The sequence below is a fragment of the Ostrinia nubilalis genome, chromosome 16, assembly GCF_963855985.1.
Source record: "Ostrinia nubilalis chromosome 16, ilOstNubi1.1, whole genome shotgun sequence".
Lineage (NCBI taxonomy): Eukaryota > Metazoa > Arthropoda > Insecta > Lepidoptera > Crambidae > Ostrinia > Ostrinia nubilalis.
The window spans coordinates 12,908,503-13,155,718 of NC_087103.1; the positions used below are offsets into that span (position 1 = coordinate 12,908,503).

Below are 247,216 nucleotides of genomic sequence, written 5' to 3' on the forward strand. Positions count from 1 at the left end.
TGGTGCGAAGAATAAACGTTTATTGGGATAAATTGGAATTATTCAAATGTACGTATGTACAAGTTTGTGTAAAGTGACAATCGGTTAGAGTGGAATCATGTAAGAGATTAGCTTTTGGTTTAAGTTTAATGTATTAATAGTTTTAACGCACTTACAAATTTTAATCAGGTATGACATTTATGAAGAAGGTTGTTGAAATCGTTGGGAGGGCTTTTGTCCAGCAGTGGGCGTCTTTTGCTTAAAACAAACGAAGTAGTAGTTACAAGGTCTATCGCCAATTAACATTACTATTTGTTCATTTGTTCACATGGCTGTCTATGACTAAATATTACCGTATATCCACAAATACTTGATTTACTTATTTCACTTGCCGAACCTAAAGCTTTGAAACTAAATAAAGTTAACTTGAAAACCACTTAAACTATTACCTGTAAAATTGTTATAACCCGTTTTGCCGATACGTTCAAAACTGCTTTCCACACAATTTTATTACCCAGTCTTGGAGGTATGAAGAGGATGTTTACAACAACTAAATTATTTTGGATGACTTTTACTTTTGTTGGATAAAATTACTTGATACTGAAAAGATTAATTATGTTGTTGAGAGAAATGTTAGGTAAGTATTACAAAAGGGAACTACCTAGTTAAATGTTACACTGATGCCCGTTTTCACCATCATTCCCTAATTTTTAAGTTACCCCTATGGTAACACATACCTAACAGGAATTTTGTTTTCAAAGGGGTCACTTAAAAATTGGGGATCGATGGTGAAAACGCACATGACGCATCTTAAATGTTGGTGTTAGTGTGAAGTAGTTGATTATTTATTCCAAAGAAAACTAGCATTAAAAATATCTCAAGCTGTTCTAATTTTTTAAAACAATGCATAATATTATTTTGTGCATTAAAATACAGAACAGTGAGGGTAGGTACTTTTCATACGTCTAGAGTAAAAAAGTTGTCCTTAATCAATAAAACTCGGGAGCAAAGTTATTCGATCCATCATTGTCGATCATACGCGATTCGATTACCGAGTATCAACCTAATTATAGCGAAGAAGATTACAATCTTACTGGAGTGCTTTTAATTTTCTTTAAGATTTACTTTTTCGACGCTTTATGAGTATTTTTAACTTTTATTTTTAGGTTCTCATATTGTCAACATCTGTGCTTTCTTGCGTTCTCAACGCAACACTGAGCTATCTAGAACGTCTCTAGTAAAAATATAGCCTTTGTCATGAAATACATGGCAAGCTAAGCCAACTAATGCAATTCAATATTTATCAATTAAAAGTTACGTATGCTTGCAAGTCTTCACTTGTTTAGTTATCTGTGTATTGTAATATACGTAGTAACTTATATTTTAAATAAAACGAGTCAGAAGTCTATCAAATCCCATACAAAAAACACCGGTTATAGTTATAGTTACGGTTAAAGTAAGGTGGTGCAACTCAGCCTTATGCATCTACTGCTCAGAATTTTTTTTATTTAATACCACTTGCCTGTTTTTCTAACATCGAGTCACCTAGCATTTTTACACAGGAAAATCTATCATTTTTAGATTTGCACCTTTTTGACACACCGGTGGCAATATAAGCTAACTTAGCCTAGCTCACAGTGAGATTGCAGCCCAAAGACCTCGGAGATGGTGAGCTAACGCGATTTGTCGCGCCTTTGTGACGTTCGACAGTCTATCGGAGTCTCGAGTCGCGTCGTAAGTGCATCTTTTTAAAGTAATTTCCTCAATTTTAAGGATCAAAACACTTTGTTGGTGTTATTTTCTGAGAGCGATGCATACTATGCAATGTAATGAGACTAATTATAACGATCGATAACGTTACATTACATATATTAAGTACTAGCTGTGCCCGCGACTTCGTCCGCGTGGAATAATGACTTTGGGTAGGCACTTTTAATAATTTAGTCTAATTATTTTACAAAGGCCTATGTTCAGCAGTGGACGTCCTATGGCTGAAATGATGATGATGATGATGATGATTTTACAAATAGCTTTTGCCCGCGACTTCGTCCGTGTAGAAGTCGAAAAAGTTCTCATAGGATTTTTAAATGGTTTTTAACGTTATTATCTAAATGTTTGAATACTATTTGATCGTTTAAACACAGTGAATGATTCAATTACATAAATTTTTAAATATTATAAACAGTTCTGTAAATGTAATATTTAATTACTAAATTATGACTAATGATACGTTTCACCGCTTCGCTCTCATGAATGTTAACGACCGTCAAAAGCACGTCGATAGATGGCGGTCACTAATTTAGACTTTGATTTGCTCGTTTAAACACAGTGAATTATTCAATTACATAAAATATCTTTATTGATTAAATTTTAAATATTATGAACAGTTCTGTAAATGTAATATTTAGTTCCTAATTAGGACGAATGATACGTTTCACGGCTTCGCTCTCATGAATGTTTACGACCGTCAAAAGCACGTCGATAGATGGCGTTTTTAATGATATTTCTCACCTCTTCACTATTTATTGAAATTTAGTTTGTCACATATCGTCATAAATTGTAGCCTATATGTTAGCCTGGGTTATAAATAATAATACTGTAAAGTTTCAACAAAATCAGTTTATTAGTTTTTGCGTGAAAGAGGAACAAACATCCAGACATCCAGACAAAAAGGTTACAGTGAGCCAACCATAAAAGATAGACATATGCTGTTGCGGACTTTTTTGTAGAACTTTTAAAGGGGAAAATCCTATCATACATAATTTATGTGAAACTTTAACCGTTTACGCAGCGTCAGCTCTCAAACGGAAAAAAATCACTGATTTGAAACATTCTTCATTGGTGCTCCGCTCCTAGTGGTCTTAGCGTGATGATATACAGTGTGAGTCACGTTAAAGTGTACATATGAAAATAGATGAAACTAGACCTATTTTTGTCGACAAAAAAGAGGTCAAAAAATTTTTGCGATTTATTTTTATTTTTTTATAGAATTTTTTTTCTTCCAATTACTTATTGTAAAGAAAACGTAATAACTTTTAAACTAAGAGGTATATCCTGATAAAATAAAAACAGTAATAATGCTAAATAACAGGCGATACTAAAAAAACACATAAAATACTCAGAAAATGCCAACAAATAATAAAAAATTATACTTTTTGAAAAAAATCTGCTTTTAAATTCGTGCTTTTTTGGTTATTTGATAAATTTCTCCAAAAAATGCCCCTATAACAGGTAGTTTTTATTACTTTTTATTATTCTCTATCGTATTATCTTTGTAAAACCAAAAATCGCATGTCTCTATCCCTATCACAACATTTGCTATGATCGTTTGAACAAAGGCCTGCCACAACATTATTCTCCGCTACAGGTAGAGTCAATTTTAATTTTAACTAAAATGCTTATTTTACTTCGAAATCTTTTGTTTTTATTTGAAATCTAACTTGTCTTTATCAAAATTACAAATCTAGAGCCATTTTCAGTTTCGTTGTTAACGAAGCGTTGAATGGCGCGCCCGGAGAGGCTTAGTTCAAACGAACATTGCAAACGTTGTGATAGGGATAGAGACATGCGATTTTTGGTTTTACGAAGGTAATACGATAGAGAATAATACAAAGTAATAAAAACTCCCGGTTATAGGGGCATTTTTTGGAGAAATTTATCAAATAACCAAAAAAACACGAATTTTTAAGCAGATTTTTTTCAAAAAGTATAATTTTTTATTATTTGTTGGCTTTTTTTGTGTATTTTATGTATTTTTTTAGTATCGCCTGTTATTTAGCATTATTACTGTTTTTATTTTATCAGGATATACCGCTTAGTATAAAAGTTATTATGTTTTCTTTACAATAAGTAATTGGAAGAAAAAAAATTCTATAAAAAATTAAAAAAAAATCGCAAAAATTTTTTGACCTCTTTTTTGTCGATAAAAATAGGTCTTGTTTCACCTATTTTCATATGTACACTTTAACGTGACTCACACTGTATAGCCTAAAGCCTTCAGGGATTAACGGACTATCCAACACAAAAAGAATTTTTCAAATTGGTCCAGTAGTTCCTGAGATTAGCGCGTTCAACCAAATAAACAAACTGTGATTAATAAATTGCGCCAGTACAAACCGTACCAACAGATGGCGCTGTTACGATCTTACTATGGCAAACTCCACCGCGCATACAATCCTGCATCGCGGTGACGAAGTTTTTTACCCTGCCCAGTATATATAGACAAACCAAGATAGTGCAAATTAGATGCACTAACACCGTAGCTCTTTATGGTGGTTGAGCGTCTTATTCCACAACTTCAGCTTTATAATATTAGTATAGAAGTATAGATATGCATATTTTCCCTTCATATTGTGGGATTAGTGTCTTATGTCTACAACGTCAAAGTAAAAACTATTTTTAAAACAAATCTAAAGGTTGAGTTGCACCATCTTACTATAACTTTGACAAACGTCAAAAAATCTACCAAACTCCGTACAAAAAGCACCGCTTATTGTCATTGTTACGGTTAAAGTTAGGTGGTGCAACTCAGCCTAAAAGAGGCACTGTTAAAAAAGTAATGATGCCGTTATTCAAAGACATTTTTGCTCCCGAGAATATAGACAAAATCGCGTGCAAAGATGCTGTAAGCGGCTGGTTGTTTTTAAGTGTTTTTAAGACTCTCTAACTAATCTGGGGGCACGGCAGTGCCCCCACCAAGTCGAGCAAAAAAGCGGCACGGCCGTACCATCCTTTTCTCGAAGCAATTCAGGCCATTTTCGACTGCCTGTAACTTCGTTGTGGATAAAACTAGAAGGCTGAATTTTCTTTAGCTATGCAGGCATTGTAAAGACACGGTATATTTAAAATTTCATTCAATTTGAACCAGTAGTTTAAGAATTATAACGGGTCAAAGTTACTTAATTTTGTCACTCACTGACTCACCGATCATCAAAACTCTAAGGCACTTCTAGCAGACCTAGAAGCTTCAAATTTGGAATATAAGTAGTGTTTGGTGTATGAATCAAGGAAAAACTAAAATATTTGGGGGCACGGTAGTGCAACCGCCAAGTCGAGTAAAATTTTTCAATTTCGGTCCAGTTTTCTAGATACATAACTGCTGTCTACAAAATACAAAAAGAAATGAGATCCCATCAAAAACAATACTTGTCAAAAAAACCAAGTCTCGCAACTCAGTTTTTCTACGGTAAAAAGTTGTGAGATCCATGTAATACCAAGTCCAGGCCAGGAAATCTTTAACGTTTTACATAAATATATTGACTTGGCCATCGCGTGAAAACACGTGTAAATTAAATTATTTAGTGCGATGGCCAAGTCAATATATTTATGTAAAACGTTAAAGATTTCCTGGCCTGGACTTGGTATTACATGGATCTCACAACTTTTTACCGTAGAAAAACTGAGTTGCGAGACTTGGTTTTTTTGACAAGTATTGTTTTTGATGGGATAGCATAGTTAGGATACCATCTAAACCATACCCCAAAGTGTTACAATAAAAATCCACAAGATTTTTCCCAAATCAATAACAAACACAAATAAATTCTACGGCAGACGAAGTTTGAAATTTTAACGATGAACAGACACGGACCGTCGGCCATCGATACTGCTAATACATTATGCAGAACACACGTAGATTTCCGCTCTTAAGTCGAGAGATCGCAGTGGCTTAGCCAAAATCTACATATTTGAATCTTGAAATAGATTTCTGGGTTATTTGGTGATTGGAATAGTTTTAAGAACAGCACTAAACTAACTAGGTCCGCGTCCGCGGAAGACCAGCTTTGTTACTTGCCCTTTTGAGCATGTCACGATAAATGCTGAGCGGGTGGGTGCCTATTGGCGCAGTTTTTACATAAGTATATTTTATGTGTTTTTGTTGTTTTTTTTCTGTATTGTGTCTTTTATTGTGTCAATAAACCTATTCTATTTTATTCTATTCTATTCTAAAGGTGCCGGTTTACCGATTTGAAGACTGACTAGAGTTGGAATTACGCAATCGGTACTCGTCATCATTATTATCATTAGTCACCATCGCAAAAGCACTGCTCTTTCTAATTTCGTGCATTCATTTATTTCAGATGCAGGCCGCCACCAACCGTGCGATGTGGAAGTCATTGGGGGAGGCCTATGTTCAGCAGTCGGACGTCCTGTGGCTGAAAAGATGATGATGATGATGATTCATTTCAATAATGACGTTCACCGCTGAGGATTTCCACAACGACCGGTCCCACGCTGCCCACATCCAGGTGCTTTCCGCAACCTTTACCAGATCATCGGTCCACCTCCTACGTAGTGTGTCTCTAATTTTGTGTCTAAACCGGAGGAAAATGGAGGATTTGGTACTCCCCACGCTGGCCAGACGGGTTGGGGAGACCTTATTTCCGCATACTAGACCCTCAGACCCGGTTTCCACCAGCGAAAAGGATAAGAGAAGTTTAGTGTTTGAATAACCAATCATATTTTATTAATTCTATATCACCTTCTTCACCAGCTTCGAAAATCTGATTGGTTATTCGACTGGGCCTTAATCCTTTCATCGTGGTCCCTGACTTGTCATAAGCTTCTTTATTTGTCTTTTCAGATACTTAAAATAATAGAAGGTGCAAGTATTATGTTCCTCACTTATGCAACAACGAACCAAGCAAACTGCTCTGCGTAAGCTCACACTTACAAACGTTGTTGTATCGGAATTTGTAGTGATGTGCTGGCGATAAGCCAGACTGACCCGCTTGCCAGCTAAAGGGTTAAATCCAACACAAAATAAAACTCAACTCTATGGCTGTAAATATAGAGTTCAAAAGAGAAAAACAAACTGAACGTGCTTCCATCAAAGAAAGGGGAATTAATACTTACACAAAGTTGAAATATTTTAAAATACCTATCCATGGATTTTGCTTGCTGTAGTTTTATTTTTGGTGGATGTGGTGGGTGTTTTAAAATTGATTCAACGCTTTTTGAAATATTTAACCTTTACCATTTTATTATCATTTGCATCAAACACCTGTGTCTTTTTAATATAAAAGTGGATAATGTGCAGACACGGGTAAAAGCTGTCAAAACATAATCTAAGAGTCTAAGAACTATACCTTTTCTGGTAAACCTGTGGACCTGAAAACTACAGAGCATTTTTGTTATTTCACATTCTCCGTATAGATATTTTGTAATCAGTAATGTAGTTCTAATACTAGATAGAGTCCCAAATGTATGTCAGGGTTCGGTTTACTGGATCGGAATAAGTTGCCAACTCGACTAGTCAGTAAAAACATACTCTAAAAAGGTTTAGAAAGCAAAACAAACTGTCCAGTGTGTGACAAATAAAAAGTAAACCCCGACCTTTCACCGGAACACAGTCGTTGATATTTATCGCGAGCCCCGGTCACGGCGCAACTAAGATTTCTTAATTTCTCGCCCAATACCGGGGGCCACTTTCTGAAGCAATAAGTATAATAGCATTTGATATCCGATGAAATGAAAGCCGATCGGCGAGCGCTATTCCATCCAATATTTCGTATTGAACACGATTAGTGATGCGTTGGTGTCGAGGTGCGCTATCGATACTTTATGACTTCCGACATCATCTTCTTTGGATATATTTTTACCAATAACAACCTCCAAGGGAAAATAAGCTAATGAAGCTCAAGAATGTAGCTGAATTTTTATTTACTTTCTTTCATAAAAGTTGCTTTAATAATGAATCTTTTTTGACGGCATGACGAAATAATGTTGAAGATACGTGACAGTCAAACGCAACGAGTGGATTATTTCCTTGTTATATTATAAACTTTCCGAGGCCTATATTGGCACAAAAATACCTACTGATACTAATATGTAGTTTTACTACAGAAATGGTAAGAATTCGCACTTAAAAAACCTGACATTTGTGTCAGGCTACCGCCAAAATTTTTGTCATCCACACGAAAGATGGAAAAAGAAATGCTTAGGTATTGCTTAACTTATCAACAGCTCAGTAATCACTAAGCACTGGTACAAAATACGGCAAACTATCGATAATTCCGTTGACAAACTATCCGTTTATTCGCATCCCTAGTCCACCGTTTGGGGCGACGAGTTCATCCTATACAAAATATTAAATTTCGGCCGTATATTAATGTTGTGTTATAGCGAGCACTTTTGTTGTTCAACCGACTTCAAGATCTATATTTAGAACTCAACAATAACAGAATGCTTCAGAGATAAATTGTTTTTGTTTGTGTTCTAAAAATAACGTAAACATACGGAAAATTTTTGGGCTTATTATTTCATCTTTTAGGTTAATTTAGGTAAGGTGAAATAATTAAATAAGTACTGAGCCCACTTTAATAAATAGTTCGGCTATTTTTACCTGACTGCGTGCTTTTTATATGAGTATTTATAAATATGTATTTAAATGGAATTGGATTAATTTTTCATCATTAAAAAATTTACGGATTCCAAATTATAATTTAGAGTAACTATAAAATAAAATCTTGTCGTAAATATTATAATACGACATGATTTTCGTAAACGCACGTTAGAGTTCCAGCGACAGGGCAAAAATGCTTTGTACCAAGCTCCAAGTCCTCAGGTAAAATTTTATCAACTATTACCCAGAACATTCCAAACGGGACTTCCCATCTGGTGCATTGTAAAACTATGTAACCTTAAAACGTGCATTTTCAGTGCACTTAAATAAATAAAATAGACACTACAGCTCCGTTAGCTGAAGAACTAACGCCTTTATATGCTGCATTATTTTATACGAGGCGACGACAGTTTTAAACGGAGTTATGGAACGTAATAACTTGTTGAAGTACTCGCTCAGTTAAGTTTAAGTTGCATATTTTTAACGCGCAGGACTCTTGCATTGGAAGTTTTGGAGTAGAATTTAGAGGAACCATAAAATAGGTTGTCGCTTACAATTTAAAAAGAATCCCTATTACTGTATCATTTTAGTACAATTTCACTCTAGATAAAAAAATAAAAATGAAAAGACTTATAAGTCAACCTCACTATGTTATTAACATTATTTTTATTTAACACCAGTCATTAAAAACTGATATTTTTTTAATCTAATAATCATTATTCATCGTATAGGCACTACGCCGCGGCCATTACGTATGCTTTGTAGTCGTAGACGATTATGTGACTACGAGACTACGACTTGATGCCCGTATGCTACGGCGTAGCATATTGTGATGACTTGCAAGTCGCTACGAACGTTGAACGTAGCTGCTACGAAAACTCGTAACGACTTTTTTCTACGTACGCACGTCAATATCGTTAATATCGTGTAACCTAAAAAAAATCCCAACACTTATGTTAAAACAATAGAGAATAGGAAATTATGTTTATTTTATGCAAGAACCTGGGCATCAAAATATCTCGCTGAACAAATTAATAGTTTTGTTTTCTCTTGTTCACCGTTCCTGATACACAAACTTTAATAACTCGGTCATTTGCACTATCCCGCCGCCATCTTAGAACTACAATACCAAAGCTTCGCGTACACTTCGGGCCAATACAAATGCGATTCGAACTTTTTCACCCACATCATCGGCAGGCTTAAACTTCTCACTCACTCCGCTTATATATTCGTAATAACAACCTTTGTCTGAGATCATTTCAATAATACCCCAAGTTTAATAGCTCCGCTCCGCAGGCCCGCAGGCAGTAATAAAATTTAACGTGTCATTGCAGAGTTTTGTGACTTTACCCAAATTTATCGCTGGAACTTTTTCGCGCGATCCATTTGTTAATCTTGGGCGTATTCGTCTTCGGAAAATACGGAGGGCGATATGTCTCGTCTCGTAGGTAGGTACTTTTCTGCCAAAGTTGTTGCCACTTTCCGTGGCTCCCACTGTATTGGCTTGTTAGGTAATGTGTTGTGCTTGTGACAGTTCTGATAACGAATTTCAAAGCGTTGATTGTGCTAAGTAATTATTGAAGTATTTAAATTAGTTTTCTTGACGTTTATGTTAAGGTGTTACGATCGTGAAGATCAAAGGCAATAAATTATCAAAATAGTAGAAGAAAAGTAGCAAGACATTTTTTTACTTCGATAGTTTTTAAAATATAGGTATGTACTAAGAGACGTTGGCTTTCCGAGATAAAGAAAAGTATGGATTTTACCAATAAATATCAGTAATCATTTAAAATGTCTTTGGAAGCCTAAACTGACTTTTTGAGAGACTTTTTTCATAGACAAGATTGAGAGAAACACTGTGGTACTTCATGTGATTGTGTTAAGAGCTATTCTGCATCAATTGGTCGAGGGAAGCGCTGGGTGCGGGGAATTTGATCCAAGCAATCCGAGCGTCATTATTGCAGTGTGCGTGTGCACTCATGGATAATTTAGCGTGTACAGATAACCCTCAAACATTAGCGGAAGAATGGTGGGGCGCGTCTTCGTGGATGAAACGATCTATAGTCTAATATTCTATCGACAGTTACAACTACTATTATTCAAAATTTACATTAAATAATAGCCGCGGCGTAACAAAAACAGATGTCTTAACTTACAAACAAATCAAATTAATTACCAACTTATATTGACTTAGCCGGAACTTGGGAATACCCTGAATCCGTACCAACCACGTACCAACAGTTACACCGGAACGCATGAATCTCATTACGTGTATGTACTTAGGCCTATTTACCTGTTTTGCATAAAATTTAAATGTTTCGCTACCTCCGCATTGAGTGCTTAAGGAACTTTGATGAGTTCTCAAGTTGTGGAGACTTTGCGTAGAAGTATTATACGTATAATCATGTGTATGTGAAACTTTGTGTATCGTGCGTCAGGTAATTTGAATTTTAAAATATTCGGTATACCAGGAATAACTAAGCATAAATATAATTCGTTTACTGACATCTTTTTTGTAATACGACAAAACCATTCAAATTCAAATAGTTTATTCAGTACATAGGCCCTTTCCAGGGCACTTATACACGTCCCAAATATAGCTTGCCCTACCACCACTTCGCGACAACATATGGGCTGGTGCTGAGAAGAAGTGGCGGAAGAAACTCAGTCGCCTTTGTCAGCCTCTTTTTCAATCCAATACAATATTTTACAGTTTTCATACATCAAAGGTTAATTAAGAGAATTAAACATTCTTTACTTCTATCATATGGGTTGTTATGGTAGGCTTTCTACGCTTTGCATAATATGTCGTAACAGTGGAAACGTTTATAAGTGATATTTTAATGTTTGTCATCTTGGGATCGAACCTAGGACTTTTGAATCGAGCAAGCTACACTATGCCATGGAAGCGTGCTTTTAGATTAGTCGATAAAGTGCCGTTTGTCAACCTAATCATTTAAATACTTGTATGAATAACATTAAAGCTCTTAGCATCGTCATTATATTAAAATTATATTTCCACGATTATTTCGAACATAATAAACCAAGTTTATGTGTTTAATTTGTTAAATTCATCAGATTTATAGGATAATTATTCATCGGTCGCCGCCAATTTGTGATGAAGCTCCGGACGTGATATTACTAATAGTTTTAATTAATTGCACACACAATATTTGTAAAGTCGTAAATTATTTTGCATTTCTATAGGCGGATTTAAATTTCAGTAATTTATAATTTTAATATTATTATAAACTAGCGGCCGCCCGCGACTTCATACGCGTGAATCCCGTTTTACCCCCTTAGGGGTAGAGTTTCGTAAAATCTTTTCTTAGCGGATGCCTACGTCAAAACATCTACCTGCATGCCAAATTTCAGCCCGATCCGTCCAGTGGTTTGGGCTGTGCGTTGATAGATCACTATGTCAGTCAGTCAGTCAGTCACCTTTGAGTTATTACAATTTAGATTAATGATATTTCTACGTATTGGACTACACTTGCGGATTCGAATATTATCACTAGGGCTATAGGGGCGAGTTTAAATGCATTTACACAAGCATTTTATAAAGAATTAGCGGCCGTCCGCGACTTTGTACGCGTAGATCCCGTTTTACCCCCTTAGGAGGTGAATTTTGCAAAACCCCGTCATAGTGAGCACCTAAGTTCTAAAAGGAACTCCCATGCAAAATTTGAGACTCCTAGCACTTGTAGTTTCTGAGATTTCGTGATGACTGAGTGAGTCAGTCAATCAGTCAGTGACCTTTCGCTTTTATAAATATAATATAATTTAAGAATTTTACATAAAAAATGACATCAATTAACACTCTGCCGATTCCATAAAAGCTAGCGCCCAAGCAACACAATTTTACTCTAAAACTACCAAAAACATTCATTTTCCGTTGTCTAAAATGAATTTATTTAAGCTCACTGAACCGCAAATTGGAGTATGGCAGTCCATCAACAATATTTTAAGCTTGAGCCAAACTGTGCTAAGTTTTAACATGATATTTTCATATTTCCCGCACTAACAACATGAAATGATGCCGCGGTACAAAGTATAAAGTCTGTGAGCTTGGATACTTTCGGCACTTGGGGCAATGGATAAGATTTGAGCGTAGAATAATAGTTTCAAATTAAATTATTTAGTTCATCGTTTAGATAGGTACATAGTACTGACATTCACGTAACAGAAGGTTCATCATCATCATCATCTCAGCCATAGGACGCCCACTGCTGAACATAGGCATCCCCCAATGCTTTCCATGTTGCCCGGTTGCTAGCCGCCTGCGTCCAGCGCCTTCCTGCTACCTTTACGATGTCGTCGGTCCACATTGTGGGTGGACGTCACACGCTGCGTTTTCCGGTACGCGGCCTCATAGAAAGTTACATACAACAATTATAAGAAAGTAAATTCCCACAGAGTTCCAATTGGTACATTACAAATAGATGTCCTATCACAGTTTTTCAGTACCCTCCATTTTTTCAGCCTATATTAGTCAGAAGACAGCGTCTAAACCTAGTTGAACGTGATCGCAAGAAGCACCAAATATCATAGTAGGTATCTCGCGTTTATGCAGAAACTGCTAGGTAACTTTTTGAGATTATCACCACCGACTTTTAGTTGGCCGAAAGTTTAGTTGCACAGTTAATCAGTATGGACATGTATGAAAGTACACACATTACACCGATTTCGATTTTTTCATACAAATTAGAATCGGGCCCAACTATCGGCCAACTAAAAATCGATGGTTTGTGCTTAGGCTTATAGCAATGGCTTTAAAACTAGAAATAGAAATAATCTCTCCGCTGAAGCCACTGACTTCAGATCATATTTTCGCTCCAAAACGGCCGAACACTAACTTTTTAGAACACTTTTTGGCTTATTTCTAGGATTACGGTATTTTTATCCATATGTTTATGACTTACGGCCATTGTAAACAAAGTTATGCGGTGTATTCATACCGGTTTACTCCAACTTTTAACTGGCCAGATGCGACTCAGCCTCTTGGGTATGAATCTGATTTGCTTTTAGATTAATACAGGGTGAAAACTTTTTATGGTCCTCCTGATGGAGGTAGAAACCTTCGAGTTTGGAACACTTGTGTGTATTTGTTAAGTTACTTTAATGGTGACGTTTCATAGTTTGTTTGGAAAGATTTGACGTATCATTAAGCTGCATGTTCATAACTACAATAATGATTTAGTTCTATTTAAAAGCCATGCGGCTTCCCTTTTGCCTAACTACGTCAGTGTCCAAGATCAACTACCTAACCTAAACGAAAATAAATAAGCAGTTGATGAACTTTCAAACGAGTTAAAAAAAATTCAACACTCGAACTTGATAATAATATGTACTTAACCCGCAATGATAATAACTGTTCCATAAGTGGCCGTAAAGTACTCCAATAACGCCAATAATACCCAAGCCCATTCATAATGAGCCCAAAAAAAGGTTTTTAAGTTTGATATCCTCGTAAATTATAAGTGGTCGACTCGAGAGCGAGCGAGTGCTCGAAACTTTCCGGGATTTTCATACCGAGTGATAAGTTCAGAGAGCCGGGACATGTAGGCCCTTGGAGGACGGATAAGACTTGTGTTTGACAGAATAGGACTGGAGAAAAATATGGAACATTATTTTCAGTTAGTTTTTCAAACTTTGCCTACCTTGATATCTGTCGTCTGTTTAACGTTAACGTACCTAATAATAATGTGTTGTAGTGCCTACTTCTATTCTAATTACGTTTATGAACACTCTGTATAAAAATATATATTTTTTTATTTCATTTAGGGCTGATTTTTCAATCGTCAGATAACTTTTAACCGAAGAATAAGTTTGACACATTGATAGTTTCAGTATGGGAAATATGTCAAAATGACAAGTTTATTCTTCAGTTAAAAGTTATCTGACGATTGAAAAATCAGCCCTTAGAGTTCAGAGATTATTTAAGTACAATTTTATCCTAAAAAGAGTATTTTGATAAAATAATGGTTTGGAACTTAGTTATTGGCCATTGAACTTAAGCATCGGAACTCCATTTGATTGACGCCCAGATTTTTCAGCTAATTCAATTATCTTCACTAACAATGTAGGTATTAAGTTTCAAATTGAATGTCGAATAATACAAAATACAGGGTGAATAGTTTATCCATTAAATAAAAGTTCTTAACGATAAAACCGTTGAAGCCAGTCGTTAAACTTCACCAAACCCATTCCAAGCCAGCAAAGGACGCGTGACTTTATACAGGCCCATCGATTGCCCAAAGATACAAGTCGGGAACCGTGATTACGGTGACCAAAATTAAGGATTTAGGCAGGGCACATCACTTAAAGTGATTTATCAACTAAAAAAATTCAGGGTTACTCTAGTGATTTTTCACCCAAAATGTCGTACAGTGTCGCAAAATTGCATCAATTGTACGAGATTAATATTCCAGAGTTCAATTCCCAGATGTAGGAGTCACAAAAAAGTATTCAATTTGGTATGCATACAAAAAAATAAGTTATTTTTATAAGAACCTTTATTGGTACCTACATAACAAGTTGCGCTTATTTTGGGGCTAAATGGCGTCGTGTTACACCAAGGATATGTTTAAGATTCAGATTTATAAAAGTAAAAGACGGATAGTATATTTGAAAGGTTATTGTTATGATTACCTAGAGCTGTTTGATAAAAAAAATGTTCTAGCAACAACAAAACACAAAAAAGAAAATATTTATATTTCTAATAGGAACCAAACAAACGGTCTCGAACGGCAAATTCAAGGAATGACGAAGCAAACAATTAATGGTACAGGCGATGAGTGACTAGACAGGTTCTTGACAGACCAACCCCGCGGTTAAAGTTACGCTACGAAAGATTACTTGCCGGAAATTCAAGGAGAAACTGTAAATTTAGTTATTTATTTATTAATATAAAATAAAGGTTTTTATCTACACCAGTGGCTACTCATCAAGGTATATCTACTTAGGAGAATAGATACTCAAAAAAAGAACACGGTCATTGTCCTAACAAAGAAAAATTTTCCAAGAATGTGTTATTGGCGACAATCGTGCTCTAACAAGAATCTGACGATGATGATTGTGATAATGATAGAAGAACGCAAGTGAAATCTAAATAAAAAGGTGTGTTGGGCTTGGGCTCGTATGTTTACGCAGTTATGTATGTTTTTCAGTAGGACATACATCTGGACTTGTTACATAACAGAACTCTTTCAAAAAGCATTTTTACTAAAAATAACACACGGAATAATTATTTCACAGTTACAGGTTTAAGTCTGGTAAAACCAAGGCTCATTGAAACGTATTTTTATTTCATGTTGCAGTAAGTAACTACTTTTATTTGGAATGCTGCCAAAGCTAGGTATTACTGGGAGTGTTATCTTTAACATAAAAGTTTTTTATTGGGATATAAAAATTAAGTATAAAGCGGATTAGTAAACTAATCAGGGATTAATCTTTTATGTACTTATACTGAATAGAACGTTAGAACCATTTTATTGAAACTTTATTGAGTCAAAGTTCAAAACAAATATTGAAATATTTTGAGATTCTATTACCAACATAAAGGCTGACAGATTATTATGATCATAATAATAATATGAACAGGGTGACTTTGTAATTCAGTGTTTTTTTTTAATAAGCTCTTTAGAACAATAATTTAACAACCCTGTATTTATACAGAAATTATATGACTACGATAAAGTCTCCGATAACCCCCAAAAGTGTGGTCACACCAAAAATATTGCTTCGAAAATGCGTTCCAATACTTCATACATAAAACATGGGGGGACCGTGAGCCAATAATATAGTATTGTTTGACAGAGGCAGCAGCCTGCAATATTATGATAAGTAAGAAGCGTGTGGTAGTCGATGGATGTCGTAAAAATTAAATTGACTTACAATCATTATGACAATCTATTATGAATGTGGCATTAAGGTATTCTGGTATACATACACACAGCTCATCATAAAGTTTCTACTATAATTTCTCTGTATACAGTATTTCCCAGAGTGGTACCTACAAATTATGTTAAACACTGTGTTGTCATTACCTGTTAATTGTTTTTACTTATTTTTCATTAGCTTCTGAGAACACAAGTAGATACCTATAGATTTTATATTGCTTAGGAAACTATGGCATCACTTATATTCAAAGAAAATAATTAAATATTTTTAGTTCACTTTTCTATCGTCTAGTCTTTCGTTGCGTAACTTTGTTCATTCACGAAATGTTTCAACCAAACTAATCTGTTGTCTAGAATAGATTTAATCACATACAAGCTACATATCACCGACCTTTAAGACTCATGATAATACAGTAAAACCTATAGAATATAACTATGCCTTTTTCAGATTGAAGTCGTTTATCTTCAGCTCTACGCGCCGACATAATCTAGGATCTTGAAAAGTGCCCTCTCTCGTTTACGTCTCACTGACGTATGCTAATGGAAGGCAATTGTTTGAGACTACAGGGTGATGATTCGAGCCTATTTCTTTTGGGAGAAAAGTTCTTAGAATACAAATTCATTGTGGAAATCGTTTTTCAAGGCCAGTTGACTATAATACATCTAGGATCTTGAGAAGTGCCCTCTCTCTCTCGTTTACCTCTCACTGACGTATGTTAATGGTCTACAGTGTGATGATTTGGGCATTTTTTTGAATAAAAATTCCTAGAAATCAAAGTCCTGAAGAAAATCCTTAGTCAAAAGCCAGTTTGTAGCGTAAAAATGACTAGATATATAGTTTTATTATTATAGGTTAATTCGACACATCTAGGATCCTATGAAGAGCCTTCTCTCTTACGTCTCACTGACGTATGCTAATGGAGGGCAATTGTTTGAGACTACATGATGATGATTTGGGCGTAACATTTCTTTTGAGAGAAAAAGCCTAGAAATCCAATTACTGATGGGGATCCTTGTTCAAGGTCAGTTTGTTGTAGCACAAGTGCTCTTCAAATCAGATGTTTTGAGCCAGACGTTTGCATGCACATGGACAATTTTATGACATCTGCGTTGGAACAAAAATAACAATTACCAACATAAGTGTGCACTGTGCAGTCTTCGCACGACTGCGGACTGCAAAACACCTAATTTGAAAGAGCACTTAGTGATTATAATGTTAATATTACAAGAGGTAAGCATCTTATAGACAGTTAATTATCCCATCAAAAACAATACTTGTCAAAAAAACCAAGTCTCGCAACTCAGTTGTTCTACGGTAAAAAGTTGTGAGATCCATGTAATACCAAGTCCAGGCCAGGAAATCTTTAACGTTTTACATAAATTATTGACTTGGCCATCGCACTAAATAATTTAATTTACACGTGTTTTCATGCGATGACCAAGTCAATATATTTATGTAAAACGTTAAAGATTTCCTGGCCTGGACTTGGTATTACATGGATCTCACAACTTTTTACCGTAGAACAACTGAGTTGCGAGACTTGGTTTTTTTGACAAGTATTGTTTTTGATGGGATCTCATTTCTTTTTGTATTTTGTAGACAGCAGTTATGTATCTAGAAAACTGGACCGAAATTGAAAAATTTTACTCGACTTGGCGGTTGCACTACCGTGCCCCCAAATCTCATTTCTTTTTGTATTTTGTAGACAGCAGTTATGTATCTAGAAAACTGGACTGAAATTGAAAATTTTTTCTCGACTTGGCGGTTGCACTACCGTGCCCCCAAATATTTTAGTTTTTCCTTGATTCATACACCAAACACTACTTATATTCCAAATTTGAAGCTTCTAGGTCGGCTAGAAGTGCCTTAGAATTTTGATGATCGGTGAGTCAGTCAGTGAGTCAGTCAGTGAGTGACAAAATTAAGTAACTTTGACCCGTTATAATTCTTAAACTACTGGTTCAAATTGAATGAAATTTTAAATATACCGTGTCTTTACAATGCCTGCATAGCTAATAAAAATTCAGCCTTCTAGTTTTATCCACAACGAAGTTACAGGCGGTCGAAAATGGCCTGAATTGCTTCGAGAAAAGGATGGTACGGCCGTGCCGCTTTTTTGCTCGACTTGGTGGGGGCACTGCCGTGCCCCCAGATAACGGGGACTCTTGTGACCATATTCAATGATACGAGTATTTGTTTCAAGAAAGCCTTAATACAAAAATAAAAAGCTAGGTTTCCTCCATTCCTCCATTTTCCTCCCAAATAAGACTTGCGTAAAAATAACAACCAATTTAAATTTAAATTACAACCAACCCTCGCATAACCGAATGCTGCATAAGGTACGGCAAATAAACGATCAAAATATGTCTGCTTCTTACCCCCGCATATAAATCCAGTCCAGGGACCAACAGCGAGTTTTAAGTACCAACGTATTCCGCATTGCGGCTTGGGTTAAATGCATACACAACATGTCACTGGTACTGTATATATTATCATCAAGAGAATGCAACAAACTTTTGAGACACACGGCAAGTTGGGTCGGACAACGTGGAGTAAAAATAGGTTGGAATAGCTTATTACGAATTAGTGCTCAAAGGATGTGGATGAGGTTTTGCGAGGTTTTCATTTGACTTTAAAATTGTAATCTTTTGCTTCGTACTTAAATCAAAAATCCAACTAAATTACCTATCCTGCCTGCCTGCTACTACGGTATAAAAACTTTGGCTATGTTTTACCACCTAGCTTTAACGGTAACTATAACGAAAACCGGTGATTTTTGTATAGAGTTTGACAGATCTTTGACGTTTGTCAATGTTAAAGTAAGATGGCCCAACCCAGCCTTAGTACTTGTAAGAGTAGGCGCACACCGTTGATTTTTAGTTGGCCGATAGTTGTGCCCGATTTTAATTTGTATGAAGAATCGGCCAAATCACATCGGCGTACGCACTCCCATACATGCCCATACTGATCAACTGCCCGACTAAACTATCGGCCGACGAAAAATCAACGGTGTGCGCCTACTCTAACAGTGACATATTTTGTTGTTAAGGGTGATATCACATCATGGCTCAATTAAATGTTAATGTGAAGCTTTATGTTTGTGCGTTTAAAACTTAATGAAGTAGGTAGGTACATTTTAGATTTATAGATTTTACTGCTCAAGGTTTCCCGTGACAGACCAAAATACATACGGCAGGCAAAGTAAGTAGGTAAATGACATAAACATTATCAATACGTAGGTATTTAACTATTGTAACTGTTAATTAATAGGTTTATAATCGCATTACATACTCGTAGAATCATTAACTAAAAACATTGTTAATTTAATACCTCACTTTTAGTAATACACTATACAAGCTGTACGTCACTCTTCATTACATCTCTTTATGAGCTCAAAAGAGTGATTAAATTAAACATAACCGGATTGAGAGCTTGATTATAATGACACGTGAATTATTAACAATCAAGATAATGCAACGTATGGTGACACACGGACAGGTAGACAATGAAACAATATTATTATGATATCAGTGTCAGAAGCTTCTATTTGATTCATATCATTTAAACCAGAATCCTTAAAATGTATACAGAGTGACTTGCAATCGTGGATGTAGCAGGAAGGCGCTGGGTGCAGGCCGCTACCAACCGGGTGGCGTGGAAATCATTGGGAAAGCCTATGTTCAGCAATAAACGTCCTGTGGCTGAAATGATGATGATGATGAAGTGTAATGTAGTGAATATCCTTATAAGTAAGGGATTATAGTGCAGATCATTTGAAACCAATTTATGTATATGCCTAAGAAGAAGTCAATCATTTATGAGACATTTTAACTTTGCATCGAAAAATTATAAGGAACACTCGTCTATAAACTAAGTTGTCGTGGACTGCTCTTTCCTCAGAATTCAAATAAACATTTTAAAGTCTGAAAAATTTGTACCAAACGACACAATACTTTAAATACCCATGTCAATTTTGTCCTTCATCGAATTCAACCTCACTCTCTACCTTACTAGTCCTAAAATATGCCACCCGAATTGGGAACCTCATCTGTTGAAGTCGGTTAAAAACAGGCCAGGAACTTAGCAGACTTTTCCTTGAAAGAAAATTTACGCTGCTCTATTATAATAAAGCTACACTAGTAATTACTTCAACGGCTAATTAAGGCGCTGGCAAATGAAGATGGCGCTGCTATCGTCCGTCCATCTGCCAAATCTCTGTGTTGGTTGGGCGCCTGCCAATATCTACAGGTTATGGAAGGGCGAATTAATATAATAATCCCAATCAAGATTACAGGCATAAACGCTTAATATTTATGTAGCTAGTAACACATTCGATGATTTAACATAAAAACAAATGACTGTCAGAATAGGTATTCATGGAGTATCGCTAATTTTATATGTACCTTTAAGTACAGGGTAATTTTTTAAATCAGGTATTTGGGTAAGTCAGGTATTTAGTACTGCGAGGTTATTGGTGCTTTTCAAATAACCCTGTATATACCACAGGAAAATATGATGTACTAATTACAAATGATTATAAAGACGTATTAGGGACTTTGTATCTAAAGAGGGCTCTCTGATACGATGGCTTGTGCTCATATAATAAAGACTAACATTTGACCCTACTGGGATCTACCACCTGCCCCCGTAGCCCACTCACTTCAACTACATCTCTTTATTTTATTCGAATCATCGCTCGCCAACATTTACATCCTAAATAACTATTTTATTCGATGACATCACAACAGTGTGTCACAGTTGGTTTAAACGGCATTTGTAAGTTATTCACCACGGCCCTCAACTTTTTAATTCCATTTACCTGGGAAAATTCAACCTCAAATGAAATTACCGACACATTCGCCGGCACGTTAACGAAAATGCAACATGGGGTCTACTCTGTACACCAAATTCGACGTATCCCTCTCTTTCGCTCACCTTGTGATTGAGTCAATGGGTGAGAGATATGGAGGAAGAAGTTATATCGATACTGTTTTGCAGGATTGCACCTCCTTGATACCGGGAAGGTTTACGTGCAATGAATATGATAATATTTGATTGACTTATTTACGAAAAATTGGAAGCTGTATTAAATTAAATCACAGTTCAGTAAAGGCTAAATAAAAGCGCTGAGAGTTTCAGTACATAGGGAGGAAATGAACAATGTGCTTATATTTATTTAAGAACTAGCGGCCGCCCGCGACTTCGTACGCGTGGATCTCGTTTTACCCGCCCTTCATCTATCTTACGCGGTTTAGATTTTTTCATACATTTTTTTCCCGCTAACTCCCGTTCCCGTGGGAATTTTGCAATATCCTGTTGTAACTAAGCTTTAAGTTTACTAAGGTACCTGCATGCCAAATTTCAAGCGTCTATCTTACGCGGTTTAGATTTTTTCATACAAATGTTTTTTCCCGATAACTCCCGTTCCCGTAGAAATTTTGCAATATCCTGTTGTAACTAAGCTTTAAGTTTACTAAGGTACCTGCATGCCAAATTTCAAGAGTCTATCTTACGCGGTTTAGATTTTTACATACAAATGTTTTTTCCCGCTAACTCCCGTTCCCGTGGGAATTTTACAATATCCTGTTGTAACTAAGCTTTAAGTTTACTAAGGTACCTGCATGCCAAATTTCAAGGGTGTATCTTACGCGGTTTAGATTTTTTCATACAAATGTTTTTTCCCACTAACTCCCGTTCCCGTAGGAATTTTGCAATATCCTGTTGTAACTAAGCTTTAAGTTTACTAAGGTACCTGCATGCCAAATTTCAAGAGTCTAACTTAAGCGGTTTAGATTTTTCATACAAATGTTTTTTCCCGCTAACTCCCGTTCCCGTGGGAATTTTGCAATATCCTGTTGTAACTAAGCTTTAAGTTTACTAAGGTACCTGCATGCCAAATTTCAAGCGTCTAACTTAAGCGGTTTAGATTTTTCATACAAAAGGTTTTTCCCGCTAATTCCCGTTCCCGTGGGAATTCCTAAGTATCCTATAACCTGCCCAGGAGTATGAAGAATAATTGTACCAAGTTTCGTCAAAATCCGTCGAGTAGTTTTTGTTTCTATAAGGAACATACAGACAGACAGACAGACAGACAGACAGACAGACAGACAGACAGACAGACAGACAAAAATTTTACTGATTGCATTTTTGGCATCAGTATCGATCACTAATCACCCCCTGATAGTTATTTTGAAAATATATTTCATGTACAGAATTGACCTCTCTACAGATTTATTATAAGTATAGATGAAAACAAATATTACAAGACAAATACCACCTTCGGCCTGATCGTCACTTACCATCAGGTGAGATACAGGCCAAGAGCTTCCTCGTTGTGAATTAAAAAAAAAACATTAATCTACTTTTGTGTATTTGAATTAAGTTAAAAAATACCTATGTGGTATTTTTAAAAAAACTTAATCAGACGTTAAACACGTGTTCAACACCCGTTTAACTTTTGTAATAAGCCCCAGCATTGGGGATCATGATTCTGTCTATAACTCTGATTTCAATTATAAGATTTCACTTGAATTAATCCTCAAGAAATCGAATTATTCTTGTAACAAAAAACTTTGCGTACTTAATTCGGTATTTGGATTAACCGAAATACGCAGTTTTTTTTATTTATTGCACACCAAATTAATTGATTGTACAAAAGGCGGACTTTCTATGTGGCAATTAAAACACTCGCCCTTTTTAGTTCCATGTAATATTCTACTCTAACGCTTGTATTCACAAACATTACTATGAGGTCTCACAGTGCGCGTGGACGCACAGGGTGACACACGAACCAATCACAGAGCTCTATTAAACGCTGTGCGTTCCATTTGCTGGCAAGCATCATTTGTGAATACGGGCGTAAAAAAGTAGCAATTAAAAAACTGTTTACTTATTTCCATTCCACTGATTTGCAGAATGTAAAGCCAACTCCTAGAGCCAAGAAAAAGCCAAGTCGAAACAGTAATAACACAAACTCGGAAAGTGAGCTCCCAAGACGGTAGCTGTGCGTCGGTCGCCCATATTTCTGAATTATACAAATTATCTTTGTCTACACTAAAGCCGTTTCAACCAACTGAGAATGCGATTCGTTAAATTTTCATACGCTACATTCAAGTCAAGTGCATTTCTCTGTGAGTTTTTGAATTTTCTTTGTGCAAGATTGATATGGTGTGGAATGCGTTAATATGCATGTAAGTGGGTGAGAATTGAATTGAAGTACAGGGAAGAGCTACTTTTATGTCATAATGTTATGTTCTGGAAATTCCAGTTACTTGTGTGTAAGGAGCAGTCTTAGGCTGGGTTGCACCATCTTACTTTAACTTTGACAAACGTCAAAAATATGTCAAACTCCATACAAAAAACACCGGTTATCGTTAAAGTTACGGTCAAAATTAGGTGGTGCAACTCAGCCTTAGTAAGTTACCTACTGGGAAAAGTATCCAGGCTTTTAGGAGATGAGCCGGAACAGACAGACAGTATTTTTTTATGTTAAAGATTCAGTTTTGTTGTCATATCATTTATAAGACATGATTTTATTTATTTATCTTTAGCGTTTGGTTTTTTTTTATTGCCAAATAGTTACATTAGCTTTCACTATCACATAAAACTTTGTAAATTAATGTGTTGTTTTTAGAATTAATTTCATAGAAAGTTTCTTTCTTCTTACTAATTAATCACAACTAAGATAGGGTTTAATACTGTTTCCCTAGGTATTATTTTAATCAATTTGTACTTGAAATACCTAGTTATTAAAAAAACAAGGTAAAATGACTGATCAATCTCCGCTTCCTTTTGACTTGCAAATACTATCAAAGTTGTTTGCCATCAGATAAGGATTCTAAGCTGTTCGAGACTACAACTTGCTTTAAAATAAAGCCGCTTTTCTCTAGACAAAGAATGTAGTTCGTTAAACAGTTCATTACAGAAACAAAACGTAGGACGACTGCGACAGGCGTCTTGAACTTATTAGTTTAAATAGTCCAAAAAGTAATGCGGGATTTTAGACCTTATTACCGTTACTTACTTACCACAATTCAATTTGCTCAGCTCTGGATCTGGAGTACTAAGTTGCGACTTTTGTGTAAAAGTTACTATTCTCATCTCATAGAGGGGCTATTAAAAGTTCGGTAACCAGAAAATTTAGGTACCTAAAACTTGATTACTGAAACTGATAAAGGTAGCAAGAAGGCGCTGGATGCAGGCCGCTACCAACTGTGCGATGTGGAAGTCATTGGGGGAGGCCTATGTTCAGCAGTGGACGTCCTATGGCTGAAATGATGATGATGAAAACTTGATTGCCAATAAAACATGTTTAGCTATTATTGGACCCGCAAGAAAATAATCAGTAGGAAATAGGTTTGAGACTAGGTAAGAATTGACTTCCAAGTCCTAAGAGAAGCGAATAATGGGATGACAATCAAATTTTTAATTATAGCGAAAATTTTCCGGAAAATATACCTAGGGCTGAAAATCCTGTGTTTGAATTGAATTTTCACTTTGTAACACGAGTCTAATGCCCGTTTTCACCATCAATCCCTAATTTTTAAGTGACCCCTATGTAAACAAAATTCCTGTTATTTGTTACCATAGGGGTCAAAATTAGGGATTAATGGTGAAAACGGGCATAAGTATCTTTACTGCAGACTCAATATTGCTTGATGTTATCGAGTAACTTTAGGATCTGTTGATGGATCGTAATATTCTAAAAAGGCTTTGACAATCTAATCATAAATTGTATGACTGCCGTTACACTGGAATAATTTCCGTACCTACCTAACACACTGACCTTTCTTGGTCGGCAACAAGGCACCGTATCTGTTTTTCAGTGCCTAACCTACCCGAATTCCAATTCTTTAGCCCCAAACGTATTCTTGTCGTGTACAGTACAGTCACCAATACTTTTGTTGAAAAATGGCATTTATCACAACCGCTTAAAGCTCCGTGTGAAGCTTGACGTGCCGTTCCTACATAATTCAAGCGGAGAGGCATGCTCTCCGCAATGCAGTCGTTGGCAGTACCTTTGAGGCGGGCTTGCCAAATGTGTGGGGCGATCGCGCCCTAACAAGGTAAACAAACTATTAGGACATACAGCCTTCAGCGTAGTTACCTCGTTTTTGAAGCTGGAGTAGGTATAGGTCTGGGTATTCAATTTGCAATGCCAGCAACGCTTTTAGAATGAAATAGCTACGATTTTTAACGAGTAACAAGGATAATTTCCTCAATACATTAGTTTCTTTCTTTTATTACTAAAAGATACACAATTATTAGAATGGGTTTATTAATATAGTTGAAGTCAACCAATGAATTTTGGAAGTTTATGAAAAAAATGTTTTAAAACATGAGTAGCTTCTGTTAAACCTCATAATATACAGAATTACAAAGAAAAATAAATTTTGATAGTTACTTTCCTACCTTTGTTTGTTAGTTTCGTTATTGCTTCTAGAATATGCAGTAGATTTTGATTTACTTTGGTTTAAATTGAGAGTTAATATCAATGAAAAGTGTATAACTTTTTGCCGCAAAATAATCTAAAGGAAGGATTCATAGGGGAAATGGCAATCTTATCATTTCTCAGTTGATATAAAAAATTATGAAAAAAAAGAAATTTTCTTTCAAATTACCTAATTACGAAAGGCTTTCTTCGACACGAAACGGCAAATCTAATCTATACTAATTTATCCGAATGAAAACTGACAGCATCGATCTCAATTTCACAAAAGTTCGAATATCTGGAGCCAGTGAGCCACGTCTCAATCTTTAATGCGATGTATTAACAGACTTCACAACAGACTACGAATGCATTCACACGGGATCCGTCAAAAAAGACGATACGTCATGACGGAACGTTAACATTGTATGTACAGAATCGTGTTTATTCACGATTCGTCAAAATATTTTATATCTAAAAAAACATTTCATTCGTGTTTTTATAATTCAACGATTCTGAAACGTCAAGTTGCAAAAATCAGAACTAATAACCCAGTCGTCATCATCATCATCATCATCATCTCAGCCATAGGACGTCCACTGCTGAACATAGCCCTCCCCCAATGCTTTCCATGCTGCCCGGTTGGTAGAGGCCTGCGTCCAGCGCCTTCCTGCTACCTTTATGATGTCGTCGGTCCACCTTGTGCCCACCAGTAACCCAGTATTGATAGTATAGTCCAACGATTCTAAAACGTCAAGTGGCAAAAATCAGTTGAGTATTGATAATATCTCCTTCCTGTCAATGTCATATTTGGGATACCTACTTCATATCCAACTTTATCGAACGTGATTTTTAAAATACAATACTTGATTTAAGACTTTATCCGTCATATTTCACAATTCGTGATGCGTGTGAACGCGGACATAAAAAACGCATTGTCGCTGTAAAAAAACGGTTGATACAGACAGTTCCTCAAAAAACACGAAGCGTCCTCGTGTGAACGCGCTCTCCCAGTGACATGGGGAAAATGAAACGGCTCTGACGCCTCTGACGGCTCTGACGGCTCTGACGCGCGTCATGCGTGTCATCAATCATTCAGAGTTCGACGCGCGCAACACGTTTAAGATTTTAGAATTACCCGCGGTATTTATTATGATGGCGTATCAGTGTTTTATGTGGTCCTTCGTGTATAAGGCCATTGCATGCTGACACAGTTTGTAGAGAGAGAGAAAAAAAAATGTTCTGAAATTCTACACTCGTTAATCACCTAACACACTTATGAATTGTCAGTAAACTAAACTATCAATGTATAAAGGTAAACAAAGTCTAACGCCCGTATTTACAAACGATGCTTGCTTAGGTGAAGCAGCAAATCGAACGCACAGCGTTGAATAGAGCTCTGTGATTGGTTCGTGTATCACCCTGTGCGTCCACGCGCACTGTGAGACCTCATAGTAATGTTTGTGAATACGAATGTGAGTCCATTAGAGAATCAGATGGAAAGCTGTATTGTGACACGTCACAAAGTGCTCTGAAAAGTACTAATTAGGAATTTTAATTGGATATTTGACCCATCCACATTTTATAATATTTATAAATACTCTAAAAGGCCTTGGAACTAAAGCAACAGCTTTCAACCGGCAAATTTCGGGCTTACCAGTACAATACGTGTTCTCTAATGAAAATGTAAATACATTAGCCACAACATATCGTCACATTTCCAGGGAACTGTTTTTCCTTGTGGGCGGGACCGGATTAGAAATATGGGCTACAGGTGTCCACGTCACGGCTCTGTGTAAATGGGCCATTACTTGAAACGGTGACTGCGAGCATTCTTGGTGGAATTACGCTATTTTCTTATAAGATAACTGCCGTTACCGAGGTCATCAGAAGTTACCTAGGTTATCAGAAGTCGTTTGATGACAAAGAGGATTATACTTTGGTCGAAATAGAGTTTAAGTTTGCCATTAAAATTAACCTCGGTAGTACAGACGGTACGTATCAAGTCAAGGTGAACTGAAGAATTGTAGGTGTGTAAAAATTTATTGTGTCTATTGCGTGTTGTGATAATTACAGAAAATCATTTAGAGTCAAGGATTTTAAAGGTATAGAGAGTTCTGTAAAGTTCTGTTTCTCTTTAACATTTTTCAGGAAAAAAAGCTGCTGCCTAAGCAAACTAGAAATCAATTCAATTGGATGTACACTTTTACCTAAGCAAAATGAATTTAAATTGCAACCCAAAAACTAACTTGACTCAGCAAAAAACTTATAAAAGCTGCAAGCAATCACAGATCACTAAATGCTACAAAAACGACAAGTCGAGCCCTCTCGCCTCTCCATTTAACCGTGAAGCGATATTAATTGGCGTACACCTAACGCCATCTGTTGGCGTTCGGTGCGAACTAAACACGCGCTAAAGCCATGAATGGGCCAGCGCGCGTGCGCTCTAAGCATCGATCCAACACATTGGCACGTAAATAATGTAGTCCACGACAAAAAATTCGTTGCCTAATATTTTAAGGCATGATACTTCGATGCCTTTGCGTCAAATAAAAAATAGAGAGATTTGTTTTCATGTAATACATTGAGTCTTATGGAAGTACGTATTTTGTACTCCATTAGAATTAGACACATAGAAAATTCATGGATTACGAGTACCTAATATCCAAATAAAAAAAATATGTTCGAAAGTTACAATATTACAAATAAATAAGTTATTTTCTGGGTACCGTAATAAAATATTCATAGCATAAACATAAAAACGTCATAAATTGTACACTGCTTTCCGAAACAACACAGTAAAACATGGCGTCACGTGCGCAGGCATGCAAAGATTATGAAATGAGAAACGGTTGCAATTATATACTGAAATCACAGCGGAATTTACGATTACCATGATTGTAAATATCAATGAAGCTCGTTATCCGTAACAGCGCATACATCGGGAAATATTTCATTGGTGCCACCAATAATAATTCCTTCTGAGTCGGCGCACTGGGCTTGGATTTGCTGCGTTTTCCCGCTAGTATCGGTAGAGGCGCCACCATCGCTGCAGTCTCTCGGGCGTAGCTGTCAAAATTGCGATCGAAAAACCTCTTTTGTTTACGTTTAATGCTGGCACATAATAAAAAAAGTACGATGACGTTTTATTGACTAAAAAACAAAACTTTCGCGCGGTAAATCGCTGAAAGAAAACCTAACCTCATTTCGCAACGAAACTGTAGTGCTTTCCAGCGATGTTGCGGATTTTCGTAGTGTTTTTGTTTATTTTTTCCGTGTGTTACGCGAATCCTGATGCCAAAAGGCTGTACGACGATTTATTGAGCAACTACAATAGACTGATCCGGCCGGTTGATAAAAACAATAACACTGTGCTCGTCAAACTGGGTCTGAGGCTCTCCCAACTGATTGATTTGGTAAGTACCTTCGCAGATTTACTACCTGTTTCTTTTAGACGATGACTGTGAATATTGTCCATAAAAATAATATTTAAAAAAAAATTTGAATATTTACTTGAAAAACATAGCACAGAGCATAAAGTGGTACCAAGCAAAATAACACTACCTGCTGTTACTCCTTGAGTGAATTAATTTAATGGTGTGTATAAAAATAATAGAAAAAAAAAGCATAGCTAGAAAACTACTTATTGGTTCAGGAATTGCTCTTTAACCAAATCCATCGATGGCTAGATATAAATTATATTTTATTTATTGAGCTGGTTAATTGTAACCCTTGAGCCTTGCTGAAAAAGTTTTGAAATAATTTGACTCCATTTATAGAGCTTTTCTTTTACTTAATATAAAGGAATACGTGTTACAAGATGAACGTAAAATTGATTATGCATGCATTTTCATATGTATTTGACTTGCAAATTAATATTTACACTTGGAAGGGTATCAAGTAACTAAATTACAAGTCATTTCTTAATAAAATTTTAACATTTCCGACATTTATGTTAATAACATTATTTTAAAAAAATTGTGGAATTTTTTTACGGTACTTTCTTAAATTTCAGTTGGAAAACTGTTTTCCTTATAGCAGCTGAACCGTTGTCTCTATCACTCTACGACGGTCTAAGTAATGGTGGTAAGAAGGCGTCTCTAGTGAGTGAGACAGACAATTAGACCCGATCATGATCGGCTTTATTCGTTTCACGAAGTAGCGCTACTCTATATTTTATGTTACATGAATCACACTTTTTCTTTTATTGTAGGTAAACCAATAAAGGTGATTATATGAGAACAATAAAAATTACGATGATGACTTGTAATTACAGCAGGATGAGGGTGATATCATCAGTACAGCTGCACTTTATTACCATAGAGTATAAGTTACGTTAAAAAGACAATAGGTTATGCAAATGATAATTTAAAAACATATTATTATTTCCGTACCTATGTTATATTATTTATACAATTCAAAAGTTATCCTATGTGTTGTTGGCCAATAATTGGGCCCAATTCTAATTTGTATGAGGAATCGCCCGATACCAAATCGGTGTAGTGTGCGCACTTTCATACATTAATTTGTCCATATTGATTAACAGCCCGGCCAAACTATAGGCCAATTACTAAAAGTCGGTGGTTTGCGCCTAGGCTAAGAGAGACTTAGAGTTAACAGCTAAGGTAGATCAGTGTGCCTACCATGAGTTTACGTTAGGTGTGCTCGCTAGCGACTGCGTAAAAAAATGACATTTAAATGTATGACATATTGTGCAGCGCCTCTAGAGTAGAATTTTTTGACGTATTCGCTAGCGAGCTCACGTAACGTAAACTCATGGTAGGCACACTGGTATTTCTTACACCGGTACTTACATTATGCAATGAAAATCTACTGAGAATGTACGTACACAACTATCAGCTGCTCTACTACTTCAAAATCACATATTTTTCCCACAAAATAGTGCTAATAGTTTTTCCATTTAGATTCAAAATCACAAGCCAACTGCCATCCACACTTATCAATAAGACTTTCTATCATGTAAGGTAAAACATCGAAAAACAACATCACTCCTTAGATTCGAACTAATCGAACTAAAAGTCTAGTACTCATACATCACATAGACCTCGTAAAGCACTGTCAAACTCATTCTGCCAAAACAATACATAAGGATGTTTTGTCCTTCCCAAATCCAAGATAAATAGGTATCTTAAACACCCGCCGACTTATCCCTCCTCAGAGAATAAGGAGTCCTTACTAAAGAGGCACTCTTGGGTTCTTGTGAAGAATGAGTACTGGAGTTTTTGTAAAGTCGCTAATTTTGTTACAAGTATACTGGTTTAGGAGAAATAGAGTGGCGATATTTTAGGCAAGTGACAAATAAGCAGCTTTACCAGGTTTTTATTTAGCTTTTTCTGCACGTATCTTTCTGTGAGACAAAATAGTAAAAAATAGGGTACAATTTATTGTCATGTACAATTTTAGTGTACTATCAAACAATTGCCCTAATTTTTAATAAACTGCAACTGATAAATCTTTTTTTTTTTATCCACAACGAGAAAGCTCTTGGCCTGTATCTCACCTGATGGTAAGTGACGATCAGGCCGAAGGTGGAAGCGAGCTTCACCCGGAATCCTTTTAACCACGGAGGAACTGGCTATCTTACCTCTAACTGCCGGAACACAACAATGGTGTTAACATTGTTGTTATGGTAATAACTTGTAGTCGATAACGTGACTATTTTGTTACCTAATTGACTTTTTATCAATTTTATGCATCTTAAAATCATTTAAAACTGATTAAAAACAAATTACAAGTTAGTTTTAAAGATCTGAATGATACGAGTAGGTACATAAAATATTAAATCAGCATCTTTTAGAAAAGTTATCTTTTTATTTATTAATTTTTTTGGTAAATAGTGTCAAATAATAATCAACTGCCATACTGTTTACACTAAATTAATCCCATCTAAAAGATAATTGTGTCGAAATGCTTATTTAACTTCGTATCTCATATTCCAAATTCGCCACAAAACTACCAGAGTGTGCATTATCACAAAATGGAATAACTTCTAATGGGTCAGCGAAAATTAAATCGGGGAATGTTAATTAAAATTGGTAATTAGTTTCGTGATTGCACGGTAGCGACTATGGACTAGTCAGGGGTTCCCAATCTTTTTCATCCCGCGGTGCAGTTACCAATTTTGTATTTTGTTACGACGCGACGCCCTCATCATCATCATCATCATATTAGCTGCTCCATCTGACCACTGCTGAACATAGGCCTCCCCCAATAATTTTCACAATGTCCGGTTGGTAGCGGCCTACATCCAGAGCCTTCCTGCTACATTTATGAGGTCGTCAGTCGTCGGTCCTTGTGGATGGGCGTCCTACGCTGCGCTTTCCAGTACGTGGCCTTCACTCCAGAACCTTGCTGCCCCATCGGCCGTCAGTTCTGCGTACTACGACACACCTACGATGCCCTACCCTTTGAAAAAGATACTGTAGAAAGAAATAGGCACCTATAATGATAGTTGATAATAGTATCAGTAGTATGGTTAGTTAAATAGGAATAAAAATTGAAACATCTGTATGAAACAGTAAACTACAGTATGAAATGTCTACGGAGCGCCAGGGCGCCGCGGTGCACACTTTGGAAACCCATGGACTAGTAGCTAGCTGGCACTAGAAGCTCGTGCTATGTCTTTGGCACAATGAAAATTATCTTTGTGGACGCCTTTGTGATGAGATAACACAAATACACTTTGAATAAGATTATTATGAATGCCATTAGCTAAAAATAAAGATGATGGTGATCACAGAATAATATTGATTATGTGTACAGTTTGTGGCGGCCTGCATCCAGCGCTTTCCTGCTACCTTTATGAGGTCGTCGGTCCACCTTGAACGTCCTACGATAATGATGATGATGGTGATGACAACGTACAGAAAGAAAGGAAGGTCTTAAAAATGCCGTCATAGATACCTACAAAAATATGGTGTAATTCTGCTGCTGGACTCCGAGTCGGGCACCGTTTCGTTTGACTTTATGTCAGTGATCGGTACTGTGCCGATGCGATAGGGCTGACTGTTACAACCAACTGCTATTGGAACTGTTATAACTTATAACTGTAACTGGCGTTGCAGTCCGATACCCGACCATACGGCAGGATAAAAATTTACGTTATTACACATCCTCTATGATGACACATACTCATTATAATATAGAATATTTTGAATAATTTCGCATTCAGTAACTTATATTGTTTAAACTGCTCAATAATAGAGGATTATCTTATTTCATAGAAAATAACACCTAGATAACTCGCAGGTGCACCAAAAAAATTTGCCGCTGTTTACAGACCTCTCTAATTAGATGACAATTCTCATCACAGTCCGAACAAACTGTTAGCTCATCAAAAATTAAAACAAAGACTAACAAGACAGAGGGTTGTATTAGCATTCAAATTGCGTTAAAACTTACGCAGCGAATTCCGCGGCTGTGTCGCCGTCGCGCGAGGAATGTCAACTATGGGATACAAAGCTGGTGTGCTCAAAGCGACGAATTTTTAGTGCTACAGCTATGTACGGTCGTTGCTTAGCGACTATAGTCTCAAGACGTGTAGGCACAAAACTTTGGGTTTTGGAGATTTAATTGTTTCATCTTAGGCTGAGTTGCACCACCTAACTTTAACGGTAACTATGACGATAACCGGTGCTTTTTGTATGGAGTTTGTCAGAGTTAAAGTAAGATGGTGCAATCTAGCCTTAGTGTTTTTAAAATTATGGGATAACAAACTGGTGAAAGCGAAGAATTTTTATTGCTGAAGCTATCTACGGCCGTATGCAAAGTAAAGCTACGTTGCTTAGAATTAGTCTCAAGACGCGTAGGTACAAAACTTGCGAGTTCAAAATTAACTGGAAATGTTTATCGCTTCATCTTAGCGTTTTTAAAGCTAGAATCTACATAATAAAAGCGAAATATCACCCACTGATTAATCACGAAATCTCAGAAACTATAACACTCACAAAATTGGGCATGTAGGTTCCTTATATGGTGTAGGAATCCGCTAAGAACGGATTTTAGGAAACTCCACCACTAAGGGGGTAAAACGGGGTTCACGCGTACGAAGTCGCGGGCGACCGCTAGTATTAACTATGGGATACAAAGATAGTGTGTTCAAAGCGACATCACTCCCAGATTTTACTAAAGAATAATCTTATTCCTGAACAAAATGTTAGATATCACTGAGACCTAATATACCAAAATAAAAAATCCAGTTTTACCGCAACGCCGCATTCAAAGTTCGGCGACCCCACGCAATACCACTCCTTTACAGCATTCTTCAAGTGCTCTTCAAAAATTTAAAGCAAGTAAGCCTGCGTCATACTAAATTTTATTTGCGCATAACCTACTCGCTAACGACTTAGCTGTAAAGGGTGCTTAATTGAAACGAAATTGACGTTTACAATCCGCCCTGGGTCCTTAATTGCTATGCATTTTGCCACGTTAGCTGTTTCGGGGTTCGTGGAGACTGTTCCACTAAGTTTTATATCGCTTTTAGTACAGTCCTTTTTGGGACGAGGATATTTCTTTATATTGTGCCTGGTTTCGGTGGAATGAGTGCCATTAATTGTTATGGTGGTTTATTTTTAGGGGACCCCGTGCGTTGTGTAAAGCATTGTTGAATTTTATTGGCGATGTTACTTCTGTATTGTTTGATTTGAATACAAAGAGGAAATATTTGATTGCTTGTTTGTGTTGAGTGGGCTTAGGAACTACAGCATCGATTTAAAAAAATCTTTCACCATTAGAATCCTACTCTATTTCTGATGATCATACGGTATGAAGGTTGTCGGGTAAGCAAGTCACAGCTAGAGTATTATAGATATTTAATTTTTAATTAGTTTGTGAGAACAAGATAACTTTTTTATGGCCATGTTTGTACGACTGCAAACAATGTCATTAAATAGTTATCTTACTCTTGAGTTAAAATTTGTCAATTTAATTGTCAATAATTGCTATAATGTAATAAATATATAATTGATTTAATGTCAAGGAGATAGCTAATTTTAAGAGATACAGAGTTCAATCAAGAAAAGTCCACATATCACGTTGTATTGTTATCACACCCTATCAGCCATCACTACGAACACAAGTCCAAATAAAGCAAGCACAAGTACAGTCGACAGATAGCACCTAATGCCACTACACAAGAGCCTTTAGTGTTAAACTTGATATGCAGCCTGTACCAGCCCAATTCCTCCAGTAAACAGGACACGTCTTGTCGAAACGTCACCAATAAAATGTTAACCACTGTCGTGGGCTTCTCATAAAATACCTAGTTACAGACGGATCACTTGAGACTGGATTGCTACAAAATTTTAGACTTAGTGCCCATAGACAGTAAAGCTTTGAAAACTTTCGTTAAACTGTTCGATTAAGTAGTGCAAATTATGCAGTTTAAGACAGCGAAACAATCTTGATATTGAAAGAAAATCAAATTATTTATCGCCTTACTAACGGGTCATGGACGCCTACGTAATCTAATGGTTGGAGAATTGAACTCTCTTGACTCTAAAAATATATTGGGTTTGATTCCCAGTAGGGTCATAATATTCTAATAATTTTACAAAATAAGCCAAGTTCATAATAATATCCAAATTATAAGAAAATAGAAAAGACTAACCAAAGTCCACACGAGTGGATCAGAGGTGGAATTGTGTAAAGCAATCGTTATCATTTGCCAGTTCATAACGTACGATTATTCTTTCAAACGCTTTGTTTAACGGATTTTATCATACGTTATTTATTGTCAAATGATTACGATTGTTTTACACAATTCCACCTCTGAGCTACTTTTTAACCTCTGACGAAAGTAAAAAATTAAATATCTAAATTAAAATTAAAAATCACTAATGTCGTAATTTTCGCTTGGATATCGTAGATTCAAATCAATACCTATAAAGTATACCTATTAAGTAAGTCATATAAAAACCGTGAGCTTATCCCATAATAATAAACCTACACTTGTTGCTTTATTACAATGATTAATAGAACCCAATAAAATACCATAGCTAACGGGACTATTCCCACCTCTCGTTCCCACCACTGCAACTCCTGTGTAGCCAGGATCTACAGCTTGACCGCCACAAATACCCAACCAATGAAGGTCAAGTTTGTCCCGGGGGAAAGTTAAACTGTCATTGGACCCGCAATAAAAATACCATAGCTATCAAAAAGAGTTTAATCATGGCGTCATGGTGTGAACTACAACTCTACTAACAACACAATTCCTCAACACAACTACCCGTCAGTCCCAGGCATGCCTCGCTTCAAAACTTATCTAATATGCGGCTTAATATTGAAATTTCTAATTAACAATGTTAAAACGCGTGTCAATTATGTGGTGGTAGACGAATTGCTTATGTGGAAGTTGGTAGCTCGTACAAGTTTGATAGTCTTTCAAACCTGATGTAAGGTGGGAAAGTTTGGTAAGTTGTTACTTTGAGACAGATGGTAATCGTAAGTTATTTGATAGGTAAGAAAGTGTGTTTTAGTTTAGTGTTTTAGTATCTAGAATTTACAAGTACTTCGACACAATCGTTATGCTATAAACTTAGAATTGTAATCTTAAATAGTCATTATTAAAATTGGCTTAATTTTGACGAATATCATTTATAGTCAATCCCACTTGACTGAAGCGATTACGGACTGCCACACAAGTTTATTTAAAATTAGCGGAACGCTTCGTGAGTGAGAAATTATTGATCAATTCCTAAAGAAGTATATATCCAGAGAACTGTCTCTATAAAATATGTCCATAAAACTTATGGTAATCACTACGAGTACTTACTAATTTTTTTATACAACTTAGTATATTACACAAGTCATACCCTAATGATCTAAAACTACTGTTAAGGCAAGAAGTAGGAAACCACAATAAAATTCTAATAAGCTTTACAAGATTTTTAACAAAGCTGCAATTTTTTGTCTCTAATAGACACTGTCTAAAACTAAAATAGTTATAAAAGCTGCAATATTTTTGCCTCTACGACTCTGTCTTAAATTAAAATGTCGTCGAGGTAGAAACCCTATCTGGTACACAAAATAATAATAAACATTGTAACCAAAACTAAGAGCATGTACCTAATATATGCAGTATGCAATTATTCTCTTCAGTCCTTCTATTCCAACGCAGCTCACGCCGCGTATGACGCACTACGATTATTCGTAGCACGACGGACTACGAATATTCGTAGCAATTCACGCTACGAATACGCGTAGCATTTCGTAGCGGATATGCGCTGGCGAGAGCAACAATGTGAAACGCATTTGGCTACATTCAAACGAATGTACGTAATCATGTAACGCAATTGTATTCTATGTGAGGTCTATGTGAGATGCAATAGTGAGCTCTGACAAATAGAAGGTAATGATAATGAATCTAAAAAAATATCTATAAAAGCAAAAGGTCACTGGTTAACTCACTCATCACGAAATCTCAGAAACTACAAGTGTTATGAGTTTCAAATTATGCCTGGGAGTTCCTTTTAGAATGTAGGTGCTGTCTAAGATGGGATTTTGCAAAATTCAACCCCTAACGAGGTAAAACGGGATCCACGCGTATGAAGTCACGGGCGGACGCTAGTATAGTATAAATATTTCGCAAATAAGAGACAGTAGACTGGCCATATATGTCATCAGAATCGAATAATCAACGAATCAATGTAGATCCAATTAATATAGCCGTTTGAAAAAAGCAGGAAATCTAAAGGGGTTTTTTTGTACAGGAACGAATTTGCGCTCATTAATTGGTACCACTGCCAATACCACTAGCGAGGGACAGGATCTTGGCAACCAAGCTAACTGGGAAGCGGAAACACGGTAGCATTATATCATAACTCGAATAAAATGCTTTACACCACGATACTTTACACTCGAACAAAACCCATCTCAAAATAAATAATGATAATAAATATCCTTGGACATTTTACAATACGCTTCTTAGTCCCAAACTAAGCAAAGCTTGTACTGCTGCTGTCTTTCCCGAAAACTATAATCCGGGCCTCTTCAAGGCGAGAGTGAATAAACACTTACAGGGCAGATATGTATTATCCTAGACTGCATCCCACTTAACATCAGGTGCGATTGTGGTCAAATACCTGCCTTGTTATGCATAAAAGAAAACTATGTGTACTACACTACGGAAATAAACATACTTAAATTATTTTTGTTTTTTTTGTAAATACATAGATATTATACATAGTAACACCCAGACCCGTCACAGTAATTAAAATTCATCATTTCAATTTCTGCCCGGCCGGGAATCGAACCCGGAACCCCTTGGCATAGTAGTCCGTTCCGAACCACTACACCAAACGGCCGACTAATGCCCGTTTTCCATCAATCCCTAATTCTTAAGTGACCCCTATGAAAACAAAATTCCTGTTATGTGTTACCATAGGGGTCACTTAAAAATTAGGGATTTATGGTGAAAACGGGCATAAGTCGACTAAAATCTAAGGTACAAGACTTGATATTCCTTCGAGCTTCCGCCATAGATACTAATACAGTCAACAGATCAGCAGTTTCGTTTTAAAATCGCTCTTATCACGACTGCATAGACGCCACAATGTTTAGCTTGCTGTCCGTACATCCGTTTTGATGGGCCATCTCTGGAGCGGTGCCAAGACCGAATCGATTGTTCGGCTATAAAGCGGTGTTCACACCGTTGCTCTTCCCGGTTGGATGAAGGGACCAATTGCCAGTTGACGGTTACGCCATGAACGTGGCCTGTTAAGGCCATGCTTCACAAGGTGTGCAAACATAGGACGGATCAAACGCCCGTATACATTACTTTGAGGTCTCATAGTGCGCGTGGTCCCACAGAATCCCCAAAACCTATTCATAGACAATTAGTTGAGTGGCAGACTGTCACAAACGAACCAATTACAGTGCCGTTGTGCGTTCGACTTTGCATAGCGTTGCTGCTTCATTCAAGCAAGCATCGTTTGTGAAAACAGGCGTCAGTCTTATCTACTACTACATAGTGGGCCGACGACCTCACAAAGGTAGCAGGAAGGCGCTGGATACAGGCCGCTACCAACCGGTCATTATGGAAATCATTGGGGGAGGCCTATTATGTTTAGCAGTGGATGTCCTATGGCTGAAATAATGAAGTTTTATCTGGCTAACTTTGACTGGTAGGGAATGGAAGCAACGGTCATCTGACTAAACAATAGCCTTTGTTTTTTTTTAACCAACTTCAAAAGAGGAGGAGGTTTTATGTCCCTTCTGTAATTTGTTCCTCTGTGTGTAGATATTTCAAAATATCTTGTGCTCATACAGCCAAAGAAAGATATTCATAAGATTGATGAACAGAAAGAGAAGGGAAATATTAAAAATCCTGCAACCCTTTCAAGCCTTGACGTTACCTTGATATATCTTCTTCATGTCCACTGTCCAAACTTTGCGAAACTAACAGCGTAATTTCAAAGTAGACCAATTTTAAACCACTTTAAATGTTTGTCAATAAAATAATTTGAAAAAATGTTGATTTAGTACCAAGCAATTACTAATTACCCCACCCTACGCTCCTAGATCGGACACATAACACTTTCAGAATTTCTATAGCTTCTTTATTTCTTTATCAAACATAAAAGGTGTAAATAGGTCTTAAACTATAAGGAAAAAGGGGATTCCGATGAAGTGGGGCAAGTTTAGCGAGGGAGAAGTGCGTGATTAAACTTTATCTCTCGCGAAAATCATCGTGCCCCTTTTAGTGTTCGGGTCATGCCAGCAATAACAACGAGCTCCGAACACTGTTGAAATATAGTGTGTTAATCCTTATAAGTTTTGTGTCAAGGTCTGAAGATACGAAACAAGTTTGATAAACGTAATTTATCACTAAGGAGGATTTATCACTAAGCTGAGTTGCACCACCCAACTTTAACGGTAATTATGACGATAACCGGTGCTTTTTGTATGGAGTTTGACAGATTTTTGACATTTGTCAAAGTTAAAGTAAGATGGTGTAATTCAGCCTAAGATTGGATATTTTCTGAAATGAAATTAGATCATCATTTCAGCCATAGGACGTCCACTGCTGAACATAGGCCTCCCCCAAAGCTTTCCACGTTGATCGATTGGTAGCGGCCTGCGTCCAGCGCTTCCCTGCTACCTTTACGATGTCGTCGGTCCACCTTGTAGGTGGACGTCCCACGCTGCGTTTTCCGGCGGCCTCCATTCCAGAACCTTGCTGCCCCATCGGCCGTCAGTTCTGCGTACTATGTGCCCTGCCCATTGCCACTTCAGCTTGCTAATCCGTCGGGCTATGTCAACGAAATTAGATAACTACTCGTATACTATACACTGAACGAATTAAACAATAGTAGGTACAAGTATTTGAATAATAAATTGGTTTATTTGAACGTCGACAAAACTAAAAGTAAATAAAATTAAAGAAAATAGTAGGGCACAGATAAATAGATGTACAGTAAGTTTCCTGACTTTTGGTTTTATCTTGTTACAGAATCTAAAGGACCAGATTTTGACCACGAACGTATGGCTTGAGCATGTAAGTACAAATCATTCAGTCATCAACACACTAAACTGTACATTTATTGCAAAATAACACTTATTACAACCGCATAGGAAACTCTATGCACCTTGAACACCTAAAGTGTTTTTATCGATTAATTAATGTCGTTTTCAAATTATTTTCGGAGATCAATCATTATTTTTAACATTAACATACATTTTCCAATCGGCAATCAGTCATCAAAGCTTCTATTTATAAAACATGCCTTTATTAAAACCACTTTTATTGGAAACAAAATTGAATATTTGTTAACAGGAATGGGAGGACCACAAGTTCAAATGGGACCCGTTGGAGTATGGAGGGGTCAAGGAGTTGTATGTGCCATCTGAACACATCTGGCTACCTGATATAGTGCTGTACAACAAGTAAGTTACCTTTAGTCCTACTTTAATATTATACAGGGTGTGAATAGCCTTGGCATTTCAAGGAATGTTGAAAAGAAACTCCTTGGTTTTTAAAATTGATGTGTTCATCCAGTTGAGAGAATTGGGAATGCAACAGATTTTCAATAAAATTCCCATCTCATGTCCCAAAACTTTTTATTAAAAATGTTATACAGATTGTCCTACAATTAGTAGGTAGGTAGGTACGTCACACTGACACCGGAGGTAGATCTGCCCAAGACGCATCGTAAGGCCATCGTAAGGTCGATGGGTATCGTGTCGTACAAGATTTGAAGTAAGTACTTTCTTAGACAAACACACGAGTGATCGGTATTGCTAAGTGCCTTCATTAACCTTTAAATAACTACCTGTTGAAGACCGGCCGACTATTTTTTACCTACCCTGAAACTTGTCACAAAACCAAACTTAACCCAAGACGTTGGTGTCAAATTTGAAACACCCAGTAACACTCAAGTTATATTGAGCACAGCATCAGTAGTTAGAACAATTAATTCGTACATACTCCGGCGAAGTTCGGACATTCGCTGCAAATTGCATCGGCTATGAGCGGTTAATTAACAAGTTGCTGGAATACCACTGATGGGCAAGGCGTGGAGTTAGTTGTTATTATGGACAAAATGACCAAGGCATATCTTGAAGGGTACTTTCTATTTTTGGAAGTTAGAAAGCTTGAAAAGACGATTGTTATTGATTTGGTTCCTTCAGCTATTCTAAATAACAAAGAATTTAAATATTATTAATCAAACGGTAAAATGAGAGCGATGGGCAAAGATTCATGGATTTGATAAGCACACACTGTTGACAATTTGATTTGATTTGACAAAATGACTAATGGAAGTTATCAAGGTACCTACGAGCATAGTTGTATCACTTTTTTTGTTTGGAACTTTTAAAGCTCTAAACCTTTTTTACTTGTAAAATCGGAAGTTTTTCAATCCTTAAATATTTTGACTAGGTAGTACCAGGCCTGTTCATCTCCGCGAGTTTACATCGAAAACAAAACACGCACGATGGCCCCCTACAGGATTACTATTCGACAAGGCCTCACATACGAGCGAGCATTGACTCACGCACGCGTATTCTTGTGTATGATGGAAAAAAATAAAGAAAATGGTGTATCTACTAAATACTGTGCAGTATTTAACTGCCTAAATAATAATAAAAACACAGAATGTACTTTTTCAAGTTGCCTGAAGACACTGAGAGGCAAATAAGTAGTTAATATTATTCATGATAATTCATGCTGAATCATGTATTTTCTCCGCCATTTTCTGCAGTTTGGCACCCCACGTCACGTCATTTTACCGAAGTCAGCCCTATAGCTTTTGCGCAGTGCCGATCACTGACGTTTGTCAACAAAATGGTGCTTGACTCTTGAGACAAGCTAAATTACACCATAATATTGTTAATGACATTGAGCATACATTTTTTTAAATACCTTCGCGAAGTAAAACTTCTGTACGTAGTACTTATTATTATTCTGTGGTAGTACCACATAGTTTCAGGATAAGCAATTGATATCATTATAGTGAACTAAAATTTGACAATGTAACTCGTATTACTCGTTGCATAGAACACTAATTTGAATATTCTAAATCATAAGCGGTGCAAGCGGCGCAACAATGCAATTTGCGGGGCGACGTCCGACAACTCCGGCTGCGAACTAATTGCACTAACTACATATATCCTACGCTCCTTTATTCTGTCCTAGAGGTTAGAGAGCTATCAGGAGAGTTTCTGGGTTCGATTCCTAATAATAATATGCATAAGGGGAAAAGTATTTGCCTTTTGTTTCCAAGTTTAATTATGACATTTTTGGGTATCAAGGCGACTTCATTTTATAGTTCTGCTCTTTGGTCACTTATTGTTCCTTCATCATATTTAGGTCATTTTAGTCTCCTATGCAGGAGGACAATTATTAATTTACCAGACGTAAGAAAAGGACATAATGTAGGTACCATTAAAAAAATATAATTTTAAAACAGTAAAGTTTCCAAGAAAGTTTACTAAAGCTGAAGTAGATACAATAGGTAATTACACTATGCCGACCTGTCCATCGGTGTTCTAATGAAAATCAGCAGTCGTATATAAGTTCCTCTGACCAATACCATTCGAAGAACGGTTCCCAATGGCCACATCAAAAGGAATTTCCAGTCATTGGACCAAAACAGCGGTGACAAACGGACAGATTTCACGAGTCAAGCGTTTATTGCACGAACGTCCGTCCCGAACCGTCATGGCTGCTACAAACCATAAATCATGGTGTGGGGTGAGAAAACTGAGGTATTCCGCAAAATGATCCATTTTCAAGCGCACCTAAACTATTCGTCGAAGCTCACGTTAGATGCGCTTGAATATAACAAGAATTATAGTCGAATGATTCGACTTTCATCTAAGTTTGTAAATAAAACTGAGATTCAATACCTTACTTTATGTATCTAATAAAAATTATACAGGTCCTGCCTATAACTACATGTATAAAATTGTTGTTTTGATTAGAAAATTTAAACCAAAATCACTTCTCAGTTACAAACATTTTTGCGTCTTTTTAAGATAATTAATTTAATGTTGTCATGTTAACATTCCGAGCTAGATTCAACTTTGACAATATTTGTTAATAATCGAGCTAAACACAGATTCAACTGCTTCAGTCATCCACAAAAGTTTGCAAAAAAATAGATTACATTCATTTAAACAGGTTTTAACGCAACTTTGAAATAGGTATTACCTGTATTTGCCTGACGTTTCGACCGAGTTGCACCGGCCGTGGTCACAGGCTGACTGGAGCATCGAGTGCGCGATCCGTATTAATTGAATTATTTAATATTTATCTAATATTTTATTATTAATTAAATATTAGATTGAAATCAAAGATTTTTACTCGATCATGAAATAAAAATAGACACAGTCAGCACATCAGACTTTACATTTTTGTTGCAATATAACACCTATTACAACTATATGTATAAGATACAGCGTAACTTGATTTGCCTTTGGCACATAACAGTGTTACAATAACAGTGATAAATGGACAGTCTATATTGCATAGTGTCGGTGCAAAAGCATGCTGCGGTCATGGCTACAAACAGTTATAAATCAACTGGACTGGATGTAGTGGTTTAATATTCCTGTCAGGGATCGATTTAGTAAGGATTTTTTGTTTCCTTTTATACATTGAATGCAGGAAACTTTTGTCAATTAAAGCTCTAAATCGTAACTGATTGACTGACTGACATAGTGATCTATCAACGCACAACCCAAACCACTGGACGGATCGGGCTAAAATTTGGCATGTAGGTAGATGTTATGATGTAGGAACCCGCTAAGAAAGGATGTTACGAAACTCCACCCCTAAGGGAGTAAAACGGGATCCAATAAAAAGTAGGCCAATAAAAATACTGAGTTATAGGAAATGAATAAACTCGAATTTCAGTTGTATCTGATTCATCAAGATCATGTGCTAACCAAGCATTTCAACAGCAAATCAAATTAAAGATTATGTACGTGTACTTCCGACTGCATAGGCTAGATCTTAGCCCAACTGTGGGATAGATTGGCTCAATTTTATCAATCACTTACACACTCACTAGGCAGAGCGGTGGGTTTTGAGTGTCTACATTTACTAATAAGTTACAATTTCAAAAGCTATGGCCAATATCTTTAAACCTGTATACTATTGCTTATTATAAATCATCCATAGAATGTTATTTAAAGTACCAGGAAAGCTCTTATTCCTCTCATTATCAAAGCCCTATTGCGTATTTATAAATTTTTTATTCAGATATAATACTGAAACTTTTTATTCCTCGCTTTCATCATTGACCATGACCATTAATAGTTCTATCCCAAAGTTAAATCCTGAACACGACACCTGACTACATCAAGCTTACACACTTGTCGTACACCTAATTGATTGCGTATCGGCAAGAAACCATTCGCGAATGATACATCATGTTGCGTCACAACAGCCTGGCTCCGATAAATCATGGCTGCGTGAATGAGAGCGACGCACGTGCTTCTAATCTTACGCTGTGCGATCGTGGGTTGGTGGATTAAGTTAGGAGAGAGAGCAGGAGAGAGAGAGAGGGGAAATATTTCTTTAGAAAAGCTACCTAGTTGCTACTTTCCACGGCGCTACACAGAACTATCCCATCCGTGACATTGACAGGGGGGCGCCATCGTCTAAACCGGATCGCTGGTTCCGATTTTTGCCATGTTGGAAACTTCATAGTTGAACGCTGGTGGTGCCCCTCTGTCAATGAGTTTGGTGGGACAGTTCAGTGTAGGTCATCTACGAGTATAACAAAATTTTGTTTGTACGTAGAAATGATGGTGATTTCGCAAAGATGGTTCACCCTAATGTAAAATTTGGAAACCAAAGAGCGCTAATACAAACTATAGTCGGGTGCAACAGCAGGGAAACGAAAGGAAAGACTGCGTTTAATGGCAAAGAAATCCCGCATGAATGATACCTAAAGTGAAGTTAGCCCTAAGAATATGAAATAAAGAATCAAAACGACGCAAACACTTGATCGACTCTGATCAAGAACTGGAGCTGGACAGATACAGAAAAAAACAATTGAAGGCTAATAAATAAAATAAAATGTAAATGTAATCTAATTGCCGTTAGTAAGAAATAAAACAAATAAAATATTAAGGAACGTATACAGTAAAAGAATAGCCACATTTAGTTCTAACAAAGCCTGCAAGACTGAACGGAACACGTGCGACTAATCTTACGCTGTGTTGGCTCTGTAGACGACCCAAGTGACAGGACATCAGTCCAGTTTCAAAACACTTCAACTCAGAGGCAAAATATGCAAGTTACTCTCGATGGTAAAACCACCTATGGAATAACAACCTAAGAAGATAGAGATTTAGTTCTACGGCAACCCAAAGGCAATCAAAGTGCGACTTTGACTTTGTCTAAAGGTTTACTCATCGTTTTTGTGTTTATGTTTTAAGATTTAGGGACGCTACTTAAATTGCTATATTACACTCAACAACGCTCTTGAACGTCTTGATCGCTCGTGGATTTTTCGAGTGCAAAATTTTATGCTTAAAAACATATTTTAAAGTAATAGAAAATATAAACATCTTAAAAACCTTAATGTTACGAGTATAAAGACAATGAGAGATATGATCTAAAAATAAAAATAGATTGACAAAGTGAATTTTTAAACTTAGATTTTTAGCTAAGATTATTGTTGCTGTCATATCTAGAGCAATAACTTGAGAACAAGCCTATATTCTCAAGTCAGACGCCTATAGCTTAGAACCGATCTGCAGAGCGTATATCCGTCCGTTTCCATATGACTTGCCTTTTGATAGGTTTATGGTACTGTCAGCCCGGACACAGCATGGTCGGGAGTGCAGTCATAAGTCCAATTGAGTTCTATTGTTTGGGCAGCACGATGCAATTTAGAATAGACGTGAGTTTTTTTATTGCATGAGAAAAGAGAGAATTTTATGGTAATAAAACTCAACTGTCAAGCATTCGGAATATTGGTCTATGCCTGAGTTGAAAGAGACGCAAAAAAGAGAGAGAGATTAGCAGTGTTCGGACAAAACTTAGTTAAAAGTGACTGGTTACTTAGGTAAGAGCTGCTGTTGTATTACATCTAAGCACAATCATACTATAATTAAGACTTTATCAAGGCCGTATTCTAGATATATCGTAGATTTCGGATGAATAATGCCCACCTAATGTAGAACCCTCTTACCTGCCCCATTCAATGTTACTTTAGTGTTTTAATTTATTTTATTTTTGTTTATTAAGGAAACAAATAACAGTTTTGTTCTTATTTTCTTATCGCACAACATCATAAAATACTCTTAAAAATTTCCTCAGGTTTATTAATGTATCTGTAGCTCAATAATGAAGCAAAAGGTCGCGGGTTTAAGCACCACCCAAGTACCTAAGCAAGTTGATTTTTATTTAAAAAACCAAGTCTAATTAACTAATTTCCCCGCCAGTGCCGACGGAGAGTACGTGGTGACGACCATGACGAAAGCGGTGCTCCACCACACAGGAAAAGTTCTGTGGACCCCGCCAGCCATCTTCAAGTCCTCGTGTGAGATCGACGTCAGATACTTTCCGTTTGACCAACAGACCTGCTTCTTGAAGTTCGGCTCGTGGAGCTACGACGGTGATCAGGTAAGCGAGAGACATTAAACTCTAGGGATATCGCCATCATCATCATTTCAAAATTATAAATAACTTGAAAAAAATCGAACTGCCTAAGGCGGGAATTGAACCCACGATTCACGATTTCAGCCCATGTAATGACAGAACTACCCTAAAGACAAAGCATGATTTCCAGCAGGGCTAAGATGCGCGCCGTGATAAACTGCTATCGCGGCGTTATATCGATTTTGACGTCACTATATCGTTTTATCTACCGGCGCTAACATGGCACCCCGAAAATTATCATGTCATCTGTCAAAATGTGATAGTGATAGATTTGTTTTTTTTTTTTTGTGATAAACCTGGCAAGCCCTAACATGAAGCGCTAACTATATCATATTTTGACATCACGATAGGATAGGATGTGGTGTTTTTATCGTCCTCGATCCTTGCCCACGATAGCAAGACGATAGGAGATTAACTTTTTTGCAAGCTACTTTAACTCTATTTATTTATCATTTATAATGGTAAATGACATTTTACGACTAATTTGAGGCTAGTAAAATTCAAAGAAAGGAATCTAGCACCTTTGTGATACTTTTACTTCTAGGTGGAGATTGAGTTCTAGTTCAAGAGTTTATCAGTGTGAGGCGAATCTTGCGACAGTTTATAATCGCTAGCTGCAAAATCTTAGTGCTCCCACAGTCCCACCCACATATTAATTATTATTACCTACCTTGTAAAATAACCATTACTTACCTACTTAGGTAGGCAGTCAACAGTACATCAGACAATACATATTAAGTTGCAAATGTCGTGAGATACCCCACAGTGTTTAGCTTGATTTAAGTACCTACTGTCATCTGTACATAATCTTGTAAAATTATTGAAAATGGGGCGGAATGTGGTGACCGAGCTTCTTGTGTCTACATCAAACAGTGGCAAGGTCATTGTCAGAAATTAGCATTGGGTGGGATGTGTAATCAAACTTGCTATAATAACAATGAGAATAAATGAATTTTACTAATTTTATAACTTGATGGTGATACCATACATACATTCCACATTACTATCAATCTAATTCCTCCATGTGGTCTTTTTTAAGGGCTTTAATGTGACAGGATGATAATCTTGTACAATTTATTCCATTTTAGTGAAATCGCTGGAATCTGAAATTGAGTAATTGGAACATATTTTTGGTAGTTTAAATAATAAATTCTTCATCATCTCAGCCTTAGGACGTCCACTGCTGAACTTAGGCCTCCCCCAATGCTTTCCATGTTGCCCGATGGGGCAGCAAGGTTCTGGGGTGGAGGCCGGGTACCGGAATACGCAGCGTGGGACGTCCACCCACAAGGTGGACCGACGACATCATAATGGTAGCAGAAAGGCGCTGGACGCAGGCAATAAATTCATTATTGCAGTGTAATTTCAAAATTCAACCATTATTTACAAAATCTTTATTTGGAAAACTTTTGTTTTACAATAGCTATTTATAATTTCAAATACAAACAGAATTCCATGAATTGGTTAGCCTAGCCCTTGAAGTTTTTCTTGCTGATGGTTATTGTAAATTTTCATGATAGTGAGCAAGACTTGATTATGTCTGCTTTAGAATGAAATAATCACTCATAATCCCACACTTCTTCATCCACTGTCTGAAAAAAGAAAGAATATTATTTAAACACAATTATAAATATTACAATTACATAAACAGTTCATAAATAGAAACATTTACTTAATCCTATTTGAATTTTAAGTTTACATACAAAATATTGGTCACAGTATTATTACACGGTGAAAGAACTATGTGAAATAAATATAGGAAAGAAGGTGAAAGCTTATTTGTAGGAATAAAGATATTTTTCCTTTTCTCCGGTGCTGTTACTTATGAAACTCAAGATCTGCGGAGTATAGCTAATATTTTAGACTTTAGGTACTTACTTTGCTACTTATGAGTGTAACTTTATTTCTCAAATCTCAATAAACTTTCTGACTGCTTCATGTAAGTTGAATAATTACTGTAAACCTCGCATTATGGGGTAGGTAGTGGAGTTCGGTTATTCTGTTAATTTTGAAGACTTCATTCTTTAATACTATCGGTATGATTAGGAATTCTTCATTGTTTTTCTTTAACTTGGTTATCTCTTCGTTTGATATTTTCCGTACTTTAGAAATATTAAAAATAAGACTGGAAACATAAAAATACAATTTTAAAAACACAAACAAATACAATCAAGCAGTCATGTAATGTCAACAAAATTGACATAACTTTTTTTTAATGACGTTCTCACTGCTTTAAGATATGTGTTTTTAGCCGAATTAGTAGCAGAAATGAACGAGATTGAACGAATGAGCTAAAATATTTCAAGGTTGGCCAACATAATAACGCAATTTTTTCTTAATATGGCAACAATTCGGTTATCACGCGATAGCGGTCGATAGACTTTTCTATCGATGGTCCCATGTTAGGGAAAATGATAAAATTATCTACGTGATCGAAAATTGTCTTATCATATCATGTCATTGTCGATGCGCGCATCTTAGGCCTACAGCTTTGTAATCCAGCCACTACGTCATTATTGTTCTGTCACGAGGTGCCTTTTGACACGTCTGAAATTTTTAGTCTCAATAATTTCATAATATAAAAATGAATTGCTGTTCGTTAGTCTGATTAAAACTCGAGAATGGCTGGGCCGATTGAGCTGATTTTGGTTTTAAAATGTTTGTCGTAGTCCAGGGTAGGTCTAAACGGTGAGCAAATAAGGAAAAATTGCGATGGCGTATTTATTGCCTTTAAGGCGGAACAGAGTTCGCGGGGTCAGCTAGTATGAAATAAAGATGGCCGAACCGCATAACTTTTTTAGGTACAATTATTATTATTGTCTAGCTTAACTGTCACTATTACTATTGTTATGGCACTATTACAGATTCGTCTAAAATATAAACTTTCTTTCGGCACCATGAAAATTGGCTTTAAGTTTTAGCACTCCTGTGGCTGGTTAACAGTCTCGGTTAGGTTAGGTTAAACTGGTGGCCTAATACAACTATACTGTAGATTACTCTAGAACACTTAAATTAGTGGCGCCCAAAAAACCTTCCAAAAAATTTCATTTGTCACATACGTCCCCAAAAAGTAGGAACAAGTCTTTCAGAGAATAGGATCAATTAATCTTTCAATTGTTCCTTGGTAAGAATAGATAATTTATTAGGATCTGCTGAACTCGACAAAAAATTACTGCTCACAATTAAAACCTATAGTAATATAGACATGATCTATTCTACAAGGACGTAGGGTCGAAGAACAAGTAGTGTTTATTGTAAAATACTTTTTTACCGAATCTATTTTAGACTTATTTATGACTGTCATTCATAATAATAATATTTTAAGATTTTCATTCAATATTTAAGGACGTATTATTATTACTTATTGTTATTGTGAAAGCATAGCAAATGAGTCTGAATTTTGAATTTATGATAATAATTGTTTATGCTAATGAGACACTTACTTATGTGTGTACAGTCGCGGAATGAAAAGGTTCGTCACCTTAGTGTCGGTTTTCGCTTGCACTAGGTACTGTAAGAATCGCAAACCTGCCAACATAACCGTGCAAGAAACATTGCTGCTAACATTTAAATAAATATGACGTTTGCTAACGAATAAGGTTTTGCTTGTTTATTTTTCTATCCCATCAGTGCAATGTTACAAAATGTAGTTTTTTATTTATTTAATAGATAATGGCAGGTTGAACCAACAAGAAGGTTTTAGTTTATCAATCACAATAATCTTCTTGACAAGTTAAATCGTCAAACAACTTTGATCTGAATAATTTTGAACTTTACTGACGAACAGTTAAAGATTATTTTCTCTAACTCGAGATTATTCTGTAACATAGTTTCAAAAGGTAATATGTGATCGCGATTCGTTGAAGGAATCAATTTGAAAACTGACGAACCTTTTCATTCCATGACTGTACATTATTTTATCAAAAATAAAAAAAATGTCTTAAGTTTTATTTTTACTCACACTGTAATTATTTTGTTTGTGTATCACATGTCATTCACCTCAAACACAAAATAGCGAATGCTCAGTATAAAACAGTTATTAGGTTTAGGTTTCTCATAAAGGCAATAATGGCAATTAACACATCATTCAAAAAAGTTATTAACGTGTCAAACGGGAAAGACACCGGTAGTCTTCAAAATTACCTTCGCCATAAACATAACATAAAAATTCTATAACGCAGAGATTGGCTACATAAAATAGTCTTTAATACTCGTTTACTACTTGTGTAATGTATTGGTTCCATCTACGTTTAATTTGGCAAGTAGCTCATTTTTAATCAAGGAACAGTCCTCTATTTTGACCTAGACTTAAAAGCTCTTTTTAAAGCCTTAACATTTATAGTTGTGACCCTGGCTTACTGCAGACTATCTGACTACTTCTTTTTCTTGTCGTGTCGACAACAAACCTACACAGCGTCGGCCCAAAACTCCGCCACAAGAATGAATCTGACTACTAATTATTATTATCCTTATTTTCGACTATTCCACTATTTTATTTCTAAAACCACCACTTTTTTCCTTCTTCAATAATTTTATCACCGATACTTCTAAAATTTTCCACTCGTCACAGATCGACTTGAAGCACATCAACCAGAAGAAAGGTGACATGGTGGACGTGGGCATAGACCTCCGAGAGTACTATCCCTCCGTGGAGTGGGACATCCTCGGGGTACCAGCTGAAAGGCACGAGAGGTACTACCCCTGCTGCCAGGAGCCTTATCCAGGTATGTTGTGAATATTCTAAGGCCTCAGCCTCGAGTTTAGCGGGCAGCGGGGCGGGAGCGGCGGCGGCGCGGGAGCGGCAGGATCTTATGCGTAAAATCAAATAGACCGGTTCTCGAAAACAGCGGCGCGGGAGCGGGCAATGAGCGGGCAGCGGCGCGGGAGCGGGCAGCGCACTCCTTCTTTTGCCCACAATAAATCGAGCGTTAGGAATAAATTTGAATCGAAATAAAATTGTCGCCGTTGTTCAGACATTTCGTTTGCGAATAAAAACAAATATATCGACAACACAACCCCGAACACAACACTTCGCCGCTAAAGCGCCGCGCGAGCTGCCCGCTTGTTTCGAGAACGGGTCTGCGTTGCCCGCCCCGCTCCCGCGCCGCCGCCGCTCCCGCCCCGCTGCCCGCTAAACTCGAGGCTGAGGCCTAAAGCGTGGAAATAACCCTATGGTGAAGGTATTGGACTTGCCGACTCGAGATCCGAGCAACGCAGCTCCGAAGCTCATTGCTGCTGCACTATTGTTATGCACACTGGTAACACAGCATCTTTAGCTTATCACGAGGGTTTGACAGGACTTTTCTTCTTGTACAAATCATAATCTAGTTATAGTACCCAAGTAGTTTTATAATACGGAGAAAATCGAATGAATGATCATGCAGTGCACTTACCAGTTCTGCAGTCCAGCAGCATCAATAGTTCCACGTCGTGATCCATAGTTCTCCATCCTCTCTGCTCTCGAAGATAAAAGAAATTAACACCAGCACTTCACAAAATACACTTAACAACACTCGCTTCTTCAAAGTACAAGTTATTCCACTTTGATCGATCAGATTCGGTCAAGATACAGCGGTGTACCTTCTAGCATATTCGAGAAAAAGCTCGGTAACTCCGGTGACGCGACGACGTCCGGACTGAGCGACGTCAACTCGTAAACTATTGTAAAACCAGCGAATGACAGCTAGAGTAATGTTAGAAAATAGGTGGGTAGTTAAAAAAATCGATAAAAAATTAAATTGGCATAATCATTTAGATGTTATTAAGGCGCGCGCACACGGTATTCGCAACTTATTACTTATTTTGTGGTATTCGGTTGACTGACGTGTCACCGTGAAAGTATGTTTCTTGACAGATAAGAATAAGTACTTTCTTTTTCTCGTATGTCTTTCTTTTTCTCTTTATAAAAGTGTAAAAGAGAAAGACATACCTAGTACCTACCTACTATCAAGGTGACAAAAAGTCACCCGTGCACGCCTTAAGCCTTACTGAGTTACTGGCCAGTTATTAACTCATATCTTTTATTCTTTTGCAATACTATAACCGAAAAAACGGGTTAAATTCACAATTCCACAACACATTTACTTTGTCGCCGACATTGAAAAGCGTTCTTTGTTGTGTCGTGATACTTCACAACGCCACAACACTCCCGGCTAATCTCCACTTAGGCTGTAAATTACGTCGTGGCGACGACGACGCTTATCTATGTTAAATTACTACGTTTTACTGCGGTCTTGAACAGGTTAAACGGTTGTTTTGCCGAAGCGAGTCAAGAACAAGCGTGGGGGGAATACTGATTGTGAAGACGACTGTTTGATCATTGTATGATTTGGAAGTTTAATGGTTGGATTAGTGGGATTTATAAATGATGGGTTTGGCTTACTTAATTAAATTTAAGATACGGGTTTAGGTGTGTTTAAAATGTTACCTGTTATTTTATCGGGGGAAGTAGCGAAACTTTAACCTTCTTTATTTACTAAACTATTGAGTCGATATTATGAGTTTTTTTTATTGTTAAAATATCTTACCTCAACACTAGAATAAGGAGAAGAATTCTAAGGATGCAAATGTTTAAGAAAATATTTGCAATTTTTATATTAATCTCGACATAGTTATTTACCTAAAAGTTTATTTTCTTATTTAAGAAATGAAAATGATAGAGAAGAAATAAAAAGGAACGATCTAAATAAACTTTCACTGTAATCAAACCATTCGTATAAAGTGTCACCGCGTTGGTTGTTGTAACACAAAAAACTGTATGTTACCCAAAATGTAACACATCGAGCCAACACTTTAGCGGCGTATAGTAACAACCGCACATTTCACGTTTAGATAAACGCGTAATGAGACCCATTTCACTTGCAGGGTTGCCAAATTGCTTTTTTAACGTAATCTATAATCTTTGTGGGTTTAAATTGTAAAACAATGAACTTAATTTTTTTTAGTGTTATACAAGCATTTTAGTCTAGGCAGGCCTGTTCATCTCCGCGAGTTTACATGGAAAACAAAACACGCACGATGGCCCACCTACAGGATACTATTCGACAAGGCCTCACATACGAGCGAACATTGACTCACGCACGCTTAATCTTGTGTATGATGAAAGAAAATAAAGAAAATGGTGTACTAAATACTGAGCAGTATTTAACTGCCTAAATAATAATAAAAACAGAGAATGTACTTTATTAAGTTGCCTCAAGACACTGACAGGTAAATAAGTAGTTAATATTATTCATGATAATTCATGCTAAATCATGTATTTCCTCCGCCATTTTCCGCAGTTTAGCACCTCACGTCACATCATTTTACCGAAGTCAGCCCTATAGCTTGGGCGCAGTGCCGATCACTGACGTTTGTCAACAAAATGGTGCTTGACTCTTGAGACAGGCTAAATTACACCATATTGTTAATGACATTGAGCATACATTTTTTTAAATACCTTCGCGAAGTAAAACTTCTGTACGTAGTACTTGTTATTATTCTGTGGTCTAGGTCCTGGACTCTAGGAAATAATACTTAGTAATTACGGATTACAAAACAACCTTCAAAATTCGATTTAATAAGATTATACAGGGTGTTAGGTAAATGGGTATATGAGCCGACACTAGCCCATGTTAACATGGGCATATAAATGGTATGGTGAAATCAGAAAATTGATATCTTCATTTTAATTATTTTAATTTCCATACAAATCGGATTTTATAAAATTTATTTTGTATGAAAATTAAAAAAAAATGATGATATCAAATTTCTAACTTCACTATACCATTTATATGCCCATGTTAACATGGGCTAGTGTCGGCTCATATACCCATTTACCTAACACCCTGTATATTTATGGGCGGTTACAGAATAGACATTTTTAGATTGATCGTGCTCATCTTCTTAAGTATGAACAGTTCATAATGGCTACATCAATCAAAGCCTAAATTTATGAATGAGATTCCTACTGTTTTTGAGTTTTTTTTTTCTGTGTTAATAATACAGACCTGAGTGTGTCTTAAAGGTTATTTATAGTTGTTTTTGTTGCAAAGCCCTCCACTCCTATTACAACTAGGTATATAAGATAGAGGCTTTAGCTTGACGTAGCCATTCAATCCCCACGAATCGAGACACTATAGTTGTGCTATAGAGATTACCGCTTGGGGTTTGATGGGCTAATAATTGACAGCCCTGTTCATTTGCGCGACGGGCCTCGTGAGATTTTCAACTTTTTCGCTGAATCTACCCTCGTATTTACGGTTATTACATCGACGCGGCCCCGATTAATTTTTGTTGAGGCTGCTGACACCTACCTACATAATAATATGTACGAGACCTTGGTTTTGAAGGCAACAGTTAAATTTAACGGCTGTTTAATGATTTGTGCATGATGGGAGCCGGAAGACAATTTCGGCAGGTAATAATATTCTTAGTTCAGTCTACAGCACCGTAAATCTAAGTACAGTCCGATCGAACTAACTGCGTACCTCCACAAAATATAACAGAAGGTAAACTCCATACTAAGCGCGCTCTAGCCACGCACACATAGACACCGCTCACGTACGCGTTATCAAGACTGTCTCGGACGAATGCGAGGCGCGACTGCGTTCTCACGCGTTTGTGAAATTATTTTTTTTTGTTCGAAAATGAGTGAACAACAAAAAAGGGGTATTATAACATTTGTTAAGTAGATGGTTGCTTACACTCAACATTAAAAACTAAATTTTCGTTTTTTAAACTACCTATTGATTCCGGGAGGTAAGTAAGGTATTTATTTGTATTTCAATAGTTCGTTTAACGTTGACAAATTGAAAGCAAACTCAATTATTAGGAATATCGAAGTGTTTTAAAGAGGTTTTAGGAATTATTGGATAATAGTGTCAACCACCCAACTACATACTACGTCATACTACTTCCTTCTCGTGTATTTGTTTGCAAACTATTACTATAATAATAACGTACTAAACATAACTACATAATTATACGTGGATAATGTGGATATCTTTTATTGTCTTTCTTCCATAGTATTAAAAGTTTCATTTTTCTATCATAACGAAATAAACGCAACACGTGACAACTTGACAAGACAACCCTAGCGCGACAGCCGAGCGCAGGTATGCAAAGCGAAGTACATACATGAGTTTACCTTCTGTTATATTTTGTGGTACCTCGCTGGAATGCGATTCTCCCTCGCACGCGTTCGCTCTATCCTTACCAGAGCGCGATGCAATGTGGCGTCACGGCTGCCTGGTACGCAGTTAACTCGACCAGGTTGTATCTCGGTTTTATACACTACTGATTGCAAGAATTTTTAACAAATTTTTAGCTACAATTTTGAGATGAACTCATATAGCCAAATAACTTTATATTTACTTTCTTCATACGTCTCGTTCTCAACATTTCCGACAATTCTAATCTCTTTAAATGTTGTATAACTCTTGACAGCAATAAATCTTTAATTACCCGCCAATTAACTCCTCAAACTGCTCATTAACATGCCAAGCTTGCAATATAGTTAATAGCGAGTAAAACTAATCTGCCCGCAATCGGTCGGAGTGGCGCTAAACCGCTGTAATTACACTTAGAAGTTCGTCCGACGGTCTCACCTCACCTGTTTTAAATTAGTCTTCCATTTTAGTTCTGAAGAGGTTGCAAGGGTAGAAAAATACTTTTATAACTATTTTATTAGGAGTTGCAGCGAAAATGCCAGTTATAATAACATTTTACTGCCTCTCAAGACGGCTCTGCTAGAAAGAGAAATAGTTCACCTCATTCTTTAATGACGATTAAGTTTAAAACAAAAACAGATTCGGAATAGGATTACATATTTACTTTGTGCCGCCACCGCACACAGGCCGCTACCAACCATGCGATGTGGAAGTCATTGGGGCCTAGTTCAGCAGTCGACATCCTATGGCTGAAATACATAAATAAATAAATATCCTAGGACATTTTAAACTGTGCCGCTAGTCCCAAACTAAGCAAAGCTTGTACTATGGGTACTAGAAACTTGATGTTACACAACTTCTGAAAGTACCAAAAATATACCGAGGCTATAGAATCCCTACTCCAAAGCTGACACTTATTTAATTTGGGATCAGGGGAGCGACTATCGTGTGTCTATATCCTTCGGCAACTGCCAAACGCTCTGACATATGATGCCAACAGAATACCACTCGTACATGGAGGAAATTATTCAGGTAACTGTTCCAAAGTTTAGTTTACCACTTAGTTCTTTTAAGTCACCCACGGGAAGAATGTGCGGTCTACCACACGACTAACATACATGATGTCCTAAAATTTCCACGTCACTGAGGCATCGGAGGTAAATGGTGGGTTTAAGCTAAGCGTCCACTTGTCGGTATCGTACGCAACGGACGCATCGTACGAAACACATCGTATCGGATGTGCGATGCGTACGATGCGGACAGGTGGACGCACTTGTATGAGTTTCCATATAAATAATACTACGATCCGTTGCGTGCGATACGTCCGATGCGTACGATACCGACATGTGGACGCTTAGCTTAAGACGCATCATCTGTCATCATTATCATTTCAGCCACAGGACATCCACTGCTGACTTTCATAATAACCGGTTGGTAGCGGCCTGCATCCAGCGCCTTCCTGCTACCTTTACTTTTCGCAAGCTGTCATCGCCTCACTTCGCGGGTGACGGACAGCGCTCGGAAGGCGATGACAGCCTGCGAAAGACGATACGTTGTTGATTTTCCGAGTTGAAAAGTCTACTATGACCTTCATATAGTCAATGTTGGTACTTACTAAACCTGATTATCGTTATTAATTTGCACTAATGTAGATAAAAACTATATCTGAAATGAAACCATTTGGCTTCATATTTTTACCTTAATAGGAATTGATTTGGTGTTCTAACAGTTACATAGTGTTACGACCACACAGGATAGCAATTGATCTACGGTTCTAACAGTTACATACTGGCATTAGTACATTATTATCTCCACTAATCGAATACATTCCCGTTCCTATTGATTCTGGGGTATTACCAGAATCAGATAAGCTTCCCTCATAAGGCCTAAGTACATCTAATAACAATGAACTACCGTTTTCAACATTACGTAACTCCGCCCTAATACCCACCTCCATGTACAGTTATAGACGTAAAAGTGTTTCTAGATTGCAATTCGAGATAGAGGAGAACATTTTATTCTTTTTACTGAAGAAAATCAGTATAATAAGTAAACCGCCTCTGTGATAAGACCACCTGCTTCAGACGCAGAGGTCCCGGGTTCGATTCCCAGTGGGGGCAGATTTTTCTGTTCGGTTTGGTTGGTGGTAGGGCTTGTTCTAAATCCGCCTGGCTAGCTACCACCATCTTACTAAGTCTGTCGCCATAACAACAATGTTAACAGCATTATTGTGTTCCGGCAGTTAAAGGTAAGATAGCCAGTTCCTCCGTGGTTGAGGATTCCGGTTGAAGCTCGCTTCCACCTTCGGCCTGATCGTCACTTACCATCAGGTGAGATACAGGCCAAGAGCTTCCTCGTTGTGGATAAAAAAAAATGTTTAGAGATAAAAAAAATAGTTAATAGAATAAGAAGAAAAAGGAACATTAAAACTATTCCAATTATGGGGCAATTTAAAGTAACAATAGCCCTATGTGTCAATGTCGGACTGCTCGATTCGAATGAAGGTGCAAGGAAGAATGGTGCGGCGCGTCTTCGTGGATGAAACGATCTATAAATACGCTTACAATGTTTCTATACCTCTATTTTAAAGAACAAGAGATTCGTAGTAGGTACCAACAACAGTGTGTTACAACCAAAGTTCGCTAAGCATATCCCTACACATTACATAATTTCTTCCGAAACATTCCCATTAACATTGCGTGCGATTAACACAAAGCTAACTTATTTTCATGTCCAGACAAGTTATATCCGCGTCCAAGTGTACGCGCCAATTTGTCCAATAACGTTCCCCGTTAATCACTATCGGCACGAGCCATTGGAGTAATTGTCGGTACCTGAATGTTGCGGGAGAGAGACTCTTAGTCAACCCTCGATTACATACAGGATTAATGTAGGTATGGGAGGAAAAGAGTTTCAAGGTTTTCCGACTTGGGAACGTTTTTCTTGTGTCTTCAGATCAGAGCCTAGTATTCGTCTTAATTTTCGATTCATACATGAGCTGTTTTGTATGTAACTTGGTTAAAGTGGACACAAACTTGACAATAGAGCTAGAGGTCCTATTGTTATTGACCTTAACTAAAAAGTTTATCCAACTAATCCAACTAATATTATAAATGCGAAAGTTTGTATGGATGTCTGGATGTTTGTTACTCTTTCACGCAAAAACCACTTAACGGATTTTGATAAAACTTTACAGTATTATTGTTTATAACCCAGATTAACATAAAGGCTATAATTTATACCGATCTGTGACACTAAATTTCACGCGGGAAGCCGCGGGCAAAAGCTAGTTTGTTAATGTATCAAAAACCCAATCAATAATATCCCCAGAATAGATTTGCTTAATGTTATATCTTTAATACAATCAAAGGTAGACCACGAAAACCTATTCCCATTGTGTACAATAGAAGAATACTTAACAAAGCCATCCAAGAAAGGACACCTTTGTCTCTTTTCCTTATTTCTGTATAAAGAGCTATTGTGCGCAGGATAAGGTCCTTTTGATGACAATGTAATAGTGGGCCAGTATAAAGTTTTTATACCTTGAAAGAACAAGTTTAAGACGAGTGGGAAAAGCATAGAAATAGTTCTTGGAAAAGTCGCATTCGTAACAAAAACTAATAAAATAAATTATAGAATAACTACGTGAGATAAAGAGGGATACTTCAGGACTTTAAAGCTACCAGCAGCTTGGTGATTTGTACTTTCTACGACGTATGACAACATGTCAAAAGTCGACTCACTCATTTCTGTGGGTGGGTTTGGTGTGTAGACTGCTTAACCTTAACCATCAAAATTGAGGACATAATTATACTATAGATGTCACATTGTTCCGAAGATTTAAAAAATAATTCCATGTCTGAATTCATAACTTCATCTACAAGTTGTTGCAAATAAATATTTTCTCTATCTGATTGAACTTCTGTGTCTCTTGCGTTTACCCGTATGAGAACTATAGAAATAAATATATTTATCTTTTAAAACGAACGTAGTTACGCAAATATCTTTTTTAATACTATTTAGTACCTATTTTTACGTTATTATTGTTTGTTACAGATATTTTCTTCAACATCACGCTGCGAAGAAAAACCTTATTCTACACAGTAAACCTGATTGTGCCTTGTGTAGGCATCTCGTACTTATCAGTGCTAGTTTTCTACTTACCAGCCGATTCTGGGGAGAAAATCGCTCTAAGCATTTCAATTCTCTTATCACAAACCATGTTCTTCTTACTGATATCAGAAATCATACCTTCGACGTCGCTCGCCTTACCATTGTTAGGGAAGTATCTGCTATTCACTATGTTATTGGTCGGACTGTCTGTGGTGATAACTATAATAATACTGAACGTGCATTACCGCAAGCCTAGCACTCACAAGATGGCGCCGTGGGTGAGAAAGTTCTTTATAACGAAACTCCCGAAGCTACTCCTCATGAGGGTTCCCAAAGACTTGCTGAGAGATCTAGCAGCGCAGAAGATAGCTGGTAGAAGTATGAAGAAGAACAAGTTCAAAGATGCTTTGGCAGCAGCTGAGCAGACCAACTCGAATGCTTCAAGCCCGGATTCCTTGCGTCATCACCTACCTGGTGGGTGTAACGGACTGCACTCTACCACTGCTACAAATAGGTATGTTTACAAAGACTTGTGTGCTGTATATGCTTTTGACAAATTTTAAGTAGGTACCCACTGAACATAAAAGAATTGATGATATTGATATTCCTATTTGAGATAACTATAGTCCGCATTATTTTTCTCATTTGATACTCTTGACAATGTGGTCGTGCTCGCAATGAGTTGTGATTTGTTGTGAGGGGATGGTGCTATGCTACGATATCTCGCCATCTTTCCCTAATGATGGTCAACTCAGTAGACGCGGGCAAGGGTCACATACATACAGCCTCATGACCGCACCGCGTCTTAACTCAAAAATGTAGAAATCAAAAATAAGTTGATCTTCGAAAACAGGCATATCTCTACGTTTCAACTTTAAGTACGCAAAATATTTGACATATATCCTCTATCATCAGATTCAGCGGCCTGGTCGGAGCGCTCGGCAGCCTCGGTGCAGGCTACAATGGCCTACCTTCTGTTATGTCTGGCCTTGACGACTCCTTAAGCGACGTGGCTCCCCGCAAGAAGTACCCCTTCGAACTGGAGAAGGCCATCCACAACGTCATGTTTATACAGCACCACATGCAACGCCAGGACGAGTTCAATGCGGTTTGTATGATTACTGAAATTAGATATAGGCTTTAGGGTTAAGATACCCCATATACCACATTAAATGGGAAACGGCAATCTAGTATAATTATTAGCCCATTTGTCAGTCCACCGTTGAATATGCGGGATTTATATCGTTTGGTCTGATCACATACGATAAACAGAGTCCAAAATTAAACTGTTGTCTAATTTCCACAAATAAGATTTCTTAAAAAAATACTATGAATACCTACCGGAGACGCTTCTTCTCAGCACTTGCCAAATGTTGGTCTCGAAGCGCTGGTAGGGTAAAAAGATTATAAGACATGTAGAGGCTCCTTAAGAGCAAAATGACGATTTATAAGAACTATTTATTAGTCTAAACAAATAAAGAAATTTTGACTTTGACTTACCTATCTAATTCGGAATCGCGCTCAAAGATCTTTTTACCTGTTTTAAGTTTACAACTTACAGAGGAATTTCTAACTCCTCTTTTTCAAATACAGGAGGACCAAGACTGGGGCTTCGTGGCCATGGTGCTCGACCGCTTATTCCTCTGGATCTTCACCATCGCCTCCATCGTGGGAACCTTCGCCATCCTCTGTGAAGCGCCATCTCTGTACGACGACACCAAACCCATCGACATGATACTCTCTTCTGTGGCCCAGCAGCAGTTCTTGCCTGTCGACAGTGGGGATCCAAACCAAATAAACCAAATTTAAAGTGTGACGTCATTACCAGCCCCCAAAGATTTCCAGATTCGATTGTTAGTCTACATTCAGTGTTTTCAAAAGCGTTGCATAATGTGGTTCGAAAAGTCCTCATAATGTTTTTTTGCTCAAAATATGTACATAAGTATTTGGCTGTAATATTGTATCGTATTTAATTTTTATTATTAAATATAATAATTTGTGAATAATCTTGAAAGTTATTAATTAATTTGTGCCAAAATAATGAACTTGCTCCAAACTAAGAAAATTTGTTAGTAATGGTAGGTTGATGGAAACTACATAATACTTGTTGATATACGGAAAATGGAGACACATAGATTATACAAACAGCCGAAACTAGATACATTAATATACTCATCTTTGTACTCATCACCCTCATATTATGATCCCGGCGAGGGTCGAATTTGCAACTGGCACTGTCCAGCGCGTTTTTTTTTTTTTTTTTTTTTTTTTTTTTTTTTTTTTTTTTCCGTTTCCGGCGTTAGAACTGTCAACACTGTAGTGATAACCTCTAGAAGAAATCAAGTGATTTTAAATAGTTACAAGAAACTTTGGACAACAAATTCGCCTCAATACACTCACTGAACCACTGAGAAGTGTTTACAAATAATCAGAATTGTGAATTTGCTGAAGATCACCGAAAATAGAAACGTAATTATCATCCACCAGATATTTGAGGTTAGCAAACATCATTCAAATTGATTCAAATTGTGATTCATCATTGACAATACCTGTCAGACTACTTGTCAAAGTCAACTTCAACCGACTGTCATCTCAGTCAGTGTTGCCAACTGTGAAAATAATTTCTACCATTTCTACCATTACGTTCCAATTCACGCAAAAGTAAGTTCACAACAAACAATGGAGGGTCAATTCCAAATATTATTTGAAAAAATGAAAATCGAGATGCAAAACCAAAATGCTGAACTGAGAGATTCTATCACTAAAAATATTATGGACAGAATGGAAGAGAAATTAATACCTATAGTGGAAGAAAACAAAAACCTAAAAATTAAACTGGAAAGATTGGAGAAGGAAATGGAGCATCTAAAACGAGGGGAGAGGAGCAACAACTTAATAGTATTTGGCCTTGAAGAAAAAGAAACATCTACATCCGAACTACTAGAAAAATTTAGAGAGACTTTAAAACACGACCTAAATATTACTATAGGAGATTATGAAGTTAACAAAATCCATCGTTTGGGCAAGAGAAATAGAGAAAACAATAAACCTAGGCCGGTATTGTGTTCGTTTGTAAACAATTGGAAGAAGAACGAAATTATCAGAAATAAAAAGAACCTAAAAGAAATTAATATTTCCGAAGATTATCCGAAGGAAGTATTAGAAAAGAGGAAAAGTCTGCAAGCTGAGTTAGTAGAAGAGAGGAAAAAAGGAAACTTAGCATATCTGAAGTATGACAAACTAATAGTTAAAGAGAATAACAGTCAAGAGAGAAGGAAGAGAGAATCGACTACCTCACCCACTGCTTACGAAAACCAGCCCAAAAAACAACAGACTGTATCTTCAATCAAGACAAGTAGGTCAAACGCTTTCGATATGATGCGGTCTAGATCCAGCTCTCTTTCCAATATCACCACTACAAAGAAACAATAGCAAATAAGAATCGGCAAACGGAAACCGAAACCAACCAAAGAAACCAACAATGAAAGAACAGGAAAACACCAACCTCCCCCAAGCCGACTGGTCCTCGTGGGGGAAAGAGACCACAACCCTCCAACATCAAGAAATAACACAAGTCATAAACTTCAAAAAGAAAAAATTTACGTCGCAGCCCTCAACGTACTTACACTAAAGAATGAAGAAAATCTCACCGAACTAATATATGCCTTAGAACACATTAATTGGGACATTGTTGGCCTGAGTGAAGTTAGAAGAATAGGCGAAAATATCACATCCTACCCAGATTATATACTTTATCACATAGGCGAGACCCCGGGACAGTATGGGGTTGGATTTATTATAAAAAAACAGATAGCAGAATACGTAGAAGGCTTCATAGGAATCTCAGAGCGTATTGCGATCATGAATTTGAAACTACCAGGATACAAAGATCCGTGGTCTATTGTACAAATATATTCACCTACCGAACAATCAAATGTTGAAACGATTAATAAATTCTATCTAGATCTAAACAAAGCTATTCAAGAGCATGGTCACCAAAACCTTATAGTAATGGGAGACTGTAATGGCCAAATTGGGGAAAGGCGCCCAGAAGAAAATAAGGTACTAGGACCATTCACGTATAATAACAAAACCAGAAGTAGAAATGGTGAATATATTATGAACTTTGCTCTTGAAAATGACCTAACCATCTTAAATACTACATTCATGAAAAAGAACAAGAACATGTGGACCTGGATCTCGCCTGACGGTAAATATAAAAACCAAATTGACTTTATAATGTCCAATAGAAGCAACTGCTTCACAAACTTTACCGTAATCAACCAATTAAACTTCAACACTAACCATAAACTAATCAGAACAGAATTGGCAACAAAACAACCAAAGAAACTAAGACCTAGACAAAACCCAGGAAATACAAAGCTCGGAAAACATCAATCAAAACAAATAGCAATCGCTCTTAGGAACAAATTCATAGACTTTAAACTTAACACAAGGAAATTGGAAACACAAGAAAAATACAACTGGATAGAAGATATCATCCAAACCCAGATAAAACTCAGCACAAACACCAAAACAAAAACGAAAAAGTGGCTAACAACAGATACTACAAAACTATTAGAAGAAAGAAGCAAGTTAATCAAAACAAAAGACACACAAGATAGAAGAAAGCAACTAACGAGAATTAGTAAAGATATCAAAGAAAGCATAAGGAAGGATAGGAAACAAACCAGAATGGAAGTAATTGAAAGATATATAGGCAAAACAGGCGGAGTCAAAAAGCAAACAAAGAATTGAGAAATTCAATGGACTGGATCGTCAAAATGAAAAACACAAATGGAAAATGGAATTATCGCAGAACAGATATATTAAGAACAGCTACTTCTTATTATAAGGAACTGTACAAAAGTAACGGAACTGAAAGCGAAATCGATTTGGCAGAAATATCAGACGTCCCTGACATTCTTCAAGATGAGGTTGAGAAAGCAATAAATACCCAAAGTGCAGACAAATCTCCAGGGCCCGATGGCATAAACAATGAAATCCTAAGACAAAGCAAAGAAGCTTTAATACCTATTTTCACGGATATGTTTAACAATATCATGACCACTGAAATAATCCCCCAGCAATGGACAGTGTCTAACATCATTCTTCTGTATAAGAAAGGAGATAAATACGATATTGGAAACTATCGCCCTATCAGTCTCATGTCCAACATTTATAAAATCTTTGCCAAGATAATTTTAAAACGAATCGAAAGCACACTAGACGAACAGCAACCCATCGAGCAGGCTGGATTTCGTAAAGGCTATTCTGTGATTGACCACATTCATGTAGTACGTCAAGTTTTAGAGAAGTACAATGAATACCAGCTTACATACTACATTGCATTTGTCGACTACAGTAAAGCATTTGACTCTTTACTACATAACAACATATGGGAAGCATTAGTAGAACAAGGGGTTGAGCATAAATATATTAGATTAATAAAAAACGTGTATAGTCAAAGTACTGCTAGAATACAATTAGAAAAGAAAGGCGATCCATTCAAAATAGAAAAAGGCGTCAGGCAGGGAGATCCCCTATCCCCAAAACTATTCTCCGCGGTACTAGAATCCATCATTAGACAACTGAATTGGGAAAATCTCGGGATAAATGTGGATGGTACATCGCTGACGCATTTGAGATTCGCCGATGATATAGTTCTCTTTGCCAATTCATCCGAAGACGTCAATAAAATGTTGGAAGACCTCGCGAGAGAAAGCGAGAAGGTAGGATTAAAACTAAACCCTGAAAAGACCAGAGTGATCACCAATGGAAACAAAACCACTATAAAACTAGGAAACACAGAAATCGACTACACCGACGAATACATTTACTTGGGACAACTCATAACACAAAAAGATCCTATGCGCAAAGAAGTACAGAGAAGAATAACAAATGGTTGGAAAAGGTACTGGAGCTTGAAAGAGGCTATGAAAGACGATAAACTTCACATAAACCTCAAAAGCAAACTGTTCAACACCTGCATACTACCCGTCCTCATTTATGGCTGCCAATCTTGGACTTTAACGCAAGAAACGACTAGCAAACTCGCAACTTGCCAATATGCTATGGAAAGGAGTATGCTAAATGTCAGGAAGTCAGACAGGATGAGAAACCGTACAATAAGAAACAAAACAAAAAGTATTGATGTAACACTAAAAATTAGAAGACTCAAGTGGAGATGGGCAGGACACATGATAAGAGGTTATGACAAATGGAGTAAGAAAGTGACAAGATGGTATCCCAGGGAAGGCAAAAGGAAGAGAGGCAGACCGCAGAAAAGGTGGGACGACGATATCAGAGAAGTGGCAGGAGTGATGTGGAATAGAGTCGCTCAGGAAAGATCAGAATGGAAAAGGTTGGAGGAGGCCTTTGCCGATTGGCAAACAGATCTGCAGAAAATAAGCAGGAGAATAGATTAAAACTTCAACAAAATATAAATTGTTACTTTGTTACAATGATCATGTTTGTATTGTTAATTGATCTGAATAAAGGGCTATATTATTATTATTATTATTATTACTGTCCAGCGCACAAACCACTAGGTCATTATAATCTTAAGGTATTATTGTTGTAGTTTTAATGTAGTTCTTTAAAATTGTAGCCAAATTAGGCTGTGACTTTTTGACGCGTCGATTTTAAGAACTTCTTATTATTATCGTCTTTACTATTGTATTAATTAATGTTTGTATTAAATAGTTAAATAAGAATAGTAGGTATCCGACAACATAATCAATCTTTCTGAATTAAATAATTTGACACCGATTAAACTTTTTTATGATCTCTGTAACTGATATCAAAAACAACTTTTTATTAATAATAAAAACTTTTTTGTTATTTAATTACGTACCTACTTAGTGTGTAAGAGTTTTCAAATAAATATGGCTGTGTTAGGTATATACTCATAGTAATTAATTAATTCTTTAATGTATCCAAGTGTAAGCTATAAAGACGTAGTGTAGTGTGCATTGCAATGTGAACCTGAAATAAGTAAAAGTCATTTTGTAGTCAGAATATAAGATTTAGAATAAATCCTCATTAATTATTAAAAATTGATGTCTTTAAAATCAACACGTAAATTACGTTAAATTAAATACCTATAAAATCGAAAGTTTTGTATGCAAGTAACATAATTAAAGTTGAAACATGATTAAAAATACGCGTTTTTCAGTTACCCCTTTTTACTAGAGATACCCGAATTTACCAGTATTAATTCTTAAATCTATAATGCTATTTGTTAAAATTGATGTTTAATATTATGTAGTATTAAATAACAACTTATAACCATACTTGTAGTAAATAATGTTTTAATGTAACTAATTATAAAGTATTTCAAATAAATTGCCAAAGTAAAGTCTTATTTCATTTCAAACCCTCTGCCTTTTTGTAGTTTTACTACCACTTAAGAGCAACACATAGCTATTCTCTGGGACTATTAAACCTTAACTTCTTCTTCTTGTCGTGTCGACAACAAACCTACACAGCGTCAGCCAAAAAACTCCGCTGCAAGGGTGGCATTGTCAGTGGCATTCATTAAATCTTCCTGCGTGCAGTTGTTTGGGCACGCAGGGCACGACATCATGTGCTTCATCGACTGGGGAACACGACCATTCTTGCACTCCAAGTTTGAACCATCTAAGAATCCTCACCTGAACAGATTGTCCTTCATTCACTGGCTGGGTTGCATGTAGGTCAAGCAAATCATAGTACCTACATAGACTTCCAGAGGTGGGGACGAAAGATTAATTCCGTAAAAAAAAACTTCAAACAACGGAAATGTAAAATAAAAAAACTGTGAACTTACTACCTTAACCACCACAACACTAGTCACCAAAAGTAATTCACTAACACATACTAACAGCTGATAAAAATAAAGGATCATCATAATGGTATCAAATCTCTTGACATTGACCAAAAATAAGTATTAATATGATCCCTAACAAAAGGTCGAGTGAATATGAAGCAGTAACAACTCATTTAACGTAAGATTCCGATATTGAGTTGGTTTTTTCCACGATTTTCCTTAAACGGCTCGTAAAGCTGGGTGCACATAACGAACTTTTGATGGATGGAGTGACAGTTTAACACAATAGCACAGATAAGTACTGTTACGTTCTGTTATTTCTTTAACAATCTGGGTGACAAAAGAATATAAACAAACAGTTCGTTTAGTAAGTACTTAATATTTTTTTAAGTTTGCGAGATAATTAGTAATTGGCAGTAAGCAAAGTATGAATATTCCCGTTAAACTATTCAAAAAAGCTAAACTTGTCTTTGTTCTGAGTGGAATTGAAAATCAAAGTATGTAGTCTATTGAAATTCTGCTACTTAGTTGAATTAGGCCCGATTCGACCAAGCTTTTATCATCCTATAACTGGCACATCGACAGTTTCAGTATGGGAAATATATCAAAATTTTGAACAACTGACGATTTATTCTGAGATTAATATTTACTCTTGTTTGGTCGAATCCACCCTTAGTCAAAGTTCGTAGCCTATTCTAGTTACTCTACACTGTAAATCGCATCTTGTTTTTTATTTTTCAGCTTACAGCGACAGATTCAAAATACAATTTTAATGTTCCATCCGGTATTTGAATTTCGAATCGACGGTCAAACGCAACGAAATGTGTGAACCCAGCTTTAGACTTATCCCTCTGCCAATATTATCTCTTCTCTTTCTGTTTACCGCGTATTGAATAATGCATCGCCTAGTTGACCGATCGCACAAATTTTGTCGTGGTATAGGTCGCGCAATGAGACAAGCACGTACTTACTAACACAGATATAATTCTTGAATACAGAACACAAACAAAAATTTTGTCCGACTACGCAAGACGTCAGCGCAGATAGAGTATACAGACAGATATAGATCGTTTCATCCACGAAGACGCGCTCCAACAAATTTTTGGTCGAAGGAAGCGCGGGGTGCGGGGAGTTTGATCCGAGCAATCCGAGCGTCATTATTGCAGTGTGCGTGTGCACTCATGGATAATTTAGCGTGTACCGATAACACTCAAACATTAGCGGAAGAATGGTGAGGCGCGTCTTCGTGGATAAGACGATGTATGCAAACCGTTGCATGTGTTGATGGGCTCAACTCTCGTTGGGCGACCCTGACTTCAAAATAAGTAATTTAGCAATTCAATTAGATTTTCAGTTTAAAACAAAAAAAGGCCTGAAATTACAGCTTTCAAACGACGAATTGGACTTTGTCGCGTTTGTCTTGTCTCGGAATTAGCATTTAGTGGATTTCTTGCGAACAAAATGGCCGTTTTGAGAGTAGGTAACGCGGGGAGAAGTTTGGATACGTTTGAGGATACAAAAGACCCAGGAAAAGTTTTCCATTCTTTTGAACAACCTTGAAATTTAAGGGCTTGTTCCCATGGAGACATTCCGTTTTTGCAGGAACAGTTTTTGCAGAATCCCATTTAGTACGAGTACTTGTTTTAATATTAACGTTCAGGCACATGAACATCCCGTTTGCAGTGTACCGCAAAAAACCGATCGGTTCTAATTTGTTATTTGAATTTCAAATTCATCATCATCAACAGCCCTTTACAGTCCACTGCTGGACTATGAGCCTCCTCCACTATAGTGGAGGGTTTTGCCATAATCTCCACGCTTGGCAGGCGGGTTGGAGATTGCAGTTTAAAAGATTGATGTTTTTCAGAGAGCGCTGCTGCCCATTCTCTGTTTGATGTGTAGTCCCTAAGTCGCCTCTTACGACACCCGCGGGAAGAGTAGGGGTTGGTGACAAATGTATTCTACTCTGAATGAATGAATGTGAAATGAATGAAATGAATTTCAAATAAGTACACATAATTTCCCTGCGTGATGGAATCAGAAATGAGGAGATCCGTAGGAGAACCAGAGTGACTGACATAGCCCGCAGAATTGCTAAAATCAAGTGACAGTGGGCGGGGCACATAGCTCGTAGAGCTGATGGCCGCTGGGGCAGGAAAGTTCTTGAGTGGCGACCACGAGCCGGAAGACGTAGCGTGGGCAGGCCTCCCACTAGGTGGACGGACGATCTGGTGAGGGTCGTAGGAGGTGCCTGGATGCGAGCAGCGCAGGACCGGTCTTTGTGGAAATTCTTGGGGAGGCCTTTGTCCAGCAGTGGACGTCTTTCGGCTGAAACGAACGAACACATAATGCGTGTTTAGATGAACAGTCCTGATCCTGCATTACTTGGTCCCGCAAAACTGGATGGCCGTGAGTACGAGCCCTTACTGTTGTCAAAGTATGATGAAAGTTACACAGGCATTTATTTATTAGCTGCATAAACCTGTTAACCGAAGACCGCAATAAGTAATGCTATTTATTTTTGGACTAATCCGTCTCTCTCCATCATTTTTTATTACTAGTTTGACGTACTTACTTAAGAGTCGGTAAGTATACTGAAATAGGTAAGTACATAGTTGAAACGAAGAGTTTGTATACGCCATTAAATATTACATTAAACAGCATTAAACTAAAAGAATTAAAATAGTGAATTAAAAACAGAAACTTATAACCTTTAGCACCTTAAATTGAATGTAACATAATACTATGGGTGAACTCTATTTCGTTTTTTGTTGATGTCATTTAAAATTAAAAATATTACTGCATCATTCGCTTCATAATCAAGTCGTGAAAATTTAAAAACATGATAATCGCTCCTTACAAATAAATGGTTAGGCACGCGTTCATGGGATTTGAACCAAATGCGGTCTAAAACACACTTCAATAAAATAAATAAATACAATAACATATTCAAAGAGAACCCAAAAAACTAAACACCTAAAACTTAACCCTCCACCGCTCGATGGTATTTGAATTAAAAAAGTCACAGGCGCACGCTGGTTCAAGAAATGATAAAAATGGAATTAGCGATTTATTCACTTTTTTCGATGGTATCATGTGTAGAATGTCATAAAAAACGTTTTATTTAAGTTATATTTTTCTGAGAAATGTGTAGTTTTTGCTATATTTCATGTTTTGTGTTTTATTTGTATGAAACGTTTCCTTCACGAGGCTCTTATTCAAAATGTTAAAGTTTGTTAGATATGACTACTTATAGGTTTTAAAGAGTCATACTAATAGAAGCTAATACAGTAACAACTTTGTCCCAGTGCGTCCCAGTGCGTCCCCGTTTAGGATATAAGTGATATTTTCTAAGGTACGAAAAAGTAAACAAAATATATGGATTTATGGCAATTTTATGATAATTTATTGATTTTCTAAAATAAAAAGAAGCTAACAATCATTCCAATCTTAATCATTTATTATTCAACATCATCATCAACATCTATAAATTCAAAAGTTTCATCATTATTTGAAGCTAGTAAATTTTTAACTTCATTAGGAAGAGGAGATTTTGACTCACATTCATTTTTGGTCTAATTGTTGACAAAAAAGGATCCGAAGAAATAAGTAAATTATTTAAAATATCACGATTGGTCACTTTTCGGTTAAATTTAAGCGTATGATTATCTCTGATCTTTCTAAAATCTTTATTCCGCGATTCTGTAGCTTCTTCCGATAGTGCTCCTATTGGCATAATATCTAAGTGCAAAGCAAAACCAACTGACATGAATCATTTAACAAAATTAAAACAAAGATCTTTAAATATCGATATGTACAAGTATGGCCTATCTTCATTGCACGCATGGATACGGGCTATGGAGACTATATTACACATTACTTACAGACTAGAATTTAAAACTTGGACAGCAAGAGGAAATAAAAAAGCAAATATTATGGAGAAACGAAAAGCTGAAATACAAAAACGGTTTCGCGATGAAACTGGATTGCTAATAGATATTGTGCAGCAAGGGGCTGGAACAACAAACAACGGAAATACTGCGCGTAGATTTTTTGCAGATCCAGAAAAAATATCCAACATCACTGGAGTTAGTCAAGAGCTGATTCCTAGGTTGTCTGTATTATTAAGGGCTATGGCTTCCGGTGAGCAAATAAACCCCCAAAACTTCACAGAATCATACGCGTAAATTTAACCGAACCGAAAAGTGACCAATCGTGATATTTTAAATAATTTACTTATTTCTTCGGATCCTTTTTTGTCACAATAAGACCAAAAATGAGTATGAGTCAAAATCTCCTTTCCTAATGAAGTTAAAAATTTACTAGCTTCAAATAATGATGAAACTTTTGAATTTATAGATGTTGATGATGATGTTGAATAATAAATGATTAAGATTGGAATGATTGTTAGCTTCTTTTTATTTTAGAAAATCAACAAATTATCATAAAGTTGCCTTATATCCATATATTTTGTTTACTTTTTCGTACCTTAGAAAATATCACTTATATCCTAAACGGGGACGCACTGGGACAAAGTTGTTACTGTATTAGCTTCTATTAGTATGACTCTTTAAAACCTATAAGTAGTCATATCTAACAAACTTTAACATTTTGAATAAGAGCCTCGTGAAGGAAACGTTTCATACAAATAAAACACAAAACATGAAATATAGCAAAAACTACGCATTTCTCAGAAAAATATAACTTAAACAAAACGTTTTTTATGACATTCTACACATGATACCATCGAAAAAAGTGAATAAATCGCTAATTCCATTTTCATCATTTCTTGAACCAGTGTGAGGCGTGCCGCAAAAACCGGTACAGACTCTACCCGCAACGATTTGGAATGATGCCAGTCTCGTGTAAACGGACACCGAACCCGCTACTGGCGTTTTTAATCACTGCGCTGTCGGCGACGTGTGATCCGGTGGAAAAACGACCCCGGGTTGGAATTTGGGCACGCACAGCTGGGTTAGATTACATTGAGTGACTCGATGGAAAGTTTTTGGGAATCGACTTTGAAGTTGCTGTACATATTTTAGGGAGTCATTAGTTTTTGAACACGATAAAGTAGTTTTAATGGCGTTAATCTCTTCAAGGTGAGACAGGAACTTTTTGGATGGGAATGTAATAGGTGTTTGGGGTCAATTACCCTTGTGACCTGTACCGCACTCATCTAATTTTCACACTGCACATACATAATATTCTAAGTATAGTCTATTTAAGAATTGCTAAACTTAAAGGCAGACCCATGAAAAAATTAAAAGTGATTTTTCCGTTTTCATCTTTTGTGAGTTCAATTTGAAAGGGACACTCAAAAACAAAAAATTGCTCAAATAACATTTCAGAATTACTATGTCAAAATCAGGCATCGAACCCGGCACCGCGGCACTGACTTGTAATCACTGCGCACGTGTGATCCGGTGGAAAATGACCCCCGTCTGAATTTGGACACGCACAGCGGGGGTTAGATTACACTAAAATAGTGAGAAAAGTTTTCGGGGACTGGCTTTGAAGATGATGTGTGCATTTTTAGTTCAATTCATTAATATTTCATAACTTTAAAAGTTCTTAGAAAGATCCTACTTGATCTTTTTTCCTGACCAGGAAATTAATATGGCTGTTTGGTAATGTTAATATGACAGACCAAATTGACGAAAACAGTATGTTCTGTGACGATGACGCAGGTTTTTCCGAGTCATCTTCTTCAAATCATTAATTGTGTCTTCTCAATAGCAGGACCACATTCCCTTTCTAATAAGAGACAAACGAAGAATATACTGAACTTACAACCATAAAAGTTGGGGAGGCTTGATCTTCACTTAACAGTTCCATAAAATATTACGTACGATATACACAAAAATGTAGATACATCGGTAGGTACGACCTTTCTCGACTCTACCGGTACTAAAAACCCTCAGGTTGGGGTTGCACCATCTTTCTTTAACTTTGACAAACGTCAAAAATCTGTCAAATTCCATACATAACCGGTGCGGTTATCGTTCTAGTTACTGTTAGGTGGTGCAACTCAGCCTAAATTCTTCCTCATTTCTCATGTAAAATACAAACTTTTTAATTCTATTAGGTACTCGTACATTTTGTTTAGTAAATAGATTAGCTACCCGCTTATCTTCATCGTGTCACAGACAACCGGGAGCCCTATGAACGCCGCCATGTTGAAAGTTATAAGTTTATTCCGGACCATGTCTGTCATTCGGAGTTCGCAAGTTGCCAGTTTATCTCGACTTACCGAGTTGTCGCTTATGTACTTGGTTGTGCAACTTTTTTGTTGCTCTAACAGTTTTAATGGTTTGCTGATTTTTTTCCTTGAATTTTTATGCTTGGGAATAGCAAACTTTTTCCACCACTTTTACTAATATGAGTTCAGTTTATCGATGCGCATTTTGATAGTCGAAAACAAACGTATTAGAACAAAAAAACTGCATAATCAGACCAGCTTTAAAATCACATAAAATTACAAAATAACCGGAAAACGCAGCGTGGGACGTCCACCCACAAGGTGGACCGACGACATCATAAAGGTAGCAGGAAGGCGCTGGACGCAGACCGCTACCAACCGGGCAGCATGGAAAGCATTGGGGAGCCCTATGTTCAGCAGTGGACGTCCTATGGTTGAGATGATGATGATGATGATAGAATAACTACCTTTTATTACCTCTAGTATTTTCAATATTTATATCACTCCTTACAAGTTCAAGTCTCAACATTACAATCAAATAAGTAGAGTACAAATTTTTAATTGAATTTTTTTGTCCCAGCTCAAATATCTAGAGCTATTTACCAAAAAAATAATTACTTTATTTGATAACCTACTTTTCACACCATTCGAAGTTTTTTACATCCATCTAATATTTACCAACTCAAATATGTAAGCAATTTAAATGCAACATCGCAATGGAACACCCAAAATGCATTCCACCAACATCATCGCGGATCGGAAATGCTAAACTACCCTCGCATAACTTCGATCCAGATTTATGTATAAATAAAGCTGTCATATTACTTCTTAATTTATGGGCAGTTTACGGCAGCTGGCAAGTAATTCAATGTTGCCACTACAAAGCTAGCAATTTAACTAGAATCCAATTGAATTGCAGATGCGACGCCATCTTTGGTTTCTGTTACAGATTGTCTATGGCTGTGTATAAGTTTCTACTTTACATTATATGGAAGCCGATAATCCAAAAAAATCTACACTGATCACTTCTTCTTGACTATTTTCAATCTTTTCCTCATCTAGGATGCTATCACTCTGATATCAGATTAATTTGACACCGTAGGGGTCTATCAGACCGAAGTCTTAAGGGCGCACGAAAACAAAACTTACTAATTACGAAAGTATTTTACTTTATTTATTTTAAAAAACATTACTAATGCAATGAATTAGTTAACAAAATGTAGGTAATGAATTTTGTAAATTTGCAGTATTTATATTAGATCTTTAATTTAATGCAGAACAAAGCAGGTATTTGACTGCAATCATACCTGATGCTAAGTGAGATGCGGTCTATGATGACACATCTTTAAAATTTGGACTGAAAAGACCTAAAAGAAACAGAATAAGACGAAATATTCTAGTTGCAAAAGCCCTCTGAAAAATGTAACCCTAAAATGCACTTCCATAAAAAACTCTGATTAATTTCCCAAGATTCCCACTAAAAGGTTGTGGGTGTACAAATAGTGCATTGGGTACTTCCAACCCTCCTCAGCCCTTAGTTCAAACAGCGGTCCATTACGTAACACCGCGGTGCGTGTGCTGAATCACAAGTTGGGTCTTTTAGACCGGGTAGTGCTAGGTACCTAATGCATTTGCATGTTGTTTTGTTTTGACAATTATACAAGAGAAGGATATTCCCACTTGCTACATTTTGATAGAGCGTTAAATGTATGCTTACCTAAGATTCGTCGCTTTTTATTTCCACTTGCTTTATTTTAGAGCGTGAAATTTAGTATCTACCTAAAGCTAAATCGCCTTTTTAAAAGATATAAAAATTCGTATATTTTGCAAGATTAAGGTCATCAGCTCTATTTAATACTCTAAACTAATACCATATTTTGTAGTTGACACCACCAATAGCCACACTTGTTATTGCCAAAACAAATTGTAATAATAGCAGTAGGAACCTATGACGTCAATGGCAGTTTGACACTATTGACTAATTTATTGATTTCAATCAAAGCAACACAAAAACTTCCCAAAACCCTGTTGGTTTTCGGAGCTTAACTAAGCTTGATCAGAAAAGATATACATTGCAAAGGCCTTAAATGTATTTTTATATATTATAGACTAATCACAGTATATTTTATCCACCATAAATAAATTATTATTACGCTACCAAAGCTGCAATAAAACAACGTAAAATGCATTTCCTGTAACAACCGAACTGAAACTTAAAATGCGAAATACATTCGCCAACGCCGTCTGGAATTCCGTATACATCATTACTGATTATTAAGTTTGTCAGTCTGGACCTGAATTAGCGCTCGCGCCTTGACGGTAATAAACATAGCTCAACCACTTTTATCTGACCTTTTGATGTACCCTAAAATATTGGCCATAAAGCTCAAAATTCAGAATTGAGAGGTCTTCCAAATCCAGCCACGAATGTATTAGTTTCTAGGGGTGATCATCTTGCAAGTTTTATTCCCGCAACTAAAGTTAAAGTTACGGACGACACAAACGAGATTGAGCATTTAATATTAAACGTATTAAACGCTGAACCGTGTAGAAATGTAGCCGTGAATATTTTATCCTGTGCACGAATGTTTTATGGAGTAACAAGGTTAATGTGCTATTTAAAAACTCGATCAAAAAACGAGGCAATTCTGGAGGTACGAGCGCACTTGTGACGTCACTGATGTTGCGGGTGTACATGGGCGACGGCAATTGCTTACCATCAGGTGATCCGTCTGCTCGTTTGCCTCCAGTCACATAAAAAAAAAAAAGGTAAACTTAACAGTATGAAGTAGGAAATGTTATGAAATTTTTCAAAAATAATCTTCTGATCTATAGATTTAGATAACGGACGTAGCTAAGTACAGAAAACGGTCTGAATACTAACTTTTGAATAGCTTTTTATCAAGAATCGGTTCTAAGAGAGGTGATTGTACGAAGCTAACAAAATGAACAAAAACAATTGATTTCTTAATTAAACTAGCAAACTGGGAATAATTATTCCATTCCGCAAGGACCTGCATTGTCACCGCAACTCCCAATCAAACCCAAAGCGAACAAACTAAAGACGTAACGCATAAATTAAAACGAATTAAACAAACTTTCCAAAGAGGTGAGCTCTTTTGAGGAATTGTTCGTCCAACCTTACGAACCGCGACAAACTTCCTACAGGCCATATTGAATCATGACAAGACATAAACCCAAAGGGATAGGGGGCAAAATCGCTAGCACGACGAATGGAAGATCGGAATTCGGCGAGCTCATGCTAATGTATAGTTCCCATCGGAAAGATTCGGGCTTCGACTGAATTGGATACCGAGTCATTAGAATATTTATTAGGCAGGGGAATTGAAGGTTTCTGGTTTGGTTTGTTAGCATCGGGGGCTCTTGTAAACAACACCAAGCTTACCTCTGTCTTGAGGGCTCATTTAATTAGTATATTTATTGGGAGTTCCATTGGTAGTTGGGCAACTTTGCCCATTAAATCTGTTTAAGTGACCTTACCGGGAGTATATTCCGGTGATCTGGGGCAATAGGGTTCAATGGCGAGGTGTAAATGGAAGTTCAGAAAGTTACAATATGAATAATACCAGAAGTTTTAACGATTGATATTCGATTGAATGGGTAAAAAGGTTACAATTACTTTTTACGGCAATGATTTTATGGTCTATAGATGGCTTTTGAAGGTTTAGTTACTAGAAAAAATATTCAAATTGAACAATTGAACATGAAAACGCAAAGAAAACACAAAAAGAAACATATTATTATACAACAATACAATTTATAGCGTTTCAAGGAATTTTAAAGAAGAAACGCTTGTAGCAAAGAAAGTGAATCCCAACTAATATTATAAATGCGAAAGTAACTCTGTCTGTCTGTCTGTCTGTTACGCTTTCCCGCTTAAACCTCGCAACCGATTTTGATGAAATTTGGCATAGAGATAGTTTGAGTCCCGGGAAAGAACATAGGATAGTTTTTATCCCGGTTTTTGAAACAGGGACGCGCGCGATAAAGTTTTTCTGTGACAGACAAAATTCCACGCGGGCGAAGCCGCGGGCGGAAAGCTAGTATTAAATAGAACAAACTCGAAAATTCTTTGACAAAGGTATCCCTTTGAAAGTGTATTTTGAAAATAGCAAAATGATAAATAACAAAAATAATACAGCCATTTACACCCGCGAACACGCCACAAACGCTCCAATACATTACGCTTGCTACAGTAACAAAGGAAATGCACCTCCATTTTGAGCACTAAAAACCTCCAAAATGGCCGACGACGATAAATTTGAAGACGCTGGCGTAGGCAAAATAGATGAGCAAAGCAAATTCTTCAAACAGCACATCAATTTTTTTTGCTATTTTTTATGCAATTACCCAAGTGGTTTTTAAATCGTTCGTTCTTTCGTTTCATCCAAATGAGGCCTTCCCCAAGATTTTCAAAATGGCCAGTCTTACGCTGTCTGCATCCAGATTCTTCCCGTGACCTTCACCTGCCCATGCTACGTCTTCTGGCCCAACGTCTCTTTTCTGTCCCAACGGCCATCTGCTCTACGAGCTATGTGCTCCGCCCACTACCACTTGATTTTAGTAATTCTGCGGGATTTTACCAACTCTCTACAATTAGTACACACAGTAACACTTGGGCATGGCTGAAAACCAGTGTTGCAAGGATCTGTCCTTACAACGTATACTGAGCCAGGTCCAATTGCCTTCAGTGTACTTATTAGTTGTAAGTCTAACTACCTGTACCTACCTATGTCTAATGGTTCGAAGTAGGCATGGAACATTTCATGAATAGCAGGTGAAAAATCATATGAAATGAATTTCATTAATCACACCTGCTATTTTTCTTCACATAGACTGCTATAATTTCGCAGTCAACGAAATCACGAATCACATGAATTTCATTCATTCATTCGAGCGAAGTCCGTGAGCGCTGCTCTGCTAAGTGACCGAGCGAGTAAGAAGGAATGATTTGATCATGTGCGTGTTAGAAAAGGACAAGAGATGTGATGACGAACGAAACTGAGCATTTTAAATATGAACTTTAAACTCAAAGGAGTAAGGTTTAGATTTCCTTGTCATGATTCGTATGATTTCATTAGATAGCAGGCAGATGAAATGAATGATTTTTCACTAGTCGCGCGGTTAGTGATTGTTTTGTTGCATACATACTGTGCTGTGGAACTGTTTGTTTTTTGTTGTGCGACATAAAATCAAACAGATATTATGTCACATTCAATATAGGTAGCTAATTAGCAATCGTTCATCATAATTCATACTTCATTAAAAGTAGCACATTATATGAAAGAGCTATATTTTAACACTGCGAATAAAAATCACATGAATAAAAATCATCATTTCATGAAATGAAAATGAACGGAAAATAGCAATCATTTCCATGCCTAGTTCGAAGGCAATAAATACATTTTTTATTTTTTTATTTATTTATTTATTTTAGTATGTTTAGGGCCAAAAACACCGTATTTGTTATGTCTTGACTTATTAATTTGGAAACTACACAAAAGTATTTGCCTTGTAATGGTATTTCTCATCTGTTCCGACTATGGCTCCGAGTTCCCGAGTTATCCCCTTTGATGTAGCAGGAATATCTCGCGCGCCCGGGATTTCACAGAAAATTATCTCTTGATAGTTCGCAAGTGACTACCGTGCCGATAAGATGTTTTGGAGATGTACATATCTATATATAAACACAATTAATTACATAATAGCTACTGAAAGAACCTTCGAGTGACATTGAAAACTAAAATAAGTTAAGTATACAATTTTTGGACTTATTATTATTGTTTTAATCTTACGCTAAACCAAACGCTAAACCAAAATTAGCGATATAACTATTTCACAGTGTTTGGCCATACCTACTTCTTAGTTTAATTTCAAAAAAAATCCTTCTAGAAAATTCGCAATTTTCCCTCATTGGTAGCGTCGGGGGATTTTTTCATCATTATTAAGAGTTTAGCTTAATGCCGATCCCTAAAGTTTGTCCCAAACGTGACCAAACACATTGTATATTTCAGCCTTAAAGTGAGTGACGTCACACGGGTCGGGCGTCCCGTCGATCCGTCATATTTGTTGCGGCCGCGCGTTATCCCGCTCATTTGACAGGACCGACTCAGGACCCGGGCATTTGTCAGTTTGGTGAAGTGGCACGGTGAATGACCTTATTTTGTAAGCAATCTTAAGTAACCTAGGTAGGTAAGAGGTAGCCGGTTAAGCTACACACATTTTTGAAACAAATCTTTTTTTTTTCTATTTTAGCCTCTGGCAAACAGCAGCAGTGTGAACAGCTTGACATCTGGCACCGTAGCAGTCAAATCCCATCTGTCAATGCAATTTGCTCTGTATACAGGGTGTAATTTTGTAATGCCACCTAGAGGGAAAGTACTCTTAATACTGTAGATAGAAAACTTTACTGAAAGAAAACATTCCTTCATTTTTGAAAAGAAAGAGAACTGCATTCAAAGATTTTGAAAATGTTTCGAAAATTCACTCCTATACCATAAAATTTTCTGTGCATAATTAAAATAACTTAAGATTTCATGGTTTTCCTTTCATTTGATTTGTCAACTTTGTCAGAGAGATTTATTCCATATACTTAACCCTAACGATCGATGCAATAAAAATACAGGATGTAATTTTTAACAAATTTTAGTGGTTTGGTTCCCGGGTGTGGCAAACAAATTTTTAGAAATCTTTGAATGCAGTTCTATTTCTTTTCAAAAATAAAGAAATGTTTCCTTTGAGTAAAATTTTCTATCCGCAGTATTAAGAGTATTTTCCCTCCAGGTGGCATTACAAAATTACACCCTGTATAATATTCACCTGATTTTTCCATAATCGTCTACTTATTTGTGCATTATTTAATTTTTCATACAGGCATGGCGCTTCTCAAAGTAACGTCACAGGCTCACAACCCAGGCTGGCATCCCGTCGATCTGTCATATTTGTAGCGCCCGCGCGTTATCCCGCTCATTTGACAGGACTCCCTGGATCGGGCATTTTTTTGTCAGTTTGATGGACCTGATTTCAACTTGTTCTGCTTATGTAAATTCCATGTTTTTGCCTATGGTTGTCTACTATAGGGTAGACAACTAAATAGGCGCTCACTAATCTACTTCTTGCTGCAAATAATATTAAACAATATTTCCGTACCGCGCGGGAATAACTTGACATGTCATTTTTGCGTACTTTTCAGGGGAGCGATTTTAAAGTTTAGAGTTCTCTGGTAAATCGGAATTAATGATAATTGATATTTTTCTGATTGAAATAAGCTAATTTGATGCGTATCTTTCGATTGGCGTAAGAATTTGATTAAATTATCTTCTTAATCTATTAAAAAAAAGACTTGTCAAGTTGTGTACCGACGACTTGTCAAGTTATTCACCAAAGAAAAACAAACATTTAAGGTGTAAAAATTGGATTTAAGTTAATTATTTTGAATGAAGTTTAAGTAAAAAAAACAAAACATAAAAATAGAAGATATTTTTATCACTTTTGCAATGAAATAGTAACAAATTTATTAGAAAAATCAAATATAATCGCAGATTATGATCGCTTTTGATCAGATAATTGTACGTTTACTTAAAATTAAAAAAAAAGACAAATAAAAGAACAAAAGCCATGCTTCATAACAAGCACAATTAATTTTAATTATTTTAGGCTTACCATTAGGCTTAAAATAATTAAAATTAACTGGATGTATTTTTGCGTAAGGTCGACACGCCCTTTCGCGTCCACCGTCCAGTTCACGTCCAAATGATGGATCACTCTAGAACGTAAGCTATTGCTATGATTCCCTGAATGTATGACAGGTAAACCCACATTAAAAAAATCTTATAGCATGCTACCGTTTTTGCCAAAAATAAATCCCACGTGAGCAGGTGCGCGTTTCAAGGTAAGTTTTTAATATATTTAGGTCTAGTTTGGGATTTACCGCAGTCTCTAAGCCTTAACCATGAACCATACAATACGGATAATGATATCGGTGATTGTACTTTATTAAATGACACTTAAAATAAGGTGGATGCGAATTTACTACAATGTAATTTCCACTTTGCGTCAGAAGTGATCGCGGTCTGGTCTAACTGGGTCTAAGATATTAAAATATACAAAACAATGCATGTTGTATATTATTTAAAACGTTATTTACATGACTTATCGAACACAAAGATTTTTTTCAGTACTTAGGCCTTTTCCTGGACGCTAATACACGCTCCAAATGTAGCTTACCCTTTGTGATAGCCAATTTGCGTCCACATTATCACGACAATTTTTTAAATACAGACGTTGTAAATAATATTAAAAAGCAAACTGTGCCTAGAGAGGAGACCATAATTATTGCAAATTGAGCCATACTATTGAAATTTTAAAAAATGAAATAAACTAAAATATAAATGTATGTTTATAATTATTAAGTGTGATACCTAAATATTTTGAATACCAATTAGTAAGATTTTATCTATATTTTTTTATTTCCATGCTGTTATTAATTATTAGTGATTTTGAATGCATTTTTTCTATATTATTAATATTACAAAGATATTAAAACTTCTAATGGTTTAGAGCAAGTTTAATACTATACTTATAAAGACTAAAGGGAGCATAATGACAACAATTTTTCGTTCAAAATGATTACGAAAAATTGTATATTATTTTTATTCCTCAAATCTACCAACTCACTAAATGGACGAGATCTGGCGTATCGACCCTACTTATCTCATCATTATTCCTAATTAATGTCATTGATGTCAATAGACTATAAAAAATATCCGGAACTTAAAGTTGACCTAAAAGTTTATTATTAGATTTTTTACCTATATTCGGTTGTCAAACGAAATCTTAGTCTGTTATGAAAAAAAATTAGTAGATAGTACCTACCTATTGACTAAACTTATCCTTCTACTTTCAACTTGCTATTTAAACGTTAATTTAGTTTTAAACTATTGAAAATAGTAATAAAAGTAATAATTAACGCTTTAATATATTAAAAATATATTTTCAGGGGTTGCTAAGTAAAAAATATTTAAAGACACTCGAAATCCTGACAATGTTATATTTTAAAAACTGCTAATGACACATATAAAAATATGATTATACGAATGTAATAGCTGAATAACTCCAAATATCCAAACTCTTGACAGTGTGCATAACTAGACAACTGCACATATCATGGATATGTTTAGTTCTCAGAGGGGATCATAACTTGATAACTGTTTTTGTCAAATTAAAAACGAAAATCCATAAATGTATAAGTCGAGATATTAACAAATACATGTTCTGACATACATTGATAAATCGAAATATAAATGTTTGTAGGAATAATATTAATTGGATATATCGTTATGTCAAATATTTATTGCCTAAATTAGAGATATTTACTTATGAACAAGAGCTGTATTTCAAGTATTTTTGGGTATTTCGAGTTTGAGTTTTTTATACCAGAAGGGTATAAGGTAGAGGAAACGTTTAAGCTAATAAAAAAAAAAAAGTGCAGGTCGAGATGTCAAGTTATTCCCGCGCGGTACGGATTTATTCCAAAGCAAGCCAGGCGAGTCTCAAAGTGACGTCACAGGGTCGGGCATCCCGTCGATCCGTCATATTTGTAGCGGCCGCGCGTTATCCCGCTCATTTGACAGGACTCGACGCTGGACCGGGCATTTGTCGCGGGAAACGGTTATGCGACGCAATAAATTCGTGTTTTAGATGTTTTGCCTCGGCTTAAGGATACCGATGTTTGGCTTTCTCTGTAACTGAAAGTCGGCTATGGATCTTACTGGCTTTCCTTGAGAAACGAAAAGCTCTGAAGTATTTGTTTACGTTCGTATCGTGTGATTGTAACAGGGGATGAAACATGCTGACGTCGAACTTCATGAAACATTCTTATGCATCTGAAATGTTTTACTAAGACCAATGACTAATGCCCGTTTTCACCATCAATCCCTAATTTTTAAGTGACCCCTATGGATAACACCTAACAGGAATTTTGTTTACATAGGGGTCACTTAAAAATTAGGGATTGATGGTAAAAACGGGCATTACTGTGGATATGTGAACACATTCTAATTTGTTAGGTACTAACTAGTGAATAAAAATACAAAGTAAATTTTTACTATTTATTTACATATTAATTGGGAATTACTTCACCCAATATCCTAATCTCTACTACTGGACCATAGTAGCGTTCGTATGCTAATATTTTACGATTAGACAACAAGGAAATCTTATTACATCAACGTGAAAAACATACCTTTTATGACTAAAGAACACACACTCTCATCAGGTCGAAAAGACTCCATTGAACCAGAACCAGAACAGTTCCTTAACCAAAATAAATAAGTCCACACTCTACTTGTCCCTTTTACAATCATGTACCTTGTATCCTTAACGTAATTTCACTAAAGCCAATATTTCCAAAAACAAATAAGCAATAAGAAAACATAGCTGTGTCGAGGGTTCATCAAAGAAGAATATCTCTATCGTATTTTTTATTTTTCCATCCAATGAGCATGAGAGTTCCAACTATACATAGTGATGTGTGTTGGTCGTATTATCGATATTTTTATTTTTATCGAAATTGTTTGCTTAAGTATCTTCTTAACGATAACTAGAGCAAGCCCCCTTGGCTTCGCTGATGCTGAAGTTTAAGGGTTACCACTGCTTGCCATCTAGTAACTTACATGCTTTATCACTCCTCCGCGCTTTAAAACTGAAGAAATAGTGCACTCGCACAAAATCTAAACATGTGAGGTAGAAACGTCACCATCGAGGTTTGTTTTCCAAAAATGTTACAGACTGCTGAAATAGCATAGATAAACTGAGTTATTCTTGAATCTCTTCTTCTTATTCGTTACGCTCTTGGCAGAGCGGTCGTGCTCACTTTGGGGCGTTGTTCACATCGGTTGTATAGCCGGATACAACTCTCCGCACGATCTCCCGCCAATGCATCATTCCTGCATCTACAATATTACATAAATTGTTGAACATCTTAGCTTATCGACACCGATAAAATCAATACACACATCCCTATCCGTGGCTCCCGAACATTTGCCGGCGGCGCCGTAGGTTGAGCAATCGTTGTATTTTATCATCGTCCCTAATGAACCCTATATAAGGGAAATGTGCATTGGAAACGCCTGAGCCAATATATTATTTGAGAGAATATGTATTTTTGCGAAGACAAAAAGATGATACATTTGTTAGAGAGAACGTTAGTTCGTTAGGTGAGTTATAGCAATTCTTTGTTACAGATATCAGCTATTATTTTATTGGTAAGAGCGTTTTTTGGAGATAAAATAAAGAGTATATTCTTGAACATGTCTGAGTGATTATTGCTGTAATTGACGCGAATGAGAAGCCTAATCTTGTGTTAAATACATGAATGTTAAATACAAAAAAGATACATACAGTCGAACATAGAACCTCCTCCTTTTTTGAAGTCAAGTAAAAAAGTTACTTATCTACTTAACACGTGTAAATCAGCCTTAAGTTAGTTCGAATAAAAAACGCTGTAACAAAACGGACAATATTATAGACGTGTCGTAAATGTCAAAAGTACGTGACAATATCAATTTTGAAAAAGTTTTTTTATGGGACAAGAGGCAAACGAGCAGACGGACCTAATGACTGCCGCGACACAGCTTAGTGCAGCAGCCGCTAAATAAACAGACTGTAAACTTTTTGGTGGCAAATAAAATACTTTTTACTTTTTTTATTACCTGATGGTAAGTGATTACCGCCGCCGCCCATAGACACTCGCAACTCGGGGAGTTACAGGTGCATAGTACAACATCTTGAAATATTGTACAAAATATTTAAGAGAATTTAAGCCACCCGTAAATTGTTCTACTCTAACCTTACACAAAACTAATCACCTTTGTTCGTAATCTTGTTGTTTATAAACAATTCGATTCCAACATTAAGAGCTAAGTAGCTTTATCATTAAGGTCGCCCAAGTCGGTGTGTGTACAACTTTATCCTTTGAAGCGAGATTAATTTCTTAACTTGACAGCCTTGGTGTCAAGCAGCGGTAATACCGGATTCAATTAGGATAACCCAAAACGCTACTCGAAGTGGGGGTGTTACCTATTTGGTAGAATTTAATTGGGAACAATTGATAGGGCTAATAACGCCCGGTTGCTAACTCCACAATAAATACCCGTAGTGTACATATTATGACAATGTACTTAAGATTCAGTTTTAAAGATTCAAAGCCATATAAAGCAAATAACATGGCAGTGGTATTTTACCTTAAGTTACTAGGTGGAAAGAATACTTTTTGTACTATTAGAAATTAACTAACCCTAAAAGTAAAGCCTTTCGGACATTTTGCTATATTTTAGCTTATTTTCTAATCTATTTTAATTCAAACTGAATAAATAGACACGTCTTAACTTTCCTGTTAAATAATGGGTGTTGAAAAAGTTCTAAGTGCCCATTTACTACGTACGAAATTACTATCCACACCATTACACTTCAAAAGAAGTTAATTTTCAGATCTAGTATAACTAGTAAAAATACTCCAACTGTGTTTTTTTTTCCTTTGTTTGTTGAAATTTCTGAATAAGCCTTTTTTCTTTTCTGTCAACAAAAAAAGTCAACCTGAGTTGCACCAACTTTCTTTAACCGTAACCATAACAATAACCTGTGTTTTTGTACAGATTTTGACATATTTTTGACGTTCGTTAAAGTTAAAGTAAGTTGGTGCAAATTCATTTTTTTTTTAGAGTTATTTTGCGTTTGTTGTAAAAATATCCGAAATTTTCCCAATCAAAACCTGCCCAATCAGTCTCAACCCTTGTTCTTGGTCGTCGCTAAACAACAGTTAGTTAATGACTTGTGAGTTTGCCTGTAATTCCAGTCGCCGGGAACAAGTGGCCAAGATTGATGTTCTGCAGTGCCCCAACAAAGTGTACAGATTTGGAACGACTTGAAATTTCTTGAGGAGTTTGCAAGAGGTTAGTGAATGGGCTATTGAAAAAGGATGGAATAGTACTACCCTAGTAAACGACGTGGGTTAATTCTGTAGTAACTTTGTTTTGAGGTGATATTTTTACGTTGCCGTAGATCCTGGCTACACAGGAATTGCAGCGGTGGGAACGAGATGTGGGAATAGACCCGATCCATTACAGGTTTGTCAAGCTGATTATGCGGAAACAAATTTAATTAGATAGATAGATAGATAGATAAATCATTTGTTTGCATACACTTAACACACATGAAAAGTAAAGTTGCAGCATAACCATATTAAGAAAAGAATAGAGTACAATTATGTGCTATCTTTAACACATCGTCTTCACATAGATACTATAGGAAGATCCATTATCTTAGAGATCCTTTGGAGCTGTCTATCAACTCGATTGACACAGAAACAAACACCTTTGGTGGGGTATTTTTTTACATTTTTAATTAGAAAAATGCTACTGTAATTCAAGTGTTTTCCTATTTAAAGAAGATAGAATTTTTCGGCAATGCTTCAAACACAGGCTTTTTCATGATATGATATTAGTTTAAGCATAATGTTATTGTAATTTCAGGTGTTTTCCTGCTTAAAGAAGTTGGGAATTTTTCGGAAATGCTTCTAACAGAGGCATTTTTCATGACATGACTTTAGGCATATGCTACGACAGAAGAAGACAAGAAAAAATACCTGTTAGTTATATCCTTATTACTAAGACCTCATTTCTAATTTACCACAAAATACGAGTATATTGACTTTTTCTAGATAATGGCTACTCCATGGCTAACCACTAATGATCTTATAAACCTGATTAATCATAACTTCTCATGAACCAGGCGAACTAGAGCGATGCCCTAGTCCGTGAATAAGGCAAGCTCCAGCTAAATTATTATTTAGTTCGCAACAAGGCGAGTGATGTGAAGTCCCAGACTACTATCACCATAGAGTTCTCAATTCACACACTACTTATACACGTTCTATTTACCTAAAAATATACGCGAATTACCCATGATTAATGAGATACTTTAAAAGTATACTGTAGCATACTGTGGTCAAATACCTGCCTTGTTATGCATAAAAAAAAAAAGCTTCAGTGTTCCTATGTACCGACTCAACTATACAATATTGTTTCGATCATCATTGAAACACATGATGTGTTTTACAATGTACTAATTTCGAAACAGTATCTTAAAAATAAAATACTTTTTGCTGACGAACTTCTCATTGCAAATCTTTACTATTATCAAGGAGGTCAATCGTCGAATCAAACTCGGCTGGGCAGCGTTCGGGAAACTACGCAACATCTTTTCGTCCAAATTACCTCAATGCCTGAAGACTAGAGTGTATAACCAATGTGTGTTACCAGTGATAACTTATGGCTCGGAAACGTGGCCTCTCACTATAGGCCTTATACAGAAGCTCAAAGTTGCACAGCGTGCTATGGAGAGGGCTATGCTTGGTGTTTCTTTGCGAGATCGAATCAGAAATGAGGAGATCCGTAAACGAACCAAAGTCGCTGACATAGCCCGACGTATTAGCAAGCTGAAGTGGCAATGGGCAGGGCACATAGTACGCAGAACTGATGGCCGATGGGGCAGAAAGGTTCTGGAATGGAGGCCGCGTACCGGAAAACGCAGCGTGGGACGTCCACCTACAAGGTGGACCGACGACATCGTAAAGGTAGCAGGGAAGCGCTGGACGCAGGCCGCTACCAATCGATCAACATGGAAAGCATTGGGGGAGGCCTATGTTCAGCAGTGGACGTCCTGTGGCTGAAATGATGATGATGATGATGACTATTATCAGACTCTTGAATGCCTGAAGGTTACCCTGTGCTTTACCATGAAAGCTTGGCCATGATGTAAGTACCTGAACTTCATAATGAAGATTCCACATTATATTCAGCTTTATTACCTGATATTATTTCTTTTGCATGTGTGTAGTATGTTGACGGTATCTTCAGTGAGTCACGGTCCGTGAATGCTTTGCATGTGTGGTAATCTTACTGATACTAAGTACCTTGGTACTGGAAGCGCTGGTAGGGCCCAAAAGATAAGGAGACATGTAAAGTGCCCGATAAGGGCTACCTTTTTTTCTATTTACTATATTTTGATGTTCATAAGTGCCACTTGTGGTCTAAATTGAATAAATATTTTTGATTTTGATTTTAATTTTTATTTCGACTATTACTTATTCTGTGCTAAGGCGGTATCTCTGATATAAGCTAGTCTATGTGTGAAGTCGACGGCCCAGTTGTGCGGATCGAGTCCACTCGCAAGTTATCTTGTTAACGACGAAGGACTTTTACAACAAACTCCTAGCGAAAATGAGCGCCTGGTACTTGCGTGATTTTTTTCTCTCGTAATCGAGAATCGAAGCTTAGAAAATAATCGATAAAAGGCTTCTGACCCCGAGTGACCTCCAGGTTTCAACAGGTAGGTATTCGTGAAAGGTCAGGTTGGTTTAAAGTTTTAATTCCGTATGTACTAATTATGTAGAGTTTTTGGTTCTTGATGCTGACAATTAGGTACTCGAAAATTAAACTACGAGTAAATGCTGAATGCTAGGATACAACTTTCTTAAAAAATTCCTTCTTTCTTTCTTTTCTTTCTTTTCAGCCAAATGACGTCCACTGCTGGACAAAGGCCTCCCCCAAGGTTTTCCACAATGAACGGTCCTGCGCTGCCCGCATCCAGGCTCTTCCCGCGACCTTTACCAGATCGTCGGTCCACCTAGTAGGAGGCCTGCCCACGCTACGTCTTCCAGCCCGTGGTCGCCACTCGAGAACTTTCCTGCCCCAACGGCCATCGTCTCTACGAGCTATGTGCCCCGCCCACTGCCACTTGATTTTAGCAATTCTGCGAGCTATATCGGTTACTTTGGTTCTCCTGCGGATCTCCTCATTTCTGATTCGATCACGCAGGGAAACTCCGAGCATAGCCCGCTCCATCGCCCTTTGGGTGACCTTGAGCCTTCTTATGAGGCCCATAGTAAGCGACCACGTCTCAGATCCGTATACCATCACTGGCAACACGCATTGGTCAAATACTTTCGACTTAAGACACTGCGGTATTTCGGACGTGAGTATATGGCGAAGCTTCCCGAACGCTGCCCATCCGAGTTGGATTCGACGATTGACCTCTTTCTCGAAGTTGGACCTACCTAACTGGACTGTTTGTCCCAGGTATACATAATTGTCAACAACTTCGAGTGTAGAGTCTCCAACCTTCAGAGGAGTGGGTGCAACACGGACATTAGACATGATTTTTGTCTTGTCCATGTTCATTCTGAGGCCCACTTGTTGAGAGGCTCTACTGAGGCCATCGAGCATTGTGCCTAGATCCTCCAAGGTCTCAGCCATGACTACGATATCGTCCGCGAATCGAAGGTGGGTGATGTACTCGCCGTTGATATTTATGCCAAATCCGTTCCAGTCCAGAAGCTTGAAGACATCTTCCAGGGCGGTGGTAAACAGTTTTGGAGATATGACGTCTCCCTGTCTTACCCCTCGCTGCAACTGGATAGGTTTCGAGTCCCGATCCTGGAGGCGGACCGACATTGTGGCGTTTTTGTACAAACCCCTCAACACTTCGATATATCGATAGTCAATTTGGCACCTTTGGAGAGACTGTAGCACTGCCCAGGTCTCGACCGAATCGAAGGCTTTCTCATAATCCACAAACGCCAGGCAAAGTGGTTGATTATACTCCTCGGTCTTCTGTATAAACTGCCTTAGCGTATGTATGTGGTCTATGGTACTAAAGCCTTTTCGGAAACCGGCTTGTTCGGGAGGCTGGAAGTCGTCGAGCCTGCGAGCGAGACGATTCGTAATGACTCTCGAAAACAGCTTGTAGACATGGCTCAGAAGTGAGATGGGTCTATAATTCTTCAACAAGGTTTTGTCACCTTTTTTGAAGAAGAGTACCACCACACTTCTGTGCCATGTCGTAGGCGCTTTTCCTTCGAGGATGACGGAATTGAACAGCTTCTGAAGAGCCCTTAGTACCGGCGTTCCGCCTGCCTTCAAAAGCTCAGCCGTGGTTCCATCATCACCCGGTGCCTTGTTGTTCTTCAGCTGTTTGAGAGCCATTCTAATCTCGTACAGACTGACGTCCGGGATATCTTCGGTATAGTGTCGGGTCAGTCTAGCTCTTGGGTCTTCGGCTAGATTTGTGACAGGTGCGCGTACAGTCGTGTATAATTGTCCGTAGAACTTCTCAACCTCTTCCAATATCTCCGGCCCCGACGAAATGGCTCTGCCATCCTCTGTCTTCAGCTTGGTCAGTTGACTTTGGCCAACAGACAGATCTCTTGCGAACACTTTAGAGCCTTTGTTTCGCTCAATCGCCTCTTTAATACGGTCTGTATTAAATTGGCGTAGGTCGCGAGTCAAAGACTTGGAGATCTGTCTGTTAAGGCGCCGATACTGAGCAGCATCTTCAGAGGACTGCAAAACCAAGTTCCGTCTCTCTTCCATGAGTTGATTGGTGAGGTCAGAGATCTTTTTGGTTCCTTTTGAACGACGGGTTTTAAAGAACTTAGACCCAGTCGTTTGGACAATTTCCACGAACCTGTCATTGTATTCGTCCACATTTTCGCAGTCTCATAGGCATTCGAAACGATTCGCTGAAGGTCATACAGGTATACGCACCGACCACGGAACACCCCGACGACGAAGTGGAGACTATGTATGAGGATATTTCCAGAGCCATACATAGCTCCCGGTCCCATTTTACCGTTGTGATGGGGGACTTCAACGCGAGGCTAGGTAAACGAAGCGATAATGAGCCGAAAGTGGGGCAATTTGGGTATGGAGAAAGGAACGCACGTGGCCAACTGCTGGCTGGCTTTATGGAGAAGGAGGGCCTCTTTATGATGAACTCCTTCTTCAGAAAGCCAAAACAGCGAAAGTGGACATGGCTGCATCCCAATGGCGCTACAAAAAATGAGATAGACTTCATCTTGTCGACGAAGAAGCATATATTCAATAATGTCTCTGTGATCAATTCGGTCAAAACAGGAAGCGATCACCGAATGGTAAGAGGCACATTGAATATCAGACCCAAGCTCGAGAGATGTCGACTGATGAAGTCTACGCTCCGCCCAGCGCCCATCCAACTCCAAAACCCCGAAAGCTTTCAGCTCGAGTTGCAAAATCGTTTCGAATGCCTAGGAGACTGCGAAAATGTGGACGAATACAATAAAAAAAATTCCTATTCATTGCATTTTCTTATTTTACTTCGTGTGATTACTTAATTATTTTATTTTTTCAAAGTGTTAATTAGGTTTTTCTTCATCCTACAACTCTTACTACAATTTCATCAATACTTCTATACTAATATTATAAAGCTGAAGTGTTTGTTTATTTGAACGTGCTAATCTTAGGAGCTACTAGTCCGATTTGAAAAAATCTTTCAGTGTTAGATAGCCCATTTATCGAGGAAGGCTAATTATATCATTACGCTAAGACAGGTGACTATTCAACGCGGACGAAGTCTTGGGCAGAAGCAAGTACATAATATATTTTTATAGATACCGCTGACCGCCGAGTTAGACGATCTCAACCTAACCGCAAAAAGAATAAAGAATTGGGTAGGGACATACGAAAACGTATTTTCTCATCTAACGGTCGAATCCTCCAAACTTTTAAACTCAAACGAAAAACTGTATAAACCAATCAGAGTTATCATCTCGGTTCCAGAGATTACGTCCTCGCCCGCCATAAATTCGCGTCGCGAAATCCTAGCGAAAAAACCCCACTAGTGATGTGCGTAATGCATTTAGAATCGAAAATCGGTCAAAAGTAAATATCGATTTTCTTTAAATTCAGGTAAAATCTCTGACTCTTCAACGTGACTACGATTTGGCAGAAGCCAAGAGCGGAACGAATAAGAAGACGAAAATCTCTGAAATTGTTATAGAAAAGAGAAGAAGATACAACTTGTCTGTCTAATGATGCTATGACGTGAAAAATATTTAATGGCATTTGTTGGTCTTGTTTAGAATTTTTATTTGTGGTTAGTCCATAATTTTGTTTCTTATATCCTTAGCGAAGTTTTTTGAACCACAAAATTCAAGCAGATAAGCAAAACAACTAGGTATTTTTCAAAAAATAAAATGAAAACGCAATGTCTAGACACAAATAAAACATTAAAAAAACAATCGCGATATTAAAAAGTATTGTGTAGACAGCGAATAAAATGTAGCTGGCCACGAGTAAATACAAAACTTTTACAGAATGCAATTTAAATTTAAAATTCGAAAAAACAAAAATCGAAAACACTGCTGCGGTAAGCTCCTCACTTATCTCGCTAGTAACTCGAATTGTTTTCGCTCCGGGCTTATCTTGCTTTTGTTGGTAATAAATTCGTTTTCTTTGGCCCGGCCTTAACAATGCCTCCAGCTGAGATTACCTTGTGTTTTATTTAAGACTAGCGGCCGCCCGCGACTTCGTACGCGTGGACCTCGTTTTACTCCATTAGGGGTGGAGTTTCGTAAAATCCACTCTTAGCATCTATAGCGCATACATTTTAAATTTCAACTCTCTTACTTTAAACACATAGGACTTTCATAATATAAACTTCCAACCCTCCTTTTATCTCCTTAGCCCCCGTAGTTGATTTCTAATGATACATTTTCAGTATATTTACCACCACCACCACCACCATTTCAGCCATAGGACGTCCACTGCTGAACATAGGCCTCCCCCAATGCTTTCCATGTTGATCGATTGGAAGCGGCCTGCGTCCAGCGCTTCCCTTTACGATGTCGTCGGTCCACCTTGTAGGTGGAAGTCCCACGCTACGTTTTTCGGTACGCGGCCTCCATTCCAGAACCATTCTGCGCCATCGGCCATCAGTTCTGCGTACTATGTGCCCTGCCCATTGCCACTTCAGCTTGCTGATCCGTCGGGCTATGTCAGCGACTTTGGTTCGTTTACAGATCTCCTCGTTTCTGATTCGATCTCGCAAAGAAACACCAAGCATAGCCCTCTCCATAGCACGCTGTGCAACTGAGCTTCTGTATAAGGCCTATAGTGAGAGGCCACGTTTCCGAGCCATAAGTTATCACTGGTAACACACATTGGTTATACACTCTAGTCTTCAGGCATTGAGGTATTTTGGACGAAAAGATGTTGCGTAGTTTCCCGAACGCTGCCCAGCCGAGTTGGATTCGACGATTGACCTCCTTCTCGAAATTGGACCTACCTAGCTGGATCGTTTGTCCGAGGTAGACATACCTACTTGTCGACAATCTCGAGAATTGAGCTCTCAACTGAAACTGGGTAGGGCGCAACAATGACATTCGACATAAGCTTCGTTTTGTCCATGTTCATCCTCAGGCCTACCTGTTAGGAAAATCGATTAAGGTCTTCGAGTATTGTGCCAAGATCTTCCAACGATTCTGGCATGACCACAATCATCGGCAAATGTGTACACAGTACCGAACAGTATATGTACACCTCCACAATATCTAGAGATCATAGTGAGCATACATTTTAACTTTCAAGTCTCTCACTTTAAAAACCGAGGACTGCAATACAAACGTCTAACCCCCTTTTTAACTCCCATAATTTAATTTTGCAAAATTTCGTCTTAGTGACTACCTACGTTCTAAAAGGAGGTGTATGCCACTTTGATCACCTGGCTTTGATCAGCCAGGTGTTCAAAGTGGACTTACAGCGACAATTTAGTGTCCTTTGAATTTGTTCTGTGCCTTTGATCACCCACCGATACGATGTCCTGGGTGAGCCAAGTAGACTCTAGTTAAATTATTATTTTAGTGTCCTTTGATCATCTACAAACAAATCACACCTCCTCTGAATAGTCACATGTCCAATTGTTGTACTACATAATATTTTGTTTTGTAACATTTTTGATATTTTCTAAAAACCGCAATAAACAAATTGGACATGTATGTGACAATTCAGAGGTATGATTTATTTATAGGTGATCAAAGAACACTAAAAAATCATTTAATTGGAGTCCACTTTGATCATCTTGGTGATCAAAGCCAGCTAGGTGATCCAAGTGGAATAGATAGACCATTAACCCCTATGAGAACTCTTTTGAGACTTGCAGTTTCCGAGACTTCGTGATGAGTGAGTGAGTCACTTAGTCATTCAATGACCTTTCTTTCTACTAAAATTACACGTACCTATAGTAATTATCATTAAAATCAAATAAGTAACCTACCAACCTAAGTAATTAAAATAAAGACCCTATCAAAAAATTTACAAATTACATACAGAAAATAAAAACGAAGTAATTCTTATCCTATTTAACTACAATTGCCCACGCGCCCATCCCATTTGTCCGCCGCTGAACCGTACCCTAATATTCATCTCGGTAGATGGCGGCACATAGTAAGAATTTGCAAGGAAGTTTGTTAAAAGTCACTAATTAACACTTTGATTTGCTCGTTTAAACACAGTGAATGATTCAAATAGGTACATACAGTGAATGGTTCAATTACATAAAATATATTTATTTATTAAATTTTCAATATTATTTACGAACAGCGCTATTCATAGTACATGTAATATTTAGTTACTAATTTACTATGATGTCGATAGATGGCGTTTGACAGCTTTGTCTTCATGAATATTTACGTACCTCAAAAATGTTTTTCAGGCGCAAGAAGATTTTAACCAATGACGATAGATGGCGCTTTTCCACGTCTTATGAAAATCCTAAATATTTTACGGGACCCTATTTTTTTCCAAAATAAAACTTAGCCTATGTTACTCGTGAGTTATGTAGCTTTCGAATGGTGAAAGAATTTTTAAAATCGGTCCAGTAGTTTTTGAGCCTATCCATTACAACTAAACAAACAAACAAACAAACAAACAAACAAACAAACAAACAAAGTTTTCCTCTTTATAATATTAGTGTAGATATCGTCAATTGGTGAGTGGTTTTTTTATCGGTCCACTCTCCCGTCCTTTCAGATGTCGGATTTGGACGGAACAATTAACTCGGGACGTGACTAAAAGGTGCACAAAGAGGTGGAAATTAAAAACAGCTCTAAATAGAAATTAAGGCGCTTAGAATTGCAGGAATTACTTGGTAAGCTAGAAAAACTGAAAAGCACATCTTTTGCCTGGAGCATATTATTATTAATTATCTTAAACTTTATTGCAATATAGTTACTCTGGAAAAGTAAAAACGAAAGAAACGACTTTTGGCCAATACGAGTCTACGAGACAAACACCTAGAAAGGGAAAGAGATTCCACGACTGAACTCCTGCCTGGACAGTTATGTTATGATCTAATGAAACCAAAAATTCTAGAAGTTAAAACAGTTCCAGCGTCCAATTCGATAGCCTAAGAGGCCGGCTAGGCCGACTGATGAACAGACGACCTCAAGCTATATGAAAAGAGTGGGAGTTTGGTGTTGGTAACTTGGTACTACTTATGGAAAGTGGAAACCATACCTACATCTATAGCACTTTTTAGTCGAAGCGAAAATTGAATCCGGTAACTCTATACAAAAAAGGCCTTCTGACCATCTTTCAACATTTTGCCACTTATCTAGGGGGGCAGTTATCTATCATCGCTCATCAGTAGACCAATAATAAGCTTGCAAAAATTTTCAAATATTTACTTACTAATGAGTTAAGTGCCAAAAATGCCTTCGAAATTACATAGCAAACATGAATGCGCCAGTCGACGCCCACATCCACGATTTAATTTCGAATAACTAAACATGATCGTTCATGCTTACACGGTTCGCAGGGCTGCCAGTAATTAATGATGCCAATAAAGAATATAGGTAGTTGAAAAACATAGAGGTAAAAGCAGAGCAGCGTAGGACGTTCACAAGGTGCACTTGTGAACGTTGCGCTTGCCTGACGAAGTGACGACCTCATAAAGGTAGCAGGAAGGTGCCAAACTGAAAATTATTGGTGGAGACCTATGTTAAGCAGCAATGATGATAATGATAAAAAGACAGGTGGGCTGAAACTTGGAAACGACGTTAAAATGGAAAAACACATCCATTTTGATGGAAGAGCACGCCTTTTCAAATAATAAAGTCAGTCTCAAAATAAAATCTACAAAATATTTCTAAATTGCCAGTTACTACGTCTATTTTAGATGGATTTTACTAGTCACTAACCGATCATTGGGATTAACTTTTATTTTCATTTTAATCAATTAAAAATAAAAACTGGCTAGCTACAACCCTATGCGTTGAAAATTAAACGTGAACACGGTATTCGTGATCATCGAATTTATTACACCGCATTACAATGGTGGAATCAGTGGATTCCCATTATCAGCATAACGTGCGTCGTGAGATGAGGCTCATTGTTTGGACTGGTGGCTGCTTGCATACAAACAATTACGAATTTGTAATTTAATTGAAATCGTAATGTACGAAATAATAGAAATTATAGCTACCTATTTGTGACATTAGTGATGAACTATCATGAGCTAGGGAAGGCTGTGTTTTCATATACAGGGTGGCCAGACAGTTGACATTCAAAGCTAAAATATATAGATTCCTTACATCAAGGTGTATCTAAATCACCCCCATGAATGTTCTAATGCATGTTTAATGTACACTCAGCGCTACATCCGCATCTTTACTAAAAGTTTCCCCAATCAGCAAGCTACTAGATCTATACTAATAAGTTACTATTCGCTAGATAAGCACTGCCTAATTGCCCCGAGGTGATAAGGCAGACGAGAAAATAAGACTGTAAGTTTGGTGATATTACATCGCCGCCTTTATTTTTCCTGCATATATTGGAGATGAGTCTTGCTATTTATTTATTTATAGGTACAGTTACCGTACATAGAATACTACTTATTTAGTAAAAATACAGCAACAAATCACCTACAAATCTATGAACCAGTTACAACTGCACACAACTATACCTAATAACTTAAGAGCTTAGATACAACAACAAAACATTATTACAGCTTGATCATGTTCATTCGTTTCAGCCCCAAGGACGTTCTGCGCTGCCCGCATCCAAGTACTTTTCGACCATCACCAGATCGTCGGTCCACCAAGTGGGAAACCTGCCCACACCACTACAACGTCTTCTGGCCCGTAGTCGCCACTTTTCTGCCCCAACTGCCATTGCCCTGCCCATCACCAGATTGTCGGTCCACCAAGTAGGAGATGTGCCCGCTACTACGTCTTCTCGCCCGTAGTCGCCACTCGAGAACTTTTTTACCCCAACGGCCATTATCTGTCCACTGCCACTTGATTATTATCACACAATAATCATACAAAATAACTATAAATCAAGCAAATCTTGTATTGCGGCTGCGCTGAAAAGATAAAATAATAAACGCGTGGAATACTCAGTTACGACTGGTCAACAAAATACGGGGTGTTTGCGCTCAAACAGCCTAAGTCAACACTCGAATAGCGACTACCATCTGAGTGTTTGTGTCGAGAAATCACTGGAACGGAACAGATCATTAATTTGTTGTCAACAAGCAATAAACAGGGCGAATTGACGGCTATTGGGTAGGAAGGTTCTAAAATGGAGACCGAATAGTTCTCGGTGCTAAAGAATCTAGAAACGATTCTTATTCCGTTACTTTTTTGAGATTTCTATTTTCAATCACATCAATTTACCTACTCCCCAAACTAGCTCTGTAAAGTAACTCGATGATGAAATAGCAGATAGAAATATTTCTGTGTCTCCCCAAACCTTCTGGCCAGAGCGTGAAGAATGTAGGCCAAATCCTTCACTTACTTCTAGTATCATCATCTTAAACAAATATATTTATGTGACTGGTTTCGAAACAATCTTCTTTTCATCGCGCTATCATTTATCCCATCAAAGGTATATGAACTGCCAGGCGACTGTCTTCTTTATTGTGACCCTTTATATCTGGATATCAAACATGTACAAAATACTCTCAAGCTCTTAAAAAAGATAGATGCAGTTCAGATATTGCTCAGTTGGAAGAAGAACTAGAGAAAGGTCCTAGACTGTTGATTTATAGACTACAATTTACAGTACATAATGATATTATAGACCATACAGCAGCAAAAGCAGACTCAATACACGTCAAGATAACCGATACCGAAGTTACTGAAACTAATCGACTCGATATAAATCATGTAGAAAGTGAACGCGATTAGAATAAGGTGAACGTACATCGACAGCAGCTTAACACGCTCACTGCGAAACCATTTTTCGTAGACTTTCAGCCAGTGCGTATGAGGTCTTTTCGAGTCAATATTGAACTTCTTTACAGTGCGTATGAGACCTTTTCTGCCTCACAAAATATTGTTTCTAAAAATATTTTAAATATAGCTCAGAAAAGACAATATTGGCTTGAAACTTTTCTATTATAAACTTAAATAGATGTTTAACCTTAAACTAGCTTCGCCCGCAGTTATGACATTTTGTTATTGAATAAATTAAAAAAATATATATGACATCTTTTCTGCCTCATTTCGCACTGAAAGAAAGTCCAATTTGTGTCTCGACTAGGGATGGGAATAAAACAAAATTTCAGTTACCATAAAATTATAATACTTGTTTTTAATTAAAGTGTGTAAAGAAAGAAATATTTTATGTATGTATTTAAAAAAAAGTATTTAAGTATGTTTGTTTATATCCGTTGTCTAGTACCCATAGTACAAGCTTTGCTTAGTTTGGGACTAGAAGCGCAGTGTAAAATGTCCAAAAATATTTATTATTAATTTTTTTTCTTTATTCAATTTTCTTTCTTATTTTTAATTTTTTCTTTTTACAATGTAATTATCAAAAAATAAAAATACATTATTATTATTATGTTTGTACGCTTTGGAGCTCACGGGTCAAAAGTGGCCCGGTCCTTTATAAGGCTTGCGTGGGGATACAGATCCAACACGTAGAGGCCGTTTTAAGCTATTATTATTATTATCTGCCACTAGGAATACCTGAAATAAATACGTGCGTTAAGTGTATACAAATGCCATTTTTAGTTAAAAAGTCAGTGTTAATGTGTCACCGGCTAACAGCGTGCGTCCCTATCGAAACTTATCACATCACTACTCTAAATGCGCGGCGCCCGCGCCTCACCCTGTGCGGTTATGAGGCCTGCAATTTTTGAGGCAGTTCAGACCTCACGGCGCACTGAACGTGATTAATTTCTATCCAGTGCGTATGGGACCTAATCGACCTCATACAATATTGTCTACGTCATTATGCTAGGCTTCGTAAGAGAAGCAATTTGATATATTTGTCTCTGTTGTACTCATAGAAATGTTAAAATAGTCGCCCCCCGCACAGAGTGAGAGAACGCGATTATGACTGCCGCACCTGCGATAAGTTCTGCATGTGGCTTTTTAGACCTCATAACGCAGTGAGCGTGTTAAATCGCTCGCAACAATAAGGCAGCTGTGCGACGTCGAACTTGTAATCGCCGCCGCGAATTTCGCTGTTATAATATCCGAAACTTAACGTTGGAGGAACATGGATGTACGAAGGTAATTTAGATTGATGGTAAAGGCAATAAAAGCTAGATTTTGCCTAGATCTCTACAACATTTAGTAGTTGAGTGAGAGACTAGAGCTGATTGTAAAGATTTTCGCTAAATCAGGTTGCTCTCTTTTTGTATTTAACTTAAAATCATCGCACAGTCTTTATTCTAGTTTGAGTCGCCACTCTTTGACCTAAATTCCTTTGATGATACCACCACAGAGAAGGCAGGCAAACATTATTCATTATCCATAATTAGAATAAGGAAATTCACTACCCTAACTCTAGAAGCTTAACAATTTTGCAGTGAATTATGCACAGGCGCCATTTTGTTATTAGACCGTGTTGCCTCTTACACAGAGGTAGATTGACGTTCGTTCGTTTCAGCCAAATGACGTCCACTGCTGGACAAAGACCTCCCCCAAGGTTTTCCACAATGAACGGTCCTGCGCTGCCCGCATCCAGGCTTCTCCCGCGACCTTTACCGGATCGTCGGTCCACCTAGTAGATTGACGGCATAGACTTAAATGGGATATTATGGATTTTCATTGTCACCCTGTGCATCCAGGCGCCCTGTGAGGACTCATAGTAATGTTTGTGAACACGGGCGTATAAGTACCATATCCTCCCAATTTCTTAGTCAATGATCATAGGTAGTGTGTAGCTTAAGCTGCCATAGTTTGGGAGTTATCGCGCACCACAGTGTGACACCAGTTTCGGTTTAGCCGGTTATATTAGGCAAGTAAATAGTTCAGACTCCATAACGTGAATTTTATGCATGAATAATTTATTAGAGAGTATGGAACGCGATGTCAATACGAACTCCAATGAGTTCGTGTGCTTTAATGGTGTTAGTAAGTGTACTGGGATAGTGAAGCGTAGAGAAGGCAACACTAAGGCTGAGTTGCACCACCTAACTTTGACCCTAACTATAACGATAACCGGGGCTTTTTGTATGGAGTTTGACAGATTTTTGACGTTTGTCAAAGTTATATAAGATAGTGCAACAGCCTTAGCACGGTAATACTATCTATACAGTATTCCAACTCGGCCATATTTTTGAAATAAATGTCAACAGCCCCGCGGTACGTCACGGTATGACAACATGCGATAGGGCTGCTCACCTACAGTACCCATTCTAATTACATCTGTCTACTTAGAATTTCTATCTAGTTTTGTGATTGTAAATTTTTTTTCATTTAGACAAACAAAATACTTTGTGAATGGAATAGGATAAAAATGCGTGTTGTTTTGTGATTAGTAGATTTAATTAAAAAAAATATACTAAAATAATTTTGAATCTACTAATCATAATGAGTACTTAATGACCTGTTACTTTGATTTCAGGCGAGCGAAGTCGTGGGCCAAAATTGGTTTTAAACAACTTAATTTTCATTTCAAATCAAAGTGACTGAAAATTACCCTTTCTGACAGTTAATGACTAGTTTTTGACAAATTTGACCATTTGAGACGGTCAGTCAAATTCAATCACCTTACGGCCGAATACTGAAACGCCATTTAAATATTTGACGGCTTCTCAAATAGTTAAGCAGCTCCTAAACTTACATTTCGCATACTCAAAACAATATCTGAGCAGTTCTCAATTTGTAAGCACCTCTCAAATTAAGTTGCACTTAAACGCCACTCAAATGAATTTTCGCATACTGAAACGCCATTCAACGCTAAGCATTACTCAAACAACTGTCAAATCGTCTTAAGCAGCTGTTAAATTTGAGAGTGCTTGCCCGGTATCTTAAATCCTATTCTTATACCTAAATCGACCTAAATAGTGGTAAATAATGTGTGTCATCGTTATCATTTCTTTCGAGCCTTGAGGAAATACCTAGATCTAATCGCAGGAACGCAATAAGGCTGAACGCTATTGAAAAATATTATTATAATGACATGCAATTCCGAGCGAGGTTCCGCGTCTCTAAAGAAACGGTGTTGTTTCTGGATTCATAATTTGGAAGCTCTTTGAAACCCCTCACCAAACGCCATACAACCAGTGGGTGGACCAAATACTTATTATAACCCTACTGTTCTACGCAACGGGAAGTTATGAACGTGTATCTACTAGGTGATATCTTCCACATCTAACAGCCCACTGTGCATCGTATAGTGCACGAAGTAACAACCAAAATAGCTGCTATGAAATCGCAATACATAAACATGCCTATTTCTGAGGAATAAGGGGACATCGCATAGCAGCATTTCCAAGAGTTGTTGATTTGTCAATTTGATGCTCTGTCAACAATGATAAATGTCAATTGTGGTTACGTTTCGGTCCACGATCGCCACTTAATAGATTTCAACAATAAAAAGTATCACCTTTAAAATTATTTTTTTAATTAAATAAAAATGCAAGCATTAATTTTTTATATGACAAAACGAGATTTATATATAATAGAAACTAAAAATAAACTGTTCTATGTTAAGTTGATTGACTATATTTCCATAAAAGACAATACATAAACAAACGATGCTGCGTGTAATGGATAAAAAACGCAAAGTTATCATTTGTGTAAATGAAAACATACTTTTTTTGGTAAATGTTGCCATTATGTAAACATTTGAGAGCTGCTTGGCTGATCACGGCTTCAAATCCGTTGAGTGGCGTTTGAGAATACCATTTAAAATTGAAGGATACTTAAATTTAGGAGCCCGTCAGCTGAGTGAAAGATTTGAGTAGCGTTTCAGTATTCGGCCGTTAGTCATTTTTAACACTAGGCCATCGACGTCCGTTCGGCACATTCGCGACACCCCTAACTTTTGGATTTCGACCACGTTCCGAGATTTGAAATTCGAAGGAAAGCTCGCGTTTCGTCGGTTTATATGAAGTTACAATACTGTATGATATTATTACCGTGGCCTTAGCCATGTGAGATTTTTAGATTGTAAGAAATATTTAGCATTGACTCAGTACAGCTACAATTAATGGTAAACAAATCTCATCTCATCATAATTCACAAAAATCGACAATAATATTGAATTGATCTACGAGTTACGTCACTAACTATTTATATCCCACCTCGTTTATTCTTGGGTGTCTTGGGTACAACTCGTTGGAAGTTAGGAGGTCTATGCAACAAATTGTTTTCATCCTCAAGCTGCTACACGGCAGACTTAACATGTCTGGCTTACTCAATCAATTACTGAGGCTGTTCGCACCCAACAACTATTATCGTGGTCGAAGGCATGCATTGTTTGCTGTTCCTCCGTGTCGTACGGTTTCAAGATCGAAATCACTTATACCACGTACATTAAGTGCTCTCAATCGTTTCCTGGACCAAAACCCAAAATGTGACGTATTTGCAGAGGGGTGGAGTACGTTACTAGCAGAATGTTTGGGTTACTGCGAAAATAATCGCATCTGATTTATGTACTTTTCCTAAATTAAGTTAAGTTAAATTGTTTTTAATTACTTAAATGTTATTCTGAGCTTTGTTACGTCTTGTTTGAATAGTGTAATTGGTACTACCGTTCTATTCATGAATAAATAAAGACAACAAAAGTTATTTTTATCTTTGAAAAAACTAGGTACCTACCAACGTATCGTTGCTAACAAATAAACAAGACAAGCATGTATTAAAATGTTAATCGTGAATAATGGAGTAATTCAAATTAATCCGATTTTTATTTCTTTCAACAGGAACCACCAAATCGCCACTATCTTAGCATAAAAGCAAACCTACATTAGTTCCCCACTGCCCCAAAGCCAATAAAAACAAAACACTAACCAAACACAAACGTGCGAGTAAATTTCACTTAAATCGACCTAATTGGTTCTCCCGACGAAATCGGTCTACCCCTATTTGCTTGAAACGTAACAATTTTTCTCCTTCCACTCCGGAATAATCCCGGGATTTAATCCCGCGGCTGTCCCGCGCCCCGGCATAAAATCCCGCATCGCAACGAGCCATCTTCACTACTCTGTTATTTGTAATTGGTCATTGGATTCCGATATGGTTTTAATTCGGTAATTGCGAATGTAAATCACATTTATTTTGGCGATGTATTTTCTCGTGCAAGTTGATTGTTGCGTTTAAATGTGCCAAGTTTTATCAGCGATTTTGTTTGCTTAATTTTATTTTTCGTTTCCTTCCATACCATACGACATTTGCTTTTTAAAATCGTCAAACAATAATCACTCCATACAAGAAGAGAAAAGAAAAGGATGAACACAATAGAGACGGCACAATTTAGGCGGTCTTATGAAGTGATCTCTTCCAAACAACTAGAGGGCATAACGTTTTTCAATAAAAAAATATGTTAGTAAGAATTTACTCGTAGTTCCTTTACATCTTCAGTTAAGCTAAATATAATTTTAAGTAGATAGTAGTTATTTTACCACAATGTAACCTATGTACCTACCTACAATAAAATATTATAGTCTAGCTTTTTTAGCTTCCGCCATTTTAAGTCAAGAGCGATCTGAAAAATAATTGATTAGCACCCGAGTACCAGGAGCGCATAGTCTCAAAGAGCTACCCGGCTGCATTATGGACGCTCAGAGCACAAACTCAGAGCAAGTTGCAGGGAACTGTCCGCTCAGCAACAAGTGTCGTACATAATTGAGCGGGGCCTTTACTCATGGGTATTGTGTCGAGGTGGGCTTTGAGACGATATTGTTTTGGATATAATATGTTATTCATTTATGCATCTTTTTATAATATTCCTTATTCGGTAAACGGGATTTTTTTCAATAATGTACATTTTATCACAAAACTTAGGGGGGGGGTGAACTCGTAAAAAAAAAAAGACGCGACTACGCGAGCGACCCGTGTCTATTTTAAAGGGGGTGAAGTTTTGCCAATACTAACTTATTACATGTATTCTGATTTAATTAAATATTTATTCTATTAGGTATAATAGATACCTTTATTAACTTACGTAACCTTAAGTACTTACTTCAGACAAGTCCATCCAACAAGATGTGTACTAACAAAGTGAAATTGGTAGGTATAATTTTCTCAGGGATCTACATAAGATACATCTCCAAAACATTAAATTATAATCAAAATTGTTTATTTGGAAAACAACTAAATGATTAACATCAGTAGGTAATCTGAAACCTTAGCTGAGAGGTTTTCTCTCACATCTCCATCACATGGCAGGGCACTGCACTCGGCCCGATTAGGCTAAAGCCCGAGCTTAGAGGACTGCCTAAATGGATCCAGATTCCCGGAGCCACAGTCTAAATCAATGCAGTGGGCTGTAATCAAACAGCTACTGTATCTTAGTAACACCCTCTATCATGAAAAGGTAACGATAAATGGAATCCCACCAAAAACATTCTGTAAAAAACTAGCCAAGTCTCGATGGAGCTGCTTGTTTATCTCTAAAAAGTAATGAAATCTAGACAAAGTCGTGCCAAGTCTATGGTTCCTTACTGCGATTTCTTTATTATTATAGTTAATGTTGTGTGACTTGGCCGTTGAAGGGTGACAAAACCAGGTGCTCCATGACACCATTGCACCAATCTGTCGCCAGAACCGCTACCCATTGACGATGGAAAATTGCCACTTGTTAAACGTTGATTCAACAATAACCAGTCAATTGTAGGTTTAATAAAGCTGCGTATTTCAATAATACTTATGTATGATTATCTTAATAAAGATTGTTCAACGGCCAAGTCACACAACATTAACTATAATAATAAAGAAATCGCAGTAAGGAACCATAGACTTGGCACGACTTTGTCTAGATTTCATTACTTTTTAGAGATAAACAATCAGCTCCATCGAGACTTGGCTAGTTTTTTACAGAATGTTTTTGATGGGATTTCACTTATTTTTGTAGAAAGTGGCAAAATTTTTTAACGTCGTCGTTTTATCGATTTTTTTTACGATATTAAACACAAATAAACTCAACGACCTTTAAAATGGACAACGAATCAGAATTGTTTTAATAACATGACCTTAGCGAACCTTACAATATAATAAACGAAATCAACGAATTCAACTTAATCGACGGGGGGCTCTAGAAAGGAAAAAAATCTGGACACCACTTGCTAGTGCTAGCGCCATCTAGCGGTAAGCGATACAGGCGAACACCACGGTGCCGGAGTAGTATTGATTATGAATGTGGTGTTACTCCAGATCTTCGATTTTCCTAGTTTTTATAGTTTTCCCTTTATGTGGCCATTAAACCCTAACTCTGTACCAAATTTCAGCTCTCTGAGTTTATGGGAAGTACTAGTTCTATTTTGATGATCATCAGTGAGTGAGTGAGTGAGTGTCGTAAATGCGAAACTTTGCTTTCGCTTAACTTCGGAACTAAATGACCAACAGACTTGAAATTTTGGATTTTAAGTATGTGATTATAGCTTACTAGATGACGAAAATTTCTGCGTTCTGGTCTTATCCAGAGGTTCTCAAATAGGGGCCTGAAAATGCGGCGAAATGGTTCCAGTAAAGATGGTACGGCAGTGTTTGCTTCGCGCTCGACTTGGCGGGGGCACTGCCGTGCCCCCAGATTTTCTAACTAGCTTTTTAAAATGAATAGCCGAATATAAGCTTGTATTGATGATGACTAGCGCTTCACTCAATCAGTGTATGAGGTATAGGACTTCTTTGCCCTGTGTCACCCCTTCCGAACGCAGTTATGCATCATCCATCAGTATGATGATAAAATAAAATTTATCTTTTCTTTGCTTCACTAAGCTTGACCATGTGAATTGATAATAGATTGTAGAATGGTGGTAAAATAAAAAGGTTACTGTGTCAAACAATTTGGAGAGTTACTAAATCATAAAAAAGAGGAAAGATAATAACTGAAGAAAGTTATGTACATAAACTACTTTACCTTTGGAGCTATGAAGAAGTACTTTCTTCAACTGCACTGTGCCACTCTCCTTCGCATCGGGAGATTGCCTCGTTTTTTAGCTCCGGAAAAGAGCTTCGGTTACAATTTTAAGAGATTCCAATTCAATTGCAAGTTAGTTCGACTTACACAGATGATGTTGATGCCGATGTAGGTAAATAAATGACATTGGTGTTTTATTTACTTTGTAGAAAACTTATTGTTTTAATTATTATAGCAGTTCAAGTAAATAGATAAAATGAAATAACTTTTAGTAGCCGCCAATGGCTCGCACTTTACTATAACTCACTTCAACTGTATTCTTTTTCATCTTATAGTATTTTCTCATACTTCGAATTGAAACCGCTTTCAGTAAGACCCCTATTTTTTACAGACAATCCAATCACGAGTTCAATCAAGACAAAATCCCGTTCTATTTCAAAGCTTTGATTTACCAACCGAAGTTGCAGTACCGAATAAATAATATCGCTGATACAAAGCAGCTCCAACAAGATAGAGCGGGAAACGTCACGAAAGTTAAGGGAGCTCACAGACGAGCGACAATGTGTCAGCGACTGCTTGCGATGTTTGCGCACTAAGATGCATTAAGCTGTCATGACATGTTGACGCTCTGACTATATACATTAGTGACTGCCCGTCTTCGAGAGTCGCGATGCATCGGCGACTGTCGGTGACGATCGGCGGTAAATTCCCTGTACGTCGGCGACCGTCATCTAATTTGAATATCTGTCATCGGCGATTATCGGTGACTGTCGCTAAATTAAGGACGAAGCACACTTATCAACACGAAAACGGGTAATAAACGTATCAACTCGAGTCGGACAGTTTTCTTTGTATAAAACTCTGTCTGCAACGCACACTTATCCACATCGTAATGTGGATAAGTATGCGTTGTGCAAACAGTCATCTCTTTCCGGGTTGATAAGTCGCAAGCAGTCGCCAACTTGTCGCTCGTCTATAAGCTCTCTACGGCAACAGATTTCTAGCAAGATAAAACAGCTGCTGTAAACAGTTTAAAGTTAACTTATGGTGACGTTCTGTAGTGACAAACGTCGACTGAGATCTGCAATAGATTCCCGTAAGCTGTGCTATTTGTACTGAGCGGCGGCACATAATGCGGGATTTTAGTGGAGGGTAGTGAAGGTTTTTCAAATGCTATCTTGTGCGCATCTACATACGAGATTAACTGTCACGGGAAGCTCACGAGTGATGGGGGGAAAGAAAAAGGAATGGATATGAGCCTATTAATCCAAGATGAATGCTTCTTGATGATTTTGAATTAGCCAGTTCCTCCGTGGTTGAGGTTTCCGGGTGAAGCTCGCTTCCACCTTCAGCCTGATCGTCACTTACCATCAGGTGAGATACAGGCCAAGAGCATCCTCGTTGTGGATAAAAAAAAATAGTTTCAGTTCGAACTCCGTCCACTGCTGAACATAGACCTCCTCCAATGCGTTCCATGTTGATAGATTGGTAGCGGCCTGCGTTGCGATTGCTTAGGATATAAGAAAGATCGAAATGCCTATCGTCAGAGACTACCTACTTTCATCATCATCAGTCATCATCATTTCAGCCACAGAACGTCCACTGCTGAACATAGGCCTCCGCAGAGACCACTTTACGACAGTCAATTGAGCAGAACGCAAGGAGCGTCGATGAAAAGACGACCTTACGAAAGAAGGGTTAAGACAAAGGAGGAGATTGTGCTTTATGTTGTTTCTTGAAGGAGATTCCAGAAGTGGTGTTCCAATTGCTAAAATCACGAAGATAACTAAGAGACTTGATTCGATAAATTCAAACAAATAATCTGTGAGGTAAATGTTACTTATTTCTTTCGTGTATTTTCTCTTATTAAAACTCTGAATATTTGATACAAATAACTTACAGTAAACTCCAAAATAGGTACAATTCACCTTAAAATAAATACTTTATTTCCAAACAATATCTTCGACCCAGTCGATGAAGCTGGACACGCGGGTGTAGATGCCCGGAAGATTGGGCAGCGCGCAGCCGATGCCGAATGACGTCACGCCCACGATATAATACATCCGCCCAGTGGTGGTGGGGGGGAGTGGGATCTTTATCTGAAGAGGCCTCAGATCATAGAAGGGAATAGATGTGAAACGGGGGCGTGGCGCGTGTCTCCGCGATATGCCCAGAAACGAACATCGGCCGCGTAGCTAGGTTAGTCGCGATTCAGTCGTACTAAGGAAATGTTCTCCGAATTTTTTGGATAATGCGTCGTTACGTGCAATAAAACAAGTGAAACGAAGAACTACAGGAACAATGGAGTCATTTACTACATGTAAGTATTGCAAATCCATTGGTATTTTGGTTATAAATAAAAAAAACTTAACATTTTTACGAACGAATTCAGTGCCGTAACAGTTACTGCGATATCGAAATCAGTGGTGATAAAAATTCTAACACACTTGTACATTGACGATTTAGTTAGCAACCACTTTATGTCATGCTCAACTACTGCGCGATGTATTTAATTTCTTCCGATATCCACTGTCGTGTGAAAATACACAGTACGGCCGCATGTGCCGGTCGTAACATAGTGCCGTGCTCGTGTTCTAATGCGGTTTCCTATTATCGATAAATAGAAGTAAATTATAATTTTCTATTTTGTAATTTTATAAAAAAAATTATGTGTTACTTGCGATTATAAGATTTTACAAAAAAAATAATAACAGTAGAAGTAATTAGTAACTGTCAACTATGTAATTACTATAAGAGCTAGTTGAAAGCCTAATATAGGCATTATTTTTGATAAACATATGCGGTACGCAGATCGCCATAATTAATCCTTCAAGGCCCGCGAATCTAGACACAATAGATAATCAATAGTTATGACATTAATTAATGCCGTCTGGGACTCAAGCGGTTAAAAAGTAAATGCGTGATAGTAGTTAATAATAACGTATAATAATAAAAAGGTTTTCATACATAATCATTTTGTGAAACCAGTTTCGAGCCTTGCCCCTAGCGATTTAAAGTATCGATATCTTGTCGACTTCATTTTATCTTTGTTCTCTCACTAGTTTTCAAAGTGTGCGTCACATCACGCGGCCATTGATTGGCCATAAGGCACGCCTTCTGGCCAATCACAGCACTTTTAAGCCGGTTGCACATGTTGTCGTAGACTCTCAGTCGCTTTGTTTTTACACAGTTGAATGTGTGTGTGGGAGCTGTGGTGGGGGAAATGTGGGGACACTGGTTCTCGTTGTAGTTACGCGCGACTTCATATCTATTCTCTTTCTATGATCTGAGGAAGAGGCCCTCCTGAGTCACCCTGGAAAGAAAATAGGTATGAGTGGTTTGCATGACAAATGTTGTATGGAGTGTCTTCAAAAGTAGTTCATTCGTTCGTTCGTTTCAGTCATATGACGTTCACTGGACAAAGGCATCCACCAAGGATTTCCAAAATGACCGCTCCTGCGCCGCCCACATCCAGGCACCTCCCGCGACCTTCACCAGATCGTCGGTCGACCTACCTCAAAAGCAGTGCCTAGGTTATTCTGAATCACCCCCATGTTTGTTGTAATGTTACGAGTAAGATCATTGTGATCTTGTCAAGACAATATTGTATGGGAAATTCTGTATTTTTTTTTAATTGGCTTTCTTAGATAGTTATTTTAGTTCGTACCATGACATTATTCTGCTTTTTTCATTCCTAAAGAGTGTGTTGATCATAATATAATTTGTCTTTTTTTTATTATAAAACTGTATTAAAAAAGCGCACTGTAACTTCGTGTGTTAATATGAAGTTTTTTAGCATTTACCTATGTTCATATTCATACGTGGCTCCCATTTCTAACCCTTACCACGTAACGCACGCGTTACGGAGGCCGATACATTCCATTCACGTAAACGCGAGTAAGTACGCGTCATCTAATACCTCTGAAGTTTGTTTGTATGAATATTCGCGTTCGTTTTGGAACAGGTATTTTTAAAATACACATTTAGCTTGTGAAGTCACGTGTCATGTCCATTGTGAATCAGAAATATTTTAGCAATTTTAACGAGAATAATGTGGACTGTTTTGTGTAGTGATGCAAATCGAACCTTATTGGAATACCTACCAAAAGTTGCTACCTTGTTTTGTGTGTTCGTGAACAGAAATAAAACAAGACAGTGCAACATCACTTCATATTATCGACCTTTATTAGGACCATTTTAATTCTAATTTCACAGGAAGCTGAAAGACTAGGCAAGTTTCAAAACTCGTTAAAATTTCATATGGACATCATCTTTAGGCCCATCTCGTTCGTTCGATCATTCCAGCATAATGTCGTCCACTGCTGGACAAAGGCCTTCCTCGAGGATTTCCACAACGACCGTCTCCCGCATCCAGGCACCTCCCGCGACCTTCACCAGATCTTTGGTCCACCTAGTAGTAGGCCCATCTACCTCTGAATGATGTAATGGTGAACACTGGGCTTACTCAAGAGCAGGGTAAGCAGGATGACCAGCGTGCCGCGCGAGTGCGTGCACCCAGTGTGGACGCACCATAATATGCAAATAATGGGACACCCTATGTAAAAGCCATAATTAAAAATACATACCTGGCAAGCATCAACACCGCCAGCCAGTTTCCCCGCGCAGAGCTGGTGATCCTGCATCCCGCACCAGTGCCGGTTGCAGGAAGGCTTCAGCAGTTTATCACACAGCTCCGATTCGAAGACATCCACCACCGCCGCTTGAAGGTCTGGAGCCGTTGTTCTGCTGACTGGAAAATAATTAGACATTTTAGGCACATCACAATCATCAGGTTTTAGTCTTTCCTGCAGGAACACGATCCTCTCCAATTTCATCATCATCATCATCATCTCAGCCATAGGACGTCCACTGCTGAACATAGGCCTCCCCCAATGCTTTCCATGCTGCCCAGTTGGTAGCGGCCTGCGTCCAGCGCCTTCCTGCTACCTTTATGATGTCGTCCAATTTATCAGAAGCAAATGAAGAGTTTGGCCTACACTCCCTACGATGGCTGGCTAGACAGGTTGGGGAGGCCTGATGTTCGCATATGTCTCCCTTGGTTCATCATCATCATCATCATCATCTCAGCCATAGGACCACTGCTAAACATAGGCCTCCCCCAATGCTTTCCATGTTACCCGGTTTGTAGTGGCCTGCGTTTTCCGGTACGCGGCCTCCACTCCAAAACCTTGCTGCTCCATCGGCCGTCAGTTCTGCGTTCTATATGCCCTGCCCATTACCACTTCAGCTTGCTAATCTAATTGTCGGGCTATGTCAGCGACTTTAGTTCGTTTACGGATCTCCTCATTTCTGATTCGATCTCATAAAGAAACACTCCCTTGGTTGCTTTGATTTATTATTTACTACAGAATCATAAGATGCAACTAAGAATATGAAGATGCAGTGTTTATTTTAATAACTGTACCTCTTCCAATAATAATACTCGTATAATTTCAAGGACTTACACGAAGTCACGATTGTATAATCATCTTGTGTTTAAACGTTATTATTACAGCTCTAAGGCGGTTATCACACTGCGCCGCGCTCCGCCGCGAAACGCGTGATTTTCATATAAGAAATCACGCGCGCGGACGCGTTGTCAGTGTGAAGTGCCGCGCGTGTTTTCTATACAAACTGAGGTACTTGCATGCAATGATTAAATCTGTCGCCCCGCGCTCCGCGGCGGAGCGCGGCGCAGTGTGATATCCGCCTAACAGGCCCTTAAATCCAAAATATACTCTATCCTTTAATCTGCTAAGAAGATATTTGAATTGTCAGTTAAAATAAAAAGTAGGAATTATAGAACATACGTTTCTTATCTACCTTCTTACACAAGTTCGAACTTCTAGTTTACAAAACTCTGGGGCTTAAAAAGTTAAACTATCGTTGAACACTTGTTCAACTCAGCCTTAGTATGGAAATGACATTTAATTTTTAATAACAATAATACCATGAATGTTTACATACTAAGGCTGGGTTGCACCATCATACTTTAACTTTGACAAACGTCAAAAATCTGTCAAATTCCATACAAAAAGCACCGGTTATCGTCATAGTTACCGTTAAAGTTAGGTGGGGACTGGTGGTGGCCATCTTACTTTAACCGTAGCTACGCGTAGCTATAACGATAACCAGTGTTTCTTGTATAGAGTTTGACAGATATTTGCCATTTGTTAAAGTTGAAGTAAGATGGTGCAACCCAGCCTAAAAGGTCATTCACTTATTTAAATTAAATTACCTTACTAGTTTTGAACTATCTTTCCTCAATATACAGGGCAAGCGAGCCGGACGAGTTAAGTTTCCAACACAAATGTACGGACAAGAAACACTTGTACCTTATTAAAGTGTAATAAGGCCGATTTTTCAACAACAATGTGTATGTAGCCTGATGCTGACGCTGTCAGTATACAAGGACAATATAATTTTAGTGATAATGACCCCAATAAACATGGTTACTTATTGCAAAAACCAGACTTTCAAGTATGACAAGGAAAAATATTCATACTTAATGTAATAAAACTCACATTATTTTCCAAGTAGACTTCTATTTTCTTCAGATACTCGTTACAGGTTCCAGGCACGTCTGTCCACGACAACGGCTCCAGCAAAAGTGATTCGATTCGCCATGTTTTTATCCCTCCTCAATTTAGCAGCCGGTGTTGCCAATAAAAATATTTAAGTTTTAGCCTTGTTTCCACTAGGGGGCACTTTGTGCGCACTAGTGAAAACAAGGCTTTATTCCATCGACCGTAGTTTTTAAAATTTAGCACGGTGTTGCCAGTAATAAAAATATAAATATTCGTTCGGAAATAGAAAATTTTAATGAAACCTAACACTCGTCCATCCTGACGCAGTGCATGTCCTCATGCACTGGCAAACCTAACACATGGCCAATCGAATCACCTAACAATGTTATGAATTATATTTATTATTTCAAAATGTACTAGTTATCAAATCATAATAGAACCTTGCAAACCCTCCTTCTTGCAAGTTACAACATCATAAGTCTTATTATCTTGCAAACCCTCCTTCTTGCAAGTTACAATAAATAATTTACAAATGAATAGCTTGCAAACCCTCCTTCTTGCAAGATTCATTGTAACCAATGTCATTCAGAACAATAATAATTAAAACTGAATATCTTGCAAACCCTCCGTCTTGCAAGTTACAATAAATAATATCAAATGAACATCTTGCAAACCCTCCTTCTTGCAAGTTACAATAAATCATTAACAAATGAACATCTTGCAAACCATCCTTCTTGCAAGTTTCATTGTAACTAATGTCGTTTAAAACCAAGTTATTTAAAGCTGAATCCTCTTTCTCATGACTATTTCATCTTTACTTAAAATCAAACTATCCATTACTTGTTTTTATTTATTATAGTTTATTCATTAACTCAAGTAGCGACCTATATATTATTTATTTATTCATTATTTATTATCCAATCACATTTACCTTATATGTAATGTAGTAGATATATGTATAACTTATTAATTCCACTAACAAAACAAATCTTTCATGCGTAACTAAATGTGTTCTCCAAACTTATTAAACGTAATTAAAACAACCCCTTTTTATTTAGAACTTCTAACAAGGTAAATGACTAAGAGCAAGAGCGCTACAAACAATAATTGTTACCTAGCACATATCTGCATAAACGTACAGAATTAGAAAACATGTTTACTATTATCAATTTGTAAAGTGGTCAATCAGTTAAGTACGCAATACAGCTTATCCGATTTAGTACGCTAATAATAAAGTAAAATCACCGGTGAGATGGAAATTATTAGTATGAATATTCTTGTTTATAATAAAATAATAAAAATTTAAGTTCATCAAAAGTAAATAAATGATTCATTTCATTCATTTCATTTCAAATCTCCCCTTTCTTTTTATAATTATTTACATGTACAATAAAAACAATTACTTACATTAAGTACTATAAGTATACAATATATTAATAAACAAACTAATGATTACTTTCAGTGTCACTCGCAATAGAACTATTATCTTCAGCATCCTTATCCTCATTGCCCTCATTTACATCTAAAGCGGCTACGTGAACCCAGGGTAACATTCTATCAGCAGCGACGGTAGTCTGGCGTTTGTTCCTAGTACTGCTCAGACCAGGTATAGAAGCTAACCGATATCGATCGTTGCCTAACACAGTTACTACTCGGTAAGGTCCAATATAAGGAGACATCAGTTTTTTGCTCTTTCCGTCATTCGAGAAGCATGTTCGAGTAATTTTAACAAGTTCTCCCTCCTTATATATCCTAGCTGGACGTCGATTTTTATCGTAAGCTTTTTTTTGTTTTTCCTGTTCCTCATCAATCCTATCTTTAACCGATTCCCGTATAGTTGTCAAATCCGTATTTTCACGAGTCTCATGCACAATCTCATTCATTCTAGGATCTAATTCAGAGTTCATACTTGGCCCAAACATAATCTCTGCCGGCGTCCTACCTGTAGTTTTCTGACGAGTGTTATTCATTCCCCATTGCACTCTACCTATTTTGTCATCCCAGACTTTCTCATCAAAGTTAAGATTCTGGGCAGTCAAAGAGCTAATAATAGTGCGATTGCACCGTTCCACTTGCCCGTTAGACCTCGGACTCGCAACCGCATTCAGAACATGTCGAATCCCCTTATCCAGACAAAATTTCTTAAAGGCGTGCGAAGTAAAACACGTTCCACGATCACTTATTATTCTGTCTGGATTACGAAACGTATAGAATATATCTTCGAGTACTCTGATTGCGGTTTGAGTCTTAGTATTACGGACAGGCCTGATAAATATGAATTTTGTAAAAGAGTCGACCACAACAAGGAGATATGAATTCCCTCTATTGGATCGCACAAAGGGCCCAAGGTGGTCTATATGTACAGTATGGAAAGGAACTTCTACTTTAGGTATAGTATGCAACTGTCCCTCATTCGTACTAACCTTTTTAGAATACGCACATTCTATACAAGCCTGAACGTACTTTTTGACGAATTTGGACATTTTGGGAAACCAGTATGTTTTCTTAATTCGTTCTAGAGTCTTCTCGATACCAAAATGTCCAATTTCGTCGTGATTCATACGACAAACTTGCCACCTTGCCCCTTTGGGCACCACCCAGCGCAAATCTGTTTTGTCCCCATTTACACACTTATATAGTTTATTGGTTTATTGTCCCTAATCAGATAGTTGTCTTTTATATATTTTAGACCATCTATATCCATGTTAGAATCGATGATATTACGAATTCGATTAAGTTCAGAGTCTCCTAGTTGCAAAGTTTGAAGCCAGTCCTGACCCGTGATTTGCATGACGCTTGGATATGGATCTGTCTCTGTTGTCACATAAGAGTGTTCAGTGGGGTTACGAGACAACGCGTCCACATGAGCCATTTTGGTGCCTGCCCTATATTCAATGTTACATTGAAATTCTTGTAATAAGAGCCACCAACGGGCTATGCGTGGAATCAGATCACGCTTGGAAAATGTTGAGCGCAAAGCGCTACAGTCCGTAACTATTTTGAAGTTTTGCCCTAACAGATACACTCTGAATTTCTTTAGGGAGCACACCACAGCCAGCGTTTCCAACTCAAAAGCATGGAAGTTCTTTTCCTCTGGTGACGTTTGGCGGCTGTAATACGCCACGGGCTGAAAACTGTCACCATCACTAGACTTCTGTAACAGAATTCCACCTATACCAACCCTGCTGGCGTCAGTGTGTAATTCTGTCACAGCAGTTGGGTCAAAGTTAGCTAGTATGGGCCTATGGACTAACCTATCCTTGAGAGTCTGAAACGCTGCCTGTTGGTCCTCAGTCCATACCCATTCTGCGTCCTTTTTAAGCAATTTGTTTAGGGGATGCGCTAGTGCGGCAAAATTGCGAATAAACTTCCTAAAGTAGCTTACTAGCCCTAAAAATTGGCGGACCGCGTGCACATTAGTGGGACATGGAAAATCGACTACGGATTGAATTTTCTTATCACCAGGTCGTATACCCTCTGAACTGATCTCATATCCTAAATAATTGATTTTGGTTTTAAGGAAATCGCACTTCGACAAATTTAATTTCAGATCTGCTTCCTCTATTAATCGTAGGACTCTCTCCAGTCTTTCCAAGCATTCATCCACACTTTTTCCGTATATTAAAATGTCATCAATATAAGCAGTTGCTTCAGAAAATCTAGCTGACCCTAAAACTTTATTCATCATTCGTTGAAAAACCGCCGGCGCGTTTGCCAGCCCGAAGGGCATACGGTTAAATTCGTATTGCCCATCCGGGGTGACAAACGACGTCAGCTGTTTAGAGTCATCTGATAAAGGCACCTGATAATAGCCAGAAGACATGTCTAACGATACGAAATATGCCTGTCCTGACAGCCTCGCAATCTCGTCTTCTATCACTGGCATTGGGTACCGTTCTTTCACAGTTATAGAGTTTAGCTGCCTATAGTCAACACACAACCTTTGTCGTCCATCTTTCTTTCGCACCAGAATAATAGGACTGGCATATTCCGAAACCGACTCTCGTACAATCCCTGCCTCTAACATTTCTCCAATCATTTCCCTAACCTGTTCACGTTCCTTGTGAGACAATCTATACGGTCGATATACTACGGGCCGCTTACTATTCAATTCTATGTGCATTTCGGTGATATTAGTGCACCCTAATTCTTTCAAAGATGACGCAAAACAATGTTCATATTCCCTCAATAGTTGTAGTAATTTTTGTTTGTGTTCGTCGCTAATTGTACTGCCTATATGAACCTGCTCGATGTCTATGACATTGTTTTGTGTTTGAGCGACATCATTAGTCACACGCGTAAGGCGTTTTACCACATTGACTTTAATACCCCTCCCGAATATAACCCCTTCGCGAAACTGACAACTCTTTGATACAGGAGTTATGTACACATAGAGCTTTCCTCCTCTTACTTCGTACACACCCCCATTGATCTTAAATTGTTGGGTGGGTTTCCCCACTATCCTAGTATTTAACAAGATGGTTCCATTTGTGATCGAGTTTGTACATGCCCTAACGGCAGCTGGACCGTAAATATTGCTACTAGTCATGCTGTAAACTGTAATAGAGGTATTTTCCATGATATCGGTATTTGAGAATGGAAGCTCGGTGGCTACGTTTGTGAACTTTAATTGTTGTGCGTCCTTATATACAACAATATGCGGCTGTTCAGTATAAGATTGTCCCACCAGCAACGGATAATCAAGTAATTTATCATCAACTAGGTGACATTTCACACGCGCATCCACACCATCAATGTTGACATTCACTTCAACACTACCTAACGACTGAATTATGTTATTGCCAAAACCCTTAAGCGGTGTAGAACAAGTATTGTCACACGACAACCCTAAAGTTGTTGCAATAGATTGTGAAAGTAACGTAACTTCACTGCCGAAGTCAATAAAAGATTTAAATGGGATGTCATTTACCCTACATTCCTTAATAAATTTTGAGTTGGTCCCTGACATTGAAATGCTCATTGTCTTGCGTGCGGGAACTACACTATCATTAGTACCAACGTGTTCAGATCTATTTGTACAATTATCTGACTTGTGGCCTATTCTACGACACTTCGTACATTGAATTAGTGGTTTCGGACATTTTAAGTATGGGTGTCCATTTTCCTTGCAGTTAAAGCAGTATAACTGTGTATTATTGCCACTAGGCTTGATTGGGCGGAGAAGGGAGCTATTCCTCGAATCGTTAGATCTAGTTTTAAAGTTATTGCGGTCAAACGGTTGCTGGCTTTCTTTATTACTCATTAAGAATTGAAGTAACTGTTCGGGTTGCGTACAACGTAATGCATTAGCACTAGATCGCATAGTTTTATCGGTTAACCCATGTATAATACAGTCTACCGCTCGCTTGCCTTCAATGTCACACTGGTTTAACAGGGCCAACTTTTCATAAAAATATACTTCTAGGGGTTCATTGTACCTACTCTTTCTTTTCAGCATATCCTCCAAGGATTGGCCATAATTCTGTTCGAAAGGAAAAGCATTCAAAAGTTTTTGTTGCCACTCAGTCCAACTAAATAATATGGAATTTAAACTTTCGTACCACGTTTTAGCCAATCCTTGGAGTTTTTGCATCGCGAAATGAATTACTGTTTTTTCATCCCAGCCGTACACCGTAGCACACTCATTCACCTTCTTAAGCCAAATATCTATGCGTTGACTCTTTGAAGAAGGGTCAAAGTCTGGCAGAATATTTTTAGAGTGTATATTGTTACTATGCATCTGAGTGGGTAGGGTGGACGGCTGAGACTGATTCTTAACGTTACTAAGTGAATTTATCATATTAATCACGTCCCTAGCAGAAAAAGTTGGGCTTTCTGACCTTTTAGACTTCTGAGCTGGGGCGCCATCCTCGATGAATTCTCCGATGCGTGCCCGGCGAAACTCCGAGCTGCGCGACCGGCGGGTACCCCTGCGTGCGCGTCGCTCCTCACTTTCTCGTTCTCCCCGACGTTGCTGCTCACGATGATAGTTGCGGCCGCGGCTCTCCCTTTCCGATGCCATCCGGTGCAGCTGGCTCCGTTCTCTCCGTAGTTGGTCCTCCAGGTCCCGTATGCGTTGACGTTCACGTTCTAGGTCTACATCCTTCTTAAGTAAACTTCTGTCACGTTCCGTACTTCTCAGTCGGCTTCGGCTGCGGTGGCTTCGGCTACGGTAGCCCCGGCTCCCTCGGCGAGTACGGCTGCGACTGCGTCGCATCGATTCTCGGCTACCACCAGCTGTTTGTTTTTCAGGCGTCTTCAAACGGCGCAGCGGTGGTAATTCATCATCGTGCGGCATTATTCTGAAACTCGAAAACGTAAGCTATGTATTTGTCCTTTATTAAATACTTGATATCCTGTTATCTCGAAAACGGTGCGTCCTAGCGCAAAAATAACAAAATTTTGGCCCCCGTAGACCCCATACTGAGCACAGGTCTCATTATACAAGTTAACAAAAATGACCTTCGAATGACCTTTCAAGTTTTCTAAAAATTAAAACTGTAATAAATACCAATATTTAGTTTTAAAGTGTTATAAAATGCAAAAAGAAATGTTTTCAGCTACCTACGTAAGTAATTAAAGTGCAAAAATAAGAAATAAATAAAAAATACTGTAAGTGGGTACATGCCACTTCTGAAATGTAATAAAACTCACATTATTTTCCAAGTAGACTTCTATTTTCTTCAGATACTCGTTACAGGTTCCAGGCACGTCTGTCCACGACAACGGCTCCAGCAAAAGTGATTCGATTCGCCATGTTTTTATCCCTCCTCAATTTAGCAGCCGGTGTTGCCAATAAAAATATTTAAGTTTTAGCCTTGTTTCCACTAGGGGGCACTTTGTGCGCACTAGTGAAAACAAGGCTTTATTCCATCGACCGTAGTTTTTAAAATTTAGCACGGTGTTGCCAGTAATAAAAATATAAATATTCGTTCGGAAATAGATAATTTTAATGAAACCTAACATTAATAATCTAAAAATAACCTGTATTGTTTTATGCAGATTAACAAGGAAAATGAATTCAGTGAGTACTAGGTAGATACAACATGTATCTGTCTGAACTTAACGCATCTTCGTTTTTGTCCTTATTGGCAACTAAGAATAGAAACATACCGTTAATAACCTATTATATTAACTCATCATACGATCTAGACTATTATTGACTAGATTTTGCCCTCGGTTTCATCCACGTGGATTTCAGTTTTAAGGTAACTTAACTTAACTTGCATGCAAGATTGCCACAATAAATTGGCACCCACTCTACAAGTAGATAATTTTAGCCTAAAGAAGCATAACCTAATTCAGAACTTAGCTTAATTCTGAATCGACCTAGTTTGATATCTATCTTTCATACCTGTATCTTATAATACTTGTATCTTCCATACCTTTTTTTTTTCACGGGGAAAAAATGCGTTAAATAGCATACCTACCCTGCGGGGACAGTGTAGGTTATGTGGGACTCACCAAGTAAGACGGACGAGGCATACCCACTAAAAAGACCCCGGTGCTCCGTCACTCGCCATAAGTAAGAGGAAACTGTGGGTTTCCGGACAAAGCCTTCTCTACCACAGCCCCTCCCGGCGATTGCCTGCCTACACGGCGGGCCCTACAAGCCCCCCAGGACGGGGGGCGACAGAAGCACCTGGGAGCACACAACTGTTCCCGTCCGAGGGTGGTAGTGACCTGTGCAATGCTGGCGGTGGCGCCCCCGTATCTTACATACCTGTTTCAACAACACCCCATCCGGTCAATGTCGCCTTCTGCCCAATCAAAGGACTGCTCTCACCACTCCAAAGGCAAGCAGGTTGTACGTAGTTGTCAAATTGCACTTGATTCTGCAACTCCATCAGAGCTATGTCGTAATACTTCTTTGGGGCTTTGTAATTCGGATGCTCTATTATACGCTTGATGATCGCCGTGACTGGTACCGAGTCGTTGGCATACTGAAAAGTAATACATTTATTTAGAAGGTTTACTTAGAAAGTAACCAAGATAAATCTACACTCAAAACAAAAACTTTGACCAGGGTGTATTGCCAGTGATGACATACGGATCTGAGACGTAGTCGTTTACTTTAAATTGGCCCCATAAGAAGGCTCTAGGTCACCCAAAGGACGATGGAGCGTGCTGTGCTCGGAGTTTCCCTGCGTAATCGAATCGAAAGATAACTTACACTATCAGCAATATTATTAGATCCCAATCTGACGATCTTGGGCACTACATCGGCTACACTCGTGTCTCGCTCAGATGCCTTCGTGCAATGTGCAGCAGTCAGCACGAATTTGTCGCTGATGAGTGAACCTCCGCATTTGAAGATCCACGTGCCTACAGCCGCCTTCCAGCCTATGGCGCCCTGGTAGGATAAAATAAGTATCAGAAATTGGCAAATGCCAGAACAGCCTTTGAATAAGATAAAGTTAAAAGAAGATAGTAGAAGAAAGGTAGAAGTAGATAGAAGAAACACCGCAGCATGTGCTCATGGAGTGCAGTAGCGTGGAAGAACAACGGGCTCAATTTCTTCGATCACCATCGTCGCTACAGGAGGCCTGCAGCAGCCTAGACGGGCTGCTCGCCTTCTGGGGGGATCTGGGGTGGTTGGAGTAGGAAGATAAACCACAAATCGCGCACAATGGCCCAATCATGAGGCTAAGTGCGGTATTCGATTGCCCTGCAAAACTAACTAACTAACTAAGATAAAGTTACGTTACGTAACGTACACTTAGTATGCTTTTTTTCTTACCATGTGAGGGAATTCTCCAGGTTCCGCACTTTTTCCTCCAATGGCAAATTGGCCTCCAAGGGCGATTGGACCAGGGTGTCTAATATTGTAGGCCACACCTGAAAATGTTTAAGTCTTTGGTGAGCTCAGTGAAAAATAAGACGGTAGGTCCTATCAGTTTCTAAACACTGTCAATTCGGTATCAATATTATATTTGGCTTTATTTGTTTGCAAAATAGTTTATTTCTTTTGACCTTTAAGTAGTTATTTAATTTTATTAAATTAAGCCAAGTTTCATTGTAATTTTATTCTTTTCAGAGATCATAGTCTGAGCCATAGTCGGAGAGTCCTGCACCTGGACATGAGCTCCTCTGGCTTACCTGGAAGTCTTTAAATAGACTTCTGACGCAGGTTCCTCAGTCAATGAAGCACATGCTGCCCAAACAACTGCACGCAGGAAGATTTAGCGAAGGCTTCTGACAACGCCACTCTTGTAGCGGAGTATTGGGCTGACACTGTATAGGTTTGTTGTCAATACGACAAGAAGAGAAGAAAAGCCATTCTACCACATAATGTTAAACACAAAAACAACAGCAATACGTACATGCGTCCTCACTCTTTTTTGTCTCCGCACGAACTTTAATGTCATAGATGTGTTCATAGCATTCTGAAAAGTCAGCATTGTCAATTAATTAATGAAGTAAATTATTTCAATGTAAATTAGTCTCCGTTAAATATTTAACGAATCCATACTATTGCTCGTGGCACCTAACGCATTGATTACATTTGGTAAATAAATGCTCTACTACATTTATGTTTATTAATTTTAACATCAAAATATTGATGCTGAAATTAGCCTAGTAATGTATTGTAAGAACTTTCCAATATAATAATAGATAGAGGCAGACTTTGATCATAAATAGAATATAATATAAGAAAAAGAAAGAGGCAGATGCCCAGACGAGGGTAAAAAGGTACTAACTCATTTCGCTGAGCCTTCGACCTGGCCTGTTAAAGTCCTTCACTTCAGGCTTGTACATATTCAGGCAAGGATTTGGCTCTACAGTTGTAGTCGTCGGCGTTGTTGGCTCAGTTGATAGTTTCTGACTTTCAGAATTCCTCTGAAATAGAAACAAACATAAAATAAAATAAAATTGTTATACGCTACGGAAAAAATCTTTTATTTTCACTAATTTCCAAAATGTTTCGTTCCCAAAGTCAACGTACAAGATTTTCAATTTCTGGAAGGAAAATTAACCTCTATGATCTTTTGCAATCCAAAAAACCGGTCCAACGAGTAATCATAATCATTGAGGTAAAACCCTCTGGGAATTTCGACAGTAAAAATTCCTATTCCAAAACAACATTAGTTGTCGTTCGTCGTCGTCGTCGTCGTTTCAGCCAAAAGACGTCCACTGCTGGACAAAGGCCTCCCCCAAGGATTTCCACAAAGATCGCTCCTGCGTTAAACAACATTAAACAAGTTTTAATTTATAAAATAAAACATTATAATTAAGTCACTTACATCCAATGGTGTTTCATCACCGTCAGTGCCCCAATTCCAGCCTGTCTCTTGCTATGAACAAATAATAAAATATTTATCTATACAAAGGAAACTAATGCTACCTTTCATTCCTATAGGATACCACTGTTGAACTCTTTTATTAACCAGGCTCTAGGATTGACAGTTTGGAAAACTGTCGTCTCATTTCATCTTTGTGTAACATTTGACAGAAATAATGTAATTTTGATGTAAACAATTTATAAACAATAATACTGTAAAGTTTCATCAAAATCCATTCAGTAGTTTTTGCGTGAAAGAGTAACAAAGATACAAACATCCAAACTTTCGCATTTATAACATTTGAAGGATGACTTCACAAGAGGCTCTCAAGAACCCCTATAGACTACAGACATTTTATCATCCGATAGTTAGATCGGTTCTTCTACTGCATATGAATCGCCGTTATCAAATCGGTGTAATGGGCGCACTTTCACACATGTTGTTCATACTGATTGACAGCCAGACTAAACTATCGGCTGACAAAGTCTAAAGCTGGGTTGCACCATCTTACTTTAACTTTGACAAACGAGAAAAATCTGTCAAAATCCATAAAAAAAACGCCGGTTATCGTTATAGTTACGGTCAATGTTAGGTAATGCAACTCAGCCTCAGTCCGCGGGTAGTCCAAATAGTCATTTAAAAGTATTTCTCTAATTTTGATACTTACTCTTTTCTCTCTTCGAAGTGTCTCCACATCGTCCGCAGTGAAACAATTGGTTGCAACTACAAACAAAATAAATGTTCGACTCAATTGCGGTTTTGTGATTTTACCTACCTTATGTGGGTAATTCTAATAGGTGCCATAGTGCAACAAAAAAGTAACTACTCGTACTATACGAAAGTTAATCGAAATTAAAAAAGCAACACAACACTCATTATGTTATTCTGCATTGTCAAGTTGTTCTTTCACTTAAAAAGCCACATAAAGTATGTAATTAACTGGTAAAAATCCAGAATACCTAATAACATAAACAGAATCACTACACTTCTCATGACTACACTAAGAGTTCACAAGGATCTGCTTATTTAAAATACTTAAACTGTAGGTGTACGTGCTATTCACTGGTAAAGGCAATACATACTAAATTAACATGTCGAAAACAAGTTTCGAGGCGTCGAAGCACAATAAACATAAATACCTAACTGTATTCTACAGTTCGAGTCTTGTCCTCGGGTAATCACCGTGACACTGGTGGTGACACGGCGTCCTTGTAGTCCAGTCAACGAATGCTTTTCACGGTGTAGAGGGAATCATCTTGGGGACTTCGTGATTTTATTTAGACTGGTTAGGAGGTGAACATATCAAAAGTCTCCGCCCTTAGCCCTTGAGCCGGGTTGAAAGGGGGGCTCAAAGGTCCCATTTTACGGTTTTTTGCTTAATCTGTCGCAACCTAAGTCTGTCGCCATAACAACAATGTTAACAGCATTATTGTGTTCTGGCAGCTAAGAGGTAAGATAGCCAGTTCCTCTGTGGTTGAGGATTCCGGGTGAAGCTCGCTTCCACCTTCGGCCTGATCGTCACTTACCATCAGGTGAGATACAGGCCAAGAGCTTCCTCGTTTTGGAAAAAAAAAAAACTCGCAAACTATGTGACCTAGAGACATGACCACTATTAACCAAAAAAAGGTAATTAAATTTTCTACAGGTGACTTACTCAAGTTTTTCTATATCTTGTATAGTTTTCGAGACATCTACTCTAGAAGATCTGTAACATTGGAAAAATTCTGGGCAAACATTCTAGACATGCGGTAGCTCATGTTCCGGTGAGGGGACTGCACCGTGTGTAGGTATAATTTAAATGAACCACTTTTGACCCCTCATCACTTTTACATTATCACGACGTCAATTAAATTAGGCACATAGGTAAATTAGCTTCAAATTTCATATACCTCAAACGGTTATTTAGGTATTGACGTCCAAAAATCAAGGCACGTCACAACTTGATTTTTCCTTTACCAAAGTGTACTCGTACATACATAAAAACCAAAATAAAATGCAATGCATCTTATAATAATTTATTTCCAAACAATATCTTCGACCCAGTCGATGAAGCTGGACACGCGGGTGTAGATGCCTGGTAGGTTGGGCAGCGCGCAGCCGATGCCGAATGACGTCACGCCCACGATATAATACATCCGCCCGGTGGTGGTGGGGGGGAGTGGGATCTTTATCTGGAGAGGTCCTCCTGAGTCACCCTGGAAAAGAAATTTTGCATAAAAAATGGGGTTAGTAGTAGTTTCGCACCATTTTCCTTCGCACGAATGTGCGAAACGTCCCCTTTCAATATTGTTTTTTTTTTAGTAGGCATTTCGCCCGGATGTATTAGAAGTATTAAAATCGCGTGCGAATCGACTCTTTTTTTAACTAGTAGTATGCGATTACTAGTTCTCAAAGGGGTCGATTCGCACCCGTTTTTAATACTTTTGATAAATCCAGGCGAAACGCCTACTAAAAAAAATTATTGAAAAGGGACGTTTCGCACATTCGTGCGAAGGAAAATCGTGCGAAACTACTACTAACCCAAAAAATGTTGTTTGGTATTCTCAAAAGTAGTGCTTATTTTCACCCGTATTCACAAACATTACTTTGGGGCCTCATAGTGCGCGTGGACGCACTGGGTCCCAAAAACCTATTCATAGACGATACTTCAGTGGTGACAAGCACTATGCGTCCCTTAGAATGAACGCAAAGCTAAGGTAGACAGGGAGCTGTATTACGAAACGCATAGTGTCTATTTACGTCAAAATTTTTAGGTTATTCTCGTTTTTGAGGTTTGTTTGCTTTATTTATGGTTGTATTCGATTAATATCATCTTACAATGGATTACAGTAGTGAAGAGTCATTTGATAATTTTATCAATGAGCAAAGTAGAATAAGTACCAGAAAAGTGATACGGGATTCCCAAAATCCCTTTGATTATTACAATTCAGACGAATTTAGTTTAGGTTTTCCAAAGATAGGGTACTTTTCATACTTTTACCACTGATAAAAGAAGACCTGAGCAAATTAACTGCGAGAGGCCTTCCAGTGCCACCTATATAGGTACCTACATATATCAGTTGCTAGTGGCAAATAAAACAAAATTTTTTATGAAGTTTTATTTTCATCAATCTTCAATGGCTAATTTAATTTTATGTATTTGTAACTCATGAATCTTTTTTTTATGTTCTAAAAAATTTTTTTCTCTTGCTATCAAAGGACATCATCCACGTTTCATATATTTTTGGTCCAAAATCAAAAGTGCCGGCCAACAAAAAAAAGTGCTGTATTCTGACAGAATACGTCTGCCTTAGCATTTGTTACTATGGCACCAAAGCCGTAGCTCCACTGTGCGTCGAGTATTTGAGATCTAAAAGTCATCGATTATTCATACATTTTTTGTTCAAAATCAAAAGTGTCGGCCAATAAAAAAAAAAGTGCTGTGTTCTGACAGAATACGTCCGCCTTAGCATTTGTTACTATGGCACCAAAGCTGTAGCACCACTATGCGTCGAGTATTTGAGATCCAAAATTCATCGACGATTCATACATTTTTTGTTCAAAATCAAAAGTGTCGGCCAATAACAAAAAGTGCTGTCTTCTGACAGAATACGTCCGCCTTAGCATTTGTTACTATGGCACCAAAGCTGTAGCACCACTGTGCGTCGAGTATTTGAGATCTAAAATTCATCGACGATTCATACATTTTTTGTTCAAAATCAAAAATGTCGGCCAATAAAAAAAAAAGTGCTGTATTCTGACAGAATACGTCCGCCTTAGTATTTGTTACTATGACACCAAAGCTGTAGCACCACTGTGCATCGTAGTATTTGAGATCAAAGTCAGTCGTTTCATATATTTTTAGAGCTCAAATACTACGATGCACAGTGGTGCTACAGCTTTGGTGCCATAGTAATAAATGCTAAGGCGGACGTATTCTATCAGAATACAGCACTTTTATTTTTTGGCCGGCACTTTTGATTTTGGACCAAAATGGATGATGTCCTTTGTTTCTCTTTGTAGCCCCAACTCGTGCAAAGCCTGGTCTTGTTGTATATTATTCAATGTGGTGCGTTTGATTCTTGTTTCTATCTTAATCTTCATTCTTGCTACTACTAATCTTAATTTCTTGATACCTGAAAAGCAAATTATGAATTTAATTCCTTTGAGTATACTCTGCTTAGTTATTCCTCATAAATCTACCTACTAATATTTTAAAAACATTACTTGCTATTGGGTGTTGAGAACGTTTGATTGATTCCTGAGAAAGTTCTTTCTTTCTTTGGGTCTTTAAATTATTCCAGCAGGTTTGCAGTTGATGTGCGAGCCTTTGTGAAACATAAATAATGGTTGAGAATTGTAAGTCACTGTTAATTTTCCCTGGCCTGCTTATTTGACTCGATATTTTAGAGAGGATAATAATAGGTATGCTTGTCTTCAATAATAGGCCGTTCTCTTATATTATAGCTACAATGAGCAGCTCTCTTTCGGAAGAAGAAAACGGCAGCTTTTTTGATCTGAAAAATAATGATTGAAACACATTTTCACTATTTTTATCTGCTCAAGACAGTGTTTTATTATTGAATGAAAATAAACAATAAAATCGAAGTATTCATACTAACCTGATAGTTGTAGTTTTATCCATATTTATTTAATTCACAAATCCACAAAATAACGACACATAAAAACCGTTGCACCGTTTGAATGACAGGAATGTCATGTCAGTTAGCGGAGTGAAGTGCGTAACATAAGCGAACCAATCACAGAACTCTTTTCAACACTCTGATTTTGCATAGTCAAGGGTCGTTTAAGTATTGTTTATGAATTGAACGGCTTGTCATATGGAACGCATTGAGAAATGTCTCATTTCGCATAGCGTTGCTGCTTTGCATAGGTAAGTATCGTTTGTGAATACGGGTGTTTGAATCATAACATGTTTATTACTTGTAAAGTGAGTATTTTAGCGTCTTGGCCCACTTTTAGCTTGGTCCACGGGCCAAGTAGCTGGATTGAATTTCTAAATATTTTTTCTTCCAGCAACTGGGTCCTCCATTCCAGAACCTTGCTGCCCCATTCGCCGTCAGTTCTGCGTACTATGTGCCCTGCCCACTGCCACTTCAGCTTGCTAATTCGTTGGTCTATGGCAGCAACTTTAGTTCGTTTACGGATCTCCTCATTTCTGATTCGATCTTAAAGAAACACCGAGCATAGCCCTCTCCATAGCACGCTGTGCAACTTTGAGCTTCTGTATAAGGTATAAAGTGAGAGGTCACGTTTCCGAATTCTAATATTCTAGTGTAGTGTGACTGATATAGCCCGCAGAATCGCTAAAATCAAGTGGCAGTGGGAGGGGAACATAGCTCGTAGAGCGGATGGCCGCTGGGGCAGGAAGGTTCTTGAGTGGCGACCTCGGGCCGGAAGACGTAGCGTGGGCAGGCCTCCCACTAGGTGGACCGACGATCTGGTGAAGGTCACGGGAGGTGCCTGGATACGAGCGGTGCAGGACCGGTCTTTGTGGAAATCCTTGGGGAGGCCTTTGTCTTTCGACTGAAACAAACGAAGGAACACGGGCCGCTGGATTGTATTTTTAAATATTTTTACATCCAGCAACTGGCACTCTAAGATTCTACTGTAGAAAAAAACTATTACCTGGCAAGCATCAACACCGCCCGCCAGTTTCCCCGCGCAGAGCTGGTGATCCTGCATCCCGCACCAGTGCCGGTTGCAGGAAGGCTTCAGCAGTTTATCACACAGGTCTGACTCGAAGACATCCACCACCGCCGCTTGAAGGTCTGGAGCCGTTGTTCTGCTGACTGGAAAATAATTAATTAGACATTTTAGACACATCTTCATAATCATCAGGTAATTTAATCTCCACTGCAGGAACATGGCCTTTCTAGGGGAAAGGAGAGGAAACAAGGTTATTCACTTCTTTTTTTACCAGTTTTGAACTATCTTTCCTCAATATACAGCACTAACCGGACGAGTTTCCAACAATTAGGACATATTATTATTAATAATACTAGCAGTGCCCGCGACTTCGTGCGCGTGAAAAACATTTTTGCTCTGAACCTGTTACTCGTAGCGTGATGGTAATAGCCTATAGCCTTCCTCGATAAATGGGCTATCTAACACTAAAATATTTTTTTCAAATCGGACCGGTAGTTCTTGAGATTAGTTCATTCAAGTAAACAAACAAACAAACAAACTCTTCAGCTTTATAATATTAAGTATAGATTAGTAACCCCACTAAAAAAAGGAATAGCAAAACCCGACAAGTATGACAAGGAAAAAATCCATATCTGAACTAACTACCTTTATTTTAATTTAATGCAGATTAACAAGGAAAATGAACTAATAATAATAAATAATAATAATAAAAATTTTTATTCACCATAACAGAAATATGTATGAACAGAACTTAATACATAAGTATTTTAGTACAGTAGGTACAAGTCGGTAGAATGGCATGCCCCTGTCCTCTAAACTAGGATAGATCCTGTATCTTAGAGAACAGTGATTCCTCTGGAGACATTGTAATTACTTAAATTTAATTTTACATGTGGCTTTTATGTTATGCTTGCTGCTCACTATGTATGTGTGTGTGTGTGTGTGTGTGTGTGTGTGTGTGTGTGTGTGTGTGTGTGTGTGTGTGTGTGTGTGTGTGTGTGTGTGTGTGTGTGTGTGGCTGTGTGTGTGTGTGTGTGTGTGGATGTGTGTGTGTCTGTGTGTGTGTGTGTCTGAGTCAAAGTGGAAGTGGGTTTGGGAATGTGTTATTGTTGTGTTGTATTTATATTAAAAGATTTTCAGTCTCATTGTAATTTAGAGCAAGTAATAGTTCCTTTACTACTCGTTTGACCTCGTGTGTGGTCAGAGAATAAATGTTCGTAGAGTTATTAATTGTATTATACAATTTAGAGCTTAAGGCTTTGTGCTGTCTCTTTGCCCACGACGTACGGCACCGAATCAGGGGGCACGCTCTCATTGCTCCCTTTCGCCGTGCTGCGATCAGGCGGTTGAACGGCAGAGTCCGGTGTCGGCGCAGAACCAAACGGAGAATAGCAAGTTGCCGCACTGTGAGAACTTTACAATCGGCGTACAGTTCTTTGGTTGGGAACATACGCTTCTTCCGGGTCATGACCTTGAGGACAGCACGTTGAGCACGTTCAAGTTTTATCAGTGCAGTTTTGTCAGCACCGCCCCATACAGGAACACAGTATGAGATGACTGACTGGCATAATCCAAGGTAGACGGTGAAAAGTGTGCTTCGGTCAGCTGAATTGCGAAGATTTTTAAAAATGTATATAAGTTTCCGAACTCTTTCCGTAGTTTTTTCAATTTGAACATGCCAGTCAAGTCCCGCGTCTACATGGACCCCCAGATACTTCATACTACTAACCAATTCTAGTGGTTTACATTGGCAAATGCCAGGGGAGTTTTCGTGACAAGTGTGGACAATCACGTGCTCGGAATCAGGGTCAAGGTTTTTAGATTTTGATATGTCAAATCGAACAAGCCGTGTTTTATCTAAGTTAAGGGTAAGTAGGTTAGTGGATAACCACTTCATCACAATCTTTATAGCATTTACCGCATTGATTTTGGCGTTCACCCAGCTATCATCATGAACCAAGAGTGCAGTGTCGTCTGCATAGGTAAATATACTACAGTTATGGAGTGACATACTGCACAGCTCGTTAATATAAATGATGAACAGAGTTGGCCCTAAAATGCTGCCTTGTGGAACTCCGTAAGATACGCGTTCTTCGCAGCTTATCAGGGAACCAATTTTCACGCACTGGGTACGGTTGGTTAGGTAGCTTGAAAAGATGTCAAGGGGGGTGCCACGGATGCCAATAGCTTCAAGTTTGGATAGAAGGATTGGGACAGAGACCGTGTCAAATGCCTTAGAAAGGTCCAAAAAGATGCCATAACACTTGTGCTTGCCGTCAACATTGCCAACTAGGGTTTCAACAAATTCAGACACTGCGTCTTCTGTAGATCTGTCGCTACGGAACCCATATTGGTTATCAGACAGGATGCAGTGCTTGTTTAGGTAGTTTTTCAGCGAAGTGTTAATGTAACGTTCCAGAATCTTGGAGAAGGCAGTGAGTACTGAGATGGGCCTGTAGTTTGTGACACGGTCTCTGTCTCCCCCCTTATGGATTGGATGAATAATAGCCTTTTTGAAAGCTGACGGAAAGACTCCCTGGGAAATACAGAGATTAAAAATATGAGTGAGGGGTGGGATCAAGTTAATACGAGACTGTATAATAACACGTGCTGGAATATCATCCCAGCCCGTGGCACAGTCAACCCGTAGGTTCATTATCAGTCTTTCCACCTCAGCCTCGTCAAGTGGAAGTAAGGCGAAGGAATTGATAGTAGGAAACCTAGGAGAACTGTGATTGGGGCTTATAGACTGGGTAGGAGACTGGATTTTTAAGGCTAGATTTTTACCAACATTTGCAAAGAACTCGTTTACAGCATTAATGGAACTCTTAGTGTCGTTGGCGATATAGAGCAGCTCATCAGGTGTTTTATGTAGGCGTTTAGTGTTTGTTATAGTTTTGACAACGTTCCACATGTCCTTGGGATTGTTTTTAGCTTTTTCAAACTCGCATTTTTCGTAGGCAGTTTTTAGTTTCCTTAGAAGCAAATTGCAAAAGTTTCTATATCTTGTGTATGTGGTTCTAAGTATGTAATTTTCGGGGTCCTTTTTTAATTTAAGGTGCATAGAGTCACGGTTGTGTATACACCGGAGCAAACCCGCTGTAATCCACGGCTTAATTATTTTACTTTTGCGAGGAACTCTTTTTATTTCTTTATGTTTATCAGTTATTGTATTGACTATAGTTATGAGTTTACTAGCAGCTATATCTGGATTATTTTCTTCGAGAATCTGAATAAAGTTGGCCTGGTCTAGTTCAGTTTTTATTGCTTTAAAATTGTAATTAATGATCGTGTTAGATAGGGGTTGGTTTGAGATATCTTTGAGCTTTAATGATAGGAGTACAGGATAATGGTCAGTGATCTCAGTTTGTAACACCGCAACTGTGGCAGGAGATTTGGTCCTTAACATAACATGGTCTAAACAGTTGCCTGCTCTAGTGGGGAGTAAGTGTGCAGGCAGGAGACCCAGGGAAGCCATTAAGTTCAGGTATTCTTCAGAATAAGAGTGCTTGTTACCTTTCTTTATGTCTATATTAATGTCGCCTATCACAACTATATTAGCTGAGTTAATGTAACGGATGACATTTTCCAAACTACTGAAAAACCTGTCTAACTTCTCATATGATGGGGATCGGTAGATGGCGATGATTGCAGTATGCCCAATATAGCACAACAAGCCATTTGCATCTTTAATCAATGGTTCAGTAACACGACAATTTAAGCACGTTTTAACATAGACAACCACACCGTCATTTTGTATTGGATTGTTTGTGGAAGAAAAAACTGAGTAGCCATGAAGATAAGGAAGTGCTGGATTGTCCTTAAGCCGACATTCCGTTAATATTAGCACATCACAGTCAATACTAGTCGTCTTCAGTGTTGCTATAAAATTATCGAAATTTTTGCCAATACTTCTAATATTAATATGTATCATTGTAAGTCCAGAGCCATCGACTGAAAAGTAGCCCTTACATTCTTCAGGAGTGCAACAGTACAACTGGGCGACATTGAAATTGTCAATGTCAGTAGCTAGATTATCTACGACGGCCATTATTTCTGTGAAATACTGATATTTGTAAAACGTAGAGACCTTTGTCTACTACGTTATTAGTTGGAGAGTTTTGTACTGTTGCATACCTAAAGAATATCCGACATATGAAGCGATTATTTTTAAATGCATTGTCTATCAAAAATGCCCGGACCTTCTTGAATGAATTTGAGAAGTTGGCAATGATGGCGATGGCTATTGCTATTAGATCATTAATTATTTTGGTGAAGTCATAATAAAAGTGCAATGTGTAGTAGTAACGCGATACGTGATATAATTCATGATAGGTATGGACTGAATAAGGTGGTGAGAGTTGTGTGGGGTGTGTTTGTGATGTGAGAATGTGTGTAAATAGGATGTGTGAGTAGTAACAAGGTGAATATAATCTTACAATAAATGTTTTAACAGATCTGTTGTTTTTGATATAATTAAGCGGTGTCGAGTAATATGGAGAGACATTTCTCAGATTTAATATGTATGTAATTAGACGTTGGATCTTTGCGGAGAAGCACCCGGCCCTTGGACGTCCAGCAAAACTTATACTCATGTTTTTTGGCAACTCAGTATTAGGTAGATAAATTATTATTTATCTGTACTCAACGCATCTTCGTTTTTATCCTCATTGGCAACTAACGAATATCGTTAATAACCTATTAGTAACTCATTGACTAGCTTTTGCCTGCGGTTTTACCACGTGGATTCCACTTTTAAGGTAACTTAACTTTTTTTATTTATTTATGCATAACAAGGCAGGTATTTGACCACAATCGTACCTGGTTTTAAGTGGGATACAGTCTAGGATGGTACATAATATCTGCCCTGTAAGTGCCTAATCACTCTTGCTTCACCTTATTCCGTAGTAGCCATGTACCTATGTGTATAATTATGTGCAATATTGCTATAGTAAATTGGCACCGACTCTACAATATTATATTTTAACTTTATCTTACATACCTAGATCTAAAATACCTGTATCTTACACACCTATATCTTACATACGAGTACCTGTAGGCATCTTACAATATCCCTATCTTACAATACCTGTATCTTACATACCTGTTTCAACAACACCCCATCCGGTCAATGTTGCCTTCTGCCCGATCAAAGGACTGCTCTCACCACTCCAAAGGCAAGCAGGTTGTACGTAGTTGTCGAATTGCACTGGATTCTGCAACTCCATCAGAGCTATGTCGTAATACTTCATTGGGGCTTTGTAGTTAGGATGCTCTATTATACGTTTGATGTTCGCCTGGGTTGGTAACGTGTCGTTGAGATACTGAAATGTAATACATTTACTTATAAAATAACCAAGATAAATCTACACTCAAGACAAGTCTATGACCAGTGTGTGTTGCCTTGCCAGTGATAACATACGGATCTGAGACGTAGTCGGTTACTAGAAGGACCTCATCAGAAGACTCAAGGTCACCCAAACGGCGATGAAGCATGCTATGCTTGGAGTTCCCTGCGTGATCGAATCAGAAATAAGGAGCTGGCTATGGCCAGCGTTAAATTCTGCTTCTAAGGCTGAGTTGCATTGCACCACCTAACTTTGACGGTAACTTTAACGATAGCCGGTATTTTTTGTATGGAATTTGACAGATTTTTTATGTTTGTCAAAGTAAAGTAAGATGGTGCAACCCAGCCTTAGTGTTTCTGGTTGGGGAGGCCTGTTATCCCTTTTTTCGCCTTTTACGTCATATCCACGGGAAGTTCAGGAATTTTTAATTGAATGTGGAAAACTGAAAATCCTTGAATTATAACTAGGTATGATAATACTCCCAAGCTGCTTTCGGCTACGGTGACTACCACACATTCCTTTAGCCCCATCATGTGCCCTATATTACCAGGTACACAGGGTGGAAACGATAAGTGATCTCACTCGATTATTTCTAAACTATACAAGATATCAATAAACTAGTTACTGATCCTGAAAGTGCTTCATGAGCTCTATCAAACGGTATTAATAATAGGTTACAGAATAAACTGAATCTATCCGAAAATTCAATGTTTCCAGCTTCCATACTAAATGTATGCCAGACACACAATATTAGAAGTGTATTTTTTTTATTTAATAATAAACTCTTAAAATAAAGTCGTAAATTGTATTCTTATTTAAAATTATTCATGAAAAACATTGGTTTTAGGCTTTACTTGCTATATAATATTGTCAAGAGATGGGTGTCATCACTGTGGTAGTACTAAATGTATGGAAGAAGGAAACCAGTTTTTGAATATCTTGTATAGTTTAGAAATAATCGAGTGAGATCACTTAACGTTTCCACCCTGTATACCACATATCAGTAAAGTTATTCTATTCTTAATGACATTACTTACATCATCAGCAATATTATTAGATCCCAATCTGACGATCTTGGGCACCACATCGGCAACACTCGTGTCTCGCTCGGATGCCTTCGTGCAGTGCGCTGCGGTCAGCACGAATTTGTCGCTGATGAGCGAGCCTCCGCATTTAAAGATCCACGTGCCTACAGCCGCCTTCCAGCCTATGGCGCCCTGGTAGAAAATAAGTTGTAAAGTTTACAAATGCCGGGAAAGCTCTTGTAAGACATAATTTCTAGTATACAGGGTGACTGGTTATTAGTGGCGGGGCCGTTAAGGGGAGGTAGTCTAGGGTTATTTTGACAGATATCACTCTCATAGTGATATCTGTCAAAATAACCCTAGACTACCTCTACGAGTACCGACGACGGCTCCGCCACTAATTACCAGTCACCCTGAATATTCAATAAAATTCTCATGAGTTCTTTCCTGGTTTACGACTTCGTTTTGCTTGTTGTTTGTCCAAATATAAAAATGCTTTTACTACAGTTATTTTATGGGAGTTACATGTATCGGAAACTTAAAAGTCAAGTTATGGCAGTCCACTGCTGGATACAAGTTACCCTTAAAAAAACCCCTAAGGGACTTTTCTTTTCTCTCTAGAGTTTTCTTGCATTGTCTTCTAAATAGTTTTATATCTGGCACTTAGCCAGAAGTATATCTTAGACTTGTCATGCTCACTAAAATGTCTCTGGGGTAGTGGCGTGTGAGGCGGGTCGTTACATTCCCTATAATATAGTCGAGTGAAGCGATGGCTGGTTCACAGGTCATGTCTGTGAACAGGCGCTGCCTTCGGGGACTGGTCAAGGAAAGATATACCTGACATAAAATATATATGTATCAAAACGCAACAATTAACCTAGAAATTACAACAAGATAATAGGAGGTGTACACTAAAGGTGTCCTGAGGGTTTATGTACAGTCGAGGAATGAAAAGGTTCGTCACCTTAGTGTCTAGCGTCGTAGCGTAGTGTCGCACTAGGTACTGTAAGAGTCAAACCTGCCAACATAACAGTGCAAGAAACAGTGCTGCTAACATTTAAATAAATATGACGTTTGCTAACGAATAAGGTTTTGCTTGTTTATTTTTCTATCCCATCAGTGCAATGCAATGATGACATTGACCAATTGACAATAGTTTTTTTTATTTAAAAGAAATAATAATGGCAGGTTGAACCAACAAGAAGGTTTTAGTTTATGAATCATAATAATCTTCTTGACAAGATAAATCGTCAAACAACTTTGATCTGAATAATTTTGAACTTTACTGACGAACAGTTAAAGATTATTTTCTCTAACTCGAGATTATTCTGTAACATAGTTTCAAAAGGTAATATGTGCTCGCGATTCGTTGAAGGAATCAATTTGAAAACTGACGAACCTTTTCATTCCGTGACTGTACTAGTTAAGAATTTCAATTCGAATTTGACTCTTCTGATACAGAACCCCGAAAACTGAACCATCGCAGTTCTTACCATGTGAGGGAATTCTCCTGGTTTCGCACTTACACCTCCAATGGCATAGTAAGGTCCGTAGGGTCCGGGGTGTTTAATTTCGTAGGCCAAACCTGAAAGTATCAGAGATGAGAAGATCAGAAAGTCATACTTAAAGTGTCATTCATGATCCTATCTGATGAGATATACTGACGCCCGTCTTCACAAACTATTTTTGCTTAAGTAAAGCAGCAAATCGAACGCACAGCGTTGAATAGAGCTTTGTGATTGGTTCGTGTGCCACTCTGTGCGTCCACGCGCACTGTGAGACCTATAGTAATGTTTGTGAAATACGGGCGTGAGTCCTTTACGGAATTAACTCTTGTATTCTCTGAGCATTTAAATGCAAGTGTCAAGACATAGATCTAACCAATTTCGTAAATAAAATATTCATCATCGTCATCATCATTTCCGCCTCAGGACGTCCACTGCTGAATATAGACCCCCCAATGACGTCCACATCGTACGGTTGGTAGCGCCCTGCATCCAGCGCCTTCCTGCTACCTTTATCAATCAGGTCGTCAGGTATCACCCACAAGTTGGACCGACCAACCGGAATAAAATATTGAAAATACGAAACTGTATTTTTGATCTCATTTAATTGCATATTCATAGACAATTCGGCTTGCCTTAAGATTTATTTTTATTGACCTATCGTATCACTTTACTTACACTTTACCTTAGCCGCCTCTGTGGTCTAGTGGTAAGACCACCTGCTTCAGACGCAGAGGTCCCGGGTTCGATTCCCAGTGGGGGCAGATTTTTCTTTTCGGTTTGGTTGGTGGTAGGGCTTGTTCTAAGTCCGCCTGGCTAGCTACCACCATCTTACCTAAGTCTGTCGCCATAACAACAATGTTAACAGCATTGTTGTGTTCCGGTAGAGAGGTAAGATAGCCAGTTCCTCCGTGGTTGAGGATTCCGGGTGAAGCTCGCTTCCATCTTCGGCCTGATCATCACTTACCATCAGGTGAGATACCCTGCTTCCTCGTTGTGGATAAAAAAAAACTTTGTATTGCTGTTCGTTCGTTTCAGCCGAAAGACGACCACTGCTGGACAAAGGCCTCCCTCAAGGATTTCCACAAAGACCGGTCCTGCGCCGCTCACATCCAGGGATCCTTCGAGCCGGATATTGATGAAATAAACAGTGGACTGTATTACAGGTTTATTGAGACTACGTTAAACACAGTTTGGTTGGCAATTACAAGCAAGGGAGCGCGCGCGGTGTCTGCGGTGGCGTGAGGTGAAGTGAGCGGCCGATCGCCGCGGGTGCCGCGCGCCCGCGCCTCTGGGCCGAGAGCAGCCGAGGGCAGCCGAAGGTGCTCGAACATCCAGGCACCTCCCGCGACCTTCACCAGATCGTCGGTCCACCTAGTGGGAGGCCTGCCCACGCTACGTCTTCCGGCTCGTGGTCGCCACTCAAGAACTTTCCTACCCCAGCAGCCATCAGCTCTTCGAGCTATGTGCCCCGCCCACTGCCACTTGATTTTAGCGATTCTACGGGCTATGTCAGTCACTCTGGTTCTCCAACGGATCTCCTCATTTCTGATTCGATCACGCAGGGAAACTCCGAGCATAGCACGCTCCATCGCTCTTTGGGTGACCTTGAGCCTTCTTATGAGGCCCATAGTAAGCGACCACGTCTCAGATCCGTAGACCATCACAGGCAACACACACTGGTCAAATACTTTTGACTTAAACACAATGCTCGATGGCCTCAGTAGAGCCTCTCAACAAGTGGGTCTTATAATGAACATGGACAAGACAAAAATCATGTCAAATGCCCGTGTTGTACCCACTCCTCTGAAGGTTGGAGACACTACACTCGAAGTTGTATTGCTGTATGAATTCTAAATAAATAAGTACTTACATGCGTCACTACTCTTTCTTGTCTCCTCGCGAACTTTAATGTCGTAGATATGTTCATAGCATTCTGAGAAAAAAAATTACAAGCTCATTAATTTTAACACTAATTTAATAACAATATTTTAATTTCAAATGATGCAGAAAATAAATGGTAGTGCTTGCTTAGAGCGCTTTCACATTTAGGCGACTTAGCAGCGCGACAAAGGCGTAACAGACGACAAACGCGTAAGCTTTCCGCCCTCGGCTTCGCCCGCGTGGAATTTTTCGGTTTTCTATACGTAACCTATGATACTTAGCAATAATGTGACTTTCTATGGGTAAAATATTTCTTTAAATCGGTTCAGTAGATCCCGAGATTACCATTTAACAAATATGCAAACACACAAACTTTACCTCTTTAAAATATTAGTATAGATGACAGCGGATGCCTGCATTCACATTAAAAAAATAACGCCGCTGCCGCGCTGCTGTCGCGCTTCTCACGCCCTAATGTGATGTAAAAGCGGCCTTATATACCATATGGCTTTAAAAATGAGAATAATAGAAGAAAAAGAGAGGCAGATGCCCAGACGAGGGTTAAAAAGGTACTAACTCACTTCGCTGAGCCTTCGACCTGGCCTGTTGAAGTCCTTCACTTCAGGCTTGTACCTATTCAGGCATGGGTTTGGCTCCTCAGTTGTAGTTGTTGGCTCAGTTGCTACTAGTTTCTGACTTTCTGAATTCCTCTGAAATAGAAATAAATAATAAAATAAAGGAAAAAAGCTCTTCATCATCATTTCAGCCATAGGAAGTCCACTGCTGAACATAAGCCTCCCTCAATGGCCGGTTGGTGGCGGCCTGCATCCTGCGCCTTCCCGCTACCTTTATGCGGTCGTCGGTCCACCTTGTGGGTGGACGTCCCACGCTGCGCTTTCCGCAAAAAGCTCATTTTCATTCATTTCCAAAATGTTTAGTTGCTAAAGTCGCAGTTAATAGCAACAAAAAACTCACTCAGCAATATTGGCAAACATGATTTTTAATTTATGGAATTTATCTTTTACATGTCGAAAGACCGGTCAAAAACGTTGTGTTATGTTTGGGGTAAAACTCTTTAGGAATTTTGATAATAGGATTTTTAATTTATGCATAGAGAATCTTTGACGTTTTGCATGCCGATTGACCGGACTAAAACGTGGTTTATGTAAATAATATTTGGCGTAAAAACCCTCTTGGAAATTACGACAGGATAAAATTCTAATCAAAACAACAATTTTAAAAAAATACATAATATTTTTACTTAGAACATTTTTGTTATTATTAAGTCACTTACAATCGATGGTGTTTCATCACCGCCAGAGCCCCAATTCCAGCTTGCCTCTTGCTAAAAACAAGTATAAAATAAAGTATTATTTTTAAGTATAATCCATGCACAACGAAAGTAGTCCTGCCTTTGCGTCCACCACTGCTGAACTAGGCAGGATCCAGGATCTACAGTATGAAAAAGTTGAATCATTTCAACAGAAAATGACAAAGTATTTAAAAGCCAATTAATGACTTTTAATGAGTAAGAGTGTAAAAATTATATGAATGAAACTGTATTTTACAAAGGAATGTCCCTTGCACACGTTATAAATTACGTCACATATCAATAACCGTGACCAGGGATTTTACCTCTTGGATTTACTAGTTACGATACTCAAGGAGAAAAATTGTTTAATTAAATCATCATAACTAAAGGATATTAATTTTATAATTGAAAATATAATCCTATGAAATGAATCGCCCTTACTACAATAAATTGAATAAAGATTACCGTTTTTAAATTATTCCTACCTTACTGAAATAATGTATTTTATACAATTTCAATTCTGGCCACTTTCCAAATAAAACTTAGGTTTCAGTTAAGATTTCTGTTTAAATTTGGGAAAATAAATAGAAGAAGGAAGGAAATACTGTCAGGGAATCCGTTTTTGAGCGCCGCGGTGTAATAAAATTTTCGTATTTGGCATTTCAATTGTAACTGGATTACGTTTATATTATATTAACATACTTATTTATTTTCTTCTTACATGTAGGTTGTAAAGTCAAAGTCAAAGTCAAAATTTCTTTATTTGTTTAGACTAATAAATAAATAGTTCTTACAAATCGTCATTTTGCTCTTAAGGAGCCTCTACATGTCTCATAATCTTTTTACCCTACCAGCGCTTCGAGACCAACATTTGGCAAGTGCTGAGAAGAAGCACCGCAACAAGTAAGTGTATGTAGGTACAAGTTATTTCACGACCTTTGTGGAAGAGTGTAGGAACCGCTATAAAAATGTGTCTATATTATCGAATACTCTAAATGGTCACACATAAAATCTTTACATAATTTTCTACTTACTCTTTTCTCTCTTCGAAGTGACTCTACATCGTCCGTAGTGAAACAACTGGATGACACTATAAAAACAAAATAAATCACTATAAAAAAAGTTCCACTAAGGCCTGATTCGACCAAACTTTTATCCGAGAATAACTCCTGGTATAACTGGCACATTGACAGTTTCAGTATGGGAAATTATGTCAAAATGATAAGTTTATTCCGAGATTAATATTTACTCTTGTTTGGTAGAATCCACCCTAAATTGCGGTATCGGCACCTTTAGTTGTGACAGCAATAAAAATGTAGCATTATGTCTAAGCAAAATAAATAATTGCAATTAAAAAGTGACATAACACACTCATCATTTTTTTAACTAGCACTGAAATTAAGCTCCATTAAGTTACAAAAATTCAAATACCTATTATCACACACAGAACCACCACAGTTCTCATGACTACACTAAGATTTCACTCAGTTCTGCTTATTCAAAGCACATTAACTATACGTGCTAAGTATTCGCCGGTAAAATCTATACTAAATGAACATCTCAAAACAAGTTTCCAAGGCTTCGAAGCAAAATAAACATAAATAACTGTAGTACAGTTCGAGTCTTGGGTAATCACCGTGACACGACCTTATGACGTACGTTTTTTATGGCAGACTTAATGATTAATATGATATGTAAGGCGTAAGAAGACTCAAATTATTACCTGTTTAGTAAATCAATAAAAAATCTGCCTTCGGATGATCATAACAGTGTCTAATTGACTCGTCTGTCTTTGTGATTCTCGCCCGTATTCACAAAGGTTGCTTGCTTAGGTGAAGCAGCAAATCGAACGCACAGTGTTAAATAGAGCTCTGTGATTGGTTCGTGTGTCACCCTGTACGTCCACGCGCACTGTGAGACCTCATAGTAATGTTTGTGAATACGGGCGTTAGAGTTCCTAATTTACTCGTCTGTCTTTGTGATTCTACGTCGTGACTTTATGCTCTAAGGACTTCTAAATAAATAAAAAGGCATGTTGTGTCATTGACTAGAAATAAATACACCATTATAACCAGTTTTTAGCATTGTGGAAACTTTATCAATTAAGTAATTACTTTATATCAATACTAGCTTTCCGCCCGCGGCTTCGCTCGCGTGGAATTTTGTCTGTCACAGAAAAACTTTATCGCGCGCGTCCCTGTTTCAAAAACCGGGATAAAAACTATCTTATGTCCTTTCCCGGGTCTCAAACTATGTCCATGCCAAATTTCATCAAAATCGGTTCAGTGGTTTAGACGTGAAAGAGAGACAGACAGAGTTACTTTCGCATTTATAATATTAGTTAGTATAGAAGTTCAAATCAAATGAAATCACAATTTCATCCCATCATACTACCATATATTTTATTCGCGCGAATGCTCGTCAGTATCGTTCCCTTTCACTATTCTGTCTCGCGAACAGTACAAAGTCCATTTAAAACAGTTAACTTATTAACTCTTAGGCTGAGTTGCACCACCCAAAGACCGTAACTATGACGATAAACGGTGCTTTTGTATGGAGTTTGACAGATATTTGACGTTTGTCTCAGTTAAAGTAAGATGGTGCACCATCTTTACCAACCCAGCCTTAGTCTTATACCTTACCAGTACCTAGTACTGACAGATGTTAACCTTTAACTATAGTCGTGAAAAAATAATCACACTCCCATGGACGCCGGGTCTCACAGACCCCTATCTAAAATTCTTCATAATTTCATATCTGAACCAATTTGAATTTATCAAAGAGTTGATATATTTCTAATAACTATTAATAAAGGATCTAGCAGTAAATGTAATAAATTTTTAATCAATATTTAATTATTTTTTGGCAAATTAAAAAAAACAGACATTTTTCAGTGTTAATTGACTTGGCATCACATATAGGCTCCTTAATTACTGTCGATTAATAATAAATCAAACTAATATTTTTTTCCTTGCTAATTAATAACCGTGTAACATAAAAACATAAACAGAATTTCTGAAAGACATAAAATGAAAATTTTGACAAGGGTTAAACTTACTAAAATTATAAACAGTGGCCTAGAACACTAAAGACAAATTATCTCTACAGGCATGTGTCATCTTTCTTTGAGAGCTTTGATAGGCAAAATATACACCATTCAGAATCGGAATCTGCAGCAATGGTACCTTCTAAGACATCTAAACTCAAAAGAAGGATCGTCTACAAGTAAAACTTTACTTCTGGAATGTTACTTAGATAGTGGGGCTAATAATATAGCTGATGTACTCAGATACTTTCTACCATTATGTATTCTTAAACTAATACAATTTACAACATATTATAATGATATACTATAAAAAAAATATAGTTGACAAGTCACATCCATACAAGTATGTTTGTATGGAAATTATAGTCATCGGGTCTCCCAGACCCCGATAAAATTTTGGATGGTTATTACTCACGTAATAAGTGCCGGAAGACGCGATTTCATGCCTCCTCGGTCCAAACACAGTTAAAACTGAAGCTACTGAGATGGTCGAGAGCAGCACGTGGCGGGAAGGTATTTAAACCGAGAAATTGAAAAGGGGGGTGGGCCTCTGAGACCCGACGTCCATAGTTAAAGGTTAAGGTAACACTGGTCGTTGTGGAAATCCTGAGCTCTCCCATCTAGACAGAGTTGGGCTTTCGGTTGAAGAAAACCAAAACACTTCACTGACTTCGACTCAACAAAACAATGCCATTTCAAAATTCCGTCTCATCCCACGACCCTTATTTATATTAACCCGCGTCACCTGTAACTAAATCCCGGAATGATTTATTCGCGCGAATGCTCGTCAATATCGTTCCCTTCCACTAATCCGTCTCGCAAACATTCGGCCCCATTAATCAGCCCTCTGACGTTTAATATTTCACCTCGCCCGACCTTGGCGCTGAGTGATCGGCAAGATTGTTTTAAAGGAAGTCGCATTTTGGACTGATTTTTAATATTAGAGGTGTTAGTCTTCCAAGGATTAGAGGTACACTGATTGGCATCAAATATAAATAAATAAATATCCTTGGACATTTTTACACTGCGCTTCTAGTCCCAAACTAAGCAAAGCTTGTACTATAGGTACTAGACAACGCATATAAACATACTTAAATACTTTTTTTTTGTAAATACATACTTATTATACATAGAAAACACCCAGTCCAATACAAACAAATATGTTTATGCACACAAATGTTTGTACTGTGCGGGAATCGAACCCGCTACCTCCGGAATAGTAGTCTGATTCGAACCACTACACCAAACAGCCGACAAATATTTAAGTTCTAGGGACTTTACTTCTAGTAGGTACCTACATAATGTCTTACAACGACTGGACTGGATAAGTTAGTCGCGGGAACGTCTATGTTATTTTATTAGTCATCACTACATAATAATAAAACAATAAGCAATAATGAGCCTTCAATCTATCGAGGGGACTAATGGTGTAATGCCAGAGACCTAGACTAGGCTCTCTTTGACACCAGTTTTATCCTCAGTAATTACAAAACACGTAAGGAATAATCTAGGCCTCCCATTAGGTGGACCAACGATCTGATGAAGGTCGCGGGAGGTGTCTGGATGCGGGCGGCGCAGGACCTGTCTTTATGGAAAACCTTGGGGGAGGCCTTTGTCCAGCAGTGGACATCAGTCTATCAGCTGAAACGAACGAAGGAATAATCTAGTAAAATTTTTCACATACCAGCCCAATTGACACCCTTAAAATAAAAGTAAGCGCGCAGGAAAGCGCTGGACGCAGGCCGCTACCAATCGATCAACGTGGAAAGCATTGGGGGAGGCCTATGTTCAGCAGTGGACGTCCTTTGGCTGAAATGATGATGATGATGATGATAATAAAAGTAATGTATATGTTCGCGATCGTCTCCCATCTTTCTAAAGGATGTACAAGTCGAGTTCATAAAATACTCAATTTACGTCAGATACAAAAGTAAACTGGGCCGTAAAAAGCGTGCGCGGGCTTTTGGTCAACATTAGGGTGGACGAAAACGACGAACTCTTAATTCCAAGTTTAGTAGGATATAAAAAATATTGGCATCTTTAGTTCACGTATTTTTCTTCAATTCGGCTTTAATTTCAACACAAAGCTAGGTTCGTTTCAGGTTAAGCCTTTTATACAGAAGTGGAAATATAGTTCCCACCATATTTTGAACTTTATTCTCTTGTCTTAAGGTCCGAAAATAATAAAAAAAATGGACTTGTTAAAGGCCTAGCTAGCTGACAGTCCTACGAGTAAGTAAGTATAATATGAGCGTACCATTCACCTTTCAATAAAATAATAAGTTTTTAAAAGAATGAGTTAATAAAAAAATGCAATTATAATCTTGCTATTGAATTGTTAAGACCTTGGGTTTATCGTTCTTTTTTGTATGCATATTGGTTTACTATTTTCCCTCTACAGTCTACATAATCAGAATCAGCTTAACGCAAAAGTGGGAAATTTGATATTACTTACCTAAGTTTGTTTTTTCCTTAAGCCTTTTAACTGTTTAACATATTAAAAGTTTACTTTTCGTCAGCTGGAAATTCCATGGCGATAAATCATGATTTACTGTCACTCATTAGGTAAAGTTAGTAGTTCTAGTGTCAAGCAATTTTTTGAATAATTTTTAAGCCGTTTTTTTATTTAGGTACTTACTTAAGCCTTTATTTTTGATTAATACAATTTACGGTCAAATTCCTGCCTTGTTTGTTTTTTTAACCCTTCTTTGTTTTCTTTCAACCACGAGTTTCATTGCATATCCATAAAATAATATAATCCATAAATAAAATTTTTTTTGTTTATTTTTTAATACAATATAACGTTTTTGTCGTGTTGTGTTATTTTATTGGCGGTCAAGCTGTAGATCCTGGCTACACAGGAGTTGCAGCGATGGGAACGAGAGGTGGGAATAGTCCCGTGACGTATTTGTCGGCCCTAAACTTAGCCATAAATTGTGCGCGTGCGTTCGGTCAACATAAAGCAGCCCATAAACGAACCGAACGCACGACTTTCGACCTATACCTTAGAGACAGTAACTATGCTTTCTACTTTCTTCGACGCCTAATATGTACTCGTAGAATCGTTTCTATAGTAGACACGAGTGATTTTGGTTTAACGTTAACCACACTAAGGCTAAGTTGCACCACCTACCTTTGACCGTAACTTTAACAATAACCGGTGCAACCCAGCCTAATATTATCTAATGCGAAAATAATTCTACCTGTCTCTGCTACTTTTTAAGGCTTACCGAAAAAACTGAACCTATTCAGATTTATTATAGATATTTGAGACCCAAAAAAACATACGATAGTTTTCATCCCGATTTTTGAAAGAAGGAAGCCGCGGGCAAAATCTAATCTTACATCTACACTAATATTGTAAAGAGGAGATATATTTGTATGTTTGTATTGACTAGGCTCCGAAATTACTGGACCAATTTGAAAAATTCTTTCACCTTTAGAATCCAATTTTTTTCTAATAAATACAGGCATATTTTTTAATTTATATTTTTTGTTAAATACCTATATCTACCAACACGAAGACATAAATCCCAAGAACCGATAAATCAAAGAAGGATCTAGTTCTAGAAAGTACCTCAAACCAGACTTACCAAATCAGCATTCAGGATCGTTTATATTCGGCGTCCAGTTTACGACGGCAGACATTTGTGCGTATCAACATTCATGAGACCCTGTTTAATTGTTGACGGGGAACCACTCTAATGTATGGACTTCGGAGTGGATTGGTATAAATTTAAGTAACACTTAATACGGATTTGCTTGTGTCTTCTGTACCTTGTGAATCCAATACACTGTATAAATCGTTTCATCCACGACACCAATTTTTGGTCGAGAGAAGCGCGGGGTGCGGGGAGTTTGATCCGAGCAATCCAAGCGTCATTATTGTAGTGTGCGTGTGCACTCATCGATAATTTAGGGTGTAGTACCGTTAGCACTCAAAAATTAGCGGAAGAATGGTGGGGCGCGTCTTCAACTACGAAAGACAGATTTAAAAAAAAATTCAGACTTAAACTTTTATTAAATTATACAGTTTTTCCCAGTTTTTTTTTTCATGTTTAAACCAACCAAATATTGAATGTAATAAGCAAAGAGAAACCGATTAACGGTGTTAGCTATTTTGAAACGGTGTTTACTTAAAACTGTTTACATCTGCAGATACAGCTACAACAATAAATCTACTAAGAATAATGTGATCACAGATAAACCATCTCACTATTTGTATTATAACATGAAAGTAAAGTTTGTGAGAATAAGGCGGTTATCACACTGCACCGCGCTCCGCCGCGGAGCGCGTGATTTTCATTTAAAAAATCACGCGCGCGGACGCGTTGTCAGTGTGAAGTGCCGCGCGTGTTTTCTATACAAACTGAGGTACTTGCATACAATGATTAAATCTGTCGCCCCGCGCTCCGCGGCGGAGCGCGGCGCAGTGTGATAACCGCCTAAATGGGTGTTTATTACTTTTTCACGCACTGGACGTATTTTGATGAAACTTTCGAATGTCAAAATAACACTTATTAATATGCTTATAGCATAAGATAGAGTTATGCCCGTTTTCACCATCAATCCCTAATTTTTAAGTGACCCCTATGGTAACACATAATATGAATTTTGTTGTATTAGCCCACTTAAAAATAAGAAATTGATGGTGAAAACGTTCATTAGAGGCTTGGGTTAGAGGTAATGGTTAATAAATTAACGCGAACAAAGTTGCAGGAAAAAGATACTTCTTTATTAATACTCTACTTCCCTAGCGAGAATGGGAACAAGTGGTTATGTGGCGATGCTGCACTCGGAATATAAACTCAGGACGGAAACTGTCTCCCTAGAGAGCTAAAGTCTTTTTATTCCAACAAAATTAAGTCCCTAGAGCATTTGACTATCACAAACTCCAGTTCTTTCCAGTCGACCTACTAAATTATTAACAAACTGCATCTCTCCCAAGAAAATCGAGAACTCTTGCAGTCTGAATAAAAACAGGGAGATACTGGAACATTCTGCTTTGTAGTGTCTCTTGGGAGAGGTTTATGTCCAGCAGTGGACGACCACCATAGGCTGAAGTTATGATGAAAATTCATCTCTTCAGAATAATAGTCTAGTCAATATCTTTATTGCATTCCATGTTGTACATAAGGTCTTACACAGTCTATGTATAGTCTCAAACATAGACCCGGTTTGGGCATAGCAACATTGTGTTTTACAAACATTTATCTATTTATTCGGCATAACATGTTTATTTGCAGGATTAAGTCTAGGATTGGAAGAAAAATTAAGAGATGATGTTCAAATAATATCCAAAATGTGTATGTACTGTGCTGCTGCCATCTATCCCATATTAGTAAACTTTGATAATAAAATGTCACACTCCCAACTCTTGTTCAACCTCACGTTGTATCACAAGCCTAACCTGCGTCTACTGTGCTGATGCTGAAAGCAAAATAAACATGTTTTTTGAAATATTAAATCTTGCACTTGGCAGTGGGCGGGGCACATAGCTCGTAGAGACGATGGCTGTTGGGGCAGGAAAGTTCTCGAGAGGCGACTACGAGACGTAGCGTGGGCAAGCCTCCTACTAGGTGGACCGACGATCTGGTAAAGGTCGCGGGAAGAGCCTGGATGCGGGCAGCGCAGGACCGTTCATTATGGAAAACCTTGGGGGAGGCCTTTGTCCAGCAGTAGACGTCATTTGGCTGAAACGAAACCTTGTACTGGAGGAAAGCAAAAGAGTTGAAATTCTGGCGAAGAAGCCAAAAACCCATGAGTGTTGTCATGCCACTGAAGCTGGTGCCAAACAGACTTTGTATAATCCTTCCTACGTACCCCATAATTGCATTCAATAATATAACCCTTTCTTGTTGGTCCCAACTCTGGGCTTTTTCAACAAATGAGCAAACAGTATGTACATCACGTGTTAGCTTATTTAAGCTTTGAACGCACTGAGTGATGAATCAAAAAAGTTAATATTTAAATAAGCATGTACTCGTAGTTTTAATAAAAGCTAAAATTCAAACCATGCTATACTATCGCTAGGAATTTCCCAGTTGAAGCGGATTGAGAAGAGAGTATCAGGCACGATTTTTCACTTAAATAAATCTTAATGGGGACTTAGATCCGCGAATTCTATTGCGAGGCGAAGAAGATCGGCAAGACTTGGAGCGAGATCAAACGCGAAGCTCAAGACCTAACGCGATGGAGGACTGTTGTGGACGCCCTCTGCCCCATCTAGGGGACATAAGACCTTAAGTCAAGTAAGTCAAGATCCGCGAATTCTGGGACCTGCTAACTGACTAATTGACTGACCACTGAACTAAAGAGACACTAAACTGAAAAGAGTTTTAAAGGAGAGAGAGAGAGTACAAATAAGGTTGGAGAGGAAAGAAAAAGGATTGAATGTCATTTGAGAATAGATAAGCACTGGTCCTCAACTCCTCTTTTCCCATTCAGACAAAAAGCTTCGCATACAAACGCCTCTGCATTCGTTATTTCCTTAGCGTTCTTACAAAAAAATTGCAGAATGTAATTCAGTTTATTCTCAGTGTACCCTCGGTTTTAAACGCGTAATGTATGCGCCGGCACGCGCTCTATGTACGAGATAAGCTAAGACCCAAATTACACCGTCTTGTAACAATGTTTTCTAAATTTATACTTTTTTAGTCTGTTGAATCATATTTTTAAGGAACATTATCAGTTTGACATGGTTTTGAAGCTTAAATGAGACAATACCCAAATACTTAAGGTTAAGACACTAGATCGACCCCTTTAAAATGGCTTTACTTTTGAGAAATTGTATTAGTATTATACATGGTGGAATTTTGTAATGCCACCTGGAGGGAAAGTGCTCTTAATACTGTAGACAAAAATTATACTCAAAGAAACTATTCCTTTATTTTTGAAAATAAATAGAACTGCATTCTACATAGTATTCTGTTGTGTGTAACATAAATTAATTAAGTTTCAGCTATCTCAACCGTCTCTACCTTACGATTTTAACGTATTGCATTTTTTCCTCCTTAACACTATTTTTATACTTTCGTTCGTTCGTTTCAGCCAAATGACGTCCACTGCTGGACAAAGGCCTCCCCCAAGGTTTTCCATAATGAACGGTCCTGCGCTGCCCGCATCCAGGCTCTTCCCGCGACCTTGACCAGATCGATATTATACTTTAGTTTTAACTATTCAAATAAAATATCTTGATTTGGTTTTAAGAACTTTCTCAAATATTTCTCATATTGCTCTACGCATCGGTGTGATACGCAGCCCACACGCAACTACAACGGAATGAGTATCCTTTAAGATTCCCGTTGAAACTTAAAGTAAACATAGCTCCAACAAATCGCTTCCAACGTACAGTTCGATATCTCGCGAAATTAAACGAAACAAACTAGTTAATCCCCCGGCGTTGTCTCCTGTGTTGTTTTAAAGTTATGAGAGGAGTTAAGCTTCATAAGGATAACACTTACCGGAGCAGGAGGTGGATGTTTTGTTAGGTAAGTAAACCGTTCAGTTAAATTAATAGACTAAGGCTGGGTTGCACCACCTAACTTTGACCGTAACAGTAACGATAACCGTTTTTGTTATATGGAGTTTGGCAAATTTTTGACGTTTGTCAAAATTAAAGTAAAATGCTGCAACCCAGCCTAACAATTTTCTACCGTCTGAGTAATTTGTATTTCAACATGTCTATTGTCTTCACTTACGAGTACCACTGAGCTATTAGGTTACCTGTCAATTGTGTAGACCAAAATGTACTATGTGATTGTAACATTATTTTTGCAGAACAAAACAGGTATTTCACTGCAATCACACCTGATGTTAAATGAGATGCAGTCTGGATATTAAATAAGAGCCTCATACAGGCTATAGAAATCAGTAGGATCGCCATCGCCATCGCCATCGCGCACGCAGGCTGCACGCGTTGGTTTGGCCGAACCTAGTGTGTAGTCAGAAAAATTAGTTATGAAATTGTGATGTCTAATGATAGATCGCCCGGTGCTTTGTCCTGCTGGAAGCTCTTCTGGAAGGACTGGTCTTTTGTTCTAAACGTCCTGCCAGAAGATTATCGCAAGTCCTGCCCGCAGTACGCAATTTGTACGTGTTTGCTTGCTGGTCCTTCCAGCAGTACGGTGACCTTCAAATTTGAACTCATCCTCACCAGAAGTAGTAAACACTTGGTTAGTGTTTATTAAATAAAAAGTCATGTCGTAGAATCATTTTGTTTAACCAGTATTTTACTTTTCTTAATATATTATAAACTTGTTTATCTTCTTTCAACTTAACTAATAGGAACTATAATAAGGAACTTTAAATTAATTACTTTGGTACGTCACTTTGTATTAGAAATTACACCTATCACTTACAAATACACTACAAATTAAAAACAAAAACAAGAAATAAATTATAAATGTTTGATTAGGCTGGAATACTTCACATTCATTATAATATTATCGCCAAAATGTTGCCGACTCCACGCCCGGCGCGTCAAAATGTGTCGCGCGAGCGCGAACGCGCTGCCCCCGTGTATACTCGTGCGCCATCGGGCTCCGACTAACGGTTAGTCGCGTTTTTCGATCTTGGGCACTATTGGGTGAAAGAGAGAGAAACACTCTATTTTTTCGTGTAAATTTGAAATTTGTACAATGTATACTTACGAAACTGTGATCTTTTAATTTTGCGTCCTACCGGAAGTACTTTAAGTCCTGCTGGCAGGACTCCGGGCGATCTATCACTAAGGCCCAGAACAGACGGTGAAACGCTACTGCAACGAAACTGCAACTTTGTGATGATTCTGATGAATGAAACTGAAACTGAAAGTTTCAAACTGGTCGCGTCATGTGTGGTCTCTCAACGGACGCTATGGCAGAAACTTAGATACAAAAGTAACTAGCAGTTGCAGTTGCGTTTCACCGTCTGTTCTGGGCCTAAATCTAAACCTACTAAAACTCAGCGAACTCTTTAAACCCATACTTTCTTATCTTTAGTAGCTCTATTTTTCATATCGTTAACATATTAAAAATCATGATCTTTGGAAACATGAACGTGATATAATGCTTAATTCAATACAACATACATCTGTTTCCCCAATTTATTACACCGATCTTGTCGCGAAAAGGAAAAATTTCCGTGCTTTTAAGCGATTTTGTGAAAAATATTATTGGCAGGTAGTTGCTAATTGCTCATAAGATAGGCCCCCTTAATTTAATTTATTGTCCGTGGTGCATAATCTTTTTCTTAAAGGTTTTAAACCTTTGTTTGTCACCTGTCATCCGCTTTGCAATGGAGGGAAGTCGAACCTTAATTTCGAACTCCTCCTATGTTCTTCTGATTAATTTCGTTGCGGGTCCAATGACAGTTTAACTTTCCCCCGGGACAAACTTGACCTTCATTGGTTGGGTTTTTGTGGCGGTCAAGCTGTAGATCCTGGCTACACAGGAGTTGCAGTGGTGGGAACGAGAGGTAAAGCCAAGCTCACTCTCAATCTTGCCAAGAAAAACGTTGTTAGTTAAAAAATCAACAGCCCTCATCAACTATGTGCTGCCATTGACACAGTTTCGCGCCCTCACTCTGGACTCGTTAATATTATATCAACCCACCTGTTAGCGTCAACTCTGTGAGGGCTTGCTGTCGATAGGTTCCATTTAGATTAATTTTTCGCACTTTAGGTAAAACAAGGTGTATCAAGAATATCTACCTATCATCATCATCATCATTTTGAGCCACAGGACGCCGACTGTCGAAAATAGGCCTCCCCCAATGATTTTTAGAATTTCCGGTTGACAGCGACCTGCATGCATGCATATTGCATAGTTAAAACGTGGCTTAAATAATCCTCATCTTTTTTTTATTTCTTGCAAATTAAACCTAGTATTAGTAGAACGAGAGAGGAAAAATTGGTGATCATTAAACTAAACTCCAAATTTTCATCGGTTCATTTATCGGGTGTGGCAAGCGAATTTTCGAATATCTTTGAATCTCTTTCCTTTCAAAAATAAAGTAATATTTCCTTTGGGCAAAATTTTCTATCTTCAGTATTTATTTCGTACTAGCGGCCGCCCGCGACTTCGTACGCGTGGATCCCGTTTTACCCCCTTCATCTATCTTACGCGGTTTAGATTTTTTCATACAAATGTTTTTTCCCGCTAACTCCCGTTCCCGTGGGAATTTTGCAATATCCTGTTGTAACTAAGCTTTAAGTTTACTAAGGTACCTACATGCCAAATTTCAAGCGTCTAACTTAAGCGGTTTAGATTTTTAATACAAAAGGATTTTCCCGCGAATTCCCGTTGCCGTGGGAATTCCTAAGTATACTAAACCTACCCAGGAGTATGAAGAATAATTGTACCAAGTTTCGTTAAAATCGGTCAAGTAGTTTTTGTTTCTATAAGGAACATACAGACGGACAGACAGACAGACAAAAATTTTACTGATTGCATTTTTGGCATCAGTATCGATCACTAATCACCCCCTGATAGTTATTTTGAAAATATATTTCATGTACAGAATGTTGACCTCTCTACAGATTTATTATAAGTATAGATTGGTGACAGATCAGTTAAACGCGACATTTTACGTAGTTGTATCAAAATGTTTGTGCAAAATGTGCTCTTACAGAATACAGCAACGAAGCAAGTTTAAAATAATTAGCATCCATCCACAAAACTAATTAGGAATCTGGCGACATTGGATCTGACTATTAACGTATAAAATATTACTTCATAAATATAGGACCGGACTTCCCATAAAAAGGGACCGTAAAAAATCTCGGCCCGTGAATCTATAGGGAACTTGACAGGCAATGACCTCGGGATGCTTTTGTTAGGGGTTTTCCTACTCGGTATCAGGTTATGGAAATATTTAGAAAACTAGATTTGTAATAACGCAACATGTGAATAATGTAGACTTTAGAGCGCTTTCACAGGGCTTTAGTAGCGCGACTGCAACGCGACTGCAGCGCGGCAGCGGCGTTTTTATAATGTGAAGGCATGCATCCGCTGTCACATAGTATGAAATTTTCGGCAGCGCGTCTGTCGCGCGTTTGTCGCGCTGCTAAACTGCGCGCTAATAGGTATTTCAATAGTGATTTTCATTATTCTTGAAAGTTTGGAGAAGGGCTCATAAACATGGTTTAGGGTTTTCGTACCCAGTCACTATCAAAATATAAGCACCTACACAGAAAAAAGTCCAGTTATCAACTATGTAGTATAAATAAAATGTTTTTTTTTTCATGGCCATAGAGTCATTTGTGCTTCATGGGGTCATATAACTTTTGACTTCATTGTTCCAAAGTAATTATTTTCTTTTTTAGGATAGGATTATCAACTAGGCAAGCTGATTATTTTAAAGATTCTAGAATGCCTACTGATAGTTCTTTTTTTGTAACTATAACAAAAGCTACCCAATCATTGTATACCTACTATTTCAAAAACAATAAAAGCTATTAAAATTTCTAAGCGATTAGAGTCGCTTCTCAAACTAAATTTTAAATAAACAACTTGAAAAAATCGAACTGCAAGGAGTTCAATGGGTTCGTGGGTTCAATTCTCGCCTTAGTTTTTTCAAGTTGTTTATTTAAAATAAAAGCTAAATTGTGACGTAAATATTTACCTAAGCAGACTCTACCCTGGTGTTTTCTACTCAGTCATACGTTAACCCTTACGACGCTTAATTGAATCGTGTATCTGTCGTCAATGTCAATTTAACCCTGCGAACGCCAAGGGAGTTCTCGGGCTATTTGAACAGACTTGATTTGACAAGTTAAAGTTAGAAGGGGTTCAAGTTAACTAACTTATAAACTGGTCAGCCTGGGATGTAACGTAATGGGAATCTAATAAACGAAGTACGTTAGAGCGATACGAAAATAAGTAGTTAAAAACGATCACAACATAGAAATATTACTTTATAAACATAACAAAATAATAATAATTATGTGTGATAGTTGTTTTTTACAAAAATATAACTAAAAGTTACACTTTGGGTGCCTTTTATTGCAAAAAAACGCGGAAGAGAAAGCCATTTATTTTGTGATGAAACATCTGAATTTTTTCAGGATCGGTCTGTTTTTTTTTTGGAAAATCGGGAAGGTAGTTCTCAGAAAAGCGAAGTTTCTCCGAAGCAAATTATTCAATGAATTGAATTCACTGTTCACATTCCACGTAATGGTTAACCGACGTGTTCCAACTATCCACTATCTCGCATCGCTAGGCTTTGGCACCGCGTGCACTTACGTGCAGGGAAAGCCATACGTGCTATTAAGATACAGAAAAGATGGTCCCATGAATCACGTAGATAACATCTGCGACCTATTACACATAGTACGTATATTGACACTATCCGCCCAGTATAAATGGACCCCCGAAAACATGCCTCGTCCGAACAAAGTGAACCCAAAGATGAGCAATCAGTATATTAGAGGAGTTCTGTGTAAAATGGCCGATCTTCGGGCAGTTTTCCCGATTAGGTCCTAATGGTGTGGAATGGAAAGATTAAAACTGTTCTAGGCAGTGTTTTTCGTACATGCTAATACTTATACTCATACTATATTATTACTAGTGGCCACCCGCGACTTTGTACGCGTGGATCCCGTTTTACCTCCTTAGGGGTGGAGTTTCGTAAAATCCGTTCTTAGGGAGCACATACCCCCATGCAAAATTTGAGACTCCTAGCACTTGTAGTTTCTGAGATTTCGTGATGAGTCAGTCAGTCAGTCAGTGACCTTTCGCTTTTATAAATATAGATTAGCCATGAAGATAATTTACATTCTGTCTCTAAAATGCACAGATAAAAATCATAAGCAGCTTATTTACAAGTTGCTGCTTGCTTATTACTTGCGGGCAAAGGAAAACCAGTAAAGCTCACTACATTTTTCCCCTACACAATAATAAATATTTTTCAGTGTAAACCTGTTTTATTACGGGCGTCGCGCGTCTTGCATCTTTACATCGAAGAAAATTCTATTAAATGGATATTTAAAATAATTCTATGAATTTCTACAAAGAGCTTATTCAGGGTCCCAATTAAAACTTGTTTTCACAAGTAGAGAAAACATAGCGTCTGTAATTAGGAGAATTGTCAGAAGGAACAAGGACTTCGTCACCTTTTAAAGGCTGCACAAGATACACAATTTATTATGATGTCACTGAGTCGATCGTCGTCTTCGTCTATTCATCTTTTCGACGTTCATAAGTACCAAAACACTGGTCACAATTAAATAAATACTTTTAGGCTGGGTTGCACCATCTTATTTTAACTTTGACAAACGTCAAAAATCTGTCAAACTCCATATACAAAAAGCACCAGTTATCGTCATAATCACTGTTAATGTTAGGTGGTGCAACTAACCCTAAATTTTGTTTTTTTTTTACCCGAATGCACCAGAAGGAGGGTTTTTTTTATTATGATCTTGTTTTAGGACGTCCCTTTCTTCTACAGTCCTCTGTAGAGTACGGTAGAGTAATAAGGTTACTTGTTTGCTCCATATAATTATTGATAGGTACAAGTACTTACTTAGTTCTTCGGAAAATGTAGTTCATCTCGGTACACCCAGTTTATTCTTATACATAGTAAATAAGGCGAAGCAGGAGCTATGTAAATAGGTTATTAGTGCTAGTTGTTCCACATAATTCAGCTGGAGCTTCCCGTAAAATGTTCCAGTAAATAGTGCGGGACAAAGTAGCCTTACTGAGGAAGTCATTATAAAAGCCACTGTCACGAGTTTTACGGGACAAGTTTCGTATGCAAAGGCTTTTAGGAGATGCGGTAATGTTAGCGAAATATGGCGAGTGGACACACGGACTTAGCGAGTGATGAGCAAATGATTATAATACCTACTGAATACGTTAATGAGCAGGTTTTCTAATTAGGTGATTACATGCTGTATCCCAATCCAACGATCGGCCCATGACATTTTAGAGTATTAATTTTAATACTCTATAATGATAATAGATCCCTTTATACGAGTATTCATACTCGTAGATTTCGATACCGAAACAAAACTTGATAGAGATTTAGAGCTGGCTTATGTGGCTTATTATACTTTCGGTTCTGTTTTGTTTAGTATGTTTAAAAAAAACTCTTTACTGCTCTTTTATGAATATACAGGGTGACTTTGATATCGTCTGTACAAGATTATTAAATACTGATATTTGGGGAATGTACTATGTATCATAAGTAGACTCTTAAATTAAAAGGATGCGAACGATTTCAAAGTCATCCTGTAGATCAAGATTACCTACCTATTTTATCTAAGATAATAACATTTAAGTCGCTGTACCCAGATGAAAAACACTCATTCTATACACATTTTGTTGGCTGATCCATACAGCTGTATACCACACTTTCAAGGTTTCTTTATACTTGAAGAGAGCAAAGTTTAGGTCGCATCGCTGCACTTACGGTTTGGCGTTTCGACCCACGCCACCACCTAATACATCCTGCTGTCCTGGTACATATTTATGCATTAATTTAACTGACAACAGTCCCTAGAGTTAGTTTTATGGTAGAAAGGTACCTAAAGGTTGGTAAAGGTAGCAGGGAGGTGCTGTACGCAGGCCGCTACCAATCGATCAACATGGAAAGCATGGGGGAGGCCTAGTTCAGCAGTGGACGTCCTATGGCTGCAGTGAAGATGATGAGAAACAAAAGTCTGAATAAGTTTGATTCATGTAAAAGACTTGCTTATGCTAATCTTTTTTGAGCCACATCCTGTCGTCGTTTCAGCCAAATGACGTCCACTGCTGGAAAAAGGCCTCCCCCAGGCCTCCTACATCCTGTATTGATTTTTAACTTTCATACTAACACCACCAAATTACACTCTTCACCAAATTACACCAGTTAGCTTGATGAGACAGTCAGTCAGTTGTTGTTAACAATATTTGCATGCCAGCTTCTGGTGGACTGTTCGGACATTTTAATGTTGTAAGAACTTGTAGACCACTTTTCAGGCAAATAAACTGATTTGATTTGATTTGATTTGCAGTTGCAGGTTCAAATCTTACCGAGAGCAAATGATGGCTATGGAATAACGGGAATTAAAAATCAAGTGTTGTAATGTACATTTTAATTTATTTTTATAATTTATATGCAAAATTTAATTTATCAAGACAGCCAGGAAGATTATCCTACAACTTGATACGGAGTTCATGTCAAACAAGTTCTTCTACGTCTTATTTTCCCAGAAAATTTAAGTGCCTTCAATTTCGCAGTTAAAACAGTCACAGTTTCACAAAGGTGTCAAAGCAACTGTTCCAATGGATTCGAATTCCAGGAACCGTTCCGTGTGGATTGCCATACCGCTATGGCCGGGGCGCATACCCGAACGGTACACGCGGTAAACGCTTCAGTGCGTCTACGCCAGCCATTTTGTATTTTGATGCAAAGATTTTTTAAAGAACAGTACTGTTAACCCTGCCCTGGTTGGGTTTTTACTGGCGGTTAAGATGTAAATGACAGAACGAAAGGAGGGAATAGTCCCGTAACCCCTCGTGGTAAGGTTCACCACGATCACGATAATCCAGCGGTGGTGGGGTTTGAACACCATCACCATTGAGCTAAATAATTGTAGTTTCAATCAATTGTATGTGGAACTGATGCTTCTCCGAACATCTATTAATTAAAATGTTCAATAAAGTACAAACTCTATTATCAAACTCCCTATTTATAAAGCATTACAGAAAAAAAGTGTAATAAAAAGTGGGTGCATTTAAATTACAAGATTTCATGGACTTTACCAGCCTATACTGTAAATTAATTCCTGTTATAACCTAAGATTACTAAAAAGGGCTGCCACCGTGTCATATGGGCCAACAGTTCAAAACATTTGCGGTCAAGTCCGGCGGTCAAGATTCCAACAAACAGTTGGTCGTCCTTGATTCAAGGCCATAGGCCGGGAACCGGGATGCACTTGGTCTCTAGAGAAATACCCCGAGTCCTGATCTGACCGCAGTAAACCGCCCACTTTAGACCCCACACTGGACATAAAACCAGGGTAATACCTAATGTATGGAATGGAAACCTCGTGGATATACGGGATTTTTAACCGAATACAACGGTGTGTTGACGGAAAATGTACTTTCCCTCATGATATTTTGGATCCATTTTTATTCCATCGTTGTAATCCTAGTCTTAATACCCATAAGATAGTAGGCTCAAGATTTTTTTTATCGGAAAATCTAATAATTATTTAGATGATATCAATCAGGTCATTTTACCTTATTAAGTAATAACTACATATTATATTTTTACAAATTTGTTACATGTAGGTACAGTTTTACTATTGATTTTTTTGGCATGCGCCAAAATTTTGGATTCATCATTTTGTGTAATATAATCATTATAATCTTTACAGTAAACACTTGACAGGTATTAAATTAATCAATTAAATATTAAGTTTGCCATCTATGTACAGTCACGGAATGAAAAGGTTCGTCAGTTTTCAAATTGATTCCTTCAACGAATCGCGAGCACATATTACCTTTTGAAACTATGGTACAGAATAATCTCGAGTTAGAGAAAATAATCTTTAACTGTTCGTCAGTAAAGTTCAAAATTATTCAGATCAAAGTTGTTTGATGATTTAACTTGTCAAGAAGATTATTATGATTGATAAACTAAAACCTTCTTGTTGGTTCAACCTGCCATTATCTATTAAATTAAAAAAAACTACATTTTGTAACATTGCACTGATGGGATAGAAAAATAAACAAGCAAAACCTTATTCGTTAGCAAACGTCATATTTATTTAAATGTTAGCAGCAATGTTTCTTGCACTGTTATGTTGGCAAGTTTGACTCTTACAGTACCTAGTGCAAGCGAAAACCGACACTAAGGTGACGAACCTTTTCATTCCGCGACTGTACAAGTAATCCTAATCCGAACAACATCGTGTTCAGCAAGAAGCTCCAGCTTATCAAATAACCGGCCGCGGCGCAATATTCCTCTGGTTCATTAAGTAATTTATTCTTGAGAAAGTCCCGGTTATCCCGAGTAGTCGGCAAGAAACAAAACTAATGGTGTCTGGAACACGAGAGCAGAGCCAACAAGGTGGCCCAAGGGGAAGGAGGCAGCGGATCGTCTCTAGGATGTTAGTACATATGAACACGGGAAATAAAATTGATACTAAAAGAGTTTTTTCTTAATAGAGTCTAGTACGCAGAACTGACGGCCGGTGGGGCAGCAAGGTTCTGGAGTGATGGCCACGTACCAGAAAACGCAGCGTGGGACGTCCACCCACAAGGTGTACCGACGACCTGATAAAAGTAGCAAGAAGGCACTGGATGCAGGCCGCTACCAACCATGCGATGTGGAAGTCTTTGGGGGAGGCCTATGTTCAGCAGTGGACGTCCTGTGGCTGAAATGATGATGATGATGAATAAAGGCTATACTGTCGATGTTTTTTTACCACAATGGAGAAGCCCTTGGCCCGTATCTTATATAATGGAGAGTGATGATCAGATAAACGTAATAAAATAAATAGTAGAGGTTCATTTTAATCACAACGGGAAAGCTTTGGCCTTTATATGACCTAACTGAAAGTGGAAACAAACTTCACCCAGAATTCTCAATCACAGACGAACTATCTTGCCTCTAACTATCGAAACACAACAATGCTGTTAACATTGTTGATGGCGACAGACTTCGATAAGATAGCTAGTCAGAAGGACATAAAACAAGCTGAGCAAACCGAGCACTATCTACACTATAATATTCTTACCAGTTTCCCAATCACATACACACAAGTATTAGTAGAATTGAACTAAGCGTTGAGGTAACTAAAACTTGCTTATAGGTATTTTTATGTTTCTAAACTCCGCTTCGCCCGTCACTTAAGTCCCATCATAATTTATGGGAGGAAGCTAGCGACAGCGGCTCGGCAATTAGCCGCGTAACGAACGCTTGAAATAAATATCATTCCCTGATTAATGCGCTCGCGCACGCTGACAAATATTAGCGCTTCTTCATACCTAACAAGATCCGCGATTGGCTTCAAGTAATCCTTAACTGTGACCGACATAGCTCGCGGAATTGCTAAAATCAAGTGGCAGTGGGCGGTGCACATAGCTCGTAGAGACGATGGCCGGGGCAGAAAAGTTCTCGAGTGGCCACCACGGGCTGGAAGACTATAGACGATGGCCGTTGGGGCAGAAAAGTTGTGACCACGGGCTGGAAGACGTTGCGTGGGCAGGCCTCCTACTAGGTGGACCGACTAACTGGTAAAGGTCGCGGGAAAAACCAGGATGCGGGCAGCGCAGGACCGTTCATTGTGGAAAACCTTGGGGGAGGCCTTTGTCCAGCAGTGGACGTCATTTGGCTGAAACGAACGAACGAATTGTTAACTCCAGGAGCTTGGCATCACGCACCGTTTGTCTTTCGTAGTACAGTCGCGCATACTGCAAAACTTTAAACATGAGTCTCAAGGCGAGATGACAACATCCGCATTTCGTAAAATCATTTCTTAGCGGATGCCTACGTCATAACATCCTGCATACCAAATTTCAGCCCGATCCGTCCAGTGGTTTGGGCTGTGCGTTGTTAGATCACTATGTCAGTCAGTCAGTCACCTTTGAGTTATATATATATTTAGAAGATATTACTGATTTTATGTAGATTTTTAGTGTAGGTACTTTTGCATGTTTATCTCTTTAAGTTACTGCAACACCTATGCTTTGGCGTGGCACCAAGTCGCGATAAGCTGGCTACTCGTGTGGTGCTGCGCTGGAGATACGACGACGAGTTTTTGATTACCCCCCTTTCTGTTTGGTTATGTTGGAAGCTGTAAAACTGAATATGATCTGTCAAGAGTCGTCTTTGATATCAAAACTTAAGTCGCAAAATTCGCCCGAGTTTATCGGTCTGAATGAAGTCATCATTTACATTTATTACACTCGAAATAATGCACTTTTCAAATCATGGAAGACCTTTTTAAATAGATTATAATAGTTATTTTCACTTACAAAATTCTCAATCTCTCTTTTAAATGACATGCATTACCCATGTACTACCCTATATTTCAGAGAACACATAGAAAATAAATAGAAGATACCAGTTGATGTAATTTTCCGGACTGCCTAGCTCGCATCACTTCTTAAGCCTATAATTTGTATATTTTAAAAAAAAGTAAGGTTGTATACTTGAAAAGGAGGCTGACAATAGTGACTGACTTTCTTGCGCTGCTTCTTCTCAGCACTGGCCCATTTATTGTCCCGAAGCAGTGGTAGACATAATACTGGGACGTGTAAAAGTGCTTTTTAAAAGCCTATTTGCAAAAACAAATGAGTTTATGTTTTTTTTAACGTAGTGTATTTCCCCGTCTTTCGCCAAAACTAGAGGAACAAGTCATGGCTAAACCAGATATTATGTTAATAATAAATATTATATTAAATATTATATTAAATATTATATTGTCGGTTAATAATAAATATTATTGAATTAGTTATACATATAAATACAGATAAAAATAAATTTGATAATTAATAATCAAAGAATTAATGCAATAAATCTAAAAATCTTCCTCTCTCCTAAAATGCAGTGCCCGACAGAGTCCATAATCGTATCTTACCTTACCAATAACACCTTTTCTAAACATTATGGAAGCAATAAACTGTTGAGTATTGAGTATGTTATTTACACTTTCTGTAAATAAAAATATATTTCTTTCCCGTTCTTAGCCTTCAATATCCTAAAGAATCAAATCATCCGTTTTGAAAACGGATCACTCCCTCAGACCGGCAACAACACAGCATCGTAATCCCGAACATGGTCCCATACAGTACCCGCCAGTAGTAACCGGCGATGTTTGTAACAAAGTCCAATAACATCGATACCGACATCTCTATGTCCTTTTTAAACGGCACTATTCCCACCTCTCGTTCCCACCGCTGCAACTCCTGTGTAGCCAGGAATAACTAATAACCGGCAATAAAAACCCAACCAGTGAGAATTTATGCCTAATCATAATCCATACTAATATCATAAATGCGAAAGAGACCGTCTGTTTAGACGAAACTTGTTATAGAGACAGTGAATCCCGAGAAAGATTGTTATGATTTTTCCCGGTTTTTGAAATAAGGAAGCGCGTCATATTATGCCCATTGCCCGTATACACGAACCAATCACAGAGCTCAATTCAACGCTGTGCGTTCGATTTGCTGCTTCGCTTAAGCAAGCATCATTTGTGAATACGGGCGATAATGTTTTTCTGTGGAGACCTAAATTCGGGCGAGTAAAGCCGCAGGCAAAAGCTAGTGCATTTATAAAATTGCTAGTTTCTATCGGCGCTGTACAATTGCAATAAGCGGGTCCCGAGCGAGTGCCACGGCTCAAGTCGGAGCCGCTATCCGTCTACCAGACAAATCGCTCCCTCAAATGGAAGATTACTGTAACGCAGGCCGCCTCTCACACCGAAGAGTATCGTCGAGCATAATTCGTATAGATCACTCTGAGCTCCGCTCTGCCCATCGCAGAAGTTTCGCCGAGCCGCAACTAAGAACATGATAACACAACACTTTACTAAATGAACTCAGGTCGCGTGATCTGTCATGGGTCGCGGTCGGTCGGGTCATTTCCCTATTATCGCGCTGGCGATGGCGATCTGCATGCGTTGGTGTGGTTGAAGCATAACTGACCTGGCGAACTTCATACCACCCATGTTTACCATAAATCAATCGCAATCACTGCGTGCTGTACGTACAATACTTGCAACCTGGTATGCGAACGAATAGCCGCATTCAATGCCATATGTGCACGACACACACTCTTCGCGACGTATTGTTTTTATTTTGATTACTTTGTGTGTGTGAATTTCTCATGAGACACTGGGTTTCGAATTCAGCGCATTAGTTGGCATATCTTTAGATCTCTATGATGATGATGATATAAGTGGAAGGAAAAAACTAACATTTCGGTGTGAGGCGCGGCCAACTTAAGCCCTGTCCTCCGCTATCCGACTGAGGCTAGTTTTATTGTTTGTTCCTCATCCTACGACGCATCCGAAGTGAACCGCTTTATCCCAGGCACTGTTCTAGCCAGGTGTGGAGAGGTTCATCGTCATCATCTTCATTTCAGCCATAGGACGTCCACTGCTGAACATAGGCCTCCCACAATGATTTCCAATAAGACCGGTAGGTAGCAGCCTGCATCCAGCGCCTTTCTGCTACCTTTGTGAGGTCAACAGTCTACCTTGTGGGTCCTACGCCCTTTCCAGTACGTGGCTCCACTCCAGAACCTTGCTGCCCCATCGGCCGGTCAGTTCTGCCACAGTATATACAGTGTGAGTCTTGATAAAGTGCACATATGGAAATAGGTAAAACTAAACCTATTTTTATCGACAAAAAAGAGGTCAATTTTTTTTTTATAGAATGTTGTTTTAATTTGTGCTATTTTACAATATAAATGTAGGTATTTGGTACACCTAAACTTTTATGTAGGTATACCAGTACCAGATATACATGCATGACGTGAAGTTGAAAAAAACTCCGCGAAATAATGATTTTTTAATTATTTATTTATTACACAGGTTAAGTTTGACAGCTTGTAAACACATTACTAAAATACAATGATTAAAATACTCAGGTTTAATCACTAACTTTATCATTCAACAAAGTGAATAGCGTCTGCTGGAGCTGTCTTCGGCCACACAGTCTCCTCGATCCAATCGATGAAGCTCGATATCCTGGTGTAGATGGTCATGTTTCCGCAGCCTCTCCCAAAGGAGGATATTCCATAGGCATAAGGTATTTGGTCTTCATCACTGTCGTCGAGGCTTCCTTTGGTTATCAGAGGAGATCCCCCTGACCCCTGAAATACAAATAATAGAAACTTTCGTTATTTTTATTTACCTACATACTTTCCATCGTGTGGGATGTAAAAAGTAAGATCACAACCATGGGTGTACCCAAAAGGGGTGGTCAGCTCTTCCCCCTGGAAATGGTACATCCAAGCGATAGGGCCATGCCTAAAAATCCAAATTCTTTTTCGAACAATATGATTATAAATATTAATTGATTTAATCAATGCATGTTCTAATCAAACCCAAAAGTTTGAAGTGGACTAGGAGGAGTTAAAAGCGTTAAAAAACATGGAATGCAATAAAGATATTGACTACAGGTACTATTTGTCGTTTCCAGTGATTAGCGTGTGGAGTGTAAGCCATATCCTCCATTTGACTCTGGTAAATTGGCGTACGTGACTGCACCAGACAGCCTGCCAATAGAGAGAGATGGCGGGAGATCGTGCGAAGAGTTGTATCCGCCTCTACAACCGATGTGAACAACGCTTCAACGTGACCACGACCGCTCTGCCAAGAGCGTAACTAATAAGAAGAAGAAATTGGAGATAGTCGTATTCCTACAGTAAAATAGTTCACCTGATGATGATGTGGGTCATGCTGGCCAAACTGTTTTTTTTCTCGCGAACGAAGTCACCCCAACAAGCCAGCTAATCATAAAAATAAACTTACTCGTACCTGGCAGTTTATGACAGTTGATTTTTGTTCATCACCACAGATCTGATGCAGACTCAGTTCCCTAAATAAACGAGTGATCCATGGTTTCGTTGCTTCCACACAAGAGTCGTGGTCCAGAATTTGTACATTCATTACTGCTATTTCTTTACGGATTTTATCTGTAAATAAACTTTTAAATATTACCTACTTTTCGATCAATGCCGAGTGATTTTATAGGCTCGATTCACAAAGCCAGTGAAAGTAAATTATGTATTAATAATTTGCCATAAACAGTATATATCTTTTTTTTTTATTTATTTCGAGACGTCCATTGTTGGAAAAAGGCTTCTCCTAAACACATTACATACCTACGTTTTTTATAGTAATACTTACATTCTTTGCCTTCAACTCCCCATGCAGGATTAGAAGCAAACTTGAACGAATCAAGGTTCTTTGACCATAGACAAACTGGATAGATAGACCTCGAGAAAGGTACTTCAGACTCCAGTTGAATCAAAGCTATGTCGAAATTCTTTATCGGTGCTTTGTATTGCGGATGGACGATCACGCTACGAATTTTAACATCCAAACGCTTAACCTGCAAGCGAAAATATAATTAAAAACGTCAGCCAAATGACGTTCCACTGCTAGACTAAGGCCTCCCCCAAGGATTTTCACAACTACCGGTCATGCACTACCCACATCCAGGTGCTCCCGCGACCTTCACCAGATCGTCGGTTTTTTCAAACTCGAACTTTTCCCTTTCGCCCCAACGATCATCAGTTCTACGAGTTATATGCCTTGCCTACTGCCACTTAAGGGTCCCATGACAGTTTATACTTCCCCTGGGACAAACATGACCTTCATTGGTTTGGTTTTTATAGCGGTCAAGCTGAAGATCCTGGCTACACAGGAGTTGCAGCGGTGGGAACGAGAGGTGGGAATAGTCGTTTGCAACTTAAGCTTGGCAATTCTGCGGGCGCGTTTTCCTACGGACTGATATAATAAATGACTAATATTATAATTTTAACTTGTTTTACATAAGGGTTTAAGTACTCACTTCATCAACTATATTTTTGTTGCCAAAACGGACAATTTCAGGAAATTTCCCAATTTCGGGTCTTCTTCTTGAGCAATGCGCGGCAGTGACCGTATACCTTTCACTGATGAGGAATGTTCCGCACGCAAATACCCAGTCTTTATTTTCTTCGTCCTTGTAGCCTACAGCACCCTAAAAAAAGAATTGCTTATTAGACAGCTCATCAGGCTATACTTTTTGCAAAAACACCCTTATTATAACTACATGAAGTCCCACAGTTTTATCTTGCCATCTACTGTACAATACATATTTTATCCATGTTGTTTATTCAATGTCTTTCTCCATTACATTATTACAAGCTTTTGTAAGTTAAGTTATAACCATTTATTAACCAACGGCGTTACACAATAATAATAATTCTGTGGCCATTAAGTTAAATAATTTCTTTGATTTTTATCTATTGTTTTCAAATCTATCTTCGAATCATTAAACGAGTACATAATAATATTATATTAACAAAAGAAATAAAACGTGTGTTTTCGATAGCACTAGCACCCTTTCTATGTCACATTATTTATAATTTTCATATTCGTATAATTATTAAATGTATTAGATACTGACCACGTACGGAAATTCGAAGCTGTCTGCGTCTGAAAAATGTAACTCTATTTTAGTTATGGAGCAATCTAGTTAATACCCTAGCTTCATTTAATAAAGATCAATATGGCATGATCTAAATCTTTAGTCAAGGTGACATCTTTAATCATTAATATACAGATTAATTTCACTGACCTTTAGAGCATTTTTCTAAACGTTTTCTTTCCCAATTGTATTCACGGCATTCTGAAATGTAAAAAAAAATTATAAAAAAAAATAAATATTATGGCGTTCTTTTGCTGGTTTAAAACAAGACATTTAACAAAATGGGTTTCACATGCATTTAGATTTATCTAAAAAACATACGATTCCTTTATTTTTAGGGTCAGTAAGTTGGTCGCTTTTTTAAGACTATTTTTCGATTTAGGGATCCGTTTGCATATAATATTAAAGTTAAAGTGCCAATTTTTGTTCCGAGTAGGGCGTCCCCCCCCCCCCCCCCTCTACAAACTGTTTGGTTGAAAAATCTGGCAACATTCACAATAATAGTGGTTTTTTTATAAAAAAAAATAGTGCTTTTTTGCCAGATTTAAAGTTCATAATTTCAAGGAAAACTAATATGGTTAAGTCAGTTATTTTAAGAGTAATACGGCCGAATACTGAAACGCCATTTAAATATTTGACGGCTTCTCAAATAGTTAAGCAGCTCCTAAACTTACATTTCGCATACTCAAAACAATATCTGAGCAGTTCTCAATTTTTAAGCACCTCTCAAATTAAGTTGCACTCAAACGCCACTTAAATGAATTTTCGCATACTGAAACGCCATTCAACGCTAAGCATTACTCAAACAACTGTCAAATCGTCTTAAGCAGCTGTTAAATTTGAGAGTGCTTGCGCGGTATCTTAAATCCTATTCTTATACCTAAATCGACCTAAATAGTGGTAAATAATGTGTGTCATCGTTATCATTTCTTTCGAGCCTCGAGGAAATACCTAGATCTAATCGCAGGAACGCAATAAGGCTGAACGCTATTGAAAAATATTATTATAATGACATGCAATTCCGAGCGAGGTTCCGCGTCTCTAAAGAAACGGTGTTGTTTCTGGATTCATAATTTGGAAGCTCTTTGAAACCCCTCACCAAATGCCATACAACCAGTGGACCAAATACTTATTATAACCCTACTGTTCTACGCAACGGGAAGTTATGAACGTGTACTAGGTGATATCTTCCACATCTAACAGCCAACTGTGCATCGTATAGTGCACGAAGTAACAACCAAAATAGCTGCTATGAAATCGCTTTACATAAACATGCCTATTTCTGAGGATTAAGGGGACATCGCATAGCAGCATTTCCAAGAGTTGTTGATTTGTCAATTTGATGCTCTGTCAGTCAACAATGATAAATGTCAATTGTGGTTACGTTTCGGTCCACGATCGCCACTTAATAGATTTCAACAATAAAAAGTATCACCTTTAAAATTATTTTTTTAATTAAATAAAAATGCAAGCATTAATTTTTTTATATGATAAAACGAGATTTATTTATAATAGAAACTAAAAATAAACTGTTCTATGTTAAGTTGATTGAGTATATTTCCATAAAAGACAATACATAACCAAACGATGCTGCGTGTAATGGATAAAAGACGTAAAGTTATCATTTGTGTAAATGAAAACCATGAAGCTACAGATAAAAATGGAGGCCAGACTCCTAATACCTACTTGAAGCACAAACTAAGTATCAGTATCTCGCTCTCTGTGGGCAGACTTGCTCTTTCTAAATAAACAAAAAATATAAAATTGCTCAAATTCAATGAAACCAATGTAAAATCTTTATTTCTTGACATAGGTATCATTAAAAATGATAAGTGTAGTTACTGGTAAAACATTTTAGGAAGAAATTACTGTAAAAAATGTGAAAAATGTTTACAATGATCCAATGTCGGAAATCACGAAATAAACACTTACGCGTGGAATCTTATGTCACTTCCAGGACAGCACGTACTACCGCAACCACGCACTACAAAATTTTGCACCAATTCTTGTGATAAAACAATGATTATTTCCTGTAAACAATCTCAAACGAAATTAACTGCTTAATAAACAAAATAGTAAACAACCGCCATGATGGGCCGGATTGGGCCGATGTTGCCACATGGTACCGATTACCCAGGAATTGGGATTGTAATTCCCTGATTCGCCAACACATTAAGCCTAAATGGCCGACAATTTTGTGATTTTTTATTTAACTAGGTAATCTTAGTTTCAAATATTAATTATTTATTTGTTTAACTTCTGATTTGGTTAGTGTATTGGCTATTTCGAAGAATTTACAAGGAGATTTAAATCAGAAGATAGCAATACTACAGTTCACACTAAAAAGAGAGGTAGGGCCGCAGAGAGCGAGATAGATATAAGTAGGTATTTGACTCAAGTTTTGTTCCAAACTCTGCCCTCCATTTTTATCTGTAGCTTCATGATGAAAACATACTTTTTTTGGTAAATGTTGCCATTATGTAAACATTTGAGAGCTGCTTAGCTGATCACGGCTTCAAATCCGTTGAGTAGCGTTTGAGAATACCATTTAAAATTGAAGGATACTTAAATTTAGGAGCCCGTCAGCTGAGTGACAGATTTGAGTAGTGTTTCAGTATTCGGCCGATAGTCATTTAAATAAAATTCCTTAGAAGAAAATACATATTAAAAGTGACTTTAGATGAAGTAATTGCTTGCTTCTGAAATATATCGTGTTAACGACGGACTCTACGTGCGCGTGGCACGACACGCACTAGGCTATTTTTTACTTACTTTGCTCGCTGATCCGTTGGCCGGGTGCACTAAAATCCGGTTTGGTGTCCTTGCAAACATCTGCCTGGAAGTTAATTTAATAACATGATTTTAATAGCGTATATTTATAAACATACATTGAACTTAGTTTGAATCTTAAATAAAAATATGAAATAAATAATGCACATTAGTTTCAAATTGCACCGAGTCAGTAATAATTATTATCCCGTTATGACAGCACATGGGGAAAATATCAATCATAATCCAATCATAGAGGAAACAACAATCTGACATTTCATGTCGTCATCATCATTTTGACTCCTGCAAGTACCCGACCCTCTCTAATTTAACAAAGACAAATAAAAGATTTGATTTTTAGTTTTCACTTTTAACACGACAAACCACCAACTTTTAGTTGGCCGATGGTTGGGCCCAATTTTAATTTGCCTAGGCGCAGACCACCGACTTTTAGTTGGCCGATAGTTGGGTCGGGCTGTTATGAAAGTGCGCACATTACACCGATTTGGTATCGGCTGATTCTTCATACAAATTAAAATCGGGCCCAACCATCGGCCAACTAAAAGTCGGTGGTCTGCGCCTAGGCTAAGGCAACCTGACGCTCGGATTTTTGTCCCTTGGTTGCCTTTTACACCATCCACGAGAAGAGTGGGTGATCCTATTCTACTCTGGCGAGACCACACGGATAGACTACATTTTAAATAATGCAATATTTATGTGCCAGTGCTTAGCCTAGGAGCAGACCATCAATTTTTAGTTGGCCGATAGTTGGGCCCGATTCTAATTTGTATGAAGAATCGACCGACTGACCGATAACAAATCGGTGTAATGTGCGCACTTTCATACATGCCCATACTGATTAACAGCCCGACCCAACTATCGGCAAACTAAAAATCGGTGGTCTGCACCTAGGCTCAAAGTGTAGGCCAATTGGACGTAGTTATGCTACAACGTTCCAACCCACAAGGTGGTCAAAATTGAGTTTTTGAGCCCAAGCTAGGTATTTTGGGTCACCCTATCTAGTGCTGAAGACACTGACTCTCTTACGACAATAATTAATGAAATAATTAAGCGGTCCCAATGATACAACGATCCAAAAGATCTAAATAAAATCTTAAAATGTGACATTCCATTTGGAACGTTATGTTTTAATTCGTTTTGGACTGAATACAATGAAAATAATGATCCAATCATTTTGGAACGTTTTACAAATAACTAATTTTAAATGTTAAAAAGTGACATTCCATTTGGATCGTATGCTTTTAATTCGTTTTGGACTGAATAAAATAAAAATAATGTTCCAATGTACTTGGAACGTTTTTAAAAAGGCTTTTTGTTTGAAAGTGGCTTTTAACTTAATTTGCAAAAACGTTCCAATGTGTGAAAATTGTTATAGTATTATTTTGGTAGTTAATAATTATAAATACATTTTTTTTCTAAAATATAAGCATAACAATATTTTAGAAAAAATAAGTATAACACTGAAACAATATTATTTTAAAAATTTAATATATTTATATGTGTAATTATAGATAATAATTATTAATTATCGTTTAATAGAATGTTTATGTCCGAATTTACAATGGCATACTTTTAAAATAGCAGAATTTCTTTTGGCAAAATTTCATTCTGCATATTATTATATTAAAGTGGGGTCCCGTTGCAGTTGGCATCTTGTTGGTGAATGGGTGGCACTGCTCAGTTTACTCTTGTTTTTATTTATTTTTTTCTTCTTCCATTATTATGTGCCACTGTCATGAGTCTATGTAATTGCCTGTATTTGTGTGATGTCCATTGTAATAAATGTATCTTTCTTTGTATCAATGATGTTTTCAGTAACAGTACACTTAGTACAATTAGTTTTCCGCAACATTCCTGGACAGGATATACTAAATAAACGTCATGCAATCGATATTATGCAGAATATTTTCAATATTGCAGAAATTCTGCCATCTGCATAGTATGCCAAGTGGAATGGTACCAATAATCATGGTACTAAATAAAAGTTATTCTAATCGATATTACGCAGAGTATTTTAAATATTTCAAACTAAATTCTGCCATCTGCATAGTATTCCAAGTGGAATGGTACCAATTAATAATCGTGCTACTAATTAAACGTTATACTAATCGATATTATTCAGAATGAAATTTTGCCAAAAGAAATTCTGCTAGTTTAAAAGTATGCCATTGTAAATCTAAATATGTAAAAGGAGAAACTGACTGACTGACTGACATATCAATGCACAGCCTAAACGGCTAAACGTAGGCACTTGAAATTTGGAAGGGACGTAGCTTAGGTACCGTAGAGGTGCATTAAGAAAGGAATTCCCGAAATTCCCACGGGAACGGAAATTAGCGGGAAAATCCTTTTGTATGAAAAATCTAAACCGCTTAAGTTAGACGCTTGAAATTTGGCATGCAAGTACCTTAGTAAACTTAAAGCTTAGTTACAACAGGATATTGCAAAATTCCCACAGGAACGGGAGTTAGCGGGAAAAAGCGTACCACTAGTTACCGGGAAAAAAAGTGGTGTGCTTTTTTTTTGGCAGCGAGTAGAACTGAGTAGTATGTATCACTTCAACTAAATAAATTAACGTTATTACATACTTGTCATTAAAATTTACTAATATTTCTCATACTTTAAAAAAAATGTACTTGGAACGTTTTTGCAAAATAAGGTATAAACTAATTTCATACAAAAAGTCTTTTTGCAAAAACGTTCCAAGTACATTTTTTTCAAAATTTGTATGAGAAATATTAGTTAATTTTAATGACAAGTATGTAATAAAATAACGATTATTTATTTAGTTGAAGTGATACATACTACTCAGTTCTACTCGCTACCAAAACAAAGCGTACCACAAATTTACAAAAACGCGATTATCTCAGTTCGACTTGCGTGTGGGTTGGAACGTTGTAGCATAACTACGTCCAATTAATAATCCTCCCTTTAATCAGATTAATTTGAGAGAGTTGAGTTCCTATCACTAAAGAGCCTGATGATGATTTAACACTTAAGACAGCAATTCTCTTGTAGAGGAGTATTTAGGGGATGATCTCTCTCCAAAGAGAAAATGCATTATCGTCCTTTAAAGTGCAGTCGAATGTAATTTCGATATAATGTGTTTTTTTTTTGTTATGTGCCCCTTTTCCAACTTAAAATAAGTACTCAATGTACGCTATAATTAGTAAGTGCATGTACTCACCTTAACCAGGTTGAGTATAAGAACTGAAACAATAAAATGTTTGTTAACATTTGTAATGCACCACCTAATTTTGACCGTACTTAACTACTTAATATAACGATTTAAACCGGTGTTTTTTGTATGGAGTTTGACAGATTTTTGACGTTTGTCAAAGTTAAAGTAAGATGGTGCAACCCAGCCTTAGGGTTCTGCAGTTAGCTTTGTATTCCAAAACAATGCTCGAAAACTCAATTCGAAGCTTCAAAATTGCTGAAATACTCAATTTGCATCTTCAAAATAAAATCTTAAAAAAAAACTATAAATAATAGTATTTCATAAATGCAAACCCAACGCATTTATTTCGTTTTTCTAACCAAATAAACACTTACATTTTGCATAGTAATTAAATTTTTACTTTTATATTTTTGCAATATAGTTACCACACATTTAAATTATTTATATTTTATTATTGTTATCCGCTACAAACACACTCAATTTACAGATGCGTTCTTAAATAAACAATATTAATAACAAAAATGACGTACTTACCAGCAAACAAGGAAAATATCTCCAAGCGACACGACATGTTGTTTCCTTGTATCACTCCGGTCTGACCAGCTTCTTGATCACTCTTATTTAAATACGGTCATCAAATGGTCATTACTTCAAGAATCTACATGCTTAAGAGGATAATGGATAATTTTATAAACAGGAGTATTAAACAAAAAGTGACCTGGGTCCGCCAAAGCGGAACGAAGCGGAGCGGACAAATGTTTTGAACAACAAATCAGATTTTAAACTTTCGCGTTTCATTTCAATTAAAATATACTGGTCATCACAAAAATCGGCCCACCTACGTTTTACAGGAAAACTCGTTTCTACTGACACAATCATGGTGCCCCAACAATATTGGTGTTATTTGAAAGCCCAATAAATATCCTTAAAGAAAAACACATTTAATTTCTTAATAAACGATTTAAACGATTAACATATACAATAAATAAATGTGACTTGAAAAAATGACGATTTTTCTACACTAATATTATAAAGAGGAAAACTTTGTTTGTTTGTTTGTTTGTTTGTTTGTTTAGTTGTAATGGATAGGCTCAAAAACTACTGGACCGATTTTAAAAATTCTTTCACCATTCGAAAGCTACATTACTCACGAGTAACATAGGCTAAATTTTATTTTGGAAAAAATAGGGTCCTGTAAAATATTTGGGATTTTCATAAGACGTTGAAAAGCGCCATCTATCGTCATTGCTTAAAATCTTCTTGCGCCTGACAAAAATTTTTGAGGTTCGTAAATATTCATGAAGGCAAAGCTGTCAAACGCCATCTATCGACATCATTAGTAAATTAGTAACTAAATATTACATGTACTATGAATAGCGCTGTTCGTAAATAATATTGAAAGAAGAACGGTCATCTGTGACCCAGACCCGACAGAAACGAGACATACCTCAGTTTTTTTGTCATGTCTTAATTAGTTAAATTATATATTTTTTATATTCGAAATCTATGTATAACACCAAATTATTACCCTTGTTTTTGTTCAGGCGTCATACAAAAACTAATACAAAATGCCTATTTATCACCAAAATTGGTAAATGTATGTACCTAAATAGCTGCTATGGAATGTATCTAGGTGACCTGGAGATACAGCCGGATTATACAGGGTGGAAACGAGAAGTTACAAAATCCAAAAATTCAATGTTACCAGCTTCCATAATCTGTAACCTATTATTGGCACCATTTGAAAGTGCTCGTGAAGCACTTTCAGAACCAGTAACTAGTTTTTCGATATCTTGTATAGTTTAGAAATAATCGAGTGAGATCACTTATGGTTCCATATGTATAACCACCCTGTATAATCCGGCTGTAACTCCAGATCACCTATATACATTCCATAGCCATAGCAGCTGCAATAGACATTTAGGTACATACATTTACCAATTTTGGTGATAAATAGGCATTTTGTATTAGTTTTTGTATAACGCCTGAACAAAAACAAAGGGTAATATTTTGGTGTTATACATAGATTTCGAATATAAAAAATATATAATTTAACTAATTAAGACATGACAAAAAAACTGAGGTATGTCTCGTTTCTGTCGGGTCTGGGTTTTTTTTGTATGGGGCGTGACCGTTCTTCTTTAATAAATAAAGGTATTTTATGTAATTGAACCATTCACTGTATGTACCTATTTGAATCATTCACTGTGTTTAAACGAGCAAGTCAAAGTGTAAATTAGTGACTTTTTACAAACTTCCTTGCAAATTCTTACTATGTGCCGCCATCTACCGAGATGAATATTAAGGTACGGTTCAGCGGCGGACAAATGGGATGGGCGCGTGGGCGATTGTAGTTAAATAGGATAAGAATTACTTCGTTTTTATTTTCTGTATGTAATTTGTTAGTTTTTTGGTAGTTAGGGTCTTTATTTTAATTACTTAGGTTGGTAGGTACTTACTTATTTGATTTTAATGATAATTACTATAGGTACGTATAATTTTAGTAGAAAGAAAGGTAATTGAATGACTAAGTGACTCACTCACTCATCACGAAGTCTCAGAAACTACAAGTCTCACTGGCTGATCAAAGCCAGGTGATCAAAGTGGAATACACCTCCTTTTAGAACGTAGGTAGTCACTAAGACGAAATTTTGCAAAATTCAACCCTTATGGGAGTTAAAAAGGGGGTTGAATACAGACTGTATTGCAGTCCTCGTTTTTAAAAGTAAGAGACTTGAAAGTTAAAATGTACGCTCACTATGATCTCTAGATATTGTGGAGGTGTACATAATATACTGTTCGGTACACTGTGGTACTGTGTACACATCGGTTTGCTGACGATATTGTGGTCATGGCAGAATCGTTGGAAGATCTTGGAACAATGCTCGAAGACCTTAATCGATTTTCCCAACAGGTAGGCCTGAGGGCGAACATGGACAAAACGAAGCTTACGTCGAATGTCCATGTTGCGCCCTACCCAGTTTCAGTTGGGAGCTCAATTCTCGAGATTGTCGACAAGTAGGTATGTCTACCTCGGACAAACGATCCAGCTAAATGTAGGTCCAATTTCGAGAAGGAGGTCAATCGTCGAATCCAACTCGGCTGGGCAGCGTTCGGGAAACTACGCAACATCTTTTCGTCTAAAATACCTCAATGCCTGAAGACTAGAGTGTATAACCAATGTGTGTTACCAGTGATAACTTATGGCTCGGAAACGTGGCCTCACACTATAGGCCGTATACAGAAGCTCAGTTGCACAGCGTGCTATGGAGAGGGCTATACTTGGTGTTTCTTTGCGAGATCGAATCAGAAATGAGGAGATCCGTAAACGAACCAAAGTCGCTGACATAGCCCAACGGATTAGCAAGCTGAAGTGGCAATGGGCAGGGCACATAGTACGCAGAACTGATGGCCGATGGGACAGAATGGTTCTGGAATGGAGGCCGCGTACCGGAAAACGTAGCGTGGGACTTCCACCTACAAGGTGGACCGACGACATCGTAAAGGTAGCAGGGAAGCGCTGGACGCAAGCCACTTCCAATCGATCAACATGGAAAGCATTGGGGGAGGCCTATGTTCAGCAGTGGACGTCCTATGGCTGAAATGGTGGTGGTGGTGGTACATATACTGAAAATGTATCATTAGAAATCAACCACGGGGGCTAAGGAGATAAAAGGAGGGTTGGAAGTTTATATTATGAAAGTCCTATGTGTTTAAAGTAAGAGAGTTGAAATTTAAAATGTATGCGCTATAGATGCTAAGAGCGGATTTTACGAAACTCCACCTCTAATGGAGTAAAACGAGGTCCACGCGTACGAAGTCGCGGGCGGCCGCTAGTGTGATGATAAGTGTAGTAAGACACGCGACGTTTATTAATGAGTTACATTATGTACTCACGGGTTGACGTTTCGGCTGCGAAGCTGCAGCCGTGGTCACAAGCAGACACATGTCTGCTCCTTGTATGTCTTACTATAACAAATCAGATATTGTCATGTATGAAATCGAAACAATTTGTATGAAACAAATTAAAATCGGGCTCAATTATCGGCCGACTAAAAGTCGGTGGTCTGCGCCTAAACTAAGTCTTATGCGTATAGATTATTGAAGTATATCGACGGTTAAGAACCAATACATGTTGGGGGGACCACGGGTAAACGCCGCTGTCTATCTCAAGTTTTGGCGGTTTTCCTTTTTTAACCGACTTCAAAAAAGGAGGAGGTTATATGTTCGACTGTATGTATGTTTTTTTTTTTTTCTATGTATGTTCACCGATTACTCCGTCAATTGTGGACCGATTTTCAAAATTCTTTTTTTGTTCGATAGGGTACACTTCTGAGGTGGTCCCATTGTCACCAAGTCAGGATCTGATGATGGGATCCTAGGGAAATCGAGGGCAACCCTTAAATTTTATAGGCACGTATATCGTATTTCAAACTTTTTCTTAAGTTATTCAAGTATTTGCTCCTGGAAATCATCATCTCATATTGATGAGGTGATGATAGAAGGTACAACTCCTTAATGCTTAGGAGTTGGAGGATAATTCTTTTAATTTTATAGATAACTATAGTTTCTAAATTTATTCAAGTGTTTGCATCAGATAGTCATCATCTCATCATGATGAACTGGTCATGGTAGGTACAACTCCTTAACGCTTAGGAGTGGGAGGATATTTTTTTAAATATTATAGGTACAATAGACCCACAGTTGTATTCTTTCATGTTTTTAAGGTAGGCTGACGGTTTAAGGTCTTTTTAGGTTGCCGATATGATAACCTGTATTTTGTAGGGAATATTATTTTACACTTGACATGAAGAATATAGTCTCAATGTACTGCCTACCTTCAGTGGTAACATCAAGGTAATAATTAGTTAACTAAAAAGCAAGAAATAAGTTAATTTTTATAAAAAAAAATAAAACCGACTCCAAAAAACAAACACTAAAAAGTAGAAAAATAATTACCTACTAATTACTTATTTATTAGGACGAATTAATATTTATGTTATACCATGATTGATACTTTTGGAGTCGGTGCAAGCAAACTTCACACGTTTCATAATCTTGGCACCGACTCCAGAAGTATCAATCATGGTATAACATAAATATTAATTCGTCCTAATAAATAAGTAATTAGTAGGTAATTATTTTTCTACTTTTTAGTGTTTGTTTTTGGAGTCGGTTTTATTTTTTTTTATTAATGTCAATAGATTTAAAGTCCAATTTGGCACAGGTTGTGCACACTCCTATCTCAATATTCACAGTATTTCCTAAGTTATTTGCTTATAGAAATACCACCTATGTTAAGAGCACGAACACACATACTATCCAGTCTGTGATCCAATATCCATCGTTGTAAAACGAGTTCTAGTCTTTATTTGTCCTCATCGGGATTCGAGCCTACAATCGCGGGCATACCATTTCCCATCTTCCTTACCTATGATCAGAAGCTATGAGGTCATTTATTACTTACACTTAATCAAACTGGACTCGTTTACGAAACTCGTTACCAAACTTTATTAGTTGAGGTGCTACATTAAAGAACCTCCCCGACGTCAAGCGATATTAAACCGAATGGCCCGATAAATAAAGTTGCGAATTACCTCGTAAAATTTTAAAGGTGTTAAGTTACTGAATCTCAGTATAGCCTGATTAAATTGTTGGATTAAGATGTTTTGTGCGATATTTAATAATTTACAACCACTCAAAATGGAGTGGAATCGTAAATAAATAATATACTTATGGAAGAATTGGCTCTTTATTCTTTGATACATAAAGAGAAAATAAACCAGTTTTCTTTTTGTATTAAACTAGAGGCCACCCGCGACATCGTACGCGTGGACCCCGTTTTACCCCCATAGGGGTGGAGTTTCGTAAAATCCGTTCTTAGCGGATGTCTACACCCTATAAGGACCCTACCATCCCAAGTTTGTATGCGTTATAGTTTCTGAGATTTAATGATTAATCAGTGAGTGGTCAGGAATCATTCCCTCATAAAAGTTACCATTCCTGACCTGACGTGATGATTTTCGAAAGGTGGGGGGGCCTCCAGATACTTGATTGAGACACCACAGGAATCGATCCAGCTACGACCATTGTCTAATTTAAGGTTTCGGAATTATGTCGACTAATCATAGACTTCGTATTTTAGGAAAAAAATATTTATAAATATCAAAATAAAAAGTTCCTGTCTCTACAATTTCTTCTAACTTTCTAATGAAATCTCCCCTGGTAATGAATCTGGATTTTATTTATGTTCTGGTGCTCTCAAACTACGCCCTGGAGATAAGGGTGTCTGTCCACTAAAGCGGAGCGAAAGAAACAGCAGAATACCAGTGGTCGTCGTGACGTGACACGCTCTTATAATGAGCGAATGCCATTTTGGTGTCTGTACCTTGCATCAAATAAATACTTTTTGTTTCTTACAAACATTTTTTTGACACTTCAGTTGGCCTTCACTGGTTGGATTTTTATTGGCGGTCAAGCTGTAGATCATGGGTACACAGGAGTTGCAGTGGTGGACACGAGAAGTGAGTTATTTATTTTACCTGGCTATTAAGATAGCCAGGTAAAATAAGAGAGCTGCTGATATAGATAGGTTAATTCCAATGTCTTACAGTCACCTTAATGATGGTCAGATGGATAGCCAGTCCTATATTAAAAATCAAACAGAATGACAACACATTATGGTGCGTTGAAAACTAAGGAAAATATTCCGTGCATATTTACGCAAAGCTTAACGCAATTATTTTCTTGCATTATTCACTTATCGACTCAGGAAAATTAACATGTTTTTCTTGGTAAAACCATAGTTTTATAACAATAACAAAATAGGAGGCTTGGGAAGAAACTAGCATTGAAGTTGTCATCTGTTAAGTTTTTAAACCTAATTTTAAGTTTGCCTGTTCTAAGCTCCGCCTCAATAGAACAGCGCCCTTTTTTTTCGGGGAAAAAATGCATTGAACTGCATACCTACCCTACGGGGACCCGGGACAGGGTAGGTTATGTGGGGCTCACCAAGTCAGTAGGACAAGGCATACCTACCCACTAAAAAGACCCCGGTGCTCCGTCATTCGCCTTAAGTGGGAAGGAACTGTGGGATTCCGGACAAAGCCTTCACTACCACATGACAGTCCCTCCCGGCGATTGCTCGCCCACACGGCGGGCCAGTGGAACAGCGCCCTAAGCCAAGTTATAAAAGTTCAGAAGTTTGATTAATTTGCCTATGCAAAGGCCCGTTAGGAAAAAAGCATTTGACAGAACGCGTTAGATTGAGTTTCGTTCCACATTTATCATGTTTTCAAGATTTATGGAAAAATTAAAGTGAGTTGAGGAGACTTCATTAGTTTATCAGTGTTTCTTCCTTGAAGTTCCAAAAAGACTTTTATTAAGCAGGATTAAAATAAAGAAAAAAATTAAGAAATAAAATTAACGAGTAAACACAACACGTCCATAAGTCATAAGTAAAACATAGGGAAAAGAAGAATAAAAAGAACCAAGAAAGTCAAAATAGACTCTTCGTTCAATAGTTCTGAGTTTAACTAACCATCATAATATTCAGATTAATAGTGACTAAACTTCCTTGTAAATCGAAATACAGTATCTGAATAAGTAAAGTCGTAGTATCTGTGATTTTATAAAATCTACTATTTAGTAAACCAATGCCTAATCCAAAAAATACTCGTACTTCAAAGGGCTAATGTAATCAAAATGCAAATCATGCTTTAATTAAGTTCATAAAACAAATTGAAGTCTTTTTAATGCAAATACGACATCAACATGTGTCCCAAAGAAAAAATGCTAATCGTACGTTTAAAATATTCCTTTTTATACACCAGTAAAAGGTTTTGACCACTCTGCGGTTGCAGGAATAATGGAATAACACTAAAGGTGGACACACAAATTAACAATCTTTTGTAACATTCGGATATAGCGCATCGTTCGTTCGTTTCAGCCAAATGACGTCCATTGCTGGACAAAGACCTCCCCCAAGGATTTTCCTGGACTTCTCTGGCAAAGGCACTGTGCACTGTTTGTCTTTTAAATAATTTAAACAAACCAATGTAAATAAAGGTGGTGACGATTTAACTCAGTTTCTAAGTTAGATTTTTCAAAAGCAAATAAATCAACTCAATTTTTATTTTTGCGAAGATGTGAGATGGATCAATAAGGAAAATATATTGATATAAATTGTAATATTATTATTAATGTTAAGGCTTGGTATTTCTGCTAAAGTAGGTATTTCGCGCTGTCAAAATCTGCGCGCGCAATACTTCGCCGAAGACAGCGCGCCAAAGAGCTCTCGCGGCTACACAGTATAGAAATACGCAGTTGGTTAGGTTAGGTTGACTTCCTTCCGTTCAAGCGTCACCACTTTCTAATACAAATCATATCCAAGTGATACAAATTAAAACAACTTTCAAAATTTTTGGGAATATATTTTAGAATCGAATAAATATAGAATATAACTGCCAAAGTCAACAGGTTCAAAGAGGCGTGGCGTCACCCGACCTTCCGGAAGTTCCGCGCCGGCTAAAAGAATTTTAAGATTACGTCACCCGACCTATCGGTAGATCCTCGGGATCTTGAGCGATTGGAAAAACATTTTATGATCAGTTACTCGTAGTAGCGATTATTTAGAGCTTGGATAATAAATTATAGTTGTTGCAATTCACAAAACTTTGCATGTGGTTAATTACATTAATCAGTACACGCATCAATTTTGTTCAGTCTTTTTGTTTATTAATAAATTAAAATATCATACTAAAATTACATACATATTTGTTTGTATTGGTCTGGGTGTTTTCTTTCCATAATTTATGTATAACGTATATACGGGGCTCTGTATCGAAAATCACTATGAGCAATGAGCATCACACACTGTTACCTGGAGTGCATTACCGCAGCAAATTTTTTATAAATGTTGTGCTTTAGAGAGTCGAGAGTATAGCAGATAATTAGTCCATCGTGAGCAGAAAGAAGAACGGTCATCTGTGACCCAGGCCCGACAGAAACGAGACATACCTCAGTTTTTTTGTTATGTTTTAATTAGTTAAATTATATATTTTTTATATTCGAAATCTATGTATAACACCAAAATATTACCCTTTGTTTTTGTTTAGGCGTTATACAAAAACTAATACAAAATGCCTATTTATCACCAAAATTGGTAAATGTATGTACCTAAATGTCTATTACAGCTGCTATTGAATGTATCTAGGTGACCTGGAGATACAGCCGGATTATACAGGGTGGAAAAAATAATAAGTTACAAAATCCAAAAATTCAATGTTACCAGCTTTCATAATCTGTACCCTATTACTGGTACCATTTGAAAGAGCTTGTGAAGCACTTTCAGAATCAGTAACTAGTTTTTCGATATCTTGTATAGTTTAGAAATAATCGAGTGAGATCATTTATCGTTCCATTTGTATAACCACCCTGTATAATCCGGTTGTATCTCCAGGTCACCTAGATACATTCCATAGCAGCTGTAATAGACATTTAGGTACATACATTTACCAATTTTGGTGATAAATAAGCATTTTGTATTAGTTTTTGTATAACGCCTAAACAAAAACAAAGGGTAATATTTTGGTGTTATACATAGATTTCGAATATAAAAAATATATAATTTAACTAATTAAGACATGACAAAAAAACTGAGGTATGTCTCGTTTCTGTCGGGTCTGGGTTTTTTTTGTATGGGGCGTGACCGTTCTTCTTTGTCCACTAATAGCAAAATTCGTTCAAATTATAGTTTTAAAGTTATTGGCTAGAAGATTATTTTATCTTGCAGCTTAGACCTTTAGCTACAGACCTTAGACAGTATTTTTGAAACATTCTTACGCATGGTGGAGGGAGGGACGCTCTAGAGCAGTGGTTCTTAACCGGTGGTCCGCGGACCACTGGTGGTCCCTGGAGGCATTCCAAGTGGTCCACGATGTGCACTTGCACACCTTGGTCAAAACCACTTTTAACTGATTTTTGCAGTCAAACTGGTTTTGACCGATTATGAGGTGGTCCCTGACAAGACAGAAATTTGGTAAAATGGTCCCTCATGACTTAAAGGTTAAGAACCACTGCTCTAGAGACTCAAAACTACAAGGATACACATGAACTCCAGTTTTAAATCCGTTGATATCTGCTGCATCTGCCATGTTTTTGGCTATAAGATTCTTCTATCTTACGGCTTAGACCTTCAGCTACAGACCTTAGACAGTATTTTTGTGAAAATTCTTACGCATGGTGGAGGAAGGGACGCTCTAGACACTCAAGTCTACAAGGAGTCACATCAACTCCAGTTTTAAATCCGTTGACATCTGCTGCATCTGCCATCTTTTTGGGTAGAAGATTCTTCCATCTTGCAGCTTAGACCTTTAGCTACAGACCTTAGACAGTATTTTTTATTATTTATTTGTGTCAGTGTGCTCTTCTAAAGAGTGTAAGACGATTGTATGTAGGTACTATTAAAATGTAATTTTAACTCATTGGTTTTGTATCATATTTGAGGAATGTACTATGTATCATGAGTAGAGTCTTCGTTTAAAAGGATGCGAACGATTTAAATTTCAATAGGTAGACAAAATTGATAATTCTTAATTATCAAAAATTTAAGCTTTCTCCAGTAACACTGATATTATTATATTGTGACTCATCAAAGTCATCATTGTCAAAAATATTGACAAATCGCGAACTGTCACGGCCAAAAAACTGACACGCGTCCGTCCTCCGTAAGCGCCACCGCGCGACTGATTGAGATTGTCCAAGCCGTCATGGACGATTTTTTCCACATTTTTTAACATAGTAACTAAATAAGACGCAATATAAAAATTTCATCCGTTAAAAGCCCTCAAGTTATTTCTGAACTTTAGTTTAGTAAAAGATTTAGAATCTCAAATCGCTTATTTTAAAAATAAAACCATAAATAGAAAACGAATAGAGGTAACTTTGGGAATATATTCTATCGAGTCAACTTCATCAAATCGTGTTTCCATCCGTTAATAGCCCTAGAAAATATCCTCAACTACGCCCAATAAAAATCTTAGCCTTTAATTTTACTGTTTAGTACCTCAAAAATGAAAAATGAAAACCTCATTTTCGCCATTTTCTCTGCTACCCGGCCTTAAACATTAGCAATAGGTACCTACTCGCCGTTATGAAGTAGGTAGTCTTCGGTCAATAAAACAGCACATAAATATAATTTACTCATAACTAATTTCCTGGTACAAGAAAGTAATCGAATCTGTAATCACCTTTTTAGGAATAATCTTTTCAAATTCACGCTTTTAAAATGTTTTTATTCCCATTACAGTTTATATTTATTTTATTAACATAGATCTTTTCAGCAGCATTTAGACATACTTATTTTATTTTTGCGAAATTTCACAAGACTACAGCACATCAGATAGATTATTGTTTGTGGAAATTCGCTCCAATTACAACTGCTTAAGACTTCAAATTGATTGATTACCTTGATGTGCGGTCGTCTGTACATGACCTCCCTTTTTCTGTCGGTTAAACTTAGCAAAAGTCGTTTTTCTCTTCAGGCCACACGGTCTTCTCGATCCAGCACATGAAGCTATGATGGGAAACATTGGTGTACACGCCAGGCAGGTTTGGTATCCCGCATTTGATGCCGAAACTGGTGATCCCGGCGACGTAGTGGAAAATGTGGGTATTGTCCATAGGCATGGGTTGTCTGATCTGCAGTGGACCTCCGGAATCGCCCTGGGAAAAAAAATTGAATAAGTCAAAGTACACGATGCGTTGCGGCGGCGCGGTGCGACGCCAGAGCGGTGTCACTGCGTCGTCTTACATAGAAATATCTGCGGGCACACTAGCGGCACCTAGCGGTGTGGCGCGTGATTCAGCAAAATCTTTGCGGTGCGTTGCCCCAACTAATTTAAAAAATAAATGGGTAAATGCATCCCGCATAATTTATAATTACTTTTACCTGCCGCAGATTGCATCCAGGACGGCAGATCCTTAGGAGAAATGGCATACTTATCAACTCGGAAAGGGATCGTTACGTCCAGTAATCTTTGAATGAGACTCCCTATTGCAATGCATACTCTCACGCACTTGCCGCCTGCTTTTTGCGATGACAAAAGAGTATTGTGTAATTTTCTAACTTTTTTCTTTTCATTTGCGATGTGCATAAACAAAAAAGGACTTTATATTCAGAGAATACAGTCCACAGACGAGCTGACTCTTACCTGACAGGCATCGATGCCTCCCTCTAGTTTTCCGGCGCAAAACTGATGCTCCACCAGACCCTTCGGCCATTTTCTATTGTTTCGGCCTCGAACGTACTTCTTGCAAGTTTCTACACCGTAGACATCCACCTCGGCATATCTGAGATATTTCGATGCCGAATCTGCGAAAAAAATTAGTTTTTACTCCGAATACTTACCTAAAAGAAACAGAGAACAATTTATGCGAGGAGTATTTATCTTTCTTGTACTTGTAAATGCTAAAGCATTTGTCACGTTGGATGTGGTCTGCGGTCAGTTTGCGATCTGTGCTCGCGCTCGCACGGTCAGATCGCATCAACACAAAATGTATATAGACCGACAATGTTCATACATGATGCGTGCTGCGTTCACTTTGCCCGACCGCAGAACAGATCGAGTGTGGCAAATCCTTAAATGGCTCCAAACTGTGCATTCGTTACCTTCGTTAGTGGTTACTTTGCCCCATCCAGTAATGTTGGCCACCTCACCAACCAAATATCCGCTCCACAGACAAGCAGGTCGAATGGTCAAGGTCATTTTAACTTCCTCCTCCAATCTTATCAGCCCTATATCATTGTACTTCTGAAGCGGATTCTTTCGATACTCGTCCATCACCAAAAATTCCTTTATTTTTACATCCTTGTATCTAGTTCTGTTAGTGTCCTGGAAAAATGTAAGTTTTTCAAAATACCGTCTTAATACCAATGTATTATTTAGGTAATGGACATTTCGATCTAATATAGTATACCAGTGGTCCGCAGTCCCAGCTACCTATTTCCGTTTTTTCTGTCCTCTCATCAATAATGATTCTTTGTGATAGAATGAGACGACATGACCAAAAAAGACCTGTGGTTGACTGGCAGATAATGCCACCTGGCATTATGTCCGCCACTGTACAGTTGTATGTGCAAAAGTGTAAATAAATAAAATAAATAAATTAATAAAATGGGTAGCTGGTCTGGAACTGTGGCCAATAAGTACGTAGCTCAGAGTAGCTCGGTGATACTAGTAAGAGAGCACTTGCTCAGTGGTTAAACGGAAATTTTAACAAACCAGTTAATTAAAATTAATATCTTTAATAAATTAATGAAACTTACATATAAGAAAACGCTGCCGAACCTAACCATTTTGGGATCAAAATACTTCAGAGGCATCCTTCTGGAAGCCAGCCTGCAGTGTGCAGCGGTTAGGGTAAACATTGGACTGATCAGGGTGCTACCGCACATCCACTTCATGCCCCCATCTAATGTTACCCAGCCAACAGCTCCCTAAAAATAACCAAATCATTAATGTCGATTTGTGGGAGGCTCCCAAGGATTTCCACAAAGAACGTTCCTGAGCCGCCCGCATCCAGGCACCTCCCACGATCTTCACCAAATCTTCATTCCTAGGGGGGGGGGGAGCTGCCCACACTACGTCTTCCGGCTCGATAACTTTTCTGCCCCTGCGGCCATCAACTCTGCGAGCTATGTGCCCCGCCCACTGCCACTTGATTTTAGCGATTCTGCGGGCTATGTCAGTCACTGGTTCTCCTGCACTCCTCCATAGTCAATACTACTCGAAAAAAGCTTACATTTTGAGAGAAAGAGAGTATGAAGCATTTAATAAACTGGTATATTACCATATGCGGAAAGTCACCCTGCAAGGCTTTTGCTCCTCCAAAAATTTCCGAAGTGTCATCAGGCGAATTTTCCTTGCCTGTAAAAGAAAGAAAGAAACATTTATCACTATGAACATCACAGAATACAAAAAAAAGAATAAAAAGAAAAAAAGACAGAAATAGCATTTAAAATATTACAAGAAAAGAAAAAGTGAACTGAACAGTGCCACCCTGTCGAAACAGCGATGCCCATCGCAATGGGACCACACACGGGACTGGCCGATCTTAATTAAAGCCCGGTCTGTGAGCACGTAGAATTTTCATAGTCATACTCATAGTCGGCCGTTTGGTGTAGTGGTTCAGAACGGATTACTATGCCGAGAGGTCCCGGGTTCGATTCCCGGCCGGGCAGAAATTGAAATGATGAATTTTAATTTCTGTGACGGGTCTGGGTGTTACTATGTATAATATGTATGTATTTAAAAAAAAAGTATATAAGTAGTAAAATCAAAATCAATCAAAATCAAAATTATCTTTATTTGTTTAGACTAATTAAATTAGTTCTTGCAAATCGTCAAATGCTCTTAAGGAGCCTATACATGTCTCATTCTTTTTTTGCCCTACCAGCGCTTCGAGACAAACATTTGGCAAGTGCTGAGAAGAAGCGCCGCAACAAACTCAGTCACCACTGTCTGCCGGTTTAAAAATATAAAAAAGTAGGAAGTTACATACATTCAGAAGCAAGTTACTTACCACGCGCTCCCGTTGATAGAAGGTGGCCTTTAAGACGCCCATCTAGCACGAGACCGCGTGGCAGTTTTGAATATATTTCTTTAGTGCCGTGCTAATTTCTAGGTTAATTGTTGCGTTTTGATACATATATTTTATGTCAGGTATATCTTTCCTTGACCAGTCCCCGAAGGCAGCGCCTGTTCACAGACATGACGTGTGAACCAGCCATCGCTTCACTCGACCATATTATAGGGAATGTAACGACCCGCCTCACACGCCACTACCCCAGAGACATTTTAGTGAGCATGACAAGTCTAAGATATCCTTCTGGCTAAGTGCCAGATATAAAACTATTTAGGAGACAAGGCAAGAAAACTCTAGAGAGAAAAGCAAGGCACCATAACAAAACCGTGTGGTAGTTTTAAATAAATTGTATATACTTATATTTAGTGCCGTGCCACTGTCTAAGTTGATTGTTAATTGTTATGTTAAAAAATTTAAGGTAGGTATATCTTGTCTTGACCAGTCCCCGAAGGCAGCGCCTGTTCACAGACATGACGTGTGAACCAGCCATCGCTTCACTCGACCATATTGTAGGGAATGTAGCGACCCGCCTCACACGCCACTACCCCAAAGACATTTTAGTGAGCATGACAAGTCCAAGATACCCTTCTGACTAAGTGCCAGATATAAAACTATTTAGTAGACAAGGTATGAAAACTCCAGACAGAAAAGCAAGGCACCATAATATAATAGAAAGAGATGGCAACTAATGTATCTATACAATTAATTAGGTACATTGTGAGAGCCTGAGAGACTTATTTCCAAGGTAATTTATCATTAAGGTAATCATTTGTAGTGTAATAAGCTTTTTTTAGTAAGTGTTCTTTAACTATACTTTTAAATTTATTAGTGGGTAGTTTTTTATAGTCTTCAGGAACTTTGTTATAATAGTGAATACTCTGTCCCATAAAAGTACCATATACTTTTTGAAGTCTAAGATTAGGTATAGCTAATTTATTTTTGTTTCTCGTGTTAAAGTTGTGAACGTCGCTATTTTTCAAGTATTTATTTATATTTTGGTGAACAAATATAATACAATTTAAGATGTATTGTGAGGCGGCCGTGAGAATACCAATTTCTTTAAACTTCTCCCTAAGGGATGCTCTTGGTTTCAATTTATAAATGGACCTAATAGCTCTTTTTTGTAGGATGAATATAGTTTCAAAATCAGCTGCCTTTCCCCATAGCAAGATTCCATATGATAGCAGGCTATGAAAGTAACTAAAGTAAACTAAGCGAGCTGTTGGAATATCAGTTAGAGATCTTATTTTCTTAATTGCAAAAGCAGCTGAGCTAAGCCTACTTGCTAGAGCTGTTATATGGGGTCCCCACTGAAGTTTAGAGTCCAGTGTAAGTCCCAAAAATATCGTCGTATCCACAAGCTCAATTGTATCATTATTCAATATTATTTGGGTATCAACAGATTTTACGTTGGGCAGAGTGAATTTAATACATTTTGTTTTTTTAGCATTGAGCTGCAGATTGTTTGCGGTGAACCAACTTAGAACTCTTGATAGTGCATCATTTACATCGTCAAAGTTAGCCTTGTTTCTATTAATATTAAAAATCAAAGATGTGTCGTCGGCAAATAATACGATTTCACAGGAGTTCTTTACAAATGATGGAAGATCATTTATATAGATGAGAAATAATAATGGACCCAGAATGGACCCTTGAGGAACTCCCATTTTTACGGGTGACCCACATGAAATAGTTCCGTTTATATCTACTCTTTGAATCCTGCCACTGAGATACGATAGAATTAATGAAAGTGCTGAATCCCTGACTCCGTAATATTCTAGTTTTCGAATTAGCGTTTGATGTTCAACACAATCGAAAGCCTTTGATAGGTCGCAAAACACCCCTAAGGCATTCTGAGAATCCTCCCAAGCCCCAAAAATATGTTTGAGGAGAGTAGCACCAGCGTCGGTAGTGGAACGACCCTTAGTAAAACCATACTGTTCACTATGAAAAAGTTTATTTAAAGTGAAATAGATCGTAAGCTGTTCTTGTATAATTTTCTCAAAAATTTTACTTAAAGCTGGTAAGATTGAAATTGGCCTAAAATTACCAGGGTCGAGCCTGCTGCCAGACTTAAAGAGCGGCAGAACTTTGCTATGCTTCATAAGGTCCGGGAAGACCCCCTTATCCACACAGTTGTTAAATATAATTGCCAACTGTGGGGCAATGATGTGGATAATATGCTTGACTACCTTCACAGAGATTCCCCATAGATCAGTAGTATTTTTTACATTTAGCATATTAAAAGCTTTTATAATATCCAAAGGAGTGATGTGTTTAAAGGTAAGTTGTGAGTTACAGGGAGCTACATTATCTTTAAGGATTAATTCAGCCTCAGTAGATGAGGAGTTCAAGTTTGCAGTGGTAACAAGTGGTATGTTGGAGAAGAATTTATCAAAAGCGTCTGCTACTTCTTTGTCCGTATTAATTGAACAATCATCTATTTTGAGTGCAAATTCACTGTCACGCGGCTTAGTTTTGCCAGTTTCATGATTTATTACATTCCATGTCTCTTTTATTTTATTATTGGCGTTGTTTATTTTATCTCGTATATACAGAGATTTAGCCAAGTAGCAAACTTTTTTAAACATTTTAGAATATTTTTTGACATGGTCTTTAAAAGATAAACTATTATTGTACCTTTTCATACCGTATAACTCATATAATGTATTTCTGCTCTTGTGAATACCTATAGTTGCCCAGTCACTAAATTTCGAACGTTCCTTTGGTTGAATTTTTTTCGCAGTAAAGACTTTCTTGTACTCATTTTTGATGCAGTCAAATAGATTACTGTAAAGTGCCTCTGGATCACCCTCGGTGTATGGAACAAGATGCACTTTATTACTTAAATTATTCTTGAAATTTTCTAATCGACCACTTGTAATAGGTGTACAAATAATTCGTTTTTGAGTATTATCATTATTTAGAGTGGTACATTTTAATGAAACTAATTGGCCACAATGATCAGAAGTTAACTTGTTAATAATTGATTTTCTTTCGGGAACACAATTACAAAAAATGTTATCTAAACAGGTAGCCGTTGTATCTGTTATTCTTGTCGGCTCCATGAATTGGGCATGTAAATCAAAAGATTTAAAAAGAGTTAGCAGTCTCATACTCATGGATGAGCTTTCCATCAAGTTAACGTTAAAGTCACCACAAACTAAGATTTTTTTATTTTTGTTGCTGACCTTATTAAGGGCATCTTCCATAACCGCCTCAAATACACTAAAGTCACCAGAAGGTGGTCGATACACGCATAATACAATATATCTCTCAAGCTCCACACAAGAAATTTCAATAACTCGCTCAACCGAAAGCCCTACTACGTCATGTCGTCCCTTGCATTTTAAATTATTATTAATAAATATTACAGATCCACCGTGAATAGCAGATTTTCGAAAAAAAGCACTAGATAATTGATAACCATCAATATGAAAGGAACCTTCTGCCTTTTTTAGCCAATGTTCAGTAATACAAATGACATTTACATTATGGCTTTTTAAAAATAATTCTAATTCTAGATCCTTGCCGGCCAAACCCTGGATATTTTGGTGAACAATATTAAACATGGAAGGGCTGGCCTTTGTCTGATGTCTTAGTTTAAACTACTAGTACTAGTAGGCACTATTACATTATTACTGCTAGTATTTTTTATACTATTGTCATGATTAAAAATACAATTAATATTGTATGCTAACAAAGTAGCTAATTGTGATCTTAAATTATGAGGCAGGTGTATAGGGCTGCCAGTCAATTGTTTATCAATAAATTTATTTGTGTCGAAAAACACAAATTTTTCGCTGTGACGTTGACATAAATTAAATATTTGAGTATTCAATAAGTGAATACTGTTATTCCTCTCCTTTGAATAATTTCTACAGAAGGGCAAGGCACACAAAATTACTTTTTTAACATCAAGATGGCAGAGAGAAGAGAAGTGGTGAATAACATTTCTTTTGTTAAAACTCTGTGAACTTCCTAATACAAGAACTAGTATAGATTCCCTATTTAAGTTACTTTGTTGTAGGCTATTCATTATCTGGTCAAAAGAAGCATCTGGCATACAATTATTCAAAACATTGCAGTCAATTTTTTTGTGTAACAGTGGCCCATAACCTATCCCTAGACTGTCTGATAGTATAACGACATTTCTAGATGGTTTTGACAATGATGGCCTAAGGCAAACATTAGGTTGATGCTTTTTTGGCAATTTACATGTAGTTAATTGCAAAAGATTATTTGCAGCCAGGATATGTTCTTTGATTTGTTCCTGGGCAGAGTGGTATTTAGAAGATAGAAGTTCTAAAGACTTATGTAAATCACCAATATCAGCCTCCAGCCGCTCAATGTCAGAGGCATGATTTGACCTACTTTCCACTAATTTATCATGATAAATTTCTAAAGAATCAATTAAATCTAAGCGTTTTTTCCTCAGTGAGATATTTTTATAAAAGACTGCTTGCTTCTTTATTAATTTTTTAGTTTTTGTAATATACCTATTGATTTTGATATATTTTTTTAACTTGTTCTTGCTTGAAAATTCAAATCTCTGGTCTCTAGTCCCAAGATGGCCAGTTTTACAGGACAAGTTCATGTCTGAAGCCGCTTCGTGACCTCCGGGGCTCCCAATCAGTTCATCGTACAAACTAAGTGTGTGAGCGAACTCCTGTTGTTTTTTGTCATCTTCGAGGTGCATAATGGTCTTGTTGGCATCCCGCAGCTCTGCCTCCAATTCATGATTGCGAGTCAGGGCCTGCTCGTAGACATTACTGCACTGGTCAAATGTGCTGATGGTGTGTAGCAGGCTATCCCGGTGCTCGGAGACTTCCTGGTAGCGAGTGTGCAATTCAGCCAAATCTTTCTTGAGATGAGTGTTTTTGTTTATAATACTCTGGATATCATCTTCACTCTCCTCTCTCTCCCTGATAAGCTGATTACAGGTTTCTTGACTCAATTTTAGTTCTTCGAGTGCCCTCTTGAGTTTTAATTCTGTATTTTGTGCGGCTGCCTTGCGGGTAAGCATGATGTGAAATTGACCTCCGCTGAAAATTATCAAAGAAGGTGTACAATACAAGTTATAAAATATAACTTAGTTTTGAAATAATCTAATCTACCAGGGCTATATTAATTAGTCAAAAATTTGACTGTGTTTCTTTTAAATATTATTATTAAAAATATTTCTAGTTTGATAATCATAAAATATGAAGATTTTGAATCAATTACTAAATTATTTTAGTTTGAGGGTAATTAGTTATCTAATTTAAATTTCAATAATGCGTGTTATGATTTCCCTGGGATAGAACAAATTACAGGCAAAGTTTTATAATAGCCATAAAGGTAAAAGTAATAAAGTTATAAAGGTGTTAAACTGTTGTGACAGTTGGTTTCAATATCACTTTGCTCTTGTTCAATTTCAAGTAAAATTTAATTATGAACACCGTTATATGCAATGATTTCCTCGAATTAGAGGTGTGTCAGATATAATATTATTAAACAACTAAGAAACTAAAAAGGACCTATGAGTTTATGCAGTACTTTGTTTACAAGTTGAGGTTAGGCTCAATTACTAGATATTTTATTATTTGAGACACTAGGCTCAGTATTAGAAATATAGTCCTAATTAACATTTAACTTAATTCTAAATAAAGATTATGAAAACAATACTCCCCTGTTTTAATTAATTGTTGTAGGTATTGACGATTTTTCAAAATCGTCATGTCATGTCACTGGCCGGTAAATTTTTCCTTCATTATTTCGTTGCAGTTATGGGTTGAATGCTTGATTTTTGTGGTAATTTCACTAAACTAAGTTTTAATGTGTTGATTTACAATGATTTACACTTGAAAAATACAATTAAATATTAAAATTAATGTAAAATAGATAAGAGCTGTCCTAACTATATATCCGTTAAGCTAGCACCCATAACACAATCATATTAATTGCTTACTTTGGGGCTAGATGGCGCTGTGTGAGATTGTCCAAAGATATTTATTATTATTATTTTGTCCAATGACCCCAAGCTACCCATCCTTATCGCTCGCACGTAATTATGTTGTTGTTGTGCGATCGCACACTCACTGCGGGCACCCGTCGCACAGTTGCGACTATAGTTAACTCGATCGGGTTGTACTATAACCATTTATAATAAAAAAAATCCTTACATTTTAACCGATTTCTTTCTCGATCGATCTCCTCGATCTTGTAACGCCACATGTATTCCTCGCATTCTAGAATAAAGAAATGTATTATGTTAGCACTGGTAATGATCTAAAACTATTTTTCTCTCTTTAAAATAAAATTGCACCACCTTAACTTTAACCGGTATTTAGGTGTGGAGTTTGACAGACTTTTGAGTTAAAGTTTCGTTCGTTCGTTTCAGCCAAAATTAAATAACGTCCACTGCTGGACAAAGGCCTCCATCAAGGATGGCCGGTCCTGCGCCGCCCGCATCCAGAATTAATCAGAAGAATTCAGAACTGATAAGTTAAAGTATGATGGTGCAACTCAGAGTTAGTATGGCTTGATTAAAGCTTATTAATGGCTTACTTATGGCACTGACTCTTCTGTTAGTTCTAATGATATTTGGAAGTGGGTGAGGATACTTCTCGTAATTGCAAGGATCATCTTTTTTTTCTTCAGAATCGTAGTCAGGTTCGTCGGTGATCGGTTGTATTCCTTCTCCGTCGTCACCCTGAAACATGTTTTTTATACAGAATAAGGTTCGTTCGTTCGTTCGTTTCAGCCGAAAGACGTCCACTGCTGGACAAAGGCCTCCCCCAAGGACTTCCACAAAGACCGGTCCTGCGCCGCTTGCATCCAGGTACCTCCCGCGACCTTCACCAGATCGTCGGTCCACCTAGTGGGAGGCCTGCCCACGCTACGTCTTCCAGCTCGTGGTCGCCACTCAAGAACCTTCCTGCCCCAGCGGCCATCAGCTCTTCGAGCTATGTGCCCCGCCCACTGCCACTTGATTTTAGCGATTCTGCAGAACAGAATAAGGTAGGTGACCGCAATCGCACCTGATGTTAAGTGGGATGCAGTCTAGGATGGTACATATCTGCCCTGTAAGTGCCTATTCACAATCCCCTTAAAAAAGCGGATCATAGTGTTCAGGAAAGACAGCAGCAGGCAGCGAATTCCAGTTGCCAGCTGTTCGTATCGCAAGAGTTATCGAAACGCATAGTGCGAGCTGGTGGAAAGTCGAAAATGTAGTATATTTAGTAATGTATTTATAAATACATATTTTATTAATCTATGATTTAAACTAAACATAATTAAGTACAAAACTTAAAATACGTACTGGACCTGCTCTTTCATCATCCTCACCACCTGATCCATCTGTAACTGGTGGAGTTGTAATCCCAGGAATCTGAAAATTTGTATTATCTATTAAGCCAATTAATAGATCACACAACAAATACTATTACTATTATTTTGTCGGGAATCGAACCCGCGACCTCATAGCCCGTACTATAATAGCCCGTTACGAACTATTCTATTACATCAAACGACCGACTAATATAAATATTCGGTGTAGGTCTTCATTGGTTAGGCCATTAGCGATGGCTAGTCAAAGTTACAAAATGGCGACTCTAATCATCTCTACCGAAAGATTACAAGAAGTTGCTTACGAGTATGTTCCAAAATACTGGTAAAAATTGAAAATATATTTTTGATTTTCATTTGATTTTCATAAATTGGTACTCACAGAACTTGTACTTATTGTTGTGCTAGGAGTCACTGTAGTCAAACGAGGCTGTAACAGAAAAAGTGTTTTATTAACTTTTTTTTTTTCACATTTTGTCACTTTAACAATTTAACAAAGCTGCAAGACTGCGAGCTTAAAATATACTTGTCCAGTGTTTAGTTCATAATTAAATTAAAAATGTTAATAAATAAAACATATCATTAATTTTAAACTGTCGTGCCCTGCGTGCGCAAACAACTGCACGCAGGAAGATTTAATGAAGGCTACTGACAACGCCACTCTTTTGGCGGAGTTTTGGGCAACGCTGTGTAGGTTTGTTGTTCACACGATAAGAAGAAGAAGAAGAAGAAGAATTTTAAACTTACCGTGGTTTTCTGATCGCTTTCCTCGGACTGAAAAATATAAGTATCATTTAGTAGGTACTTATGTGTTAATGGTAGGAAAACTAAAACCGAATAGATATACTATAGATTTTTTTATTTACTTACCTCTAAATCCAATCCGTCAATCACTAACAGAACCAACGGTGTCTGAAAATTCAGAAATAAACTTATATGTTACAATCAAAACTCATAATCGGTCAAAACCACTTTTGACTGCAAAAATCAGTAAAAAGTGATTTTGACTGATGCCCTTGGTCAAATCACTAATGACTGATTTTTTCAGTCAAAAGTGGTTTTGACCAGAGACGTTAGTCAAATCCACTTCTGAGTGTAAAAAATTAGACTAAAGTGATTTCGCCTGTTTTAAAATTTTACCAATCAGTCAAAAATTCATACAAGCGTTATGATTAGTGAAAATTACTTGGTAACGTCAATTGACTTCACTTTACAAAGTATTCATTCGACTTTATTTTTACGTTAATTGACAGTTTTTAGTTTACTGGCACGAGCTATAAGTTACTTCTGTCTGCGTGCTATTAGCCTAAGCGCAGACCATCGATTTTTCCTCGGCCGATAGTTTAGTCGGGCAGTTGATCAGTATGGGCATGTATGGAAGTGCGCACATTACACTGATTTGATTTGGCCGATTCTTCATACAAATTAAAATCGGGCCCAACTATCGGCCAACTAAAAATCGGTGGTCTGCGCTTAATCAAGTACATAATAATATGGTTATATTATGTTTCTTACCGTGTACCGTGGGGGTGGTTGTGTGGTGGTGGTAGTCTGAAAGCATACAAAACAGGTTTTTGTACCCTTAAGTGGTCCAGACTTTGGAATAGTTGGATTAAAGGGATGACAATTATTGCACAAAATAGATAGTAACAGAAGACAATGCGTATCTCAAGCGGACGGCATTCGCTCTCGCACTGGTTTAGACTGGTTTGCTATTATTGGCGATATTGTGTCCGTAAGCGTTGTCAATGTGTGCGTTGCCCGAGCGCACTTTATATGTAGAGTGAGAGAGAGCCTTCTTCTACTATCTATTTTGTAGTTAGTGCGACAATGCTACTTGTTTAAGGGAGATTTAAAAAGAATTACAGTAATATTGAAGTCATTATTACTAATAGTGTCTATTCCGCTACTCGTAAAGATTCAAACGGGTCAATGTGGAGTCACAAATTAGATATTCCTATGTAGATCTAATCTATGTATTTTTATGCATAACAAGGCAGCTATTTAACCACAATCGCACTGGTGTTAAGTGGGATGCAGTCTAGGCTGGTACATATCTGTTTTATAATTATTATCTTTATCAATTACTTACCGGAGCTTTAGTCCGTTTTCGGGCTCTTAGTTCTGTGAAGGTAAAAAAATACTATTAAACACGAAAATAGATTCATCTTGAACTTTATTTAATTTTTATTAAATGATGATATTTAAAAATGCGTTGTTAACTGTGGCTTTTCAAAAAAATCATGCTCAACTAATATTATGTATTTTAGTAGGTAATTTGGAATAATTAAACACTTACTCTCCACTTCCTCTGGGTTAAATCCATCGTACATAGTTTCATTCTGTAAGGTAAATATTTTTTTTTAACCAACAGTATAATAGCCATGATTATTTTTACTTGTAATGGAACAGAAATGTATTACATTAAAAAAATGTTTTACTCTTATACTGATTTGTATTGTTTTATATCTAGTACCAAATATATATTTTTATCTTTCTTTCTTTTTTTATTTCTTTACTTACTTCATTCATGAGATCCCAATCGTCAAAATCTGAAAAAAAAGTATTATCACAATTTTATGGACAAAACAAGTGTGGAACTGTTAATAGAGTCAGACTCTACCAACTGGTTCTGAGTTAGGTTCCCAGATGGGACGTGGGAAATTATTTCCCTTTCACGGATCTCAATAAAATATAATGAAAGCAAGTTTATAATTACGGGGGGTGGTTGTGCTTAAATACTACTAGTATTTATTTCCAATGACAGTTGAAATTTCCCCCGGGACAAACTTGACCTTCACTGGTAAGGTTTTTAATTTTTATTAGCGGTCAGGCTGGCTACAAGGAGGAGGTAGGAATAGTCCCGTAATATTTTTTCGGTACAAATATATTAGATATTATCTAAACTTCAAACAGTAATAAATTCATACAAGTATTGACAACTTACCAAATTTCTTAGATGTAAGATTACTACTACTCTCAGTTGTTATTTCGGACCCATTTAAACGTGAAGGTGCTATTCCCGACACACTTACACCTGGTTTTGCTAAAATAAAGAAGAAAACATAACAAAGTTAGAGATAAATCAAAAATAACTGTCACTTGTGTTATTATCTATAGGTACTTTCATGCAGTAATTGCTCAAGATAGAGGATGAATAAAACTTGTTTACAATTACTTACCGACTTGAGGAACATTTGTAGTTGTTGCAACCACTGCCTCAGGCGCATTATTTGACTGTAAAAAACATGTAAATTTTCATCTTTTTAATCAAAAAGTATATTAAAAAAGTAAATATGTCAATAATAAATAAGTAACGTTTTTACCTTTTCTGTTGTCACTAATGCTGAAAAACGAAATGAAAAACCATTAGGTAGGTACTTTAGAGTAAAAATCTAATATTAAAATAGCAAAATAGCCAGCTGTCGGTGTTGCTATTAAAGAAAGATCTTTAAGAATTTATTCTTCAAGAAGATTAAGTTAAAATCCTTTACTAACAAGATCAATTGGCAGAAAAAAAAGCCTCAAATCGAAGTCGCAGGGGTCATTTATTTGTCGGAAAACCGACAAAGGATGGAAACGGGGTCTTGAAAGGCAACCAAGTCTCGACAAACGTAGGATCATCTACTTGCTCAATGGACCGACGACCTGACGAAGCGATTGAAAAACGTATCTGACGATTCCTTGATTCCAACAGTGGGCTATTTTGGCTGATATTTTACTACTAATATAAAGATTTCACTTACGAATCGGAACTATTTTGTCTTCTTCAAAAATAAAATTGTAGTCCTGAAATAAGAAAATAATGTTGTAAAACTTGTATGACCTACAGCTAAATGTATCAAAAACAATATACATGTTGATCCAAGGAAGAAGGATTACCACGTTTAAAGATATTAAATAATTTAAAAAATCTAAATATTGAATCGTTCCTTTATAAACTACCTCAAGGAACATTCTAATTAAAATTATGTTTTTTGTAAGAGGTATCATTAACTTACTAATTCCGAATCATTTTGTGTCAAGACTTGTGTTCCTGCTGCGAGAATTACGGCAGCTGTAAAAAAAAGAAAAGAGAAAAGCTGTCATTACTGGAAAAAACATCATCAATAGGTCATTTAGTGTCCACTGTTGTAAGACAAACCTAATGGAGGATTTGACCAACTCTCCCTTGTCAACTTTGGGAGGTTGAGCGGTCGCATTGCTTAATCGCCTCCTACGAAATCCACGGAAAGAGTGTGGTAGGTAGTCATCTCTGCCGGAACCACACAGCAATAAAAATCATATCAAATTCGGGGCAATAAAGGTCATAGCAGACTTATCAACTCGGAAAGGGATAAACACCTGTATCACCTTCAGCGAGCTAGTCATCGGCTTTCGCACGCTATCAACCACGAGGCGAGAAGTTTCGTTAGGCCCAGAACAGACAGTGAAACGCAACTGCAACGAAACTGCAACTGCTAGTTACTTTTGAGTTGCATCTAAGTTTCTGCCATAGCGTCCGTTGAGAGACCACACATGACGCGATCAGTTTGAAACTTTCAGTTTCAGTTTCATTCATCAAAATCATCAGAAAGTTGCAGTTTCGTTGCAGTTGCGTTTCACCGTCTGTTCTGGGCCTTACGCTGCGGATAAGTGTGCGTTGGAATATGGAGTTTCATACAAATAATACTGACCGACTCCAGTTGATATGGTTACGATCCCTTTCGGGGTTGATAAATGTGCTACGTCCTTAACTCGGGCTCTAACATTATAGATATTAAATCCAACACAGTGATTGCACTTTTTAATATTCAAGAGAGAGTAACAAAGCTTAAAAAAACTTTAAAAAATAATAATTTTCAATTCCACTTAAAGGTTGTCCCAAAACTCAACGATAATATAGGTCTGGGATAAAACCCAGTTGGTTTTGGGGCAACCTATATTTTGGACTAGCGGCCGCCCGCGACTTCGTACGCGTGGATCCCGTTTTACCCCCTTCATCTAGGTATCTTACGCGGTTTAGATTTTTTCATACAAATGTTTTTTTCCCGCTAACTCTCGTTCCCGTGAGAATTTTGCAATATCCTGTTGTAACTAAGCTTTAAGTTTACTAAGGTACCTGCTTGCCAAAAGACAATGCCGGAAATTGGCGTCTTTTTTTTTTCGCGCGGCCATCGACCAAACCTTGTTTTTTGATTACAAAATAGTGTAATAAACCAAACTTAGTATGACATATATACCTCTAAACTCAGTCTAAACTGAGTTACGAGCATCAGAAGTTTGATGATTTTCATACTAGATTTGCTGTTTGGGCGCAAGTTTTGTAAGAAATTGCAACAAAATAATGACATTTTATGTGTAAACAAACAATACTATCCATTAAAGGCTCCAGACATCAGTATGCAGCAGAATCAGCCCAATAAAAAAATAGCGCAATATTTTGTTGCAATTTCTTACAAAACTTGCGCGCAAAAAGCAAATCTAGTATGAAAATAATTAAACTTCTAATGCTCGTAACTCAGTTCAGACTGAGTTTAAAGGTATACGTGCCATAGTAAGTTTGGTTTAAAACACTATTTTGAAATCAAAAAACAAAGTTTGGTTGTTGGCCGCGCGAAAAAAAAAGACGCCACCTTCCATACAAAATCTGGCATTGCCATTTCAAGCGTCCAACTTAAGCGGTTTAGATTTTTCATACAAAAGGACTTTCCCGCTAATTCCCGTTCCCATGGGAATTCCTAAGTATACTATAACCTGCCCAGGAGTATGAAAAATAATTGTACCAAGTTTCGTTAAAATCCGTCGAGTAGTTTTTGTTTCTATAAGGAACATACAGACAGACAGACAAAAATTTTACTGATTGCATTTTTGGCATCAGTATCGATCAGTAATCACCCCCTGATAGTTATTTTGAAAATATATTTCATGTACAGAATTGACCTCTCTACAGATTTATTATAAGTATACAGGGTGGAAACGATAAGTGATCTCACTTGATTATTTCAAAACTATACAAGATACCAATAAACTATGTAGTTACTGATCCTGAAAGTGCTTCATGAGCTCTATCAAACGGTATTAATAATAGGTTACAGAATAAACTGGATCTATCTGAAAATTCAATGTTTCCAGCTTCCATACATTTGGTAAAGTCACATTATTTTAAAAACAACACATGATATTGTAAAACTGATTACTGATTCTAAAAGTGCTTCACAAGCTCTATCCAATAGTATCAATAATAGGTTACAGAATAAACTGGATCTATCCAAAAATTCAATGTTTCCTTCTTCCATACATTTTGTACTACCACATTCATGACACTCATCTCTTTACAATATAAAGCCTAAAACCAATGTTTTCCGAGTTTATTTTAAGAGTTTATTATTAAATAAAAAAAATTACACTTCTAATATTGTGTGTCTAGCATACATTTAGTATGGAAGCTGGAAACATTGAATTTTCAGATAGATCCAGTTTATTCTGTAACCTATTATTGGAACCGTTTGAAAGAGCTCGTGAAGCACTTTCAGGATCAGTAACCAGTTTTTCAATATCTTGTATACTTTAGAAATAATCGAGTGAGATCACTTAACGTTTCCACTCTGTAGATAAGTATAACAGTAGAATAATGTAGTACGTAAATGGATTCTTGACATCCTGAAATATATTTTATCCTTGTTTATAATTATAGTAAATCATAATTAAGGAAAAAATTGAAGGTTAATAGAAATAACATGAATGTCCTTTTAGCCATAGATTTACTTGTTAATAACTAAATCATTTGCCTAATATTTTAAAAATACCTACTTACTGCCATACATAATAATATTTATTGCCAATTATTATGTATTTTAGATATCTTTAAATAAAAAAGATCAAGTTAGGTATATTTTTTAAATATTCGATAATATTAGTATGTTTAAGTAATAGCACAGCATCGACAATATTTTTAATTACTACAATATTAAAATAATGAATAAATATAGATACCACAGATTTCAATGATATTGGTAGAATATTTTGATCTTAGTAATTTAAGCAAAGCATAATAATGCAAGAATTTGGTCAAAAAAGAGAATAGAAAGAATTGTTTTCTGTTTATTTTTTTTATTAAAGCATTAATTAGCATAAACTGTGGTATATTATTATTTTATTATTATTATAAAGTTTTATTAATAGTATTGTTAGATTAATAATAGACACAAAACTTTACCTATAAACACAGAAACGCTCATGGTCACATTGGAGGAGAACTGCCTTGGAGCAAACTTTAGTGATACTGACATAATTGTAACAATATAGGAAAGTGTATCTGTTTGTCAACTCGGGAAGAACGAGAGAGAAATACCTATTAGTGATAAAGCATATTATTTATAATATGGTCTCCCCCACAATACTAACACAGTAATAGAGCTAGTGATCAGTAAAACCAATTTAAATTAAGAAACGCACTTTGAATTATATTACCTCGTGACGTCACAAAGTGCTACACTTTTAAGCCCGTGACGTCGGAGCTTCTTCCTTTGAACTTTGGCGCGCTCTATCTCTTTAATTTTTCATTAGTTTGAAAATATGAAAAATACTTGTCGAGTTTTTTTTTCCAAAGTTAACCGACGGTCTAATTCGAACTCTTACTTTTTACCTAGGAAGCATCCCTAAAATACACTAATATTGAACCTGAGGGGGAAAATCCTATTAAGTTTTCAGCCGGGCTAGGATGCGTGCCGTGATATACTTTATCAACGTCAAAATGTATGGACAAAATCGACAAAATGGCGTGAAAACCGCTTATCGCGGCGCGCATCCTAGGCCTATGTTAACAGTTAGATTCCCGTCTAGCCTACGTGGAGAGTGTTGGCCAAAAGGGACTACTGGGAATAAACGTTTGGGACGCGTATAAACCCCCTGTAGGGATGGGATGCGTGCCTTGATAAGGTTTAATCACGTCATTTTATCGATTCTACGCGATAAACCCATAGGTTTGTCGTCTAGAATCATCGTTAAGATTTTATCACGGCGCGCATCCTAGCCCGGCTGAATAGGCCCTACTTGACTTATCTACTGTAGTGAGTTAGTTGCCTGCATCTGAGCGTATATGCACACATACGTCACCTTAAAAATCCCAGTATTGTAGTTAAATTAATTAATACCTACCCTTGGCCATTATACACTGCGTTATCCAGTCCCAAACTAAGCAAAATTTAAACGGCACAATACGTCATGTTAACGTTTTTTAAGCATAGTTTATTCAAAGTTTAGAACAGGGTTCAGAATAACATTAACTACATATTGAAGTATTTTTTTTTATTGATAGAAACAAACAGTATTTTATAATACACATAGAATTACAAACAACTGAAGTATTATACTCGTAAATAGTCCATATAATAAATAACCAGCAGCAAACACCAGCCGATAATAGCTGTCCCGAAGTGGTGTCATAATACCATAAAAAGGGCTAATATACTAATAAAATTAATTTAAATTTAAATGTGCTGACAAAAATAAACTTTAAGGACAAAATTCGTTTGGCTCTTCAGGCCACACTGTCTTCTCGATGAAACATAAGAACGTGGTTGCGTTGGTGTACACTCCTGGTAACTTCGTCCCACATTTTATTCCGAAGTTCGTGATACCAACCACGTGGTGCATGAATCCAGATTCGCCATAATAATTAGACGGCCTTCTGATCCCAATTGGTCCTCCTGAGTCTCCCTGAAAAAAACAACTATTTAGGAAAATTATGCTACTTTTAGCGTTTAAAGTACCAGGAGGTGGGATAACATCATTCAGCAAATATACCTAATTTATTTCAAAATTACTTGTATTGTAACTACAACTTCTGAAGAATCCTATCTGGATTGGATAGATTGAGTTGAGTAGACGCAAAAACTACTGAACAGATATTGATAAAACTTTATTTGTAACAGTAATTATAAAAAACGCGCCCCCGAAACCCCGATCAGATGCAAGTTTTATACAGGGTGGCCAGAGAGTTGACGTTCAAAGATAAAATTTAGATTTCTTACATCAAGATGTATCTAAATCAACCCCCATGTATGTTCTACGATTTTGCTTAGTTTAGGTTTAGGAGATAGAGTTAATTTTGTGATTTATCCTTAACTATCACCTATGGTTGGTCTTTAATCTTTTTCTTAATGCGGCGAGAACTTGTAGTTTGTTTTTATTTACTTACGCTAGAGAAGCTTCCAGAGTGAGAAAAAAAAAAAACCAACCATAGTTAAGGATAAAACAAGCAAAATCGTAGAACATACAGTCATGGGGGTGATTTAGATACACCTTGATGTAAGGAATCTAAATTTTAACTTTGAACGTTAACTCCCTGGCCGCCCTGTATATTTTACTCGACATTGCATAATAATTAATAGTAAAAAAATATAATTTAATTCACCTGACAAGTATCGACACCCAGTTTGCCGGCGCAAAATTGGTGGTCTTTCAGGCCATCTTTCCAGAGCCGGTTAGGTCGGCCTTTTAATGATTTGTTGCAACTGCCTTTCTCCCAGATTTCGATTTCTGCGTAATTAAGATTGTTTGACGCCGAATCTGAATAGAGAAACAAGTGTGGTGGTTAATGGTCACTCTGATTTCTGGGAATAGAAACTAATTATTGTATAAAGTGAAATCAGGAGAAAAGAGGAGATCCGCAGGAGAACCAAAGTGATTGACATAGGCCGCAGAATTGCTAAAATCAAGTGGCAGTGGGCGGGGCACGTAGCTCGTAGAGCTGATGGCCGCTGGGGCAGAAAAGTTCTCGAGTGGCCACCACGGGCCAGAAGAAGTAGCGTGGACAGGCCACTAGGTGGACCGACGATCTGGTGAAGGTCGCGGGAAGAACCTGGATGCGGGCACCGCAGGACCGATCGTTATGGAAATCCTTGGGGGAGGCCTTTGTCCAGCAGTGGTCGTCATTCGGCTGAAACGAACGAACGAAATAATTAAAAGCTTACTTGATTCTGGTGTTGTTTTTCCCCATCCAGTGATGTTCGCCACCCATTTATTACCAACGGCGCCGCTCCAGACGCAAGCCGGTCTAATATGCGCCTGAGTCTTGAGCTCGCGCTCCAACTCCATTAATGCTATATCATAGTACTTATATGGTTGACTATAGTTAGGGTGTATAAAAATATTTTTAATGCCCACATCCAGCGAAACCCCCTTACCCTAAAATGAAAATGCGAGAATTAAAAAAAATACAAGCAAGTCTTAACAATTTTTGTTACAATTCCAAAGCGTTTACCAATTTTGAACGGATGTACACTACCTACTTTTTTGTTTATACTCGTATCATTGCCAAAATATACGGGTGAATATCCCAAACACGTTTTTTACGCGGCGGAGCTGAGAATCGATGGGAGAAATGTAACTAGAGCGATGATTTTTTTCTGTATATAGTTTATACAGCGTTTTACACGATAGCAAAGTCTTCAGGACAATAGGTAGTTATTTTATGTACTAAAAAAATTTTCAAAGACCCAAAATCTAATAGCGGTGGCGCGTCCTAACTCTATTTCTACTCATAAATTGTGTTATTCCTTCTTTCTCGGGGATTCTAGTAATTTAAAAATAGTATAGCCATAAAATACATTAAATAAGACTTCCAAATGATATGAAAGAAATGTGATATTTCATATTTTAAGTGTTTTAAATAGCCTTTCAAAACTGTCCCACGAAAAAAAGCAATTACAGTGGCTCAATTTCGACACTCTCTTACTTCTCCAAAGAAGCTTTGAGAGACGTAGAGTTCTTCTTCCCTGCATCACTCAACTGTGTCCTCCTGATCGGGCTATAAAGACTTGCGACTTGTGGTATTGTTTTTCCAGCAGACCCGTAAATATTAGTATCAGCGGCACAGGAATACAAAATTTTTCAATTTCGCTGGCAAGTGTATGAGTGAAAGCTACTTACTTAGATGCTAAACGATTCTTTAACATGATTAAAGTTTGGTGTTTTGTTGTATCTGCATACAGAAATTATTGATCAGAATTATAGTTTTCTTTATAATTTGAATTTTGTAACAGTTTTTCAATTCCGGTGGCGCAATTTCGGTGGCTCCGGTGGCGAATCTATTGCCGGAATTGGTCTTATTGGCTCTGGAGCATTGTACCTAGGTCTACTAAGGTCTCAGTCATAACTACAATATCGTCAGTGAATCGAAGTTGTGTGATGTACTCGCCGTATCTTGATACTGAGCTCGGTCTAGCTCAGAAGCTTGAAAACCTCTAAGTGGGAGGTAGTGAAGACTTTAAGAGATTATGGTGTCTCCAACTCTGAACCCTCGCAGCAATCAGATAAGTTTCGAGTTCTGATCTTGGGGGAGGGCTGATATGATGAAGTTTTCATACAAATACTTCAGAAGTTGCATGTATCGACAGTCAATTTGACGCCATTAAAGAGACTGTAGCACAGCCCAGGTCTTGACCGAATCGAAGAAGGTACAAAAAGGCCAATAATAATGACTGATTATAGTCCTCAGTCTTCTGCATAATTTGACGCAGCATTAAATATGTACGTAGTATTACAAACGTCTTTTCGAAAATGAGGTTGTCTGGGAGACTGGATGTTTCAGGAAAAAGCTGCCTCACCTGACTCTGGACCATCGCCAACGTCCATTCCATTCCAGTCTCTAGCACCACCACCATGTCTTATTTTTTGGTTTATCGACCAATAAACATGGTGGTATTTAAGAGAACTTAATACTAGCATTCCATCTGATTTCATAAGCTCAGTTGTGATTTCATTATCTCCTGGTACATACCTTGTTGTTTTTAATAGGGCATTCTAATCTCACTCAAGCTAAAGTCTAGGATATCTTCGCTAAAGTGTCGGAATAATCTCGATCTTCAGCCTAATTACTAGTAGTGCTTCTTAATCTCTCCTAGTAGCTTAGGCATTTACCAAAATGGTTCTGTTATCCTCGTTATTCATGTTGGTATATTCAATTTGGTCCTCGCAAATACATACTTTCGATTTATTACAAAAAAATCGTCTCTATAATACACTTTGTATTAGCGTGAGGACTTGGATAGCTATTTATACATCGATACTAAGCAGAATCTTAAAAACAGATGAGAATAGTCCTGAAACAGCTAAAATTTCCCTAGTCTCGTAGGTTGCAATCTATTCTGCCACTCGAGATGAAAATTCGTGGGGCTTTGGAGCTGGATTGGCACTGGTCGTGGCTTAGGCTTCATCAGTCGACAGCTTTTGAGCATCTTTTATTCGGCATTCTTTTATTTCGGTGATGACTTCTTCTTCTTCCTCGGTCCCTCACTGATGAGGATCGCAACCGCAGATAGTGTTCCTTCATAGACTGCGGTCATAAGCTGTGTGGTGATCGGAGAATGCAAATGTGATTAAATTGCCTGTTCGTCTAAAAATGATTACTACATTTTGATTTTTGCAGTACTATTAGGGTGCAACTCAGTACGCTTTTACAGTTCTGGCATCTTTTGCTAGGCCTTCTCTCTCTATGAGGCTGGCTGGATTTAGTCCTCCGTTTCTTAATTGTACTACTTTCATCTAGCTGATTGTCGCTAGGTTTGCATAGTTTTCCGTTAAATTACCCTGTCACAAATATGTAATGTGTTAGTTCAGTAGCTGGTATAGATCTAGAAATATCTTCAGTTAATCTCCAGTTCGCATGGTCTTTAGCGAATAATTAGTTGCGTAATTCTGAGTATAGGATAGGTATGATACCATCATGAAAACTTGGCTAGCCTGGACCAATATTTTTACTTATGGAAGATAAACCTAACACCAACCTGGGGCAGTTGGTCGCCCTCCTGGGACTAGAGTTGGTTTCTGGGTTTGAGGGTCATGTATGATGTCTTTGTGATGACTCTAGAATAACGGGGCTGTTGGCGGCTAGAGCCAGAAAGTTTTAGATTTGTTCTCTATGGAGGGATTTTGCCGTTATCACCATGCTTAGCAGGCTGGTTGGTAGTTCCAGTATGGTAGTATAATACCCGGAAAGATGCTGCAGCCCACCCTCCAGTATTTTGATTCCTTAGTCGGCTATTACGACTCACGTGGGAAGATTTGATGCTTTTTTAGGGTCACAACACTCGCAACACAGGCCTGAATATTTTTTTTAATTATAAACATCTTTACTGGATAATAATACTTAATTGATTACAAATAAATAAGTAATTTGAGACAATCATCCGTAACATTCCGAAGTCCGCTGTATAAATAAATTTCGGTGGATTGGTTCTTAATTCCGGTGGCTCAAATACAATTTCGGTGGCTCTTGATAATTTCAAATTGACATATCTCGAGAAGTATTAATAATATTTTGATCTCTACCATGTCATTGAATAATACAAGTTATTTACTATTATTTCTGCCACAAAAAAGTTTTGGAAAGTGGAAATTAAAATTCGCCACCGGAATTAGGCAAAAAACGAGTTTGTTGATATTCACCCATACACATAAATTGCTTGCCCAGGCGAAAACCATAGACTTTTAGTTGGTCGGTAGTTGGGTCGGACTGTTATTATACTTATTATCAGTATGGACATGTATGGAAGTGCGCACATTACCCACACCGATTTGATATCGGTTGATTCTTCACATACATTCAAATCGGGCCCAAATATTGGCTGAAAATATGTGGTCTGCGCCTAGGCTTTATATTAAATATCAACAATCCGCCCGCGACTTCGTACGCGTGGATCCCGTTTTACCCCCTTCACATATCTTACGTGGTTTAGATTTTTTCATACAAATGTTTTTTCCCGCTAACTCCCGTTCCCGTGGGAATTTTGCAATATCCTGTTGTAACTAAGCTTTAAGTTTACTAAGGTACCTGCATGCCAAATTTTAAGCGTCTAACTTAAGCGGTTTAATTTTTCATACAAAAGGAGTTTCCCGCTAATTCCCGTTCCCGTGGGAATTTTGGGAATTCCTTTCTTAGTGCACCTCTACGGTATCTAAGCTACGTCTCTTCCAAATTTCAAGTGCCTACGTTTAGCCGTTTAGGCTTAAGGTTGCACACGCGACGGAAGCTTAAAAAATTGAGTAACTTCTCCCGTTTTCCCAAAATTTCCCTTCACTACTCTGCTCCTAAGTATACTATAACCTGCCCAGGAGTATGAAGAATAATTTTACCAAGTTTCGTTAAAATTCGTTGAGTAGTTTTTGTTTCTATAAGGAACATACAGACAGACAGTCAGACAAAAACTTTACTGATTGCATTTTTGGCATCAGTATCGATCACTATTCACCCCCTGATAGTTATTTTGAAAATATATTTCATGTACAGAATTGACCTCTCTACAGATTTGTTATAAGTATAGATAAAATGCAAAAACATTATAAGTCTTACCTCACTCCCTGATGTATTTCCAAACCGTATCCGATATGGTCTATATTGCATAATTGTTACACAGTGCGCTGCGGTTAGCGCGAACTTATAACTGATAAGGGAGCAGCCACACTCGAACACTGTTTTATTAGATTTCGAGATACCAAAAAGAGCACCCTGCAAATAATATAAATGGGTACAGATTTTTTATAGGAGGCAAACGAGGATCACCTGATGATAATGATTACCGTCGCCCAGAGACATCTTCTTATTTCTAATCTCGACGGACAAAGCCCTCGCATAATTATGATAGAACTTTACTTTTTTAATAATGATCATCATCATCATTTCAGCTATCGGACGTCCACTGCCGAACATAGGCCTCCCCCAATGATTTCCACAAAAGCCGGTTGGTAGCGGCCTGCATCCAGCGCCTTCCTGCTACCTTTATGAGGTCATCCTCCTTGTGATTTAAAGATAATATAAATAAGAAAATATAAACCATGTGAAAATGTTACCATGTGTGGAAAGTCTCCATATTTAGCATCCATACCGCCAAATACTGTAGATGGGTCTTTCAACTTCTGCTTGCCTGTTGAACGAGAAGCAACATTAATTATTTATTGTTCCTATTAGTCGATTTCAATTTTATTCGATATTCAATTTTTGTCGAATTCAGAAGTGAATCAGCTTCCACATTACACTGCAGCACTGGCGCGAATGTCAATTTGGCTACTTTTGCCACTTACGCGGTATTTGCAAGCGATAAAATTCAGTGTCTTTTTATCGTTTTATAAAACATAAAACATTTGTACATTTGTACTTACACTCTTCCGCACGCCTATCAGATTCAATAATTCTTGTCCAGTAGTCCCACGAGTATTCATCGCACTCTAAAACAACAAGAACATAATAATTATATTAAGATAATTATCACTGACTAATCAACTTAACCGTAACCGTAAATGTACCAAAGATCCATAAACTAATTAAAGTCGCTGACAAAGCGCGACAGATTCACAAGCTGAAGTGGCAATGGGCAGGACACATAGTAGTTAGTACGCAGAACTGATGGCCGATGGGGTTCTGGTTCACTGAGGTTCTGGAGTGGAAGCCACGTTCCAGAAAGCGCAGGGTGGGATGTCCATCCACAAGGTGGACAGAGAATCTCATAAAGGTAGCAGGAAGGCGCTGGATGCAGGCCGCTACCAACCGGTCAATTACGGAAATCATTGGAGGAGTCCTATGTTCAGCAGTGGACGTCCTGTGTCTGAAATAATGATGATGAACCACCTGAAAATCTAGCAAACATCAAGCTGTGTGATCCTGGCTACACAAAAGTTTAAATTTGCGAGAGGTAAGAATAGTACCGTACCAAATCACATCTAGTTAGTAACTACTGACTATAGACGTCTCATCCACGAAGACGCGCCCCACCATTCTTCCGCTAATGTTTGAGTGTTATCGGTACACGCTATATTATCCATGAGGCACACACGCACTCTACAATAATGACGCTCGGATTGCTCGGATCAAACCGCACCCCGCGCTTCCCTCGACCAAAAATTGATGGGCCGCGTCGTGGATGAAACGATCTATTTCAAAAAGAAAAGTGAAAGGTAGACTTTACTGATATCGCTAACTCTTTTGCCTTTTCTTGAGCTTTCAGGTCGTGTGTGGTTGACTCGGTCGTAGTTGCAGGGATCATCGGCCTTGTAGTCTTCATTATTTTGCTCCTGAAAGTGTAACTCGTTATTTTTAAATTACAATCGGCAGCACATCAAACTGTGTTTGTCAATATTCCCAACCTCAGATCATAGAAGGGAACTGAGTTCCCAACAAACACTGGGCGAAGAAATTTCATATCGCGCCGATAGTGCGGTCTCTTCGCGCACTTTGCTTTATTGTAATAGTGAAAATTAATCAAGAAAGAGGAAAAAATTACATTGTAAATGCTAAAAAAGATATAAAAATATAATTTAAGAGACGTTCCATGCTGAAAATTCTATTTTAATTAGTTCTGAAGGGACAGAAAAGTTCTCAAGTGGCATTCAGAAAGTGCAGGATGAGAGTAGCGCAGAAACATTCGTTGTGGAAAAATGTAAGAATCAATTTTATTACTAAATTTTCTTTTAAAAATCTATTCTGACTTACCGTATCCTCAAATCTTTCCGCCAAGGAAGGATTCTGAAAAAAAAATCTTTTATAGTTAAAAATCACTCGTTAAGCATTTTCTATTACCTACTAAAGACTCTTGAAACCATGAGCTCTTGATTACTTGATCATAATAACTAATATATTGTGCAATTCAGACATTGGAAATATTATTTGTTGATTTCGACATGGAGTTTTCTAAGTGTAAAAAAATATTTCAGTGTGATTCTTACCCATATTTTTTGCACCATATCAACTCTGTTGTTAACTTTCCTTAATGCAGTTCCTTATTTTGACTGGTTTACTTACTTATTGTAAATAAATGCTGACCGCACAAGCATTATCTTTGCTTTATTTGGGGCTAGATGGCGCTGTGTGTATTTTATGTATCACTTATGTAGAAACGTAGAAAGTAAATATGGACACTTACCATTGGTAGAATTTTAAACGGTATTGTTTCCTCTTTAGGCGGCGGCGTCTGAAATAATTAATGTATTTAAAGTTTTTAATCATATTTTAATTAAGGAGTTAGGACATACATACAGGGTGTTAGGTGAATGGTATATCAGGCCAAGCATTATGGAAACTACTGATATCATTTAGTCCCAATCGATTCTGGGTTTTTTGTCCCTACAAAATAGATCTTCTCCATTCTGACTTCACTATAATATTTATATGCATATGTTAACATAAGTAGGCTATATGTCGGATTTATATACCATTTGTCTAACACCCTGTATAATAACAGTATTTAGCTTACAATTAGTACACTTACCGTTAACGGGAGCTGTAACGCTTCGTTGTTGTTGCTCTGAAAATTTAATATTTTTGTTTTTTATTAATTTGTTACCATAAAGGTTCTTTCAACAATATTTTTATACGGTACGAATTTATGGAAAACTGGACACCACGTATACATACATTGTTGCACTTCTTCTTAGCTAATTTATTATGAAAAACAAACAGTCATAGTTTCTATGTAATGGCAATGTAGCTGACTCATAAAGTCGACATTTTAGACCTGACAACTCACACTAGGCCCTAGTGTGAGTTTACGTCAAACGCGCTCACTAGTGAGCGCGTCAAAAAATAACATTAAATGAATGACGGATTGTACAGCGCCCCTAGCGGGAAACGTTCACACTCAGCCCACTGTTGCAATTATCTTAAGTAGGTTTTGAATAGGCTCGAATCAAGTGTTTTAAACATTTGAGTTTCACTGACTGCAACCACTTGTACATTCAAAGTGCAGTGAAGTTCGTTCGCTGAACTGCTGAGCTGCGTCGGACATTCACAACTTCAAGTTTTACAAAAGCTAGAACTTTGTAGGAGTTACGCGTACATCGTAGGATCGAGTCGGAAACGCCTGATAATATTGTTCAAGCAATTACAACAGATAGCGGAGTTAAGCGAAGAAGGTGTAGGCGTTAACTTTGTAATGTCACATCATCTGGATTTCTTCGATCTTTTGGTCTCCACTACACACCCTCTCTAATTGACAGAGGCAAATGGAAGATTTGACCTACACTCCCCACGCTGACCAGGCGGGTTGGAGAAATAATTCATTGGCTTACAAAATAAATCATAATATTCCTTTATTGCCACTCCATGAAAAGAAATGTTCCAACTAATAGTTCCAAATAACGGGCAAGAATAATCGAATTTTTACCAATTCCATCGAGTGACTGTGTACTGTCTAATGTCCAGCCTACCGTGACCTCTATAGCCCTTGTAAATTGTTGAACTAAAAGGTGTAGATGAAAAGAGCTGGGGTCTTTTGTAAGTGGGCATCGAGGCCGAGGCCTTAGAGGGTCTAACTGAATAAAATGCACTTAGAAAAGCGAGTGTTTTGTTCAAAAGGACCTTTCCAAGGAAACAAGATTATTTCGTCCGATATACGTGAGGGGACAGCCCACGCTTTTTCTGTTGATGCCATATCTTGGTCTACTGAAAAGTTATAAGCCTGAAATACAGTGGGAATTATTGAATGAATGAAAGAAATCGTTACAGCACCACAATGGATACACATCAACATCATTAAAAATTAGACACGGATAGAGATCAACATGGAAAGCATTGGGGGAGGCCTATGTTCAGCTGTGGACGTCCTATGGCTGAAATGATAATGATGATGGAGATTGACAGATTTTTACGTTTGTTAAAACAAGATGGTGCAACCCAGCCTTGTTGTGGTGATGTCAAAATAAAAGTAACCCTGCACACTCACACACACTCACAAATGTAAACTTAAACACAGAATAATAGTTCAATTAAAACAGTTTTCAAACTAATTTGAAAATTATAAATAACTTGAAAAAATCGAACTGCCTAAGGCGGGAATTGAACCCACGAAATTTTCAAACTGTTTTTATTTCATCAAAAATAAATTAAATTAAATGAGACATAAACTAATCAGTAAGGCTTAACAAGATAACTTTACTTCCGGTGTGATTAATGATGGCCAGATAAAAAAACTGCCAAGACCGAGTTGTACTCGCGTGCAGAATGTTCTGTACAATTTTATAGTACAAGTAGGTACACGTTTCAACTACGAAGAGTAAAAGATCTGTGGGTCTAGACAAAGTGCAAATTATAATCGCAAACCAGTCGAAAAGTGGTCGAAAAGCCCCTTTTTTGTATGGAGTTTTGACGGATTCGATTTTCGATTCGATCAAAAAGTGCGTTTTGTCTAGGGGGGCTGATCATTAATGTTTTTATACAGGGTGTTTATTTCAATACTCACCATATTTAGGGAGTTGATTATGTAGCTTTTTCTGATCACGAATCAGCAAAAAAACTTAATTCGAAAAAAAAACATTATAAAAGTTTTTCATCTTTGTCGTACTTAGTTACCAAATTAAAGTCCCTTTTATCCATCGATTCAGCAGCATATAATTTATTTATATCTTGACAATTTCCTGTAACAGATGTCCCGTTTAGAGAAAGCTTGTACGGAACTCTGATAATAAATTAGGAAAATGCAACGACCAAAGCATAGAGCAGCTGCTCTGCACAAAAAATGTGAATGATTTTTCATGATGTCTGTGTATAATGTCCAATAAATGTATGCAAATGATGTTAATAATACAATAATCTAGTCATATCCATATTCATAAAAGCGAAAGGTCACTGACTCACTCACTCACTCATCATGAAATCTCAGAAACTACAAGTAGATCATACACTGTGCTACAAGTTCTACGACTTCTAGGAGTCTAAAATTTTGCATGGGGTTTACTTTTAGAATGTAGGTGGCTAGGTGCACGGGATCCACGAGTACAAAGTCGCCGACGGCCGCTAGTACCTATGAATGAACCTACATAATATTATATGTTGGCACATGTTTAGGTATGGCGTGTTCATATTTCATTAATTTCGTGAAAATTATTAACATTTTAACAAGATTTTATATTTTTTTTAAAACTGAGACAAAATTGTATACTATTTATATTCTGTTTATAATTTAATGCCGAAACGAATTGAAATCCAAGACCTGAATAAGAATAATTTTGCAAGTTCATTTTCTACGTTTTGCTCGTTCACTCTGTGAGCTTAAAAAATAAGTCCCCGGCGACGGAATTGATAAAAGATCTTTGGTGTCAATAAGATGAAAAGTATTATATTTTATAATACCGTCTTTATTAAAAAGGCCTTTTTATCACTGGCCGCCTCCCTGATAATGCTAGGAGCGATCTATTTGTAATTTTAAGGTCATAGCAGACTTATCAACTCGGAAAAGGATCAACACCGTATCGCCTTTTGCGAGCTGTCATCGCCTTCGCGCGCTGTCAACCGCGAGGCGAGGCGTTTACGTTACGGTGCGGAAAAGTGTGCATTGCAGTACTAAGGAGTTCAGTTTCATACAAAGTACTGACCGCCTCGAATTGATGCGGTTACGATCCCTTTATGGGTAGATAAGTGTGCTACGTCCTTTACGAAGATAAGATCAAAGTTGACCAAGAAAAATATATTTGTAGTGCGACGTGAATTTTTAATCAGGTAAAGAAAACCTATGGAGGTGTATACCTCCAATCTGATCGTTTAATCACCAGGTATTGAAACGTCTAAAAACTGTCACAGTGTGAGAACTTACCATAATGAGCAGGAGGAGCGAAACTGAAAAACAAAATAATTATTATACATCAAATAATTAGTAAAGTTATAGTCAAAATAAACCAAATTGACTGCATGACACCGCTAAGGATTGGAATGGCCATCTCAATAATAAGTAACTGCCGAATTTATAAAATTGTAGTTCAAAATATCTTAATCCACAAACGTACCTACTATATAAAATAATAAATACAAATACGAGTAGTTGTTATAAGTAAGTAATATCAGCTGCGAATATAAGTAGGTACCTAAGAGTACAATACCTAATGATTAATCCAAGGTTAAACTAATTGTTAATGAACTTAATGCAATTGGCATTTAGTTTATTAAGTTCATTGCTTTAGTGCATTAAGTTCGAATTATGTTCAAATTTATTTAACATTAAAGTTTTAATTAAATAAATTGTTGTAATAAAATAATAATAAATTAATAGAAACTTACTTATAATAACCGGCCACTCCATCCTGTCAGCTTCCTCTACCGATACTAATTTAGGCACTGCATTTAACATACACTTTCGAATTAATTTATACCTACTAATAATAATTGACCTATGACTAAGTATTTATAACTATATCTACATACCTACCTTTACCAGAGTTATTAATATTGTTACGTGATGCCTGTTAACATCTACGGATATTAAAGGATTAAAATTTTAAGTACAGTGACTGATTTATTTTTTACTAGCTTTCCGCCCGTGACTTCGCCCGCGTGGAATTTTGTCTGTCACAGAAAAATGTTATCGCGTGCATCCCTGTTTCAAAAACCGGGATAAAAACTATCCTATGTCCTGGGACTCAAACTATTTCTATGCCAAATTTCATCAAAATAGCTTCAGTGGTTTAGGCGTGAAAGCAAGACAGACAAACCGAGTTACTTTCGCATTTTTAATATTGGTACCTATAGATAAAAAGCGACAATAGTCAAGGGTTGTTGTTAACTCGCATGAAATCCAAAGAAAGCTGGTTTACAGCCCGGCGCCACTGGACTATTGTGGTGAACCCCTCGTAACACAACCCTGGCACGAAGGGTTAGCGGGATTATTAGTGACTAGCGGCCGCCCGCGACTTCGTACGCGTGGATCCCGTTTTACCCCCTTAGAGGTGGAGTTTCGTAAAATCCTTTCTTAGCGGATGCCTACGTCATAACATCTACCTGCATGCCAAATTTCAGCCCGATCCGTCCAGCGCGCCCGGAACTTCGTACGCGTGGATCCCGTTTTACCCCCTTAGGGGTGGAGTTTCGTAAAATCCTTTCTTAGCGGATATTTAGATTTAATTTTTTCAAAACTAACTAATGCGTTCGTTTTTTTTGTTTCAGTAAAAATGACGTCACTGCTGGACAAGAAAAATTCCTCCCGTCGACTTCCACGACGACCGGTAGGTACTGCGCTGCCCGTATCCAGACACCTCCCGCGACCCTCACCAGATGTTCGGTCCACCTAATGGAAGGTCTGCTGTCCACACTCCATGGTCGCCACTCTAAACTTTTCTGCCCCAACGGCCATCAGCTCTAACGAGCTGTTTTCCCAAAATTACTAATTGTTCCAAAAAAATAAGCAAAAAAAGCCTTTTTTGTGCCTCTTTGATGCTATTTTACTTTATTTCGGTCGCATAAAGCGGTAGTTGTACTAGTTTAGTAAATAGAGTCAGTTCGGGACCACCCTGTATAATAAACTTTACGGTTTCTTTGTTCCGTGATAAAATTAAATCACAAATGTGCGAGATATGAAATAACAAAATACGTAGGTACATATTATGTGGGTAAGTAAAATAATAATAGAATCACACATACAATGCACATTGCCTATCTACAGAAAATTCCCATGTTTTTGCATAATTAGCCAATGACCATTTTGGAATTTACAGCTTTTACTGATTAAATGCGTATTAATAAGTGTATAACGAATGTTGTTTCATAACATTATTGTAAACTGTCGCAACACAAACTTTTATATTTTGACTAGCGGGTCGCGGGTGGCCCGCGACTTCGTACGCGTGGATCCCGTTTTACCCCCTTAGGGGTGGAGTTTCGTAAAATTATTTGTTAGCGGATACCTACGTAATAACATCTACCTGCATGCCAAATTTCAGCCCGATCCGTCCAGTCGTCCAGTGGTTTGGGCTGTGCGATGATAGATCACTATACATATATCAGTCAGTCAGTCAGTCTGTACAGGTCTGTCTTGATGACGTAGAACTAATAAATAAAATAGTAAGGTTGCATACCAAACTCATTGGTCGCACTCGCACGCCTGGCCGATTAGAAAATTCTTTTTACTTTTTTTAGGTTTTTTCCTCGATTGACACTTTTTTCTTTTGTCTTGAATTTTCTACCAAAACGAAATGTAGGTAATTATTTTGAATTATCGTATCTTCTCTCTGATAGCCCGTGTATGGTGGCATAAACCACCACTAAATTAAAAATATACCATTGTAACTCCAAGTTGGACGCATATTTTTCAAAGTCCATCATTTAGTTCGTTTTATGAAGTTTCTACCGAAAACTTTGGCTATAACTTTTCCAAGTTTCTCTCTTTGAACTTTGAACTACTCTACAAAACTGAAAACCGTTTTATACACTCTCCTGTAGTAAATTGATACATTATGGGACATTCGTTATCTTAATGAAGTATTCGTATAACAATAATTATGTAGTTTAAACTGAATATTGAAATGTACAAATTCTTTAAAAGTATCTCCAGTCTACTCGTATGACCGACCATGTACTTATGTGGTAGGTAAGTACACGTTTTATTTTTCTAATGATATAGCCAGTTAAAAATCTCTCTGTCTCAAGTAACTCTGTCTGTCTGTCTTGCTTTCACGCCTAAACCGCTAAACCGATTTTGATGAAATTTGGCATAGAGATAGTTTGAGTCCCGTGAAAGGACATAGGATAGTTTTTATCCCGGTTTTTGAAACAGGGACGCGCGCGATAAAGTTTTTCTGTGACAGACACAATTACGCGCGGACGAAGCCGCGGGCGGAAAGCTAATAAAATAATATGTTCCTTCTTGTTCTAGTTTGCACCTATAAACATTAGTGTCATACCTTTACGGGTTTTACTGGTTCATAGGAAATTCTCAGAAAAAGACAAACAGAAGTAACATGCACCCAAATATTGTGCAGGGATCGAACCCGCGACCTCTGGAACTTCACCTAAAGCCGGCTGATAGACAGCAAATTAAGTTACCCTCACAAGGAGGGTCTGCCAGTCAGTCCTCAGCCACAAAATACATAGGAGCAGAAGACAATCTACATACAAAGTGCGCACGAGCATACATACATAGACAACGCTCAGACGCCATCATCAACGTTCATCGCCAAAAATCGCAAACCAGTCTAAACCAGTGCAAGCGCGAATGCCGCCCGCTTAAGGGGGTGCAGCGCCGACGAAAAATTACGATTTGCTAGCCGAGATAGCGGTGGCGCAACGAACTAACACGATCGCACACGAACTACTTTACAGAGTAGAGACAAAAGAGACTCAATACAGAGTAAAAACACGTATTTCACTAATTTTGCTAAACAAAACGTGAGTTTATAATACTTTAATTAGGAAAAAGGAAGGATTTGATTTTTTGTTGGTATTGCTGCGAAAATTCTTACACAATAAAAATCCTAACTAATATTGATTCTGTGCAGGACCCCCTTAAGACGCGTCTGTGTGCATAAAGCAAAATTAATGAATGAGCTCCCCTTGCTTACCTGGAAGTCTTTAAATAGACTTCGGACGCAACTCGGCCGTAATGGACAATATGTTCAAGTGGGGATTCTTGGATGACTCAAACTTGGAGTGCAAGTGTGGTTTTGTTCCCCAGTCGACGAAACACATGATGTCGTGCAAGATTTAATGAACTGACAACGCCACTCTTGTGGAGGAGTTTTGGGCTGACACTGTGTAGGTTTGTTGTCGACATCACTCTTGGATCAGCCCAAAACTGCTACAAGATTGGTGTTTTCAGTAGCATTCATTAAATCTTCCTGCGTGCAGTTGTTTGGCCACGCAAAGCACGACATCATACGCTATATCGACTGGGAAACCCTACTACACTTGCACTCCAAGTTTGAACCATCTTCTTCTTGTGATTGTCTTTTCTGTTACTACCTATTTTGTGCCTCAGCTCCCAGGTCGCAGTACCCGAGAGAATTATTCTTCAATCGTGGCCCGCATGAATATCAGATCGTGCTCGACTCATCAAAAATGAATTCGTGTTTTTCGACCCCGAACTATGTATCGATTTAACGCCGGTTTTCTTCGCTATGGTGATTTTCTGGCGCTTGCAAAACGATCAACGGTAGTTTGGGGAATCTATAAAATATGAAGTCTTTGTGAGGATAAGTTTGTTGCTTCTTTACGCAAAATTTCAAGATGGATTTTGATGAAACTGTTCAATTTTATAGATTAGGGACATCAGACGCGGACAAAAGCTATACTTGAATCAAGGTAACGAATTATTAATATGCGATAATAACAATTAGTCTGGTAGTTTTTACCCGACTGCGCCAGATGGAGGGTTATGTTTTTCGAGTGTATGTATTATATGTATGTATGTATATTTCTTTGGCACGGCCTACAGCCTAAAGGGCTTGACCGACTTTAGCGTGAGAGGTGTCGTTAGATTCGTCTTAATCGTGAGAGTGACACTGGCTATATTAAAATTGGAAAAAAATCAAAATGGCGCCTATAATCCTTTATATTAGTTAGTTTATTTAATTTTAATTAGGTTAAATGCACATAATGCATAAGCCTATCAACTTTAGTCAACTTTTTATCTATAACGGTATTTAGGAGGCTTTTCCCTATAGAAAAAATAGAAATATTACAATGAAATAATGTACTGCAGTATAAAATGGATTAATATTTATTCCGTTGAAATACCTACAATACGTAGTACTGACGTTATTACGTATATTACTATATTGATGACAAGGATCAAGGATGCGTGGTCACTGGTCAGTTCAGTCTGCACATATTTAATGTACTTGAATTTGGTTATTCTTACCGTTAGATAATTCCTGGCAATTAGTGGTGACTGAGTTTGTTCCGGCGTTTCTTCTCAGCACTTGCCATATGTTTGTCTCGAAGCGCTGGTAGGGGCCAAAAGATAAGGAGACATGTAAAGTGCCCCATAAGGGCTACTTTTTTATATTTTTTTATTTACTATAGTTTGACGTTCATAAGTGTCACTTGTGGTATAATATGAATAAATATTTTTGATTTGATTTGATTTGATTCACTTTTCTATAAAAGTTCATGACCAGGTATCAAATGTACGACCTGATTAACTAAAATAAAATAGTTTCGATTAGTGCACAGTCAAGTTTATTGAAATGGTAAATCTGCAGCATAATTAATAATATCTCCACAATTTAATTGTCAATATAAATTAAAACAAAATCTACATTTTAAAAAATACAAAAAAAAACATTTTAATGCTATATGTTATTGTCGTTTTATTGGTATACCTATACTTGATTCATGTGAGTCCAGCTCGGAATTGACCTGTTTTTGTAACATAACACAACAATCCACAACTTTTACTGATTGGAGCCAAGCTATGAAAAATGGTTGAATTGAAAATTTAAAATTGCTATTTTCAACACATCGTTAACTAAATAACAATAAAAACTACTTCAAATGTCAATTCATCACGGCCACACGATGTTCTCAATCCAGTCGATAAAGCTGGAGACCTTCGTGTAGATCCCAGGCAAGTTGGGAAGACCGCAGCCTATCCCGAATGACGTCACGCCTATCACTTGGTTCATGGAGCCTTGGTCATTGATGGGAAGAGAGACTTTCAACTGAAGAGGACCGCCGGAATCTCCCTGTAAAAAAATAAAGATGAGAAAGGATCTGCTTATCGTAGTACAAAAACTTGGCTAATCTCTTCCAAAATATTCGTTGAAGTCCGAAGAAGATTCTAATGAAGAGGCAAATGGGAACAGTTTTCCGAGAATAAGAACTACTCTGTAACCACCTACTTAGGCAAATAAATGATTATGATTATTATGATTATTCGAGAAAATAAACGCCCTTAATATCTGAATGGGGATCCCCATCATCATCATTTCATCCACATGCTGTCCACAGTTGCTTTTATGAGATCGTCACCCCACCTTGTGGGTAGACGTACAACGCTGCGCTTGTCGGTACGTGTTCTCCACTCCAGGAACTTGCCGTCCATTGGCCGTCAGTTCTTTGTATCCTGCCCATTAATTACCGAAGATTTACAACTTGGCTCTACATTTACCTGACAGGCATCGACTCCCCCAGTCAGCTTCCCAGCGCATATCTGGTGATTCTGGATGCCGCACCAGTGTCTGTTGCAAGACGGCCGGAGCAGAGAGTCGCACTGTTGGGAGTCCACCAAGTCCACTGAGGCTGCTTGCAGTTCAGGAGATGTAGTTTTACCAGCTGAGAATGGTGAGACGTTGGTTAAAATAGCAGGTAAATTTGTTTTTATCGTGGATTAACAAGGATTAAAATAGCCAGTTCGATCGTTCCTTTCAGCTAAATAACGTCAACAACTGGACAAAAACCTTCACTAAGAATTTCCACAACGACTGGTCCTGTGCAGCCCGCATCAAAGAGCTTCCCACGATCTTCGCCAGATCATCGGTTCACCTAGTGGGGGGCAGACACCAGTGACCCAGCAGTCTAAATAACCAGTACAAGTCTAATAGCCACAGTAATTAATTATTTTGTTTTTTGTTTTTAAGAATGACGACTATACATTTCCAGGAAATTCTCATTTTAAATCGAAAGTCAAGTCACGGATTTTAAATGCTATAGGAATAGATTTGTATTTTCCTATCACGTCACGAGTAAGTATCACGTAATCAGGGCACTGTGGTACTCTAATTAGTGCAACAATGAAGTCATACGAGGAAGGTTAGTTATAATTAGGCAAGTAGGTACCTATTTCAAATAACACTGGTGCACGTAATATTATTATACCTACCTCACAAAGATAAATATACCAAATAGAGAAGAAAGTTTTTGAGAAAGCCCATTTATGCTACTGAAGCAATTCTTTCACCATTATTTCTATTATTGATTGAGGTCCATCTTTAAAACCAAAATAAAAAATTGACATCATGCTTGCCTATAGTCTAATGGCTGACGAGGATCAAACTACCGACCCTCGAATTGGAAGACAGAGATACTTTTGCTGCCTTGTCATCGTCATCATAATTTCAGCCATAGGACGTCCACTGCTGAACATAGGCCTCCCCCAATGATTTCCACATTGGTCGGTTGGTGGCAGCCTACACCTAGCGCTATATGTATGCGCTATATGTACTACTGAGTTGCCCATGTCAACTGGCATATGACACGGCGTTTGATCGGCGTCATATGCCAGTTGACATGGGCAACTTAGCGGATAGTTCCTGTTTAATTTATTCTAACCTGTTTCAACAACGCCCCATCCAGTCACAAAAGCAGAATTGATTCCTTGAAGATCTGGTCTTCCCCATAGACAAGCTGGCTGGGTGAACTTGTCGAAGTCCACAGGAGTTGCTAACTCGATCAGAGCTATGTCGTTGTACTTCTTCGGCGGTTTGTATAGAGGATGAACTATCACCCGGGAGATGTTGTAGTCTCTTGGTCCGAGGTTGTTGTAGCTCTGTACAAAATTAGTAAATATTACTTTGGAATGTTTAAAGAGAAAGCTTCTCTAAACCTTGATACAAAGACAATTAAGTTCAAAAATTACAAACTGTCTGTTTAGGGTTTTATAGGATCATGTATTTTCACCAAGTATCAATTTATCAAGCAGTTCAAGCTCTAAGTCACTTTAAGGATGAAATTCACACTTTCACATTTTACATTATTTTAGAAGCCATAAATTCGCAAAAGTTGCTCTTACGTGCAGTCGTATTTAATAAATATTAAAAGTGTCTGTGCCATTTGTTCTAGTGGACTAATCCCACTTCTCGGTTCCTCTACTGCAACTGTTGTTTAAACCAGTGAAGGTTGAGTAGTCCAAGGGATAGCTTACTATCTTGGAACTCTCAACGAACTTAATCAGTAGAATGGAGAAGGAGATTTACTGGAAGACTCGTCTGTTTTAGTTTCAAAGTCAAATGATCCTCACAATATCCAGAATGTTCTTGTCCCCAAGCCTCACGATCTTTGGGTCGACATCGGCTATGCTGGTGTCCCTCGAAGACGCCTTGGAGCAATGGCCTGCGGTCAGAATAAACTTCTCACTGATGAGAGACCCCCCACATTTGAAGATCCACGTCCCAATGCTGGCCTTCCAGCCAATGGCACCCTGAAATAATTGCAGTCTAAAGACTGGATAACTTAATTGATTCTTTTCTACTGTTAATATAAATATTAACAGTAGAAAAGAATCAATTAAGTTATCCACCTCAAATAAATAACAGCGAAAAATATATAATTATAGCCTTCATTTATTTGATTCTTCGATGTTAAATGAAAAATCAATTGTCATTTGTTTATCCGCAATTCAAATGTTTTGTCTTGTAGTAATGAAATAAGTAAACTCCAAATCAGAGGCACTATCCTATCGGCTAAATGACTTGTTGTTAAAAATCACAATATCAGCTCAGGATATTGAAGTAAGCTCAGTATAACATAGTAAACAGAAGTAGGTAATGAATGGTAAAGGTAACTTACCATGTGAGGATATTCTCCAGGCAAAGTTTCTTTGCCTCCAATCACGAGATGTCTGAAGAAAGGTAGCTTCCCCGATTCTACGAGGTAGTCTTGGCCTGAAACATTTCAAATTAAAGTAAAAATATTGGCTTTAACGAAAGAGTAAATTGTTATGTAGGTAATGATTAGTTCCATAGATTTATAGAAAATTTTGCGCGTTTTCCCAGTTTTATCTTCTAATAAAAATCAATCCTCAGTCATTATTCATTCTACCGGGGTTAAGGGATATTAATATTATCTATTTTCTAATTATCTTTTCATTCAGTCATATTTTCTGCGTTGCACACGAATAAGGCTGGGATGCACCATCTTACTTTGACTTATCATTATAGTTACCGTAAAAGTTACTTTAACTTTAACAAACGTCAAAAATCTGTCAAACTCCATACAAAACGCACCGGTTATCGTTATAGTTACTGTTAAAGTTAGCTGGTGCAACTAGGTCAGTGAGAGATTTTACTTACATTTTTTTTGACTTTCTTGTTGATCATTTCGACGTTTCATCTCCCAAATGTATTCGAAACATTCTGAAAAAAATTAGTACCAAACATTTTAGGTAAAATTATCAAAATTGAGGCATCCCTTAAGCAGCTGTTTATAGGTTCTATTTTGTAGCAGAATGTGTACAACCCGATTGAGCTAACTGCACACGGGCACACCTAATCGCTGGAATGCGACTCTCCCTCCAGAACTTACCCGCACACCTCCCCGCGTTTGATCTGTCCGTACCAAGCACAAAATAGGAATCAGTGTCGATGTGACGTCACGGCCGCCATGTGCGCAGTTAACTCGACCAGGTTGTAGTTTTTTTATAAAAGATTGTGAAGAAGATTTTATAACTTACTGACGTCAGATTTTCTTCGTCCAGGAGCTCTAAAATCAGGTTTGACAGGATTAAACGGGTCACAGGGATTTGATTTTGCAGGAGCAGGTGCTTCTGTAGCAGTTATTTGTTCTGACTGAGCTCTCTGAGAAAAATATTATTAATAAATAATTGTTTGTTACTTTCAGCCAAATGACGTCCACTGTTGGACAAAGGCCTCCCTCAAGGATTTCCACAATAGCCAGTGCTGCGCTGCCCGCATCCAGATTTCAGATCCACGAGGCTAGTTTGTTGTTTGTCAGCTGTTGACGAGCCATTCTCAGGGCTTGTTCCCACAGAGACATCACGTTGTTGGAGGTTACTGATTTTTGTAGGATCCCGTTTAAAGCCCGGTCTGTGAGCACGTAGTATTTTGTCCAATGACCCCAAGCTACCCATCCTTATCGCTCGCGCGTAATTATATTGCTGTCGCGACTGTGCGACGGGCGCCCGCAGTGAGTGTGCGAGCGCAACAGCAACATAATTACTGTAGTATATGTACGTGTTCTAATATTAACTAACGTTTATTCGAACATCCTGTTTGCAGTCTCCTGCAAAAAAAGCGATCCGTTCGAATTTGTAATTCGAATTTCAAACACACAAGCCCAGTCGAGTAATGTAGCATCCCGCAAAACTGAATCGCCGTGGGAACGAGCCCTAATCTCGTACAGACGGACGTCCGGGATAATTTCAGTATAGTGTCGGGTCAATCTTCTCTAGCTCTTGGGTCTTCGCTTCGGCTAGATTAGGGACAGTGTGCGTGCACTCGTGTTTGATGAAGTTTAACTGTTATCATCATCATCATCATTTCAGCCACAGGACGTCCACTGCTGAACATAGGCCTCCCCCAATGACTTCCACATCGCACGGTTGGTAGCGGCCTGCATCCAGCGCCTTCCTGCTACCTTTATCAGGTCGTCGGTCCACCTTGTGGGTGGACGTCACACCGTCCCACAACTGTTATAATTACCGTTAATCATTACCACTTACTACAACTGGTGCATCATTAAATGGTCCCCATATCCATCTATCGTCTTGCTGGAATTTAAATATAAATAATAATTTTAACTAATAAATCTTGGATATAAATCTTATTTCATTATTGACCAACCAGTGGCTTTGCATGCATGGTGTCCTTTTCTCCCACTTAAAGTTACAATTTAACCTACTAATATTAAAATTGAAAATAAAAACTTACTCGCTTTTGCCTTGATCCATGTTCTGATTCAAAATCAGCTGCAGTTGAAACTGAAAATAATTAATTAATTTTTGATAATATTAATAGTGTTCCTATCGTGTGTATGGATTTTTTTGTGTACAGTAATATTTATGTAGATAAATATTATCATCTTTTAATTTCAAAGTATTTAAGTTAAGGTATTAAAACTGTATTTGTAGTATGCGGTATAGACTTTTTGGCTCAGAAATATTATAATACTGCGAGTATTCAAATGTATCAGATGATCTTTATTGAGGAAAATTTGTATATTAATTACTAATACTAAAGAACCCAGAGATAATAGATATTAAGGGCACCTCGCAACTGCCTAGTTGCGATAGATGATGATAGATGCCTATCTATAATATGATTATATTATTGTATTTATTGAACTTTTTTCCTTAATTGGTAATGTGACTTAACGAGAAAGTTCATTTGGGAAAACGTAGGTACATAACTATTTAATGTTATTGTTTGTCAGGACTACAGCACATCAAGCTTAACATGGTGGCGTCTTATTTTGTTGTAATACAGGTTATTTTGAAACAAAAATGTATAGTCTGATATGCTATCAACATTAACATGCTAAATACACTCAACATCAAATAAACCGCACCTTCCGCGACGCGAACTTTAAAGATTTTCTTCTGACACAATCATGGTACCCCAACAATATTGGTGTTATTTGAAAGCCTTATAAATATCCTTAAAGAAAAATACATTTCATTTCTAAATAAATTAACATTTACCATAAATGTGACTTGAAAATAGACCTCACTTTGGGCTCACCTCTGGGATCAATTAGACCAATTTTTATGGTTTTAAAACCAAATAAAGATCTCACGTGTCCTCTTTAACAGATGGATAGCGATTAATCCCAACTTAACAGTTTTATAGTAATAAAAAATGGCTATAGCGTAACTACCTATTTTTTGAAGAAGTGGCTCTGGATCCTTGTAAAGACACATTTTTGGGGTAAAAACCTTTCCTTTAATGAAATGAAGTTTAGAACTAGGCTTTCAAATGGTACCAATGTTGGTGGGAAGTGGGGATGCATACGTTTGATAAGTGCTTGTCGCGGGAGGTGCGATTTATTTGATGCAGAGTGTATTTAATGTTATTGTTTGTGAGGACTACAGCACATCAAGCTTGATATGGTGGCGTCTTATCTCGTTGTAATACAGGTTATTTTGCAACAAAAACGTAGTCTGATATATATGCTAATCGACATTAACTTGCTGAATAGTTGGGTACATATTTATCAGGTACCCACTTACATATAGGTACTTGAATTACGGGAGTCAGTGTCAATACACTTTCTAATACAGTGGATTATAATTATGCTACGTATCATTCGTTATTCATTCAACAATCACAACTGTTTAATATCGGAAAATAAATTCTCCCGCTTTAATTTTGTCCACTCCACACATCAAACAAAAAAAAACAGTCAGTCCAAGAGCCTTTGTCATTATATTTCATGTATAATTTCGAAGTAAGTATTTTATGTATTATTATTCATTATTTACCTGATAACACCACCGCTAACACTACAACCAGTCTCATTTTTGTTTATTTCTTAGAAAATCACTCAAAACCGTGGTCCGCCGGCGCTGCGTTTACGGCAATGTACTCATTTGTTGTGATGAGGCACAGGCACTTACTTCCAAACAGGTTATTTTGTACGGCTATCGTAGATTAAGACTCAGTAAGGCCCAGAACAGACGGTGAAACGCAACTGCAACGAAACTGCAACTTTGTGATAATTCTGATGAATGAAACTGAAATTGAAAGTTTCAAACTGGTCGCGTCATGTGTGGTCTCTCAACGGACGCTATGGCAGAAACTTAGATGCAACTCAAAAGTAACTAGCAGTTGCAGTTGCGTTTCACCGTCTGTTCTGGGCCTAAGACTAGTACGAAACTGTACGAACAAACAACTAAATTGTTTGTTGATGTGGTCAATTATCATTTCATATTAATTCAAGATTTTCGGTAGTAGGTTCAGTAATTTAAGCAATTTCGAGGCACTTATACACGTCCCAAATAGTATAAGTTTCCCAACCACCACTTCGGAACAACATTTGAGAGGTTTTAAGAGGTAATAGGAGAAAAAATTAAGAAATTAAATACATGTGTTTAACGTCGATCATTCACTTTTTTAATTAAATTAATTACACCTTTTGCCTCTTAGTTTTAAATTTTTGTGTCATAAATAATATTTAATAAAATTGATCTGGGACATTAAGATCTCTTTAAACATAATCATCATTATTCGTTTTTGTTTTAGATCTTTGACATATAATTGAGATTTGAGACCTTTAGTGATAAAAATGATGGAAAAATGAACTAACTCTTTCAATTTCCATTATGTTAAGTACTGTGAAGTACCGACAGAATCTCAAACCACGAGTTTAAGAATGCTATTATCATTTGTAGCTAATCGAATTTATTTAATAACACACTGTTTTTCCTAGTTTGGACAAAGGTCCGATTAAATAAAACTTAATTACTTAACTGTCTGTGGTTTAATAGCATTTGGTAAATGACTTTTAACTCTGTCATTAATATATTTTAACGTCCCATTCTAATTTATAAAGCTGATTTATTTATTTTTTGTTTACTTGAACTTAACTTACTACCTACTGATCCGTTTGAAAAAATATTTTTGTGTTGGATAGCCCATTTATTAAGGATGGCTTTAGGCTACAGCCCATAGGGACGGATCAGTAAGAAAAATGTTACAAAAACGGGAAATAGTATCATGCGTTGAAGTCTCGGGAATAGTTCTTAGCTATTAGGGATAATATACACAAAAACGACTGAACAGGTTCTAAACTTCTTTCCTAAACGATGCTCGAGTAAGCGGTTATTTGCACCCGTCACGAGTTCAAATCCGAAAAAATTGTATCGCTTTATAAATATGTAGGTACTATCTATGTGAAATCACGTACCCACGAGGCTACGAGCTCTCTGCTGTCAGGAGTAATGTAGACTACAAAATGACAAATATGACTAGGTTACACATATTTACATTCCAAAAATGTCAACCTCAATGTTTGGCTTCGTCTAGCAAACCTGAACACGAAAATTCGTGATCATGTTGTAGGTACTGTTAGGGTTGTTAACACACACTAGTCAAAACGCGACTCGTCTTCCATTTACTTAGGTAGTTTGTAAACAAAGAGGATTATTATGACAACAGTTCGCGTACTATCGAAATAAACAGCAAATTAAAATTATAAATCAATCAATAGGTACAATAAAAGTATGTGTGCTAAATGGAAGAAGTCGTGTCTTGGAATGATTTAATGCTGTCTACTACCAAATTCCTGGAAGCGGGCAGCGCAGGACCGATCTTTGTGGAAATCCTCCCACCTTTATTCGGCAGTGGACGTCTTTTGGCTGAAACGAACGAACTTAATACCTTCCCAAAAAACTCAAAACGCAGGGTGTCTCGAATCAAATAGATTTGTTGCATTCAAAACACGCCGCGTTGCTATCTCATAGTGACGTTTATTTGCAGTTGCAGACTTGAGCGGAGACAGCTGGTGCAAGGTGCAGGAGACGACAGGTTAATGAATATTGTAACACAAAGAACATACTCGTAAGAACTCCATCTTGATGACGAAGATTTTTTAATACACTGATTTTTATTTGTATACCCACCAGCCGCGGGGGTAGCTAGTGGGTTATGTGGGATTCTCCCTCCTCCAGAAGGGCAGGGCCTACCCACTAAAAACCTGACGTTGCCCTCGGTAGCCATATGAGTCGGGATCGCGGGACATCACTATTGACGTTTTGCCTCAAGCATTCGTCCGCGTTCCCTACGAACGTGACGCCACAGATATCATAGTTATTGCAGCCCCAGGACGCCCACTGCTAATCAGAGACCTTATCGAAAGATTGGACAGACAATTATTGCTTACATCCAGCGTCTTTCTGCAATCTTTACGAGTTCGTTTCAACCGAATTCCGTCCACGGCTTGACAAAGGCCTCCTCCACGGATTTCTACAACAAAGGTCCTACGAATTCAGGCGCTCGCATTTAGACGCTTTCCGCCCTTCACCAGATCGTCCGTCTACCAGGCTTCACATTTGTTCACATCTCGTTCAAATTATCGCAGTATCTACTTCCAAAAATAAAATTAGTTTTATGAGTTTTTTAGTATGTTGCTTGTCACTTAAACCATTATTTAGTCACCTGTCTCGCTCGCTGCGTTTAAGCCGTTTGCCTCTAAATGAGCTTCGGCGAAGTTCAGAATTGCCACTTGGATTTACAAGGCGTTCGTCGTACAGAAACTTAGGACAAACATAGCTTCTAAATCTGCATGTGGGGAGAGTTGCAGACCGATTGAACACAAATTGGCTTGAGTTAGGCCCAGAATAGACGGTGAAACGCAATTGCAACGAAACTGCAACTGCTAGTTACTTTTGAGTTGCATCTAAGTTTCTGCCATAGCGTCCGTTGAGAGACCACACATGATGCGACCAGTTTGAAACTTTCAGTTTCAGTTTCATTCATCAGAATCATCAGAATGTTGCAGTTTCGTTGCAGTTGCGTTTCACCGTCTGTTCTGGGCCATAAAGTGAGTGAATAGGAACTTACAGGACATAATAATGTACCGTCGTAGACTGAATCTCACTTAACATCATGTGCGATTATGGTCAAACCAGCCTTGTTCTGCATAAAACAAAAAACAAGTTAGCTTTCATTATCGTCAGCACAATGCATAGGTTTAAAAAAATTAATAATGCCTAACCTTGGACCAAAACTGAAAAGTTAAAGACTCGATATTCTCAGGTCAGGAGTCCTATACAATATTCCTATTATTTCCCTTAAAGAACATTGTTTGCTTGTAAATTATCTAAGGCTGAGTTGCACCACTGAACTTTAACCGTAACTATAACGATAACCGGTGTTTTACCCGACTGCGACTGAAGGAGGGTTATCTATACGGATTTGACATATTTTTGACGTTTGTTATAATTAAAGTAAGACCTTAGTAAGACGTAGCGTGGGCAGGCATCCTGTTGACCGAGGATCTGGTAAAGGTCGCGGGAAGAGCCTGGATGCGGGCAGCGCAGGACCGTGCATTGTGGAAAACCTTGGAGGAGGCCTTTGTCCAGCAGTGGGACGTCATTTGGCTGAAACGAACGAACGAACGAAAGTAAAATGGTGCAACCCAGCCTAATTAATTGTGTCTGCCGTATGAACCGTGTCTAAAGCAGAAGCTTATAGTTTTCAGCTACCTGAAAATAGAGGAAGAAGAATACAAATATTTTTTTTCAGTCACATTAACCGATCGTCTCCAGAGAGCTACGCGAGCATAACTTTCAGACGTCGCTCTAAGAGCCCTCGCTCGATTTGTTCCCTGCCTAATGACGCGTGGATTGCCTTTACGAGTGATACTGATGTCAAACTGTCGTTAGAAAATTCTACGTCTCTCTCACACCAGAGGACATAGAACAGGATAGCTGTCTGATAGTTTCCCCCCACTTATATCAACTGTGATTGGGAAATTGAAACCATAATGGTGCGCAAATGGAGTATGAAAGATTATGTCTAGATCAGATAAATGGGAATCTTATAATAAAAAAACCTTTTTAATGCCTCATGCATGATACCTATTATGCTATTTAAAATGTAATCGTCTTATCCTTAAAGAGGTATGGAGGTAAGAAGAAGATTATGACGATCATCTTCAGTTGATTTAGTCTCCACTGCAGCACGACCCTCTCTAATTTACCAGAGAAAATGTGATTTTTTTACTTAGGCCTAGGTACTCGTACTATCAGGGACAAGCTATAAAATTAATTTAATGTCTTCGTAATGTTTTCCCAATTCGATTAACTGACCAACTAAATATCATCATCATCATTATTATCATTTCAGCCACGGGATGTCCACTGCTGAACATTGGCCTCCCCCAATGATCCATATTACACGGTTGGTAGCGGCCTGCATCCAGCGACTCCTAAGCTGCTACCATAATGAGGGAGTTCTCTTTACATGGTACAGAAGACGTGTCGTCAAAAATTAAATTTATAATAGGTACAACTTTTCACGAAACCATTTTGAGCTCCTCATTTTTCTAACAACTCGTGAATAAGTAGAAATGTTTATGTTGATGTTACAACAATATTTCGTGGGCTGTCCGCTGAATACGCAAGTGGTTGTGGATTGGTCGTTACATGCAAGCTAACAACCCGGCTTTGCGTGCGAGATCAACTCAGTAGGTACCTCGACTTGGTTTGGGAGGTCCGAAAGGAGATTTGGATGCGGCATTTTCAAAGCCTTTATTTCTGTAAAAAATATTGTCTTTACCTAACCTATGATGGATATCAGAGTTAATTGTTATCCGAGTTGTTGTTAATAGACACATTTTAAGATTGTTTATTGTTTCTCCCGCCCAAAGTCCCAAAATGGTTCCCAATTTTTTTCAAATCTAATATGGCAACCCTAGCTTTAGTTGTCTACTCGTATTCTAAAAAGTAAGATAATATTTTGTCTCAATAAATAATTCTAAATATTTTAAATAACCTATTTCTTCTTAGCAACAAATGAAGATGCATTGCTAAAGAGATTTATACAAGACAAACTGAATACCTAAATGCTTCCTTGCACCTATCGTCTAGCTAGCACAATAGCAGAATATACCATGCTGCTGGTATGATATTTTTTATATTGAATATTATTTTTTGTCTGCAATATTGAACAAATCCTTTTCTAGTGATCAATAATATCTCCTCCACACCACACACATCCCAAAACCGCCTGAGCCACGTACCAGCCGTTTGTTCTCATACTCTGCGACCGCCCGCTCAAATCGCCGGAGAATTCCCCGTTTTCGGGTATAACCGCATTTTCCCCATTTTCTCGAATAAAGCATTGATGCGTGCCACATTCTCCCCGAGAATTATGGCAACACAGGCTTTTCTTGCACGCACGCGGGGCAGCACCTCTATCACCTAATTTGAGGGTATCCGTTGTCAAACCTAGTTTAGTGGGTATTGTGTATTGGGTAAGGTATGTATTGAAAAATGAGTTTTATTAAAAAACACTATTGAATTATAACAGGTTTGGGTCTTTTACCCTGACTATACTACACCTGAGCCTTATCGCATTCTCAAAACTTCATCTTGAAAGGAAATAGCTGTGAACGCATACATCATACTAACTACGAGTATATGCCCTTTTGATACAGAGATTTCCTCTTTACCGTAGATAACTTTGATGGTAAGCCACACACACCAGCCTACTTAGTTACTTACCGAGGGCAATGTCAGGTTTTTAATGGGCTCACAAGTTTTCCTAAAAATTTGTATTGTAGAATAACTGTGTTTACTTACTCGAAACGTTTTAACTAAACAAAACACGCAAAATTTTACTTATTGCAAGTTTAACAAAGTCAAATTAGATAATTATGTTAAGTTGTACTTGTTAGTTAAGTTCATATTTACAGTTCTACACAAACTATCGAAGCCATGAAACAGTTAAATCAACGGATTCATGATAGAAACCAAAACATTGACGAAAGCAGTTGTTTTGTACCTACAGGTCACAGGACAACCCACACAGACAGCTGCCAGAGATTTCAGACTCATCTAGGATTACCCTAGGTTCGAATTTGTCGAGACTAGTCTCTTAGAATTTCATCATGTTTCCCTAGGGAAATTACTTTTAATTGTGGTAATAAGAAAAGACAAAATCATTGAGCATCTCGTAGTACAATCGATTTTGTCTCGACGGATGTTCACATATTAGCATAACGAGACCCAAATTATAAGAGGGTAGTGAGAGAGCTAAGAATACATAGGTATTTATAGTAAGTCCTACTTCTTACCGTAGGTCTTGTATGTAATTGTAAGCAATTAAGCAGTAAAAATTAGAATAGATTTAATTCAAGCCTATTAATGCTTAAAATCAAACGGGGAACCGGACCGTACAAAGTTATTTTTGTTGCCTACCTATGTTATGTACCTATCCCTAATCTACTTAACGGTGTAGGTTTTGAGATTGGTTGATTTGATGGGGTTGCAAGGTTCTGTAGTGAAGACCACGTACTCTAAAGCGCAGCGTAGGACGTCCACCCACAAGGTGCACCGACGACCTCATAAAGGTAACAAACGGCGATGGATGCAGGCCGTTACTAACCGGCCAATGTGGAACTCATTAAGGGAGGCCTATGTTCAGCAGTAGACGTCTTATGGCTGAAATGATGATGATGAAGCTTAGCAGTGGGTCTAGTTTTCACGTAAGCACAGTAGATAAATCAAACAGTACGGAAGCTTCATACAAACGCTCGAAATCAGACTCACGCACACAGACGCACGCTTTACACGAGCTCTAAGCGAAGCGCTTTTTAAAAAACATGCCACGAGTGTATTGCGTAGTATACGGCTGCTTGAACTCGGCATCTTCAAAACCAGAACTTTCATTTTTTAAACTTCGTAATAATTCTGAATTGTAAAAATGATTAAATATTACTTTTTAAATAAACTGCTTACATCTGATTTTGTAATAGTTCTTTTTAAATTACGTAATTACGCTTTTTAACAATTTATGTGTTCTATTTGATAAAGTAATTTACTCCGCGCGCTTTTGTACTAAGTGATGAACTGTATTTAAAATGAGGCAATAGCTATGTGAAAGTAAGTATCCGGTATTTTATTTATGAGAATAGAAACCCTATCTTCGGGTCCGTGGCCGAGTCCCCCAGTATTCGACGCACCCGTGGTTGAAGCCCCCGATTTAAATAAATTTAATATCATATTTTTTTCGGCTTTTGCACTAAGTACAGTCAACGAAAACTATGCATGTTTGACGTTATTTAAAATGATGTATTTAATTTTTTGTTAAAAATACTTAAAACTTTTATAATTAAAACTTATATTTGTAGTTAGTTAAATGTAGAGAGAGTAGAGTTATTTTAAAGACTGATTGTTACAATTATTTTGATTAGGTAAAACGATTTACATGTTATTATAGGTAAATAAAACCTATGATAAAATATGATAGGTTAAAATAAAACCTATTATACATATTTTTAGGTATCATTGTGGTAAAATAATATTAAACATTTATTTGTACGATCAGTATAAATATTTATTCGTTTATAAATATATTTGTGACTGACTGTACATTTGATTAAAAATTGCTTTTATCTGATCGGGGGTGTCGACCACGGGTGCGTCGAACACAGGGGGACTCGGCCACGGACCCATATCTTCGGGTCTACCGGCCTCTAATAGTACTTAATCAATTTATTCCATTATGTATTCGATCATTATAGAACCTAATTAACGTTTTATTTTTTTGTTAACTACTTAGTCAATTAATTTATTCCATTAGGTATTTGATAATTAAAAAACCTAAATAAACGTTTTAATAAATAAGTAAGTCAGAACCTTATTAATTGTATAAAGATTAAGAGTGCCAACCCTAACACTCAGTTGAAGTGTAGGTATTTAACTCGCCGAAAGGGCTAAGTTTCCGTACTGCTTTAGCTCATATATCTACTGTGACGTAAGCCTAGAGGAATCCCGAATTTTATTCGAGTCGCCTAGTCACCCGAGCACGGAGCGACTGGCGCTCGCCCGCATCACATGCAATTATTGCACACAAGGTGCATCTCCCTGATTTAGTGAGAAGAGTTATGGATACTGGAAGAGAAATTGCATTTATTTGCATCAAATCAAATAAATGCATCAAATCAGCTCTTCAGCTGATATAGCAAACTGAAGTTGTTTTGGGCTGAACTCTGACGCCATTCTGTGGAGTAAACTGCTGGTTCTCGAGTTGAGGGACTAGGTAAGTCTAGGGATGTTACGTAGATAGCACGCCTTCCTGCTCGATGATCGGACAACCTCAGGAAAATATCTTGTGGTGACTGGATGAAAAATCGGAAGTCTGTGCCACTGGTTGAGCTTTATTGGCTCAATCAAAATACACAGTAGTAGAATGATAGGTAGAGAGAGAAAGACTAACACTAGCGACAGATTACCTACAGATTGGAGTTGCAGTGATAGGAACGAAAGGTGCGATTGCGATGGCGTGGTGATTTCTACAAGTGGACGATATGACGAGCGCTATTAAACCAATAGGTAACTTCTTCGTCGCTTCTCTATCCCTTTTAGAAGGTGCGATACCTTTTTACTGGCATCAATTTTAAAAGGGATAGTACCTCGCAGAGAATCCGTTCTTTTAATAGTGTCCGTCACATCACCTATTTGTCGAACAACGCACAGAATAAAATCAAATCATTGAATGTTCTCTACATCTGTGTAACAAAGAAAGGCATCCGCCTCCAGCGACACGTTGGTTTGTTCCAACTGTGGAGGAGCTCCGAAATAATTAGTTCGCTCGAAAAACGCAAGCGAACCGCAACAGAATGCAGGATTGCGCTTTTATGGATGCGCAGGAATACCGTTTAAATTTTCCGTTTTTTGGTGCAGTTTTTGAGAATGCCTTTCATTGTGCCACAGAAATGTTAATGGAACATAAGTAAAGGTTTAAACCACCGGGAAAATTAATATATTACTCGTAGTGTACCTAACTAACTGCGATTTAAAAAAATAACTAATTGGGTATTTTAAGAAGCCTGAAGCCTTGAGGTTTTAATAAATATCATAATTAGTCATTAGTTGCCTAAGTTTATTGAACAAGGTGTACCTATATTTTTAAAGATAATGTTTAACCAATATTTGAAGCCACGATAGCCGATACAGGGAAGGGGTTGGAACTTGGACTGGCTGACTAGCTTCCGACACAGTAGGTATATGTGCTTCCGAGGAACGCGGGTTCGAACCCCGCTGACGTAACTCACTCACTCGTAACGAGCTTAATAGGTACTAGGGGCTAACGGGAATAAAAAACATATTAGAATAATAACGTTTTAACCAGCTTTTTTACTGCAGGAAACTTGGAACTTTCATAAGACGCCCTTAATATAGCTAAAATAAATAATTTCGCCTATTTTCAAACATTTCGCTAAAGCCTCTACAAGTAAAGAGCGATGAGATCTCGAATTAAGATGCAGTAAACCTAAAATCAGATAACTGCTTTTGACGGTAAAACCACAGAATAATAATAAGTACCTACTACGTACAGAAGCTTTACTTCGCGAAGGTATTTAAAAAAATGTATGCTCAATGGCATTAACAATATGGTGCTAGCTAAATTGCTTGTCTCAAGAGTCAAGCATTATTTTGTTGACAAACGTCAGTGATCGGTACTGCGTGGTACTGCGCCGAAGTCATAGGGCTGACTTCGGTAAAATGATGAGTGACGTGAGGTGCCAAACTGCAGAAAATTATGAATACGCAAATAACGGAAATACATGAATAAGCATGAATTATCATGAATAATATTAACCACTTATTTACCTCTCAGTGTCTTCAGGCAACTTAAAAAAGTACATTCTGTGTTTTTATTATTATTTAGACAGTTAAATACTGCACAGTATTTAGTACACCATTTTCTTTATTTTTTTTCATCATACACAAGAATACGCGTGCGTGAGTCAATGCTCGCGGTAAAACTGGAAGATAACTTCACAAAGAGAAGAGAGTTGAACGCAAATGCAAGATCAGGTGAGACTTTGGATAAGCGGTAACTGTGAAGGTAAGTTAATAAATAAATAAATAAACTTTTTGTAACCAAAAAATAAATTAGGTAATCAATTAGAAAAAAAATATCTCTGGGTTAGCGCTAGCAAACTGTATTGGAGTCTGATACTAGGACTCGCTTATCGAATGCTGACCTAAGTCAGCTGGGGCTAACCCCATAGACTCGCTAAATGAATGGTGACTAGTCCCATGGGCTTGCTTAACGAATGGCGACTACCTATGGTCCCTGCGCCAGACAAGACCTTAAAAAAACGTTTATTTGAACCAATAGTTACATTATGCATATTCTATATTAGGTAGCTATGCAAAAGTTACAAAGAGTGGCATGATTTACTAAACTAGGTTACAACCTGTGTCTTAGTAGCCAGTGATTCCTCAACTAAGATTTAAATACAACTTGGTCCGATTGGTTATTCTTTTAAAACAGTGGTATTTAAAAAAAAGTTAAATTTAGTTTAAAACAGTGTTACTTATCAAATAGAATACAAACAAATGAACGTGTTATTGTGTGAGTGAGTGCTGCTATAGATCGGTTTTCACCAAAGCAGAGACGAGAGAAGATGCGTTATTGGTTATTCAAACACATCTCTTTGCTTTGCTAGAAAATAGGCCTACATCTACTGTATAAGCTCCGCGGTACTCCATGAACGCACCCTTACAACCATAGAACCACATTTAAGGGGCAAAGCAGTTCAGTATTTATGAAAACAACGCTTATTGCACTGGACAGTGCAATCTCACTGATAAGGGGTCGGTTCTTTTATTTCTAACAACCCAGCGGTGGGCTACTCTGAAAAACGGTTTCCGAAGTTTCGAATATTGCCATACCTCTCACACGAAGCTAGGTGCAAGCATGAGCGACAGTGATAGATAGACCAGACGTAAACAGCGATCGGAGTAGCCCCCCAGATGAGAAAACAAGTGGCAATAAATCCAACTCCGAGGCTTATTTGATTGTGAAAAACTAAGCTTTATTGGCAATTTTGATTAAGTTACAGATAAATTAAAAGTGAGCTTTACTGAACTGAATTTAAAATGCAATTTGAATTCGGTAGTTGTATTTCTGAGAAACTGCATTTGATTTAACAGCGCTAATTTCGTAGATGGTTTAATTAAAATATAATTCATAAAAAAGGATGCCCTGAGAGTTTTTCCTAATTGAAATAAAATGCCGTTTGATTCAATCCTACTAATATTATAAAGGCGAAAGTTTGTGTGGATGTTTGTTACTCTTTCACGCAAAAACTACTGAACGGATTTGGTTGAAACTTTACAGTATTATTATTTGTAACCCAGATTAACATATAGGCTATAATTTATGCCAATCTGTGGCACTAAATTTCACGCGGGTGAAGCCGCGGGCAAAAGCTAGTAAAATATAAGAAACAATATGCTAGAAAGTTACTATTGACGTGGTATTCTTGCAATTTTGGCAATGTCCGCTTACTTACCTAAAAATAATTAGGAATTGTAAAGATAGAATGGTAAGTAATAAATAAAACATCCAATCTAATTTAAATCTTTAATTTATTTAATTAAAGTTATTCCTCAGCAGATATAACACAGAAATTATTATGGAACAAAGTTTATCGCAAGTTACAAAATGTACAAATATCAACATAATATAAGAATAGAATAGATTTACACGTTCTAAATTATTCGATTAGTCCGACTGCCAGCGACGCGGTTTATGCAGGGCTGTTAAAATAGCTATTATTACTGCATTATTAATAAAAAATTAAAAATAATTATTAAAAAACATAATGACAGCGAATCAGATGTTGATACCGGTTACCATTAACACCACAGTACCTAACAATAAAAAAAACATGAAAAGACATTTATCTTTAGTGTAAAATTTTATTTATTTCTAAAATCAAAATTAATGGCTATAGATAAAAAATTCAGTCACTTGGACATTAAAAAATCCGTCACAACCTATATTAATTTCATATTTTGATGGTTCATAAAAGTGATTTCAACATTATTATTATTACATTTATTTTATTCTTGGTATAAAATACCAAAACTGAAATAATAAGTTATTTCAAGTTACAATGCGGTATCTGCTACTCTTTTAATTTAAAATATGAACGTATTTAAAACATTTAACGACAACAATAATTTCATTATGATTTATTATTTAACAACTTTTTTAACAGCCCTTCATTAAAGAACGCTTAAGGATATCGCGAAGCAAGCATACAATATCGAGATATCCCTATTCGTTACTCTATCTAAAAGATAAACCTTTTTATTAATAAACATTGTCAAATTAATTCGCTAAACAATGCTCTGTCACTTTCTGTTTAATGTCAAATATCGTCAGTCAGAAAAAGAAAACATTTTTCAGCAAGTATTATTACACAAAATTTATTAATAACAAGGTCATAATAAGGCAAAAGTACTCGTATCACAATATCTCTCGTTCTCTCTAGTGAAATACAACATGTAATATTAATTTTATATTCGTAAGATATTTCCCTTATTAATAATTTTATATAATCCTATTAATATAAGCTTAGTTTCGATTTTTTAAGAACATGATTAATTTACGATTGCTTTTCGTTTGACAGAACAGATTTTTTGAGTAATATGCGCTCAAAGTGACATATAGAGGGCGCTACTTGTTAACGTCAAATTCAGTAATTTGACATGTACAGTCGACAGTACATTAAACTATACATTTGCAAAATAGCTCTTATTGGAACTACATAAGAGTTATCAGCTAGCGTTTATTGAGCGTCAGCAAGTTAAATCTTCTCATAATTTTTGGATCTTAAAACAAGGCAATAAGATTCAAAATGATCACGTTGACGCTCGAAAAGCGCTATAGTAGTTTTAGTTACTTCTATAATGCTACTATATTTATCTTGATGTACTGTCGCTGTCACTTTGAGTAAGTTCTTAATGTATAGCCCTTTAGAATTCGTTATTGAACGACATATTATGCTCACTAGCTACTTCAGCCAAAAGATATAGATATAGCTAAGTCACAAAAGCAGAGTCGGAAATTTTCTAATTTACAAGTGTCAAGTAACTACGTTCTACATGAAAACATTAGAATAAATGTTACGCCAAAATGGGCTAACTCAACAGTAGTAATATTTTTTAACATTTTCGGCACTTTATAGGAAATTTCATCGTTAATGCATACAATATAGAAGTGAACAAGTAGGTAAATATTTGAAATAATTGTCATAGTTTATTATAATTCCATCCTATGACTGGTCAAAACATTTGAATTAGTTCGACCAATCACTGACTGGAATCAAGACAGAATGACTGTTGAAATAACTAATTTATTACATAACTATCTGATTATTTATTTGTTAATCAGTTCCAATAGAATTGGCACGATATGTATCAGGCACTATGGTGAGTTTCATAATACAGTAGAACATAATTCATTTATTTGTACATACAACCCTTTTAATATTTCAAATATTCATTATCTAGCGTTCGTGGCAATTCTATTGATACAGACTGTCAGATACAAAACAGTGTATCCGTAAAAACTGAGTACAGTCAGAGTCAAATAGTTGGACACCCAAAGTGGTCAAAAAGTCACACAACCTTATTCCAATGTAACAAAGACGTGTTACGAACTTTTTGGCTACTTTGGATGTCATGAACTACTTGACGCTAACTGCAACATTAATAACATCTGGTTTTCTTTAGTGGATACATTTTTACAATTTATTATTAAGCGTTCTATATTATAAAGTAAGAAAATATTCTCATGCACACTAAAGTAATATTATTTCATAATGTTAACTCGTCACTATTTTTTTTCTGACCACAAAGGTTTTTATGTCCCATTCCTCTTCTTTTTTAATCTGTATTTCTACAATTTCTTCACATCAGTGGCCATTACATAGTATGATAGTACCACTATTATTTTTCACTTTTTTTCTTGTTCATGTAACAAATATTTATATTTCATGTGAATCATACTACAACACTGTCATTTCTTATTTGCAAAATTGCATTGCGTCTCCACCGTGTATTTTTAATTATAAATAAAATTAGTAATAAGCATTTTTTTTAACTTATTTTTATAATCTTTGGTGCCAATTTCATTTTAAATTTGTTCCATCCTTCGTTCAATATAATTTCGTTTGGAGTCGAATACATACAAGGGTGTTAAAACCTTAAGAATATAGAAAGAGACATAAAAACAAGAAGTGTTGCCAGTACAACTAGAACATAATTCGGTCACCTAAAACCAATCTAAAGCCTGGTCCGTGAGCACGTAGAATTTTGTCCAATGACCCCAAGCGACTGTGCGACGGGCGCCCGCAGTAAGTGTGCGATCGCGACAGCATCATAATTACGCGCGAGCGATAAGGAAGGGTAGCTTGGGGTCATTGGACAAAATTCTACATGCTCACGGACCAGGCTTTAGCAGAATTTTTATCTCATGTTTATTAAGTTAAATGCTCAATAACATTACATGGCTTTCATATAATCTAAGTCATCTTTGTCGACGATAATTTTAAGTTACAAACCTAGTCATATTTTCACAAGATACCATGACATCTTATTAGTGGCAATAATATAGGGAAGTTTCTTTTTAGATCGCTAAGTCGGCAAGATATCGAATATAACAAACATACAAGGCTTTCTTTTTTCTATAGTAGTTGGAACTAACGGTCTTGTGGGTTAACACTTGTAACACAGAAAAAAATACTTCAAGTTTTTAGTTCAACAATTTTGGAATTAACACTAAATAGCCCGGAAAGATAAACACTGCTTTGCTCTCGGAGTAACCCACTAGCTCCGATAGTAAGTGCAAACCGATAGCACTTCAACAAAAAAAAAAAAACATGACAGATATCCGACAATCCTTGTCAAAGAGACTGGTAATTTGAAATGGTATCTTAAAAAGATATGGCTCTTAAATTTAAAGATTTGGATGTTAATGGCATATCTCTATGATATCAATGCTAGTCATAATATATTTTATTTTACAAGCAAAGAGAATAGCTATCTAAAATCACTTCATTATTTGTCTCATTCGCACATACGCGCCCTCCCTCTAGCCAGGGGACGAACCGTTACCAGTTCCTTAGAAATAGAATCTTCTCATCAAAATATACAGGGGTATGTGGTCAGAGGTTAAAAACTAGAGTGAACTCGAATTTACCATTCATTCTCACTACTAAAATTTTAGCCTACGTATCACTGACGCCATGTATATTATTATGTTCATTTGGATAACATATGGCTAAAATTTAAAATCATACATAATTTATTTCATTGATAAAGTTAACCATAAATAAAAATACTTGGTATGTATACGATAAAATAAAAAACCAGTCATTTTTAATTAATTAAAAATCCATGTTTCAAAAAATTATACATGGAACATGTCTGAACTGAGAGATTTGATTTCTTAAAAGAAATTTATTCTGCTTTTCTTGCTAAAATAAGGAATATAAGACACAATGAGACAATTCTATTTCTGATAATATACCACAACAATTTGAATGATCTACAATTCTACAGGGTGGAAACGATAAGTGATTTCACTCGATTATTTGTAAACTATACCAGACATCGAAAAACTGGTATGTGATCCTGAAACGAAGAGCTCGTTTATCAAACGGTATCAATATAGGTTACAGAATAAACTGGATCTATTCGAAAAATTTATATCACCAGCTTCAAACATTGCATTTTCAGAATCACTTATCAGTTTTTTGATCTTGTTTAGTTTAGAAATAAACGAGGGAGATCACTTGTCGTTTCTACCCTGTATGTATGTAACCAAAGTTCTTACTCTTTTAGAGGGTATGTTAAAATTAACTCTTCATAATCTTCTCCAATGCCAGTCTAAAATACACATCGACTTTTAAAAAATAATGTTTAAGCCGCAAAAAAATACAGGTACGAAAAAATGAAAGCATGCTGTTTATTTTGTCATCTTTGTAAAAACAACAAAATCAACTCACAACAATGTTAACAGCATTGTTGTGTTCCGGCAGTTAGAGGTAAGATAGCCAGTTCCTCCGTGGTTGAGGATTCCGGGTGAAGCTCGCTTCCACCTTCGGCCTGATCGTCACTTACCATCAGGTGAGATACAGGCCAAGAGCTTCCTCGTTGTGGATAAAAAAATAAAAAAAAACTTTTTGCATAACAGCAGTCGTAAATAAATGAGCGTTGCACTAAAACTAAGCTGCTTTTTTCAAAAGTAGACGTGTATTATTTTTTCTGACCCACAGTCCACACGTACAGTAACCGTCAAATTGTTCGTGACACCCAAAGTGGCGAATAATTTGACAACACACCCTTATGCAATTGAAGAATGTTCACTAATTTTGTTTTTTAGCTTTCTGTATTCTCTGTTAAAAATAAAAAATACACGTGAAAGAATTATTTCGATACGTCAATTAGTTTCCAAGATATTGAATTTTAAAAGTGCGGGCGGCGGCCGGCCCGCCATTTTATGCGCGTGACGTCATATTACAGTGACTGGCTCATATTTGTATGGGTGGAATCTTGCAAGCTGAATTAAGACCCACTTCCAGGCAACCGATTAAGCTGAAATTTCGCAAACACATGTGATTTGGATGACCATGCAATATTATGATGACATGGAGCTGATCTGATGATGGAGCTGGAAGGTGGCCATAGGAACTCTATAATAAAACGACTTAAATGCATCGAGTTTGGGCTCGTTCGTTTTGTATTGATGAGTATTTTAATTCTATGTAGTAATCGGGGTCTAATGATGGAGCTGGAAGGTAATTCGCAATAAAACGACAAAATCGCATCAAGTTTGGGTTTGGTTCAATTTCAATTTCTGTGATGGGTCTGGGTGTTAATATGTATAATAAGTTTGTATTTACAAAAAAAAATATTTAAGTATGTTTATATCCGTTTTCCAGTGAGCGGACGCTGTGAATGTACGTCACACGGGGTCACGTGACCGTCGGCGGGACTCAAATTTTAAGCGAACTTTGAATGCCTATAAAATCATAACTACTGGGTATTTTTGAATGAAATAAAAACTAATGTATTTGTAAATGTAAAAGCTTAACTGTAACATAGGTTTCAAGTGATTTTGCATACCTAGTAACATTCTCAATTGTAACAAAGACGTGTTGCGAACTTATTGGTTACTTTGGGTGTCACGAACTGTTTGATGCTGACTGTACCACATTCTCATCCCCGCTATTTCTCCGCTCCGGTCACCAGGCGTCCAAGATAAGGGACACGGTTAAACTTAACGGTTATCCGGCCGATACCTGGCCTGTTTCAATTACATGATCCTGCATCGTTTCAGCCAGCCAAATGACGTCCACTGCTGGACAAAGGCCTCCCCCAAGGTTTTCCACCATGAACGGTCCTGCGCTGCCCGCATCCAGGCTCTTCCCGCGACCTTTACCAGATCGTCGGTCCACCTAGTAGGAGGCCTGCCCACGCTACGTCTTCCAGCCCGTGATCCTGCATATTTACGCTCAACTGTTAGGCTCAACATACACTGCGACTTTTTGCAGCGATTCAGTACCGAAACAGTCGTAAATCTTAAAACAATGATACAATAATGATGTAGACTATCAAATGCGAATTTGTATCGCTACAAAACTTCACCGTGTATAAAGGGCCTTACAAAGAAACGGTTGTCCAGCTTATAACCCAGATATCCAGCTAGGTTAAGTTGGCCTAATAATCTGTTTTTCCGATTCCAAGATCTGGCACCCCTACGGTATTTCCCCTCCTTATTCCAAGACCTAGCAACCCTATGGCTTTCCAAACTTATTCCAAGACCAGCCGGGCTAGGGTGCGCGCCGTCGATACTTTATCGACGTCAAAATGTGTGGGCAAAATCGATAAAATGGCGTGATAACCGCTTATCGTGGCGCGCATCCTAAGCCTACTGTTAACCCTACAGTTTTTCCGTACTTATTCCAAGATCTGGCAACCCAAGTTTTTCCCACATAAGTGGGAATAATCCAAAACCTAGCAATCCTATCCCGCCCGCCGGCCGTCGGACCGCCCTACGCCTTACGAGCTAGTTACAGGGGTATGTACTCCCTTATTTGTTGAAGCGTCTCGTGGTCGGTCGCTTGTATCAGTCGCTCGAAGGTCTCGGGACCCACTTGGCCTTTCAGCGTCTCCAACTGAAATGGAAAAGATATCATTGTGGACTTTTCGATTAATAAACTAATACTAATAGATTGTTTGTACTTGTCAAATATGTCGATTCACTAAAACAGTGATGACATCATTCAGCGAACTCGATTTTGCTAGGTTAAATATGCAGAAATTATGTAGAATAATATAAAGAACATGAAAAT

General features: G+C 37.6%; 7 protein-coding genes across 10 annotated transcripts; 1 reads left to right on the forward strand and 6 right to left on the reverse strand.

Moving 5' to 3' along the window:
- Positions 1–28,713: 28,713 nt before the first annotated feature.
- Positions 28,714–62,289, forward strand: LOC135079445 (acetylcholine receptor subunit alpha-like 2). The gene is made up of 8 exons (XM_063974108.1): positions 28,714–29,065; positions 40,123–40,167; positions 40,447–40,556; positions 46,572–46,752; positions 51,359–51,512; positions 59,994–60,564; positions 60,966–61,158; positions 61,644–62,289. Exons 1-8 carry the CDS (start codon positions 28,886–28,888, stop codon positions 61,857–61,859), a joined length of 1,650 nt encoding a protein of 549 aa, XP_063830178.1. The 5' UTR covers positions 28,714–28,885; the 3' UTR covers positions 61,860–62,289.
- A 46,821-nt stretch (positions 62,290–109,110) lies between these two features.
- Positions 109,111–125,210, reverse strand: LOC135079558 (prostasin-like). Its single transcript, XM_063974210.1, has 11 exons — positions 125,050–125,210; positions 124,758–124,813; positions 124,052–124,102; positions 123,509–123,647; positions 123,131–123,193; positions 122,548–122,645; positions 121,981–122,160; positions 121,531–121,750; positions 111,867–112,030; positions 110,556–110,593; positions 109,111–109,389 (listed from the first exon to the last, which is right to left on the reverse strand). Exons 1-11 carry the CDS (start codon positions 125,081–125,083, stop codon positions 109,224–109,226), a joined length of 1,209 nt encoding a protein of 402 aa, XP_063830280.1. The 5' UTR covers positions 125,084–125,210; the 3' UTR covers positions 109,111–109,223.
- An 881-nt stretch (positions 125,211–126,091) lies between these two features.
- On the reverse strand, positions 126,092–142,362 carry LOC135079439 (trypsin-1-like). 4 transcript variants are annotated; one of them, XM_063974100.1, is made up of 10 exons: positions 142,245–142,362; positions 141,848–141,903; positions 140,796–140,846; positions 140,079–140,211; positions 139,491–139,553; positions 137,606–137,697; positions 136,125–136,304; positions 134,844–135,063; positions 129,719–129,882; positions 126,092–126,285 (listed from the first exon to the last, which is right to left on the reverse strand). In XM_063974100.1, exons 1-10 carry the CDS (start codon positions 142,276–142,278, stop codon positions 126,106–126,108), a joined length of 1,173 nt encoding a protein of 390 aa, XP_063830170.1. In that variant the 5' UTR covers positions 142,279–142,362; the 3' UTR covers positions 126,092–126,105. The 4 variants fall into 4 exon arrangements, with proteins under 4 accessions (XP_063830170.1, XP_063830171.1, XP_063830172.1 ...); XM_063974101.1 differs by lacking the exon at positions 142,245–142,362 and adding an exon at positions 142,063–142,085; XM_063974102.1 differs by lacking the exon at positions 140,796–140,846 and having other exon boundaries at positions 142,245–142,345.
- Positions 142,363–165,334: 22,972 nt separating this feature from the next.
- On the reverse strand, positions 165,335–174,561 carry LOC135079441 (serine protease persephone-like). Its single transcript, XM_063974105.1, has 9 exons — positions 174,481–174,561; positions 173,953–173,975; positions 170,748–170,811; positions 168,126–168,176; positions 167,955–167,983; positions 167,355–167,525; positions 166,688–166,892; positions 166,316–166,473; positions 165,335–165,648 (listed from the first exon to the last, which is right to left on the reverse strand). Exons 1-9 carry the CDS (start codon positions 174,515–174,517, stop codon positions 165,442–165,444), a joined length of 945 nt encoding a protein of 314 aa, XP_063830175.1. The 5' UTR covers positions 174,518–174,561; the 3' UTR covers positions 165,335–165,441.
- Positions 174,562–185,219: 10,658 nt separating this feature from the next.
- On the reverse strand, positions 185,220–198,525 carry LOC135079174 (serine protease snake-like). Its single transcript, XM_063973763.1, has 15 exons — positions 198,445–198,525; positions 198,221–198,263; positions 198,014–198,045; positions 197,437–197,472; positions 196,792–196,833; positions 196,669–196,695; positions 196,304–196,351; positions 195,896–195,964; positions 195,142–195,286; positions 194,757–194,822; positions 187,798–187,874; positions 187,274–187,444; positions 186,617–186,839; positions 186,159–186,319; positions 185,220–185,670 (listed from the first exon to the last, which is right to left on the reverse strand). The coding sequence occupies exons 1-15, from the start codon at positions 198,451–198,453 to the stop codon at positions 185,464–185,466; spliced, it is 1,356 nt and encodes a 451-aa protein (XP_063829833.1). The 5' UTR covers positions 198,454–198,525; the 3' UTR covers positions 185,220–185,463.
- A 320-nt stretch (positions 198,526–198,845) lies between these two features.
- LOC135079559 (uncharacterized) lies at positions 198,846–203,229 on the reverse strand. The gene is made up of 6 exons (XM_063974211.1): positions 203,120–203,229; positions 199,923–199,978; positions 199,668–199,710; positions 199,248–199,267; positions 199,104–199,158; positions 198,846–198,967 (listed from the first exon to the last, which is right to left on the reverse strand). Exons 1-6 carry the CDS (start codon positions 203,190–203,192, stop codon positions 198,846–198,848), a joined length of 369 nt encoding a protein of 122 aa, XP_063830281.1. The 5' UTR covers positions 203,193–203,229.
- Positions 203,230–204,278: 1,049 nt separating this feature from the next.
- On the reverse strand, positions 204,279–228,917 carry LOC135079560 (uncharacterized). The gene is made up of 22 exons (XM_063974212.1): positions 228,810–228,917; positions 227,260–227,309; positions 227,052–227,099; positions 226,044–226,167; positions 225,664–225,726; positions 225,161–225,255; positions 224,613–224,792; positions 223,925–224,141; positions 222,765–222,928; positions 222,161–222,339; positions 216,944–217,035; positions 216,483–216,505; positions 213,165–213,200; positions 212,820–212,867; positions 212,390–212,422; positions 211,866–211,971; positions 211,063–211,128; positions 210,754–210,827; positions 210,257–210,412; positions 205,878–206,091; positions 205,319–205,473; positions 204,279–204,621 (listed from the first exon to the last, which is right to left on the reverse strand). The coding sequence occupies exons 1-22, from the start codon at positions 228,844–228,846 to the stop codon at positions 204,418–204,420; spliced, it is 2,364 nt and encodes a 787-aa protein (XP_063830282.1). The 5' UTR covers positions 228,847–228,917; the 3' UTR covers positions 204,279–204,417.
- Positions 228,918–247,216: the final 18,299 nt, after the last annotated feature.

Excerpts from the sequence above, each read along its gene's own strand:
- LOC135079445 (XM_063974108.1), top strand. The coding sequence starts at position 28,886 with ATGTTGCGGATTTTCGTAGTGTTTTTGTTTATTTTTTCCGTGTGTTAC. Across the intron at positions 51,513-59,993 it reads CTGCCAGGAGCCTTATCCAG|ATATTTTCTTCAACATCACG; the intron begins GTATGTTGTGAA and ends TGTTTGTTACAG. Across the intron at positions 60,565-60,965 it reads TCTACCACTGCTACAAATAG|ATTCAGCGGCCTGGTCGGAG; the intron begins GTATGTTTACAA and ends CTCTATCATCAG.
- LOC135079558 (XM_063974210.1), bottom strand. The coding sequence starts at position 125,083 with ATGAGAAGTGTAGTGATTCTGTTTATGTTATTAG. Across the intron at positions 124,103-124,757 it reads CACTTCGAAGAGAGAAAAGA|CAAGAGACAGGCTGGAATTG; the intron begins GTAAGTATCAAA and ends ATTTGTTCATAG. Across the intron at positions 123,194-123,508 it reads TCGAAGGCTCAGCGAAATGA|AATGCTATGAACACATCTAT; the intron begins GTTAGTACCTTT and ends CTGACTTTTCAG.
- LOC135079439 (XM_063974100.1), bottom strand. The coding sequence starts at position 142,278 with ATGAGAACTGTGGTGGTTCTGTGTGTGATAATAG. Across the intron at positions 139,554-140,078 it reads TCGAAGGCTCAGCGAAGTGA|AATGCTATGAACATATCTAC; the intron begins GTTAGTACCTTT and ends TTTTTTTCTCAG. Across the intron at positions 135,064-136,124 it reads CTAATAATATTGCTGATGAT|TATCTCAACGACACGTTACC; the intron begins GTAAGTAATGTC and ends ATTACATTTCAG.
- LOC135079441 (XM_063974105.1), bottom strand. The coding sequence starts at position 174,517 with ATGTCGTGTCGCTTGGAGATATTTTCCTTGTTTGCTG. Across the intron at positions 170,812-173,952 it reads TTATACTCAACCTGGTTAAG|GCAGATGTTTGCAAGGACAC; the intron begins GTGAGTACATGC and ends ATTAACTTCCAG. Across the intron at positions 166,893-167,354 it reads ACAAAAATATAGTTGATGAA|GTTAAGCGTTTGGATGTTAA; the intron begins GTGAGTACTTAA and ends TTTCGCTTGCAG.
- LOC135079174 (XM_063973763.1), bottom strand. Across the intron at positions 196,696-196,791 it reads TTGACGGATTGGATTTAGAG|TCCGAGGAAAGCGATCAGAA; the intron begins GTAAGTAAATAA and ends TATATTTTTCAG. Across the intron at positions 195,287-195,895 it reads ATGATGAAAGAGCAGGTCCA|GGTGACGACGGAGAAGGAAT; the intron begins GTACGTATTTTA and ends AACATGTTTCAG.
- LOC135079559 (XM_063974211.1), bottom strand. The coding sequence starts at position 203,192 with ATGTCAGTATCACTAAAGTTTGCTCCAAGGCAGTTCTCCTCCAATGTG. Across the intron at positions 199,979-203,119 it reads GAGCGTTTCTGTGTTTATAG|CTGCCGTAATTCTCGCAGCA; the intron begins GTAAAGTTTTGT and ends TTTTTTTTACAG. Across the intron at positions 198,968-199,103 it reads TACAAATGTTCCTCAAGTCG|CAAAACCAGGTGTAAGTGTG; the intron begins GTAAGTAATTGT and ends TCTTTATTTTAG.
- LOC135079560 (XM_063974212.1), bottom strand. The coding sequence starts at position 228,846 with ATGAGACTGGTTGTAGTGTTAGCGGTGGTGTTATCAG. Across the intron at positions 213,201-216,482 it reads CGCTCCTCCTGCTCATTATG|AGCAACAACAACGAAGCGTT; the intron begins GTAAGTTCTCAC and ends TTAAATTTTCAG. Across the intron at positions 204,622-205,318 it reads TGGGTGTCGATACTTGTCAG|GGAGACTCAGGAGGACCAAT; the intron begins GTGAATTAAATT and ends TGTTTTTTTCAG.